Below are 281810 nucleotides of genomic sequence, written 5' to 3' on the forward strand. Positions count from 1 at the left end.
TCCCTTGCTCTGAGTAATTTTCCGTCAGTCCCAGGGGACAGCATGGTCCTTCCCCTTCCACCCAAGAGGTCTCTCCAGAGTTTGGGCACAAATAACCCCGTCAGGCTGATTTTCTGCCAGCCCAGGGGTTGGGGGGACAGTGACCGCGGGCTTGTACCTGGGTCACCAGAGCCTGGAAACTGTTTCTGGCACTATTCACGCCCCCGTCCCTCTGCACAAATATTTTTAGATTGGAAACAGTCTCTCTCCAGAGTTGCCAAAAGGAAGATGACAGAAATGGAGCTGTAAACGGCTCAGTGACCTCTGGGTTTGTGTTTGTTTTGCAGCTGAGGATCCGCCTGCGCGTGCCACTGGTCTGCTCGCCTCCGGGGACGCAACTGAGGTCCTAACGTTGCCCAGGCGTCCAAAATGGTCATGCAAAGACACCACCTCACTTGGGCAGGAATAGCATTTGCTCTCTACCTTCATCACCTCGTCAGCACCATCGAAGTCCCTCTGGATTGTAAGTTACGGATTCCCCCTCTAAAAACTCCTGCTGAAATGGTTGAGGAGGTAGAGTGAAGATGTGCACAGCCCAGGCGGCTTTCCTGGTCCAGCCTAAGGTTTTCTTTTCCATTGTTTTGGATTTTTTTTCTTTTTAAACCACATGCTCGCCAGAAAGTCACCTAAATCACTCTCTGATTTAGTCAATCTATCTCAAAAGCTGAGCAGAGGACTTGAAACCGCATTTCAAAATGGGACAGAGCATCAGGGAAGGTTCAGGCTGGATATTAGGAAAAATTTCTTTACTGAGAGAGTGGTGAAGCACTGGCAGAGGCTGCCCAGGGAGGTGGTGGAGTCACCGTCGCTGGAGGGGTTCAAGGAACGTGTGGACGTGGCACTGGGGGACGTGGTTTAGTGGGCATGGTGGGGTTGGGTTGGTGGTTGGACCTGATGATCTTGCAGGTCTTTTCCAACCTTAGTGATTCTGTGAAATCGGGTCCTGGCAAGTCTTCAGCCTGTTGATTTCAGTTGCGCATCCCAGGATTCCTGGTGTTGCTACAGAGCACAGGCAGGCTTTGGGATGCTCCGTTGTGGAGGACGTGAGCTCATTGCTCATCTGCTGGGGCAGGTGCTGCCACAATCTGACCCCCAGGTCCCCGAGGGCAGGGGGGACCCAGGTAGGTCCTGCAGAGCAATGTGATTTTTCTCCCCCTCTGTTGGGACTTTGCGGTTAATTATGAGATGGGAGTTATGTTTTATTCAGAAGAGCTGAGGGATACGGAGCGAGGAGGAAGGGGGACATGGGCTGATGTTTCTGCTGAATGGGCATCTTCAGGACAGCGCATGGGAAATGCATGATTTGTTTGAATCCACTTGAGACGGGGGTTTGTACTGAAGGCTGCTCAGCCACTGTTCTGGAAACCAGTTCCATAATTTCTTCGTGTTCCAGCTTCCTCCTGTAGCGGCTGTTAATAACAATCAGCCTGTGGCTGCAGGGAATCTCTTCCGACAGCGCAATGTACAGAAATCCTCCAGCAAGCAGTGCATTAGTAGAAAAAACTCAGCTTTTTGCTGGGGTTTAAATTCAGGCTGAAGTGCCAGGGTTGCTCTTGATAGGACGAGTTTCTACCCTGTGGGCTGTTGCTCTGTGGAGTCCCGGGTGTGCTGGGTGTAGCCATGGTACCTCAGCTGATCCCTGACTTTGGGCAGCAAAATGGGAAGGAAAAATTTGAGGCAATGGCTTTTGGCTGAAATTTGGAAATAACTGAAGAGAAAGGGTGAGAAAGCTCTGATTTGTGGAGGGGAATAAATACGTGTGTTACTTGAAAAGGAGAGGGTCCCAGAGTCGAGTCTGACTTCCTGCTCTGCTCCATTCCAGATGATTGTGGATGAAAATATCTGTTCCCCTGGAGTCAGCGCTGTAACATGCACAGGGCGCTCCTGTTCCCAGCAGTGGGGATTTTATTTGATGCACACAGCTCAGTCGTTCCTTCAGGCCTGGCTTTCTTAGCATCTGTAACATTCCAGAAATGTAGGCAGTCGGCATGGAAGTAGGGGCCAGTGCAGGTGGGGAAAACTGAATGGGTCTGCAAACAGCCGCCTTCTGCCATTTCTTGTGCTTTGCATCAGGAAAGGAGTAATTTTGCTACTTAAATGTAATGCGACCTCAGAAAAGTAAGAGAAATGCTGACAGCTGGTGGAGAAATGCTCAAGGCAGCCTGCAGCAGCTCACCGTTTCTCTAGCCTCCTCCTCCTCCCTGCTGCACAGCACTGAGCCGCAGGAGAGCATCGTCCCCTCCGGAGCTGGTGGGAAACTGGGATGGTGACTAACAGCATCCTTTTGTCATCCCTTTCTGAACGGGTCCGTGCACGACAGATGTTTGTAAATAACGTGCAGGGGGGCGGTTGCGCACAGCAGTGCCGAGAGCAGGTGGGTGAGGAGCATCTCCCAGCCCGGGCGAGGGCTAGGGACCCTGCCGACGCCTGTCCCCCGGGGCTGCTAGACGTGCAAACCTCAGGCTCTGTGAGTGCATGAGCTCTATCCCCCACGTACCACCAGCTTTGAAAGTCCTCCCTGCTCCACAGAGATCAGCTCCTTCGCCCAGTGCCGGGGTGTGGGCTCTGCCCGGTCCCCACTGGCAGGAGGGATTGGGAAAACCCTCATCGTCCCCGGGGTGTCGAGGTGCTGGTGGGCACCCGGCTGCCCTTGCTGACACACCTCGGGAGTGGGAGATCTCACCAGGGAAGCGTTTTGCTCCCCGGACCCCACATTTTAAGGGCAGAAGCAGCTCAGGAGAAGGCAGATGCGTGGGCAAAGCCTCAGGGTCCCCTCACGGCAGAGGGAACAGCCCTCGCTCACCCTGTGTCGGGGAGCTGCACTATTTGCTCTTTCTTTTAAGCTTGCCTAGGTGTTTTTTCCCTTCCCCAACCCTAACAAGTTTTCTTCTTTGGATAAAACCCTGCCTACCCCCATCCTGGGGACAGGATTTATATCTCTCCCTATATTACAAGCACCTTGTCTGAGTTTGGCTATCACCTAAAAAGCCAGCTAAGGGTTTATCAGGTGCATATTAGCCTGTGACTTGGGGGGATGAAACTGGGGGGGGCTCAGGGTAAGCCTGGCTATAGGGAAGGGGGGAAACATTGCTAACTCCTGCGGGCAACCCGCTGGACCACGGGGCCACCAACACCCACAGGCGAGTGGTGCGAGGATGCCTGTGCCTTCTTTTGGCCCCCAAAAACCCCTGCTGCAGAGGCAGTTGACAGCTAACAGGACCGCTCAGCAGGAGCTTCTCCCACATGGGCAGTAAGTAGGTAGATTAGAACATGCTTGAGTTGTAAAATGATTTGCGTGTAGTATTTGCAAGCCCTACAGTGACTCTACGTGTTTATGTTTGTGTGCATGACGTGTATAGGTTTGTTCTTCAATTAACCTTTTTTCTTTTTTTCATTATGCTTGCACTTTGGGAATAACAGCAAATATTCAGAGTGAACGTAAGTGTTCCCCTCGCCCTCGGTGTGTATGTGTCCGTCTCCTCTGCATGGCCGAAACAGGGCACGAGGGGTCCCATACGGAGCAGGGGGCCGGTGGTGGCTGTTGCTTGGCACACGGTATACGTGGGTGCGTTGCCCGCTCCTGTGGCAGGGCTGGCCAGAGTCAGGACAGACTGCTGCTTCTGCACAGCCCCGCATGGCTGGGAGAGGCACGGGAGGTGCTGAGCAGCCTGGGAGGAGTGTTTAGGCTCTGCTGCTTTCCCTGGAACAGGAACCAGGCTGTCTTTGCGATGCAAATGCTGTTTCTGCAGGGGCTTGTGATTGCTGACACCTCAGAGGAGAGCAGGCTCCTCGGCCGTGCACGAGCCTGTGTGCCAAGCTCAGCCCCGCGTACCGACAGGTTTGCAGCATCGCTAGCTCTCGGGGTGAGAGCAAGCGGCCTCGGACCTGTGCAGCTTTGTTCCAGGACAGCCATGGGACTGAGTTCTTCAATTCAGAGCTCAGGACCAGAGCTGGAGCCTACACTGGCTGCTGGGCTCATGTGCCCCTTTTCACAAGCCCTGCCCTTCTGAACACCAGTGCTGCGCTCCTTTGGGGTAAACCTGGGAGGTTTTGAGCCTCTTTCTTGCACAGGGAGTACCTGTAAACATCTTGCAGTGGCTCTCTGGCTCCCGGTCCCAGCTGTAGCCCCTGTCTTTGAGGTGCACGGCCAGGATGCCTTTCAGTCTGATTCAAACGACCTGAGGTAGCAGGAAGATGTAACTGTGAAATTTCTTAATGAGACCAAATACCAAGAGAGAAACAGGGGCTTCCCGGTACCAAAAGGGAGTATGAAGAGTGCTGATGATCCAAAGGGTGATGAGTAGCATATCCCCGCAAATGCTCATGGTAATTTCCTCGGGTATTGAAGGGCTTTAAACCACAAATTGCATGTCCATCCTGGGAAAAAGGCTGAGATCCCAGCAGGATCTGCTGCGGGGCAGCAGATAGAAGCTTCGTCCTCTTTGCACAACCCTCCTCATGGCTTTTTGTTTGCTTTGCAGTGCCTCAGCCCCCCACAATCACCAAGCAGTCCGTGAAGGACTACATCGTTGACCCAAGGGATAACATCTTCATTGAATGTGAAGCCAAAGGGAACCCCGTTCCCATGTAAGTGCATCTGCAACCCTTTTATGCTGAAGCTCTGCTTTTCACCAGAGCTGGCTCTGGAGGAGCTCTCCCCCAGTCAATCTGTGCCATTTACACCACCAGCTAATCCAGCTGTTGGCTTGCACAGCACAGGTAAGGATCTCGCCAGGTAAATATGGTCCGTGGTTACAAAACCAACATCTTCCCCCCACTTGCAGTTTTTCCTGGACACGAAACGGGAAGTTCTTCAACGTGGCGAAGGACCCTAAGGTGTCCATGCGGCGGCGGTCGGGGACGCTGGTCATTGACTTCCACAGCGGGGGACGGCCGGACGACTACGAGGGCGAGTACCAGTGCTTCGCCCGGAACGACTATGGCACCGCTCTCTCCAGCAAAATCCACCTCCAGGTTTCTAGTGAGTAACAGCAGTGGTGCAGAGCAAGCAGCCCTGAGGAGAGTAGGGACTATTTGCATCCAATGAGATTTTGTAGAAGCAGCATTGTGAATACCCGGTGCTCAAACATCTCAGCCTGCTTCATCTGTTACCTGTGTCAGGATGTATCCAGCCACAGGACTGAGGTGAAGGCATGGGGGTTATGGCTGTAGCTAATAGGGAAATACTCGGTATAGATTTAAGGGAGTCCTGCACACGTAGAAATGAAGTTTGCATTGAGGCCGCTCCATTGAAACCAGGCCAGGTCCAGCGGGAAGAGATCTGCAAAGTTACTACCCTCCCTTCCTGACGCGGTGTCTTTACTTCTCATGGTAGAGTCTCCCCTGTGGCCCAAGGAGAAGGTGGATGTGATAGAGGTGGATGAAGGTGCTCCACTCAGCCTGCAGTGCAACCCGCCGCCGGGCCTGCCCTCTCCCGTCATCTTCTGGATGAGCAGCTGTGAGTCGGGGGAGCCCCCTTCCCACCTTGAACCCTGTGGGCAGCCTTTCCGTCACCTGCAGTGTCTATTTAAAATCTCTACGTTTAGGGTGGCTACTGCTAGCTCAGAGCTCGGAGGCACCCGTGCATGGCCTGGGTCAGGGGGTTTCTCCTTTGCGCGGCCACCCGCGGGAGGGTCTGACTTGCTCTGAGTGCCTCTTCTCCCCTGCAGCCATGGAGCCCATCCATCAGGACAAGCGCGTCTCCCAGGGCCAGAACGGCGACCTGTACTTCTCCAATGTTATGCTGCAGGATGCCCAGACCGACTACAGCTGCAACGCGCGCTTCCACTTCACCCACACCATTCAGCAGAAAAACCCCTACACCCTCAAGGTGAAAACCAGTAAGTGTCACGGGGATTGCTCAGGGTGGGTCTTCCCTGGCCTCTCTCGGGCAGGGTTTTCCTTCCAGACACCTTGTTTCTGTCCTGGACAGCACTGAGACCTACCAGGGAGAAAAGTGGCTTCTTTCATTTTGTTTAGGATAGTACAAGAAGCGGTTTGGATGAGGAATGATAGTCCTCGGGTGGCTAACGTGGCAGGGAGAGGTGGCTGGTTTCCCTCCAGCACCTCTCAGAGCTTTGCAGCTTCGTGGGTCGAGGGCTGCAGAGGTAGCTTGCTGCAGGTATCGCCAAGTCCGTGCGTCTGGGATAAACTGGAAAGCATTTCAACACAGATGGGGCGTTCCCCCCATCTTTAGGGAAATGTATAATACCAAGTGATCTTTCCCTAGTTCGAAAAGCTGGAAATAGCCTTGGTTTGCTCCAGGCTTAGGTTTACGTGCTGGTGCTGCACGGTGGGGACTGAGTGTGTGTCAACCTTGCACAGCTCAGGATTTACCTATTGACCAGGAGCTGCTGTTTAGCTCCATGGCTCTGGGACGTGCTGACAGGAGGGCTTGAGCCTTTGGGGTCTGAGCATGTACCTGTGGGACATGCTCAGGGTGGCCAGCAATCTCAGTTTCACCATGGTGAAGAGCATCGTCTTGGGGGACAGGAGGAGCACGTGCGTGGCCCTCTCCAGGCACGTCAAGAGCCTTTCCATGGGCAGGTCCAGCCACCAGCAGTCTCTTCTCTAAAAACAAGATTGCTTGAAGGAAGGCGAGTTGCTGATGCTAAGGCAATTCATGCCAGCTGGCTGGCGGGGACGCTGGCAGAGGGGACATGAGCTGAGTGCTGCAGGACACAAAGCTCTTGAGTTGATGCAGGTCCTGCAGAGCATGGGCTGCCTTTTGGGGTGTGTGCGTGCAGAGCACTGGCACAATCAGCAATGGACACAGAAACAGCATCTATGGGCCCCAGTCATCAGACAGGAGCCATCTCCCGTTCCCAGTGAGGTCTGACTGGGAGGAAGGGGTAGTGTGTGCTCCAGATGCAAGGCTGTGTTTTGGGGAGCAGGCTCTTGCTCGAAGCAGGCACGAGGCACTCCTGGATCCCAGTGTTAGGGGCTTAATTTGATCTCGCAGCAGCTTAAATTAGAAGTAACATTATTAAAGCAACCTGAAAGTGATTTGAGAAGCAGATGGACCCTGGAGTGTTTTGCACTTTTATTGTAACAGCTTCTCCTCTGTGCAAAGCATGAGTGGAGAATCAGCATTATAAATACTATAAACAGGCTCTTTGCTACTGGTGAGGAATGTGCGGAGGTGGTTCATTCTGAATATTATTTCTCTGTTTAGAGCTGGCCAAACAATGCCAACCTTTACCTGTTAGCAAGGGACAGAGTCCTAAATTAGTGTGAGCTGGAAAAATTCTTGCATGGAAAGATCTGTGGTCATTTGAGCCTCCAGGGGCTCCAGCCTGACATATTTGTCAAGCTCTAGAAAAAACATGGAAGAAATCCTGGAAGATTTCTGTGCAGACAGATACAAGCTCCCCCTCCTGCTACACTCAGATGCCACCACAGTGTTTTGCTCCCCGGCTATGTAGAATTGGCTTCCAGTTATACTGGACCCTCTCTTTCAGTTTTTCTTTGGAAACATCTGCTGTGTTATCAGATGCAAATGCCACCCCACAGCCCCCCAGAGACCCTTATAATTTAAAGAACTGCGGCTCTAAGGTCTCATCTGTTATGATACAAAGGATTCTTTATACCTAGAGTGTTCAAAGGAGACGAGCTTGTATTTGTCTCAAGCTGTTCAATCAACTCAGCCTTAAGCCATGAGCATTGGCTGTCCCTAAAAAAAAGTTCACCAGCTGCTGAAAAAGCATTGCATGGGATAGCCATGCCCTTGGGCGCAGGAAGAGACAAATGCAAAGGCTTGGGGCAGCAATACACCCGTGCCTTTCCCTGCAGAGGGTTTCTCTGGTGTACCCCGGTTCAGGTAGCTCTTGGGCATCTGCTGGGCTCTCTTAACCCCCTGGCACAAAGACCCGGTGTGTGGCTGATGACTTAAGGCTTAGGGCAACAACTATATGGTAGCCAACGTAGCCTCTCACATCTCCTGTTGGGCAGATGACACCGTAGCACAGCTGTGCCACATCCTGGTGGAGACCAGGGCGTTCTCAGACACCAAACCGGCATTTCGGGTGACGGTGTGAGCTGAGGAGGGCCGATCCTCCAGCAGCCACGGGCTGGGACGGTGCATCCCCCGTCTCTTTGCAGAGCGCGGGGGGCAATTAGCTTTCTTCTTCAAGTATGGGTGATGGCTGGCGGTGGTTGTCAATGAGCGAGAGCAGCGTGGTATTGAAGAGCTGGTATTTTGCATGTAACACAATCTGCTTTAATTACCTTGTAATTAAAAGGGTTTTTACAGCAGATTATGCTTTTAGAGCCTAATTATTGTTATTATTTTTATTTGTTCATCTTTGCCATGCCTTTCTGCATCGTTACACTGCTGCCTAGCTGTGTCCAACCTATGCTTTATGCCGGGGGAAAAAGTAGCCAGGATGCGTTTCCCTCATAGTTAAGAAACTGAGAGAAAAAACATTTTCTTCTCCAAATTGAACTGACTTTTTTTTTTTTTCCCCCAAAGATACAAATGTCTTTATACTGAAAAGAAAAACACTTCAAGGAAATGTTTGTGATACAATTTTCATACATTTAGTTGTCCTTCCATCTCGTAGGAGGAAAACAGCCCTCATTTCCTCTCCTTTATTGCTGTGTTATGTTGTTCGTCCTGGAAGGCAGCTTGCTCAGAGTGCTTTTGTATCCCTGCTGTTGCCTGTCCGCATTGCTCTTGTGTTTCGGGAAGTTATTTTGTTTTCTGTCCCCCGTCCCCCCCGCACTGCCTGTCCCCCCGCCCGCTTTGTGGCACTCAGTACGCTCACGGTCTTTTGTTTATTGCAGAGAAACCCCATAACGAAACGTCTTTACGAAATCACACTGACATGTACAGTGGTGAGTCAACGCTGGCTTCTGGAGACCTTCACGATTTAACTCCCTTCTGCCTAACCTGACTTATCTCCCGTGCTAACCGGGCAGCGAGCCGCCGCGTTCGCAGCATCGTCCGCCCTTCGTCTGCGCCCACACACCCCTGTGTGTGCCCCTGTCCCCATTCGTGGGTTATGGCCTCAACTTTGCAAAAATGGGTGGGACAAAATGAGCCAAAGAGCGACAAAATCCCCCTCAACGTTCTCACAATTTAAAATTGTTGAGTTTTAAGCTAATTAACTGGATATGCGGAGCCCAGCTTGAGAGGCATTTGGATTAATAGGATCTGGCCCACGTGGAAAAGTCTGCGTGGCTGAGCGAGCCCGGCTTGCCTCCTCACCGAAGAGATGGCTTGTCCTCAGCGAAGGCTCATGATTTAAAGATAAGACCCACCATCCCTCTTCTCTCTGTCCTCAGAAAGAGCTTCTATTGTATTTGCAGCTAAGCACAGGCAGTGACTGGGAGAACAAAAAAGGAGTATTTGGTTTTCTCAAAAGCTGGGTGCTTTGTTTCTTTGTGGTGAGGTTGTACATGTGTTGGATGCTTTCGCGGGGCTCTTGCCCTTTGTCTGGGCAGGGAGATTACCTCCAGAGCCTGTGTTTGCTGGGAGAAGCCCATCCCAAACTCATAAATTATGCTTCAGACACAAAACCGCACGGCTCCCCGGGGCGCTGCCCTGAGAATAGGTTGGAAGTGTCACGGATGTGACGGGATAATGCAGGCAGAGTTGGGCAGCAGCGGGGGTTTGTAAGGGAGCGGGGAGACAGGCTGTTTGTGGGTGATGCTGAGAGCGCAGGCGCTACCAGGGATGCAAACGGCTCGCCAGAGACCACCATGAAGTCTGATTGCCCCAAGGCCAGGTGCTGTTGTGGGCTGGATTTGTTTTCCGCCCCTCTTGCTGCTTACAGGGACCAGGGTTGCGTGGCAGCGGACTGGGGACAACCCCAGCCATGCCCTGTGCTGGTCCCCAGCCGTGCCCTACGGTGAGATCTTGCTCAGCCATTGTCTCATCCTCTTCCACCCAGAGCCACAGGATGGTTTGTGCCCCGCATGATCCAGGGCACGTTTTCTTCTTCCACGGGGACTTTTGGGACAAGGAGTGCTTTTGCCAGCTAAGAGCCAAGGGAGTTGGAGTGTGACAAGAGGAGGATGTGCCAGGCGATGGCACTGGGTTCGGTGGCCCCGGCGAGAGCCCTCTCGTGCCGGCGTGCAGCCTGGGCAGCCCTTCCCCACCGAGGGAACCAGGGTGTTGGCATCTCACTGGCAGCCAGGAGTGGGAGGTTTCTGAGGATGCTGGAGAGCTGGGGAAGGCTCAGCAGAAGAACCAGCCTCAGAGGAAGCGCTGGTGGCAGCAAATGGGCTGGGTGTAGTCTGAAAAGATTGGTAGAAATGGCTGTGAAAGGGGATTGCCAGCAAAATTAGCCCTAATGGGAACTGCATAAACTCCATCACGCCTCAACTAGAGGCGAGCGGGAGGAGATGCCTCCCTTGCAGGCACACGGGGCCAGGGACCAAAGAGAAATCCAGTGGCAAGCTCTCCTGGAAATATACCTTGCACCTCAACAGCATAAACGACGTTCGCATTTCAAAGAGAATGCCTTCACGCTGGCTGGGCACCGCTTCTGGGTTTGCAGCCCTCGCCAGTTCAGGAGGGAAAGTCACCGTGGTGGTTGTGGGTTTCTCAATCTCCCGCTGCATATCTTTGTTCAGGGAAAAGGGATGCTTTGTAGTCACTTGGTTAGGAAAACGAGATCTTATCTGCACAGTCTCACAGATTTCTGCAGATTTCTATTCGTAGGTGCCTGGGATAAACTGCCTGCTATTTGCACTATACGGGCTATTTGCGTTTAACATCCCCTGGAACACTTTATGGGTCCAGTGGATTCAAATCCCCCACTCGTACCCCTGTGCAAATCTGAGCTCCAACCCAGCAATTTCTTAATGAACTGGTAAAAAAATTCTTACCCGCAGCCCTTGTTCTTTTTGCTGGCCCCATGTTTCTCTCTGGAATGGCCTGTCTGGCTGTACTGGCTGCTGGAACCAGCTGCAGCAAAGCAAGGAGTCTCAGGGGTGGGGAGTGGGGAAGAGGGACAGTGTCCCAAGTATTTAGGTCTTTGGGAGACTTAGGGCTCTCGGACCCTCTACCTTGGGGTGCTGGTCTCTACGGCGCGGGCTCAGCTCCAGAGCCAGCTGGCAAAGGGCTCTGCAGAGTTTGCAGGGAGGCTCGACAAGACGGGCTGCACGGGGACGGGCTGGGACAGGGAGGCTGCGAGTCCCCGTCCCTCCCGGTCTGCGACGGATGTGCCCGAGCTCGTCTCGGGGGACGTGGGACCTGCTGGCGTGGACGTGGGGCGTGAGCGGTTTGCGGGACACTTGTCCCAAACTGCACCCGAGGGCCAGGCTAATCGTGGGAGCTGTGACCGAGCCCTTCTCCCCACGGCTTGAGGCAGGAGCAATTTCCTGGCTGCAAAGCTTAATTGCCCAGGCAAACGGCCTGCAGTTATGAAGGAAAAATGATCTAAAAGGATTAATTGAATATTTTATTTATTTCTCACCTTTGTTTAAAATGGAAATGAAAGTCTGTTTTGTTCTTTTTCCTTTTTTTCTTTTGGCAAACCTACGGGATGTTTTAAGGCTGGCTAGCTGTGCAGGAGGCGAACAGATGGGATGTGTCTGGACGTGCATATTCCTATTATCACCTCTAAGTAGAAATGCAAGTTGATGTACAATTTTCAAATGCCATCAGGACTGTGGGGACGGGGGCACTGGGCTGCTCTGGGGTGAGAAGTGGCCGTTTCTGGGTTCCCCTGTTCAGAGCTGAACGGGTCCAATTTCATAGAGGCGGGGACAACAGCAGCAAAATATTGGAAGCAGAGTCTATTTTTTGAGCAGAAATAAATAGCCATGGGATTTATTTTTCCAGTTCTGTTCCATCCAAACAGATGAGTGAGATGTTGCTATTTTTCTGACAGCTTCCAGCTGTAGCTGCTGCAAGTTCAGAGCTGGAGCGGTACCTCTGCCTGAGAGAATTTCTGGCTGCTCCCTATTATAAATAGCAAAATATTTATTTTAGTGCTGTACTAAGGCAAAAAGTTTATAAGCTATGCAGTGGTGTTGTCAGGTTTATTAAACAAGTGGATAGGATACTAATTTATCTCCCTTATTTTTAATTTTCATCATTAATATATGGCTCGTAAAATTTGGCTTGCACTGCTGCTTATCTCTTCTAGTTATGCCCCGGGCTCCTGAGCAAATGGGTTCATTGTGGGACTGAAGCTTACAGCCTGTTCAAACAGGCTGCAGACTGTTGACTAATAAAAGCCAATATCAGCTTATAAAATAATATCCCACTCTCCTAATCACATGAGAAGAGAGAAGTTCAGGAGTCTGGCCGGAGCTATGGGAGCTGTTGATAAATACTGGCTTTAAACCCAGCCGCTGGCTCTGCTGTCCCCCCGCAGAGCCCCGGCACGGGCTGGCTGCTTGTTTTAACCGAGAAAAAGATCCTCTCCAGAAGCAGGCAAGCGAACAGCGGCGTGCGCCTGCCCCGAGAACTGGCCCTTCAAGAATTGCCTGCCTTGGTAATCCATTAATCAAATAATTGACTAACCCGCCGACGAGCACGAGCGGACCGGTAACCTGTGGGTGTGTGGGAGCGGTGTGATGCGTGCGTGTGGCCGCGCTCCGGCAGATGTGGAGTCGTTTCAAAGGCATGGTTTAACTCCTGGGGTTGTTTTTTTTCCCCTTGTGAGCCTGGTCGCAGGCTTTCCCTAAGGCAGGCTGACGGGAACTCTATGAACAGCCCCTGCCCTCTCTCCCCTCCTCCTTCCCAGCCCTCTTTCCCTATTCAGGCTCAAGTGGAGGCTTCCCAAATAGACATGGGCATCCCCAAAAGCCCCGCGGCGCTGGGCACGCCTGGCTGCCTCCTGCTCGCACGAAGCTTTCGGGGCAGCGGGAGAGGGCTTGGTCTGCACCCCAAGATCCTGCTCCTTCGTCGGGGTGGGCTCTCCCCACGGATCACTTCGGTATTTGTAGTGACCCTGTGCCAACCCTGGCCATTCTGTCCCCTTTCCTAATCTCATAACCTTCATCTCTGCTACTGCTGCTTTCAAGCCCATCTCATCCTGTTTTGTCCTCACTGATCTAGATCTAGTTTAATAATTCCACTTATTAATGGAATTTATTCCATTAATAATTAATTCTTTCCCCCTACAAAGAGACCTTTGCTGTGTGTAGAGAGTTGTCTTGTGTCTTCCCCTGGTTTTCTCCTAGTAAACCTTCCTGTCCAGTCCTGAACTTTGTCATTTTGGTCGCTAAGTTTTTCCTTTCCAAAGGGCACAGTCCTTCCAGGCCCCACAGCTCCCAGTAAGGGTGGGAAACCCTCTTGGTGCTGCTGGAGCTGCAGACACATCCTCCGTATTTCGGAGATCTCCGTGGCAAAGCGGCTCAGTTGTCCGAGTAAACCCTTCCTGTGCCCATTTGTTCTTTATGTCCTTCATTACATGTTCTGTCCATGAGTATTTCCAAGTTTCATCTGATTTCAGCCCATTTCTTTGTGCTAGAGGCAGGGGTGGGCAGGGAAGGTGCTGCCCCGGCGGGAGCTGATGGTGTGGGGCTTCTTCCCCGCAGCTCAGCTCCCTCTGCCCATCCTCTGCTGCTTCTTTACCTCCTTGCCTCCCAAGCATCCTCTCTCTACCCTTTTTTATTTTTTATTTTTTTACTTTAAAAATTACCTTGAGCCCTTCTCTACTTTCAGGTTCATTTCTAGGCAAGTTCAGTATCCCAGGCTTGGCTGGGAACCTGACAGCATCCCCCTGAAAGCACCGTGTATTTCTGTGCCCTCCCCGTTGCTACAGCAGAGGAGAGTTTAAAAGCACCGTGTTTTGTTTGTTTGTTTGTTTGTTTTCTCTCCTGCTGATTTCAGCCCGAGGGATTACGGAAACGACTCCCAGCTTCATGTATCCCTACGGGACCTCCAGCAGTCAGATGGTGCTCAGAGGGGTGGACCTCTTGCTGGAGTGCATTGCTTCAGGAGTGTACGTACCGCTTCCCGGCTGGTGGGGATGGGGAGGGGGTGGTCCCCAGCCGTCCCCGGTGGGATGGCCTGGGACCAAGATGTGAATTACCAGTGGAAATACCGCTGGCTAGGAAAAGGGATCGTTCCCGTCCTTTTAACTACTACTAACAATACTCTCATAACCTGCTTGAAGCGTAAGAGCACGGAGCAAACAGGAAGGCTGAGTTTTGCAGCACTGTTCAGAGAAGCAGGTGTCCTCGGATACTTGCCTGTCCCAGGATAATTCCCCACTGGTTTGTCCTTATAGCTATTTGCAAATCTCCCAGCTACTCCTCACCATGCCCTATAAACTGCGGGTGAGGACATTTGTGGTCCATGCGCCTGCAGAAGCGTCCCGGGCTGGGGGTCAGGCTTGGGCAGCACTCTCGGGGCGTGCTGCCTGCACGCGCTGCCAGACCAGCACTCCGCATCCGCAAGCACGAGGCGTGAGACGGACCCCGCTCCCGATCAGCTGGTGATGCTCGGGGTCCTGGTTTAGGGGCTGTGGCAGGAAGGAGGGTGGCCCAGCAGTTGGATCAGTCCTTCTCCCTGGGTGTGAGTAGTTCCAAGTGCAGGATTATCAACGATTTTCTTAAGAGTAATTTTCCTGTCTTGCAAAAGCATTTATCTCCTCCCCTCTCCTTAGACCAGCACCGGACATCATGTGGTACAAGAAAGGAGGAGAGCTTCCCGCAGGCAAAACCAAGCTGGAAAACTTTAACAAGGCCCTTCGTATCTCCAACGTCTCTGAGGAAGACTCCGGCGAGTATTTCTGCTTGGCGTCGAACAAGATGGGAAGCATCCGCCACACGATCTCGGTGAGAGTGAAGGGTACGTCATCTTTACCTTGCCATCTTTTTTTACCTTTGCAACCAGAAGCTGAGGGGACGCGCACGGGAGGGGATGCTCTGATTTGTGAAAAGGGCGAGTGGGGGCTTTCTGCAGGGGCTGTCTCTGCTGCATCCAGCCACACTTGCTTCTTGACCAAACTGACCTAAAAGCAGTGTGAGATGTGATCTCAGCAGAGCTTCACTGATGTAAATGGTTGCGGTTTTGTGCAAAACAGGAGGATTGTGGCCAAAGAGGGGGGGAGAGGACCCTCCGCTCTGACTGCACCCGAGAAAGCCCACTCGAAAGGATGGTGTTTTCATGTCTTAGTTCAGCAGTGTCCAGGCAGGGAGGGGATTTCGGATGAGGCAGTACTGCTGCGTTTAAAACTGGTGCACTGGTGTGTTTTAAAGCTGCTCCATACTGGTTGGATGAACCCCAAAACCTCATTCTGGCCCCTGGCGAGGACGGCAGGCTGGTGTGTCGAGCCAACGGGAACCCCAAGCCTGCGATACAGTGGCTGGTGAACGGTGAGCCTATAGAAGGTGAGCAAGGAAGAATCTGTACCTCCTTTACAAAAACATAGCCAAGGATCTTGTGGCTGACCGTGAGAGTCAGAGCTGCTGTCGGGGTGCCAGGCACCCCACTGAGCGGTGACCGTGGTCTCCAGCGTCGCAGCACATAAACCACCTGCTTGTCTGAGACAAGGCCAGTTGAACCGTGTCTTTGTAGGCTGGGGAGGTCACATACCATCGTCTGGTTTTATCTGAGCTGAGATGGAAGGATGCGTAATGATATTGAGAGTCTTGTGAATTTGAATTTAAAATTTAATTTAAAGAATGCTCTTTGTTTTGAAGCTTCTCCCCCCAACCCGAGCCGAGAGGTGTCTGGAGACACCATTGTATTTCGAGACACCCAGATCGGCAGCAGTGCCGTGTACCAATGCAACGCGTCCAACGAGCACGGCTACCTTCTCGCCAATGCCTTTGTCAGCGTCCTGGGTAAGTACTTATGGAAGATGAATGCCCTATACTCAAGTTTTCCCTGCAGAAGTTCCCTACTTGCTTTCCTCTTTGTTGTTAGCTACTCTAAGGCTAATGCGCAAAGGTACATGACCTCTGCAGCTGGGCTTTGGACTAGAAGTCCATTACCATGGACATGCAAAGCCATGCAAGGCTGAGCAAGTCCTGTTGGCACCAAGATGTAAGCTGACTCATGTGGCGAGGCTAGAAAGGGAAGGAGAGATGAGAGGGAATGGAGAAGCTCTACTAAGTCTTGAAAGTGCCAGCAAGGAAGAGTGGACAAAAGAGAAGGGGAGGGTGGATGAAAACACTGGCAAGGGAGCGGTGGAAGCCAGATACTGGTTTCTTTTCTTTCTCAATGGCTGTGATTTTTGCTGTTTGCAGATGTGCCTCCACGGATACTGGCCCCCCGCAATCAGCTCATCAGGGTGATTCAAAACAACAGGACCCGACTTGACTGCCCCTTCTTTGGCTCACCAATCCCCACCCTGAGATGGTAAGAGCTGCAGCACGTCCCCTGCCAGTCCGGACGGGTGGGAAGGGGAGGTTTCCTGCTCTTTCTTCCCTTACAATAGCACTTTGTGGTGTTGTGAGGTTTAAGAACGGCCAAGGGAACACATTGGACGGAGGAAACTACAAGGCACATGAGAACGGGAGCTTGGAGATGAACATGGCTCGGAAGGAGGACCAGGGCATCTACACTTGTGTCGCTACCAACATCCTGGGTAAAGCGGAGGCGCAGGTTCGCCTGGAGGTCAAAGGTAGGGGCACGAAGGGCCCTGGGTCAAAACGGTCTCTTGGATCCTTTGAAACTTGCAGCAGAAATAGTAATTTAGGTTAAGGGAGGGTTGGTTGTGCGCTCCAGCAGTCTGTCAGCAGGACAGGCACTATGTAATTTGGAGCTGGAATCCAGAAAATGGTAGAGATTCCCTTTTAATGTTGGAAGAAAACAAGGCTGTGGATATACTGAAGCTATAGAAGGGCTTGGTGTGGATATTGAGCTGTGAGATGCCATAAGCATTGCAAAAAAGAAATACAAAGTGTTATCGGGGTTAACTGATGGCAATAAAACATTTTCTGAATCAAGTTTCCACTGGGGCTTTCCCTGTTCAGCAAAACTGATTGCTGACTTGGAAAACTGGATATTTTTTAAAGGGTCAGCATAAATTAATGGCTTGTTAAATTAATTTGTTTGCAAGCATTTGTATCAGAGATAGTTCACTATAGCAAGCTCGACACACACTTGACGTGCATGCTTGTCTTTTCCAAGTGACACCGCTCTTCATTGAGTTCCCGAGCTAAGACCCAGCAGTTTGGTGCCTAACGCTTTCTTTCTGACTTCGTGCAGACCCAACCAGGATCGTGAGAGGACCAGAAGATCAGGTGGTGAAGAGGGGCTCCATGCCTCGCCTCCACTGCCGTATAAAGCATGACCCCACGCTGAAACTCACAGTCACCTGGCTGAAAGATGACGCACCCCTGTACATGGGAAACAGGTCTGTCTTTAATGGTTTCGTGGGTCTTCTCTCCCCGGATTGTCAGGCTTTTTACAGAACGTTTCAGGAGTCACCAGGGATAATATGGACAAACATCGAGTTCCCATTTAGGCAACATTTGCTGTTCTTGATACTTTTAACGTCACTAGCTCCTTCCAACAGACGCTGCCTAGCAATTAAAATTGACTTATCAGTAAATCAAAGACTTTGACTACAGGTTTTATTTACAGAAATTTTAGGACATCTTGATAAAACGGGTGGGTTATTAACATGCTACTTCAAAATTAATGTTTATCTGCTGTGAGTGGTACAGTTGTAATTTCCTTTCCATAGCTGACTCCCTTCTTGTAGAGTGGGATCTAATCAGGGAACATGAGCCAGAGGTCAGACTATTTTCCTAAAAGTGTGATTATTCCAGGTATATACCAGAGCACATTTGCTGGCTCCTTAGGAAATGAGGTTTCCAAGAAGAACTCCATGCATCCTTAGCTGATAAAATCTCCAGACCAGAGATGTACTCCTGTTCTGTTTGGGCTTTTTCATGTACTTTATCAGAGAACAGTTAGACTTCAATCCTGCTGCCTAATGTGCTTAGTTTAGGCACAGTTGCGTGATTATCGTTCTCATCCCTTTAAGGATGAAGAAAGAAGATGATGGTCTGACAATATATGGCGTGGCTGAAAAGGACCAAGGGGATTACACCTGCATAGCTAGCACGGAGCTGGACAGGGACTCAGCTAAAGCGTACCTCACCGTCCTAGGTAAAGCTGTCCTCCCGACGCACTGACACAGAGCTAAGTGCTTTATTTTTAATACAACAGACTGACTTCAAGGTCAGACTGAAAGGGCGATCTGTGATCACAGAATCGTCCTCTGAAGCAGAGATGCTCAGGGAGATGCTGGCAGAGCAGCTGTTCCGTTGCTGCAGGACTCGGCAAGGACGTGCTGCCTTATCTCAGACTCAGACAACGGCATTGAATTCGAGTCGAAGGAAACTTGTATTTGAGACCAAAAAAAAAAAAAAGAGTAGTTATTACATACAGCTAAAAATATCCAAATGTGGATGTTGAAGCTCTGTGAGAACAGTCCTAAATTTGCAAGTGAATTTAACTGAATGTCAGGCTGCTGAGCAACACTGGAAACCAGGGGGTGAGGGAGCCGCTCCTACCTTTGTAGGTCTCCTTTTCAATATGGGGAGTGACAAACCTAAACCCATTCCCCAAGAGAATCTACTCCCCCGAGATCTACTCGCAAAACACAGATTTATCAGTCCCTGCTCTTGGCCACCTCAGATCTTGCTGACCTGCTGCATTCATGGAAGTGCCCCAGCGGGCCAGCGCCGCTGGCATAGACCCGCAGCGCCCTACCGAAGTTGGGAGTGCAATATGAATCCCGTATCCCTAATAATTTGACTGGGCTTGATTTATTTCCCTTCCTTTTCCCCTAATAGCTAATTAACTCTATAGCGGGCTGATGTTTCCCCTTTGCTGTGTACTAGAAGGATGAATAAAGGTGTGCAGAGCGTGCCTTGGGGGTCTCTGGGGAAGGATGTGCCTACTGTAGTCCCCAGGCAGTATTGGATCCTTCTGAAATCTATAACTGTGTGTGTAACTTTATATTTGCCAGGTGCTCCTTTGGCCACCCAAGCTTAATGGCTAAACTAACACCGTTAACAACCAATGTCTTACCTTGCAGCTGTCCCTGCTAACCGTTTGAGAGACTTACCGAAAGGTAATCATCACTAATTCATTGGGTTTATTTTATTTTGTAAATTGATTTTGTTTTGCCTTGCCAATAACACCAACAGAAAATCTAGGTGTAGTGGTTGAAAAAGCTGGGAGCTGATGCTTCCAAGTCCTGTCCATGTTGCCTTTGAAAACCCATCCAGCTGGCCGCAGGTAGAAAGGTCCTGTGCTGCGTCATTTCGTGTCCCACAGTGCCAGTTCTTGAGTGCAAGAATCACCTTACCCATACCTGGAAATGGTGAGCCCTGGTGGGAGGAAAAAAAATCAGATTGAATCCCTTGACCCTTACCTGGAAAGAAGTTATTACTGTTCCTGTTATTGCATGAGCTGGTTCTGTGCGACCATGTGGGTTGTGACAAGATAAAGAAACCAGAATTGTGCCCAGAGCATTTCTAACAAGTATGTATTTTCATTGGGACTTTGTGTCCTTTCTGTTCTATTTGTTTGCATTTATTTTTTGGACAGCTGCATGTAGTCTGTTGTAAGATCATATATCCCCCTGCTAAGCCACTGTATCGTGCTTCCACCACCCGATAAACATCAGTTGCATAGGGAGCAGGTAGGGTTTCAAGGCAGGGCACAACTAGCACGTGAGCACATTTGTATTTAAAAAATTGCACTAGTCCACCAAGAGCTGCAGGACGTGAATCGTGCCACCGAGCACATGTCCTCCCACGGGTCTGGGCTAAGACGGTCAGGGCTTCCCCTCCCGGGAGAAGCGATGGGAACTGGGACTCCCAGCTCCTGCGACAATCCCAGTCTAATGTGTCTCGTTACTCGGCCAACAGAACGACCCGACCGGCCCCGTGACTTGGAGCTGACGGACCTGGCCGAGAGGAGTGTGCGGCTGACGTGGATTCCTGGCGATGACAATAACAGCCCCATCACAGGTCAGCCACCAGACCCTCTGCCCCGTATCCCTCTCACTTTCTTCTGCGCAGTGGAGGGAAAACTTTCCTTGCAAGCTGAGCCCTTAACCCCACCTCTCCATCCTCTCCCCCAGACTACATCGTCCAGTTTGAGGAGGACCGTTTCCAACCTGGCATGTGGCATAACCACTCCAGGTACCCCGGGAGTGTCAACTCGGCCGTCCTGAGCCTCTCTCCTTACGTCAACTACCAGTTTCGGGTGATTGCGGTGAATGACGTGGGCAGCAGCCTGCCCAGCGTGCCCTCCGAACGATACCAGACCAACGGGGCACGTGAGTACCGTCCACCCGGTCCCTCTTGCCACAGTGACTCGATTTTGTTCTTAGCATCTGGCCACCACTCCCCGTGTAGACTCTTCCCTCGTGGTGTATGATCCCCGCTCCTGTAACAGAACAGATTTACACAGGTGAAGGAATGAGCTGGTCCATGCATGTGCTGGGGTGTAATTTTATGTATCACATCCTCAAGGCTATGACTGATATTCTGCAGAGCAGCAAAACTCAAATGGAAAGATTTATGCAAAGGTCAGTCCAGCAGAATCTGTTGAAGGGAAGCCCAGTTTCACCTTACAGAGAAGCTTTCTAAAGAAAGTCTTTCATCCTTTCTGACCACAGGAAGCTCAGAAGTCTCTTGGAAAATGAGACTCAAGTGTAAACTGGCCACAAGCAAAAGGCATTTTGTTCCAAAATTGCTAATTCATTGTCCACTGCTAGAGCTGGCCAGGAGCCCAGATCGATGCAGGAGTAAAGTGTGCTCCAGTCCACGACCAAGACTCGGGTCTTCAGTTTGTGTGCCCAGCACTTTGTACGTTGTAGAATACTTGAGAAAATTCATGTCAGGAATTCACAAGAAACTTCGTAGTTTTGCTGCATTTCTTAATTTAACCATTGCAGAGATACTTCTGCAACATCTACTGGCATCTAGTGTTGGCTTTCGACATTACTCTTCTTGTTTCAGATTTCAAGAGTGTCAGACTCTGCTCCTGGGGTTGCTTCACAATGGCTGTCTTTCAAAGATTTAGGACGTTTTGGAAAAAAAAAAAAAAAAAGAGGCTCCTAAATAAGTGGCCTGGTTTTCAAGAGTGCTGAGAGTCTCGTGTTCCATTAACCTGAATGGGAACTTCTGGGAAAATCAGGCCATTAACTTCTGTCTTGGAAGTACTTTTGGCTTCCACAGTAAAGGGGTTTTAACCACTCAAATGGTAATTTTTCAACATTATAAACTGCATTTTTTATTTTTTTTTCTCAATGTGAATTTCAGGTCCTGAAATTAACCCAACAGGAGTTCAAGGTGCAGGGACCCAAAAAAACAACATGGAGATAACCTGGACGGTGAGTTCTTCTTTGATGCTTGACAGCCACCCAGCATCTTACCATTACGGCCACGGATGCTAAGATACAGAGAACTTGTAGTCTGTAGCAATGTGTGATATACCTTACAGAATACTACAACCTTAATGATCATAAAGGAAATAAAAAGCAGAAGATGCATCTACAAGAGAGGCCACTGTTAGTGTCTAGAAGAAGATTTGCGATAAAAACAAGAATTTGCAACAATGTAAGGCAAAGAAAAGATGCTGGGTCACAGATACAGGTTAGGGAGGATGCTCAGAGAGTCTGATTCCTTAAGCAGTGTATAGGGCTTGCAGACCAGCTCTTGCTTTTCTTCATGGGCCAGCAGATGTCATCCACAAATAAGCCAGTATCTGTAAGGAGGCTAGAAATTGCAGTGGGAGTATGGGCTGGAATATGAGGATATGTTTCTTGGTCCTGCCTTGGGTCCAGAGGGCAAGGACTAGGTATGTCTCCCTCTGGGAACAAAAGCATTGACCTCCTTTGAGATTCGCTGATGGAGCATGAAATAAGAACCAGGTGCTGAACAGAACTTTTTGGAGAAATACAGTTGCTCTTCCTCCTTCTCACTTTCTTCTTCTGTTTCGGTCCATTAAGCCTCTGAATGCAACTCAAGCTTATGGGCCCAACCTCAGGTACATCGTGAGATGGAGGCGAAGGGAGCCCCGAGGGAGCTGGTACAATGAGACGGTGAAGACACCAAGGCATGTCGTCTGGAACACACCCATCTATGTACCCTATGAGATCAAAGTGCAGGCAGAGAACGACTTTGGCAGAGCACCGGAGCCTGACACCGTCATCGGCTATTCAGGGGAAGATTGTGAGTATTTTCTCAGCCAGAGATCGTAAGTGTTTCAGAAGGGCAGGATCCCACCCAAGGTCAGTGGGTTGGCACCTGTGCCCGGGACACGTTCCCAGCACTGCTTGATTTGGCACACAAATCCAGTTCCAGGCATTGGAAGAAAGAGGCTTGGCCATTAGATTCTGTTCTGGGCTCTGCCTGCAGCTGCCTGCATGACCCAAGTCACTTAGCCTCTCCCCTGCTCTCTGTAAGACCCAGATAACACCTTCAGTGTGGAAGAGTAAGATTTCATTTAAGATGAGCTCTGGCTGTATTCCAATAAACCGCATTAAATTTTTTGCCCCTGACATCTGCAGAGCACTGAGTTCATTTCGGAAGAGAAGTGTTACGAATGGCCAAAAGGGTCTTGGTTCATCCTGGACTGGATTCTTGTGCCTCTCTCATAAGGTCCCAGCTTGGGCTCCTGTTTGCAACACACCATTGGCTCAGCTTATCTTCCTTTAGAACTCTCCACCTGGTCACGCAGAACAGCAGCCGGCTTGTTTAATTCTCTTTTCACCTTCTTTCTGGGCTACTGGTATCATCTTCTGTGCCTGCAGCATCCAAGACTCTGAACTACGATTATCCTTATCCTGTTAGGATAATGTGGTTTGCTGCCAACAGCTTTATTTTTAAAGAAATAGATATTAGCTCCTTGCATTGCAGCATCAGTGGGGGTCCCTGGCTGTGTGACTTCAGGATTACCAAGGAGTAAGGTAGATAAGCCAGCCAACCGTCCATGACTCTAGGCTTGAAGTCAAGGGGGGGTACAAACAGGGCACAGCAATTTCAAGAAAAACTGCATTCTTGGTGCTGAGGTAGCACTCATGATGCATCCTCCAACTGGGCATCTTCTCCCAGAGGAGAGAGGGCAACGGGAAGGAAAATGGGCAGAAATGGTGGGAGTCAGGGTAAGAGCTGAGCACTGGAAGCAAAGCTGGACCTAGCTGAGAGGCTGTTGCTGGAAAAGCTCTGCAAGCACCTGACTGCACCCTCGTCTCTCCATTACCTGTCTGTGCACTACCAGGGTTTTTTTCTAGTTTCAGTTGAAAACTTGTGGAATAATTTGGAGTTTTGCGAGGGTCTGAATAAGCCTGCACACGTGTGCTTTATACGGAGGTAAAGCAGGGAGACCAAAGCTGCCGTATCACACCCCAGACACAAAAGTGTTCCTGCCTGTATCCTAAGGGGTAGGACAAGTTAAAAAAAAAAAAAACAAAACCAACCAACCAAACTAGTCCCTGCCTGTCGTGTCCGAATTACTTCACAAATAACTGCAGATTTCTACATACACGCAGGTGACCTGTAAAGAGGAGGTAAAAAACCCAGCTGGGTCAACTGCAGGTTCTGGCCAAATTCAGATTAACAGATGTGGAAATAACCGGTAGTTTTGTAACTCTTGGGTCTAACAGTGGCCAGCCAGTTGCAGCAGGAGGGGGCTGGATTTGCCACTACCCTTCTCTGGGAGAGGGAGGTGAGCCAGACCCCTTCCTTGCTAACGTGATCTCCTGCAGCAGTGTGTAGGAAGCCCTGCTATTAACTGGATCACGAATAGTCTCATGATGGCCGGCTGAGTGAAATAGGGTTGTTTTTTTTCCTCTCTTTCCTGTGGAAGCACTGCTAAAAAAAACAATAGTCAGCTTTTAAAGCATGCACGTGTCAGGGAGAAAGCGAGGGGGACGGAGGTAAGTGATGCTATTCTGTGTAATTGCAGGGTCGTAGGGTCTGGTCACCCCAAATGAGGGCAGCCAGGAGGCTGAGAGTTGGCTTGTTGCTCCTGTTTTATGTTATCAAGTTTGGAAACCCTCAGAAATTGAATTTAAGGAGGGAGAAAAGGAGAATGACTATCCCCATGAAAACACTGCCGGCAGCCAGGGCCGGCCGGGGTGCAGCAGACGGCAGAGCCAGCGCGCAGGGCTGCTGCTCGCCCCGTTTGCAGCAGCCCAGCAATGCTGCAATGGGAAAACCACGGCAAGGGCGAGAGGGGTGTCCATCTGTCTGTCTGACCTCCAGGGTACTGCTGGGTGCCTAACGTACACTCTGCTTTATCCCTGAACGCTCAGATCCCAAGGCTGCGCCTACGGATGTTAGGATAAGAGTTTTAAACAGCACTGCCATTGCTCTGACCTGGACCCGAGTGCACCTGGACACCATCCAGGGACAGCTCAAGGAGTACAGAGTGAGCAAACCCAAATCTCTTCGGCACTGACTATTAATACAGCTAACCTTCTCACAAGCCGAGGTGGCCCCGGCGATGGAGCTGCCTGCGATGGGGATGACAGAAAACTCTCCTCCGGCCATCGCGACCCTTTTGCCATGGCTGGGTGCAGACCGCAGGGGCTGAGCTCTCAGCTCTGGAGCAGCACCAGAAATGAAGTGCCTTGGTTTGCTCTTTGTGGTGCCTGGACAGGGCTGGGGACATCTCCCGTTGCTCCCCCGGGGCTCGGTGCTGGGCTGGCCCTTCCCAGTGTCTGCCCGCAGGACCTGGGGGGCTCAGACAAAGCAAGTGGGGCTGCCCTTGTGCACCCAGAGAGGGACTCGGGGTGGTCCTGCCCCGGCAGCGAGGCGTCTCCCAGCTCTAGAGCTGCCCAGAACCGCAGGCTGGCTGGCTCTGGGGGGAATGACCTCAGATAGGTACAAACAGGCTAGTTTTTGTGTCATCCCCAAAGTACCTACATCGTCTTTTAATGAACACCAACCCCTGCAAAGCCTAAACCCAGCGGTTTGTACTAACTGGCAACTAAAGACAGCATGGATCCTGTTTGTTCGTTTACTGCTAAGGTAAAACACCGGTGTTTGTTTATGTACAGAGGACAGACCCTGTTCAAAACAAGCAAAAGTCTGGACAAAACCCCTTCTATGAGAGTTTAAGACGTTACCGAAAGCGCGTGTCCTGCAAACAGCTGTAACATTTCAAATCCAATAATCCGCTGGGCATAAAGAAAGCTCCCTGGGTACTGCTTTCATTTTTTCTGCCTCTGCTCTGGCATTCTGGTCTATTTTCTGAATGAATCTTATTTCTGCATGAAATAAGATTTACAGTCGGGGCTTTGAATGAGAGGCTTTCCAAGTTCAGACTTTCCTTTGTGCCTGGACGCGTCCCACCTTTCCTTGTACACCGCTACGGTACTAATCTGGGTAGAAAGGGAGAGGCACATGATGCCTGGCGCTCGGGAGCCAGAAACAGCTCTTTGTAGTCTGAGTTTAGCTGGTTTTGCTCTGTGACCTTTGGTAAGCACTTAACCCCATGCTCAGCCTCTTCCTCGGGTAACACCGCTGACCTGCCTCGCTGGGGGGATGTGGAGCTTCATTAATTGCTCTAAAAGGCTTCTGCAGCTGAGAGCTGCTCTTTGGAAAGGCGAAGTTTTGCTATGCTTTGTTAATGAAAAAACAACTGCACTTAAATGGGAAAAGCTTCACTTGCCATGCATGTTTCTTGAAGGCCTATTTCTGGAGAGACAGTAGTTTGCTGAAGAACCTGTGGGTCTCCAAAAAACGGCAGTATGTGAGTTTTCCTGGAGACCGAAACCGGGGCATAGTGTCCCGGCTGTTTCCTTACAGCAACTACAAGCTTGAGATGGTTGTAACCAACGGGCGAGGAGATGGGCCACGCAGTGAAGTTAAGGAGTTCCCCACACCAGAAGGAGGTACGTTCCCGGGGGGGCTGTGCAGGCACCCGTCCCTCGGGCGCGTGCTGGCAGAGGTTTGGGTGGTTCAGCTCTGCAGAGCGGACCGGGAGCCGCAGGGCTCTGCGGCAGAGCCACGATGCTGCTGGGGAGATGCGCTAGGGACAATTTTTAGCCGAGCCTGGGCAGCATCTTCTGGGCAGCGTCACTGTCACACGGCACTGCCGTATGCCTTCGTCACCGCGGGGTAGGTGACATCTCTGCAGCTACACCTAGAGCTAACTACTGTCTCATCAATCTAAAAATCCCCTTCAGGTGCTTTGAACACATCAGCAAGTAGCTCTTAGGCTGAACAAGAGAAATGTTGGCAAAGCCTCTTCAGAGGCACAGCACCGTGCCCTTGATTTGCTGCCTGACCTGCAAATGTCACCACACCTCCCCGTGCTGTGGGTCGGTGAAATGGGGGTGAATATATTCACCTTGCTCAGTAAAAGGCAGTAAAATCTCTGCAAGACCTAAGTACTTTTGTTCTGAAAGGATATCACCCCCCCGCCAGGCTTTTAAGGCAAGAGTGCCTCATTCTTCTGTTTAAAGAGTTTGTGTCAAGGATGAACTTGAGATTTTAATTTTCTTGCTGTCACAGGAACTATTTATAGACACGCCAATAACTTTTTGTTGGAGCTGCACTTTCAGTGGCTGGCAATGAATCTTCCTATAGCATAGATGTTTTTGGCACAGTATGTTACAAAAATGGAAGAGGAGAAAGCAGTAGAGGCTGGAAGCAAATCCTGTCTCAACTAGCACAAAATACTGCGGGGTCTTCCTCTTTCTCTTCCTCTCCATCCTATTCCTGCTGTACAAGAACAGCATCCCTCAGTCCTGTCTCTTTCTTCCTTAACATTTTCTTCAATGCTGTCACCATTTTCTAAGGATTTTCAATTGACCAGCCACAATTAAGCTTGTTTAAAAGGAAAGGACTCTGTTCCAGTAAGGTGGTTTTGCACTCAGGTACATTTTGACTGAGCTGCTTACCTGTGTGCTAGAGGAGCATTTGGGGTAGCTATATGCATTTGGGGTAGCTATATGCATACGTGGGTGCCATTGATTGAAAAAATTACAGCAGATTATACTCTTGTCGTAAGTAAACTGCTGATTTGGTTTTTCCTATACCACTAAGTGATTTTATTGACCATATATTGATGTTTAGGAGATTGAATGATATTCTGCAAAACTTCTGTTTAAAAAAAGAGATCACTAATTCCCCAGTTAAGACACCGCAATTATGAGTAAACCAGGAGAATAATTTAATTCAAGAATGTATAATGCTTTCCTTCCTTTACTAGCTTTGAGTAAGCAGTCATAAGAGCAGCCACTCCTCAGGGCAAGGACCACTGTATTTGTGCACCAGCTCCCTGTTACAGGTCTCTAGGCACTAATAACACAACGATGCTTTGCAGTAAGAGAAGCTGCTGTACTATTTTTCACTGTTCCAACAGACAAATACGTGAGATGTAAATGTTGGGCTGGATGGGGGCTGTAAACAGGACCAGTAAAGCATGCGTACAACATACAGAAGTGGTACTTGAACTGTGTCACAGCTCCGCTTCACGGCTGCAGCATCTTTTGCGGGTGCCTCACCGAGTGATGCGCTGGAGGGCGGCGGTACCCAGCGAGCGCAGCGCAGCACGGGCAGGGCGCTGCCGGGGCTGGGGTTGCATGCAGAGCTGCTCTGGTTTCTGCTCCCTGCACACACGCTGCTGAAAACACGGGGCTGGCGCATGGTTTCTGGCACAGATTCTTGTTCAATCGGTTTCTGACCTTTAGTGTGTGTGTGTGTGTGTGTTATCTGCGTTTTTGTGTATTTATGAGTGTCTTGAGTGTATCAGTCAGCCTGCGATGTATACAGTATTGTAAGGTATGTTACCTTGTATGTTTTTTCTTCTTTCCCTCTCTTTCCTGGTCCCATCCTCCTCCCAAGTGCCCAGCTCCCCCAGGTATTTAAGAATCCGACAGCCAAATCTGGAAAGCATCAATCTGGAGTGGGATCACCCAGAGCATCCCAATGGAGTCCTCACAGGATACAACCTTAGATATCAAGCCTGTACGTTCCACATGTTATCTTCTTAGTGATAATAATTAAGTCATAAAATATTTTCCTTGCTGCTAACTATCTCCTCACCTAGCACAGAAAGCTCTCCATAAGGAGCTGGAGACCTTCATCGCAAGATGAGACGCGCTGGTGTTGGAGAGGAGTCCTGGGGCAGTGCTGGGCAGCTGCAGTTATAACCAGGGAGGGTGGCGGGTGCTCAGCCGTTCTCCAGACTCGACCACTGAAGGGAAATAAGTCTGAGCTCTGACTGAGAAAGACCTTTAAGTGCAGTCTGAGTAGTTTACGTGCTCACTCAAACGCAAGCTCCTGGCTATGTAAGAAAGGCTGCCCAGAGCCCAGCACGCTCTGCAGAGCCCAGCACGATGCCCGGGGCAGTACAGCCTTCTCTCAGACCCTAGCACTTGTGCTATACCCTTCCGTGACCACCTATGCAACCCTGAATGTCCCCCAGGCAGTAAGTCACAGCCGCCCTAGATGAAGTGTATTTAACAGCAGCTATAGCTCTGAGCACATGTGGCCCCACACCGACTGCCAGTCAGTCCTGGGGGAGAGGTGACGAGGTAGACAGCACAGCGTATTTCTGAAACAAGGCTGAAGCCACCACGACCTGCCTTTCCTCCCCAGTTAACGGATCCAAAACGGGCCGGACCCTGGTAGAGAACTTCTCTCCCAATCAGACAAGGTTCACCCTGCAGAGGACAGACCCCATCTCGCGCTATCGCTTCTTCCTGCGCGCACGGACCCAGGTGGGAGAAGGAGAAACCATAGTGGAGGAGTCGCCAGCCTTGCTGAACGAAGGTATGTGCAGCAGCAACAGCTCCTGGCTTTGCTGAGGGGTTGGGGGGTGATGGCACATGTATCAGCCAACAACTGCAGGTCGGAGAATCAGGTGGTCCACAGAGCAACCAGTACAAGATAGCGACTGGCGCACAGCCATAGTCTACTGCAGAGCTATAGCTAGATGCCTGACCAGGACCAACTGCTGCAGCAGAAATGCTACAGGTGACTGGGGGGACAGTCCTGTGCTCTTGGGAACCGTCTTGCTGACCCCCAAGCAATGAGTGTTCCTCACATGCCCCTGGAGCAGGAGAGCATCTTGCTCTCATCTTGCAAAAGGTGAAGCTCTAAATCTGCCCCTCTGCAGTCTCTGTATGAGCTAAAGAAGGGGCAGATGGGGGGGATTTTTACGCGGCTCGAAGGGAGTGCAGCAGCTGCATCCTCGGGGCAGTGAGCCCCAGGCAGGGGGTACGGTGCCACTTTCCTGTCACCCCATAACCAGCAGCTGACCTGACCCTCCAAAGCAAAGCCCCAACTCCCAGATTCATAATAAGATAAAATGCCCATTGTGGGATATTCATCAAACTAAGTGAAAGTTCAGGAGCCCTGAGGGAGCTCGGGGAGACAAAAGCTGGCTCTTTCCTTTCTTTAGCATTTGCTAAAAGACCTATGATTTGGTTAGCGCTCTGATTTAATGGGGTTTTTGTCTCCTTTCCTCCATCTCCCCCTCCCCAGCTAATGGCTTTGAGTAGGAAAGGTAATTCCTACCAATGACCCAGTGGAAATTAAATGCTTCCTGACACCTCTTAGGTGGGCTCCAGTGTTGCTAATTGCCGTGACAGGATGGGAGATGGGGCTGCATTTGCTCTGGGGAAAAAAAAAATCAGCAAAGTTACACCCTGGCAAACATGAGAGGGTGTATGTCATTGCTTTAAAAAGGAGCTTTGCTGAAGAAACTGCTAGAGCACAGGGATCAGACTGATGTCGTCAGTGCTGACAGTCAATAGTTCTCGTTGTTTCACATACATTTGCTTTACTGGGTTTGTTTCTACACACTGATAAGAGCGACTGTTAGCAGAGCACAGCTAAATAATAACCGTGACCAACCGCTGTTGTATATTGCTCAATGATTTCTATCAGGAAATAGCAGGTACAGCGTACGCCAGCGTGACAAGGTAAGGGTCCCTGTCCGCGGGGTCGGGGACGCGGATGGGCGGTGGCACCCAGTGCTCCCCGGCTGTCCCTGCCCAGGGCACGAGCTGCTGCCTCTTGGCGAAAGGACAGAGCATTGGCTGCTAAGCAGTGAGCAAAATTTAAGCAGTTTATAGTCTGAAGTTACAGAAATATGGCAAAGTTTGACCTCAAAACATGAGACCCTGAGGTACAACACGACATAGGCGAGCTCTGCTCATGACAGGCATGTAAGTACGATTAGCAGCTCTAAATGCCCGCTTTGAAATGAAGGTACCTGCTGTAAAGCTACCCGAAAGAGGAGTTTTGACTTAAAAAAAAAAAGCAGATTAAGAAAATCAAACCCATTAATGCGTTCAGAGGTTGTTTTCTGCTTGCCAGACTCATTCACCTGAGAAGTTTAAATACAATACATCTCTCTCATGTTCTGCACCACGGGCTCCAACCCACACAAGGCAGGACGAGCGCTGATGTTAGAATTACACTAGAAAGAAACAAGGTGAAATTCAGAGCGTCAAACCGGTCCTTGCTGAGATTAGATATAAGCACCTGCTTAAGCACTTTGCTTAATCAACACCACTGGCATCTCTGCTGCGGAGCTGGTGTGTGTTTAAGGAGTAATCTCCATCTCCAAGGGGACATCCCTGCTCCCTCTGCCCTGTGCACGTGGCTCTGATGCTCAGGAGGGTGACGGGTTGTAGCTAATGCATTTATTCCCTCTCTCTCAATTCTCTGGTGACTGTGTGTAAGTGGTCCCGAGTCTCTCGTTGGTGTGTTCTGGTTGTTTTATATATTCCTCTGTTTTCTCTTCCCTTCTCTTCTATGCTCTCTTCGTATTCCCCTCCCTATCCTTGGCGCTGCCCTCTGAAGCCACGCCAACCCCAGGTACTGTACCAGCCGGAGGAGGTAACAGGCATGGGGCAAGGCTCACCCCTCGCTCGCTCGGGTGTGCTGGCAATTATTAAGCATGCACTCCATTAACCCTTTCAATGGGAAGGTGAAGTGTCAGGAGTCTAAATTGGACATATGAAACAACGGCAGGTAAAACAAAGCCCCGCAGGTGGCAGGGACTAGGGCAGGCTCCGCGAGGGGGGTCTGCAAAGATTAAAATATCTCTGAGCAGGGCTTAACAGCCTCCCAGCTGCCTAATGACAGCCAAACCCACCAAACTCTGCAGCTGCCACAGACTGTACAAGCAAAAATGAGAGTCAAGTTGCCCTATTAAAGAGGTTTTTAATCCCAGGTCTGCACAAAGCCCTCTCCCTTTTTAAGCCTCAACATCCCTGCCCTGCAAAATACAGAAGAACATTTACCAGCCCTCCCCGACTCCGTGGTCCCTGCCTGTGCTGCGCCCTGCAGTATTTTAGCTGCATTTTTACCCCCGGGAGCCTGCAATATCGCTGCTGGAGCAGCTGCCTCCCTTGGCTGCGCAGGTCTGCGTTGCAGCGTACGGGCACCACAAGCCCCACACCTCCCCAGGGTTCTTTTAGGGCTGCCGGGGCTTTCGTACAGCAGAATCCTTTTGTCTCCAGGTGCCCATTGAAAGGGTTAAGGACAACGTTTGTGCCACAGCTGTGCATGTCTGCATGCGAGGCTATTGCTGGCTTTGCCCTCGATTGCGAATTTCTACAGCAGCGTGGAAGCAGAGAGAAACCTTTTCTTGTAATGGGACGGGGGGGGGGGCAGCATCTCTACCTGCTTTCAAGGAAACCCAAATCCTGTTACCTAGTGTCAACCCTGCAAAGTCCAAAGCATAAGCACAACTGCTGGTTGCTCAAAGGAGGACACCCACCTCTTACAAAAGCTGCAGACATGACTTTTTTTGTCCCCCCCCCCTTTGAGCCAGTATTTCAGCAGCGGGGACAGCCCTGTGACCAAGCTCAGAAGGGGGCTGGTGGCAGTGCTAGGGAGCGCAGCCAGCCAAAACGCACCCCGAATGCTGCAGAAAAGCTTTTGGTCTGGAGCAGCAGCGCTCCTTTGCCCTGCACCAAGGGCTCGGTAAGAGGTCGTGCTTTGCCTTTGCTGGACACAGCCCCAGGGCTGCCAGCGCTTCCCAAGGAGGAACAGCTTCTTAGGGAAGACTCTTCCCAAGTGATACAAGTGCAGGACCTGCTCTCTGCACCTGTAGGTTTTGCTTTCTTACCTCGTAGATGTTTCTCCTCCTTTTATTTTGTTGCAGTGCTGTCTCTCTACCCAATATTATTTTGTAGTTGTTTTTCTTTCTGAATAGATGCCAATCTTTTTCTTACTATGTTTTCTCTTCCTAAAAAAAGAAAAAAAAGAAAAAGGGGGTAACAGATTGGTCTGCTTTGGGTGGCGGGAAACTGAAAAGGGACGTAATCTTTTGGCTTAGAAGGTCTCTATCCTCCGAGTCCGGGAGGGCTGTCGTGCTGCTATAGCTCGTACTTCAGCCAGGGTTTAGCTTATCCACAAGAATCAGGATTTTCTTTGTGGATCAGGATGACCTTCTTGAAGTACTTTTCTACTTGCAGTGGCTATTGCTGAACTTTGAAAACGCAACGTGAGCTCTTTATCCTTCCAGCATCGTATCATTTCAGGCACTTCTTATACCACTGGAAGCTAGTTGAATGAATTGCCATTTAAAGGATAATTCCACAAGAAGAGACCCCACTGGTCCCCCACCCCTCTATTTTTTACCTTCTGCTAGGAGAAACAGTGAAGGGAAAAGATATGCCAGAGCTGAAAGATGTCTAAGAGTTAGTAAGTGGAGTAGTAGGTGGTTAAGCGCTAACTCAACTGCATCCACAGCTTCCTCACCGTGCTACACATCAGCAAGAGAAATCAAGGCAGTGTATGCCGTAGCAAGACCCAGCACACATCTTTGTCTCGCTCTTGAGCTGGATGTCATTTCTCGTTAGGACACGGGGTGGGTGCGGGAGCTGTTACACAATTCGAGCGGTGTTTGTCCCGAGAGGCTGTTTCTCTTCCTAACAAGTACAGGGTTCGATTGAAATACTGCTTGACCTTTCTCGGAAGATTCATCTCCAATCAGTGACCTAGATTTTGTAGATTTTTATGGATTCACAGTGAAAGTTGTCTTAAATTGCAGTAAAACGCCCTTTGCCATGGGCTGCTGGCACTAAAAAAATATAGAAAGGTCTTTTTTTCCCAGGGGTAACCTTACATATACAGGGTCATAGCTGTTTTGTACGTGTATGAGAAACCGGACTAGCTTGATGAAATCAAAGTGAAGTGCAGGGACTTTCCCTTAGGAAAGGCTTTACTTTTCCTAAGCCAGACCTGGACAAAGGGAGAGGTGATCTGGGAAAAGAGGGGACATCTAAAAAGGGCTCTCATTTATGCTGTGAATGAGAAAAAACCTCAAACCTGGATCCTATACTACCCATGTGTATGGAAAAACTTCATCAGGGACCATAAAGAGCATTGGTCTTAGACTTTAAGGAAAAAAACATTGATTCTTCTCTGTTCCCTTCTTGTCTCTCCATAATTATGAATCAGAGGAGAAAGATCCTATTGTTCATTTTAGAAATGGACAGCAGTAGAAACAGAGAGAACTGCTGACCCCTCTCTTTTAGAGGCTGCTCGATCGCTCCTTTCTATTCTTGAATTTCTTACTGCTATCGGATTTGGAACATTCTATCTTTATGGTAAAGACTTTACACTTTCCTTCTGTTGCTAAAAACCGGGAGAGGGCGAGAAGAAAAAAAAAAAATCTCTGAAAATTTATTTGGCTAATCATCAAAATTCATGAAAAATTAATCAAATTTCTCCAAGCCTAATTATTTTGTAGACACACCCAAGGGAAAGCTGTTACTACAGCCTAACAACACATTAAAAGCATCTTTAAATAATTAAAGAGCAGTATGGATGTGTATTGTTTCCTGTCTTTTGCAAAAAAACCATGCAACTACTCCCTGAACTGCTACACTATTCGGAGCAGGACTCGAATCCCCCTCTTGAGAGGCTCCCTCTTTAAATATCCCTTTTGCTTTTATGATTCTTCCTCTCCGTTTTTTTTCTAAACTGAGCCTCACGCAGTTTTTGTGTAAGGTTTGGGTTCCTTTCTACTGGTCCAGTCATGGTCATAGGAGCCAAGCTGCAGCAAAGAGCACTGCCGTCCTGCTGCAAGCAGCTCGCTCATCACTCAGCCGATTAATTGCTACAGCCAGACCGCCGCATCCCCGGTCCATTATAACAGCGTACCTCCTCCCCACCGTGGCCCTCGGTCTCCATTACCTGAAAGGGTAATGCATCTTGCAGACAGAAAAAGCAATCTCGGCTTTGCAAAGATGGGGCCTATTAATGAGCTGAACGGTCGTTTAGCTGTTTCCAGGAAGATGGGCTAGGCTACGGTGGGAGCAAGAGAATGGGAATTGCTGTTGCTGGCTGTTACTCTGGGTTTCCTGGGGGGGTACTGGGGCAATTTCAAGCCTGCTTGAAGCACTGGTTTTCAGGGTGCTGCTCTGCCCTGCAATTGGGAAAGGGGCAGACCCTTCTCTGCACTGCCTCCTGCTTTCGGGGGGGGATTTTTTCCCCATCACACAAATGCCAGATGCTCGGTCCTGCACCTAAACTTGAGGCAACCGTTGTCAAAGCCCTTGAGTGCGCCTCATGCTGGGAATGCAGAAAAAAGAAATTCAGCCGCTCTGCAAAGCTCAGAAATGTTATACCTGATGAAGTGTTGCAACCACATTTTTAGAAGGATGAGTGTGATTTCTAGATTTTCAAAACGAGCCGTTCTGGAAGTGCCAGCCTGGCCCTCCATCCATATCACCCCCCCCGGCCCCCCTTTTTGCTGCCCAGAGCAGTGATCTCTCACTCCTTAATTAGCCCCGAGGTGGAGGGCAGCGAGCGGGGGACCCCAGGTACCCCGGGGAAGGGCCGGGGCCCTGCGCAGGCTGCTCCGCCGTGGCGGGGTGCCCTTTTCTTTGGGGGATGCTGGAGCGTTCCGATCTCTGTCAAAGGCCGCCTTTATCTCCCGCCCAGACTGAAATCAGCTCTCATTAGGGGATGGATTTCAAAGCCTAGAAAATGCCCCTTATCTTCTCTCCCCCAAATTGCCCAGCTGAGCTTTTCTCCCGCATACATTTCATATTCAAACACAAATGAGGCTGTAGCTTTGAATCCCGGGGCAGCTTAGGGCTAAATCCCCCCATGGCTGCAGGAGTCCTGGCCAGCCGCAGTGCCGCCTTCCCACCGCCCAGTCCCATCCTGCAGCACAGTGCTGCCCACAGACGCTCTCCCCATCCTCCCCTCGCTGAACGATTGCTTTCCTGACTCACCCGATCCCACTTTTTACCCATTCCTAGTCCTGCCAGGATCATTTTTACCCCCCAGTGCCAACACCCCCTCCTCAATCTCATGCAGGGACCCACTCGGGAGCGAGCCCACATTATCCTGATGCGATGTGATAGCCCTGCTCTTGGGGATCGCTTCCACCAGCGCGCTGGAGCGGTGTGGGCAAATCCTGCCTGGCATCGCTGTCGGCCAGAGCTGAGAGCGATGCTGAATCGCTTCGGTCAGTGCAGCATCCAGGAGGGTCTTGGCACTGCAGCATCACCTGCGTGCGTGTATATCTGCATGTATGACATAAAGATGATACCCTACAGAAGGGATAGTGAAGCTTTGACTTACCCCAGATAATCTCTTCCCATCCAGGGTCTAGAGGAGCATTAAAGCTCAATCTCTCCTGCTAAAGCCGTTTTACATCAGTGCTAGGTGATGCAGACAGTCCTCGAAGGTGCTGTGCGGGAGAGGCACGATGCAGAGACGTGTAACAGGTCTGGGAGCTGGGGGTTGTACGAGGTTTCCCACCAGCCGCTGCCTTTCAGCAAGTTACTTTGTGCCTTGTTGGCTCCTATTTTCCTTAGAGGGGAGCCAGGGATGCATAGGGGAAACCCTGAGACTGCATTAGCTAATAACCAGCGTCTACAGTGCTGTTTGACTGTGTACATTGCAAACCTATTCAGGAGCTGCAGCTTAATCGGGTTAACATTAACCTAGTGACACTAATCTCTTAACCTTCCAAAAAACGCTATGAATCAGCAAAGACAGATGTTAATTCTTCACAACCCAAGAAAGGCTTTTGTAACTTACAGCCTCAGGACACAGCAAAGCCCTCGATTAATAAGCGGGTGAAAGAAATGCAGAACAGCAAAACCCCCAACAAAACCCCCTATTGCCATGGCTGGGTCAGGTTGGAGAGGGCTTTGCTACACTACAAACACCCGAGGACAAAGCCGTGCCACTTCCCACCCAGGCTGGGTCCCCTCCCTGCCACCACCATCCCCGCTGCCCCCCAGCCCCTCGGCAGCGACGGGCCGTGCCAGGCGGGTGCTTTATTTCGGTGGCTGCACTGCTGCATGAGGCTGGTTGCGATGCTGCGTTGGTACCACCGCGGAGAGGACGCGCCGCTCTCCGGGCATGCGCTGGGGTGGGCTGGTGTTTTCGGGACGTGCCGGTAACAGTGGTTTTATTGCAGCTGCGGTCGGTAGGGAGACGGACTGAGTGACCTACTGCTCTTCTCTGCTTTCGGATCTCTGGGAGGGCTGAGGTTTTAGGGGTTGGCCCTCCTTGGGGATGGACTTGGTGAAAACACAAGCCCTGGCTTAGTTCTGGGACACATTTTAAAGTACTTTCCTAGAGCTATTCTTGTTTGCAGGTGGTATTTAAAATAGCCAGTTTCATTTGCCTAACAGGGGGATTTGTAATCCCTCGATCTACAGTAAGAGTAAGTAAATATAACCTAATGCAAGCATCACAGGGTAAATCTCCGCTCATTTACCTTAGGTAGTTTAAGCAGCGTTTCAGCTGCATTTTCTGCTGGCAGGTTTTCAGGCCCAGGCCAATGCACTGCCCTTCGGTGGTGTTCAGGAGCCTCTCAACCACGCTGCGGGGTGTGTGCGTGAAGTGCACACTTACCCCTTGCCTCTGGAAATACAGCACAGGTGAGATGTGGACGGGGGCTATTGAGAAAACTAATTGCTCAGACTTTCCCCCTGGACACCTTGGGGTGTGCCAACCCCTTTGGCCTAACTTAAATGTAAATTGTGAGGGACAGTGATGGCAAAGTACCATCCATCACTCGCCAACGAGCTAAAATCCACGTTAATGCTACAGCCGCTCCATCACCAGACTGCAGTATTAGTACAGAGACGAGCCAGGAAAGAAACAGCTGAGAAGCTGCAGGCTGAATTGGCAGCTCAAAAATGCTGGAGGTGTAGTCCAGGGGCTGCTGAATTAATGTAATTGTGGCTTGCCTAGCCCACGACAAATGGGATTATTATGTTTCCTTAAGAGATAAGTCCTGTTTCTTATTTCAGGGAGCCCTGAGTGCTCTCAGCGCAGTTCTGCGCGGGGGGACGATGGGGCGAGGACAGCCTGCCCTCTGCATCCCCCAAACACCCCTCACTTTCCTCCTTCCAGCCCCTCCCTGCGATTTAAGCCCAGGGTGGCGGGGGGCACCGGCAGCAGAGCAAAGGCAAAAGAGAAGCAGGTCGTTCAGCCCCGGGAAGGGGATCAAACTGTGGGCGCAGGCGGTGGGTGCGCAGGAGCAGCTTACCAGGGGCAGCCCCCGGCTTGCTGCCCCTCCTCGCCCCCAGCATCGCTCCCTGCCCCTCGGCCGGGCGCGTGGCCGTCCCCGCACGTGGATGGGAAAAGCGGTTCAGCCTCGTGTTTCCCGGTGCCGTTTGCTGCCCCCCTCCCCAGTCCCCCCGCCTCTGTGCCATGCTGCTCTGCTTTCTCTCGCGTGCCTGCGCGTCCAGCCGGCGGGGATGGCGAGCGCAAGCCCCGAGGAGACATCGCCTCGTCTAAAAAGCCAGTGTTTCCCTCTCCCAGCTGCAACTGGGTTGCCTCCAACTACAATCGATCTAACCAGTACTACAACAACCCCAACTACCACCACCACCGACACAACTACCACAACTACCGACACAACTACTACCACCACCACAGCCGCCACCACTCTACCCGCCACCACCGTCGCAAGCACTACAACAGCTACAGAGAGGGCTCCGGCAGCCACCACAAAGCAGGAGTTGGGTACTGCGCTTTCCTTTTCCTCTAACCCCTCTAACCCTACTGGGACCTTCCCCACATCTTGCTCAGAGAGAGGATTAATAACGGGCACAGGCAAAATTTAAGACATCCCACGCTCTGGGAATGGCTTTGCGAGGAGCTGGAAGTGGCGCAGGCTCAGGAATCGAGGTGCACAAGTGGCACCCGGCAATTTGGGGGTCTGGTGGTCTCTGTGCCACCCTCCTGGTCTCAGTCTTAGGGATATCACAGCCCTCCCCGGGGTGTCGCGATGCTGAATTAGCTTCCGTGTTTGGGAAGGAGGTGGAAGACCCTACAAAAGCTCTCAAAAGTATTATCTCGTATCTTACTGCCATTAAAAAGGGGTTCTGTTACTATCCCAGAAGATGTCACTTCAAATTTAGCACATCAACTGTTAGCTAAGAGACCTGTCATCATTTATACGAGTCTTTTGGTTTATGCTGCTGCTCTTTGCGATGTAACCTAGCCATAGCCCACAGGAGAGCCGGGGAAGTGTTTCGGTTACAACACGCAGGTGTGTGCCAGGTATTTGTCAGGTCAAGATAAACTTCTCATGCAATCAGCTAGAATGGGATGATCAAACTCTCTTTTGGGGGAGGAATATTCTCTACTATATGTGGTTTACTGATAGATACAGGGAGACGTATCTTGCTGAGACATGTTTTTAAAACCCTGCTATAATGGTATCTAGTTAATAAATAATTATGGATAGTTATATTCAGGTTATTAAAAAAATCAAATTAGTAGCAAAAGGGAACGCAATCAAAAGAATTCAGTTACATAGCTGGATAGGATACACTCAAAAATGCAAGTGCAAAAGCTACAGAAATCCTTGTTAACTCTTCATAAAGAGGGAAAGGAGATAATAGTAATGAATATCAAAGTTGACACCCATTTAACTCAAGGAATTTGATTAAAGCCATTCAGACCCCTTTCTTTACATTCTTGCATAAGATTAGCTCAGGATGGCTAAAAAACCCACCAAAACCATACGCTGGGAGGATCAGCCTCCACCGCTACTCCACAGTAAAATAGATTTGCAAGTCAGCAGCACTTTTCCTGCTCTGTACTAATTTGCTTATTAAAGATAAGCAAATGAACTAAGAAACGCGAATTTGCGTTCCAGCTTGTGGCACCACACACCTCCCCGGCCAGAGAAGCCTTACGCTGTGCAAAGCTGCTAACTGCAAGTGGAGGGAAAGCATACAGGGAGCTGCACTGCCAGAACAAAAGCAGCTTAAAAACTGGTGCAAGACGTACAGATGCAGCTTCATCACTATATATGTAATATATAATATTAGTAACAAAGCAAGATCACTACTACAGCACAGTCACTATTAAATGACTACGTGGGAAAACATTGCTAATTCAACATAGGCAATTAAGTGGTGAGGCACGCACGGCCACAGAGCAGAGAGAGGAGACGGGAGGGAAAGAGGAGCTGCGAGAGGAGCCACACGTGTCCCGAACCACCCCGGGGACACGGGGGAAGAGGCTGAGCTGTAATGTGGGCAGACAGGGCAACCGTGTGGCAGCACAGGTTGTATTTGTAAGAGGGATTCTAGGTCACATCCCCGACCCCACAGCGTCAGGTCCTTGCAATTTCCTAAAAGTCGCATAGCTGGCCTCATCCCAGGGGCTGGAGTTATTAATCTGCATTTTGCCAAACCAAAACCTGAGCTACACCCTGAAGTAAATAATCATCATCATCATAATAAAACCAAGTTGTAATTTATCTGATGTCACTTAAACACACACTAAACTAGTGGATTAGCTCTACTTCACTAGAAATGAAGTTCATCCGCTCTCCAAAGCAACGTCGACAAGCCTTAACTTCAAAATCAGAAACGAGTGACTTCATTGCCCCACTGGCTGTCTCTAGACCCAGTAACACGAGGATATTCTCTCCCGGTCTTTCCTTCTCGGTTGTGGCAGTGAGCCTCTGTGCACTCATGCACGCGTCTCCCGCGCCCGTCTGGGCACGAGTTTAGCCAGGAGATTTCCCCGCTGACCGAAATCCTCAGGGATGTGCCACAGGAGTCTTCAGACTCCAAAAATAAGCTGAGTGCAGTTGGACTTAAAACATCAATACGCAATGAGCTTCTGCTACCAAGGTTCCCCCAAAAGTTTAAAGTTAAGGATCTTGAACGGAACAAATACGTCCTTAGGCATGCTCGTAGGTTAAGATCAAAGCATTAACTTCAGGCATGATTTTGTAAGGTTTTACCAACACCAGATGCTAGATGAGGTCTCATTCGTGTATAATCCAAAATACTAACTCCTGTTCTAACCTGTCCACCAGCCACCAATGGATCGTCCATATGGGACATAAGAGCTATGGCTAATAGTAACTGGGCAAACATCACCTGGAGCCACAATTACTCTGCAGGAACTGACTTTGTGGTTAAGTATATCACCAGTAAGCATCAGATCGCGTGGGGACTCTATAGGGTGGTGATGCCAGTAGAGATCCTGCCAGCTCCGACGGTTGCAACCTATTACTTGGTCTTAATTACTGTGTGCGGAATGATGCTCTGGCCACGTGGAGGATGGGAGAGGAAAAGGCAGGTCATGGTCGTGGCTGATAGAATGCACCAGAGCTAATCCTGGTGATTTGCAAGTGATTCCCCCTCCTTGCACCAACTGCCACGAGATGTTTATCAAACACAGACGAGCAAGGCTGTTCATCTGTGAACTGCTCATTGAGCTGGGCTGTATGTGGTCACAACGTAAAGAGCCTTAAAAATATATATATATATATGTATGAGAGGGGACAAAACTTTAAGGGAAAATGAATGAAACCTACATAAATTGGAGGGCAGTTTTAAATGCTTTGGAAGATGGGCTTCTCGAACCTGGAGTTGGCAGAATCATCTATGATCCCAAAGCTCCTGTCGTATCGGATATCGCTGTCTCTTAAAGTTGTAAGGCTACGTACTTAGTCTGGAAACTCAACGCCAGTATCTCTGGTTTTAGTACTTGTTTAGAAAAGATGTTTACATGTTGTTGGTTGGTTGTTTTTTGGGGGTTTTTGTATAGATAGGCAGTGATGACTACTGCTTATCTCTGACTTTATTTCCCAGCCATTTCAGCCCTCACCTCACTTGGTATGCTGGTCTTATATCGGCATTTAAAATAAACCAGCTAGGCGCAATCATTAACAGCAAACCACTTTTGGTCATTTCCAACATCGTTTAAGAGATGACCTTGCTTCCTCCTTGAAATGATTTCTAACACGCAGCCAGTGCCTGGTCTCGCTCTGCAGCCCAGGCTGGGCTGTGCTCAGCCTTCCCCCTTCTGAACTCATTTCCATAATTCAGGATACACATCAGCTTTCCAAGCCCTAAATGCCAAGTATCCCAGCTCCCAAACCAGCTCCTGCCACCAGCCCTGCTTTTTCCCCATCACCGGGAAGCACAAAGCACAGGCGATGCCCTTCCAGAGCCCATGTGCTGGGCTGCGACAGCAGCAATGCCGTGGGACATCCTCATCAGGACCTGGCCAAGAGGGAGGAAATCTCGGCGATTTCAGCCCTTCCCAAAGAGCCAGGGCTCCTCTCCCTTTCTGGCGGTGTCGGAAGCAAGCAGCACGCCTTTGGCCTCAAAGCCGCATTTATCCTTCCCCGCAGCACTGCTGAACTGGGAGGTGCACACCTCCAGAGCCGCAAATCAAAGCCCCACTTCAGGCTTTCTTAGAATTCAATGCTTTAACGCTCAGCATTAAGCTCATCAGCAAATGATTCCCGGCACAGTGCAAAGAACAGGTCATCCTTGGATAGAGCCTGGGAGCAGTCAGCCCACAAGCACCCCTCCTCGAGCTGAAGGGCGAGACCCCTCTCGCCCCCCAAAAGCAGCAATCTGCCAGCTGCGGCGAGCAGTCTTGCGGCACGTTTAATGCAACATCCAGCTCATTCAAAGCCTCCTTAGCCTACCAGCAAAACCAGTGCACAGATAACACTCCCAAAAGCACAAGAATTGGCTCCTTTACCGAGTCCTCTAGCACCTTCACCCAGCTGAGCGGGACCAGGCAAATTCCAGACCTTTTGTGGTAAATACCCAAATATGCAGACCTGAGGCTGGGCAGATAAAGGAGCTATCGGGTCCTAAAAGTAGGGAGAGATCTGAATAGCTACCGGTATTTTTTTCCAGTATGGCAAGCAGGGATGCAGCAAACCCCACGCCATATTCCTGCATCACCGATTTTCTTCTATTCTCAGTGAGTAATAATCACGAAGCCGTTAATAGCTCCTTGACCATCAAGCTGTATTATTCTTGCTCAGCAGCTAGGGATAGCGTAATGCATTGCCTGCAGTGTCAACATGGTAATCTCTCCGAGCCTCCTGCGGCTGGGTTTGATGTGCGGTTTCTGTTTCTCAGGTAACAAGACAGAGAAATCTATCCCTGTTAAAGCCCAGACCCCTTCCTCTGTGCAGCTGGCGAATCTGACGCCGGGAATGATGTACAAGCTGTGGGTGTTCCCCATATGGTCTAGCCCCAGCGAACACTCGTACATAACCTTTACCACCAGCTCAGGTGAGACGGGCTTCGCCCCCGCCGCGGGGTGCGTTTCCGAGGCATGTCACATCCATCACCGCCGACGTCATTCGCGTGGTGGCGGGAGGTGGTTTGACCATGACTGCATGGAACAACCCTCATCTGCCCCCCCCATCTCTGCCCTTGTTAAAAAGCCACCCCCAGCATCGCTGGGAGGTTGGTCCACCTTGCACGGAGGAGGAGAGCCCCAGGAGGGGATGGGGATCCCTTTGAAGGAAAGGGTCTCGAAGGAGGGTGGAAAACACACTCATGTTGTCATGCGGCTCTGCCTGCAGCCCTGCCACTGTGTGTTTGCACTTCCACACGCGCATTGCTACTCGTGGTGATGGCGGTTGCTTTGGCCCCGGAGAGCGTGCACGCGTCTGGCCCCAGGTTACGGCAGAGGGGCAGGCGGGGGATAGCGGTGATGGGATGCAGGTGAGGGACAGGACCCAGAGGGGGAAGGCGGTGTTTGCAGAAGACTTCGGTCAGAGTCCGTGTGGCATATGTATACCTAGGGCTTTCCATCCTCCAGGTACATTTCCTCCGGCAACCTCACATTTAATTGCACAAGCAATTTTCCAGGCTTAGCACCTGAGTGGTTTTTACAGCTTTCTAATGATGGGCTTCCTCCACTGCCCACCGAATGCCAGAGAAATACCCTTATTGACTTCCACAGGCATGGAATCGGGCTTTGTGCATTTATAAAACTTCACCGTTCACACTCGATGAGTTTCAGTAAATCAAAACAGCCGTAACTTCCTTTGTATTCACCCGGGGGTTTTGCCGTAGGAATCTGCACAACACCTGTCAAAGTGCGGGTCTCAGCACTTAGCTGAAAAACCAAGGAGCAAGCAATGCTGGAGCAGCCCACACTGACAGATGTAGTAGGTAGAGGCTGTGATTTTCAAAGAACTAGAATTATTTTGCTCAGATCCAGCCATGTAATGGAAAGCTCAAGCTCTTACCGGTCTCTTTGCTGCGAAGTGCAAAGGGAAAATGTCATTCACAGCAAGGGAGTGCTGCAGGGGGAGGTGGGGAGCAGCAGGTCTCCCCACACCCCCCATGCACATCTCATTCGGTGTCCAAAAATTTAGCAAGCCATAACACTGCCAAGAAATTCTCTGATGTGCTAGGATGACACAGGGACAGATGGCAACTACTGGTATTTCTGCATGCCTAAAGCTGCCCAACACTGAGAAATAACCAGCGAGTGCCGACCTTGGCTCTGTCCTGCCTCTGCCCCGCGCTGAGGTCTGATGTGCCACCCCAAACTGCTCCACCACCCTGTGATGTGGTCGAATCCACAGCACAGCAGCCCCCGGAACATGCTCGGCTTTGCAGAGCGCCGTGTTTTCAAACAGGATTTATTTTTACCGGGCTTTTTCCCCAGCGCTCCGCTGCTGTACGTGCTGCACAGCGCGGCTGCCTTGCCTCGGGAGTTTTCATAGCTTTGCTTTGGCAGGACTCGGCTCGCAGACACGCAAACTGTCTGCAGGTTTCAAGTCCCTGGGCTCCCAGCCTGTTCCTATATTGCAGAGGCTGATTCTGACCCCAGACAATAAAAGAGCTGATTTTTTCAACTCAGACTCTCTCCAGAACAGCTCCAGCTGCAGTGTTGCATCCCCAATTTTGTTTCTGCTTCTGTTTCTGACTCAGAAATCACCACCAGCTCGACAGCCTCCCCCCATACCAGGCATGGTGTCTTTCTGGAGAACTCCTTCCCAATCCGGACCCGCCTCTTTTCTTTTCTCGCCTGCTTTTCACCCACTTTGGGGTCTGGGGGGAGAAGGGGCAGCCCCCCCTGCACAACAGACACCAAGGGGCAGGGAATCATTAGAAAGGGGGGGGAAAAAAAGCAATAACCTTAGCTGATTGATGCTGGCAGTCTCGGCATATCTACTTTCTGTAATTGAGGGGTTCCTTCTGATATTATCATTGACACTGAGGGATGGGGCCACCTTTGTCCCTGTGACAGAGGCTGACTGCTGACCTGAGCCCTATCCCTGCGGGATGCACAGAGCTATCGCCGTCCCTGCAAGCAGAAATGCTGCAGATCCATTTCTTTGTTGGCTGGATACTGCTGACACAAGTGTTCGGCCCCCGCTGACAATCATATGCCATCAGGAATGCTTTTGACAAAAAAAAAAAAAAAAAAAGCACTGCTCGGGTTTTTGTGGGTTTTGTGTTTTGATGTTTCACAAATAGCTATTCTCAAAGCTTCTTCACTTTGAATGTAGATCAATAAGAAGTAGTCCACCTGCACTGTGGCTGCAGGACACTGCCCTAGGACTTCGCTTCTGATTAACTGACAGCTCAATAACCCAACAGAGCTCCTTCCAGTAGTAAAGGACACTTCGAAAGTACAAACGTAGCTTAATACAAAGAGGTCTTCTAAATTTTAAAAAAAAAAATAATAAAAATTCCCCAGCCTGTACACTGGGAAGAGGATCATGCAAGGCTGGAGCTAGTGAGGCTTTATATACCCAACGGTCCGCTTTACAAAGACAGACAAAAACGTTGCTGATCTGCTGGTGGAATATAAACTATGAACATTAGGCAACATGTTTTCTGCCACAAAATTATAATTAATTTTAAAAAAGTCACCGCAGTTGCATTTCAAATCAATCCCTGTTCGATTACACAGCTGCTTTCCACTATTTCCCCTTGACATTGGCCTTACATTAAAGCAAATCAAAACATCCTCTCTGACAGCCATGTACTTAATCTCCTCTTTCTGAATGCTGCAATGACAGTCACTCGTTTACTCTAAATGCAAGATTGCTGTGACTATAATTTTGTCGTCATGTGTTGCTTTTTTGGGAAGGATGGCAATTATACCTCTACCTTGGCGATAGGCAGTGCCAGGATCCTACTGCAAGATCCCCTGGTGACTTGGTACTCAAAATCCTCCCTCCCTCTAAAACTCAGACCAAATCATGCGGTGGCACAAAACCCACCTCTTGGGCTGCTTTGGCATTTTGTACTTTGAAACCTCCCTTAGCGCTGGTTTCAGTACCAGTCCCATCCCATCAGGACTGCTAATACAATCTTTTTCCATTTTAAAGCTCTCCAGTAAAGCTTTCTTCCCCTTTCCTCCCCAAGCACTCAGCTAATTGAATCCGGTTCTCAGCTCCACTCTGTTACAGTCTCATTCTTTCCATTATAAAAAGTGCATCTCCAAGGACTACGCAGCTCAGGTGGTACTAAAGGTAACCATTAAATGTGGCAGCATTAGAGGGAAAAGCAGCAAAAGGGAGCCAAGGCACCATTAGGCAGCTACTTCCACCCAGCTTCCCCAGGAGCTCAGTGCCGCTCACAAACACAGAGCGTTCCGGGTCCGACATAATTTCTGTAGCAAACGGTACTCTTCCTCGTCGTTCTCCTCTTAGCTGTGAATTTCCTTGTCACAGTTTGGCTGCTATTACCTACTGGCAACATGGCTTAGATTTCATCCTAAGGAAAGCACTTCTACTCTTGGGTTCAATTTTGATGGAATAAGCATGCACTTACAGTCCTAAAATGGTGCGGGTTAGGAACGTTTGCCAACTCAACCCATTTTTAAAAGTTGTCTCTTTTACAAGAGCCTTTCATTCAGAATATGTTAAGGTAGGGCTATCTTTTACGCTTTCTTTATAAGCACCACCTTGCTTTTTGTCACATGGGCACCACAAAAGGATGCTCGCTGCACTCTCCTGCCCATTTCAGGCAAACCCCCGCTAAATCCCAATTCAATCCCATCCAGCTCAGATCTCCCACACTCCTGCCAGGAATACCTATCTCCGTTTGCACTGCAGTCTGGTTAAATTTAGCCCCCCTGCTGCGCTGAAGGTTATTTTCTCCTCTGCTCTGTCTTGCTGAATATGAAGCGCATGTCAATGAGAGCCAGAAAATGGCAGCTTGTTGCTATTTATAGGAGACAGATTTGTCTGTCTGACGGTGTATGGGAGCTGCAAACAAGAAGTCAGAGTACGTGAGGGAGGACACGGCAGTTAGAAGCTGGAGTGTTGTTTGGCCAAGACGACACCTCCTTGCTCGGTATTAATCTATTAATACTCAATAGCCTTGTGAGGGTGCTGGAAGCAGTGGTATAAAAGAGTTTGCCCTGGGAGAAATGACTTTCCAGTGCTATCAGACCACCTCCCAACTACCTGGGACCCAGCTGTCATTCCTTGAAGAGCTGTTCCCACCGCTACGTCCCCACTCGTGCATTGGCCAAGTCTTGGTGGGCTTCCACAAGTCCCCTCTCGGCCCCGGAGAGCCCCCGTGGCCACCCAAAGGCAGCAGGACCCCGGGGGGCGGTGGCAGCAGAGCCACTGCCCATCGCCTCTGCGGCTTGGGCATGGCTGTCCGGCGCGAGTCAGGCTTCTCCCAGCTCCAGGCTGTTGATGAGCCCTTCAGGGCTCAGCAACCCTCTGGATCCAGCGATGCTTCTCAGCCTCACTGGACACCAGGGACCGGACCCGCTTGGGCACTTTGCTTTCAGACCTTCTCACTTCCAGGGCAGTTTTCAGAAACGGTAAATGAAAGATCAAATCTGTTACCCAGCTTCTTTTGCCATTATTTGCAACGCACCTTTCTCACTGGTCTGTGCTAGGTTTTACTTTATGTTGTGACCCTTCGCTGTTTGTAGCTCCTGCTAAAACGTTGAGTTGACCTACCACCACAAAGAAAAAAAAAAAAGCTCCAGATCCCTGTGCTACAGTCTCAGATAACCTGGTCAATACACACACAGACACACAAACGCAGCGCTAAAGAGAATTTCTAAACCGGTGGACTGTGTCTTACTATTAATCTATTTCCCTCTGTGGTTCTGGTCTGTCCCTTATAGCTTTTTTTTTTTTTTTTACCTTTCAATTTTCCTCCCAGCTTATACCAAGAATCATGTGGACATCGCAACACAGGGCTGGTTCATCGGGCTGATGTGTGCCATAGCTCTCCTGGTCCTTATTCTGTTGATTGTCTGCTTCATTAAGAGGAGCAGAGGCGGGAAATATCCAGGTAAGAGCCTTGCGTGGCAATCGTTTGCGCTCATGGTTTAAACATCTCCAGGCTTCTGGAGGCTAATCAAATTGTATTGCTCTTGGGTAGATGCATGTGATTACAAGGGCTTTTCTTTCTCTATAGTGGGAACACTGTTATTAGTGGGAAGCATTTCAGTTAATTAAAGGTCGGGTGAGGGCTCTGTGCTGTGCAGGCTTTAGTCTGTGGAGCTGGACACTCCTGCTATGCGTGACCCAACCTCCACTCTGCAAATTTGCTTGTCCTCATCTAGAAAATGTCTTTTCAGGCAAAAATCTCATTAAATTTTTGCAAAGCAAAGATAAGGCTTAAGAAAATTAACCAATTAATACATCCTCTCTCGCCATCTGGAGCACCTGTGCCCTGGTGTCACCACAGCAGCACCCTTTGCCAGCCCTCCCAGGTGCGGGTTTTTTACCGAGTCAATGAAAAACTGTATTTCACCCCCCAGGGATTTCACAACGACAGCCTCAACGCGAGCTGCTGTTACTGTCCCATAAAGCTTTTTATCTTCTGTACCGCTTTTTAATATGAATGCCGGGATGTGCTTGTTTACAGTACGAGACAATAAAGATGAGCATCTAAATCCTGAAGACAAGAATGTAGAAGATGGGTCGTTCGACTACAGGTATGCTTCCATTGGCATGTGTACCCACGCGACCACGTCTCCCCATCAGCCCCACTCCCAGCCATCACAGACCTCACCGCGCTACCCCTCCACATAACCGCAGCACCGCGGTGCCACACAGCCTCTTAAATTATTTCTCCCACCTTCCTCCTCCTGCCTCCTTCCCTCTGCAAGTCCTCTACCAAAGGAAACATTTCCTGCCTAAAACCCTGGAAGAATAACCAGGCTGCGAGGATGCTGCTAAGGTCTCCTCCTTCCCCTGTCTCAGCCTGGGAGGATCAGGCCAGGCAGAGAGCTGGGACTCTGGCATCAGCTACCCCGGGACACAGCTCTCACCAGGTGCAGATCAACCTTAATGACACTCCTAACACATGCAAAAAAACCCCCAACATTAAACTCTGAAGCAGCCTGAGGATATTTCAGGCATATCACCCTGCAGCTCAGCCTCTCTCCTACCCATAAAAGAGTATCCAGGGGAGAAATGCCCAATGTTATGTTTGGATCAGCCCTGAAAGCATGCAAGAGTACTGATTTGGGGGTCTGCCTGCCTTCCAGTCAAGGCTTTTCTGTAAGGTCCCCAGGCAAACCCTACAGAAACACCCTTCGAGGGCTGCAGCACGGCCAAGCAGCAGTTCTGCTAAAACCGCTCTGATTTCCCCCCACCTCCGCTCAGCTGCTTTCACACAAAACGGCATCCTTTGAAGAGCAGCAGTGCCCATTTTTACTCCAGGAGAAGTCCCAGGGTATTTCAGAAAGCGGCAAGGGCTCTCCCAAGCCTGCTCACGTGCAACGCAGCATTCACAGCTCTGCTGCAGTGAACGGTTGCCCCCAGGGAGCAGGAGCAGGTAACCGTGACAGGTCTCATTGGATTGCCCACACTTGACAGATGACAGGGGTGCATTACAGCACACCCAGGTCGCCCTTCGAGCGCCTACAGTGGGCTTTGCTTTTCTTTAGAGAATTACAATGCACCCTTCCATCTGAGCTGGATCCGAAGCCCAATTAGGCTAGCAGGAATTTTTCTCCTGACTTCAAAACAGGGGTTAATTAAACCCCATGTCATTACCGATACTCCTAGCGTTACAAATTGAGGTAGCAAAGATAAGAAGAACTTATTTATGATTCAGTAAGGGACATAACAAGACACATGTGTTCCACCAAAGACTTTAGAGGAAGCAAAATGAATATATCTGCCTGCACACAATACATAAATGGAAATAGAATAACTGCAGCCCTCAATACGATCACATTTATGTTGTTAGTAGCATGGTTACTCAGTAGCAACTCTTTTTCTCCAAAGGATGTCGTAAGCCCAAAGCTCCCCAGTCTTCTGATAGCATGATACAGAATACAAATACACCCCAGCAGGAACCAGAATAAGCGGCATGTTGCGTGAAAAGGTCGCCTTTCTTTATTGCCCTAAACAACACCCAAGAGCAACACCTTCCTCACCTCCCTGCGAGATCTGGTTATCACTTCTAGTGCTGGCAAGCCACACTGGGGCAATTACAGCAAGTCCCCATACAAATGGCAGCCTGGGGATGTTCCCTTTAGATTCCTGGCTGGGACACAGAGAACAGCAGAGAAGAAATTAGCTCAGCCTGGTCCTGTTGCAGGCTTTGCCCTGGATCAAACACATCTCTTCCCAGGCACGATTTTACAAGTGCAGGCAGTGCTCCTCGTACAGATACGAGCCATAACCATAACTACATACTACATAGTTAGTGTGCATACTTTGACCAAAACAAGTCCCCTTAATGCTTTGAGTCACCATAGGGATCCCTCTTGGTTCCCAAATTTGTGGGATGATGTAAATACCACAAAGCAAGCTTGAAACATCTCATCACCCAGGAGCTACCTGAACACAAGCCGATAGGCTCGGCTCCATCACCTGGATCTCAGACAAGGTCTCCTCAGCCGAGCTTCTGGCAGTACGCACCAGTTTCAGAGATCTGCTTCTCAAGAGTCCATTGAGGTGGTTACAGTGAAACCCTACTCACCCCCATCGCTCCTAAGGCAATTGCATTGCCAGGGACCCCTTGCCTTGCATAGAAGGAAAGCCAAGCTCTTGGCATGGCTGGCAGCATTGCGACAGTCAGCAATGCCGCATTTACTGCCCAAGCACCATCCAAGGGCCATTGCCTTCCAGGCAACGGGAAGGAATGGGGTAAATCCTTCATCCTATTACACAGCGGCTTCTGCTTAGCTGAAGCTCAAACTTTTCTTGACAGCCCCATTCCCAAAAGTTTGCAAGCTAAAGGCAGAGGTCAGCAGAAGGGCAACAACCAAGCTCCAAGATGCTCCCGCATTGTCAATCACACTGTCCCATGGACTAGATGGGGAAAAAAAACCCCAATCAAACAAGAACAACAACAACAAAACCCACAACAACCCATAAACTTTGCCCCCTCCTTCTCAGGAACAACAGGTTTCCTGGGAAAAGTAATAGGAGGCTTCCCTCAAGGAGGCAGAAAGGAAGGTGAACCTGAAGGATTGATATGAAACGCTGTTGGCTGATTAAGATTCAAAATGATTGCGATGTTAGGCTCAAGGAGGGTAGCAATTAGTATTTCAAGCAAGGACAGGAATTGAGCTGACGTGAGTTCTTCATTGGTTTCCCTCTCCACCTCCACATAGCATGTCTGATATGCTCTCATCATATCTCACGTCCTTAATGCCCTGTGCATGCAACTTTCAAATCGCTGCAGCCTATAATTAAGAGATACTGTCACATCTTTCTGTTCCACTAACAGAATAATGGTTTTCCTGAGCAGAGGCTAAGCTGAGAAGCTTATTTGCAAAGCAGGAGACCATTATCCTTGGACAATGTTCTGTGCCAGCGACTGTGCCTCATTATACCAAATGTTTAAGCTGCACGTGGGGGAGTTGGCTGGAAACCCTGGCCGCTGGGAAGGGAAAGTTGAGTGGTTTTAGCTTCTGGGCTCCAGTTCAGATTCAGGATAGTGTCCCGTGGCACAGGTTACAATGCTGCAGGCAGTGCCAGCTTGCCCCAAATGGACCATCTCAGCAGACATCAAGACAGGACACAGAGCCGTCCTCTCAGCCTAGTGAGGGGAGGAGAGGTCTGGCGAAGCAGCCCAGGGAGGTGTAGGCTTGTCGATAGAGAACACGATACTGGTGCACGACTAGATCATGGAAACCCAGCAGAAGGCTGGAGGGGAAACCGAGAGACCCGTTTGCTTCGCCCTTGTCCTGCCGCACGTCGGTCCCCAGCAGCGACCGCTGTTCCCTACAGCTGCTCGCTAATGGACTTCAACCACAAGCCGTTTTTTGAAGAGTCCGACGGCAAACAGCCCGCTTCCCACCTGCACCATCCACTGCTGCTCTGTATTAGCTTTCTGGGGGAAGCCAATGAGGCTCATCCAGCTCTGAACAATTATACTGGCTCCATTTGGTATAACGAGGCAATTAGCTCCATGAGGAATGCAGATGTTTCTTTTTGGTTTTTAGCACTGCCCCTGTAAATGCAGACCTCATCATACCTCTCTCTGATCAGGCTCTTTCTGCTTCTCTCTGTTTTATTCCCATTCTTTCTTCTCCTTTTCACCTGGTCTATCCACATGGACCATGAAGGTCTCTTGAAAGGTAGGACCACGTGCTGCCAGAAGTCCGGCACATTTAGCTTTTTATTTTATTTTCCTTCCTTCTAGCTATTTATTTCTTTATAGCTGAAACTGTACCTTCCCCTCCCTATTCCCATGTACGTGCCTCCACCTAACACATTAAACAAGATCCCTCTAACTCCTGCTGGCATCAGGGGTACCCCCACATCCAGCAAGCTGCATCTTGCTTGGAAATGCTCTGTGGGCTGGGGGCACCCCCGAGCACCAGCCAGGCCCCCCCAGCCCCCCGAGCAGCTGATCCCTCCTGGTGTAGCGGGAGCGACCAAGGGTTGGACCTGGGGACGATGCCCTCGGTGCATTCAGCACCCTGCTGCCAGACACCCAGGGAAGGTGGCAAGGGACACAAGCAAAAAAAAAAAAAAGCTAGTTCCTGAACAATCTGCCCACTCTTTGTCTCAGTCCTGAAAATCCTCCCTCTGGCTCAAGCCTCCCCCTCTTCTCAATGATTTATGCAACTCAGGACAACATTTCCCAAATGGTTTTCATCTGGGTGCTCTGGTTCTCTAATGCACACATCAGCAAACCCCATCGAAATCCATTTTAACAGGGTTATATTGCATCAAGATGCTGATGAATAGCTGCTTCGCCCTCCTAATGCACTAACAGGATAAATAGTACCGGAGAGAGGTAAAACCAGGGGGCAGGTTCGGGAAACGTGTTGCCGGGGTGCTTGGTGCTGCGAACCCCCCATTAGGGAAAATCTGGCTCTAGATTCAGCTTTAACTGAACCCCAAACCTTGGGAAAGGATATTGCAAATAAAGGGATCTGGGTTTTGCCACTCTCTACTTGGCATTTATTGGGCTTTCTAACTGGCAGTCCTGCTTGCAGACTGCATTCTCTTCCTCCTCCCCCCAGAAAGAAGCTGCTTTCAAAGCTAACAAGTTATTTTTTATTGTGATGCCAAGTTAACACAAGGCCTCAAATATTGGTTTTGTATTATTGCTTAATTCACGAAGTGCTGATATAAGGAAGTATGTTAAAAAGCTGCGTGTTGTACTGTGGGATACCAAATTCCTCTCCCACTGTAGAGAGCTGATGCCATTAATTAAATGGCATGAGAGAGATTTAATGCCTTCCCCAGCTGAAGAGCATTTGCCCAAGCAAAGTGTTTCTTGTGCCTTCATGGGAGGCAAACACCTTTGTGTGGGCACCGACTATCAAGGGCTGCAATCAAAGCCCAGTACTTTTACCAATTTTAAGAAAAAGAACAGAGTAGAGTGCCACGCTGGGGAGTGAGCCTGCGGGGTCCCGAGCTGAAACAACAATAAAAAGACAGCAATGGAGGTGGAGGAAAAAATGTTTAAGGTACCCATGCGATATCTTTAGGAATGCTATACAATTTGCATGCTGGACACAAAATCAAACATGAACTAAGGACTAGCTGATAGGAAAATTAATTTTTATATATAGAAGTCCACTCATCCTCCACGCAATGTTATCTGTATTTATGAGATACCAGCCCTTGCCCTTCAGAGACAGAACAGCTTTTCCCTGGTTTTTTTTGTTAAAAGGGTTTCTTTAAAGGGTTGGCTTTTTCCTGTGGGTCAGACTATTTATTTTTCAGTGACCTGGCTTAATCTTTCTAGTGAAAAAGAGAAAAGGATAAAGAACTGAGCAAACAAGCGTAGATGCTCAGAAATGAGCTTGGAAAGGTAAATCCCCACGAGTTTTGGAAGCTGCACAGAACTTGGCATCCTCTACATGCCCCCTCGCAGTGCTTTGAGAGTGCTCCCCATTGCATGTAGCTATCTAAACAGCCAAGTCTGGTTTTTGCAAGGAAATCTGGAAACAAACCTCACTAAACCAGGTTACACCAAGGGCAGTGAAAATGCTGAGAGAAAGAAAGAATATAAGCAATGACAAGGAAAGGATATTTATAACGTACATCCAGTCAGACTGATCTAAGCATCGTATGTAATATAGGTTGAAAAAAACTGCTTTCTAAAAAGAAAAAGCACAAAGGTGGGGTTTGCAGCAATACCAACCACAGCACCAATTGCAGAGGCAGCTGTGGGCCTCCTACGCGGAGGCTGTCGCCCCACCTTCACGTACGTGTCAGACACACCACGACCTGCTGTCCGCAGTCAGAGCACCCCGCCTTTGCGGTCTCTGGTCAGTATATTTGCACACTGGATTTATCTTTGAATATCCAGACCTTGGGTGAAGGTTGTAAGCCCCGTTCTCAACCCTTACTGTGTCTGTCTGTCTTCTGCTACCCAGCGATGAAGACAACAAACCCCTGCCAAACAGCCAGACCTCCTTGGACGGCACGATAAAGCAGCAGGAGAGTGACGATAGCTTGGTGGACTATGGAGAGGGGGGCGAAGGGCAGTTTAACGAGGACGGCTCCTTTATCGGCCAGTACACGGTGAAGAAGGACAAAGAGGAGACTGAAGGCAACGAGAGCTCGGAAGCCACCTCCCCAGTCAATGCTATCTACTCCTTGGCATAGCGCAAAGCACTGAGACCACAAACAGCCTGAGGTGTTTGTAGTGGATGGGGGTTAAACAACAGCCGCCGCCGCCACTACCTCCAACAGAAACGCGTGAATGAAACCAACCAACGATGACAAAAAAAAAAAGAAAAAAAAAAGAAAAAATCCAAGCAAACAGGCAGACCAGGTGGCTGCCGATGCCATCTTATCCTTAGCAAACAAGCGAACGGCAAGGACTCCCGGGGCGCGGATGGGTTGTAGCTGTAGCTGAAATCTGGGCTGAGCCAGAGGGGCTGGAGGCGGAGCGGGACGCTCGAGCTGCACCCCAGCTTCGGGGCTGGCCCCAGCGCCCAGAGCCAGCCCGGCACGGGCCACGGTGGGCTCGGCCGCCCAGGCTCCCCGAGGCCCTTTTTGTTCTTTTGGGAGGGAGTTAAAAATTCTTCTTTTTAATTTTTACAGGAAGGTTCCAGATGGGAGGGGGAAAAAAGGGGAAAAAAAAAAGTTTTGGGAAGGGAAAAGGGGTGAGCGGGGCCTGGGCAGAGCACCAAGAGCAGCATAAATGCATGAAAGGAGAGCGGTGGATCTTTGGGTAATGACACCACAGCACCGTATTACCGAGATGTCCATCCTCACAGCAGCACCCTGCCCACAGCCTCTCCCAAACTAGTCAGCGCCACAACCTCCTTCCCGAAAGATCAAGCAGCACCTATGCAGGGAAGAGCAGGTCCCCCACGGCTTCCCTTGGCACCGTAACTCGCGCTGGTGCTGAGGCTCCACGGTCCGTCCCCCCTGCAAAGCCCACGGGGAGCTCACCCGCCATCCCCACAGGGCTCCGGAGCACCCTCAGAGGACAAGAGGTTGCAGAAGAGCTTGTGGGATTCATGGAAGGACAGTCAGGTGCAGCTCGCCCTCCGCGCCCAGGACAACAGCATTGCTTGCCTGGGTAATTGCGGGCAAACCATTTTGGTTTAGTCTTTGCTTTGTAAGAATGTGGGGGGAAACTGCCCCCAGACCACGCCTGCTTTCTTTTAAAGGCAACTCCATAAATTTTATGTAGCAAAGAGGGAGCGGAAGCAGGACCAGTATTAACATAGGATGAGGGGACCAGAAATCGCTTCTTTTTGAAAATCAAAGCCACCCGGTCAGGATGAGAAGCACCCGCCGGGATCGGGTGGAGGATCCCCTGCTATCGCCCCGCACCACGGCTCCCGCTCAGCATCCTGAACGGTTCAGGGATGCGCGTCCCTCGGGAGACACATGGCAGGAGGGCAGGACCCGAGGTCCACATCTCCCCCAGGCACCGGGGATGAGCCACATCGACAGTGTTTTCCGCTAAACTCTCCTCCTCATTTCTGACAGTGGCCTTTCCCCCCTCCATCAATCAGCCTGAGCAAGACCCTTCCACGAGTGAGCGCCTGCACCGTGGGACTCCCCTCCGCTATCTTATTTACATATCAAGACAACACGCAATTTAAGTTAACTCGTTAACACACTGTAACAAAGCGTCTCGGATAGGAGTGCTCCTTCACATGCCTTACACAGCTTCAAACTTCCCACGAAGTTTAATAAACTGATACTATTCCCCCACCGCTTACGCGCCCCTAACGCGATGGTCTTCGATCCGCCAGACCAGTAGGAGTAGGATGCCTGGGCAGCTCTCCCAGCTGAGACAGCATGGATCATTGTAGAAGGTAGAGTTTTATAACAGACTGTACTTAGTGGCCGACGCCATGTGTATTCTCCCACTTCCTGCACTTTTGAAACCAAAGGTACCTTCGCTGAGAGAGATCGGATTTCTTCGGACAGTTTCACAGACGGCGAACGATGTTAGGATGGATTTTTCTTTCATTTCTTTTTCTAAGGAGGATGTTTTTCTTCAGCATAATGGATTAAATGCAATAGGATTAATGCAATTATTCTTTTAGCTTTCAAGCTGGTTTGCTATGAAGACATACTGCTAACAAGAATACTTCTACTAATATGGATTGTTGAGATGGACTTTGCCACATTCTTTAAGCTGCTAATGGCACAACTATCCTGCACTTCGGGGAAGAGCCCACACCCGGTCAGCACCCACTGCTGCATCGCACAGAGAGAACGGGAGAGAGCTGGATGCAAACCAAACAGCAAAGGAGGTACCTGCACCACATGAGCCAAGGAGGGTTTAGGCTGGTGTTAACAGGCAGAGCCCCCTCCCAGAGCTGGGGGAGCTCCTGCCACCCCAGGGCAGCGCAGGGATGTCCTCCCTCCACCACACAGGAACCCATCTGCCAGGGTCCTCCATCCCTGTCATCTTGCAGAGCAGGAGCCATACGTCTTGCTCTGTCACCATCAGCGTAAATGCGTTCATACAACAAGCCTATTTCTACTGCTGCCACTCGCCACTGATCCAGTTTAAGGAGAGCATGTCCCAGCTCATTCCCAGGACATGCAGCAGTTGTATCCGTTTTTTAAGCAAACACACCAGGCCAAATGTAACGCAGCCCTTGGCCACAGGGATAATCGTTTCCCAAGCCTACGGCTGTCCTGACAATGTTGAGTTTGCATAACTTCTTGCCCAAGCACTGGTGGAAATGAGGAGAGAAAGAAACCACAGCCTCCGCTGCGGAAAAGCCTCTACTGCCGGAGCTGGGCATCTTCATTCACACTCAGCACACCAGATCCTCACTGCTTTGTGGACCAACCGCTAACGGGGACCACAAGACCCTTGGCTACCACGCAACACCTCCAAACCTCAAGAAAGTTGGTGAGGCATTAGTGGAAGCAGAGTGGTCTGTGTCATGTATCTGTATTACGTGCCATTTATATTAAAGCCTGTATTTCTGTCCTGTCATTAACCACCATTTTACTGAGCAAACCTCTTACCATCCATTTGGAAATGGAGAAGTGTTTCACCCTGTAACTTTGCAGCGTGTGCCCCATGGCCTCGGCAAGCGGGGAGGGACGGAGCTGGACTCAGCCCAGCCAGTCCTGTCCTTGCCCCAAAAAGTCTCGCAAAAACATTTAGACTCCTACCACCACATCACTTTAATTAACCAGAAAAGGAAGGAGATGTCTGCAGAGGGCCCGGTGGACAAACGGCTCGGTGTAAGTTACTTGTAGCCTTGTATTAGCTTGGTGTAAAAATTACTCAAAAATTATAAGGTATAGTAAAGATTTCAACATTTCTTTGAAACTTCCCCTGGAGTTTCAGAGCCCAAAGAAAATTCTCGCTAAGTTCAAAACTCATCATGACCTTAACATTTTTTTTACTCCCTTTAATAAAGATTCAGTAGATGTTTGCACGGGCAGTTACTGCATCGTGGGGAGCAAAGCCCTCACTTGCTCCAACCACCAAAACCACCACAGCTCTGACAGGGTGACCCCCACGCTGCCCCGAAACATATTTGCCCCCCAGAAACAGCCGGGGCCAGGCTGCACCCACACCAGCCCCGCGGCCACGCTTCTGCTCAGCGAGAGTCCTTTGAGCACTGGGAGATGGATGGAGACCCCGCACAAGGACCGGTGGTGCTGAGGGGTCTCTGCCTGTTTGGGTGTGCGCTGTGCTGGTGGTTGCATCTGCCTGTCCCCAGTGTCACCCTGTGGGAGCTGCTTTGCTTCTCCAGCCCTAGCTGTCCCTCTCCGGAGGGGACGGGCCAGTCCTCTCCGCTCCCGCTACCTATAGCGTAACCCCCAGGATCAGCAGAGAGGCTCAGGGCAGCCCCACATCAGCCGCCCTCTGCTCAAAGGGCACGACCCCTCCTAAGGGGTCTGTCTCCATCACAGGGGTGACCATCCCTCTCTGGGAACTGCACAGCCTCTCTGGAGCAGGGCACACTTTCACCTTTACTTTTGCAGAAGGTACATCTTCATAAAGGGTTTAAATTAGGGACCAACACTTAATAAATAAATAAGAAGAGAAAGAAGAGCCAGACCGAAAATCAAATGCTCTCAGAAGCTGGGGAAAAAAACAGTTTGGGTCCAACTCCTAACTTGCAAACTGGAGCCTGTTTCTAAAACAGTCTGAGCCAAAACCTCATCTGTGTTCTGGAGACGGATCCGGACTCTGCCGGCAGCATCCGAGCCCAGGGACCCAGCCTGCCCCTCGCTGACATGCAGCCTGTGGCTATTCGGAGCCCTGCACATGTACAACAGTGATAGGAACCACAGGAGTGCAAGCGCGGGATACAAGAGGACAGTTGCCATGTTTGCATGATCTTGAGGCTGCTCCTATTCTCCCTGAAGTGATGCTGCAGTAAGAGATGGAAAAGCGGCGGGAAAAATCGAGTTTTGGTACGAGCCCTGAAATCCTGCTCACAGAAACCCCAACTGACTGTCCTGTCTGGACACCGGGTCACGACGTCCCCACAACACACCCCCTGCCAGCATTGCCTTCTCACAGATGACAGACCCCAAGTCCACGTGTTACAGTCACTTCTGACCCGAGAGATCGACCCGTCGATGAGGAGCTGCAGCTCCTGCTACCATCACGCCGGGGGAGCCGGATGGGTGCGAGGGCAGAGCTGCGCAGCATCGTCCATCACCGGAGCCACGTCCCTTGCCGTGCCTTACCTGGCATGCAGCACTCGCTCCATCCATGCCAGCGGCCGTCCTGGCGAGTCCCGATGCCTCTCCTCGGTGCGCAGGTCCCAGCGGAGCCGCGAGTTCAACCTGCAACGTAACGTCCGTCGTACCAGGCTTAATTGTGCTAGCAGCAAACGATTTCAGTTAAGCAATAAACAAACCTTGTAAAAAAATAAAAATAAATAAAAAAAGACCACGTTCTATTTCTTGCACTAAGACCTGTTTTATTAACGAAAATAACGATGCTTTTCCGGTCCTAACAAAAACCCCACCGCATCAGTAGCTCCCCCTTGCCCAGCAGCGCCTGTCTCTCCACGTCCTTCGCAAGTGGGCATCGGGCTTTGGTTGTCAAACGCAGTCTAAACCCCGCGTCAAACCCGCAGAAGAGACTCCTGCCTTTGCAGTACAGAGTTTTAAATGTTCGTTCCTCCTGCTCACATCAGAAAGAAAGTATCGGACTGTTTTGTTTTTCTTTAATTTGTAAATATATCGCCATCCATCCATCCTCTCTGTAAAACCTCCTGGTTGTTCTAAAGTATTCTATGTATTTATTTGCCTTTTTTTAAAGCAAAAAACAACACCTTTGCGTTAACCCACTTGTTCCAATGAGAAATGTATAGCTGAAGCTGTAAAATTAACAGTTTACAGCGAGAAGATTTATGGACTACAGAAAAAATGTTTAATATAAGGACTTATAAACCGACTGCATGAGAGATGAAAGAAGGCCAAAATACTCAGATATCATTTTTTTGAATCACTGTAAAAAGAAAAGACTGGATTTTTTTGTATAGAGAACACTAAACATATAATAAAACATTGTTCAAAACTCACGCTAAGCCTGGAATTCATTTCTGTCAGCTTGCAAAAGGTAAAAGCCGGCACCGCTGCCGCCGCTCACCCGTGGCCAGCACCGGGCGAGCGCTCACCAAACACGCGGCCCTTCGCAGGCTGCAAAATCGCACTGGTCCCCAGCGTCCCCCAGCACCACCCTCCCTCGCCAGCCCTTCCCCAGGCAGGGAAGGCTGCTCAAAAGGACGTTGCCCTGAAACCATCCAAAGGGGAAGCACTGCCCCGCCTGAACGCCGCTGCGGAGACGCGGCGCGTCCTTCCAGCAGGTCAGTGCTCCTACTGAAGCAGTTAAAAAAACTCATCGGATCCTTTGCTGCCCTGCTAAACTGTTTGTCAGTCCTCGGTTCATCTAGGCAAAGCAGCACAAGCCCCGGGCCAAGACCGGCAGCGGTGAGACACCGCGGGCGCTTTGTTTTCCGAAGCGTCTCCCAACAGGCAGGTGCAGAGCTCAGCACAGCGCAGGACCGCGCAGGGACGCGAAAGCAGAGCCGGGGTGGCGGGACGGGAGCAACCCCCCCAGCACAGCCCTCCACCCGCCAGCTTGTGTCCGCACGGCCCTTCTGCGGGCTCAGGGCAGAGGGGTTGGCTCCCAAAACCCGTGCAAGCTCAGCGCAGCAGCTCCTGCGCTTCTGCTGTGGCAACGTGGCACGAGGGGTTCACATGAGATTGCAGAAGGGGTGTGGGGAGTGGTGGGTCTTCACTCCTGTTGCACCCGAGCAGGCTGCGGGGACGACCTGCAGCTCTCCCCACTAGTATTTTTACAGCCCCCCCGCTCTGGGTGCTCTGACATCTCCCACCCCCAGCCAGGAGATCTGCTCAGCCACATTAAACAGCGGGAGAGGCTTCGTTCATTAAAACCCGGTAGAGGCTGAAACACGGCAACAGCTCAAAGTGCCAGGACAAAATGCTGCCTCTGCTTTGAGCCCATCAGAAGTACCCCAGGTGAACGGGATGAGGCGCAGCGCTGGCACATCCCGCTGCACATCGCCCTTCGAGGCGAGCAGGTCTGTTTGCATTAGGGGAACTGCTCCAAGAGCGGCAATACCTGCTCCCAGCGACCCGGGCGGGAGCGCATCACTCCTCGCAAAGCCCTTGTCGACCGTCTCGGAGGCCAACAAGGCCTCGGTGAAGGCAATGGCATCCTTTCCAGGTGGGGAAACTGAGGCACAAAAGAGCAATGGTTGCTCAGAGACAAGCCCTGAGCATGGCTCCCCAGTACTGCCCAGTTACCTGGACTTACTCATGATGCTGGCTTGCCGTGTTTGAGACACGCTGTCCCAGCAAACAGCAGCTCTACATCCTTGCCAGTGCCAGCTGCAGCACGAACGCCCTTCGGAAGCACACGATGTAAGCTGGAGAAAGAATCCCCCACGGCCCAGCAAACATACGGGAGCGTCAGGGTCTAACCCAGCTCCCCACTCCTGACCTGGCACGTCCCGGCAGACGAGCAGCGAGCGATGCCTCCCCCCGGGGCCAATCCTGCACTCCCCAGCCTTTCCTGCCCCCGAGGCTCTGAAGTGCTTTTAACAGAGGCTCCCTGGTGCAAAGCCTTGACAAGAACAGGCTGAAGGAAAGGGGGAAAAACAGCAGAGCCTATTTGGCTAATGAAGATGTAATTGCCGCGGCCCTCGCTAATAGGATGAAAGTATTAGTGCTTCCTGCTCCAGCGCTGCGGTGGGGGCTTTGTCCGCCCCCTCCCCACCGCTTATTCGAAGAGCGGTGAGAAAAAAAAAGCCCCTTTTGCCCAGCGCAGGAGAGCTCCCCAGTGCAGACCGGGGTAACGGAGGCACCAGCCACCCTCGGTCCCCGCCCCAAGGAGGGATGAAGAAGGAACTGAACTGCACTTAGTCCTTGATGCAAAGCTCAAGCTAGCTGGAACCCAGGGACCCCTCCAATACCTCAAAGCCACCATTTCCCACTGCCCACAGCCACGGGAACCAGCGGGGCCCAAGGTCTCAGCCTTGCCCAGGACTGGGTAGGCGGCTGCTTCCATCATTCCCATAGGGCGCACGGCATTTTTATTATCCAGGAGCGAGCAACAATAGACCCATCCTCATCCTCACGATCAATACAGGGGGAGACACACACGCATTAACACTCATCCCTTTTTATGGCAGGATAATGACACCCACTTCTTCCCTGACCTCTGCCCGCCCGGTGGGGCATTGGGGCTGGATCGATGCCGACAGACTGCCTCCAATTACCCGCCTCCTCCTCGGAGAGGCAGCTCCAGCCCGTTGCCCATTACCGTAGCTAAGAGCCATCCACTGTTGGCACTGGGAATATCCAAGGGAGCCCTTACAGAGCTGCTTCCTCCCCCCACTGCTATCGCTGCGGTCTGGGTACATGTCTGCCCTAGGACCAACACCCGATAGGTCACCGATGCCCTTGTCGCCTGCGGAGAGACCCTCGGGGAGCTGCTGGTAGCAGAGACACAGAGGAGAGGGGGCAGAGGACAGGTCCCCCTCCCTCCACTGGGGATGGGGCTCGTCACCTCTCTTGGGTTTCCTTCTGCATGGTCCCTCCATCAGTCCTTTTGCTGGAGGTCAGGATCCAGCCCTGTTCTTCCTTTCTGCCCAGCAAAAGTGAGTGGAAAAATTATGCGTGAGCACCTGCTATTCCAGGTGAGGTCTGCAGGAAGGGCCATGGCTGGTTTCTCCCAGTCTCACCCCAAAATGGCAGCAGGGAGGAGAGGACGCGGCAGCTAGGTGAGAGGAAGATAGGTGGGACCAGCAACGCACCCCGCTCCATCACAGGCACTCTCCTGCCTGCACCCATTTGCTGGAGGAGTCTGGACCACTGGAGCTTTGCCAATCAATAGAGATACTAATGCCTTAATTACTCCTCTGTAATTGCAGACCATTAACCTGCGGACAGCCCCAGCGCCCATTGATCTCCTTACATCATTAACAGGTCTGGGCTGGAGCTGGGAGGGACAGAGAGTGCAGGGTGGTCCCTGCCATGCTCCCAAATCCTCCACTTCCCACCTCGCTGCGCACAGTCTGACAGCAGCCTGCCCACCAGCAAAACCCACCACGGGGGTCCTCTGCACCTCAGCTCGCTCAGCAGCTATGGGACCGGCAGCATCTCTTTCCCCCAAACGTCAGTGCCCGCAGGGTGTCACGGAGGACGTCCTGGAGCATCCCTGTCACATCTCATAGCATCACTCCACCCGGACAGACCTCCCCTCAGCAGCCAGAAAACAGCAAAGATCTCGTGGCTACAGATATTCACCGGGAAGGGCTCTGGGGGGCACAGCCTCTGTTTGCAGAGCACTGCCCATGCGGGCAAGCCCAGCCCTAAGCCCCTTGGACCACAGCAACAGCCAAAGGTGGCTCCGGCACACCCAAAAACCCAAAGCTGACCCCGGCTGCCGCCCCCCCGGCCGAACACCGGGCAGCGTACAGAGCCACCCGCTTGGTCACGCGCAGCTAACCCTGCTGCGAAGAAACCCCGTCCTCCCGGGCGCAGCGCAGGTCGCGTACCACCTACGACGGCTGCGCTCGGCTCGATGGAGCTTCCCAAAATTTTGCTATAAAGCAATCTCCCCCAGCATGTGCATAAGCCTGGTTAGGTGTGTTTATACACAGATACACATATATTTGGGCACGGGGGCGTGCATACATACAGAAACACACACACACTGCACAGAGGTGGGCTCTGTCCCTGTCGAGACACCCCCCCAAGCCCCTGTTGGGGCTAATCCCTTTCCTGCCTCCACCCCACAGCCGGGGGCTCGGCCCCCCGGCCCCACACCTGCTCCAGCCCCAGGGACGGGGCGAGCCGGCGGCGATCGGCGCAGACGAGGGGTTTCTGTTGGGGACTGGTGGGAGCAGCAGCCGGGGAGGCTGAGGGAAGGCATGAATTATGCATGATGCTGCAAGTCGCTCTGCCTCCCTGACTGGTCCTTGGACTGTGGCAAGTGAGGTAAAGGCAGAGGAAAAAATACCCTCTCCAGGGACCGGCGTGGTGGTTGGCAGCGAGCGAGGGAGCGCGCACGCAAGGAGGGAGGAGAGGGAGGAGCACATCCTAATGCAGAGATGCTGCAGTGGCTTTGGGCACACACATCCACACTCGGGCAGGCACCAGCCAAGCACTGCCTCGCAGCCCAGCCTCCGGCAGCGGCGGGGCCCCGCGGGCCCCCGGCTCATGCACACGCATCCATCCCGCACAAGGTAAGCGCCTTCTCCCTCCTTCCTCCATCCGAGAGCGCGTAAAGAGGCTCTGGGTTTCAGGGCACCGTTCTCCATCAGAGCCAACTCGCAGCCACACTCGGCTTTGCTCCGGCAAGAAGGAACCTGCCAGATCCCGCTCGCCTCCGGCGGGAACGGGGAGGCAAGAGCAGGGAGGCGGTTTGGGCATTTCTCGGCGGGCGATGGCTTTGCAGGCGATGCGGGCTCTGCCTGCGCTTGAGAGGAGCCGGGGGTGGAGTTGGGAGGAAGGGGGGGCTACGGCTGTGTCACTTGTGGCAGGGGCTGAGTGGCCGAGGTCGACAGGGCTGTCAGCAGAAATGTCTCTTACGGAGTAAGTCTGGGAATATTTTTTTTATTATTATTATTTATTACTGATACGCTTTTCCTGGTGCATTCTGGCTGGGGGCACTTTGAGAGCCCACTGGCAGGGTCAGGCATCTCGAACGTGGCGCCTGGGAGGGCGGGGGGGCTCGCACAGCTTTTGCTGCACAAAACTATTCCAGCAGCTCGAGCACGGGCTGGCAGAGCCCAGAGCAGCCCAAGAGAGCCGACTTTCCTCTCCAGGGAGGGAGGATGAGGAAGACCACGGTGTCCCCAAGTCCCCTCCCTACACACCCCCCCACGAGGGCTGATCCTGGGTGAGGGGTGTGAGATGGGGCTGCTCTAGGCACAGGGGGGTATTTCTGTGTCTGAGGCTGGTTGGGGTTTTGCAGCGTGTCGGGGAAGCTCAGGGCAGTGGGGAGCCGGAGGGGCTCAGTGCAAAGTCAGGAACAAGAACTTGCCCACGCCAGGCCTGCACCGCGGGGCATGGGGGGGCACCGGCAGGCACGGCACCGCGTTGCTCTTTCCCACTCGCAGCGGGACGGATGCTCAGACGGGGGAGCAGCCGGCGGCAGGGCAGGCTGGGGTGTGCTTTGCAGGGCTCCAGTCCCATGTCTTAAGCTTCCCAAGCTCCTGCCTCCATTTGCGCCTCACCCATGCTGACCCACCGACTCCCCCAGGCTTGCACCACTCCCACGAGCCTCAGCATTCTTTTTCTGGCTGGACTGGGGAGTATTCATAAGAGATCGTCATCTCTCTAAGGAAACACTAGTTGCTTTGAGGATGGGAGGCAGCAGCCTCTACATCCAAGAGCTGGGAACAACCCGAGCCCCCTCCAGCAGCAACCCCAGCCCAAGGCTTTAGCCAGACCCCCAGAACGGCTCTTGCTCCTTCCAGGCCATCTCCAAGTATGTCCACAACAAGCTCTGGGGGTCCAAAGCTGAAGCACAGGCTCTTGCACAATTTAGGAGCAGGTTTGCATCCACGGATGAACCTCTCAAGACTGTATATTTGGTACTGAGCACACCCAACAGCAACACCACTGACCCCAAAAGCTGCTTGCTTTGCTGATACAGGAAAGCATCAGGTCCCAAACTTTCTAGCAATAACTGCACTTTCCAGGGGTAGATTAGAATTAGCCAGGACTAAAGAAAACAGAAAACAAGAGGGTCACGTCAAGCCCAGCTGCACACTCTCCCTGGAGCACGAGTAGATTGAGACAAAGGGATGCTAACGCTCCTCTCCATCACCTGATCAATTACTATCAGAGCAACCACGACTTTTGTCACTCAAAACACCTGCAGAGAATTTAATGGCCTGAGTTTTTTTTCTTCTCTGCAGATTTACCACAGGCAAATCATAAAAGGCAGAAAACCCAACCATGTCATTAGGGAGGTATTTCCCACGCACGCACCAGATGCACCTAAACACGGCGCACACAGGGTCTGGCCCACGGAGCTGGGAGTCCACGTGGAGACTGAGCTCACGTGTGTTAAAGCGCGGCCCGGCTGTTCAGCCACTCTGCGTGCTTTGTGTATGTCCAAAGTCCAAATTATCCACGGAAAGTCATCGACCCTGATGAGAGGCAGACACCTCCCCACGTTTCTCAGCGCCTTCTCCTTTCAGCAACCCCCAAGGTCTCCCGCAGCACTTTGTCTGCTTGCACTGACAACGCCACCACCCCAATCTTTGAGATTTTTCCTCGAAGGCGCTGGGCACGAAGCAAACCCACGCAGTCACCTGGAACACATCACATCCCGAGGGAGCCTCCCGACAGCTCCCCAGACGAGAAGCGCAGGGCTCCTTGCCCAGCAGAGCAGAGCTGTGTGAGCCGGGAAGCCCCGGGCTCAGTGGCCGCAGGGCTGGCTCCCAGCACCGGGCTCGCCTGCACCAGCCAGCCCAGAGCACTGCCCTTCTGCTCAAAACAGGGATGGGTTTTGTTCTGTCTCGTGAGGATTGACTTAACACAGCACTGCCTGTAGTTATCCTACAAGCTGGAGGCACATCTTTCTCCTTCCTAAATCAGTGTCATGCACTACCAGCCCTGCTTTCCAGGGATGAGGAACCACAGGTGCCTGGGAAGATTTTTTGGGATGGGCTGATGGCACCCCTGTAAACCCAGGGCTCTGCAGGAATGGGACCACATTGCTGCACGCATCCCCTTCGCGCCAGGGTAGCTCGCAGTGTTGCCATATAAATGAATGTGTCACGCAGGAAACCCCAGCACCAACAGCATCTCTGAAAGCCCTTGGTCAAAGCACCGATATGCAGAGAGGTAAGAGAGACTTTCTTAGAGAGTCCTTTAAGAGTCAAAACCCATAGATGGAAGGGAAGAAACATCATTAAAATCTGCTGCGATGGGCTGTATCAGGCTCTTCCTAGACACTTTCTGTCTTTTCCTGACACTAGATGTCTTTGGGTGTTGCAGAGCTGTAGAGAAGGAATAGGTCTCAGCAGACTTGGAAACAAAGCCAGCTCTCAAGGTATACAAAAGCCGTTTCCTTGAACCCAAACTGTTTTCTTCTCTGTGACAAATGCTCTTGGTCCTGTTGCCAGAAGGCAGTTGTAGGGTCTGGGATCTTACCAGAGGGACGTTTAACACGACCATGAGGGAGATGTCCCAAGACCTCAGGGAAGCATGAGAGGTATTCCCACCCACAGCCCGTTGTGAAATACCGAACCCAGCCCCCAACAGCAGCTTCGGTCCTAAATTATTACATGTATTTATTGTACAGCCTGTAGAGCTGTCAGTCCTGCACCAGAGTGCCATAAAACAGGGAGCCTACACTGGAGAAAGGAAGAGGAATATACATTTTGTGCTGGTTCTTGCTTGTTTTTATAGAGAAGAGAGCAGCTTGGCACTATTTGAAGACTGAATACTAAAAAACACTTTAAAAGACAGGCGAGAAGGTCAGATACAGGGATGATGCCTTTCAAGGAGCAAAATAAATATGACACCATTGCAGGCAATATCCTAACCTTCTCCTAGGAGGGAGAGGATTTTAGCACTGCTTCAGCAAGGTCCCCTCTGCCTGGGGGTACTGCACCCCCAGCACGTGCACCCAGCAGTGCAGCGGGGCCAAGGCAAGGGCCGAGGAGCTCTGCAGGGCTGGGGCAGATGCGGTGCCATGCACAGACCCCCGCCACACCGGGAAGGCTCTCGCCCTCGCTGCCGGCGCGACTTTACCCAGCGACACAAAGAGGGCAGCCAGTGCTGGTGCGACGGGCTGGTAGATGTTAGGGCTTCCCCATATAACACATCACCTTCCCGGGGCTGCGTTAGCCAGAAGGTTTCCCCGAGTTCTGCGCTTGTTTTTCCTCGCTGCAGTCTCGCTCCGGGACCGGCTCCTGCCAAGTGATTTACCAGGCAGCGGAGGGGAGGGGATGGAGCCAGGCTCTGTCACAGGTAGGGAACTATTTATACCGGTGCCACATCAAAGAGTTTCTGCTGCTGACGCCACGGTAGCACTAATAGCAGAAAGTGGGTGGGTTTGCAAGGCTGGCAGCGCTGTGGATGTCCCGGGGTTTAGGCAGAGTTCCCCACGGCTGAGCTGCGCGTGCTCTCAATGTGTGGTGCTGCGCTGTAAGAGGGAAGGAAAACCTGCAGCGTGAAGCTTTATTTCGGATGATGGCAGCACACACAGCCAGACCTCGACCCCCTTCCCGTCCCTTCGGCAGCACAACAGCCTGATGGTCAGCCTGTCTCAGCATCCCCTCCCCTGCAACCCCAGATTAGTAACCTGCATTTCCCAGGCAAAGAGGTTGCAAGGTTGTGCTCAGCTATGCTTAGAGAGTGGTTTGCAATCCAGCAAATTTGCAGGGGGCTGTCTGTAAGACAGGCCCAACATTTGGATCTTTAGCAACTGTAATCAGGGCATTAACAGGGATTTCAGGCAGACATCATCTCTCAAACACCCATGTGCTAAACTGAAGACACTTGTAGCCGTGTTTTCAAAGACTTTGAGCATCCTTCCAGCTGCTATCGACTCAGGCTATCGATTGTAATACAAGTCTTCAGGGAGAGCTTAGGAGCTGCATGCTGGCAGCCTTGGCCGAACACCGCGCTCGCGCCCAGCCTGCGAGGCAGCGGGCAGCTCACGGGGGAATCTCCTCCCGAGCAAAGCTTCCTCCATCCCCTCTGCCCCCAGGGTCCCGAGCCAGTGGGAAGGTCTCCTGGCCACTTCTGCTGGTCTCCTTTGCTTTCTAAGGTGTTGCGCTGGTCCCCATGGCCGAGGTGCTGCTGCAGCCGCCCCAGCAGCGCTGCCCGTGGCCCCCGAGGTCTCACGAGCCAGCCCTGGATGCAAGGAAGCCTCCAGGCCCCACCGAGTGCTTCGGCTCCAAACCCCGGGGATTTACCAAGGGTGCATTGCAGCAGAACTAAGGATCATGCAGGTCAGGCTGGATTTCTACCACCCTGAGGCATGAAGGCGATTGCAGCCAGAGAAGGGATCTGGCCAGTTCAGGGGAAAAAACAAAAACAACCCACACAAAAACACTAACTGCAAAGCTCAGATCTAAAATTCAAACTGCCCACTGCAACAGGAGAGCAGTAAAGGCCCACTCATAACATCACCTGGTTTATTACAATTAGATTTTACCACTACAGCAACTCCAGTCCCAAACCCATCACGCCCCAGTGCTGCGCACACTCCCAGCCCGTGTCTCCACACGCTCCCAGTCCCCGTCTCCGGACTGAACGCAGATCCCGGCTTTGGCTCCTGCACAAAGAGGCGCTGAGCTGGGCACAAGCACGGGGGTTTGCCTGTCTGGGGAGGGGGCGTGGAACTTGCTGGCTGGGGGCCGAACCAAAAGAAAACTCCCACTGAGACCCTCTTACAATGAGGTGCTGTGACCCACGATGTACATGAATGCACTGGCCAATTATTAGGGAAAAGCACTTAAAAGCCACAGAGAAAACAGAGTGCTCGAAGCCCGTGCCTTAATGCAGCTGTCCTGCTGGGATCAGATCAGAGAGCCCTGTCTGCTCCTTGCGCCAGGACAAGAAGGACTAGACAGGCCTATTTTGTCCCCAGGTGAAGCTAAACCTCTCCCTGCTGTTAGCAGGAGCTGCTCCTAGGACTGCCTCATCTGTGGCACACCACACGCTTGTCCCCATAACGCCCCATATAATCCACTCGCAGCCCGAGAGCAGCAGCTCTTCCCCCAGCGAGAGGCTCCAGCGCTTTGCTCAAACACGGGGCCATCTAACATTAAAAAAAAGACGCAAAATACACGAGCGTGGCAGCCTCGGTCCCCTCCCGGCAGCGCAGGGCTCTCCCCAGTCACGCCAGTGATGCATTTGTTGAAGCAGAGTTTCTCATGTCCCGCAGGAAGGGTTTTCCCTCCCCTCGCAGAGATTTTTCTTGTCTATTCCAGGATGTTGGATAACCTGGGCTGCCCCCTCTCACTGCACCCCCCTGAGCCACTCCGCTCCCTTCACCCGCCTCGGGAGGAAAGAGCAGGAGCCACTTGATCCTTAACAAGCCAGTTTGTTAGAATTAAGTTAATCAGTGATTGATAAGACACAGCAGCATAGCCAAGGGGCTGGTGGAGGGTGAGAGCACCCATCCCAGCACGTCCCCTCCTCAGCTGGTCCCTCGGCAAGGGACACCCAGAGCCTTTCCTCGCCGGGGCAGGCAGCACGCAGCCGCCCGCACACCAAGGCACCGGGGGTATTAAATACACCCAGCCACGCCGGAGTCACTCCTGACCATTCCCCAGTGCTGCGTTACCCCGTGCACACCTATCTGTGCACGGAGAAACCCACGTGCGGGTACCCCACGTGTCGAGATGTACGCATGCCAGCCAGCTGATTCACCCCTGCAGACCGCACAGCCAGGGCGGTTTAGGCACCACATTCTCAGGTGAGGCTCTCCCCTCCACCCATTTCACACACCACATCCTACAGCCTGCTGCACTCTGAAACAATTAATTAGGGCCCATGCACCGGCCCTGCAAGGTCTGCTCTGCACAGGGAGCAGGAATGGCACGGCTCCCGATGCTCCGTGTCAAAGGCAGAAGCGCATTAGTTTCCATGGATATGGTGATTCAGAATTGCTCCAGTTGTAAATTGGTTTGCAGTGCGCTGCGAGGAGGCATGCAGCATTTCTGCCCAGCCCCACAAGGCAGGACCTCAGCACCGAGCCCGTTCAACAGAGAGCAACAGGACCAGGGCCAGATCCAAACCAAAGCCCACCCCAAATAAAATCCCACCCCTGAATTTTGGAGGTGCCCCAGTAAATGCAACTAACTTTTCTTCTAGCAGCAAGCAAAGCAGGTTTGCATGGTGCACTACCCCTGGCTTGGGATTGTGCTGTTTGACTTCATTTCTAGAAGTACCATGTATTTCAGCCAACTGCTCCCAGAGGCGGGCAGGGTGCTGGATGCTCTTGCTAGGGACGGGACAGGGACGCTGAGGCCATGCTGGGGGTTAAGACCACAGCACAGCTGGGGCAGGGCACCCCAAACTGGTACCAGTCACCAAGCTTGCAACACAGCAGCACAAACCAGTCAGGGTTACAGACCACACAGAGAACCAAAGCAAATGCACAGTACCAGCACCCAGTCACCCCAGCAATACCAGCCCCATGGGAGCTCAGGCCACCCTCCCCAGCCACACTAAGGGGTAAACCCCTGCACCCATCCCCTCCTGACAGGGTCCTGCCATGCTGCAGCTCCCCACCCTCCTCCTCTGGGTGCTTGAATACCCCCAAAATCAAACCTTTGCCTCTCTTCTTTCCCCCCCTTACCTCTCTCCATCACAGTCTCTGTCTGGTCTCTGCACTGAGCTGGGAGGGGAGAGCCCAGCCCTGCCTGCAATTATACTAACGAGGGCTGGTTGCAATTGCTCACACCTGGGGCACAGGGCCAGGGCAGCAGCACCGGCGCTGGGGTCAGCCTGGCCTGTGAAAGCCCCTTGCTCCCTGCTTGGCAGCTCTGCTCCCGCCCCGGGGCTCAGACCCTCCGCCACGGACCATCTCCCTTGTCCCCGAGCCGGGCTGTTGAACATCGTGCCCATGGCACTGCACCTTGTCTCCCCTGGCCCAGGTGCAAAAGGGGCAGCGAGGGCAGGCCAGGCAGGCAGACAGACAGACAGAAAGCACTGGCTTTAATCCACACCACCTGGGCATGAGCTCCCCGTCCGCAGGTGCCCCCTTCACCCAGCACCGCAGCAAAGCCCCTCCGCGGGCAGGACGCACCGTGCTGGGCACTGCGGCGTGCAGAGCGTGTCCCCCCGCTTTGTGCTAACGCCTCAGCCCATCGGGCAGTAACAAATGCATCCGGACAGCAGAGCCCCGGCTGCGGGTGGCATCGCTGTGGCCTGGCAGGGAGCTGCCGGCAGGGAAGGAGGCCGGGCTGTGAGCACCATCTGCTCCCGCAGCCCCGGGCTGGAGGCTCTGAGCCTCCTGCACCAGCCTCAGCTCCTCCTGTGCAAGCACAGCCGGGGGGAGAGCTCTCCTCCTCCAGGTCCCCACTCTGTCCGCTCCCTCTGCCCTGCTGCCCAGCTCCTTGGGGCGATGTTGGGGCACAGACAGGGAGCACCAAGCGCGGGGCAGGTGAACGCGCCCATTGCACAGTCCCTGCAGCAGTGACAGCAGCCTCCCCGCAGGCTCTGCCCCGGGCGAGGGTGACAGGGTGGGATGGGGACAGCAGGGTGTAGCTGACGGCCGGGAGCTTCCCGGGGAGGACAGGAGGAGAAGGGCTCTGCCTCCAAAAGCTGTACAGGGGCAGGGCCTTTGGGTCTTTTCGAACATGCCAGGGGCGATCCAAACCCGCCCGGGCAGGAGAGAGGGCACACAGGACCCCCAGCTACTGCTGGAAGTGTCTCTGGGACACATCTCTGCTACAGCTGGAGACAGGTATCAACGTGAGCAAGCAGTGTCCGCAGCACTCCTCTCCATCAGGTCCTGACCCGCACTGGGAGCAGGGTTCCCCCAGTAACTGCAGGCAGGTTTTGGTGTCTGTAACGGGATGACCGATGAGCCTCAGTTCAGGGAGGGCTGAACTCCACCGCAGGGCTCTGAACCCCTCTGAGGGTGCTTTTGGACCTTGGAGACTTCACTGCTTGGGATGGTTTTTGGGTGGCCCAGGATTTCTGCAGCAGCAGCTGCTGCAGGTCCCGGAGCCACCAACAGATTTGAACCCCAAAAAAGCTCAGGAAAGGCTGAATCCAGAGTTTGCATCTAAATCAACCTCTCCTGAGCACAGGCAGTTTTACAAGAGGACAGATACATTACAATAAAACCATTTGCAACTCATTGAAACGTGCTGTTCTGGAGATGGACAAAATGTACCAAACCTTGAACAGGTTTTGCAAGGCAAAATCCAGCAAAGATCAAAAGCGTGCCCTTTCCAGCCTTAGTGACAATCCTTAATAGAAGGGACACTCACAGCACAGGACAAACTCCCGCGTCACCCACCCTCGGGCGTTCTCCTTCCCTGGGGAACACTGCAGCAGAAGGAGCTGCCCCACTTACACCCAAATGCTCATCTCATCACCTAACCACAGGAGATTGAATTACACTCATTTATCCTGGTAATAGATAGCACTTTGCCTGTGCTGACCATGTCATCACTTGTTTAAGCCCATCTCCTACCAAAAGCCATTTCTGGCCCTCTCCCCCCATGCCCAGAGTCCTGCCAGAGTCACATCCTCCAAAGGATGCTCCACGGCCAGAACTGGAGCTGCGGATGCCGGACCAGGCAGCATCTCCTCTCCCAGAGGCTCAGGATGACTCAAAATCTCTCTGTAGCTCTTTAACTCTGCCTCCATGATAATGGATCGCTCCCAGATCCCAGGGGCTCGCGAGGAAAGGGCTAATGCACGTGTTTTCGAGTGCGCCCATGCCCCCCTTGCTACTGGAAGTATTAATGACAGCATCCATTAGCAGGGATGACAGATCCCCTTTCAGTACAACAGAAGGCTCTCGAGTGACTGTCAAAATACCCTATGAAGAGGGGAAAGAACAGGTCCCCATGGGCCCTCTTGTAATTAAGGGTGGAGAGCAGGCCTAAACATCAGATGCAAAGCGCACGCCCATGATTTGGAGAAGTTCAGAGTCGGATGCAGGATCCATGGCTCAGGGTCGCGGCTTCAAGATGCCCCCGGGGTCCCAGCGCAGCCCCAGGTGCAATCTCACAGCGTCAGGCCCGCGGGCACAATTTGATCATGGCACTTAGGTGATAAGACAATCAGGAACAGGCAAAACAGTATCTGAGAGGATTATTTCATCCAGTCTCTAATTGCGAACAAATACAGCGTCAGCACTTGTAGAAATTACTCCATTACCCTGTTATGTGTTCGTTTGCTGTGGATCGTACCTGGAGCTCTCCCTGGCTATCACCTTCCTCTTTTTATACAAAGGAGTTAAAGCACGGGCTGGGCTGAGGCCAGATTCCAAAGAGAAACCAGCAGCATCTCCCCGTGCCCCCTCCGCAAGAGCCTCCCCGTGTCCCACCTCAGCCCGCAGAGCAGCAGCATCCCACCTCCCGACTTTGGAAAGGGCCCCAAGTGTTTCAGGAGCAAATACATGTCTGTGTGTGTCAGGGGGATTTTGGAGCAATGGAGGAATGTACACAAGGAATGGAGAAGAGAAAATGATGTGAGCATTGAGGATCAGAGCAGATGTGGAGGTCGGGGTGGAAAGGGGGAAGCTGCAGAGCCGGAGCCAGCAGCAGAACTGGGGATCAAAGCTGTAGTTTACATCATAAATAATGAATCGATAACTAATTAAATAGTTCAAATCAGCTCAATTTTTACAAGATACCAGCTTTGCTTGGCTGCAGGGAAGGATGCCGAAGGGGGACACTGGCAGAAGTATTCCCACAGAAGGGCATCGCAGCTCACCCTCCTCTCCCTCCTGACCAGATCTCAGCTCAGCCCTTGGGACCGCCGCTTGTTCAGGCGAAGGCACCCAGGAGAGGCAGGACGCGATTTGCTCTCGCTCACATGCAGCATCTCTATTTCATACAGCAGAACGTGTGAAGTGCTGATAAAAGCAGAACGGCGGCAGAGGGGCAGGAGCCGCCCAGAGGAGCCTCCAGCCCCCGGGGAGGGCGGACGGCCAACACCGCGCTCCCCGACCTCCTGACGCTGCCTGCTCCTTATTAAAAATACCAAAATCCAACTTTCCCACACTCTTTCCTATTTGTTTTAAAAGTGAGAGGAAAAATGACTAGAAGAGAGGAAAGCTGCAGCTGGGCAGCTCCCGGGGCGCGGGCAGAGGACTCTCAGCCTCAGAAAACGGGGCTGGCAGCGATGGAGCAAGACTCTTACTTTAATTTGCTGCCGCTGGGTGTCGAAGAGCTTCGATGCTCACTGCCGTTCACAAACCCTGGGCATTGGAACACGCTGGTGAAGAAACCAAACTGCAGAGACTTGGAAAAGTCAACTTATTAATTAGTGCAGTGCTGGCATTGCCTGCAAGCCCACATCGCAGCGCTGCCTGCAAAACAGATCGAGCAAAAAGCTGGTCCTTGTCCCAAAGTGCTTACGACGTGAGCACAAGGCACATGAGAGAGAAGCGGGCAGAGGGCGAAGGCAGGGGAACAATGAGGCAGTGTTAGCTGAAAGGCCGTGGGTTCAGGACACCATTTGGGGCATGATTCTCGTTGACATCAAGTGATTTCATGTGACTGACTCACTTCAGGGCTGCTGGAACAAACTGCGTGGAGCAGCTTTCATGCAAATGCATCTCACGCCCTTCTCTCCGCTTTGTCCCCGAATTGCCTGTCCGTAACACAGCTCGGCCCTCGCCCGCCGGGCACTGCCATTTCGTTATGGCAGGGGTCCCTCCTTCCCCGGCCGCGCGGTACAGTCAAGCACCAGCTTTATGTAGGAGCCTGTCGCCTAAAAAGCATTTAACCAGGGTACGAGCAAGCAGGCTGGGCTCTGCTCTCTCAGCGCTGGACCGGGAGGCTGGGATCCAGCCCCCCGACCCAAGCGAGATAAAAATCGAGGAGGATTTGGGATGGGGTCTCCTCCCTTTCAAATGTTGGTTGCAAAATCTTCTCTTTTGGGTGAGGACACAGAGGCCAGGCGGCTGTTCCAGCCAGCCAGGGTCCCCGAGGCAGGATGTGAAGCAAACACAGGACTATCGCTGTTTGCTCAGGTGCATTTCAAGGGCTGCTATTAATGAGCGGGGCACCGGATTTTTTAAAGCAGCAATGCACAGGGGGCTGCATCCCATGGGATAGAAAGCTAATCCCTGCTCGGAGGAGCTTAGGAGCAGCACTGCCTGCTCGGGCAGACAGATGGGCAGGGAGAGGAGTGGAAGCGGCACCAGCTGGAGCAGAGGGATAAGCAGCACCCGCAGCCCACGAGCAGCCCGGCTCTTGGCAGCACCTTCAGCTGCAGCTCACTGGGGTGTGCGTTTGGGAGAGCACCGGGGAGCACGAGGCTCCGCCGGGCTGTGGGGCTCCTCGCTGTGTTATTTCCAAAGCGTTTGTTAACAAAGAGGGAAAAAAACCCAGCCCAACATCCCCACCGGAGTTACAAGGAAAGAGGTGCGTGTGCTGAAGCTGGTCCCGCGGCGGGCGTAGCCAGGAGGGCGCAGGGACCAGGGTCTGCACAAAGAGCTCGGTGTTCTGTTGGGGTTTTTTTGCTTTTTGAGAGGTCATGGAAGACAGCAGCCTGTGGAGGGGACTGGAAATCACCGCTCCACCTACTAATGTGTCTCACGGCATCAGGAAATGCCTTGGCGCTCTGTTATCTCTTGATTAACTATTCAAAATGCATTAAAGTTGGAAGAAAAGCAGGAACTGACCCAGCAGGCTGCTGCGCAGCCCCACGGAGACCTCCCCGTGCAGCCACTTTGGGCCGTTCGCTTTCCACACCACCCTGCAAGCGCCAGCTCACCCCAGGGACGCTGTGCAGCTGGGGCGCAGTGCACGGTGACGAGCTGGGTCCCCCCAGCCTCTCCAGAACAAGAGGCTCAGGGCTGGCACAACACCCAAAGACAGTCGCTGACGAGTTAAAGACGCCTTTTTCACAAAATAACAAATTATTTCTTCCTCCTTCCCCCCTACCAATATCCTGTGTGCTTCTAGCTTTGCGTTTTGCTAATAAAAAATGCTAGGAAGGAAGCATTATTTTTGGAGGAGGGAGGAAGAATAGCAGATAGTAAGGGAGGAGGAACAACAATTTCCCAAACAGATCTGTCATGTCAGAAAGAGAAAAAGCTCCTTCAAACCCCTGCGTGTCCCTCTCCGGGCAGCTGGCCGTTTGCTCCCGAGTGACACTGGGTCCCCGAGCAGAGCCACAGAAACGCTGCAGATAACTAACTCCTTTCTCTGACTTTCGCAGGGCTGCTGTCCCCACTCACCCGCAGAGGCTCAGCCGCGGAGGCTGTAACCCGGCCGGAGGCGCAGGATGGGAGGCACCGCTGGATTTGTCCGCACATCCCTAGCTGTCGTCACCTTTCTGGGTAAGAGCAGCCCCTCGCCTCTCCGGCCCGCAGGTTTCCGAGAGGGGCTGTCGGAGGTGCCAAGCGGGATATTGCCCGGGGCATGCGATGCACGTGTTGCGTTGCTCGCCCGGGACGCACCCCTCCGTGCTCTGCACAGGGCTTTTGCGGCTGCAGCGACGCTGAAGCCCGATTCTCCTGAGTGGTTTGTGCAATCAGGGGATGTGCCTAGGCTCAACCTCTCTTTATACCGTTCAAGAAAGAGGCCAGGAATAGTTGACACACGAGTCTCCCCCTTTCTAAATACAAACTGAGGTGAAACGCAGGAGATGCAGATCCTCAGGCAAAGCCCTGGCAGGACCAGGGCTCCTCTGCAGCCCGGGCTGCCCAGGCTCGTCCTGGCCTCGGCACAAGGAGGAATTTCCTCCTGCCGGCACGACTCGCTCATGGCGAAGCCACTTTGCCTCCCGGTTTTTCTCGGGCTGCCTTTTCGGCCATACCCTGACCGCAAAGGTTCCCCCATTCATCGGGGACCGTTTCTGGATCTCAGGGAGTCTCAGGCTGCACTCGGAAGGTCCCTTTTCAGCAGGGAGACATTTCATTTCAGACAACTGAGAATTAGATAATGTCTTCAAGCTAATTCATCATCCCAGGCAGAGACTGCTCGCCTGTCCTTATAAATATCTAATTACCTTTTAATGTTCTCTGGATCCCCGAGGAGGCAGAGGGAGGGGTGGCTGCCCTAGATCGGGAGGCAATTAGCCTGTTTGGAAATTGGTCTGACCCAAATCTGGTAGAGGCAGCAAGATGGAGTCGGGCTCTCCCATTAACCAGCTGAGTTCGTGCAACTTGCTCCCCATCCAAGCTGAGCCCACAAAAAATGACTCACTGTAAAGCCTGGGAGGGTTATTTTCTCTTGACCTTTGGCTGATGATGCAATGGATCTCAGGAGCCAGCTGGGACGGAGAGAAATCCTCACTGCAAACACGAGCGAGGGACCAGGGACAAAATAATGCCAACTATAGATGAGGTTTAAGGAAACACTCCAGAGTGGGTGAAGACCCAAAGCCTCCAGGTCTGAGCTGTCAGCTCCAGCCCTGGGAAGCCGGGCTGGCAATGTCACCCCTCCCTCAGCCGTATCACCGAAAGGATGACTTCCCAGCGATACGTAAAGGTTTAAAGCTCATGAAGTGCGCAGAGATGATTCTCTAATGAACAAGGCTGTCACGAAAGTCTAAAAATCTCTCTGGACCTTTCTTCATTCAGTAAAAGCCATAGAAAATCCTGAAATCTAAGGCTAGCCAAAGCGCTGTCCCTTTGTTCCTCAGAAAGCGTCTCATTAAAAATAACTCTCTGCTCCTCAGAGAGCTGCTCTTTAAAAATAACCGCTTTGATTTTGTGCACATGTGTGTGTGTGTGTGTGTGTGTGTGTTCAGATTTCCTATAAAACCAATTAATTGCCCATATCCCTCATGTGCCAAGGCTTCAGGCTGTGGTCAGTGCTCCGGAGCTATGGCTATGCTGCCTGTGCTCAATAAAAGGATTGCTGCTGATGTCCTCGTAAACTGGAACACATCTTAGAAAATGTTCAACTGAGGCATTTATCATTTCCTGGTCTCCAAAGCTAGTGCGGAACTCAGCACAAAGGGAAAGCGTTCAGCCTCCTGGACACCTGGGCTTTCCAGGTCTGACTTTCAGCATATTCCAAATACTCATAATAATACAAAAGCCAGAAATGGGCCAGCGCCACTGCACGGGGGAGGCACTGGCAGTCACCTCCCTGGCAAAGGAGATAAGGTTTGAGTTTTGTCTATTCCAGCAATATCTGGTCTCCAGTTTGGGATTTTTTTATACTCACAGACTGCTATGTCCTTGGTGGTGTATTTCATGATACGGTATTTTTCTCTCCCAAACAACAGCACAAGCCACTCTTGGAGCGCTGTCTGAAATGTACAAGTGTTTCTGCAGCTCTTTTTCCAAATCTTAATGTTCAGATGTTCCATTTTCACCTTTTCCTATTTATTTTGGTGTTAATAATTATTTTTTCCAATAATAAATGTTGGTTTAGCCAGACGTAGCAGCATATTTAACATAATTTCTGCTCACCTAGCTGGATTTTAACACAGAAAGTGGGGCTGCATAAGGCACGCCCAATTCTGAACCCATCACGCTGCTTCTTGCAAATTTGGCTTGCAGGCTTGAAGACCTGTATTTTGTGTTTGTCTTCTCCCCACTACCCGAATAATAAGAGCCCAAGGGAGGTACCTGTTTTGGTAACATTATAAATGAGAGTTCTGGGGTGACAGAAGTAGCCCAGACAATCAGTCTCAGAGGTACCGAGATTGACGACCCTGCTTTGCTCTCAGTTCTTAGTTCTAACCATATCCTGGAATTCTCACTGTTCAATTATTACTTTAATCTAACAGTTGATTCGCTTAATGAGTGAGATCCAGGCATTTCACCCCCAACACCAACCAGACACCTTGGAACTGTAGATAAAAACGCATCTGAACTTCTGGCATTGATTACATTAAAGAAAATCAATTCCTGACAGTTGTAGTCCATAACCTTGGCAGAGAAGAAGGGACAGCAGCGGACAGCAACGGGGTGCAGGCTCTGGGTGGAATCAGAAGGGATGATTAGCGTAATTTGGCTTGATTGGGAAGGAGGATCCCATGAGAAAAGGCATGTATGTGAGTGTTAATAATATATATTTTATTTGTTAAATAAATAGAAATTATTTACCATATGCTACCTATTAATCTCAAAATGTAAAGCTGTTAAACCTTAATCCATTCACTACCATCTATCAGAACACAATTAATACACTACTTTCATATTAATTCTCCATTAACTCATGATTATTTCACCTGCTGTTCAGCAGAGTTATTTCCAGCTGAGACTTACTCAGCACAGCCGTTGCTGACCCAAGAGAAGATTTCCAGCTTACACAAGCTTCTCCTTTGTGAATATAACTATTCTAGAAGGAAAATGGCACCTACACCGACTTGGAGGGAATATAACCCTCAAAACGCTGCTGTTCTCTTATTCCAAAGTGTCAGACCCAGGCTACAGTCCCTCTCCCCTGTGTGACACCAGGGACCATGCGGCTCCTGCCTGCATGGGGCTCCCTTGCAGCAGCACATCCCCGCTGCCGGAGCCGAGGGCCGGGGTAATTGGCTGATGCTCGGACACAAGGAGCAGCCGACAGCTGCTCTGAACCCACTGAGCCAATTAGTGGAGCCCCTCTCCCATCTCGCCCTCATCTCCACATGCAAGAGCAGCCGGAACATGAGACGAACCCCAGGAGCTACAGGTAAAGGGCTGCTTCCCCCCAGCCCAAGAGAGCTGAGCTGGCCATTCCCTGCTGGAAGTTACTCTTGCATAAAACATCACACTTACTGGAGTCACTTAATTTAACTAGTGACCATGCTGTGTACTGTAGGGAAGGAAACAGATTGCTGGTTGGCATGGCAGTTTTAAGACAGTTATTAATTCAATTACAAAGCACAGAAGGATCCTGGGGCTAGCTAAGCATCTCCGAGCTTATCACTGCAGAGGCAGAGGGGGACTGTGCTGGGAGCACGCTGCCTTGAGGTGGCCCCATCCCTGCTAAGGGACAGGCATTTCTTAGGGTGCCAGGGAGAGAACAGACTTGCTGGCCATCGTTATCCCACTAGACACTTCTGCAGTTCCGAGATTTCCAGGCAGCTTCTGTTTTGTTCTGACTTACTTGCACTGCCATTTCCATAAAGGCTGTGCGGAAGGGGGTCTGCTAGCATTTGCCATTTATCTGAGACACAGAGTCGCTCACTGCGGACAGCTGGCACTTCCCAGTGAAACATCATCACCACGCCAAAGGGTGGCCCAGGCACAGCGCAGGAGAAGACAGGCAGGTTCTTATGTTCCTCTTGTGCCTACGCCTGAGCCATACTCATGACAGCAAGATCAGAATCAAACCCGTGTTGATTCCTCTGACACTACAGAGGAAGCTTCAAGCTCATCCTGTTAGTTCAGAAGTAGAACTGATACCTGCAGCATTGGTTTGCACACCAGCAAGCAGCAGGTTTGAGCTGCCAAGAGCTGATGATGCTGCAGACGCAGGGATGGGGGGGATCTGCCAGGCATGTGCGGGGAGGCAGTGGCAGAGCTGAGAACTTATTGCGAGGATCCAGGTTCTCCTCTCTCCACCCTTGCCCTGGAGAGGACTTAGGAGGAACCAACCAGCCGAAGTTTGTACAGACAGAGGAGGAACCAGCACGTCCTCACTGCCAAGGACAAGGAGGGCATCCAGGGGTTCCCAGCTCCAGTCTTGTCTGTGCGTGGCTTTCCGAGAGGCGTGTGTCAGTACTCCTTCATCTGCCTGTCTTCAAGCACGTCTGGTCCCTCTGGCACGGCAGAGATGGTGCAAGATGCTCAGTGGGAAACGCACGCCATCTGCCCAAAGCCATGGTTGGGGCTGGGCTGTGGTGACAGACGGGTTGTGATTTTCATGTTGCTCCTTCTTTTATTCTAGATGCAGTTCTGATGCTGCCAGGGACACCCTACAAAACTAAAAATGAGAATTTTTAGAAACACCTAAATTGAGCTGAGCAGGTTTTCCCTCTCTTGCAGTTTGGTGCCAAGCCCAGAGTAGCACAAGGAACTATGGGCCAGTGTTTGAAGAGCAACCTGTCCACATCCTCTTCCCCGAAGGCTCAGCAGAAGAGAAAGTCACGCTGGCTTGCCGAGCAAGAGCCAGTCCTCCTGCGACCTACAGGTGAGCTCACCTGCTCTCCCTCTGTACCAGGACTGGAACACAACTATCAAGAATTTTGCTTTCCGTTCTCCACTTTTATATAAAGAAAATCACCAACATGAGAATCAGCCTCCTCGTCTACATGTGATGTACAATCCCACCCAGGTCATGGACAAGACATAAATCTAACACAAATCCCACAGCTGGAAAAAAAACCAAGCACAGCCTCCTACAAGGCACCACGCAGTTGCAATGAGTATTTACCTCTCTCACCTCTTTACTCATGCTTTTGACAGGTGGAAGATGAATGGCACAGAGATAAAGATGGAGCCAGATTCCCGTTACAGGCTGGTTGCAGGCGACCTAGTGATAAGCAACCCAGTGAAAGCCAAGGATGCTGGCTCCTACCAATGCGTGGCATCTAATTCCAGGGGCACAGTCGTCAGCAGGGAAGCCTCCCTCCGCTTTGGCTGTAAGTTTGTCTCCACAAGGTAAATGAAATGCAGCCACAATTATGCTGGGGGTAAACTGAGCCCCCCCCCGCTTGCGTTAGCAAAGGTTGGAGAGAAGCTCTCCGGTGCGTGGTACCCAACATCATCACTTGGAGAAATCCCCTGGCACTTTCCATTAACATGGAGGTGCAGTAGAAACTTGATGCACTACGGAGAAAGTCAGTAATATTTTTGGATCTCCCTCTGCACAACCACCCAAAAGGCCAGCCTGTGGAGGGGGGGATAAAATACATTAATTCCTCCACTGTTTTCTTCATCTACAGACAGGCTTCACTTTGCATGTTTAGTTTTGCAGGAATTCTCCGCAGAAGAGCGAGACCCCGTGAAGATTACAGAAGGCTGGGGAGTGATGTTCGCCTGCAGCCCTCCTCCCCATTACCCAGGTAAGGGTTTACATTTCAGCATCGCCACTAGCAGGGATTAGCAGCACTACTGCTGCTGGGTGAAGAGATGCAACAGAGCAAGGGATTCCCAGACGTGTGAATCTCTCCTTGCTTTTCTTTGGGAATTTTAGGGAAACAAATTTGGTTTTAATTCAGGATCTGTAAAGCAACAAAACAGAGATAGGACTTAGCATGTAGAGAAAACAAGTACTATCCAAGGACCAGCTTCAGCTTAGACTGGTCTAGAAGACAGCCTGCTGGATTTAGTCCCACCGGGGAGGACACACACAACTTGTGCAGTTTGTTCCTTTTTCTTTTCCCCATAGGCTTATCCTATCGATGGCTCCTGAATGAGTTTCCCAATTTTATCCCAGCCGATGGAAGGCGTTTCGTCTCTCAGACCACAGGAAACCTTTACATTGCCAAGACAGAGGCTTCCGACCTGGGGAACTACTCATGCTTTGCCACCAGCCACATCGACTTCATCACCAAGAGTGTTTTCAGCAAGTTCTCCCGGCTCAGCCTCGCCGCAGAGGGTCAGTGCTCTTGGATTATCATAAGGGGACCGGGCAAAATGCAAGATTAACAAGCCGCTGCAAAGCACTCGGGCTCCCCAGGACTCCAGCAGTGCACAAATCGCTCACCAGCCTCTCAGGGGAGCTTAAGAGCTTACAAAAATATTAATTGGCTGGAACCTGGGGGAAGCAGCCCTCTCTCCAGGCTTCGCTGCTTGTGCAGCTACAAACCCCATCCACGGGGCTTCTCTTTTTGTAAAAGAGACAGGGCACGAGGTGCAGCCTATGCAGGCTCACGTGCCCCTGAAACTACTCTCCTCTGCCTTTGGTGACCTTGCAGAGGTGCAGCTAAAGATACTTCTTGGGCAGGGCAAAGAGAGTTAAGGAAGTAGGAAATTAAGGAGAAATAGTCCTAAGATGTTGTGAAGAGATTTTTAGGGACTTTAGTAAGAGCTGTTTTATAAAAAAAAAGAAACGTAGCCTCTGCTGTCCTATCCAAACACACAAAGGTTTTGGAAAGTAGCGTAAGCTTGCGAGTACCTCTGCCCTTTAAGACCTCACGTGTGCCATTTTAAAGTCATCCAGAACTCCTCAACAATGCCTTCCTTTTAACAGATGCCAGGCAGTATGCACCCAGCATAAAAGCCAGGTTTCCTGCAGACACCTACGCTCTGGCTGGGCAGATGGTGACTTTGGAGTGTTTTGCCTTTGGAAAGTGAGTGCAGCATCGGTGTCGCTCAGGCTCGGGACGGGGAGGGCATTGCAGAACCTGCGACTTTCACAACCCCTCTCTTCAGCGAGTCTACTGTAGACCAGAGATGGAGGGGGAATAGCAGGAGGGAGGAATTGGCTAAAGCCATCTGTCCTGCTGGCCAAGGCCCAGCTGGGATGGGACCTGGGTGGCTAAATGGGCATTGAGTTACACTACGCTGTGATGCAGCATGGGGTCCCTGAGAGCTGGCCTTCACCAGGTATACTTTTACACAGCCCTGTTCCTCGAATAAAGTGGAGGAAGCTGGACGGTTCGCAGTCCTCCAAGTGGATCGGCAGTGAGCCCCTCTTGCAGATCCAGGATGTTGGCTTTGAGGATGAAGGCACTTATGAGTGTGAGGCTGAAAACACCAAAGGGAGAGACACCTACCAGGGCCGCATCATCATTCAAGGTAACACATTTAAACACTGTGCCTTGCCAGTGCAAGATGCCCCAGGCAACGGACGGAGCCTTTGGGAGTAAAAACCCCACCCCTGATCTCAGCCCCAATTAAACCTACTGCAAAGCCCTAACAAAGACCTGCAGACATCACTGATATCCTTCCTCAGTGGATGTGTTTAGGCTATGGCAAGTAGAGAGAGACCTCCTAACTTGCTCTAAAATAATTCTAGCAAAAATGAGGTAACCAGGGAAGAAAGCATAGTGGTAAAAATCAAACTTGGCTCTCAACCAAGTTCCTCTCCAAGCCTGGGGTACTTCCACAAGGGTTAATGCTTGGAGCTATCAATCAGATCTAGTCAAGTTACAAAACTTAACCTGGTTATCTTAGTCTGAACCCAGTCTTTCCTGAAGCTCAGGAACGACTGCGTTTATTCTTAAGAAGAGAAAGCATAGTGTTCTTCCCTCAGATCTGGATTCTGCCATAGTTTTTTGCAGTCCACGTGCACAGCTGCAGCCAGACCCATAAAGGACTCAGCCTTGCATCGCTGCACAAAAGGCAAAGGCTGTTACTATGGTGAAACACGCTGTGATAAATAAATCTGCCAGCAGAGATGACACAATGAGCATCCTTCTGCCTGCCTGGCACAACAAACCTCTCATCTGATCTTCTTGGCTCTGCCACCTCTCTTGCTCCTTTGCAGCTCAGCCAGAGTGGCTGAAGGTGATCACAGACACAGAAGCCGACATCGGGTCTGACCTGCGCTGGAGCTGCGCGGCTGCTGGCAAACCCAGGCCCGCAGTCCGATGGCTTCGGGACGGGCAGCCGCTGACCTCCCAGGTACCACCGCGCAGGTCCGACAGCGAGAGCAGCTCAGCCAGTGCACACCAGAACTTGCAGTACTGAACCTGCTACTCCAGACTTAGACCCTCTCCCGCCTCACTGCAAATGCATCTCAACCCCGTTTTGTCACCCCGCATCCCTATTCCATGTGCCCCCATGAGGCTGCAAAGCAATGCCACAGTCCTTACCGACAGCAAGTTCCTTCTCCCGTCACTGCCATCCCAGCCACTGCTTCATGCAACTACAGGAACTCATAGCCAGTCACTGGGGCGGATAAATAGCACCTTGTACCTGCCTCTGTATGACCTGCACGTTGCTGCTCAGGCACTCAGAAGTCTCAGCGAACAGAGCACAGGGATGTGGGGTAGTGACTGGACACACAGGAAAAATGGCCTGCGTTTTCCCTCGTGGAAAACCAGGCTGGCTTCAAAGTGGCATAAGAGTCTGTAATGAAACTCAACCCTGAACACACGAGGCTTGAGTTCCATTTTTGTTTTTCTCATCTAATGGGTTCATCCTCTTGTTTGCACAGAACCGCATCGAAGTGAGCGGTGGAGAGCTGAGATTTTCCAAGCTAGTCCTGGAGGACTCTGGCATGTATCAGTGTGTGGCTGAGAACAAGCATGGCACAGTATATGCAAGTGCTGAATTAACAGTGCAAGGTAATTTCTCATTTCCCAGTGCTCTGGGTTTCAATGGGACACTGAAGCATTTTAGATCTCTTCCTAATATCCTATGCTTGCGATCTCAGAGTAAGATAAAAGCAGACAAAAACTGCTTCACTCGCCATTGAAATATAGTTACTGGTTCAACAAGACACTCTACAACCCTATAAAATTTAAATCTTGTGTAAATTCAGTAATGCTGAAAGAGAACAAGGACATCTGTTTAGCTACAGAAAGTGTACAGGACAAACAGCAGCAGCACAAGCTCTCTTCCACTACACAGCCTTCCTCTTTTTTGGAGGAAAGAGGTCAAAGAAAAGAGTTCAGTACCCATTCAGCCAGCTTTGATGGATGGTGACTGGAACTGGACTGATGCCAAACTTGTTCCACATTAGTCTAAAAGCTTATCTCCTCGTGGTCAGTAGATGTCAGAGACAAATTAAAGGCCCTAAGCATCAACTGTTCAACATTAACACACTGCAATGCGTGAGGGCAACAGATAAAACCCAATTCTATCTCTGCAATTCCAGGAGGAGTTTTAGGCAAGCTGGATGTCTGCATTGGTGACTTTGATCAGGATATTGAAGAGAATATCCTCTACATTTTCGAAAGCAGCTGTTCTTGTGTCTCTCAAAGACCTTGCACTTGTTAGGGTCATATCCCATTGCTACGTATGACACGTGTGTCACATAACACCTGCCTTGGCAGGCGTTAGAAACCACCCGGCAGCAGTGGAATCACTCCATCTTGCTCACCAGATATTGCCATGCTTCTGTTACCGAGTCACCTAACAACAAATCAATACCTAGTTAGGCAGCAGTTAAAATGCTCACGTAGCAGGGTTTTCTAATCATTTCTTAATCCTCTTTTTTCCCCCTGTAGCCTTAGCACCAGATTTTAGACTAAACCCAGTGAAGCGACTGATACCTGCAGCCCGAAGTGGGAAGGTCATCATCCCATGTCAACCAAGGGCAGCACCAAAAGCCACTGTGCTCTGGACCAAAGGGACTGAACTTCTGATCAACAGTAGCAGGTAGCAGCACAGAGTCAGCTTCTACCTAGAAATCATAGCTAAAATCACATTTTTTTTCTTGCCAGAAGACTGGACTTGATGACCCAAGTGTGCTGCTACAACCCTGAACACAAGCACTTCATTATTCCTCTCATTTCTTCTTTAGAAAACTTCTACATAATATTTTGCAGTCCTGTCTTTATCACCAATTTCTCTGAAATCAGCAAGTGCTGGAAATTGTCAGGTGTACAGAGTGAACAGGCATTTTAACCTCCCTTTTGTATGGTTCTTCGTCCTTTCCAGGGTGACTATTACCACAGACGGCACCTTGATCCTCCAGAATATCAGCAAATCCGATGAGGGAAAGTATACCTGCTTTGCTGAGAATTTCATGGGCAAAGCCAACAGTACTGGAATCCTCTCTGTTCGAGGTAGAGATGTTTGCTTTGATTTGGGGTCAATCAAGCAAGAAATGTCTAAGAATGCCATAATGTGATATTTCTCCTCTCCTCGTGCTCCCAAAATCAAGGCAATACTCAGGGAATCAAAGACATTTCAGCCTGTGGAGCAGCAAATCTTCTGCCTGACCCACCAAATCATACCTACCTACCACTGGTCCTTGAGAAAAGCATTTCCATTTTCTAACCACTGTAATCCCTCATCTTCCTCCTGTAAAACTACAGCTATTAGAGAGGGATGACAAGTTGGAAAGTGTTAGTTGGTTTGGATGCTCTGCAGCAGTAATATACATCTGGTACATGGACATTTGCAGCCAACAGCCCTCCCTGCTCTTTCTCTGCAGATGCCACCAAAATCACATTGGCACCATCTAGTGCTGATATCAATGTAGGTGAAAACCTTACCCTACAATGTCACGCATCCCACGATCCAACTATGGACCTAACCTTCACCTGGTCACTAGATGATTTCCCCATTGACTTTGACAAGTCTGAGGGGCACTACCGGCGAGCCAGTGTGGTGAGTAGAAAGGGCAATTATCTACCATCAAAAAGGACAGAAAACTAATAACAGCCTCTTTGTTTGCACGTTGAATGCTGGATTGTGATCAGGCGTGTTCAAATGCTCTCCCCGCTGTCTTTTCTCTTCCCCACGCAGAAGGAAGCTATTGGGGACCTCAGCATCTTCAACACCCAGCTGAAGCACTCGGGGCGGTACACGTGTACAGCCCAGACAGTTGTGGACAGTGCTTCGGAGTCAGCCACACTGACTGTCAGAGGTAATTTCTCTGTCGTAATGTCCCCTGCTCCTTACAAGCCCAAAGCAAAGGCATGGTCCTTGCAAGGGATCACGTCACCCTCTAACGTTTGAAGTGGATGGGATAGGCTCATGAGCTTTTCTGGAGACCAAAACTGAAGGTGAGGCTTCCCAGCCTCCAGAACAGAAAGGCCTGATTTTAATTTACGACTTGCACAATATAAAGAGCAATAAGCCTCCAAACCTTTCATCTTAGTAACATGTCCATCTGTCTCCCATCATCCCAGGACCTCCAGGCCCCCCCGGAGGCGTGGTGGTGAGAGACATCAGTGACACCACCGTCCAGCTGAGCTGGAGCCGTGGCTTTGACAACCACAGCCCTATTGCCAGGTACATCATCGAGGCGCGGACCCTCCTCTCCAGCAAATGGAAGCAAATGCGTACCAGTAAGTGTCTTGAGGGCAGCGGCGGTGGCATGGCCCGTGCTGACTGCGGGGCACCAGCTCGCTGACAAGTTCTTGCACTGTGCTCGTACGCTGGCTGCCACTCGCTCTATTTGTTCTCCTCTCATGTTATTGGATTATATAGATCCTGTAAATATTGAAGGCAACGCAGAGACAGCCCAGGTGGTGAACCTCATTCCTTGGATGGATTATGAGTTTCGGGTCTTAGCAAGTAACATTCTTGGAGTTGGGGAGCCAAGTTTACCCTCCAGCAAAATCCGTACCAAAGAAGCAGGTATGTGCAGATACGTTCAGAGGTAGAAAGGGGAATCAGAGGTACCTGTCCCTACGTGCTGGAGGGGGAAGGCTGGATTGCAGCATGCCTTGGACCCAAACAGTTAGTCATCTCCAGTGTTCCCAGAGGTGATGCCGTCACAAAATTTTCTGCCTCTTTGCCCATTTACGCGTCAAAGACAAAGCAGTACCAGAGCTGGCAGCTAACTTCACCAGCTTAAATACAATATATTAAACCATTATAAATCCTAGCTTCAAATCCTGTACCTTCTGGGCAGTAATGTTTAGAAAGGGGAAAGAGCCCTATTACATCACAAAGCACAATTCTGCAGAGACAAGATAAACTTCCCAGCAAATGGCTGTGCATGTTCATTCTATCTTCTGCTGCTTGAACATGCAAGCAGAAGGAATGAAAGAACAGCAGGATAACTGCTCTCAACATACCAAATGCATATTAACTCCCTTCTAATAAAAGCTCTCCTGTGTATCCCTGCTTTTGAGTTTGATTCTTGTCTCCTCGGAGACATGCTGCCTCCAAATAAGCTCATCAGGCACTAGCCAGTATTCTAGACCCGATTTTCACAAACGTCTGAAATACTCATGGCTGAAAATATACAGACGAGCACTTTCATACGAGCTGTCAAAGCCTGGCTACTTCCAGACCATGCGGTGTCTGTGCTCATCTTCATCACTATTGTTTCCTTAACCCAACCTGTGCTGTCTGCTTTTGTTCGGGGACCCGACAGCACCTACTGTGGCACCATCTGGGCTCAGCGGAGGCGGAGGGGCTCCCAACGAGCTGATCATCAACTGGACGGTAAGTCAGCAGCACGGCACCAGCCATGGATGCTGGGAGAGGGCCAGAGGGAGGAGCACGTGCCATTTCTTTTGGGAAATCAGTACTGCAATTACAATTTTGATATGCGGTTGAGCCAAACACTGTGCTCAATCCAAAATCTTGCTCGTTTGAACGGACCAAGGCTCCTCTCTCTTTCCACCCCCCTCACAGCCAACGCTGCGGGACTATCAGAATGGAGACGGCTTTGGCTACATCTTGTCGTTTCGCAAGAAAGGCACCCAGGGGTGGCTGACAGCAAGGGTGCCGCATGCAGAATCGCTGCATTACGTCTACCGCAACGAGAGCATCGGTCCCTACACCCCCTTCGAAGTGAAGATCAAAGCATACAATAGGAAAGGAGAGGGACCAGAGAGCCTCACTGCTATCGTGTACTCTGCAGAAGAAGGTAAAGAGGGACTGCAGAGACTCTGAATTCACTGTGCTTTGTCCAACCAACCAACGTGTCCTCAACCAGCTCCCTGCAGAGCTGTGTCTGTCTGGGAGCTCGATGATAGGAGAGGTTTCTTTTACTCAAAGAGCAGCTGATGGTGATTTCAGCATAACATTTATCTTCTACTTCAAATACACAGAGAGATGTTTCCCTAAGCCCAGCAGTGACTGTACACGCAGAGCTTCAGAGCAGACACAGATCCCCACAGCACACAGCTGTGGCCCTGCTTGTCCGGCTAAGTCCCTAAATCCCTTCCCCTTGCTTTGCTCCGTACACATAATACCAGCTGTCTGGCTGCATGGTAACAGTGCTGCAGGAGAGCCCTTCGTTTCAGTATGGTGATTATGCTGCCCAGAGCGAGGAAAAGGATTTTATTCCCTTTTGTTGTCTTTTTCAGAACCGAAAGTGGCTCCTTTCAGAGTTATGGCCAAGGCTGTTCTGTCCTCAGAAATGGATGTGTCCTGGGAGCCCATTGAGCAGGGAGACATGACTGGAGTGCTTTTGGGCTATGAGGTATGAGCCTGCAATGGGAATGAGAGACACTGAAACTGAGATCCAAGAGCCCACCAAAGAAAATTCCCCCCGGGCTAAGTGAGGTGAAAGGAAACAGCATTTTGTTTCCAAAGATGGATGATAATTAATGGACAGTACGAGGCTCTAAGGGGACCAGTACTACTGCTCACAAGAGAGATTACTAAGAGAAAAAAATCCTTTTTTTTTCTGCTTGCCTTTCCACACAGGCTGCAATCTTATTCTTGGGTACATACTAAGCAAAATGCATAGAAACAAATACCAAAGGCTCTCCAGCACTGGCTGTGGATGGACTGAGTCTGGTATTTGCAGATGCTTCTATCCTTATTAAATCCATCATACCCTTTTCTCTTCAGATCCGGTACTGGAAGGATGGTGATAAAGAAGAGGCAGCTGACAGAGTGAGAACAGCGGGGCTGGTCACATCGGCTCATGTAACAGGCCTAAACCCCAACACGAAATACCACGTATCAGTCAGAGCTTACAACCGGGCTGGAACCGGCCCCCCCAGTCCCTCTACCAACGTCACGACAACAAAGCCACGTGAGTGAGCCCTGACCACCTCTGTTTTGCACGTTGTACTCCCTGGGGCTGCTGCTTCCTCCAGAGGATCCCCAATGATCAGCTAACTGATCAGCTTTTTTATCTTGGTGCTCTACCACCATTTTAAGTAGTCTATAAACCAGTTCCCTGAATTTCCTCAGATCAGTCTTGTCATCTGCATATCACTTATCTAAAAAGATCTGCGCTCAGAGTAATGTTTGCTGGGATACTTCCCTTTAAACCAATCATAGTGGTGCCACCAGCCCTGTCGACTAGCCGTAGAGTCTCAGGAGACAGTTGTAACCAGCACAACCTTCTCATCGGTCCCTGACTTACTGAATCTCTGTCTTGTTTTGTATCTCTTAGCACCAAAGAGGCCACCTGGCAACATCTCCTGGACTTTTTCTGGGTCTACAGTCAGCATCAAGTGGGACCCAGTGGTGGCGAAGGCAGATGAGTCTGCAGTTACGGGGTACAAGGTACAGGCAGCATGTAGCTGGCCTTCTCTTCTAAGTCACCCTAAGGAAATCACAGTGAACATAAACTCAGACTAGCCTCTTCCAACAGATGCTTTACAGGCAGGATTCCCACTCTGCTCCCACACTATACCTGGCCAGCAAGAGCCGGATCGACATCCCCGTCCCTGAAGACTTCACTCACGCCTTTGTACAGATCAGGGTGACGGGCCCTGGAGGAGATGGAATCCCAGCAGAAGTTCACATCCTCCGAAACAGTGGTACGTACGCTCCTCTGACAGCATGCACAAATGCTCATTTACAGGGTGCTTCACAGGCCACTGGAAAATGAGCTCGGAGAGAGGGGTTAATTTGCAGGGCTACTTGCCTGTCATTTGCTACCACTGTTCTTTGATAAGCAAAGGACTTCGTCATACCTTCCCCCCTACCTGGCCACGGCATGGCATAATAGCAAGAAATGCTATTATGTTCTAAAATCCCACCCTCCCTTCCAGGAACGCAGGAGAACAGCCTACCCTAGTGTTTTAGGTTGAGTCTCTGGAGTCGGTCTTTGGCTCCCTTGTCCTATTCACTCAAAGGAGCTTCTGACATATTCCACTCCAGCCCTCCATCAGCTAACCTCTCCCCAGACTCCGAGCAACCTTTCAGTCTAGTCTGAACCCAGCTTTATTTTATTTGTAGCTAAAGCTCTTGAGGCCCCACGCAAGCCCAACTTACATTCACCAAGAGTGAAATCCTGACTCTGTTTGTGGGGCCCCAACACCTATTCCAGCAGGTTCCCTTGATTCAGGGTGTAAGTACTCAGGGCCCACCTCCAAATTCCTGTTTCAAATCCTGGGAGGTTCATCAGAGATAAATGCGATACAAGCATGCAGAAGCCCAGAACTAGCATTTTACCAACCCTCCCGACTTTCCACAAGGCATCAGGTTGTGTCTGTGCAACAAGACGGTTGCTCCTTCCCTGCTCCCTTTCTTTCAGGGACAAGTATGATGGTGGAAGACTCTGTGACGAGGCCAGCGCCACACGCTGTCATTATTACAACTAACTCTCTAGTAATGGTGGCCCTGATCAGCTACCTGGAGCTCTGACGACGGCCAGCGCAGCAGAGGACTCCCGGACACGCTTCCTCCCGAGCCAGTGCGGAACTACTCAATACTTGGCTGCTGCAACTTCAAGTTTGCACCACAGCAGCATTACAGAGAAAGGATTTGACAACATTGTTTTAAGGGAGGAAGAAACAGCTTTTTTGTTTGTTTTGGAAGAATATAAGCTTTCATACAAGACATGGGTCTTTAACTGATTAAAATTTTTTTAAAGAAACGAGTAAAACGAAGAAGAATTCTACACGAATTCTGACAGCCAACTGCCCCACACACTGTATCCAGTAGGTTTTCTGCCTTATGAAGCCATGTACTAAAATAACCAGACTGCTAACTTGACTTCTTTTTTTGTTTTAAATACGTACAGTGAATTGGGAGTGGGGGAGGTAAGGGGAGGACGGGGACTGAGGATTTCACAGTGATCAGCATGTTCCATACCAATCCCAGTCACAGCCATCTCTAACAAATTATGGGACAGGATTCCGCCCCCCCCAACATGAGCCAAATTCTGCAGCAACCAGCCCAAGGAGATAAAGCCACAAGAGAGATTAATCTCTGCCCCATCCTCAAGATGGGTGAACACAGAGTTTAGATTGTGAAAAGCTTTTTTATGACACTGGTGTTAACTTGCAACCCCAGCCTATTGTTTGTATCAACTGTTACGCTGCGAGCTGCAATGTTCAATGTTATCCATATCCCACATACTTTTGGGGTGGTTTTGTTATACTGTTTGCTTCTTTCCTTTTTGTTTGGGGAGGAGAAGGGGTAAATGAAAAGGAGATACTTTTCTAGTATCCACTAATTTGGAGAGGCAGTTCTGCCTAATAATGGAGATGTCAACATATCCAATTTCAATAGAGAGAGGGTCTTAAAGGAGGAAGAAAAAGGAATATTGCATCATTTATCCAAGAACTGGAGACTCAAGGAAGCCATCACTGGGGCAATAAGAAAAATCTGGACTCAGTCAGATTCATCTCCCTGCACAAACGGTTCCATCCAGCCAAAACACCAGCCTCAACTTGGGACTGCAAGATTGAGATGCAACCACTAAGCCAGCCTGGTTTTCAGGCCCAAGGCTCATACGGCTCATGTAAATGGGAGGGCTGATACCCCAAAGAAGTACAGGGATATTGAGGTGCACCATTAACTAAAATGGTTGGGAATAGATGTTGCGTATTAAAATATCTCTCCTGGTAAAGCAATTGTGCAAAATTAACAAGAAGCTGATTGACGTTGTTTGCTGGTTAGATCCCAAACGCACTTTTAGGGACCTTTACCTGCCTGTACATTCCTCCTTCCCAGCGGACAATACTGCTGGCCTGAGCGATCTCAGTTCCAGACAAAGGGCTACACTTGCAGGACTGCGCAACGGCAAGGCACCGACATGCAGTTTCTACGCCAGATGCCAATTCCTTGCCCTTGCTAATCATTTTAAAACTACCATGTCAAAGGCCTTAGCGAGCATTTGAGAGATTACATGCATAAATCCCTGGCCTCACGGAGTTATGCCTATTGTATATATCCATAGTATCCCATCACAATTTTTTTTAGCATCTGGCCTACCCCAGAAGCCAGAAGGTAAATGCACTGGTAGGTTCACACCATGCGATGCAAACAGCAAAGCTCCAGGCTGAGGAAGAAGGGCTCCTATGTGTTTAGCAAACAAAAGAAATGTTTTAAGAAACAGGCAAAGAAAAATAAACTTAATGAAAGAGTCTGAACATTTAGAGCACAGCTGCAGCAAAAAGAAAGGGTACCTCACTATTTCCATTACAGATAACACCTGGGATAAAGTAGAAAAAAGACTATGGCAGCTCCCAGTGACCCATGGCAAACCGAGGCAGGCAGCAAAGGCAGGGAACCATCACCCCCGGAGCCTGTCCTGGGCTTCCTCCGCGTCCCTCTGCAGCTCTCCGTGAATTACCCCCTCGGTCCCTCTAGCAGGTTAAAACACCTCTTTCAGAAGGACAGCAGCTAAATATAAATTATATTTTTGTATGATTTTTGTTCTTGAAGATTTTAAAATATTTTTATTGATGGTTGGAAGCTTTGTTTGGCACAATATTTTATGTTGTTAATTCAGCATTTTTGTTATCACCTCCATCTTGCTGGGCCTTCAACCTTTCTCCCACAGAAGATGGGATGAAAGGAAAATTAGGAATTCAGCGTTAGCTCAAAAGCAAAGCAACTGAGGGCTTGGGCAACAGTTACCTGATTGATACGCAGAACTGGCGGTAGCCACAATGACAATGTTTAGGAGGCATAAACTAACTGGACCTATGGAGCTTCAGAGCACTGCTGGATGATGCCCACTGCAGCCCTGCAGAAGCGTGGGCCCGATTCAGGAGAGGACTAAACAAAAGCAGCAAGGTTAAATGACGTGCCCAGAGCCTTCACCGAACAGAGACGCAGACACTGGAGGCGCCCCAGGTCTGATCCTGCGGAGTAGCCAGCGCTCTGCAGGGGTGGGGGGCAGAACAGAATTCCCTCGTACTGAAGAAGCCTGCTGCACTCCTCGGGAGGAACCGCTGAGCAGGAGAGAGCTGCCTTGGTGCGCAGCCCAGCTGCAGTCACGAGGTTCATACTGGTTTCAGGCACAGACTCTGCGTGAGGCCAGCTGCGTTGGCCCCATCGCGCATCACCAGTCCCATCCAGGGCAGCCGAAACGCCGGCTCTCCCAAGGGGCTGCTATGCCTGCATGCCCGCGGACACAGCTAATTCCCCTCAAGAGATGCACACTAGACACCTCCAGGGCAGAAGAATGTGCTTCGATGGACAGGTGTTGGATGAACTCTCACAAGTGAGCAAAGCGAAGCAAGGTACTCCTGCGAAATTCAAGGGCTGAGGTTCAGCATCAGCCTAGGTCTGACCACGCAGGCTATGCAACGTCTCTTACAGAAACTTGGTCTCAACGGATGCTTCCTAATGGGTCTGGTAACACTAGTGGCTCTCTCCGTTTTATTAAACTTTACAGTGTTGGAAAGCAAGACGCTTTATTGCATGGTTAAAACAGTATCTAAATGCTGCAATGACACCGGGTTTTAAATAGCAGCCACCTGCAACATTTCCCTGGGAAGGTTAATACATTTTCCATACATTTCTTTGCTAAACTAGATCACAGGCACATTTTATATAACAAGTGAAAAACTACATGAGTTGGATTTCAAATGTTCCAGTTAGCACTGCTCTGCATTGCAAGTAGGCTGAATCTATTCTAATTTGTAAAATTGATGGGACAGTGTTTTCTAAAGCCTTCAAGTGACAAGTAGATCCCCCCTTTAAAGTTAAGTATCTTCAATTTGAATTCAAGCTACGCCTCTTTTTTGAAAAGGTAAATAAATCATCACTACATACAGTTTCATCAGTATGCATTTTAAATCAAAACACTGCTGAGTTTTTGCAACATTTTAAGGATTAAACACAGGAGCAAAGAGGTATGACCTAGTAATAACCACAATGACCTTACAACCACTTGCTCTAATCCCAGCTCTGACCCTGACTCCATCTACAGCTCCAAGCAATTATTTCACCACTCTCTGCCTCAGTTTCCCTTCCTGAAAAGTGAGGCACAAGCAGGTCATTGTGCATTTGCAAGTTCTTTGCAGTTTGAAAGCAGTATGAATACACAGATACTGTCAAAGGCGTGACTGCAGCTCACGCAAGGTATCAGAGCTGGCTCAAGCGACCTAGCTCGGGCACCGAGAGCAGCGTCCCCGCGGCAGCACAGGCATCAGCACGGCTGATCCGTCACTGCCCGAGTCCTTGGTGGCAAACCTGCCCTTGTAACTGTGCTGTCTTTGCTACCTAGTCCTTACCTAACTTGGCCAGCCACAGCTCAGCTGATATCAATGCTTCCTGAACATCAGCATAAAGAAATTCTGAAAAAGGCACATGGTAAACAGGCAGTCTCTCCCCCACAGATTTTTTTGAAATTTGGGGGGAATTTGTTGGTACTCTAAGGCTGCAAAGCAGAAAAGATAGTGGCACGTTATGAAACACTACAGGTAAGCACAAGGAAACACCTCGGGTGAAGGACAGGGACATTGGGGAGGCAGGGGGACAGGAAAGATTTTCCACTTGCAACACAGGTAGATGAGAAAGGCCAAGTTCAGGCTCCGACGGTTATAGCCTAAACCCCACTCCAGACAAGACAGCTCAGTTTTTGCACATAGACACAAGCCATGTTAAGACAAAGACCGCCTTGCCTTAGGCAGTCCATTCTGCCATTTTAGTTATCAGGGGCTTAGATGACCCACAGGAAAGGATTTGCTCGTGCAAATGCAGTATTTGTACCTAGTAAAACTTCATCCAGGCTATAAAAAAAAAAACTATATATAAAGCCTAGCCAGAGCCACTGACAGGAGAAAAAAAAAATGTGGAAGAAGCCTACTGCAAAGCCAGTCAGAGCTTCCTAAGATGCAGCACAGGGGTTGAAAGGAAAGGTGTTCAGAGGTGGGGGAGAAAACTTAGATTTCAACATCTTAACAGACTTTACTGGCTTTACACTATTGCATTAAGTTGCAAATCAATTTCCTGTCTCATTAAGAATCCCTTACATTTAATCGCTCTGAGCATTTGCTTTCGAGATTAACTTACAGGGATGAGTTAAGTGCCATGGGTTTTGTTCTCAGCACTCTAATGGCTCGCTAAGGAAAGTCATCTAATTTCACAGGGTCCATCTTACTTGTCAGTAGCAAAACCCAAGCTGACAAGGGTGCTGTAAGGAGTATGCAACAAGGGTGAAGTGTTTTAAGACTCCCAAATGAGAGGAGCTTTACAGTTCTGATTTATTCACATTTAACATAAAATAATCTTCTACCTGATACTATTGAACTTGCAGACTGAAGACTGTGCTTCTGGTTTTAGGTTGTCTGGGCTAAATTCAGCACTCAGCTGTGTGAGTTTGAATCGGGAATAGCTCACATTTGCAGCAGGACAGATTAAGTGTTGTGCCCTGAATAGAAGACACTCGTTTTCTTTGCCCAAGGAATCAGCTGGATAACGCAGGCATCACATTCAGCTAATGCCTGGGGGGTCTAAATCCCATCTGCTCTAAACCTGCAAAGCTATCCCCCCTCCACAGAAACCCTCTGCTGTGAATGTTTTAATCCAACTTCACTACACACAAACAGGGCAGTTTTCTTCTCAGTAACTTTGTTGTACGTTATTGTTTTTAAGAAAACCAAATGGGAAACATTGTAAGCATACTGTACTTACTGTAATTATGGTTTATTGGCTACAGTAGCACGCAGTTCATCAATAAAGATCTTCAGAGACTTTAGACAGCTACTGGGGTCTGGAGTACTTCTGTCCAGCTTTAAATGCAATTAGTACCTTGCTTGCTCAGGAGTCCCCCTGGCCCAGGACTATATTTTTCCTGACTGCTAATTGCATGTACTAACACAAACGAGGAGCCCAGCGAGACCCCATCTGCACGGAGCTGGACCCCTCAGCAAAAGCTAAATCAATTAAGAGACGGTAAACTCCAATTCTATCCCATGACAGTGATAACTAACCAAAAGAGGAGAGACTGTCCATGGAGCAATGAATTGCGGGTATTGAGGGTCTGGTTAGAGATGTTAATATAACGTGCTCCCTCTGGCTGGTATTTCCATGGCTAGGAAGTAATGCCAGAAAACTTAAAGTCAAAAATTTCATGCACCTTATTAGCAGAAAGGGTAACTGATTGTTGGAACAGCTTGCCAAAACGCTTTATCATCAATCACAGCCTTTAAACCAAGACTGGAAGTCTTCCAGGAAAGGTATCCACTAGATCAGCCACAAGCTAGCAGGCTTGCAAAGGTTCACTTACATTATAGAAAATAATTTCCTTCATTGCAGGAAGCGCTGCATGAAATCACCTCATCCATGTTATGTCAGATTAATTCATCACAGCCATTCCTTCTGGCCTTAAAAAAAAAAAATAATGTACTGGCTTCCTTCTACCTTTGGGAAGGATGTCAAGAGATCAGCTAGAGCAACTGTACGTGGTACAGGCCTGAGGGTCTCCACTGGAGATGAGGTGAAGCCAGACGCAGTCATGCTGGAGAGCGGACAGACGAGAAATTGGGCTCAGCAGTACCAGGTCATGGGGAGTCTCACCCAAACTCTTTCCCTCAGCCCATCCTGGATGCATTCACTTTCATGTAGCCCCTAAAAGAAACATTATGCTTGACCATGGGGTGCACAGGCGGACTCGGGGCACTGGCTGCAGCAAGATGTGCTTCCAAGATCCCGTCTGAGCCGGGGGGAAGGACAGAGGGAAGGACGGAAGGAAGGAGCTGCTCCTCCTCTTCCCAGAGGCTACAGCCACCCACGGCTTGAGGTGAAAAGTGCATTTGGTTGTCATGTAACACTGCCCAGTCCCCGGCCTCCAGGTGCCGATGGCAAAGCGGACCTGACAAAGGGCCCGAAGAGGCCGGGCTCAGCTGTGCTCAGACCCCGGGCAGGCTCCCACCCCTCTGCCCCATGCTCTGCAGAGCTGCAGGCGAGGCTGCTCATCACTGGGGCCGTAATTAGCTCAGGGATTTAGGCTGCAAAGGGGCTTTGTAAAGGTGAGGGCAGCATCATTAAAGAAACCAGCAGGGAACGGCCAAGACTGAGATGAACCCCTCCCCAGTTCATCCCCCGCAAGGGCACTCCTTCTTCCTCAAGAGCCATCATTAAATGACACTGCACATGATATAAATCAAGGAGACAAATGTCTCATGGCTGAGAAACAGGCGGGTCCTACTGGAAAGCCCTGCGGAGACAGCACGCCAGCAAGCCGTGCCGTGAGGACACTGGATGAAGGATGCTGTGAGGCATCACTTGTCCCCACCAGTCCCAGAGAGCCAGCACCCACTGACCACTATAACCTCAGGAGAGCTCAGCTGCATTTAAGAACAAAAAAACCAAGTTTATCTAGGAGCATCGGTGTGTTTCCAGCTCCCACACAGGTTTCAGGCATTAAGGCTGTGGCCACTATGATTACAGCCCTTGCCACGATATTTTGGCAGGCCTAGTCCCAAGAGAGATATTTTTCTTACACATAAATATCATGGGGAAATAGATAACTTTCTGTGAAACCTAAAGCATTTCTGCATAAGATTCAAATTTGTGTGAGTTGTTTGGGTTTTTTTCTGGAGGGGGAGGGTGGCTGAATTGGTTTACTGCTCCTACATTTAAAGTCACAGAAAAAGACAGTTCAAACAAATGCCTTAAAATTGGTACCAACATGCTTCATGAATTAAAAGGAAGCTAACAGTTTGTGCCCCACCTGAGAAAACATCCTCCTCATTACTTCCCCACAGGCATTTTAAAGGATTTCTGGTTTCTAGGTCTGACATTGTTGGGTCTCACGTTTGCTGCCTACACAGCACCGGGTGCTGCTCGCTGGGTCCCCAGCCTGGACACTCGCAGAGAGGTTTCGTTAATCGCTTTCTATACAACTGTCACTTTACTTGCAAATAGCAAAAGGGCAAGCAAAGGATTTACACCAATCCAGCCCTCCTCTCACTGAACAGATGTAAAGAGACAAATAAAAGTAGACCTTCCTTGGAAATAAAAAAGCATCAGGAAGAAACAGGCAGTTTCCACAAAGAGCACACAAGTTTAGACAAACAAGCCTGGGATTGGTGACAGGGGTTAATGAAAGACCCCTCTGCCTCGGAAAGATAAACAAGAGCAGCTTTTTTAAATGTAAGAGGCAGAGAAAAGCAAGGGACAGACAGATGCTGGTTGGAATGAACTCAGAAGCCTGGGGCAGACGGGCAGAGAGAGAAGTCAGACCAGGCTTGTAGCATCAGCAGAGCCTCTTCGTTCCTGGGAAACTGATAAAGCTCCAAGAAAGAGGAACCGCTTGAAAATGATCTTTCTTCTCTCCTTTTGGGACCAAATCAAGGTACAAGTAAATTACCTTTGTGAGTAAATCTTTAAAGCCAACATAGATGAGAGATGGTTCTTACCACTCTGAAGATGCTTCATACTCAGCATTTTCATAAAAATCCTGCTCAAAAAATAGGCAGTTGATCTTTTACCTCTGTGGACAACAGGGTGCAAACCAAATCAATGCTTATATTGTCAGGGACACGGAGGGACAGCATCTTAAAAGCTTTGTGCAAATCTGTGCTACAGTTGGTTTGGTTTAATAATATCCTCCTATTATTTGGTTCTGTCTTATGATTTTGGGGGTTTACTACCTACCGTGAAAGCCAGATTTTCAAAAGAACTCAGCATGTAATGCTTGAAAACTTCTAAAACCTTATTTTACTGCCTAAAAAGAATTTGTCCCTTATTGGCACTCAGTAGATATTCAATAATATTGGTTAATTGACCCCCACCGAAGCCAAAGACAAAACTTTTGCTAAAGAAGAAACCTCAAAACAGACAAAGCAAAGGGCGGAGTTATTTTATATGCTGCTAAGTAATTCTGGTCTAAAGGTTCTGATTAAATTAAATCATAGCATCAAATTAACTATCATCAGGACTAAGCACAAAAAAACCCTTATTATGGTCTACCTCTGACTCAGCATACACTAATTTAGAGTTAACTAAAACACTCCTGCTTAGGATTAGTGCTGCAATAGTGAATTTGCTTTTCTGTGCTCAGCCTAAGATGATGCATGAACTAAAGCCACAGTACTCAGCATGCTTTAGCAAAACACGCTGCTTTGTACATGAGTTTCACAGGTCTAAGCCGGCATCACCGGAGACAGACAACAAATGAACATATTTATGCAGTATTCTGTGGCAGAAATGACTGCCAAAAAGTGGCAGTTTCCTGGAAAAAATGCAGGGAAGAACACAGGCAAAACATCAATAGCTACTCAATGTGTTTGTGCTGGGAGAAGGGACAGCAAAAGGAAAGGGGAGAGTGAACTCTGAAGTTCCCTGGTTTTCAAAATGAACACTCTGTGGACTTGGAAAATGTTCATTGGCAAAGTGGTTCCCACCACAGTGCTAAGAGATCCGACGATGTCCTTGGGAAGGGGGGTGCATTACGCAGCCAGGAATTATGCATTCACATGCATTTCTTAGCCATAAGCAAAGTATTTCACTCTTTACATCCTAAAAATGTCTATAGGAGGTATGCAAATGCCTGTCCTGCAATCAGCCTCCAAAGCAGCCTGAGCACTACGGCCGGGGACTGCATTGCTGGTGCGATCCGCCAGCCCAGCTGCTGCTTCCACAATCAGAGTCACTATTTTGTCAAATGCTCTGAAATACCTGAGTAGGAAAGATGTTTTACAAAACCAAAGGTCGTTAAAGAAAGTTACCGCATTTCCAGTTACTTCCTTTATGCTGTGTGAGGCTTAGAGAATGTCTGCAGTAAATGAGATAATAAATGAGCCAAAGGGAGAGGAAAAGCAGCATATGAGAAGCAGCAGCGAGTGGGAAAGGAGGGAACAAGAACACAACAGCCCCAGAGCTGCCCTGATCCACGTATCCTGGCAGATCGTTGGACTACTGCAGGAACAAGTAAAAGAATTAACACAGATCAACGTGCAGAGGATGGAAGAGTCAGACAGCCCTATCTCCGTGCAAAAGCAGCATATGGGGTTTGTTTTCCTTCTTGCTGCCATTCAAGTTCCAGCAGTTAAGACAATCTAGTTATTCAATTTAGATAAGCTTCAGTAGCTAACAGCAATTTAAACAGCTGCCTATGCCTCACCATTCTGTTATTACCTCCTTCTTTCCAAGCGCTAATGCCATTAGCAAATTGACTTCCTCCCTCATACAATCTGTCTGGCTTTAGTATGTACAATACTAATTGCTTCCTAATACTCAGGACCATCAGCAGAAGTTTGTACCACAAAAAACCTCCAGCTGGGAACTGGTAGCATGCAGGGTTTGCACGCAGTCCCTGCCAGCCTCTCCTCCAGGTGAGGCAGACAAACTGGCCAAGTGTGGGAAAAAGAAGCTTAGGAACCACATTACCAATTCAGAGCAGAAAGAGACACTTTTTCCCTGCAATTCGGCCAGTTACATTGGAAAGAACAGGGACAGTGACTACGAAAACATGCAGATTACAGGAAGAGACAGAAAGAAGTGTAGGGAGAGGGAGGGTATGCTGTTTCGAAGGGTCCTTGCTTCAGCTGCTTTCACTGACTGCCCTGTACCTCTGACCTCCCCTATTCCCTTTCTGTGACCTTTCTTTCCCGCAGCTCAGACTGCTCTCCCTTCCTTCCCCTCCATCCCCCAGCAGACCTGCTAATGTAAACATCAGCCAACATACTTTAGAGGGCTGCAAAACTCAAAAAGCGTAGAAGGAAAGTGACATTTCAAACAGCAACTATGCCAGTAATGGGCGCAGTTCCACCCCTTCTGATAGCTGGAGTCACACTGTCCATCACAGCTCTCCATCTTAAAATACGCATTAAAAAAAATACCAACCTTTCCTGCTCTGGGCATCTGGCTCCCCTTGGAAAAAAAAAAAGGGGGGGAGAACACAGTAAAAAGATGAAGGACCCTTTTGGCTCTAACTCTGACCTCCTCAGCTAAGCAGTGAGAAAATGGATTGTCCTGGACCTTTCATGTAATCTTTCTGCATTTCTAAAACACAGCTGCCCACAGGATGCAAGCCCTGCATTTACATTACAAAGTGCAGAGAGGCTCTTCCAGATGGGACAGCTTTGTTGATTTTAACCATTAGCTCCCAAACCAAGCATGTGTCTGTTCCAGCTATTCAGAGTTCTTTGGCACACAGGGGATCCCACAGCTTGTGCGAAACATGACCGGAGGAGGTCTCAACCCACGCAGCAAAATGGACAGGAGAGCAGGCAGCAGCACACAGCTTCCTCTCTCCATTGATGGGTACCTCATTTACAAAGTTCAGTTGCCCATTTCTTCATGTTCAGTAGGCAAAAAGAGCTCTGTAAATCAGGTGTGTGGAAGGTGCCTATTTCAGTTTTCATTAGCTATTTGTATTTTTGCTCATATGTATTAAAAGGGGTGGCTGCTCTTTGCACACGCTGGGATGTACGCTACAGGAACCCCCCCCAAAGACACCCATGGACAGGAGAGATCTGGCCCAGCTGAATGCAGGTAGCAGGCTCCCGAGGAGGCTGAAACTGAAACGTGGGTGCACACTGCACAGTGCTGATGCTTTTTACAGGCTGTGCAAAAAGGAGAATTTCCTGGGGATGAGAAGAGTTTTGCATGACAGAAATCTAGGGCTTGTTGTATGCAGAGTTCGCTCACTGTGGTGTTAAATCTGGGCAAAAGGCTGAGTCAACGCGCTTACACCCTGCTTAGAAGAGGCTCACCATGGTTTCCATCAAGTCAATTAGAAATAGGTTTTAAGATAAAAGCCAGATAACCTAATGCAGGTATGAACAGGGGAGATTAGCAGTAAACCAATGCAAATCATGGAGTTTACTGTAACTTTTTTTTATACTGACCTTACAAGCACACTTGAGATACAAAGATACGATTTCATCTCCCACCTCTGTAACAGAATGAGGAAGCGATAAAGAGCCCTACCTACATGGATCTCCGTCCCCAACTTGGGGAGACACTGCTGAGCCTCTGAGCTCAGTTAATTCTGTAGTAGAGCTACCAGCTTCGGGAACAGGGGAGCTCTTTGGCAAGGTGAAGGAATTCTGCATTAAGAAAACAAGAGATTAGTAAGTACGAATGGACTATTTTGCAATCCACTCCCTTTCTAACCAGGTCAATGGAAAAGATATCTCCAGAGCCAGCTTACAGGAGGTCCTAGAAATACTCCAGAGCACAGGGGAACAGATTACACTGGAAGTGCACCAACAGAAGTCTGCCCAGAAGCCTCCCCGAACATCTGATGCTGCAACCCAGACGGACTTCAGAGCAGGGAACGAGCAATGCCGCAAGGAAGAAAACTGCAGCACATCAGGTTTAAATCTTTGCCTAGATGGGTATGTACAATGCTTTGCTCATGGTAAAGAAATGTCTCCCAGAAAGCAGCAAGAGTGTAGCATGTGAAGCACAAGGTCAGCCAACATCTCTCAAAGCTGGATTTCTGATCAGCTGCATCCACTAACCTTAAAACAGGCTGATCTAGCTCCTGCCTAGCACTGGTTCTTTGGTTTGGCCATTCAGACAATAACAAAAATACGACCCTCAGCATGCCAAAGCACAGAACCAGCCCCTCTGGCTGGGCTGGGGAGGGACCTGGGTTTCTGTTTGGTTTCTCCGCAGGGCTTTCTTTGATTACTTGCTGCCACAGGACTGCAACAGTGATAATGGATCTAATTACCCACTTCCTGCACCCTGTGCTACAGGAAAAGAAGCGTTGAACTCTAAGGTATCCCATCCCATTTTGCCTCCATACCTTCCGAAAATCTTTTTTGGTCACCTCAGCCTTACATCATCAGGTCTGCTAAACCAGATTTAATGTTCCCTGCTCCTGTTATACTTCTTTTTCAGGCATTAGCCCTCCTTCATCAAGATGAGTTGAGTTTCAGCAGCTGTTACTCCATCCCTGCGGCTCTCTCCAGTGTCTCTGGGAGCTTGGTAAGGCCATGTCTCAGGCTGTTTACAGCAGTAGCAGGGAGGGCTTAAGGCAAGAGAGAAATCCTGCCGTTGCTTAAGGTTGGAGGATGCTTAGAGAGATGACTCATGCTCAGCCAGGGAGGACAGCCCCAAAGGTATCTAACAGCTTGTGGGTGTTTGTTTTTAGGCAGAAGGCAAAAGCAGTAAAGGCAAAGAAGAAAAGCAGGCATTTCTCCATCCCGAGTGGGACAGCGGCCTGGGCTTTACGGACACCAGCACTCAGCCAGGTGAGAATTCAGGGCCTGATGCAGGAGCAGAACCAGCCCGTGGCCAGGAAGGTCCCAGCGCAGACCTCTGTACCAGCACACCTGCACGGAGAGGACTGCTTACGGACGACTTCCCCACCTATGACGAGTTAAGCGATTCCAGTTTCTGCGGTGTAAGCGCAGAGGAGTGCCGAAGATTTCAAGAACTCCTGGAAAGCAGATGCAGCCAGTACAGACCCATTTCCAGGGAAGAAGAAATGCCTCACGGGTCAGGAGGCCGGGAGGAGGGCTGCAAGCAATGCAAACAGGACCAGTGGCTCCCTAAGTGCCTTCAGGTTGATGAAAACAGCACCCCAAGAGAGAAAGGGCTGCAGCACAGGGCTGAGCTCTGCCTGCAGAGCACAGCGAGCGGGGATGGAAACAAAGCCAGCGAGAACAAGCCATCAGCACAGGCCATAGCCGTGTGCCCACAGGTCACCACCGGCTCAAAAGAGCTCACGATTCCTCACCACACACATCAGTACAGGGGCTACATGAGCTTGCTGCAGGAAAAGGCTGCTGCAGAGCATCTAAGTGACCCGGCCAGAGTGCCAGCAAACCCAAGGCGATGCAGTGGAAGCCCAGAGGGCAGAGCAGGGGATGACGGGAACAGATGGAGGCTGGCATGCGAAAGGAGCAAGTGGTCCTTGAAGAAGCAACACAAAAACTGGCTGCTAAAGGACAGGGCCTTGAGAATCACAGAAGAACGAAGCGGACTGACTACAGATGAGGATGCCCTCAGCGAGCTAAAGACTGGGAAATACTGGAATAAAGCTCAGAGAAAGCAGCACATGCTCCTAGCCAAGGAACAGAAACCGAGAAAAGCACTGCAGAGCCAGAGAGCACAGCCGAGCGAAGACAAAGCCAGCACTGAGCACAGGAGAAACTTCAGTATTGTGGAGCTGAGTCAGAAGAAACTGATGAAGAACAGAAACAGGAAAATCTTGGACAACTGGATTACCATCCAGGAGCTTCTGACCCACGGGACCAGGACGCCAGATGGAAGACAGACATACAGTCCCTTGCTGTCTGTCACAGCTGTGTAACAACCCTCCTGTCCCTTCCCAGAGGATCACCCCAGGCATCAGGAAAGGGCAGTGCCATCTTCCCAAAAGCATCTTCTGTCACTGCAGAACAGTTCCCCGCAACGCTCCCCAACTTCTGCTGGTTACTGTGCCCATTAAAGTCTCCCCACAGAAAGAGGGAACTCAGTAGAACTACAAACTGGGAATTCCAGCCTGCTGACAGGCCTGCTGCTCCACTCCAATACAGCTAGACAACCCCACGGTCCACAGATCATTGTCCTCATACACTTATTACCGACTTCACCGTACATGACGATTAGGCTCACTACATTTCAGTCTGTTTGGGTTTTTTTATATAGGATTCTCTGCAAATAAGGTATTTACTTCTATATCCATCTCTTTCTATATTAAAGCTTTTTTGTTGTTGATCTGGTAAAAAGAAAAAATAATAGTATGCTTCAATCTTTGAGTTGTATCATTATTTTCCCCAGAATTGGGTGTGCTATGCATTCCTGTACTTTACTTCACAGAAAAAAAAATAAAATAAAAGGAAACAGGCTTAGTAAATATAGTTGTTTACTGTAAAATAAGAGACAGAAAGTAGAAGAGAAGGCACTTAATAGGTCCCTCTGTGGATTCTACTACCAAGGGGGAAACAATACTCCCTACTGAGTTGCTGCGTGGTTTGTACTTACTAATCACCAGGAAAAATGAAAGATCCACAAGCCCACTGAACTCTTCCCTTCCTCCCCCTTTAAAGACTTTAGGAATGAGCTCAGCTCTGAGTCATGATTAAAAACACCCAGTTACGTCCCTAAGCCGCGGCGCTCAAATTGAAGATTTGCTTGTGCTATCCAATGTTCCCTGCTTCGCTGTTCTACACTACAAAGGAAACAGGTCAAGCTCCAAGCTATTGCTTGAAGATACTTTACACAGTTTTCCAGGCTCTAGTAGCGGGAGATAAATCTCTTTAGAGGAAGCAGAGAAACACCACCTACCAAATAGTGATCTGTGTCAGCTCACATCACCACAGAGCTCTGGACAAAGCAGAAGAAATTCAAGGAAATAAGGCAGGAATCAGTATCACAAGTTATTAGCTAAATAAAAAAATCCCCGAACACCTAGAGGTAAAATAAAGGCCAGCTAGAAGAGCATGGCAAGGCAGTTAGCAGCGAGCAGTGGGTGGTTTCTGTGGCTCAGTGTCCTTTAACTCCTGTCTGGGCCATTCCAGACCATCCTTTCACACAAGGGGGAGGGAAACTGCCTTGCCCCACCTGGAGCTACTGTCTGCACTACTCCATTAAGACTCAAGCTCTGTACTCTGACTCAGTCCTGTACTAACTTAACAGACTCCAAAGCTTAAGAAAATATTTGGTAATAAACTGTCAGCCAGAAAAAAATTTACAAACATCACCATGAAATACTGCAACAATACTAATAAAGAGACTGAGAAAAGCAATTGCATTAAATCTCAGTTCATTTCTCTGCAGCTCTCCTTGCCAAAAGTCTTCTGCAGGAAGTAGAGCACCACGCTCACCAAGACACCCGCTATCACTCCACTTCCAACTCCTACCAAGCATTCATAAAACAACTCTCCTTGCCAAAAGTGCTGCTGCTCTTGTGCTTCTTCGTGGGTGCTGTTTTCTGTGTTTCCTTCCTCCTCGTTTGCTGCTAACTTCTGTTCCCAGGTCAAGGATTTCTGAAAGTTCAGATCCACTAAGTCATTCCGGATCACTCTGACCCCGAAGTAGACCCTCTTGATGATTCTGAATGTCTTCAACATCTGCACATCACATCGGTAAGTCCCTGCATCAGACTCCCTGGTAGGGGAAAATCTGATGACAGAATCTGGATTTTTGAAAGGTTTGAACAGTACATCATTTGTGGTGATAAGGCCATGGGCAAGTCTCCACGTATAGCTATAGGCTCGGCTACCAAAGCCGACTGCGTCCGAGGTCAGGCAGCTGAACTGGAAGGATTTGCCCACAGGGATGGTGAAGTGGAGTAAGCCACAAACCCAGCTGGTCAGGCAGTCGGACCTGCGCAAGGTACAATTCCTCCTCTCTCCGGCAGGAGTGATCTCGCATATCTCCTCCAGCTTGAAGCCCAACCCACAGGTGACGCTGCAGGATGTGGTGTTGACCACAATTTTCGCTACAGCTGACTTCAGCTCTGATGGGATGGTAACTTTTTCAAAGGAAACCGCCAACGGTAGATAGAAAGCACAGAGTAATATCCCAAGGACGTGGCTGTTCTCCAAGGTCTTCATATTGGGATTATCAGTCAGACATGCTGCTTTCTAAAGCTGTGCAAATTCAGGAGTCGAAAAAACCCAAACGCACAAATCATTCCTTGTAAACCTTCAAGCTAAGTATTTCTGAAATCCCACCAGCATCATCTTCAAGACACAATCGTTCTGTTAGGAAAAATCCTCCAACGAGACAGGCTTGAAGTACAACACTGCTAAAGATGATGCAACACGTTACTATGTCAGTCGGAGCATGAATCATGAATTCCAGTTCTTGTAACACGGCAGCAGAATGTTTTAATCCACTATACTCCAGCGATTGGGATCTATTTGACAATTTAAAACAAGATGAAGTCCTCCCTTCTCTGTAAGGTTTTACATACTATTTTAGATTAATTTCCACTGTAAAGAAGTACTGTTCCAGTTTAATTTTCCCACCAAACTATAAAACAATACAAGTAATCACTACTGGAACCTTTAAAATAACGCTGTTGAGCGTAAGGAAATCGTAATTCCTTATGCAGCACCTGCACAGTTCTGTCTTACATACGCATATCCCAAAATCTAAAGTACTCCCCAAATCACCAGGATCACAAAACCAAGATTTCAACCTCTAGACAGTCTGACAGCACTGACATCAAACGCAATCTGAACAGTATTTTATCACTGCTGATATCCATCTCTACGCAGGGCTCAGTGAAGTCACTCACGTTTCCGTGAGCCCATGTTCCTGGGGCAGTGGTACTGATGTCACAGTCCAGCTGCCCGGGTCAGAATGCGGCCCCAAACCTTCCGAGGGAGAACAAAGAACTCCCCTAAGTCTGAAGCCAAAGGAGTCCTCTGAGATGAGGACTCAGAATATAAGCATCGTATTAGGCTCTTGACATCCACTATCAGTCTCAGAAGGGATTCAACAGCACTGGCCTCACGGCACCACTCAGAGGAGCTGCGAGCCTGAGCCCCGTGCTCTGCATCACATACCGCCATCGACTCCGAAGAGCGATCTGAGCCAAAATCTCCACGTTCAATTGATACATCTGTAAAACAGAAACCACTCATACACCCAGAATAATTCACTTAGTGCTCAAGCATCCCAAAAGAACAATGCACTACTAAAAAAGTTCATGAAAAAAAATTGAAGTTACTTATTTTTGATGGCGTAACTGAACTGTGGTCAAGGCAGTTCAATAATCAGTGTCTCCTTAACAGCAATTGAATTACGGATTGCAGAAAGGATTTGGATTGCCATGTTCTTCAACAGCTCTGCTAATGAATATCCATGTTTTTCTTCCTAACAATCCTTGATTTATTAAAATGAAGACTTCTGAAGATCTAGCATATGTATTTTCCACTTTCAATTTCCCTTGAGGTGCACTCTACACCCAGCACACTTTGTGTTCAGCTCCCCTTTCGCACGTCTGTCTCAGAGTACCCAGGCTGCACTCAGGTATACAGGGCTTTTATTAGACTACAGATTTACTCCTGTCACTTGAAAAGAGATCATCAACCTAATGCCACACTAAAAAAACAACCAACCAAACAGTGACACACCGGCTGCAGTGAAGGCACAATGTCTGTGTTCGCAGCAGAGCTGTATTGTAGGGTTCCTAAACATTGCCACAATATAAACAATCACGGATGTATGGAAAAGCCAAGACTTACCCATTGACTTTAGGAAATAAAACATACCTCTTTATTTACAAACACAAAAACTAACATCACTGCTATATACTACCATCAAGCCAGTATCCGACAAATATTGTACAAAACTGCAGATACCAAAAAAATAAAATAAGAGATGGAAGAATATAAACCAAGGACATATACACTGTACAGAGGAGTTTTAACAGAAATGAAGGCTGGAGTCTGTGGCAAATTATATGCTTTAAAATAATCTAGAGAACCATTGCCTGTGCATCTTTTAAAGCTTGTGGGCTCAGCCACACCACATACGGGTGGATTTGACGTAACAGTGTTCCAGGAAAAGATGCAAGTCATCCTACAAGCAGAAAGAACACAGAAAACTAATACTGTACGCATGGGAATGAATTTCATTAAATGAAGCAGGCCACTGTACCAAAGCCAGAAATTAAAATACCAGTTTTAAAAAACCTTCTGATTGAAAATGTCTCCACTCTTCCCATGCTTATACCTCATGCAACTACTGCATACTTCCGACTGCAAATAAATAATTCTCTTTATGACGCTGCCTCTTGGTTTTTAATGTCTGCAGGATACTTTGAAAATTTAAATACGTAGTGATAATCTGAATAACTACATCTGGGGAAAAACTGAAAGTCATTGAATTGGAACTATAAAAGTCTATAAAACAAGGGGCATTAGGAATGAAAACTTTTTTTTAACAGGCGGTTGGTCTAGTAGAGAGAGGTGTCAGGCTGTAGGTATCGGGTAGAGAAAGTGTCTCTTCCCATTCCCACAAGGAAAATATTACAACCGTCTTTAAAGAATAAAAGGTTAAAGCATGGTTGGGAGTGAGCTGTTAGCATTCATCTTTCTTCCATTCTTGATCCAGAAGTGGGGGAAAAAACCCTGAAAAACTACTGTTTCAGCTGGGAGAACTATGGGTTCCGTTTTCTCTCTAACTGCCAGTACCCACCGGCTAAGGAGGAAACCAATTGTTGCTGGTAGGGCACGTCACATGAAAGAGACAGAATAAAAACACTTGCACGGACAGAAAGAAACTGCCAAACACAGCTTTTCATATGACAGGCTAGAAGAAAGCATTATCAACTGAGTATTTCATCTAGAGCTACTTTCACTTGTTCCTTTTCCCATAAGCAGAGTCATCCTTCATGTCTAAAATATTCACAATATGAAGAGTCATTCTTTGCAGACTTCAGAGGGTGTCTTGATTCTTCACATTAGATCTCTATCCACTTGAGAGTAAATCAAACCTGGCACATAATCAGCAGCAGTGTTTCACTAAGCATGTCAGCAAAGACGACATCACACCGAGCTAACAGAAAAGCTGGTAAGGTAATGCAGCTGGCATAGGAGGACTTACAACTTACTGAAATGAAAATTAACAGCAAAGAAAGGGAAGTTTGCAGGATACACAGTCATACGGCATCAGGAATAAAAATACACACTTTGGGTATTCTTCAATCCAGGAACAAAAAAAAAAAGTATTTAAAAGACAATGGCTGATAAGCTCTGGAGTGGCAGAGTGTTGGGTACCAGCTCACTTTAGAAATAGTTATATATGTCAACACAAAGGCAGTCCAATTAGTCTCTTTGCAAATCGCATGACCTGAGAGTCAGCATCTTACACTGTTCCATGAAGAGGCAGTTAAGGAGGAATGAAGGCCGTTTCCTCTTCCATAGTCATTTCTTACAAAAGTCACTCCCTGAATCCATGAACAATCAGTCTGCTGTATTAGTCAGTCCACTCTGACTGAGCTATTTTCCACATTAGGGTGCCAATATAGGAAAGAATACAGGAAGATAAAGAGTGTCTTCATAACAATTCTGAGATTGCACCACCTGCTGAAGAGATCAAAGACAGGTGAAAAATAAGTAACCAGACTCAAACAGATGTTACCAGAAACCAGAGACCACCAAATATGGTAGCATTTCCAGAAAAAAATGAGAGGGGACAAGGTTTTCTAGATAAAGCCATTCTTTTCAGAATGGGATACAATCAACAAGATACTACCCCTATGACAAATTAAGATCTCCAGTATTTTGGCATTTGTATGTGAGATCACGTGCACAGGCATGGACAGGGTGGCTAAGGAACCCTGAGCTTTTACTCCACAAAGTTGCAAGCAAACTTACCTGGTGTAAAATTTTTTGATTCATCAATCCCAAAATCTCAGAGCAAAAGCACAAGTCAAACCAACAAATTCCACCTAAGTTTGGGTTAAACCAGAGTGCCGTGAGATTTCATTCTAAAACTATAAAATGGATCAAGCTTCTCAGTTTGTTTACAATGAAACCTGATTTTGACACAGCAGCTTTAAGAATAAGACTTTTACAGCCAGACCGCACAGCACAGAGTGGCACAGACACAGTTGCACCAGGCTCCAAGTCTCAGCCGTGTAGCTTGCAGAAAAACCCTGTATTATGACATATCAGCAAACAGTTTCCAGAGGAGAAATGCTTGTTGTATGACTGTTGTAGCGACTGATTAGTTACTTTGGAAAGCAACAGTGCAAGAACTAGCAGAATTAACAGCTTCATGCATAAGAGACAGAAAAGGCCTGGCTCCAGGATCCCAGGCAGCTGGCCACTGGAATTTGGAAGTGTGTATTTGCACATGGTGGAACACCAGCAACCCCAAGAAAAAACTAGCTGCCCAAAATAGGAATTGTAAGTGCAAGCCATAAAGAGAACAGAGGAAGGCAGAGATGAACTTCATGGACTGAAAGACTACTGTGAGTTTGGAAAAATCCAAGCGACAGTTTCTTTCAGGGGACAATCTGTTCTTCTCATAACATGACTCATATAGACACTTCCAACACTGACTACTGAGATCTACTGCATGGATCTATTAGATCCTCTTAAGTCAACAGTACTGCAGAAGGGAGCACAGCAGGTCCTGATGAGAGACAGAAGTCCATCATAGCAGTATTAATTATTTGCCTATATCGCAATCAAGCTAAAGAACGCCACCATGGAAAACCACCTTAAAGCACTTATAGGCAACAAAGACTAAAAGTAAATTTTAGAAAGCTCTACCATCTCCAGTAGATGGGTAAAGTAAGTAGGGAACTTGGGTCTAAACCCATTTGTTCGTAAGAAAAGAAAATTTCCATTTTACAGCATCCAAAACCCAAAGCTAACTGTACTGGCACAGGCATGCACATCCCAAGGCTCAGCAGCAGTAAAATTCCACTGTTGTCTTTTATAGCAAGTCAGGCTATATTTTAGCAATTGCATAGGAGCATTACAAGCAAAACCACACAAAAATCCTCACAAATACGGCTTTGCAAGGATGTGCAAAAAAACAAGAAAGGAGTCTGTCTAGAATGTGGCTTCATTTGAAACATGTTAGAGTAAATAGGAGTGTTATTTTCCCAGCTCTCAGAACAGACCGAAGCAATAGTCATCACAAGCTGCAAGAAGAAAGTACACTGAGATCTGTCTACAAATGTAGATCAAGCAAATTAGTAAAGCAAGTTGATAACAAAGTTACATAAACATACCTTGAAAAAGTTGAACAAAAATACTTGCTATTAAAACTACTTCTCTGAAAACAGACTGCTCATACAGCTACTTAAACATGGAAAAGTCAAAATATCCAGCATTGGTTTTTCGAAGCAAATGATGACTGAAATGTGTCTTGGAAGCCACATTGTTAAGTTTCCAGTGCATGATCCTTTCTCATTTATATCCTTTTGCATATGGTCATGTTAATCAGCAGCATGATAAAAGAAAGCAATCAAGAGGCCTGCTGATGAAACTAACGGTTATACTCATTTGCTCTTCAAACCAGTCTTGTCCATCCAGCATGGTACAACAGAGCAGTCAGGATGTGTAACAGATGCCAGCAAAGACACCTGAGGATCCACACAATCCAGGTAATTCCTTATGATCATACTTTAAAACATACTGGATGCTCCCTAATGACTTCAGAAGTCAAAAGAGAATCACCCTGTCCAGTAAATCTGACACTAGAAGCTAATCAGTACCTCCCAGGGTACAAACAAGGTCTAAGGGTATTCTTGGCTATCTGTTTAATTTCTGGATTTTGCAAGGTGCAGTGTGAAACATCCACCACGATTTTCCTTGTATAGACTAAGTTTCTTTTATCCCATTGCCTTTTTCTGCAAATAACAATTGTCAGTACTAGCACAAGCAACATAACAGGAGCTGAGCAGGAAGGACAACGAGCAAGGTGGGTAGCATAGGACCAGCAGTGAGGGAAGGAAAGGGGAGGGAAATGAAATCACTTCTGTACGGTCTAAAAGCCACAGCAGCAGCTGCTGAGTTCAAGGAAATGCAAAATTCGATGTGTCAGTTACACTGTGCCTTTGAAACTGTTTATGTATCAACCCTGAGTTCTTCATTACAATCTAAAAAAAAAAAAAATGGAGTCCACATCACTTAATCCAAACATGTGCTTTCTTTACCGCGCTTGAATGAGCTTTTCCCAAAGAAGCAGCTGAAGCAGCAAATGATGGGGAACACTTAGTCTCCCTGAGACTACGTCTGCGCCCCAACAAAGGTGCCTGCAACAGTCCCGTTTTAGTACACAATCAACAAAATATGACCAAAAAAAGGAGAAAAGTCTACCAAAAGCTATCCTCATTTACAGCAACTGTACTTTCTGGAATTTAACTAAGGCTGCTGCATAGGTAGGAATAGAAAATTCAGCTCCTGAGTTTTATCTCAGGGTTCGTTTACCAAACAGGCCATTAATGATGCTCCATTTCCAGGTTCTGCTTACAGAACTTTTCTGTTCTTCACCACTCTGCCTAGTATTGATGGCACAAAACGTCAATTTCAGCTTCAGAATCCTGCACTATTTACATTTTTCCCCCTCAAAACTGACCCAGCAAACGCAAACATTGTTACTGTTTATGTGAGAGTTGATAGAAGTTATCGAAAAGATTAAAGTCATCAAAAGATTTTTTGCTTTTGAAACAGTGCTCAATCTCTATTAAAAACCCTACGTGCTCTTTATATGCAGTTACACAGGCATGGATATCAGTTTTATTACAAATATTGAAAGCGCTTCCACTTAAAAAAATGTAAAATTTTGCCTATCCTTGACAGCAGCTAAACATTTAGTGAGCAAGTGCCTCTTGGGAAGATAAAACGCTAGGACTATATTACGTCAGGGTCTGTACAAAGCAAGGCCACCAAGCAAGCCAACGACGCTCACGCTGGGTTCCTTACCTGTCAAAGGCTGTCCCAGCTCCGCCTGCACTTTACCCTTCGCTGCTCCTTCCAGAGGTAAAGCACCTCTGTCCCCTTTGTAGAGTTTCGGCTTAAATGGAGAATCTTTGTCTTTACCTTTTGATCCTTTAGGCCTGCCTGCTTGCTTCTTCTTGGATTTACCATCTCCCTTCACACCCAGCAGCGGATGGACTTCTGTGGAGAGACAATGTGTTGCCAAAGCAAATTATCCCTTAAGATGCTTATATCAGCACATACAGCCCTTGGTGTTAGATACAAACAGCATTAAAAATTAGTTTCAGGGTGCCTTTACTCATTCCTAGCTTGCAAAATGCCAGCAAATTTGCAGAGTTGGTGGCTATTAATAACTGTTGTAAGAAACTACTTCAAAGGAAGGAGAAAATTAAGGAGTGACCTTCTGAGCTTCTGGTTTTCAGAAAAAGCCAAGGCAAAGCTAGAAACCATCTCAGGTGCAGAACAGGCACTAGAACAACGGCAGCTTCTACGCACCATCATTAGGTACTCCTTGTAGTTCAATGTTGGTGGTTTTGGGCTTCTTCTTTGGTGCCTGAGGTCCATCAGAGGAGGACTGCCTCTTCTTCTCAGAACCTATTCCCTCATCAGTTAAAGAACTCTGAACCGCATCTGGTGGAGGTCCATAGGGGTTTTCTTCTGGATCTTCAACTTCAGGAGCAATGGGTAAGTAAAGCAGAGCCTTGGAGTCCTCCAGTTCTTCATCACTGTGAAGGAAAAAAATTTGTTTTCATTTAAATTTAGGGGTTATTATAACATACTATACAGGGAACATTAGCAATACATTTTGTATTCATACTTTAAACAAAATATTCTTTCACCTGCTACAGAAGGCAGCAATGGGATCCACACTAGTTACATCCACTTCTTCATCTTCTGCAGCATCAGCACCTGAGAACCAGGAAAAAAAGACGAATTAAAGACAGTAAGGAAAAGACCCAATGACTTTGAAAGAATCGGACTGACTATGCTTAGATGTCTCAGCATGCAGAAGTGAGAATTAAAGCAGAAAACAAACCTGAAGTATTTCCTCTTAAATCCATCAGGTTTTTATTTTTTTTATACAGACCTATTGTTATAAAACAGTAGTAGATAGAAGATTTTAAATCTTCTAAATGTTTTGTTGTTTTCACTAAAATAGTTCTTAATCAGATGGAATTTGTTTCAATGTTTAATTCGCACAAGCCAATGTTACACCTGAATACTAGAAACTGCTAGACAACAATTAATCTAAATGTGAGAAGCAAAGCCTGCTCATGAGGAGAACTCTGTGGTGTGCTGGGAGTAATCCTTATTTCTTTCCATAGTTTAACCGCAGCCTTTCACAGTACACAACTTTCTGGCACCACCAAGTGGCCGTGTGGCACTGCTATTGATTCAGATTCAGCACAGCTTCTGTTGAGAGCAAGCCCGTACACCGCTATCCGTCTATTTGCTACTGCTTTCTGCTGAAACATATATTGGAGTGGGGAGGCATTTCTGAAAAATATGCAGGAATCATATTGAATGTGCTAGTTCACACATCTTCATTTATCCACTCCTGTTTTGTCACTTAACACCCACGTATACTACCGTGACCACTAGTTTTAATTTTTACTGTGGTCATGTATTCAGACTACAAACTACTTGGTACATAGAAACACAGTTTATGCAGTACCTGTCTGTTCTGGTTCACTCTTATCTTCATCTTCAATATCAAATTCTGACTCTCTCTCTTCATATTCTACATTTTCATCCAGCTCTTTGAAGTCAGGCGCAAAGGCACTCCAGTTTTCCTAAACCACAAATTCAAAACAATTTTTACCTTATGCAAAGGAACAGCAGCCGTAGTGAGGACTCACGCAACTACAGTCTCATTCAACATTAAAATCCCCCAAGCCACGTGCAAGATCACAAAAATCGAGCCTCATTCAGGTCCTCAGTCACATAGCAAATTAGGAAGTGCACAAGTTAGTTCCTATTGAAAATGCGACATTGTAATACTCCTTAAATATTGCTATGTATGTCATAATTGCCCCTAAACCCAAAGCTATATGTTAATGTTTGGCCACTTCAGTTTTGGCTCGCTCACTCAGATTTCTTGCACTTAAATGACACATGCAGGACACCATTCCCACATAAAACATCCCTGTGATGATATTTAAGACGTAATGGCAAAGCTTAACTAGTTCAGCAACTGAAGCGTGAGCACCCTAATCACATTCAACAAGATGGCAAACGTATGCCAAGTTAGGCAGGTGAACCTGAAGAGCTTGTTGAATGGGGATTTAATCAAGGATTTCAGCATGCAACCATTCATTCTACAAGGATGGAGGCCGCTGGGGAATCCTCTTAAGGAAACGATCTAAAATGCTTACCACTTGATTCTGAGCCCATATTGACACCACACCACTCGAAATAGAAGCTATGATCGGTCGGACAGGATGCCACTAGATTTATTTGAAAGAGAAAAGAGGAGGAGCTTAATTGGTAAATGGAATTAAGAAAGCTTAATTTTCAAAATAACAAGAAACATCGTAACAGCAGACAGTTTTCTTACTGCTACATCCAAGAGCAGCTCTCCTCTGGTCCCGTGGAGGATTTTCACTAGGTTTCCAATACTCTTCTCCCAAATGTAAAGGGCATGCTGTCGTGCTGAACCTGCCACTATATATTCACCGTCACCAGAGAAACAGCACTTCTTCCACGGTGTCCTGCGTGCAAAGACAGCATCACAAGTTAAACAGTTAAACGACAGCACAACATGGAGGATGGAGGACTGCGGAGTGGGCTTGTTCTTCAGACTGAGATCTTACCTACTCCCATCCACAAATAATTTTAAACTTCAAATCAAGTTGTGACAGGCAGGTTTCATATGAAAGCATCTGTCCATTACACTGAATAAGATACTGAGCTACCCTTCATCCTGAGACTCCCATTAGTGCCGAGCACACAAACCTCAGCTTTTCGAGTCAGGCTGACCAGCCATTCTGCTGCCTCTTACCTGTTCACTAAATCCTGCAGCTTCTGCATCGGTTCAGGCTCCCCATCTCGTCCACAAGTTAGAATTTCACGGCCATCGTACACCCTGATTATCCGGTCAGCTGTGTTTATCAAGAAGCAGCTGTAGGAAGGAGGGCACAGAACGTGCATTGCATTAGAAGACTAAGAAAATAAAAAGAATTAGAATATGTTCCGTGAAAGAATTGTGGGGGTTTTTAAGAGCTTGTATGGTCTGTCAATCTACCCCGTAGCTTTCAATTAATCTTTAAAGCTACCACCCGATAGAGGAAGTAACTCACCTTCCTTTCCGAGCAAATTCAATCGATTTAATAGCTGTGGTGTTGCTGGTTCCAGTTGTCACTCTGAAGGAAGCAACAAGATCCTGAGTGTCTGTTTTTAAGACCAAGATCTGAAGATTAAGGAGACAGAAGGCAATCAGTGTCTTCATTATAACTCATTCCCCTTTTGGTACCTTTCACATCAGCTACTAACCCTGACAACAGAAGCCTCAGCAATCTACACAGGAATAGTTGGGATTCTGCAACTGTAGTTTCTACTACAGTTTCTGCGACAGTTCTGCGACATAAACATTGGTTTATTTACACTGGAAAAGGATCCAACAAATATGGTCAAAGACAACAGCAACACAGAGACCTAACTCAGACAAAGTATTATAGTCTAGAGATCTTCAAAGATAAAGCGTGACGCTTTATTCAGAAAATCCCATCAACCTAACATCAATTATTCAAGAGAAGTTCAGGAAGCCTTATTTGTACATTAAAACAAAGAACGCAACCCAGAAACGTTAAGTGTCTTGAAAAAGACAGTATGTAACCTAAGCTCCTGCATCCAGTGCCACCTGCTAAAGTCTCACCTTCCCCTTGGCATTGCCCGTATAAATGTACTCCCCTCGCCTGTCAAAGGAGGCCACAACATTGAGATCAGAATCATCATCCACAGGCAGGACAACATGTTTGGAGTCTGACAGCGTTAGCATCACCGGTGCCGACTTCATGGGACAAACCAAAACTCTGTTTCTGCAAAGCAGAAAAAGAAGGGTTAGTAGTTTCTTCTCTGGAAAAGAGGTTTCCACATTTAGAAGTAGAAAAAAATCTCAACCTGTAACAAGAAATAAAAATACAGAGGTATTCGGTATTATCTTATTTCGCCTTTGTTACTTTAATCGCAACATGACATTTAGCTGGTGTCTACTTTCATTTCCTTTCTTTTTCTGGAAGCTTCTCCAAATTTACGCAGGAACTTGTAAACTCAACAAGACATTTCTGTACACGTTTCTAAGAGTTATTCTCTTGTTTACTCTCCTCCCTTCCTGATATTTTCATAATAAAAAGAGCCGCAACAAATCCAGTTAGGGTTCTAATCACAAAAAGATACACTGACAGCATTGGCTAGATTTGGACAAAAACACTTTGCAAACTGCAATAAAAACAGTTTAATAACTGTTAGTTCTACCCAAATGAGAGCATTCAACCCTTTTTTCACAGGACTTACTGATCTCGGGGGTGGTACTGAACTTTCAAGATAGGCGAAGGAAATCGAAATCTCTGGTCGCAGTCTCCAGAGAGCACATCCCACTGCGACACAATGTTATCGGTCGAAGCACTCACCAGTTTGTGACCGTCTCGACTCCAACTACAGTAACGACAGGCAGTTCAAGTCAAAGTTACTCCTTAAAGGCTTAAAACATATACCCACAGTTTAAAATTATCAGACCAACTCATCAGGCTCAGATACAAATCTGTTAGCCTGAAAAATAACCTAGCATCCAAAAACTTAATAGGCAGAACACATTTCCAAACTCTCTTAAAGGCAACTATCCTAAAACATAACCGAGGGTCCCGCAGCGGGCGGGCGTTTCAGTCATCAACACGCCCCGGCGTTAAGAGTTGTCAGGGTATCAGAGCAGCCGGTGCTCAGCAAACACAGCCGTGGACAAACGCTAACAAAAATGAGAATAGCCTTCCACGCCTAGCGCATAGGCTACCACCTCGATTACAACTAAACATTGAACTCAGCTGCCCTGAGAAAAAAAAAAAAGAGCCTTTTCTCACCATAAGGAGCAGACGGGGTGAATGTGAGCGCTTATGATTTTGGCGATGCCCCTGGTCAGGAAGTCCCAGATGACGATGCGCCCGTCGTTGCAGCCCACGGCGAGCAGCGTGCCCCAGCGGTTGAAGGTGCAGGTCAGGGCCATGCTGATGCAGTCCAGCGTGCCATCGGCCTCCTGCGGGGAGAGGGCAGCGCAGGGGGCGGTCAGGCCGCCGCCGCCGCCCCGCCCGGCCGCCGAGCCGCTCGCAGCAGCCGGCGGGACGGGGGCAGCCCCGCGGGGCGGGGAGGAGGTTTACCTCGGGGTAGTTCTGGCCGAAGGACTCTGCAACGAAACGCAAAGACAGCGCTTGAGTGCGGCGCGCCCGGCGCCCCCGCGGCGCGGCCCGCCCCGGCTGACCGCCCTCCGCCGCTCCCCGCCGGCGGGGCGGCGGCTCGACGCCCGTCTACAGACGGCCCCCAGCCCGCCCGCCCGCCCCCCTCCGCGGCCCGGACCCACCGAGCAGCTCCAGGTTCATCGCGGCCGCCGTCCCGCTCCCTCCGTCCCCGTCGCCGAAGGACCCCGCTGGGGGCCTGCGCTGCGCCGCCCCGGCCTTCGCCTGACGAATTCCCGCTGCCCCCCTCCTCCAGCCCCGCGGCCCACCGCCCCCTCACGGCACGGTTCGACCCGACCCGCGGTCGGCCGGGCCCAGCGCCGCCGCCTCTCAGCGCAGCGGCGGGGCTCGGCAGCGCGGCGGGGCTCGGCAGCACGGCGGGGCTCAGGCAGCGCGGCGGGGCTCAGGCAGCGCGGCGGGCAGCCCGGCGCCTGCGCGCGGAGCGTTCCGGGCGGGCCCCGCGGCCGCACGCCCGAGGTTCCGGGGGCAGCGGAAGAACCACCGACAGCGGCGGGGAGCGGCCGTTCACAGCAGCTTTATTGTGCGGCGCCCGGTGGGCGAGGGCTGAACTGGCGGTCGCGTCTCTTACAACACACGGAGCGCGGGGCGGGGTAGTACCGCGCGGTCGGATACAAAAAATAACAACAAAACCAATAATAATAAAATACAAGGGCCGAGCTCGGCTGTTCCGGTTATCGCACTCGGTAAAGCTTGTTACATTTTCCTATAACGCCGTAACACGCACCAGGGCTCCCCCCGGCCAAGCACGCGAAAACACTGTAAGAACATTTAGTGCTATTTTATTTTAAGCTCCCAGGGAGTTTAAGCAGATAAAGGGCCGCTTTCTGCTGAAAAGGGCTGCTCTGCTTTAGAGAAAAGAAAAGAAAAAGAAGAGTTACTTGTGTAACTTACTTAAACTAACATTAGCAGCGCCAGCGGGGGCCGGGGGCTGCTCTCCCCGTCCCCAAGTACCGCACCAGGGTGGTGTGGGCTCCCACGGGTGGGATGGGGAGAGCCCAGCCATCTGGCCAACACTCTTACGCATAACCACCACTTCTGCTTTTCAGTCCCAAAACAAGGCAGTTAGTGACAATCCTCTGAATTAAGGTAAGTATCTGGGGCTCCAAGACACACAGTCAGCGTCCCCCAGACTTCTGCTCTGGCAGCAGGACACAGCAAAGGCAGCATTGCTCTGCCCCCACAGCCCTCCAGACCATTCCTCAGCCCAGAGGGTGCGAGTGTGTTTTCTCCCAGCTCGTCCCACTAAGTGTAGTGTGAAGGAAAGGTTTAAAACTGGGCTGGGGACTCTGAAATGCACCTCTCTGGCTGTACTTCAACCTTGTAAGGAGCGCCTCTTTTAGTAGAGCCACCTCAGCCAGGGCAGCATGTAAACCTCACACCGTGGTAAACAAAGCTTTTTTCCCCAAATCATCTCCACTTTAGACCCAGAGGGTGGGACAGGGGAGGTTTACTCCTCACTGTTCACAGAAGTCAGCCTCACCCCTGGGGATTTAGCTTGTTTCAAGTGGCAATGATCACATTCCTGGAACAGCACGTGCTGGTTTGTGTCCACATACAACAGAAGCCAGTTCACTCCCCGGTTACATGTGGTACACTGTACAATGCACAGGTTATAAGTACCCTTTTATAACATAACATTAAAACATACTGTAACAAACATCTTCAGTAGATTGAGGCGATAAAGGTAGCCTTATCTGGGAGAAGAGTACCTGCTCAGCTTAGACTCACTGCACCAGGCTCAGAGGTCTTTGAGTTCTGTACCACTTCCACTGTACAGTCTGTAGAATCTTTTAATAAAGTAATCATTCACCTTGTTTTCCTTGCTCTGATGGGGGAGAGGGACGGGACACTAGTTTTAAAGATAAACAGGGTGTGTGAAATATCTCAAAACAAGTTCAGTCAGGCAGACTTTATACCCAACAGAAAAAAAATGCAGAGAAGCAGCTGTACTGAGTTTAGGCAAACTTGCAGATCTACGATGCTGCACATGCAAAAAGACAAACCAAATGGAAACAAGACATCAAGGTAGCTACAAACAACAACAAAAAGGCATCAGATAGTGTCTGGAGATGGCTACACAGGAAAAGCTATACAAGACATTCCTGGAATTGCATATACAGAGATTTAAATTTTATTCATACATTTATTATTTACACAAGCTACCTCTATTAATTGCTAGAGACTGACCTTGACTCTCCTAGTTTTAAATAAGGTTACTAACCACCACGCACAGTAGAACAGAGTTAATACTGTTAGTGTCATTGGTGGCATGAGTGTGCACCAAGGCAGTGAAACGCCTAACAATTCTACTTTGGAAAAGTATTCGTTCTTCTGCACGTGGGGTTCTTGGTTGCTGCACTTTCAGCTGGAGCAGCTGGCGAGGCTGTATCTGTGTAGAACCATACTGTTAATGCCATCACAGACCAGAAAAATGCCCACATGTGCAGGTAAGTAAAAAAGTCTTTTTTATATAAAAAAAGCATTAATTCTGTTTATTGCACAAAGAAAGGAAGATTTAAACTAAACTAATACTGCAGGGTTATGTACCCCTTTCCTTTGTTCAAGCTGTTTTAACAGGCAGACTATCAGTTGTAGTTTTGCTGTGTACTAGCCAATAAACTCCAGCAACAAGGTGCAGTAATTCCACATGCCTACACTACTTTGGATGCAGCATGCTAGCTTTCCTGGGAAACAAAGCCATTGCGTGCTCATCCCCTGTAGCTGGGAGGAACAGTAAACCCAGGGAGAACTTGCCAACTCAGTATTTCCTCATGTAGTAAACAAGGTGCATTTTCTACTTCAGCCTCCACCCCATAGGTATGTTACATTAAGATCAACCAACCTTGCCCCAGAAATGCAAGGGGCAAAGATATTATTTCCAAAAGCAGCCCTCTTGGGAAGGCAGCAGGACCACCCCCGCCCTTACCTTCCTTGCGAAGGATTCCCCTCCCCCCTATTTTTTTATTCTTTTCAATAGAGCCAAATTAGAGATCCCAGAGTGAAACGAACAGATGAACGGACACAGCCACAATACGCAGCTACTGAAGAAGAATGAATGACCTGTTTTCCCTCGAGTATGCTCTCACCAAGCATGTGACTTTAAAAAAAGCTGAAGAAACCTTATTTTTAAAAAAATACGTCTGTCATAGTTAGCATAATTTAAAACTGTCATTGCCTTTACAACTAATTCAAAAACCAAATTTAGTTAAAATGAATTGGCATTTTCCCCATGGACAGTCATTCGTTGTAATGACTTTGTTTCGGTATTACAATATGTAATCTCTGAGCAGTCTTCCATTTTACCAGAAGACTGTAAAAGAAAGGTCAGGTTTCTTCAGCCACTCAAATAACTATTATGAAGAAAAATTACCAGAAAAAGAGCTTGTTTACAGAAGTAAGAGGTGAAGGGTACATAAGAGATAAATAGCTTATAACTTGGGGTATTTGCACTGCAGTGGAACAGTAGATAAACCCCCTTAGGTAAAACATGGAAGCTTTGCTCCTGTCAATGTAAACATTTTGAGTGTTGCAAGAAGCTAATACAGATAGATGCTCTTAGCTTCTAAACACTTTCTAGCCTAGAGCCTCTGCTTTCTCTTTCCTCTCCGACCACACTGTAATTGGTGCCAATCGGTAAGTGATTGGGGTAGTTAATGTGTGGACCGAAGGCCACCTAGGACCATCAGTTAACGGGAAGAGTTTTTACTTTACTGAGTAAAGACTGTCGTGATCAACTCCTAGCAACACAGACGCTACCTGGAACACACAAGATGGCTTTTCTTTGATTGGTATTTGTGTGGGATTGGCAAAAATCCCTTTCAGTTCAAGGGCATGGATTTTCTATCTTACTTGCGTAACTCCCTAATAAAAGCTGCAGCAGGGTAACTAGCATCAATGGGGTGTACCGGGGGAGATTTCTCTGACCGCTATTCAAGATGGAACATCCCCAAGGTCTCACCCCTGTGAGCCATCTTCTGGTTGCTATTACCTGTCCCACTCATGTTAGCCACAAAGAGCTACATCTGAAGAAGCCACCTGCAGAGTTAGGGGTTCAGAATTCTCCCACAATTAAAAATCCTTCTCTGCTTCCTTTCAAGTAGAGTCATCCAACCCTTTGTTTGGGTGCTCAGAGCTTGACTTGCAGAGCCTGTCCATGATCCCCTGCAGCATAGGTTGAACAATCCCCAAGAGAGGGCGCTGGGAGGAGTCTCCGTCCCAGCAGGCTTCCATCAGCTGCCAGCATTCCTCATCAAACACCGGGAGACGCTCCGGGCGAACTCCTGGAAAATGGAGAGGGACCTGGTTACCATCAGTACACCTCAAATCTGAGAGAAGCTTTGTCTGATGCTCATTACTTTGGTGCAAGCTGAAGCAACCAGAGGGGACTGTCTGGGGTCTGGCGCTCTTGATAAAAGCTTACATTTCAGCAATACTGCTGAGACATCTTTAGGAGCATTGCTGAAGTTGCTCAGGAGATCAGGCACACTCCCAGAGGATGGCCAACACATTTAATTTCACTGGAGCTTCCTCTCTGAAACTATTTGGGAGCAAAATGAGTACCCTCCCCTATGAGAAAACAAGTCCCCCTCACACCCACTTATAACTGTGCCTTTGGGAGCAAGTTCACCATGAGAACAAGCAGTGAGTGCAGCCCTCTGACCAAATACAAGACTCACTCATCTGAGTTAATCTTTTTCACATGAGAAGGGGAGAGATTATATGGACAGGAACTAAGGACACAAAGCAGGAAAGCATTCTGATACCATGACGCAGCATGAAGGATTAAGCTACCACTAAATATAGTACTACGCTAAACCTACACAGGGATAACAGTAAGTTTATATTTTGGGCAAAAACCATCAGTATGTTTCACTCAACATCCAGCCCATCAGTGACAGCTTCCCCAGCATGTTGCATATTAAGCACTTGAATGTACATATCTCCACGGCCTCCAGAAGTTGCAGGGGATTAAACATTCTTTAGGGGATCACGCCTGGCTGGTTCTGGGATCTGGTTTACATCATAAGTGTTGTATTACTTTGCATGGTTTAAGCAGTGTGCTAGCACAGCTCCTATGACACTGTGGCAAGGAGGTGGTTAACTGAAAGCCTTTTTTTTTTTATTCCCTGCTAATTTTAGTCAGACTTTCAGTAGAATATGTCCAAGTTTAACTAGATGAGTGTTACTCTTTAGACTATCAATGAAGCAATACAACTTGTATTTTCACCTTTCAGTTCCAAGAGGATAAAAACCGATTTCCTAATCTCCTCTCAAATTTTACTCAAGCATAAGGTATCAGCCAATAGAGTTCAAACAAAGCCACTTATACCTCTTCTAACATTGTTCCAAAGGTGATCTTTGCTTGCACATCTCTCGAAAGCCTCTGGTAACTTCACATGTCCCGAACAAATGTACCAAAACAGAATGCCAAATGCGTAAACATCCACTGAGTTATCGTACTTTCCTGTGACAAAAATACATTTGATCAGCAGGGCAAACATCACCTTCATCACTGGAAACTCAGCAGTCTAAGAAATAATTTTAGTGTTCCACTTCCTCAAATTAAAACCACAACTTCATTGCCAGAAGGCAAGACTTGTACAAAGCCTAGTAACACATCAGGAGTCACTGCCAAAGGTGGAGGGATAAAAGTTAAGACCTTCCATTCTCAGAGGATTTATACACTTAACCTGTACCAGCAGCTCCCAAACTCAGGCTCAGGGACCACTGCAGGTACAGGTGCTCAGGTGTATTTCAGACTTAAACACCAACATCTGTAAGACTCTCAGTTCTGTTTGGCTGTGCTGCTAGCCCAGGAGTCTGACAGAGCTAACATCAGCCTCTCAATCCAGAAGTTTGGCAATTACTCATTTATAGCAAGTTCACCCACTGAATAAGAAAAGATTGAGCACAGTAAGTGCGTAAGGGCTAAGCCAATGCTCACCTCTGTGCGGTCAAGGTCTAGCCTGCTAGTCATGAGTATTCCACTGTTAGTAGTGAGAACCACCTGAATAATATCTTTCTAAATTAAAAACAAATAGGGTTGCTTCAATTTGACTGCAATCTTGTCAAAGCAGGGACAGCATCTCAGATAGATCAAAAGGATTCTGATAAGTATGGTATGGACCTCTAAGTGCTCCTGTAAGATGCTTGCTCAGGACAAAAGCTTAGAGACAGCCTGCCAGAAGCACAACACATAGTGAATTTGGACACACTCCGCATGTTAGTAACAGCTTGGAAATTCCTTACTTGGTATCCGTACAAAAAGCAGGGGATCCTTTCTGAAGTATCTGCCTATAAAGCCAAATATTTCCAGCTTCCTAATAACTAATAATTCAACTGTCCAACTGCAAGAGTATTAATCACTTCAGCAAAGCTTATGAATCCCACAGTTCTCTCAGTCTTAAATCTTCTGTTACTTGACTTAAAATACAGAAAAAAAATACATACTATGCATTCTAAGCAGGCAGTTTTCTGATCTATTTTAATTCTTTTTCCCTCATAAGCAAGTTGAGATCTTAATTCAAAGTAAAGGCCTTCAAAATTCAAGCCAGAGTGAGACAGTAGTGGATTCAATCAACAAGCGTACCTGTAAAGAGCTCAGGAGCCATATGAATGGGTGTGCCTACAATACTGCCAGACATCATGGCTTCTGGTTTGCAGAACCCCAAGTCAGTGATTTTGGCTCGATTCTTTTTGTCAAGCTGTAGAAGAATTCATACACAGGCAGCTGATAACCATACTTCTCAGTTTTAGTATTGCATTTTAATACTAAGGTTTTAAACTTTGTTTGTGTTTGAAGGGTTGGGCATTTGTTCTTAAGTAAGCGTCTCTGATTACTTGGCTGCTCTCGGACATTTACCTAGTTAAGCTCAGTAACAAGACATGCCTTCGCTTGTCTTCTACATAGAGGGTGTGGTTTGGGTTTAATAGAATGGGAACTGGAAGTCCTACTTGTAGGCTCAAGCTCTCTACCTTCAAGAGAAGTCACTCTACGGCTCTGTTTCCCCTAGGCTTTCTGCCTGAAAAATGAGTTAGGGAAACCTCACTGCAAGGCTCCTTGTGGCTAGCAATACCACAAGTTAAAAGATCCTGTATGAAGGAAGCTATTACTGCACTTAGAGCATACTTCTCCCTCCCACTAAAAGGGCCTCATAAGATTTCAGGATTAGCCAGATACAAAAGTTTTGCTTACCAAGACATTTTTAAGTTTGATATCCCGGTGCACAAGTCCCTGACTGTGAAGATAACGGATTCCTTCAACTACATCCAAGGCAATCTGTAATCGTGTTTCTAATTCTAGCCCAGCCTGAAGAATAAACAAACACAGATTAAATTCCTACAAGTGGAAGTTACTTTTGGTTACTCTTATTTGCCAAAAACGCTGAAAACTAAGCAATTCTAGCTGCTTTACAGATTAATAGATATTTAGATGTGTGGATTTTTTTAATATGTATATAAAAAAATGTATACACACAGAGATACTGTTGTTACCTTTAGTCCTGTATAGAGGTCTCTGTGCAACCGTTCCATTATCAGTAAGACGGCAATGCTGGAGCCTCCTCCATAGCCATAATCTATCACAGAACCATGGAGATGTACGAGCCGCTCATGTGTCTGCAGAGACCTAGAGAAAGTTCAGCACAGAAAGTTGGTCATTTTTATATCCTTCCCTCCACCCCAGGCCAAGCCTCACCTTGTAAAGGAAAAAATGCCCAATAGCTGCAGCTTTAGCACAATAGTAAGATACACCTACACCATGTGCCGTACAGTAAAAATTCACAGCACCCCACAGTTCTGAGGACCATAACAATATACAGCCATCTGATCCAATTAAACTCAAGAAAGCCTATTAAAGATTTAGTACCAGAGAAATACTGTATTATTTCAGCTGTCTGTACTGCAGCACTTTGCCTGCAGCTGTTTACTGCAAACGAGCTGTTTTCTGCAGTGCAGACCCATCATTTTCTTTTGTGAATTCAGAGAGGACAAAGAGATTGGGAAAGGAGGGATGATTCAACACCTAAAATCAGGGGAGAAGAACTGTTTGCTATCATACTCTATCAATTCTAATTTACTCTACAAAATAGCAAGCATTTGAACAGCGTAGACACCAGAGAATCAGATTAAGACAGGAAGGGGCATGTCTGCCTACCATTCTGTGCCTGTTGCATTTTTGCAGTGGCACTGGCAAGCTGTTTTGCCTTTGCTAGAAGTGGCAGCTCAGCATTTCATGAGGTCAAGTCACTGACTGCAGAGTAGAACTATAGCAAGCAAGGTTCTGCCTATGCAAATGCAAATAGCGTTTATTTGCAGCAGTGAAGTTAAGGAGATCTATGTGGAATGAGAAAAGCACTTACGATACATACCTCATATAGTGAAACTCAAGTGCAAGGTCATTCCAGTGCTTCTCATCTGGAGGAACAACAGATTTCAGTGCACATGGGAAATGCCCTCCCCAGCTGTCACACAGGTAGACCACGCCATACTGTCCTCGGCCCAGCTCACGGCCCAACTTTGGTTTGCCTGGAAGGCACAACATCCATTTAGTTAGACTTTAAAACATGTTCATTTCCTCCCCTACACTATCAGGCTGGCAGCCCAGAGCTTTTCACGGGTCAGCAGCTGCACAATTCAAGGTACACAGTATGTGTCAGATGGAGGCTCACTGAAGTAGTTGAGTGAAAAGCAAAACACCCCTCCTACTCCTTTACACCCACTGACTGCTTCAGAAGGAGGGAGCAGAAGATAGTACAGAGAACACGAAGCACAACGCTCACCATGTAACAGCACATCCTGGAGGGACCTGCTCTCCAGCGAGAGTCGTGCCAGCCGAGGAGCATGATCCTTCCGCACCTTCAGCCACAGGTCTTCTGTTTTCTCCAGCCTGCCAGAATGGCCATCTTCTAACTACAAGAGATATCACATATACACTGTAATCCTGCCTGGTTTGAAGCCCTGGTGTAACGAGGTTGGGGGTCCTTGCACAACAGAGTAGAGATGCTCCTTAAAGCACGCCTAGTTTAAAAATAGGACCTTGCATTAGGGCACTCACATCAGCTCTGCCACCTCTGCCTACAGAATGACAGCATTAACTGCACGAGCTGCTCTTTTAGCTGTCTCTGCAATTAAAAATCCTCTTTCCATAAGTGGCAATGTACAAAACAAGACCTCCTTCTTAACAGTTCCACACACTCACCTGTCGCAGAGAAGCTGCAAAAGCCTCATGGGAACTGTTTAGCCTGGTCCGGAACTGGCTGCAAATGCTCTTGGCTAACTTGGACGCACTGAGGCTCTCGATAGCATCCTGAGCAACTTTCCTCTTCCAGTCACTGGTGATGGCAGGCGGGCTGACCCATGTAATCCGCTGGATTATCTAGTAAAACAGGAAACAGAATTAAGGCACTAGCACAAAAAAAAGCAAAGGGTCCGTAAATTTACTCAGACTGCTTAGATAGCTTGTAATAATGCACAGTCATCCGCATGCAGAATTGGGCTAAATAATTACCTTACAGCAACTACTAACAATTTAGAGGTATTGATCACAATACTGTTGTACACACAAAGAGATTTGATTTTTCTGAATATCTGCTGAGTTCATTCCTACAAGCCAACCATCCTTTCATGTCTGACCAAGAACATGCACAGCTAGACAGCCACCACTTAGAAAACCACACGGTTGTGGTACAGCTTGTAGCCTGAAAGAACAGGTAGCATAAGCAGTAACCCAGAGACTCAGGAAGAGAGATGTTCCTAAATGGGTGAAAGCTGCAGTGAAGCAGCTTTTTGCTGGACGGACACGCTGTCAAGGTGCAGAAGTCCTAGGTGTCGGTATGCACCACTTCCCTTAAATTGCTGGGTGATTAAGATGCCCTGTCCCACCCTTTATTAGAAGCCACAGAAATCCAGCTGCTGCACACCCAGTCTGGATCCTTCTCCCAGGCTGAAGGAGGAACCTGAAGGCTTTTTACCACTCGGTCTGCACTGCACCTATTTGGGAAAAACTCATATTCCTCTCACCCATCCATACAATGAATCTCAAGAGGGAGAAGGCAGTAAAGGTCATCAACAGCTCAGAGCAGGAACTTCAGAAAGATGAATGCTTTAAGACAGAAATTTAAAACAAAGACCTGAGGAAATCTGGTCTGCTCTGGAGGGAGAAGAGTGAATTGACCTGAATCAAGATACACTGCAAAACAAAAAACAAAAAACCCACAAGAAACCCACAAACCCAAACAAACAACCAGTTACCCAAAACGTATAGAGCAAGAGTTTCAAAATGCTGATCAACACTCCTTTGTGTTTCAGAACAGAAAAAAACACTAAAGAGGTATTTGCTTTAAATTAAATATTAGCATCCCCAGGAATAAACTATACACACAGCCTTAGTGCTGAGTGGGGAAGCAACAGCTTTCCAACCCGTGTGCCCAGAGTCAAAATTTGGAGAGCACCTGTGAGTAGTCACACTATTCTCTGCTACAAAAATATTTCACTATACAGCGACACATACTAGAAATAAATGATAAAGATGTCCATACCTGTTTGATCTGTTCCCACAGCATCCTGGTTACCGTTGAGCCAGAGTGGAAAGTGACTTCAACATGATAGGCTGCATTTAGTATCTGCAAAGCAGGGGAAAGATGAAAGTATGGGAACTTTGCAAGCTATAGCCACTATAAAATTTGCTAGACCCTCTGAACATGAAAAAATGGACACTATATGGGATACTCCATGATTCATTTGGTTCAATTCATTTATTAAGCTCATAGGTGTTTCTAGGCTGTAATCTGATTGCTATATACAGATTTAGCAAGGGTAAGTAGGAGGCCTTTAAGTGACTGTTCCCCAGTTTTAGCACCTCCCTTAATGACACCAGACCCACATGTACTCCAGAGCTGTGCTCCTCTAATTTCACTAAGCACCTCAGTCTCCTACCACCCTTGCTGGATTAGGATAAAGACAATTATTAAGAATATTCTAGACAGCCATTTAAGCCACCATACCTGTTTGAGATAATTGCTTGTGATGTGTACAGAAACATCCTTTGACTTCTCCAAACTCCTTGCAGGATGTACTGAAACCTCCCAAGACTCCTCCAGGCTCTTCAGACATCTCTCCAGAGTCCCTACAAAGCTCTCTCGCAGATAGTCCACTGAACTAATTAGCTTGTTGGCAACTGCTTGGTTTAATCGAGAAATAATCAGTTCCTGAATTTGCTTAATACAACACTTTATGTCCTTGGAACTAACAGGTTCCCCATTCTCAGGAATGATGATATCTGCATAAAATAAAAGAAAGAGGCATCTTTTGCACTCAATATATCACTGTTGCAACAATGGCTACTGAGAGCTGCTTTGAGTGTTTTGCAAAGGAGCTACAGCACAGCCCCAGTCCAGCTAGGTTCTGCTCCAAATGCTATTTTGCTCCTTCAGAGGTTCATTACTTTAGACCCAGATGATATAGCCTGAAGCCAACAGTGTTTCTGAGTCATACAAAGAAACCCATGAACAACAGAGGAATACATATACCGTCTATTGCAAAGGATTAATTTTTTGCCAGTCTGCGTGTCTAATGCTACAATGCCAATTTTACAGAAGTCCCAAAACCAATCCTACAGATTTTCAGTAATTTGGTATTCTGTGATAGAAAGTACTAAAGCATTAGAGTAGTTCCAGGAATGCACATCTGGTACTCCGGTTTCAAGGAGGCTAAAAAACACATCTGACCAAGGTGGAAAATATTCTGATGTTTGCTTCCGTTCACTGGTGTTCAAAGTCACAGGACACTCAACTCAACACCTGATAGACTCTATACAAGCATTCTGTAGCTGCTATAGGTTTACAGTTGTTCGGTGATGACAAGTCAACTATCATCCCAAAAATTAAAGGACAGAAGCACCAAGCTGTCTTTCTATCTAAAGATCAGGAAGTTCTTCCAGGCCAGCTGCAATCCATAAGCACTGCTAGATGTTGAATGTTATGAAGAAAGTGATGTAACAGCCACACCGGTTACATGGAATTTTTTTCCTGGACCTTGAAAAGGTTAATTACCACCTGGTATTTGTAAACAAACACTGAGCAATCACTGCTTACGCACTGTAACCCCTCTGAGCAGTACTACATTACTACCAGAAGCTGAAGACCTTGTCTCTGGATTTTGGCCAACAACAATCTAAGCCTACTTAAAACAAATCCAGTGATCGGCAGATGGCATTAGCTCCTCAAAATAACATCTTCCTCCTTTTAGAATATTACTTCAAATACTGATAGCCAACAAGATGCTACACTCTAAGTGGTATTTGTTGTGCATATAAACATATACAGACATATACTGCAGGTGTTTTAGCTTGTGCTGCCCCTAAACATACTCCTGCCCATACAGAATCCTGAACTCGGGCACTACAGTGCTCTGACTCTTTACAGAGTGGGACAGAAAGAATACAGGAATTATTACCTGTCCTGATAATGGAGCAATAGCAGCCCTAAACAGGTAGAATTAACACACTCACTATACCCTTAGCGTATGCTAGCTTGTTGGGGTTTTTCGCAGCATGTAAATAGGTTAATGTTGCAATTAAAACAAACTCTTTATGAGGATGACATTTTGCATGGGCACTACAAAGCAAACACTTCAAGAAACAGGAAAGATCTTATCCATTTCCCACCTGCATAAGCAAAATGATCCAGATCCTAACCTGCAGGATTAAACATAATCCATCATTTCTCCTCTTCATCCCAGGAGATAACACTCCAATTTGAAATTGGGAGGAAACAAGTCAAGACAAATGAAAGTTATCTAGAATTTTCACCCCTCTCATGCCTCAGAAGAGCACTCAATTCACAAAAAATAATTTCTTCTAAACCTATAGCCTAGAGTTATTTCTGATTTTGTTTTCAACAGAAAAATCTTTCCCCATCAGTCCCGTGAACTGCATTTCCTTTAGAACAGAAAGGATTGTTATGGTAAACCTCTGCTTAGCAAGCAGAGGAGAAAAGAGCTGTGGAGTATCAACCTACAAATCTTCACTTTGATGTTTATGACAGACCACGTATTCCTGCAGACGAAATTTGGATAGCCTCTCACCCTTTACAGTTTACACATCCTTCTGTATGCTTCCAGCTTGTGTGTTCCTGGAAGTTCTGGTACTAGAAGATGTAGTGAGAATTCTCACGTTTCCCAAAAACACACACCAAATGCCAAGCGTAGGCCTCGGGAGCACAATATGTTGTATTCACTTTTTTAAAAGGAAAACCTTACCTACCCAGAAGGATTTTATTTTAGGAGGTTCTATACAAAAAAGTATTTTGCATACCTCTCTCAGACAAAGAAATCAAACAGAAAGTACAAATCAAGCTTTCACCACTAAAACTCAAACAGCTTTTTTTTCTTAGGACAGATTTATTCCCAAGTCCTAACACATCCACTGAGGCAAAATTGAGAGAGTTATATTCTTCTTCAGCAGAATAGGGAATTAAAGCAGAGAAGTAAAATACCCTAACCCAGAACCATGCAGCAAGCTCTGGGGGAAAAAGTCTGATTTATAAGAAACCAAGACTTAATACGTTCAGGCCTCTCACTTAAGGACATTGCTTTTTGCCCAGGGGATACTACAGAAAAATGCTTTGTGCATTAGTTCTGAATTTTCTTGCAAAGTCACTCGTCTAGACTGCCATTCAACCATCCCTTAGCAGATGGCAAATATTACTCTACCACTCTCCTTTAAAGCCCCTAACCTATTCATTCCTGATACTCTCCGGCCAGTAGTTACCTTTGAATTCCATATTAGCAGCATCCTCCAAGAGCTCCTCTTTCATATTACTAAGAGTCTCTATGATCATGTCCTTCATCTCCTCTTGTTTGCGGTTGGCAATGTTCATCAGAGACTCATAGAGCTCATTCTCCTTCTTGCGGGTATACTCCAGCCTCTTGGGGGTGATTTGCAGGTCTCGCTGCATGTCGAAAGCCTGATTGATGAAGATGTTCAGGCAGCGGCAGTGCACCTCATTTAAACTGGTAGCTGCTTCCACGAGATGTTTCTGAAGAACTTGCCTGGAAAAAGTGCTTAGGAGACGGAGCTTCTCAAACTGCTCCACCAGCATGCTCTGGGCATTGGCATCAGGACCAGGTGCCCCGCAGCTGCAGTGGTTGGTACTCAGGTACTCCAAGTCCATCAGCTGGCAGTAAAGGGAGGACTTTTCCTTATCAGTTTTTCTGGGAGAGATCAGGTCAACTCCTGACTCTGGCACTTTGAAGAAGAAAATGGGCAAAGAGAATTTCTCTTTGATTTCACGCAGTTCATTCTCATCTGATGAAGAAAGTTCAGCCTCGCTGATGGCAAAGATGACAACAGGCAAGACTTGATTCACGTACTCTCCCAAGGTGGCTTCAGCAGACTGGAATCCACGGCATGGTGCTACCACAACATCCACCTCCTAGCAAGTGAGGAAGTAAAAAAAAAAATAGGTTTGTACAGAACCTTTTAAAAACCAACACATGCAAAAATGCACTGTAATTCATTCACAAAGTGCAAAACCAGAAACATTCAAACCCTTTAGAACAGTTATGGAGCCTCACATACAGCATCGTGCTTTAGTATATAGCCTACCTGCAAGGCTGATGACAGCCCTCTCACAGGGATGCAGCCAGACATGGGTTAGTGCCCACTGACTCCAAAACTCTTTATTTTAAAACTCAAAGGCATTTGGTACAGCCTAGTTCAGAACAAGACTTAGAACAAGTTTCCCAGGTAAAGTGCTGTCGCAGAATAGCTGTTACTATTTAGCTTATAGCTGCCCCATTTTGCAACCACCTCTCCCAGTAAACACGCTCTCAACCTCCCATTGCTGGTTACCAGATCTGCAGCTCTTTGAGGAGATATTCATGCTGTCAGTTTTCAGTGTAGCTTCCAACGGTAAAAAGTACTACACTAGCCACTACTGCCAAGACAAAGGCAGCACAATAACCGATTCCAAAGAGTTCACAGCCAAAGGACAGACAAGGAGGAACAGTTGGTTGTGACAAGCTTAGTTATGACTTTCTTCAAATCCAACTAAAAGCTAAGACGTGTATTTTATTTACTTATTTTCTTACTGCAGAGTTTCACTTCTTTGGTCATATGCTCCTGCTGACACCACTTCTTACTAACCCTACTAAAAAGGGCCAGTTCTGAAACCTGCTTCCCTCCCTTCCAAGAAAGGAGACGAGATTCACCTTTGGATATGCGAGAACAGTTTTAGAATTGCATATATCACTCTACCAAAGTAAAAGAAAGAAAACATCAAAGGCTTTGAGCTGAAGAGAGAATTTAAGTGCCATCTTCCCAACTCATAACAGGGGTCGATAATTAAGAATTCTTCAATCATTTTTCTCCACCAGAAAAATGAAAGGCTTGTCACATCTCCCAACTGCTCTTAGAACTAAGAGGAAGTCATGACTGCCACGGGACTCCCTGGCGCTAAACTCAAACCTGTCTGATGCACAGGAGGTTGAGCAGAATGGGATGTGCAGTGCTGCAATATTCACCAGGACAGATGACTCACCAGCGACTGTAAACAAAGGAGGAAGCCAGCGCTGTCTCTAGGAGACAGGAGAAAACCAATACAGACAACCAAATACAGCATAAGCAACTGGTCCTTCTGTTTCCATAGAGGCCTCTCAGGCTTTTCCAAAGAGCATTAGCAACATTTCTTGCCCCCCACCTTTCCCCCCCCCCCAGATGTCCTACAGAAGTTTAAGCACTGCCTATGCAGCTTCATACTATTAGGGGTCAAGTCTTCCTGTATGGGGAATACCTATGACTCAACACTGGATTCCTGAAATTTTTAAGCTGGTTCTCACAAGGTTACACTGCTATAAACACACTTGAACACTTCTAACAGAGCTGTAAGCATGAAATTGCTGTCAAGTAACTTCATTCATATTTTCCTTAACTAAAAGGCCCTTTTTAAAATATCAAAGCCTCCCACTTAGCAACCTGAACATCAGGTACGCAAATATCAGTTACAGCTCTTCCACTTAAAATACGATGCAGAGGTGCTGTCAACAGCAATGCGAAAAAGACAGCTTAAAGAGAATACCATGCAGACACATTCATCTATGGATTCAGACTTGCGATGCCAGGATGACCACTGCATCCCATATCCCAGAACAAAAATTAAAATCAAGGATCAAGTAGGTCTTGACCTACAGTGAGACAAGAGGAGTCTAAATGCGTTCAGGGACCACTGAAGTGTGCCATTTTACTAAGTCAACAAATAATCCCTCATTTCCAAATCAGTTAAAAAGAATTTAATCGCTACATCCCAAGAGGACCTTGTCCTATTTTGCTAGGCTTCGGGCAGTTTAATCACTGTTTGCTTAGTTAACTAAGGTGCTGAGAAACTAACCCAATTTAGTCAGATTACCCAAACTCCTACCAAGCAGATTACAATCGAAGGCCCAGCTCAGTCTTTTTCTAAGCCAATTTGAATACTCTGCCTTTCAAGAGTAGTCTGTGAATCACTGAAGTCTGACAGTTATTGCATTTATTACATGTGATCTAATTTCATTGCCTCTCTATTAATCTGAGGTAGGTATATACCCCTGGATTCTACTTAGGACTTTTTTTCACACACACACACTGCCTCCCAATTTTTCTGAAATATTCTGTTTCCATGGCGATCTGAGTCAGAAGTTCAGTAACTCTAATCTAGAGAGAATCCCAGGTAAGAAAACTGAACTACACCTCTGGTCTCCAGCAAACACTGCTGTCCTTTACAGAACATAATTGCTTTGATTTTGTGCAATGACTCTGAACCCCACTTCAATAGGGAATTTTGCTTTACCTTTGCTGGAGGGGCCAGCCCAAGAAAGCTCATGACGTATACACACTCATGAAATAGCCTGAGAAGCAATGCACTTTTTCTGACCATGAACTCTGCCCCTGTAAAAGATGTACCACTAAGCAAGCAAAACTAGAAAGAGAACATGTTTCACATGAGTGGAAGAATAATTTCATGGTGCTGGCATTTTCAGCATCATCTATCCTCAGTTATGCCAACATAAAGGGACAGAGGAAGACAACTTCAGGTATTTCATGCTGGTATGTAGCAGGAGCACCTCAGCATAGCCCAAAGTAAACTTGGAAGAAACGTGGAAGGAAGAGTGTTTCAGCTAACGTGAAAGCTTTTCAGTTTTCTGTATTAATGCCACAAACACATTAACAATACTATCAAGAAGGAGATCAGGGCACATTCTTCCAAGTTTTCAGCAGGATGTACATTAAAATAACCACCCAATAGGTACTTAACCACATTCTTTGCTAATCGTAACAACTACTAATTCATATGACCTGAATCACTGCTATAGTACCTGAAGAAATGCAACAATAAACCCAAACTAATTCAATTCTTCTGTTAGAGCTCATAGAACCATCTTGTATTTCTTCATTCATTTTCCAGCTTTGTCAGAGCAGCTGAAAATTTTTCTTTGCCTACAAGATCTGGCTAAAACTTTTCAGCCCGAGACTCAACGTCGCACGAAGCGCAAAGCAAGACAAAGGCATGAAAAAGGAAGCTTTCAGCCCTGTTACCCTCCTCCCATTCAGCTGTACCATACAGATGAAAACCAATACTTCAGAGAAGTCCGTTTCAGCTTCCAGGCACAACTGATAACATTTAGGGAAATAGCCAACTGTTTACTCCCACTATAAATCTAATAATCTGTCTGGCTAGATGGATTATTCCCCATGACCTAGATGCATTCCTGTGCACAGTGATCCCCAAGGAATAGAGCAGCTTTGCCAAAGTTTTTCCTTCCCTGGTATTTTATGCTTAAAAATAACTAAGTTCACACACCTATTAGCACAAGGTAGTGCTCTCACAGCAGCTGACCCATGCGGATGAAATTTTTGGCTCCCTCCTCCTCATCCCCTTTTCTGTGAAGCAAGTTTTGATTAAGACATCCTTCAGTACCACAGAAAAGCAAGCATGGTCCCATCCTGGATATCAGACTAAAGAAAAAAACTCAGGGTGCTCCACTGGCAGTTCAATATTAATAAGTGGTATATTCTACACTTGTATTGAACTTATCTCCAAGCAGAAAAAGTAGTTTAGTTAATATTTCGATACTGTTAACTTACAAATAACAGCCTTTCTTTACTGGAGTAATGGCTAATGAGTTTGGTAGCAAACAAGTATCTACACCAAGAAGTATGATTCAGCATTAAGTGCCTGCACGAAACAGCAGCCCGTTATCCAGGTGCCCAAGCCTGCCTGTGCAATCAGATCTCTCCGTAAGAGATGCTTAGGCCTGAAAAGCTGCACAGCATTCCCCAGGTCCTGAAGTCCCTGACAGCTCCTCTGACGGCAGCCTATGGGTAGATAGCATCCTCACTGTGGGGAATGACTGTGATTTCAAACAGAAAACCACAAATGAAATTCTCATCTCCTATAACTGTCCAAGTCCACAATCAGGACCTGCAAATGTTTCTTCAAACACTAGTAAGGTGTTTGAATGTCTAGAATGTAAGGTTATCATGAAACACAGTACTACTTATAAGCACTCTGCTGTTGGGAGAAAAACAAACAGATGAAAATACAGGGATTCTAGGTAACAAGTGGGGTAAAATCCACATTGATTTCCCTCCTCCTCTGCCCAAAAGGTGCTGAGCTCCTCCAAATTATTTGGTTCCTGGGTAAATCTAAATCCTTAAGATCTGTACTGAATATCATATTATCATCAAGCATGCAGTTGTTATTAGACTCCTAGTTTTGTTTCACAAGTTAAGAAAAAGCAGAAGTTCCTTCAGAGTAGTTCTGCAGACATGCAGCTTTGGACAGTGTCCAGAAAACCTCATCCACTATTGCTCCACATATGTATTCCACTAGTTACAGAAGCAGCGTCCATGACCAGCAGATATTTACTTAAAAAACTTTGCTGTCTCGGCGTATGCTGAGCAGAGCTAGAAAACACACATTAGCTAGAAGGACGGAAAAAAACACAGATCTCTCTAACAGGAGGTCAGACTCCTGTAATTTAACAGGAAGCTGTCCCTAGCCCAATTACCTGCTAAAATGCATTATGTTCTCCTTTCAGCCTTAAAAAAATTTTGTTCTTCCTTTAGCCCCTTGAATTCATGTAAGGAATCCTTTGAATCAATCTGAAGCTAGCTGTGATTCACCCTCCCTCTCCTTCTACTGGAAGAGCTTTTTATTTCACCAACCCTTTTCAAATTAATCTGAGTAGCTGTTTTCATCTAAGTGTCCTAAATATAACCAAAGCCAGACAGAGAGATCTTTGTCACTCACATGAGAAATCTGAAAGAGGGTTGTAAACTGCAGTGTGTCTAAACTGGCCCATATAAAAAGTAACCAAGTAAAAGAAATGTAAAGCTAAATACTCTTTTATGCATAGCAAGGCAGGATTTTACAAGCAGAAGATCCAGAACAGGCATTTACTTTGCAGCACCAGCAGCTGATTTGGTGCTCTTCAGGAAAGTAGTGGATGCCTCACATACAGTTTATACAAACATGGCACTTCTGTTCTCTTTCAGTGGATACTGGAAGCCACAAACGCGCTACAACATAGCACTGACTCAGCTGATCTCATTAGGATATGCTTCATTTTAGCTACAGACTGGGTTTGTAAAACGTATTTCGAACTGATGAAGATAGACTGGGTCTTCATTTTCTGTCTATTTACAATCATGTCTCCATTCATATGTCCAGAGAAAAAATACCTTGCTATTTTATTGTTCATGCTCTTACTCATGTGACAACAGATGATATTCTTTGCACTTAAGCAATTTATATTTAAGAATTAATTATCTATTCCAGATATTCGACTGCCAAACACAATGCTCCAGAAGTATTATTCTGCAATAACAAAGGCTCAATCTAAGATACAAAATGGAATGAAAGCTTATGGAAGCTATAAAAAGCTATGATGTACAACCCTCACCTTTAAAGATATTTACTAAACACCAAACTGCAACACTCACAGGACAGGAACACACTTTATGGACAAGTAAAAGGAAAGTCACAAAGCCAGATACTAACAACATTAGAAACAGCACTGAGAAGAGACTCCCACCTTCTTGTTCTTTACACTTTCAATTTCCATTGACACCACGGAAATGTAAAAAACCCTCTCAAATGAAGTCACATCATTTTATCAGATGTTGGAATTAAGCAGCTTTTTTTCTGACAACAAGCTCTTCAGGACAGAAATAAAAAAGTACATATCCTTGTATAACAGCTTCTAGCTACTGTCAGACAGCAAAGCTAACTCTGAATGACCCTGAAACTGGAGTAAAATTTTAGAAGACACTTGGAGTTACAACTGAGTAAGCTTGGCTTCTGAGATGAATGGAAACATTACAGAGGAATGACAAAGCTAAGAGCCAACACTGAAACAAAAGCACACAAGCATAGACAGTGGTGTCCAATTAAAACCCCAACACCAGACTTCCAGCTTCTCTTTAATTAAAAAAATATTCCTATGCCTGAGAGTTTACACCATTAGCTTTATTAGGGACTATAGATGTTACACCTGAAGTTCACTATGATGATGGTACATTGAGACCTAGTTACCTTTAGCAGTGAGTATGGCAGCATGACCTCCAGCTCTGCTATCCGGTGAGCAGGATCTTCGCTGTCCCCATGGATTTCTAAGTCCTCCTCCGGTATCGTGTCCCAATGCCCTCGGTGAGCTGCCATCATATGGACCAGTTCATACTGCTCAGGCAGCGCTAGGCTAATCCGTGTTTGCGTGCCATGCGTGAAACGGATCCGTCGCCTCTTACAATTCTCCTCATTGCTGATTTTGGTGGTAGGGAGCAGCTTCTCACCCAGCAGTATGTTGAGTAACTGGCATTTGGCATTACAGTTCTGGCCAAGAATCAGAAGGCAAGGGTGCCAGCTCACAGTCCGCTGGAGATGCTCTTCCTCATGGCGAGGGAAGGAAATGAAATTCTGCCCTAAAATTGAGGACAAGACTGCATTAGAACAGGTTGGCTGAACAGTAAGTCTCGTATCTCTAAGCCAGCTGAATGCAAAAATTCAGACATCGCTGCCCCACAGCCCACCAAGAAACCCACGTAGCACCAAGAATTTGCTTATGTATCCTGAAAGTAGTGTCAGCAATTCAGCATTTCTACTGCACCAACAGAGACATCCACAGTAGGTTAATTCTCACAAAGCCATTAAGACAATTTGTTATTGTTCTCCCCACCTATTTCACTGGAAAGTGTTTACAGAGTCTCTTCAGCAGGTTAGGGGAAGATTAATGGTAGGCCCTAAAAGTCAAGGAGAAATAGTTGTCAAGGGCAAAACAACCAAAGGGCTAATTTTGCCTTGGGTTGGAACAGTGTTTCGCCTTGCTCCAGAGTTCAAGTAGGCGCAATGGGTCACTAAGGCTAACTCTTCCCAAGTTTTGGTGGCCTGGCTGTACAGAACACTCCTGTCACATATCAGAAATAAAATCAATCAACTATGAATCGGTGACAGTTCCATCCACACACTTAAAAATGTCAAATACTTTGCATCTACCAAATCCCAAGAGTATTACTGCACAAGCTTGTTTACCAAAGTCTAGGATCACTGACATTAAAGCAGAAAAATCTCCTTTCTAGCCTCAAGGAAAGGCATTCTCACAAAATTGCTTCTCTACATGAAGCAGATGACAAGACCAAGTTTGCTGAGACATGCTAGCAGAACTATAGCCTCTGCCAGCAATTCCCTATGACAGAATATAATCACAGCATCTAAAAAACCGTCACGCTTTCACCAGCCTGGGTAGAGATGAACCCAAGGGAAGACGACACTCTTTGCTAGCAGCCAGAAGGTTCCTAGTGTATTCTAAAACACAGTGATAAACAGCTTCACTCCTTCGTCGCACTAACAGTACACATCTTTCCTAACCTATATAGTTGAACTACATAGGCAGTTTGTCAGAAATTCTTACCAATTTTAAGAACAACACTTAAGCTACAAAAGGAAATTACTCAACATTTGTACCTTCTTCAGAGTAGCAGGATTCCCTGTAATCACTCTCCTTACCCACCTTCCATCTGAAGCATTAGTTGTACCATCCCACTAACCAGGCCCTTTGAATTCTTACTCCATGATGTTGCAACTCCTTCCATTTGCCTTACTACATTAATTCAGTCTCAGTACTGAATTTAGCTTTTGTATTCTCCTACAAGTCCTAAATACAGCTTTTCCCACGCTCAGTCATCTAAGCTGAAGTCTAAGAAGCTTTGCGTTACCTTATGCATAGCAACAGAATCATTCTGGTAGTACAAAAAAATGGATACAAACAAATCCCCCATCTGCTGCACTTCAGCACAATCCCTGTGAGTACAAAACAGCTCGTGTTCCACCACAGCCAGAGAGCTAGCCCATGTTCCCAGATCTGAAGGCAGATGGCACCCAAGAATGAAATTGGAAATGGAGACACCAGTCCCCAAAAGAACTGCCAACTCTGAAAGCTATAAACCAGTACGATTGCCCTGATTATCAGGCAAACTGACAAGAATGACAGTTTAAAGATAGACTCAAATACAATACAGCAGAGAAGCACCAGCAGGGATTTTGTAGGGGAAGGTCCTGTTTCACCAGGGCTATTAAAATTCTTTCAGTGAGTCATGTTCTGGCATCCAAAATTGTTTCAGCATCTCAAGCCCCAAGAAAACAAGATACTCTCATATACCAAGATATTCCTCAATACTACTAACCAAATTAAAGATAACATACAACAGCTATTCTAGTCCTCATTCTGATAGCATTCCATTTCTCTATTTTAATTAAAAACATTCAAATCAGGAGCCATACCACATGTAGTTGGTTCTGTCTTAGACCCAGTTTAAGGCTTCTTTAACATCTTGCCTAAGATTTACCTTTCCTTCAAATCTGCAGTCTGGAAATAGGATTGCTGAAGGAGTTCTCTCCATCAGATGAGTCCTTCCATCCCACACAATGCTAATGGGGAACCCCCTCCGTGCCTCAGCAAGCCCCTCTCCTGCACCTCTGCCCCACACAGCCCTGGATGCTGACCCCCATAAACCAACAGTTTGGAAGAGGTTAAGGGAGGCATCACTTCTTGAAGTGTGACTCTTCATAACTGTTTCTTAAACAAGCCTTTCAAGATCCACAACCGTAACAGAGTGGCCACATCAAGTGACTGAAGGGCAGAATCCGGCTAACAGCTCACAAAAGAAAAAAATCAGCAATAACCCACAAATAGCACATTTAAGCCTTCATCTAAAAGATGAAGAATTTCTTTGATCTTGTTACATCTATTGAAACTTCAGCTGGAATTCAGGGTCACTCTTCAGCTATAAAGCATGAAAAAAGCAATTCAGAAGGCATTGTACAGGCCATGAAGCCTTCTCTGCCCAGGCTTTTGAAAAAGAGGCAGATTGCACCCTCTCCTCATTCTGGGCGGCCTCTGTATTTACAGTTACTTAATGCCAGCACAAAATGATTGAAATACAGCAGCTTAGCTGAAATTATTGAATCACAGAATGGATATATAAATACTACATCTTTAAAACACCTTTCATCTTTTCAGGCACACAACCTCCCTGTGATCAGCATTTATTCAACAAGTTTACTACAAGCGGTATCAGTAACAAAGCCATTACATTTAACATTATGTCACACTGCGATATTCCAAGTATGTGAAGTACAAACCTGGAAACAGCACCAAAAGCAAGATTCAGCCGTATCACAACTAACCCAGTGCACCGTCAAGGCACCCAAGCCATGGCAGTGGTTTTAACCCTGTGCGTATCTATCACTGGACATCTTACAGTGACCTCAAGGTCTCAAACCTGAGGCGAGTTGCACAGCGATGGATCTATTGCTCATATGCTGCCCTGCAGAAAGTATATTACTATTTCCACACACCAGAATAAGACACAGGGTAAAAACACTCATACAGTACTTAATAGGTGATGCCACTAATCTGAACAAGAAGAACTCAAGCTGCGAGGAATATGACCTCCTGTGGTACCTAACAAAAAGTAGATTTAGAACTTGCTTACTGAAGAGATGTGGTGATATTCCTGCATCTATGTGAGCGGCCCCTGTTTGTGACAGGACTTTTGCCAAAGATTTTAGCTGGTGTTACATACTGTTTCCATATACTGTATCATTTGGGGACATGTGATAAACACTTCAAAAAAAAAATGGCTGCAGGGGGAGTCCTTAAGCGCGTGCATCCTATTAAGTTCCTTTTGATGAAAGGCCTGTCCAAGAACAAGGACGTCTCTCACCAAGACTCATCTCAAAATTCAGTCAGAATTGGCAGAAGCAGCTTAGGTTGAATTTATGGAATCTATAGAAGCCCTAAGCATTTACTCATCCCCTTTGAAGGAAGGCCAACTACACTGCTGATCTCACATGTCTTTCTATTCTATTTTCAATAATACCTGCAGACAACAGTGCCTAAATAAGGCCAGACCCTCCTACTTCCCATTGCAGATGCTGCTGCCTCTCACAGAAACCTTTACACTTCTGTAGTGCTGGTGATGACTTGCAGCATCCTTTGACCACTACAAAACTTACGAATAACACACTCACATTATATAAACCAAGCTTTAGTTCCAGCCACCACACATCTATCAGCACCGTGGTGTCAATTCCAGCAGAACACACACGACTAGTCAATATACCAACACAAGCAGTTCCTACAGGAGCAGCTGCTACAACGTTAGCAGCCCCCACGGTCTGCAGAGCCAGGCTTCATCTTCTGCTTAACTTGAAGCTTGCTAGCAAGTGCCTCCTCCCATCTATTTGAGGAGTTATTTCACAAGCACCCTCCCAACCACTGCTCCACACATTATCTAGTCTTAAAACCCATCTTCTTATGTTGACATACTTAACAGCACAATAGGAGTCCTAACCTTTTGAGGATCACAGCAATATAGGCGGAGCAGTCACATTTTAACCAGGATATATTCCCTTGGTCAATATAGCATCAGGATGAAAACTCTTCCAAGCCCTCTGGTTAATACATTCACCCCCTATGAAATACATTTATGTATGGAGTCATTAGGCTACCAAACCTAGGGCTTTCCCCCCCCAAACACACACTCATTAAGATAAAGCCACAGCTGCTGACCAAAACTCTGGAGATGCTGTGGATAGCTGTACAAGAGGTACAGCTGGGTTTACAGAAGTTTCTGAAATAAGGCAAAAGAAATATCAAAAAACCTCAGGTTCCTAGGTCAAAGAGTTCAAACTATTTCAAGCACAGACTGAAGAAAACAGCTACAGTTAGCCGACAGCAGGGTTGCTGGGCTTTTTTCTTAGTATCTTTACATATTTTAGTAAAATCTGTTACTGAGTCCCTAATTAAGATTTTCTTTTTACAGAAAGTCAGTACGAAACACACTAGCTAACAGCACCAAGAATAAAAAGCTGTCAGAGGTGTGCAGGCTAAAGCTACAGGATTGTCACAGCATTGTGGTTTAACCCCAGCCAGCAACTAAGCCCCACACAGCCGCTCGCTCACTCCCCCCGGGAGGATGGGGGAGAGAATCGGAAGAGTAAAAGTGAGAAGACTCATGGGTTGAGATAAAGACAGTTTAATAGGTAAAGCAAAAGCCACACACACCAGCAAAACAAGGCAGGAGGTGTTCAGCCATCTCCAGGAAAGCAGGGCTCCATCACACGTAACAGTTACTTGGGAAGACAAATGCCATCACTCCGAATGTCCGTCCCCCCCCCCCCCTTCTTCCCCCAGGTTTTTATTGCTGAGCATGACATCATACGGTACGGAATATCCCTTTGGTCATTTGGGGTCAGCTGTCCCAGCTGTGTCATCTCCCAACTTCTTGTGCACCCCCAGCCTGCTCACTGGTGGTATGAGGAGCAGAAAAGGCCTTGACTCCGTGTAAGCACTGCTCAGCAGTAACTAAAACATCCCTGGGCTATCAACAGTTTCAGCACAAATCCAAAACATGGCCCCATACTAGCTACTATGAAGAAAATTAACTCTGCCCCAGCCAAAACCAGCACACATAGTACTTTAACAAATCATTCTTAAAAGCCTATTCATGGCAAAGCTGACCTAGGGAAGAGACAATATTTTGTTGAACACTTCAGACACACAGACAGTGCAAACAAGACTTTCTCCCTCCCCTCATAAACAGTAGCTGGAAGGCAATTATTTTTTTCCCTTGATTTATTTTACTTCTCTTACTATGAGGAGTAAGTCCTGGTACTAAGGCCACAGAGGGAACATTTGGTTAATGACAATCCATTACTGATGAATATTGTCTGTCATGCTCCTAAGCAGAGGAGGGTGGGATGTAAAAGCAAGTACACATTTGCTCCTTTAATTACCCAACCCTGACTGACCCAGCTTACCTGAAAGGTCAGTGGCTACTACTCAGCTTAGCAGATACTTAGGTCTGGTTTTGGACAGAGTAACCCAGGTTGTGCTTTAGGTTGCTTGAGTTGTGTTGATTCGAAGGGCAGTTACCTTTCTATGTTGTTACACCAGCTTCACAGGCATCCCAAAAGCAAACCCCTTCACATTTGTTTTGTTTCCAAGACATCTAAGTTTACTTTCACAGTTTATTTTTCCACTTCAACCATAGGCAGTAAGTGTCCTGTCCATTCCACTTCCCAGTTCCTTCATATTTCACAAAATGTTAGCATTCATGCCTCAGCACACTGCAGAGCACTGCAAAAAGTCTGCAGAACTGTTCAGTCAAAATTGCTCTCACTTTGACACTACCTGTAGGGCAGATTCTAGGAAAAAGTGGTTCTCACATCAGCAAGAACTGTGCTCCTTAAACCCTCTGATACTTGAAACGATCTCCCCATGTTGGACCGGGGAAAAAAGCTTTATTACCAGCCACTAAGTTTCAGAGAGTACTGGAAATGTACAATGCAACTAAAATTTTACAGAAACAAGAAGCTCTGTCCAAAGGTGATTATTCAGCCACAAGGGTAATAAGCAATACCAAGGCTCTGGGTTTTGGGCAAAGGCTCGTATCTTCCCACATCTTAAAAAAATAATAATCATTGGTTCACAGTTATTTTGCAGTTGACTCATTTAAGAAGACTGCCAGCCTCCATTATTTTACCAAGTCCTGCTCTTCATGCTGTCCTTTCCTCTTTGCTCAAGACTGCCACCACAACTTCCCACCTTCTAACATGGAGCAGGTTTATTAACTCGACCTGTGCCACCTGCAACATGTCACCACTTCACCAGTTTGAAAGCTACCGATTTAAGTCTTACTTTTTAAGAACAGTAGACGTTATACAACCTCTGCAGTCTGAAACCCTGAACCAAGAGTCTACACTATTATTACTGTTTACATGAACAAGCTCTAAAGCAGTCAGCCTTTCCTTGAAGCCCTGATGCTGAAGGGCCAGTTGGTAACACATTCGGCAGTAAAGTCAAACTGGGTCAAGGCAGGTATTTAAAAAAAAAAAAAAGAAAAAAAGAAGGTTATAAGCGCTCTGTGTTAGACGCAACAGGAAGAATATTTGGGGAGATCTGTAGCCTATGTGAGGCATATTTAATTAATGACGCATCCACATCTACAAAGCCCTACAAGCAGATTTTCAAAGATGCAATTGTATTTGACTAGCAATGTTTTTACAAGAAGTAACCAAACAGAAGAGCAACTCCAGTTGCCCCCCTTTTTGAGGGGGGCTGGGAGCTGCAGGGTGGGGGTCAGGAGAACACAGAGGACCCCATCTCCCTGACAGCCCCCAGTCACCCCCGGCCTGCTCCCTTCACCCCACGAAGCCTCTCACACCCCCAAGGCACCCCAGCTCTCCATACGCACCCACAGCCCATCTAACCCCCCATTACAGACCCTACAGCCCCCCCAGCAGCACCCCCTCGCCCACTCCCCCAACTCCACCCTTCACTCCCCACAGCCCACCCCCCGCCTCCCACCTGCACCCCAACCCTCACAAGCCCCCATCCCACTCCTCGCTGCCCACAGCTCACCCCACAGGCCCCCTCACCCCCTGAGCCCCCCCTTTATCCCCACAGCCCGCCCCCATCTCTCCCGACACCCTAAACACAGGCCTCCCCGCCCGCCGCAGGCCCTGCCCAACCTCCCCCGGCCCTCTCTCACCGCCGGGCGCGGGGCCGTCCCGGGGGGGCCCGTCCCCAGCCCCGGCGGGGAGGCCCTCGCCAGCCGCCGCCGAGGCGAAGGGGTGCCCCTGGGAGTACTTGACGTCGCGGAAGAACTTCTTGGTCTCGCGCAGGTTGTGCTGCAGCCGCGCTAGGTGCCGGTTGTAGTGGCCGAAGGAGCGGCACAGTTCGCGGATCACCCCGCCGCCCCCGCCGGGACCCCGCCACGAAGGGGCCCCTTCGCCCTCCATGTCCTCCGGGTCCGTTCCGCTATCCCCTCCCCACCGCGGGGGATACTCGGCCCCTGCCAGGCTGCCGCTCCCGGCCTCTCCGCCCTCCCGGAGGGAACGGCGCGCCCCCGGCGGCCGGGCTTTTCTCGTCTCCCCCCCCACCCCTCCCGCCTCCCCTACCCCCGCCGCCGCCTTCCTCTTCAGGGACAGCGCCTCAGCAAACGGCGCTGCGCGCGGCGCGGAACCTTTATCGGGGCGCCGCGGGGCAAAGGGGGAGGTGGCCGGGCGCACCCCTGGAGCGAGGCATGCCGGGAGCTGTAGTTCACCCGCTCAGAGAGCCTGCGCGCCGCGCGGGGGGCGCCGGGAGCTGTAGTCCCGTGAGGCGGCCGGGCCTCCCGTGGGGGGGACCCAGCGCGCCGGGCCGCCCTCCCGCGGCTGCCGACCCCTCTCCGGGGCCTCCGCCCACCCCCGGTCAGCCTGGGGCAGGCGGGGGCCGGCAGGGAGGGGCGGGGGGTCTCGGGAGCAGCAGGCGGGTGACAGCGGCCGGCGGAGCCCTCGCCCGGAGCCACGCCCGCACCGAGGCAAAGCGGCGGCGGAGCCTCGGCCGCGGCGGGACGGCCCCGCCGCCCGGTCAGCACCGCCGGGCCCGCGGAGCTGCGGCGGGCTCCAGCGCGGGGGGGCGAGGAAAAAAAATAAAAAGATTAATTGCAATCAAAAAATATATTTAAAAAGGGGAAACAAAAGGCGAAGCAGCGCCCCGGGGCAGGGCAGCGGCCCGCCGGGGCGCCGCTCCGTCTCCGCGCTGCGCGGACCGGCTCGGCCGGGGGCGGCGGGCCCGGCAGCACCGCGCGCCGCGACAGCTCCGCGCCGCCGCCGCCAATCGCCGCCGCCGGCCCCGCCCGCCGCCCGTCGCCATTGGTCAGCGCCGCCGCCACTCAGGCCCCGGCGGCGGCCGCGCCGGGGATGCCGATGCCGATGCCGGCGGGCGCGGAGCCGCCGCGGCGCGGAGCCGCCGCCCGGCCCGGGCACGGCGGGGCAGGCGCGGGCGGGGCGGGGGCGCGCAGCCCGCGGGCCCCGCAGCGGCCGCCCGGGCGCCGCCCGCCGCCGCCGCCGCGGCCGTAGGCGCCCCCGCTTCCCGGGGGCACGGCGCACCGGTATGAAGCGGTGCCGGTCGGACGAGCTGCGGCAGCCCGAGGAGGACCCCGGCGCCACGGGGGAGCCGCCCGGCCCCGCCGCCATGGAGGCCAAGCCCGGGGAGGCGGCGGCGGCCCCCGAGGCGGGCGCTGTCCCGCCGCCGCGCACCAAGCCCCCCGACCTGAAGGTGAGCCGCGGTGGCACCGGCCGGCGGGTGCCGGTGGGTTGGCGGTGGGGCGAGCATCCCGGTGGGGTCACCGGAGGGGTGAGGATCCCTTAGGGTCAACAGTGGGGTTACCAATCGGGCAAGCTCCCTGTGGCGTTACGGTTGGGGTTACCGGTGGGGTGAGCACCCAGCGGGGTTACCGGTGGGATGTACGTTTTGGTGGGGTACCCCCATCCCCACACCCTGGGCTGCTACAGGTGTGACCTTGGAGGATGAGGATGGTCCCAGGCTGGGGATGGTCCCGGGATGAGGATGGACCCGGGATGGGGATGGTCCCGGGATGGGGATGGTCTCGGGATGAGGATGGTCCCAGGATGAGGATGGTCCCAGGATGGGGATGGTCCCGGGATGGGGATGGTCTCGGGATGAGGATGGTCCCGGGATGAGGATGGTCCCAGGATGGGGATGGTCCCGGGCTGGGGATGGTCTCGGGATGAGGATGGTCCCGGGATGAGGATGGTCCCAGGATGGGGATGGTCCCGGGCTGGGGATGGTCCCAGGATTGGGGTGGTCCCAGGATGAAGAGGTCCCAGGTTGGCATGCGCCCAGATCGGGGATGCTCCTCCACTGGGGATGCTCCCAGGGGAGGGTACATCCCTGGGGTGTGGGTGCCCCCACAGTGGGCCACCTCCCAGCGTCGAGACGCCTCGCTGGTGGGCTTGCCCAAGCACGCACAGGGCTGGGCACCGCTGAGGCCGTGGCCCTGCTGCAGCCTGGCCACCGAGGGCGGTGGTGGGAGAGGCGGGAGGACCCTGGTGACACCACCCGCCCTTGGCATGGGGGCTGCAGGCACGGGGGTCGCACCCCGGGGCAGGTCTGGAGCATGTTGCCATCACCCGAGCAGGCTTTTTTGGGGTAACAGGGCTCTACCACTGCTGAGGGGCTGAGCAGACCCCGGTAAATAACTGCTGGAGTCACCCCAGCGTTGAGCGTGGGGGAGATGCTCGGGGGACTGCCAGCCACGCTCTGACAGGATTAGTGCTGCGGCAGCCGGGAAACGCCGGTGTCTAAATGGCCCTCAGGCTGCTCCTCCTGTGCCTTCGGGCTGTGTCCGGCTAATGAGGAAAACAAGTTACGCGGCACTGCAGCGCTGCGGGAGGGAAGGGAGCCGGTCCCCAGCGGCAGGGCACAGGCAGAGATGTGGGCAGGCAGGACGGGACGGTCCCGGGTGAAATTGGGCAGAAATATCCTACGGGTGTGGAAGCGGAGCAGCTCGACCCCCAGCCGTTCAACAGGGTCCCGCTGGCATGGACACAGTGGGGTTTTATTTTGCAGAGATGAATTCCCTGCTTGTAACTTCGGTGTTTTCAGGCACTGCAGCATGTTGCGGCCGTGGGCAGAGAGTGCTCATGGCAGTGCTGTCAAAAGCACCGTGGCAGTTGTGCCATGGCGGTACAGAGGTGCTGCTTCCACTCTTTGGTTTCAAAAAGACCTGGACAAAAGTGGAAAATGTCCCTGGTCACCCAGGGGCAGCCTGGCATCCAGGACGGAGACCCTTGTTGTGGAGCACCCTAGCCTGCCGCTTGGCCTAGAAGGTCTTAACGTCACAGTCAAGGTCATGCGGGAGCTGGGAAGCACAGCCAGGACTGCCAGGCTGCTGCCCTGCCTGCATGCATCCCTTCCAGAAAGGCAGCCAGGAAATAAAAACCCCCATTCCCGTAGGAGAACTCGGCTCCTTTAAGCACAAGAAGCCCCATGGTTGCAGGACGCTGCTTGCTGTGACACGTGGTGCCTTTTCCTCGCTGTCCGAGCAGCAGCTCCTGCTCCTGAGGCCGTTTTGGCTTTGCTGATGTGATGTACAGCTGCTGCTGCCCTAAAAACAGCTGGAGGGGAGAGCCCCATGCCAGGGCAAGGCACGTCCATGGGGATGTGGTGCTCGGGGCCACGCTTGGTGGGGTGGGACACCCTTACCTCGAGGAGGCTTGACTTGACTTGGCCAAGGCGGTGCTTCTCACCCGCATCATCCCCCAGCCTCTCTCCATCCCACCCGGGGCCCTTTTCACCTGCACCGTGAGTCAGAAAGGGGTGGGAGCGTGGGGCAAAAGGAGCCGCAGCTTACGGTGGGGATGGCCACCAGGCCAAGCGTTCCTTGGTTGGCACATCCAGCTCCGGGCTGGAGCTCAGCCTGGTCTGCAGCCCGGTCCATCTCGCAGCAACAGCAGTGGCCAAACGCCCATTGATTTTATTGATGCAAGTATGATACCATAATGCAGGTTTGCTTCATGATGCTCACCTTTAACGCATTTGTAGCTCAGCAATTAATTGCCTGCATGGAGTGAATCCTCAAACTTGCTTCGCCAGGCAGAACGCATGAAAAATTGCATCTCGGTGCTGCCCACAGCTTCCGCGGCAGAGCTGGGCGCTCTGCCTGGCCCTGCCACAGACACCACCGACTCAGCCACGCCGCCTCATGTTGCTACAATTAGTGGCATCGTTAATATAGTCTTAGAGTTTTCCTGCCCCAAACCCCCCCCGGAGCTGCTCTCCCTGCTCTGCATTCACCGCGGTGGGGTGGGTTCCAACAAGCTGGTCCATGGCTCCTCTGCTGTCCCCAGGCTGGCATGGTGCCACGCACCAGGACCCACAGATTCATCTCCCTGTGGACAGTGGACAAGCATCAGATGTAAACTTTTGTTTGCTGCCAGCTGAAGATGGATTTGAGCTGGCAACCTGGAAAAAACAGGCTGCCTTGGGTCGTCTCCATCCCCTAAACCCGGCAGATCCGCGGCAGCTCTCCGTTCTCCAGCCCCGACTCCAGCTCCTGTGCCGAGAGCGAGGGCTCCATTAGGGGAAAAGAGGGGAAAAAAAAAAAAAAAGTTCTGGCAAGGAGCAAAGCAGATGCATGACACACAGTTCTGCTCAAAAATATGTTGGGTGGCAGGGATTTCTGCGCTCTGCAGCAGAGTGACTGGATCCATACAAAACACTGCAGAAGGAGACATCCAGCCTTTCACAGCTGCCGGGGTGCCCGGGGCGTCCCACCGCCAAGGCGTTCACTGCTTGGTCCCACTCCCACTTCCCCTGAGCCTCTCAGAGCCGAGTGTTTTCGCTGGGTCTCTCTATATATATGTATTTTCCCAAATGGGCTGATCTGGCCAAGGGCTGAAAGTTGAAGCCTGACATCGTTTCCATCTCTAGTTTCACGATCTTGGTCTTCATGGCTCCCGCCTTTCCCTCCTTTGAACCCGAAAGCCAAGATCAGCAGGAGTCCAGAGGCACTGACCTGAGCCCTTCCCTCTTCCCAGGGCCTGATCCAAACCCCACATCCGTGGACAGAAAGCTTCCCCTGGGCTTCCTGGAGCTGGGGAGCCTCTCCTGGAGCTGGGGAACACCTCCTGGGGAGGAGGGAGATGAAGGACAAGGGGAGGTCCCACCATGGGACGTGCAGTCCCCAGGGCAGGTCCTGAGCACTGGGGTTGGGACAGGGGTGGCTGGAGGGGACGGGGTGAAGCATTAACCTCCCATTTACTCACAGCAGGTCAAACTCAGCTAGTTTAATTTTTTCGAAGGTCCCTCGCTACAAGGGGATGGGTCTGGGGGTGGAGACCCCCTGGTGCGGTTCAGAGCCCCCCCCCCCATAGCAGTGCCTGTGCAGGCTGCTCGCTGCAGGGAGGATGCGGAGGACAACTCCGCTCCGTAAAGGTCGCCAGCCCCTATTCTAAACCCTCAGGTACATTTATATTTAATCCCTCGCACGAACAATTTTCCAGGCATATTTTGGTCTTGAAAGGACACTGCCAAGGTGAGCCGGCTCCCCTGCGGTTAGTGGGATGGAGCTGTTGTCAAGCAGCTCGAGCAGGAGCAGCGTGGTCCCCGGAGCGGCCGCATCCATCATCTCCCCGGGGCATCGCTCATCAAAAGCTCTTGGGCTGCTGGCAGGGACCCCAGTGGGTACCCGCTCTCACTGCTGCGGAGCCGCACACCGGCACCCCCTGGCCCCGCAGGGAGAGGAGAGCATCCTCCCGGGGCAGGCTGTGGCCAGAAGGACAGGGGTTTGTTTCCCCGGGGTTTGTGCCAGGCGCAGTGGAGGGGTGAGAGCCGAGGCCCCGGGGTGCGCTGCCCTCCCGGGAGCTGCGCCGTGCTTCCCAGCAGACATACTGGCGTGGGCCGCTCGGCTGAGGCCAGGCGCTCCGTGCCCAGCTGCCGACGGTCCCAGCCCCACCAGATCTGACCCCCCAGGGTCTCCATCCTCGCTTCCCATGAAATTTCAGCTCTCAGCATTCCCACAGTCAGTTCAGGAGACGCAGAGGTGACAGCCGTGGGAGAAGCAGTCGTGGGCTGCCGCTCGATGTGTTATTCCCCGGGAGCACATCTGGCTCCTCTGGGCACCAGCAGCAGACATCTCGCCCTGCAAATTCCACCTGAGGCCAGGAGCTTGCAGGGGTCCGCAGCCCCCCCGGCCGGAGCCACACCGGGGCAGCCAGTGCCGGCTCCGCAGATGTTATTCCGGAGAGCGTTTAAGGAGCTGCGTGTCACTACAGCGTTTTGGTAGTGCATTAAACAACATGACTAACATTTTGTCACATGTTTGTTCTCTCATCCTGTACCCGGGAGGAGAAGCGTGTGTGGGGGAGTGCTTTATTTTCCATTTTAGAACATCTATACGTTTTCCTTGGCGTTTGCGGCAGCGGGAGGAGCGGCAAAACGGGGCCTAGGGATGCTGGTGTGAGATAGGGATGTGAGGGGCAGCTGGGCTGGCTGCCACCCCACAGGGACAACTCTGCCCCCAGTCCCCAGCCTGGCTGCTGGCCGTGGGGTGCGGGGTGGTGGTAGGACCCCCTTGCTGGGGACCCATAGGAGCATCAGCTGGAGAAAGCAGCAGGAGGACTAGAAACCCTGTGCGGGGGTGAGCAGGACCTCCCGGGGTCCTGCTGCTCTTTGCGGGGCTGCGAGCTGCTCAGTGGCTCATTCCCTGTCCCTGCCCGCTGGGGGGGGCTCCCCCCACACCTTAAAATACGCAGAGCTGTGCGGTGGGGTGGGACGGGACAGCCTTCCACTGCGTCTGTGCAAGGCCTCCAAAGGGCTGCAGAGTCTTGGCTGGAGCCTCTGGGCGGGCCAGGGATATAAATAATTAATAATAATAATAATAATTGAGCAGGACTTCGCAGCATGTGGCTGTGCTATAAGGTCATGGCAAAAAGATCCTCTTCTTGCGCGTCTGAAAGCTGAGTAAGAGTTTTGGATGTCGGGGCAGAGCTGGAAAACCCTTTAGTGAGGGACTGGGAGGTTTCAGGCTGTGTGGCCGTTTGGCAGCAGCAGGAACACCGGCCCTGGAGAGCCCGGCATGGCCCGAGAGGCAGGGAGGGACACGCGTCCCTGCCACCACGGGCAAGGGCAGCGCCTGGCTCTCCCATGGGACATTGCCAAAGAGCAGAGTCCCAGACAAAACAGTCATCCAAGTCACTGTCTTCCTGCAAGATATGTTGGTTTGGGTTAAAATGGGGTTCTTTGGCTCTTGGCCAGGCATGGCGTGTCCCCGCGGTGTCCCCGCAGGGCCAAGACTCTGCTCTCAGTGCAGGCAGGGCTGTGGGCTTGGGTACAAGGGGGGGTTCGTGCAGCCCCCTCCTGGCTTCTCACATTTTAGCGACTAGTTTCCAGCAGTGGATAAACACGTAAGAGGAGGCAGAGTGTGCGACCGTGGTCAGCCCAGAGCTGTGCTCAGCCAAACCGTGTGCCTTGGGCTTGACCCCGCCGCAGCCGGCAAGAACCGATCCACTTACAGAGGATGTGATGCAGGATCTGCTCCTTTGAATTCCACAGAAACAAGTCCCCGCCACCGAGCAGGAGACCCTGGCTGCATTAATGAAAAAGACCAAAGAAATAAAAGATATTTTTGTATTAATCTTAGTGTTTTGCAGCTGTCTACACTGAGAAATTAATCTCCATATCCATTGCATCAGTTATTAAGCAACGCCTGTTCCAAAATAGCCCGTGCAGACGCTCTGTTCTGAGCCACGAGTAGTTTCGTGCCAGAAAAATGCCTCTGCTCTGGAAGTGCAATAATATTCCGGAGTAACATAAGAAAACAGAGTTTTTACATCAGCAAATTCTCTGCAATAACAGTTGCAGAATGGCTTGTTCGTGGTGACCACTCCCAACCGCTCTTTAATGCAGACAAGCCTTTAGCTTGACAAGCCGTCCAGCTGCTGGGGGTTCAAGCCCAGGACAGGAGGACTGGGATTCCTTTTTGCTTTCTTTCCCCTTTTTCCCATGCAGATCCCTTACTGTCCCACCCGGAGCCCTACCTGCAGAGCCCAGGAACGGTTCTTTCAGGAAAACTTGGAAAGGGCCTGAGGAGGGTTTCTTTTAAAAGGTGAATTTCTATCAGATGGAGCTGCCGGGCCAAGAAGCCCCTGAGGGCGGCTGGCTTCCACCTCCACGCTGGTGCTGGCAAAAGTCCTCTCCTTTATTGCCAGCTTCGCTTTTACTTTGTTTTCATTACCCTCAAGGAAGGGAGTTGGTTGTTTCTTTTCACTGAGACCTTCTAAAGGGCTAACTGTGCATCCGAGGGTATGCCGTGCCCTTGGTGGCAGAAATCTGTGGGCTTATAGTTATTACCTATCTAATGCTGTCTCTGTTTCCATAGAGACTCTATAAATAGAATAAAATTTAAAACACTATTTCCTGAAGTAGCAATTTGGCACCGTAGATTTATTATATATTTCCTAGGAAAAACCAAAAGGATAGAAATTTTCATTATGAACGGATAGCAGAGGGATTAAAGGCTTTGCCTATAGTGTTTAGTGACACGGGATCTAATTGCTGATTCCTTGTCAATATTACAGGTGCGATGAGAATTAGGCTCTTATGGATTTGGACCTTGTGACTTTAATGTCTGGGATTTTTAGGAGAAGGAGTCCTTTTTGCACAGTGATGAAATCCTCCACAGTCTACAGCTCCTGGAGGTCATGTCTCAAACATCGCTGCTTTTCTAAATGCCGGGGCTTTTGCCAAGTGTCCACTGGGGCTATAAGTAGCTCCCGGTTTGGAGCCCGCTTCCCGCTGGTTTTCAAGCGTGAGTAAACGGCAGCGCTGCAGTTACTGGAACCAGCATCCCTGGGGAGAATCCCAGCCCCAGTAAATCAGTGCTGAAATGCCCCTGAACGTCAGCAGGGTCAGGACTGTCGTCCTCAAAGGTAGGGTGCTCGGCTTAACTCCAAAATAGAGACGGAGAGCAACAGGGCAGACTCGTGCCTTGTGATCTGCTGCGTTCCTGGGAGCTGAGGCTGCTTTGGGAGGCGAGAGGATCTTTTGGTGTCCTAAGATAGTTTACTTGCTGCCTGAGAGCAGCAACGGACCAGGGATCTGGGATCAGCTGAGCCCTTTGCAGATGCTGGAAGTTGCTGCCCCTGGTTGACCACGCGCAGGGGACTGCGGAGGGCACCCAGCCAAAATCTCCCGTGGATGCAAATCTGGGCATTCCAGTGACTGCGGGGAAAGTGCTCGGGGCTGACCCAGCTCTAATCAAGAGCACGATCTGTTCCACCATCCATATTGCATGACTTCGCTGTGGCTAGCGTCCACACCGATTCCCAGGAGCTGGCACAAGAAAGGCTGTGTGCTCTGTGGGAACGTGAGTCTCAGCCCCCTGGGAGAGGAAGACCTGGGGGTACCCGGGGGAGTGGCATATCCCCATCTTCTGCTGGAAACCAGTTGCTGCCCAGTGGGGACTGGATTTGGTGGCACTGGGCCACGAGCTGCGATTTCACCCCCGTAAGTGAGGCCAGCCTCGTCCGTGCTGTGCTCGGAGGTTGTGGAAAGTCCCCCGGGGAAGAGCCCTCCCCGATCCTTCCTGGAGCACGTTTGGGAGAGCAGGTGGCCCTTGGCAGCACGTTGGGGGCCGAGGCTCCAAGGCTGGGAGTAACCCTGGCTTTTCCGGCTAAGGAAAAGGCTGCTCCGTCCCCCCCGCCCACAGGGTCGGAGTCTCTGCGCAGCGCATGGAAGTGGCTGCAGCAGGAACCCTCCTCCCTCCATCGCTCTGAAGGGTCTTTCTGCTCCTCTTGCCCCTTTCAGGGGTAGCCAGCGCTCATCGGAGACCTCCCTCCGTGTGGGGAATGCTGTTGGAGCTGCATACCTGAGTCGTCCTGAGCTACCGTGCTCAGCCCTGCGTGCCATCAAATTGCCACAAATGTTTAATACTTTTCCATGGGTATGAAGACCAGTGCTGGCAGTAGGGCTTGTTCCCTTTCGCAGATCCCTTTGGGCTGGTGTGGGGTCCCCAGAGCCCTCCAGAAGCTCTTTAATCCCTTAAGCTTTGCGTTTCAGTTCAGTGTTAGCGTGGGCACCGTCCACCAGAGCTGTGTGTGCCAAAGTGGGATGATGCCATCCCTTCCTGACAGTAACAGGGATTGTTTCTCTCCTCTCCTGCAGAAAATCCAGCAGCTGTCCGAAGGGTCCATGTTTGGCCATGGCCTGAAGCACCTTTTCCACAGCCGCCGGCGGTCACGGGAGCGGGAGCACCAGAACTCACAGGACTCGCTGCCGCCGCACTATGGCATGTCTGACCACGACTCCCCCGACGAGAAGGAGCGGTCTCCGGAGATGCACCGTGTCTCCTACGCCATGTCCCTGCACGACCTCCCGGCGCGTCCCACCGCCTTCAACCGGGTGCTGCAGCAGATCCGCTCTCGCCCCTCCATCAAGCGCGGCACCAGCCTGCACAGCGGCAGCCGGCGGGCCAAGAGTGGCTCGCTGGAGCCCCAGAAAGGGAGCCCCCACCTCGTCCGCAAGGCTCCCCAGGACAGCAGCCTCACCGCCATCCTGCATCAGCACCAGGGCCGCCCCAGGTCCTCCTCCACCACCGACACTGCCATCCTCCTGGCCGAGAGCGGGGCCGTCTACCTGCTCACCGAGGACACCGAGTGCCTGGCAGATAAGGTAGGGCTGAGCCGCGGGGACATCTCTGGGCAGCCTGGGGGGGGCACGAGCCCACCCTGGGGGGCCAGGGCAGGACTGGGTGCAGAGCACCCCAAAATGCTGTCGGCAGGAGACCATCCCGCAGGGCAGCACTGGTGGCACTGGGTGCAGGACGGCAAACGGCAGCCCCTTCCCGGGAGCGAGTCGGGTCTGGAGGCTGCTGGGGTTGATGCTCCTCTCGTGGGGAGGTGAAGACAGGGACAGGCCCTGGTCCGATTCTGAGAGTGGGATTTGAGGGAGAGAGACAGGGAGCTGGCAAGAGCTCTGTGCCAGTGGGGTGGGACCCACGGTGTGGGGTCAGAGGGGATCCCGGGCAACCCAGCGCCGGGCGTCTACAAGGGTTCGGCTGGGCGGCTGCAAATTGGTCCAATTGAAGTGATCTTTAAACCTCTGTGTGCAGAGCTAATGGAGAGGATGGTATTTCCATCTAGCGTTTAGCCCCGTTAATTGTGAAACAGCTGAGATTGGCACGGCAGCACAACACGCTGAGGGCACAGTGCAGGCGGTGAGAGGTGCTCCATGTGCCAGTGGGATTCTCCGTGTTGGCTTCTCTCCTTGGCCTTTGGAGCTTGGGGGGTGTCACACTCTAAAACCACTCTCTGCAGCCCTGAGGGCTAGATGCATCCTCTTTTTTCCTTAATTTACCTGAAAATGCCAGCAGTGAATTGTCAAAGTGGTAGGGCTTGGGGTGGGGAGATGGCCAGGCAGACTCCGGCACCCCGTGGGGGCTCTTGGGTGGGCGGCTGGGTGGCTTTTACAGGAAGAGCTGTGTAATAGGGTGGCAGTGGCTGGGCAGAGCTGCTGGGGTGGGATGGCAGCGGGGGTGCCAGGTCCATGCGCTCCCCCCAAGCAGTGAGACCCAGCGGGTGCAGGGGCTGGGGGCAATGCTTCCCACGCATCCCCCCAGCCACTCCTCTCTGCTTGGCACCGAGTCTCCGAGAGGGAAATCTGACCTGGAGACTTCTGTTGCCCTCTGAGCTAATGGAAAGAGGATCAACCAGATACTTTTTCTTTCTGTTTTCTTTCGGCTGTTTCAGCGCGGAGCAGCAGCTGACACTCGCAGCTTGCAGCGGGTGCCAGCTCTGCTCCCCTGCCACAGCCGTGCGGGGACGGGGCCACCGCCGGGACGTGGGAATCTGGTCCCAGAGGATAAACACGTTATTGTATCTGCAAGAACAGCTGCCCAGGTCCTACTCTCCCCCCTTTACTGTGTGCAAATCAGGGCACCCCGACCCTTCCCTGGCAGTCCCCACGCCGCACCAGGACCAAGTGCCCAAGCAGGGCCAGGAGCCATTCGGGTTGTTAATTTGGGCATCTGCAGCCAAAATTTCTTCCATCTGGCCGGTGGCATCGGCCTTGCAAGGAGCCCGGTCCCGCTGAGCCCTCTGGGGTTACGGCCGAAGCTTAGAGCCAAAGCGGTTCGCACCGGGACAGAAGCACCCGGTGGGAGGCGAGAGCAGAGCGGGTCTGTGTCCGTTCACGGGGCAGCATGAAAAGCACAGAAAGGGGATGAATAATTAACTGCATACGACACAAAGAGTAATAAGAAGAGAGGCGATACTGGGGCCTTTGTGAGGCAGTGGAAAAATAACCTATTTAGAGAAAGAAGAGCTATGTGATATTCTCATGCCGTGTTATTTTTCCGTAGCCCTCAGGAAACCCAGCCTCCTGCCCGCAGCAAACCGGCTCCTCTTCCACAGGGACGGCTGGTGCTGCCATGCCCTGGGCTGGAGCATACCCAGCACGGCTCCGCCGGATGCTGGCAGGCAGGTTTGCACCAGGGCTTTGGGCCAGCAATTGCTTCGCATCGCCTCTGCCCTGTCCCGCCAGGGTCAGACGTCTCTGCCTCCTCCCTGTTTCACCCTCAGCTTGGAAGCCGTCGCCCCAGGGGTGCACAGGGCCCCTGTGAAAGAGCCGGTTTTTCCCCAGAAATTTCATGCTGAATTTTCCATCCGTTGTGTAACAGCCCGAGCGCACGCTGGATTAATCCCTCGTGGGACCGCTCAGCCTCAGCAAGCGCTTTTTGAACAGCTATTGATTATTTTTTTCCTTTTTTTTTCTTAATTAGGTTCCTGCAGTTTTCCCTTTCCTACCTTCACCTGCACCGGTTCCTCACCCTGCGGTCCCTGCCAGCCCTGGGCCACCCTCCGCCCCACTGGGGCCGGGCACACATGGTTCCTCCCCCCTGCACCCCCTAAGTCCCCCCAAGAGGCAGCTGCCAGGGCGCTGCGGCCGCAGGGAGCAGACAGGGTGGCTGGAGGAGCCGAGTGGGACTATGGCACAGTCTGGGCATTCGGTGCTGGGCGCTGGTTCTGGCTGGGACTCGCGGTGTAATCGGAGAGATGCCCTCGCCTGCCCCTGCGCTGCCTGCGCGCTGCCTGCACCCGCAGCTGCCCCGTGCCCCGGCACAGCTGCCCGTCGCAGGGAGCGTCGCCGAGCGGTAACCCCCAGCTGGGGCTGGGGGGCTGTCCCCACACCACACGCTGGGGACCAAGCTGGGGACAAGGTTTTGCTTAATGGGGTGATGCCCACCTGGAGCACACATGTTCGTGGATTCTCCCCCTGCCAGTGTTCCCCGCTGTGCTCTGCCCACCTTGTGCGTGCAAAGAGCAGCTCCCGGTGAGGGTGGGATATGGGACGACAGTGTGACAGCCTGGACGTCCCCTGCATCCCACTGGCAATTGCACACAGCTTGGGACTGGTGTTTTTGCCCGTTGACTCTGCTCTGAGAACCGCAGCCGTGCCATGCGTGCCCATGGGGCTTGTGCTCTCTGCTTTGCCCTAACATCAGAGGGATCTGGACAGGCTGGATGGATGGGCCAAGGCCAATTGGATGAAGTTCAACAAGGCCAAGTGCCGGGTCCTGCACTTGGGTCACAACAACCCCATGCAATGCTACAGGCTTGGGGACGAGTGGCTGGAAAGCTGCCCGGCAGAAAAGGACCTGGGGGTGTTGATTGACAGCCAGCTGAAGATGAGCCAGCAGTGTGCCCAGGTGGCCGAGAAGGCCAACAGCATCCTGGCCTGTATCAGAAATGGTGTGGCCAGCGGGAGCAGGGAGGTGATCATGCCCCTGTACTCGGCTGCACCTCGAATGCTGTGTTCAGTTTTGGGCCCCTCACTCCAAGAAGGACATTGAGGTGCTGGAGCGTGTCCAGAGAAGGGCAACGGAGCTGGTGAGGGATCTGGAGCACAAGTCTGATGAGGAGCGGCTGAGGGAACTGGGGTTGTTCAGTCTGGAGAAGAGGAGGCTGAGGGGAGACCTCATCGCTCTCTACAACTACCTGAAAGGGGGTTGTGGTGAGGTGGGTGTTGGTCTCTTCTCCCAAGTGACAAGTGACAGGACCAGAGGGAATGGCCTCAAGTTGCGCCAGGGGAGGTTTAGGCTGGATATTAGGAAAAATCTCTTTACTGAGAGAGTGGTGAGACACTGGAATAAGCTGCCCAGGGAAGTGGTGGAGTCACCATCACTGGAGGTGTTCAAGGAACGTGTGGACGAGGCATTGTGGGACATGGTTTAGTGGACATGGTGGGTTTGGTGTTTTTTTTTTTGGTTGATGGTTGGACTTGATGATCTTACAGGTCTTTTCCAACCTTAGTGATTCTGTGATTCTGTGAACATGGATCTCTGCTCACTGGTGAGCCCATCGGGCGGGCTGGGATAGCCGCTTCTCCGGGGCTGTGGGTACCAACGGCCAGGAGCACCGCTGGATTTCAAGCGTCCGCTCTCCCACACATCCCACGTGCGTGGCTGGCTTGCCCAGCCAAAGCGAGGTGGTGTATTTGGGGTGTACGTTGGTGTCGGTGTGTCCGAGGGAGCACGTGGCCGGTGTTGGCGTTTCACAGGAGGATGTGCCTGCTTGCGGGCACGGTGGCACGTGTGACAGCGGTGGTGGCAGCAGCACGGTTGGGGCAGGAGGAGGCTGCGGGCAGGGGCCGCGCGTGGCGATGGGAGCGTGCTGGAGAGCCTTCTCCTCATCTCACTAATCTCCTCCTGGTGACCCGCCAGCGGCTGCTGGGAGAGGCGGGCGGACGGGCATTACCGAGTGGGGCGGCCGCCGAGGCCCCGGCCCCGGCAGCTGTGGGGTGTCCCCGCAGACCCCGATCCCCGGCGGCGGGGGGGTCAGCCGAGCGCCGGTGCTGGCGGGGCAGAGCATCCCGGGGGGACCCGCGTCCCCGGCCCCGCTGGGGCGGCGGGAGCTGGAGCGGGCTGGCCGCGGGGTTTTGTGCCTGGTGCTGCCGGGGAGCTGCACGGACGCCTGCGGGGACTGCGGGATGGTCCACGTCCAGGTGAGCCCCCGCGTCGCACCGGGGCCTCGGGGTCCCTCCGAGCCCCCGCAACCCCCACCGAGCAGCGGCGGGGGGGGGGCGAGCGGGCGGGATGCGGCGCCGGTGGCCGTTAGAGGGCGGCGTTACCGCACCGCCGTGCGCGGGTGTCTGTCCGTCCGTCTGTCTGTGCTCACGCCCCAGCCGGCTGCTCCCCGGCATCCCAGAGGGATCCGCTCACAAGTGTCACGAGTGCAAGTGCTCAGCCCCGGTCGGCAGCGCGGCTCGGAGCCGCGGAGCATCCCCCGAGGGGTGCGAGGGGCCGGTCCCCGGCCGGGCTCCCTGCCCGCCTGCCCTCGGCGGCCCTCGGCAAGTGACAGCACCAGCTGCCGCCGCTGCCCGCGGCCCCCGTGCCCCCCCCGCCGCCGCCCTGGCCCTCCGGCGCGGATGCTTCTCCCGTGAGGCACGGGGGAGGGACGGGGGGGAGCAGGGGGACTCCGTGCCACGGCTCAGCTTTGGGCTCGTGGGCCAGGCCGGCTGCTGAGCGGCTACGAGCCACCCTTATTTATGAGCTCGTAGCCCGAGTGGGCCGTTTCCCCGCTCCCATCTCCCCCTCCACTCCCCTGCCGCCTGCCCAGTCTCGGCGGGAGGTGGTCTGCGGCACCCTGGGGGGGACCTGTCCTTACGACCCCATCCCCGCCATCCTGCTGCCTCAAGGGCAGCAGCACTCCGAACACGGGGCAGGATTCATCCCGCTAAAGTTAGATGCCCACCGGGTCAGTGGCTATATCAGGGCGAGAGGGATTATAGTCAGCAGGGAGAAACCCGCAGTTTCTGAGCATCCACCCCAGGGGCGGCTGTGGCCCATGGGCATGGAGTGGTTTGGATGAGCAGTGGCCATCCAAAGGAGGCTGTGGGATGGCTCAGCCCTCGCCCCGGCAGCTTGGGGCCGTCGGGGAAGTTCATCTCCCCTGCGCAGGCATCTGCTTTCTGGCTGCAGCGCGTCCAGCTCAGCCCCGGCTCCCTCTGGCCCCACCGGCATCCAACCGCCTTCGGTTTCAGGGCGGGGACGTGGTTTCTCGCCTCCTATGGCTCTGCTTACCCAGAACTGGTCCCAGTCAATAACTGGGATGGGGACAGGGATGGGGACTCTGCGCAGCCCAGCTGGGACCCCCCAGGGCCGGCACGGCCCGTCAGGGTGCTGAGCAGCCCCAGCCTGGCTCCAGCTTGGAAGGGAGATACCCCAGGGCCGGGGACTTGCCGGTAGGAAGCTGGGTTTGCTCCAACATGCTTCTTGAGTATCCTTTCTCCCCACAGTGGGTGAGGACGTGGTGGTGGCAAGGGAGGTCGCGCGCTGTGGTGGCTCAGATGGTGGGATGCTGGTGAGCACTTTGCTGCCCCTAAAACTCACTTTTGATGGGAATTTTGTGGAGCTGGGGCCAGCAATCCTAAAACCAGAAGCTTGAAGCTGAGCTCCTGAACAGGTAGCCTGCTTTCTGGAGGTGCTGAGCACCTAAGGATCCCCGAGGAGCTGGCAGGAGCTGAGGGGATGCAGGACCTTCAAGTCTCACTGCTTTGGTTGCTGTCCCCACATGTCTAACCCAGGCAGGGGTTTCCCCTCACTCTCTGCCTCAGTTTCCCCAGGTGGGAACCAGGGCCAACATTTCCATGCGTTGGGTGAAGTCTCTTGCATCTCTTTAGGAGGATTTGCTGAGGGAGGCAAAGCACATGCTCCACTCCCACCCAAACTCCAGGCGAGTTCTGGTGTTAAAATCCCAGAGGAAGGAGCTAAAATAGGCCAGCAGTGACTGCGAAAGTGAATAGGTGGAACGGTGGTGTAAAGCTGCCCTCCCTGCAGCCCCACGGCCGGGCATCCCCCTGGCATCCGGACAGGGTCCCGAGGAGGCGACGCAGGGAGCACCGGTGTGCGGAGACCATACAAGTGCCAGGGGTTTTGGGGGGGAGCTGCTGACCTCCGCTGCAAACTGGGCATCATGAAACTGGATGTGCGAGAGTACTCGTGTCTGGGCTGGCTCCCACCTCTCTGCCTCCGTTCCCTCGCGTGTCACAGGGGAATGAGAGTGTGAGTGCAGGGTGGTGGTGGGAACTCATTCCCTCACTCCCATTGGGATGGTGCTTTGAGGAGCACTTTGGGAAAAGCAGATAATAGCTGTGAAGACAAAGATACCCGAGATTGCTGCTTAATTAATTCAGGAGAAGAAGAATATCAGACTCTTGTACTGATTCACCCCCTAGCAAAAGACATCGTGTTCCTCAGCCTTCGTTGACATATGGCTGTTGTTTGCAGCCCACCAGCAGCTCCCGCTCCCCAACAGGCAGGCACCATGAACGCTGCCTTGCCGCCTGCCCCCGGGGGATTTGGATGGAGCGGGCAGCTGGTGTGCGGGGTGGATGCCCAGGGCGGACAGGGCAGGATTGGGGGAGCAAGGATTTACGTCCATGCCCCCATCTCTCCTGCCCATCCCCTACCACCGCGGGCAGGCGGCTGGGTTGTAGCTGAAAGCAGGATTTGGCTCCTGCGTCAGGGTGAGCAAAGCAGGGTCCTGCCTTGTGACTCTGACAGTGCCGGGCTCCTTGCCCTGCGGCTCTGCCTCTCCCTGCCTTCCCCCTCAAACCCTGCCTACATAAGCTGCCGAAAATCCCCCCACAGCTGCACAAGCACCCCCTTAGAGGCGTCGAAACCCAGCTGCAGCATGGGCCGGGGTGCTGATGGGGGTTTTAGTGCTGTCTCACCCAGCAAGCGAAATAGCAGCACCATTGCTGGAGCTCCTGGGGTTACTCCCTCCAGTAAAAACAACAGCAGGAATTTTTTGAAGATTCTCCAAGCGTACACAGAACCCTGAATAGCTTCACCCGTGAAAGATGGTCATTGAATCATCTCTGCAGAGGTGTCCCTCCCAGTGACCTGCGAGCCCAGGGCACAAGGGACAGTCCCCAACCCGGAGGATGTGGTGTTGAATTAGGAAATGCTGGGGTCCGCATGGTGTGGCTGGGCACAGAGGCACAGGGACTCCCCGAGCCCAGGGCAGGCACCGGGGACGGATCCCCACCACCCCAGGGATCTGCTCATCCGTACCCACGCAGCTGCCTTCCATGCAGGAGCACACTCCCTGCCTGCTGCCACCAAGAGCCTCGTGGGATGGTGGCACCATCCCAGCTCAGACTGGGGAACCGCCGGCTCGTTTGTTTATTCTCTGCATCGTTCGGAAGGCAGCCCGGCCAGGCAGCGCTTGGCGGTGCTGTTTGTTCTCCCAGCACAGTTGGAGGAGCGGGACCGGCCCCTGCGGCACCCAGCCTGTTCCCGCTCCCCCAGGCTCCCTCCCTGCTCGCCAGCCTGTGCTGCTTGTTCTTGGCTGCCTCAGAGCCTCGTAGTGCCTCCTCTGCAAACACTCGTCGTACGATCCTCTGCCCCTTCCACTCCTTAACTGCAGCCATGACAGAGGGAGAGGATCTGGCCGCCCTGCGGAGCACCGGCGAGGCACTTTGCAGGATTGACCAGGGCATCCTCATGCCGGAACCGCATCCTCCCGACTCCTGTCCCGGGAAAAGGATATTGCTCTTAAATTCTCTGCTGGGTGTCTTTGTAAGTACCCCCCTCTGCTCTCCTTCCTGCCCCTAGGCACCAGCGAGGCAAGGACTCGGGATGTCCAGGAACAAGAGGTGAGGAGCGATGTGGTACCTGCAGGCGAAGGTCAGGCTGCTGCTGGGCTCTGTGTGGCCGCTGCTTGCAAGGGTTAAGGTCTTAGCCAAGGAGCCACTTGCTTTGCACACCAAATGCACTTGGGAACGTGAGGCTAAGGAGCGGTGGACTTTGCAGATCTTCACCTGTATCAGCATCCTGGCTCCCGATAATCCGTACGCAGCTTTCCCAGCCTGGTCGAGGACACTCTAGTGCAGCTCGGCTGGTCTTCCTCCTTTTTTTAGTACCCGCTTCTCTGTGCTAAGCTCAGGGCCTGTGCATTGCCGCTAAGCCCAGCCCCAGCTGCCGCCCGTGCCGGCCAGCGAAGGCAGAGCCCAAGTCCAGAATTTGCCATGTGTTTGTGTTGCATTGCTCGGTGACCTGTCTCTTGGTTGGGATGCTCGGACCGGGACTTTGTGGGCATTCAGGGCCAGATTCTGCACCACTCAGCACGGGCACACACTGAATGTGCTGCGATTTCATGTCTATCCAGGGATTTCCTTTGCATGGCAGCTGGGGTTTATTTCTTTTTAAATTTGCCTCTCACAGGCAGGCCTGAAAAACATAGCTGCCGCTTTCTAAGCAGCGGACTAAATCTCCTAAAACAGAGCTGGCGCTAAGGATGAAGGAGAGTCTGGCACCAACCTTTCGGGTAATTTCCTTGCAAAACCCCCACTTTTCCTGTGCCGGCGGGGTTTTTGCGTTGCGTGGAAGGGAGGCTGTGCCCTCGGGAGGGGAGATGCTGCACCGCTGCTCCACCTTGCTTTGCTGGGGCATTAATAGGAGACATTCTTGCTTCTGCAATTATTTGCTAACCCTAACCTTCCCCTTGTGCTGGGGAGCTGAGAACAGGCAGTTTCCTTTGAATCAAGCTGCCTGAGGTCCCCGATAAATAAAAAAATGCTCTCCAGGTCTCGTTGCAGCGGGCTGCCTGCGAAGTCTCATCCTGAGCATCCTGGCGTTTATCAAGTCCTCACTTCTTGAGCCTCCTCTGGGGAAATCTGTGTTCCTCCATCCTTCCCCGCAGCCAGGGCCAGCCTGGCAGGTCAGGCAGGGTTTGCGGGGCGCTGTGAGCTGGCAGGAGGTGTTGGGGGCTCGGGGAGGGGGCATTACAGTTAACCACAGGCTGGGAGGACCGAGTCGCAGCACAGAAGCGGGGCTGTGCCTGGCAGCCCCAAAAGCCGCTTCCCTCGGCTGCCTGCAGCATGGCTGCGAGCGGCCGGCGGGGAGCAGACGGGCTTCAGGGCCAGCCCCAGCGCTTCCGACGAAGGAAATGGAAAGCAGAGCTCAGAGCAGGAGGGTGTTTTCCAGAGTGTCCCGTGCAGCTGGGGATTTTTCCTGCCCTGCTGAGGTGGCAGAAGAGTGATGGGAAGTGACCTCTGGCTCCTGGGCTAAAAAGAGAAGTGATGCTATGAGAGATGTTAAATCAAAGATGAACGTCCCTCAGTAATCTGCGCTGTGTCATGCCCGGAGGCATCCACAGCCCAGGGCTTGGCCAGGCTGCAAAATCCACCCTCGCTGGGGCAGCGCGGTGGGATTGGAGGGACAGACGACGAGTGGCACCTGCCCGTGGGAGACACGATGCTCCTACCCACACCGGCAAGGAGCCGTGTGTGCAGCCAGCACTGGTTCCCGTGGGCAGCATTGCAGCATTGCCCACAGGGTCCGGCCATACCCCACGTCTCTGGAGCGTTGGTGCAGCACCAGGAGGAAACTCTGCTCCTTCCTCGCCCTTCCCCGGCGCGGCTGAGCACCGTACGGTAGGCACAGCTGGTTTCTGCTCCTGGTGGGTTTAACTTACTGGGGAACCTGCTCTTCTCTGTGCCTTTCGGTATGGCTGCCAGTGCCCGCTGCCAGTGCCCGCCAATGCTGGGCGAGTGTGCAGGGAAGGGGCTCAGTGCTGACATGCACAAAGGTTGCTCACGCAAACTCACAGCCAGATGGGGAGGGGAGGCTTTTGCCTACAATATCCTGTCCTCCCGAGAGGACAGACCGAGAAACATGGGAGCTGCTGACGGCTCCGTGTGTAGAAGCAGCTCCCATAGGGGTTATGTGGCCTGTGGGGATGCTCAGGTCAGCATGGGGCTGTGCGATCCCCAGGTTGGGGTGCAGGGACCAGCCGGGTCCCTCCAGCGCTGCTTCCCCACCACGGGGCCAACAGCCAAGTCCAGTTTGGGAAGCCAGCACTGGCGAGCTGAGCTGCATGGTCGATTCAGCCTGTCCCTTGTTCCCAAGCACCGTCTCATATAAACATCTGCCAGGTCCAGCGGCATCGCTGGGGATGCCCTGGGCAGGGTGCCGTGCACGGTGTTGGTGCCGCAGTGGTGGGAGCTTGGGCTAGAAGTGGCCAAGGATTTTAGTTATTGGTGTTGAATCAGCTTTGGCAGCCTCGCATCACAGATCGGTCCATGATGGGCTGCTCCGGCTCTTTCTCCTCCCTGCTCCCGGCACCCAGTGGTGCACGGAGAGCTGAGAGTGTGGGCATCGGCACTGGAATTAGTCCGGGAGGGTCCAGCAGTGCCAGGCTAAAGGATGGGGTGATTCAAGGAAACACATTCCCAGCTCAGAGCAGCTCAAGCGGAGGCTGCTGCTTCTGTGCCCATTTTCTCCTGTCACACTGGTCAGCTTATCTGCAGCCACATGCATTCCCGCAGCCCGGCAGCGCAGGCAGCCCGGGGCAGCCCCTGCCCCAGACCCGTCAGAGCTGATGTCTGCTGGAAGGGAAGTGTTTCCGCAGGGAGGCTTCGCCGCTGCGGCAAGGGTGGTGTCCGTGGGGAGCTTCAGGGGAGCTCACGTTTGCGCGATACGGAGGGACCGAGACCTGGGCATGGTGCTTTTGTGGAGCTGTCGAACTGAACCTTTCAAATCCATCCGTGCCAGGTCAGGTTGATTTTTGTGCTGCCTGCCCCAGCTGCTAAACCTGGGCAGGGCCAGCTCCAGCGCGGGCTGTGCTGGCTGGGCTGGGCTGGCTCTGCACCACGGAGTAGCTCAGAGGTGCAGCGTTGCACCCAGAGCCGCTCCGACGCGGCAGGTTACGCTTCCAGGGCACGGACGGACGTTGGGACAGCCCGAGAGATGATGGGAAGTGTGAGGCTGAGCAGTGCTTGGCTTGTCTCAGCTGTGGGAGCAGCACGGTCTTCCCCATTAAACATGCATCTAGGTCACGATCAACTCATCGGTCCGGCCTGTACAATTGTGTGGCTGAAAATACTTCCTAAGCTGTTGTTGTCTTATTGCCTTTTTTTGAGAAAGAACTAAACCAGAGAGCTGCAAATGAACCTTTCTGGTTTAGCCTGTTGTCTGCGGCTGCACAGATGCTCTGGTCTGCGGCCACGGTTGGTTTGAGGTTTCAGCATCAGCAGGGCACACTGAGGGCTTTGGTCTGGCACAGCGTAAGGCTGTGGGCTTGAATTCTGCTTCCCTCAGTCGCTCTGATCCGGGCCTGATCCTGCAGTGCTGCCCGCGTGAACCCTGCTCTGTGCAACCCCACGGGTTTGGGCTGAATCAGATGCCCAAGCTCCGGGTCTCCTTTCTCGCCCAGGACTTTCGCTTTGGCCCCTCACCAGCTCCGCTGGCCCCGGCGTAAATGCAGCACCTGGGGGTGACTCCAGACTGCCACTGGCTTCTACAGAACCAGAGCCTGCTGTCGTCCCTGCTTGCTTTTCGGATGTCCCATTTCATATCTTTTTAATTGCACGTGAAGTCTCAAACACTTCTATCTGGTCAGTTGGCTGGATGTGTTTTCTGTGCATTGCGTGTTCTCCCGTGGCAGAATCGGGTTGGTGCAACCTTCCCCATCGCTCTCCGTGGCGTGAGCGGGCTGGATCCGGGTCCATCCCAGTGCACGGCGTGGGCCAAGACACCATCTGGTCCTGGCACAAGTGGCTGATTCCTGGCTTTTAGCTCCCTCAAGCTGCCCAGCTCTTTGTGTTCTGCGTGCCTCCCCCTGCCTCTCCCGGGCTTTATGTCCTGGTATGTGACACAGCAGATGACAGCGGCCCGTCCCGACCCCCTGCGTCAGGGCACAGGCAGCGTATGGGGCTGGAGGCGTGTGAATATCCCGCCACAGGGACGAGGGGGGGTTTGCATTACAGCCCTGAAAGCTCCAGTCGCTGAGAGCTGTAAACAGCTCCGGCAGATTTCCTGAGTCGGCAATCCCGCTGCACCCATCGGCTCAGTCCCTGCGCGTTCGGGAAGCGCCCGGGGACGCGGGGCCAGCCCTGACGGGGGTCTGCGGGAGGGCTCTCCTCCTCCCTCTCTCCCTGCTGCTCCCCCTGAAACTTTGCTGCCGTCAGCTGCCGCTTTCCCCCGGCCAGGCACCCTGCCATGGCAGCCAGCGCTGCCCGCGCATCGCTGCCGGGCTCCGGGATGCTGCGGGGACGTGGCCGAGCAGCCCACGCCGACTAGCCCTGGGGGACCGGAGCCCTGCCCGCGATGGAGGTAGGTCCCAGCAGCTGTTGGGGTTAGAATAAGACCGAGGGGAGGATGGCGATGGGCAGAGAGACCCGCAGGGGCTTTCGGTACCTCCGTTTCTGGCGCTCGGTGAATGAAACCCACCGGCATCATCCATGCCGGTACAGCAAAGATGGGGTGGGAAGCTCCGCTGTGAGCTGAAACCCTTAATGTGCCTCCCTACATTATGTAAGAAAAATTATTCTCAGGCTGGTAAATTAGCGGAGGCAGCTGCTGCCGGCCGGTCGTGTCCGTCCAGGGGCGACGCGGGAGCGGGCGGCAGGCAGGGCAGGCAGGGCGCGGAGGGGGACACAGGGCTGCCTGCTTCGGTCTCCACTGCAGGCTTGAAAGGAGGGTGGGAAGTGTGAGTCAGGGCTCCTGCTTCTATTTTCAACGCCTGGGGTGGGTAACGCGGTCTGGTGGGAATAGCGGCTCCGTTCCGGGAGGCACGGGGCTGCGAACGCACGTGGGGACGGGGACGGGACTGGGGACACCCAGAGCATCCCCTGTAATGCTGGGCTAATCGCAATCACCAACTCGCAGGACAGATCCTGTCCCGAATTACGCTGATAACGTGCTCTGAGGAAGAGGGGCCATGGAAGCACCCACATTTAATGACTGCCCCAAAATCAACCTCCCCACGTCCACTGCCCACCTGCATTTCTCTGCCAGCCATGGCCTCTCCCTCGTGGCTTTCCATGGCCACCAAGGGCCACGCTGGTGGGGCACAGTGTCACCTGCACTGCGAAGCTGCCGGATCAGTGCAGCAGCTCCTCAGGTCTGCGCTGCATGCCAGCATCCCTCGACAGCTCGGTGCTACTTATTTTTTCCATGCTTGAAGGTGCATGTGTTCCTTCCCACAGCCGTTTCGTCCCCATGTTGTATTTCAGCTGGAAACCACGGTCACACTTTGTAGTGAAAGTCCTCGCTCGGGGTCGATGCAGCAGGAGCCACGGCGTTAGCTCATCCACTGCGCTTCCTAGTATGCTATAGGGTATGGAAAACAGCATAGTTCAGGGCATGAGTAAGTGTCTTGAGAGTTTTCTTCTGAACTTTGCAATAATTGTGCAATTTCTTAAGAATGGGTTTAAATCCCTTCCAGCCGTGGGTGTGCCGGGAGACCCACAGCCCCGCGCTGGGGACGCGGCCACGAGCGAGCTGCTGGGCCCCGAGCTCCTCACCTGCCACGTGGGCTTTCTTCCATCAAACCCGCAGCAGCAAATAAACCAGCATTGCATAATTGTGCCTGGCCGTGGCCCTCTAAGTACTGTTTGCTCAGCTTATTAGCTTGAGCCTTTTGCATATCTCAGCTCTCCTGGGTTGAACTCCGTTGATAAGAATAATTCTTCTTCCTGCATCCTGCATTCCTCCCGCATCCCACAACAGCCCCTGCTCTCCCCTCCGAGCCCGCCTGGAAAACAAGTGCTGGAAAACAGCACTTTCATTCTGATGTGCCTACCAGAAGGTTTCCTGCATGTAGGGAAAGTGCAGCTTTTACTAATCCCCCGGTTAAATCCACTGCACAGTCATTTAGGCTTGCTGGGATTTAGCAGGCACTGTCTGTTAATACTGCAGAGATTGGTATTGTCTTTTTTTTGGTTGTTGTTTTCAAAGCAATAACCTGATGTGGCTTTCATATGATGTGCCCTGTGTCTGAGCGAGAGCAGAGCTTTCAGTGGTGCTTGGGGAAAGGATTTCACCCCAGCCACGTCAGCACGGCTGGGCAGCATCGGATCCATGCCGTTCACCACCCATCCTGCCCCCCCTTCCCCCGGCGCTCCCCAGCATACTCCCACAAATAAATCCAAAAGATTGGCATCGCAGGGGCAAAGGTTTGGGTGATTCCCAAACCTTTCCCTCGTTGGAAATAAAGTTTGAGCAACTTCTCCCCTTCACTGGTCCAGTTGGGGTTTCCCATTTTGGCATCTCCGAGGCTGCCCTTTCCTTTTCTACGGCCGGTTTGTCCCTTCCTGTACAGAGAATTGGGTATCGGGGCAAAAAGTCTGTTTCCTGCTGCTTCTAATTTCTGCCCCTTGATAAGAAACCGAAGCAAAACCCTTCGCAGGGCAGCTGGAGGGCCCAGCCTGGCCGAGCGGCTAAGAATAGCCTGGCAGTGGGGTCTGAAAACACCGCAGGTTTGTTGGGCATTATTTTTTAAAAAAAAAAAGTGCTGATCCAGCTCCCAACTCTGCCCCATCTCTGCCTGCAGGTTGGGGGCTACTGGGTTACCCCTTTGCTCTCATCCTCCAGCCCCTGCCCCATATTACAGTAGCTCTGCTGCAATGGAGAGAGAGGGAGCTGGGGGATGCTCCCACCGAGCTTGTGGTTGTCTGCTTCTGCCTCCCAGGAGGCCGAGACCCCTGCATGGAGACCCCCGCATGAAGAACCAGCACCCCCGGGCTCCCAGCAGGACAGCAGCGTGGGGAAAGAGGAGATGCAAGTAAATAACAGGAGGGCAGCGTTTGCCCCTGCTTTTCCAAGCCCCGCGCGGGACCTGCTACAGACGGGAGTGTTTATAAGCAGCATCTTGAGAACATTCCTCCCTCCCGCGCAAGGCATTTCCTGGTGATAACACACTCCTAAGTAATGATCTCGCAGCATTATCCCTATTAAAGGGTCATTCGGGGCAAGTGTGATGGAAATTAGAAATTATTCAGGTCTGCCAACAGTATTTAACTTTCAAGCAGCTCTTAATTAGAAGCCAGGAGCCATTTATACAACCACTGATATTTGCATAAGAATCTGCATATAAAACCCAGCAACTGGAAAGATTTAGGGATTTTTTTTTTTTCAAGTGGCAAAGCAGCGTGCCTGGGTTGGAGAGCGTGAGGCAGGACCATGGGTTGCAGTCCAGGCTCTGCCAGTGATTTTAAGTGTGGCCTCAGGCAAGTGATTTCCTCTCCCAATGCTCCAATTTTTCCATCCGTAAAATGGAAATCAGTATGTGTCCGAACTTTCTAGGTGGCAGCTTGCGTTTGCAGAAGGGTCCGGCATTGCCGGGTGAGAAACCTTGGAAAAGAAAGCAAAGGAATCCCTGCACCTGCAGCCAGCTGCTCTCTGGGGATCAGGAGCCGCTCCTGAGTAAGCTGTAAATTGGGGTTACGGCAGAGTTTCTCTTCAGCTGAAAAACTCCTGTGCGCATCTAGGCTAAAAGCCAAAGGCTGAAAACAAGACTAAAATACCTCCGGGTTGCTCAATCCCTGCTCTCACTGCTGGCTTGGTGGAAGATTTGTTGATGGGTTCCAGTTTTAGCTCCTCGCTCCTTTTTCCCTGGCTGGCGCTGGGTGTCCAGCAGCCCGGAAACGTGGGTGCCCGTCTCTGCGCAGGGTGAGGGCAGAAAGTCAGAGTCGAGCTCGCAGCGGCGGATGCTCCTTGCTGAAAGCAATTGGCCAAAACCAGCCCCAAACCCCTACCTATTTTGTTGCTGCACCCTGTAATTGGCTTATTCCTGGGATGCCAGCAGTAGTGGTATGGCTGGGAAATGCTTAAGCAGCTGGAAGAAAAACAGCTCCTCGCTATTGCTCTGGTTAACTATTCTCCTGCCCAGCTCTTGCCTCCCTCTCCCTCTTCTGCCCACCCCCCCGGTCCTCTCCTTCCCCCTTCCCAGGGGCTGCCTGGGCATTGTTCGCTCCCTCCGGTGAGCATCACGCTCCTCTCTCTTTGCTCGCAGCTGGACAAGGGGGACGTGACCGCGCTCAACCTGCCCTCCACCGCCGGGCACGGCGACGCTGACGGCACCGTCTGCCTGGATGTCCCCGATGGCACCCCTGACCCTCACAGGACGAAAGCCGCCATCGAGCACCTGCACCAGAAGATCCTCAAGATCACCGAGCAGATCAAGATCGAGCAGGAGGCTCGGGATGACAATGTGGCCGAGTACCTGAAGCTGGCCAACAATGCAGACAAGCAGCAAGCCTCCCGCATCAAGCAGGTTTTCGAGAAGAAGAACCAGAAGTCGGCGCAGACCATCGCGCAGCTGCACAAGAAGTTGGAGCACTACCACAAGAAGCTGAAGGAGATTGAGCAGAACGGCCCTTCCCGGCAGCCCAAGGATGTCTTCCGGGACATGCACCAGGGTCTCAAGGACGTGGGCGCCAACGTTCGCTCCAGCATCAGCGGCTTTGGCGGCGGCGTGGTGGAGGGTGTCAAGGGAGGGCTCTCAGGTCTGTCCCAGGCCACCCACACCGCCGTGGTCTCCAAGCCCCGGGAGTTCGCCAGCCTCATCCGGAACAAGTTTGGCAGCGCAGACAACATCGCCCACCTGAAGGACACGTTGGACGATGGGCACCCGGAGGAGGCTTCACGGGCTCTCAGCGGCAGTGCCACCCTGGTCTCCAGCCCCAAGTATGGCAGCGACGACGAGTGCTCCAGTGCCACCTCCGGCTCGGCTGGTGGCAGCAACTCAGGGGCAGGACCCGGCGGCTTGGGGAGCCCCAAGTCCAACACGCTGGACAGCCACCACAATAACTTTGACACCATCCTGGAGGAGCTCCGGGAGATCAAGGACAGCCAGTCGCACCTGGAGGACTCCATGGAGGACCTCAAGGCCCAGCTGCAGCGGGATTACACCTACATGACACAGTGCTTGCAAGAGGAGCGGTACAGGTAGGGATGGGTACATGCCGGGGTGGCAGCACGTGTCACCCTGGGTGGCTCTTCGGGGACCACGAGGCCACCATCCTGGGCTTGTCCAGCTAAGCCCTGCATGCCAGGGACGTGGGGAGCTGCAGTCCCCACTGCCTTCCTCGCTGCCAGACCCCTCGGCAGCACCGCTCCCGTGAAGGATCATGCAATGCTTTCCCTTTGGCAGCCGTAAGCAGCTACAGGCAGGAGCGGGGTGGGTCGGAGGGGCCGGGTGGTTTCCCCAGTGCCAGGGGAAGGAGGGCAGGGGGGTCCATGGGGGGACCTGCCCGCCCCAGCGCCCATCCACCCCCCGTGCGCAGGTATGAGCGCCTGGAGGAGCAGCTGAACGACCTCACCGAGCTGCACCAGAACGAAATGACCAACCTGAAGCAGGAGCTGGCCAGCATGGAGGAGAAGGTGGCCTACCAGTCCTACGAGAGGGCACGGGACATCCAGGTAGGGGAGCGTGAAGGCTCAGCCCCCCACTGCACCCTCCATCCATGGAGCGAGGGAGGGACCCTGAGCTGGGAAACAGGGTGGGCAAGGGGGATCCCTTTTTCTAGCACCCTCCAGATGAGGTCCTCACTGTGATGCTGTCACAGCAAAGAGCAGGTAACTAAGCCATGTCCCCAAAATCCCTGTCTGTGCCCCAGTGAGTCCCCGCTGTGCTAAAGTCCCCAGGTGCTCAAGACAGGGCAAGGCTCCGGATAGATGGTTGCAGCGCTGGGCTGTTATGAGCCACATGTGGGCCAACACATAGTCCCCACCGTCCCGGTTTGGGTCATCTCCCCTGCTGCAGTAGGTACTCCCCGCACCAAGACCTTCCCCAGCACAGGCAGAGCGGGACGGGCACGCCTTGCACATCGCAGGGGCCAGGAGTTTGCAGAGGGAAACCCCTTTCCAGCTGGGGCGGTCACTGTCACAAGGTCCTGCACCCATCAGAGCTGTGCAAGCAAAACTTCCCAGCAGCAAGGTCTCAGAGCGCGGGACAAGTACTGAAAGCCCTCATGGGGCATCCCCGGAGCCGGTGGCCGGCCCTGATGTGCTGTCCCTTGCAGGAGGCAGTGGAGTCCTGCCTGACGCGGGTGACCAAGCTGGAGCTGCAGCAGCAGCAGCAGCAGGTGGTGCAGCTGGAAGGGGTGGAGAACGCCAACGCCCGAGCGCTGCTGGGCAAGTTCATCAACGTCATCCTGGCCCTGATGGCTGTGCTGCTCGTCTTCGTCTCCACCATCGCCAACTTCATCACCCCGCTCATGAAGACCCGCATGCGCATCCTCAGCACCGCCCTGCTTGTCCTCTTCCTCTTCTTCCTCTGGAAGCACTGGGACTCCATCACCTACTTTCTGGAGCATGTCCTGCTCCCCAGCTGATCCGCAGCCCAGCTGCTGCGGCCCCGGGGGCTTTCCATTTCCCGCAGAGGAGAGGGCCGGGGGGACGGTGGTCCAAAGCCTTCGCGTTGTTTCCTCACACGCTCAGTTTGGTTGCTTTCCCGGCCCTCCATCCTCGCTGCAGCCAGCAGCGATTGCTCAGAGCGTGGCATGTCGGAGCTGGGATCTGTCGGTCCTCTAGGATGTTTGGGGAGGGTGGGATGGGGAATGAAGAGGAGTTTTGGAAGAAACTGGTAATTTATGGGGCGCTGGGTTTTTCTAGGGTTTTTGGGTTGGTTTTTAAATGTGATCCTGTTCTGAAAGTCTGTGGGAAGGAGGTCTTCTGCAGAGCTCTTCTGTCAGTGAGAAGGATTGAGCTGGATGAAACCCAGCTCTGGGAGAACTTTCTGCAGAGAGAGGAGAGCAGTTCCTTGGGGCTGGCTTTTCCCTTTCATTCTTGAAGACCAAGATGGCAAAAAGCTCAGTCCCAGGATGGAGCAAAAGCAAAGCACGTGGCAAAGGAGAAAGCGGGTCCAAGGCAAATGCAGCAGGACATGCGCATCCCACCAGCCTCTCCCAACGCCACCACAGCCCAGCCAGGACAGAGCAGAGCTGTGACATTGTCCCTGTATCCCCACAGGGGCCTGGGCAGACACAGGGAACCAATGCTGGAGACAGCACTGGCACAAGTGAGATTCCCTCCACTGGTTTCCCTTCATTTATTTATTTCCCCTTCCTTTGGCTTTAGTTGATCTGATCTCTTCAGGGACACCTGGACTTTCCAGCATCACGCCTCTGAGTTTTACAGCCTCTGCACCGTGTCGTGTGTGTGTATGCGTGTGTGTGCGTGTGTGGTTTTTAATTTAATTCAAGACTCTGTTTCCATTTGTGAATCAAAGCTGGTAGAGCAGTGGAAGGCGAGCAGCTGCCTTCCCAGCCCTACACAAGAGCACAGCATGCTGTCTCGGATGTTTCTTAAATTATTTCATACATATATATTTATGTAATATATCTATACACATATATATAAATATATATATAAAAGTATATGCACAGTCAGATCCTCCTCTGGTGCAAATGGGTGCCACTCCACTGACTTTGGAGGCTCTGAACCAGTTTGCCTCAGCTGAGAATTTGGCCCTTAACATTTTCTGAGGCACTTCCCAGCTCGATGCGCAGGGCTGGTGCAGGGCACAGGGTGCTCGGGAGGGTCGAGGGGTCCCACAGAAGGGGCAGAGGCAGTTCCAGCATGTGGAAGGGAAGGTGCGTGTCCTCTCTCACCTCCTCCGTGTGCCTGGGGCCAAGCCAAGCCTGCCTGTGGCTCCGCACCGGGCTCCCTGCATCCCCTCGGCACTTGAGCATCACCCCTCACGCTGGCACAACTCCCAGTGCGTCCCAGCAGCTGGGGCTTGGTGCAGGAGCTCTGCACGGGGCAGTGGGTGCCTGCAGGAGCCGTGCACTCTGCCAAAGGAACCAGCAACACATGGGTGGGGGGCTGCAAGGAGGAGGGCTGGGGGCCACTGGGCTGGAGACTCCAGCTTGTACCCTGGGGCCACAGGTGAGAGCTCTGGGCGGCAGCCCCGACCCCAGGGCGCTGGCTCTGATGCATGGGCAAGGAGAGACATGGTGGAGGAGACTGAAGACAGAAGAGCCATGGCTTGCGGAGGGTGACCACAGCGAGAAGTGGCCCCACTGCCCTTGAGGAGACCTGGCAGCAGGACCAGCAGGTACCAGCTGCACCCCAGCGTGTTGGTTTGCACCGAAGTTAAACCTCAGCAGGGGGGAGCAGGGGGGGCAGCCAGGAGATAAGCCTGCACTATTTCTAAAGTGCAGCAGCAGGCTGGGTTTCAGCTGCTTTGTCCTGAAAAGATGGCAAATGGATCCGAGCCGGCAGCTGAGCAGACATGGGCAAGGAGAAGCAAGGCAGCGGGTGGCAGGGCTTTGAGGGGGCCTAGCAGTACCTCAGGCTGGTGATGGACTGGGGGCATGTGGATGGACCCTGCTCCCAGACATCCCCTGTACTTACCAGAAAGGTCATCTAAGAGGTGACATGGGTTTAATATCAGAGACGAGACAGCCGGGCCCCAGTGAGGAGGATGGTGCAGGAGGGGGGACCATGCCCAGGTGGGACGGGCAAGCAGGGATGGTGCGGACATCTGCAGAGGCTCCCGGCAGCCCAGCCCGCTGCTACAGGTGACACCCGGGGCGCGTCCTCTCTGGAGTGAATGGTCACATCTCCATGGACTTCATTTGAGCAACATGGGCTCACCCAGAGCTGGGCTGATTTTCAGGCACAGGGCTGGGGAACCTGCCACATCCTCAGGTTCAGCAGAGCTACCTGCCCTGCCGCGTCCCGACAGGGCGCGTGCTGCACGGGCTGCGTCTACACCATTAAATATCTGTAAGAACAAAACAGTGAGCAATTAATTTTCAAAGTCTCATCTCCTTAAACCCAGCTGCCTTCGCTGCTTGACCCTACCGGACCCCAGACCCGAAGAGCCCGGGGGGGCACCCGAGCCCGAGCCCGAGCCCGAGCCCGAGCCCGAGCCCGAGCCCCACCCGCGCCAGAGACCGGAGCCGGGGGTGCGGGCAGGGAGCCGGGGGTGCGGCCGCAGGGGGGCCCCCGGCCTCCGCGGCAGCGGGAGCAGCAGTGGGCGGCGGCCCGGGAGCCGCCCCGGAGCATCCTCCCTAAAAGCCGTGTAGGGACAGGGTGGGGTCCCCCACCCCAATTAGCGCTTTAACCCCTTCCTGCCTGCAGCGCGGCACTGCCCCGTCTCCCCCGCTCTGGGGGTCTGGAGCGGCGAGGAGGGGCTGGGGGGGATGCCCAGGGTGCGGAGGGGGAGGGCTGGTGTCCCCGAGCTTGCGGGAAAAGGGGGGGGGGGATTTCTGCTGGAGACAGCGAGCACCTTGTCTCAGGAGGCTGCAGGCTCCCTTTGCGGCGGGAGGTGGGTGCAAGAGGGTGTCCGAGGCCGGAGAGGGTGTCCGCCGCAGCCCCGCGCCCGCAGCCACTGCGTTCTCTGCGGAGCGGGGAGGGGTGGGGGCAGCAGCGGCAGCCCTGGGCCCTGCCACTGCCCCGGCCCCCGAGAGCGCTGCGCAGCTGGGCAGCCCCCGGCAGCAGAGGCAGGGCTGCAGCTGGCCGAGGGCAGCGGAGCAGCCTGTGACACTTCGGGGCATTCGCGTCAAAATGCTCATGTCCCGGCACCGGCCAGCCCCTGTGACCTCCTTGGCAGCGGCCGGAGGAGGCCCCGCTGCTGGGGCAGCGAGCAGAGCTCTGGGCAAATGCCATGCCAGTGGGAATTTTGGGATCTCTGTTTCCAGACCTGCCTGTCCCCCCTGCCCAGCTGCCCGGGCTGGTCCCCACTTCCATGCCATCTTGCTCCAGGGAGCAGCAGAGCCCATGGGCTGGGTCGTGCCAGCCAGCCAAGAGCAACATCCCCGCTGACCCTGTGGCATCCAGCATCCTCCGGCTCCCCAGGCCTGGGCAGCCGGCCGAGCCCCCCTCCTGTGGGCAAGCAGCTGGCAGACGGGGCCTGCCGGCATCTTCCCATGCCTGGCAAGGGGGAGGCGGGAGCCAGAAAATCCTGCTCAGGGAGCCAGGGAGCTGCCGGTGACATTTGTGCTGGTCACCGGGACAATTCCCGCATGGCATGTGCAGCCCGGGGCTCCCTGAGGACTCACATTCTCCCAGCGGGCACCGGCACAGCGGGGCCAGGGGGCTCATAACGGCCCCCTTTGTGCGGGTGGCAGGAGGAGAGGTGAAGCTTTGACGTCAGCCCGGGAGGAATTCCTTAATGCCATTCAGGCCTCCCTCGCCCGCGTTGCTAATTGCATTTTATGTAATAGCTGCAGCTGGGCTCTCAGTCCGCTATTGAGAGCAGGATAAGACAGACTGACAGGGGCAGCGGGGGCCCGGGCAGCACCGGTGGCTGCGAGGCATGCTGGGACGGGGGCACTGGGCGCAGGGACCCTCATGGTCCCGCACCCTGGGGCCCCGGGGCTCAGCCGTCTCTTCCTCAGTGCAGGGAGCAGCTTATGCCCACTGCGAGCCGTGGCGCATGGGGCTGGCATGGATGCATGCAGAGGCTGGTGCTTGCTGCATGCAGGGAGGACGGGTGTCGGGAGCTCAGCAGGGAAACCAGAGATGGGTTGGGGGGTTTCTGCAGGGGTGAGGGGCACCAACGCTGTTGTAAGGTGGGACATCCCTGGCCAGCACAGCCGGAGGAACGCTTTCCTCTGCAGGGTTTCCATTCACTCTCTGTTTGGGGCTGGTTCGCAGGGTTGCAGCTGCACCACCAGTGCCACCCAAAGGCACCCTGGGGTGCCCAGGTCCCATGGCATGGGGCGAGGGGTGGCCAGGCAGCGCTGGCCTACTTCCCCTGCCTCATGTCTGTGATCACCCATCACCGCAGCGAGCTTCGAAGAAGTAATAATAAATCGGTTTGGTATCTAAGGGGTAATTGCACTTAACGGAGACGAACGAGGCAGCAATTTATCTCGCTAGCGTTATGCCGTCGGGTTTCCAGCTGCACGAGCCTTGAACAGAAAAATAATGTATTTGCTGCCCTCTGCTCAGCTGGTGGATCTCCCAAAATACCCCCATGGCTCTGGGGACCTCCCTGCGTGCCCAAGGAGAGGAGCACCAAGAGCTGGAGGCTGCTCCCTCATGCAGGGACCCAGAGGTGCTCACCTCCTTTTTGGGGTGCTGCTGGCATTGCCTCAGCCCCGGTTCGCCCCCACTCACCCCGCTGCAGACCCTGGCATGGAGACCTCACCCGGGCACCCACCGAGATGGCCAACCCGGGCACACCATGGGGATGCAACGCAGAGGAGGGGGTTTCCCAAGGAGGAGGAGGAAGGGGGTTGGGGGCGGATGTTGGCAGTCATCGATGGGAAAGACGGTGGGACCCCAGACGTCCCCTCCCCCCCGCCGGCATGGCCAAGCTTAGGCTGTAAAAAGAAAGAGCTGGTACCAAGGATAACATGCTTCGCATTCCTGCGCTGTCTCCGGGGGAATTTCGACTGATCTACATGAAAAATACTCGCTGCCCCCGAGGTCAAAGTGTCTGGAGGAAAAATTTCCGAGCGGAAAAGCTTAAAGCGGTGCAGAGCCACAGCCGGCAGCTGGCTCTGGGGCGCTCAGGTCTCACCTGGCGCGAGCAGTGGTGGCCAGTGCCAGTGCCACCCTGGCTGGTACCAATGCCCCCATGGCCAGTGCCTGCACCACCATGGCCAGTGCCTTTGCTACTGTGACCAGTGCCAATGCCACCACGGCCAGTGTCTGCACCACCATGGCCAGTGCCTTTGCTACTGTGACCAGTGTCAATGCCACCACGGCCAGTGTCTGCACCACCATGGCCAGTGCTTGTGCTTCTGGTCACAGTGCCCGTGCCACTGTGACCAGTGCCAACGCCACCACGGCCCTCCCCAGAGCACGGCAGGGCGCAGGAGGCTGCTGCCACCACCCGTGAGCCCGTCCTGCCTCCCTCATCCCCGTCGGGGCTGGCGGGGTGTCTGCCTGCCCCGAGTCCAACCTCCTGCCGTGAGCTCCTGCAGCTGCTCGGGGAGCGCAAGTCCTGGCCAGAGACAGAGACAAGGACAGGTAGGTTGGCACGGCTGGTCTCAGATGCCACCTGCCTGCACTGTACCAGCGATGTGGTTTTGGGAACGACCTGCTTTCCAGACTGCTGCCATATGCCCTCACGCTCTTGGCCAACACAGGCACTTCGGCTGCCCCCAGGGGCATGTGGACCTCTCCCAGGAGTAGCTCTCGGCAAGCTCAGCACCCAGCAGTGAACACCATCACCAGTGGGCTGCAACCTTCTCCCTCTCAGGGCTGCTGCCGGTCAGGGCGGGACCAGGGCACCCATGCACATGGTCTGAAGCCATCAGAGGCACATCAGCCACACCGTGGAGCAGCTCCTGGTGACACTGGGCTTTGGAAAGGCCAACGCCTGTGGGCGCTGGCTGCTAGAAACATGTTGTCCCTCTGTCACAAGCTGGTCCCAGGCCCTGCAGCAGCACAGGGGCTGCCAGCGCCCGAGCCCGAGCTCCCTGCCCCGTGCACCCACACTCAGGCACACAGGGTGAACAGCAGCACCTCGAGCTCATATGAACCCAGCAGTCTGCGGCTGAGCTGTGCAGGGAGGGAGAGCAGGGGGAAAGCCCCAAGGTTACCCCCTGACTGTGTGGAGCAGAGCCCCAGTGGATCTGGCTGCTGTTATACTCATGGCCAAGCTAATAATTTAATTGCACATTTAAAAATAAATACTCGTCTGGGGTTGGGGGAAGGAAAGGCTTATGGAAGAAAATGAAGAGGAATTTAATTAAGGGCAGTGCTGGGAATGTCTCTACCACAATAAAGATAAGGAGGATCAATTGCTTCTTCCTAGGATCAAAGTGAAGGGCTGGAGGGGGGAAGTGGGGCTGTCGGGCGGCTACAAAGCGCAGGGGAGGGAGGGGAAGGCAGGGAGAGAAAGGCACACAAGAGAAAGAAGGAGAAAGACAGATAGATAAGATTAGAAAAATAATTGATCGCGTAGCTCCCCAAGGGCTGCCCGGACTCGCAGGTCGATCGTTGCGTGGTGGAGGTTGGGGGGGTCCCACTGCCTCCCTGGCTGCCCACCGCCCCCATCCACCTCCTGCCTGGCAAGAGCCCCCGGGGAGGAGCAGAGGGCAGGGGCAGCACCGTCCCTCCCTTTCAGACTGCCGTATCTCAAGGTACGGACCCGAGGTACTGAGCACCAGCACCAGCTGGGCACTCCTCACCTGAGACAGTGGCTTGGTTGTGCCAGTCCCCCGTCACCCTCACGGGGCCGAGCATGCAGGGCTGCGCAGGTCCCAGCGTAAATCAAATTAAACGTTTGGTGCCCCGTGTCAGGCAGGGCTCAGGGTCCTGCTACCCGCCCCGGGCCTCCTGGGGGGTCCGTGATGGCTCTGCCATTCCCATCCCCGTTGCCCATGGGCTGGTGCCCTCCCCGCTGCCAAGGGCAGGGTGTTGCAGGCAGACGCAGGCAGGGCACAACGGTGTGGGGCTGCACCGTGGGCAGCTCCCCGACTACAGGCACCCTCCTCCCAGCACTTCGGCTGCTCGCGGAGCACTGCAGCTTTGCACAAGCTGCTGGCTGTCATCCCTTGGGCAGCGCGGGTCCCCGGGGTGGCCCATCTGGGGCGAAGCCCTGACAGCGCAGTGACTCAGGTGGTCCCGCAGGACACCGAGGTTTGCAACACCTTCTCTCACCGCTGCGTCACCATGACGGCATTTCCACAGTGCTTCTCCAGCCAGGCACAGCTCCACTGAGGCCGGTGCGCTGGGGGAAAGCCAGACCCCGAGCGAGGCTGCACCCCAACACCACCACCCTCCCGGCCGGGTCTGCAAGGTGGTGGGCACGGGGCTGCCGTTAGCTAGCACGGAGGGAACAGGAGGCTCTGAAACGCCTCTGCCAAGAGCCATTTCTGCATCGGCTGGGAGCCTCCGTTCCCAGCCCAGTGCCGTGAGGGAGCTTGTCCCGTGTCTCACACGGGAAGGGAGTGTGGGACCGCTGGGAGCTGCAGGGGGGGGTGATTTTCCCAGCGTATCTGGTTGCCTGTGAATGTAAAGAAGCACCCAGACGGGTTTCTTGAAAGGGCCGGAGCCGGCGGGTCCCGAATTCGGGAGGTTGGTACCCAGCCAACCGAGGGAGTCCTGATGATCCAGTGAGGCAATGCTTTGCATCTTTAGGCACGCAAGTAACTGTGTGACTCCAGTTTCTTCAGGTGTAAAATGGGAACGCCAATACCCATCTACCCACAAGACCTACCACAGAGTTGCCAGGAGGCCTGATTCTTGCTCACGGTGTTTGCATAGGTTGGGACATCATTGCTGTGTCAGGAGCTGGTTTGCATCCCGGCTGGGAATTTCCTGCAGCGGCACTGTCCCACGTGTGAGCGGCACTGAGCCCTGACCCCCCCCAGCCGCTGCCTCCGGAAAAATGGGCTCCTTTCTCGCCTCACCTGCTTTTGCAAGAAGCCGAGCCTGCACCCGGAGAAAGCGGTTCAGCCGGCTCCAGCGGGGAGGGCCAAGCTGGCAGTCTGGCAAGGAGACAGCATCTGGGTGTGCCACGTCCCTGCAGAGCCCGATCACAGCCCTGCTCTCGCCGGGTGATAGCAGCCAGCAGCCCCCGGTGCAGGCAGCCGGTGACGGCGTGCCCGGCCGGGCGGTCGAGCCAGCGTGGCTGGTTTGCCGTGTCTCCACGGGAGCCCTGCCAGCTTTGCGCCTCCCGTGCCTGCTTTGCACATATATGAAGTACTTGAGGAGCGTATGGAGTTTTATTGCCATATGGCAGCTGTCCATGCAGCCGTGCCCGGCCCCGCCAGGGGCTCGGCAAGGGATGGGCTGTGCTGGGCAGGGTGCTCAGGCAAACGCTCGTCCCGTGAGAGCATTTGTGGGTCCCACGATGCAAGCATGGCCTTGCAAAGGACAGGCAGGACAGGAGATGGCCAGACGGTCCCTCAGCTGCAAACCGTGCTCCAGCAGTGCTGGCAGAGCACAGCACCCTCGCCTCAATGCCCTCTGCCCCATCCTGCTGCAGAGAGGACCACAGCCCCGGTGCTGCACACCCCAGGACTGCGGAGCTGCTGGTCTGGATGGATGGGCAGAGTCATCCTGCGTGGAGAAATCCCGCGGGCTGCCTCCTCCGGCAGAGACCCAGTGGCCCGAGCAGCACCACCACGGCATCGGGAGGGCACTGGGGCTTCAGGGTAGTTACCAGTGCTTGGTTATCTGGGTCCCCAGCGGGGTCCAGGATTACATCTTTAGGTCTCAGGCTCAGATGTGATGGAGCCATTCCTCATGCTCCAGGGAAACAGGATCAAAGTTTCCGGGTGCCGCTTTCTCCTCTTTTTCGGCTGCTCCAGGCTGCAACAAAGTGCCATTGAAGATGGGAGGACTTTCATGTGGGGATTTCTCTTCTTCAGATCTTCAAAGAAATCCAACAATCAAACAGCTAGTTGTGGAGGCACCTTAAAAAAAAAATCCCTACTTTGAAAGCATCACATGCAAAAGAAACATCTAAACTTTGTTGTGTTAATTGTTCTGGCACTCAAAGTTATGACAAAATGTCTTAGAAATATTTTTGGCTCTGGGCCCATGATGTGTCAGACAGACAAAAAAGTGCTCAAGCAGAAAACCTGAGGAAAAGAAAACCGACAACAGGAGATTGCTACAGGAAGGAATGGCAGCGTGGCTTGGTCATGGCCGTTGGGGAGATGACAGCCGGCGGGCAGCTGATAGGAAAACCTTGGAGGACCTGGGGCATCCACCTGCGTTTCCTTGAGCTGCTCTGTGCCCTGGGCATCGTTAGGAGCTGGCTGCTAACGAGAGCAGGCTGTGGCGCTGCCACCGTCTCCTTTCCACCGATATGAGAACGGTTCTTGCGAGTGCCAGTGGAGATGCCAGCTGCACCCCTGTGCTGCTTGCAGCCGCTTTCTCAACAGTTCTGTGCAAGTGGCTTGTGCTGCAGGCTGTCCCTGGGGGTCACAGGCATGTCCCCCCCCCGGGAAGGCACATGTCTCCCTTCCCATGCCGCATCCCCCCTGAGCCTACTCCGCCTGCCCCGCTCCGAGCCCCAAATATGGGCTCGGCGCATCCGGGCTCCCCGGCACAAGCCCGGACAAGAGCGCGGTGCTGCGGGGTGACTCAGGGCCCCGGCAGCTCCCCGGGGCCAGGGGAGCGCCGACAGTTCCCCTCTGCCGGGAAACCCAGCCCGGCCCGGGGAAGGAGCTGCTGGGAGTGGTGGCGGAGCCGCTCGCCTCCCCTCCTCCAGCCAGCCACCCCGGCCCCAAAATACCCTTTTCTCCCCATTTTCAGGACACCACGGGCCCTGGGGCTGTTTGCCGATGTCGCTTGGGGATGAAATAGCCCCCAAATGAGGGGGTTATAGGTCTGGGCTGGTGCACGGTGCAGCATGTCTGGGGTGCAAGTGACCCACCAAGCCACAGCCAAGCCATCCACCCCAACGCCCCCCACCTGAAAAATCCCTGGAAATGCCCAATTTTCATGCCTGAAAATCTCTACACCTGCCCTCTGGCAATGTCCACAGCACCCGTCCCTGGGGTGCAGCCTGTGGGGACGCACCAGCTGCCCCTGGTAAGAAGCCAGCACCCCGAGGACCAGCAGGATGGGGTCCAGGCTGGCCCCCAGCAGCCACGGTGCTTGCTGCTGGCCGGCTTCACCCGGGTAACCCCTCGGGACAGTGACAAGGGGACCTTGCATTAGGCTGGTATAAATCTGCAGGGCAACATGCTGCACTCCAAGCACTCCAGCATCACCTCATCATCCAGGACAATTTATCTTTGGGTGTTTCTCGCCATTTCCCTCTCCCTAAAGCCAGCCCAGCAGGAGCACAGCTCTGCTCCCACACAGCGAGGCGGCGATGCCTGCGCTGGCAGCAAACACAGCTGAGGTCAGCTGAAGTCACCCCCAAAAAATGGCATTTTCTCAGCAAAATGCCGCTGAGGTCATTTTCACCCGCTTCAAACACCCACGGAGGGGGCCAGGGCTGCGCCAAGCACTCCCAGGAGCTCGGGAGGCAGGAGGGAAGCAGAGGGTTTGCAAATCCTCAGGATGAAAGGGCTGAATAAAAGAGAGCCGTTAATAATAGTCGTGGCCTGAAAGGGGGGCTCAGCCCCTGGCTGTGGGGGACAGCCGCCGTACGGGGGACACAGGCAGCGGAAATCAGGGCTGGGATGAAAAGGCTGTTTCCAAGGGCTGGCGTGGGAATGCCGGGAGCACGGGCACAGCGCCGGGAGGGGGGCACCAGCAGGGAGGGGGGACGGTCCCTGTGGCCCCTTCCCACTGCCTCCAAGGTGTCTTTGGGCTGAGACTGCCTCCTTCACCTGCTCATCCAGCCCTGGCATCTCCGACAGCGTTTCTCATTCTTGCACATTGTTGCGGCCCAGGACGGGGTGGGCAGGGGCTGCGCTCGCCGCCGGAGACCTGGGGGGCTGCCACAAGCCGGGGCTGGGCTGAGCCGACCAAGACACTGCTCCTAAACCGGTGCAAACAGCAGCTGCTGCCGGCCAGGACACAGGTGATGGGGTGGTCAGCGTGTGCCTCGCACCCATGTAGTGCCCACCCAGAGCTGCCGCCCTTCAGTCCGGCTCTGAAGCCAGCACGCAAGAACACTTTCTTGCAAATCATTAATGAAACAGGACCACAACATCCCGGGAGGCTCCAGAAACCAAACCCACAGACGCCTTCCAAAAAGGAGGCTCTGTCCCTCAGTGGCTGTTAAAAACTCAGCCCGACCTGACCTCCACCTTGGGATGCTCCATGCCCCGGACCCATGGGTGCCGCAGCCCCCAGCTTGCCCCATCCCACCTCGGCAGCCCACAGGGCACCAGGACTTTGCCCTGGCTAAGCTGGATGCCCTCAGAGCAGCTTTAAGTGCTCCGGTGTTTCTTAATGGCGCGGGAAGCACGCGGGGAATGCGCGGCGGGGGGCAGAGCGTGCGTGGCCCCCCACGGCTTCAGCAGTGCAGAACGAGGGGCAGCAATCCTGGCAGGCAGCCCTGCCCCTGCGGCTCAGCCTCTCCGCAGCAGGGCGGAAGAGACCTGAAACGTCTCCTATTAACCCAACTGGAAATGGGAAATTGTTACCGAGCAGTAAAACTGGTTCCAGCGCTGCAGTGGGAGAAGAGGATAAAGGAAGCTGGGGGAAAGGGCCAGAGAGGAGACAGCCTCATGGTACATGCCACGGCTGAGCTGCGGCTGCTGGGGCTCTGTCTCACTCAGTCCTTCCTCCGGCAGAAGCACCTGCAGGCACTGCGAGAGGAGCCGGCGGCTGCCGAGGAGGCAGCTCCTGCCACCGAGACCTGCAGGTGTTTCACAAATCTAAACCCACACACCACCAGCCTTGTGAAAGCGCGGTCTGGGAGCGGAGCTGGGACAGCTGGGCTGCCTGCACTGGGGAGGGGGCAACAGGTCCATCATCCTCAGCAGCCACCCACTTCCCCCAAACTTTGGGCTCTGCTTGTTCATTGCCCCCTGGGTCAGGGGCACAGCACTGGCAGCATCACTGCACCAGCACCGGGGTACCCCAACAGCAGGTCCTGCCTCTGGCCATCCCCCCCTCGCTGGGTCACGCAGCAGCAGCTGCTCAGCCTTAAAAACTACAGGCGGTCACCCTCCTGGGGGGGTGCTGAGCACCCACATAAGGGATATGCCAAGTCACAGCTCAGCACCATGCAGCGCTGGGGGGGGGGGAAGCACCAGTTTAAGCCCCCACAGCAGCCTCAGCGCTGGAGAAGGGGCACATGCTGGAGCCTGGAGAGGCTGAGCACACGTTACATGGAGGCGTCAGCTCCGGACACACGTCCTGCAGGGTGTAACTCATGCTCACCTGTACTGGAGCAAGACCCATCCTGCCCAGAGCAGCACAGGAACCAGCCTGGGACAGGCAGCTCAAGGCAGCAGCACCCCATCACACCTCCCTGACCACCCCGCCCCGAGCTGCAGTGGCACAGCAATCAAGGTAACAACTCAGATCTATCATTTGCTTTTAATTTAATGGTTCTCTCAAGACCACTTTGTGGGAAGGAGGGGGAAACACACACCCTGGAGAAGGGAAAGGGCCAGTGAACATGCGGCAATAGTGCAACGGAGCTTCGATGGGCGGCACGTGAGACAACAGCACAGACACCTCCACCCACCGCCCGTGAAAAACAGCTGGGAGGCCATTATGGAGCCAGACACAGCCCGTGCTGCTGAAGTTTTACATCAAGTCGGACAAAGGCAATAAATAAAGAAGTGGTGCGTCACCAAAGGCACCTTTTCTCCTTTCAACATTAAAAAAAAAATATAGATGTTGGCATCAGAGCATGTTCTCAGATGGGTTTCGGCCAGATCCAGTTGGGTTTCTCAGCGCAGGAGAGGGAAGAGCCAGGGCCTGGGTGCGTTGGACCCCGTTGCCAGCACGTCCCAAGAGCCCAGCCCGCAGGCAGCAGCCAGGGCAGCACCCTCGCCAGCACCCTGCTACATCTCCAGCTTGTTTGAGGTATATCACCTTCCCCATCCGTTATCTTGTGCAGCCAAAAAACAGTGCAAAGAAAAAAAAAAAATCCCCCCAACCCCTTGGTTCCCCCCCTCATGAGATGAGCCTGTTTGCGAGAGGAGGATGGCAGCAAGGAGCCTCCAGGACCCCACAGCCCCTCCACAGGGTCAGTGGCTGGATCACTCGGGGCTTTGGTCCATTTAACGTCCTGGTCCTGGGGCATCCCCCCACCAATGCCCCACAGCCACCGCAGCTCCCTCCCTGCCTGCACCCACGCTCCTCCCTGAGGGACACAAGGCTGCAAAATAAATATGTGGGACGTGGCTCAGCAGCACCGGCAGCCCCAGGGCAGGGAGGGCTCGGCCCCCTCCCCAACACGCACCACCCCGGGGAGCCCCGCCGGGATGTGCCCTCAGCTCAGCTTCATGCTGATGGCCACAGCACGTCGGTAGACCTCGGTGACGTTGTCGCAGCCCGCCAGGGACAAGCTGCTCTCTCCCAGGGGGCTCCGGCAATGGGTCACAGTCCAGCGGCGCAGCCTGCGCCCTTCCTCCACCTCCTCCTCCTCTTCCAGCCGGAGGAGGCTGTCGGCAGAGACGCAGCCCCGCATGCCCCCACCGCCATGGGGGGCACGGGTGGGCAGGTCAAGCTGGTCAAAGGACTCCGTGGAGAGGATGCTGTCCTCGCTCACAGCGCTGGACGGGCGGGCGCGGGGCACATGGGGCAGGGGAACCTCGCTGAAGCCCCTGAAGCCCTGCCCGGGGGGGCTGTCCGGCTTGGTGCTGCTAGAGGAGTACTTGCCATTGTGCTTGAGGATGCCTTTCCGGCGGACAGGGAGACCCTGGGGGCCCTGCTCTGGGGAGGGGGTGTCAGCAAACACGCTCCCATCGAGGTCCAAGCTCCGTGCATCCAGGACATCCCCAGACTCGCAGCACTCCAGGGACGAGTAATACCCCGACTCCCTTGTCGAGGGCTTTTTCAGTATTCCCTTCTTGGGCATGGCCGTGGGCAGCACTCCAACACCCATGCTGCAAGGCAGCATCCCAGAGGACAGGATCCGGGTGAGACCTGCAGCAGCCACCTCGCCATCCTCACCCCTCACCTCTCCTGTGGGTGCTGCCAGCGGCGGACCGGGGCCGGGAACCTTCTGCTCGCAGGAGTTTCTCTTCTTCAGAATGCCCTTGGGTCGCTTGAGGATGGACTTAGAGGGGTTCTCCGGGACCAGGGCCACCTCCTGCAGCACGTGGGAGACATCGTTCTCCTTCTTGGACTTCTTGAGGGAGCGCTGCCGCTCCAGGGCCACGCCAGGGATGTGCTGCTTCAAGAAGCATCGCACCTTGGAGCTGTTCTCCAGGAGGGGCCGGGAGGAGCGGCGAAGCCACTCTGCCACCGTGGCTAGGGGGGACTCGCTCTCTCGCAGCAGCTCTTGCTCCCCGACGGGCACTTTGTAGCCCCAGTTCACCCACCAGTGCGTGGCAATGTCCTCAATGGTGGCGCGGCGCTCCGGGTTCACCATCAGCATCCACCGGATCAGCCCGCAGGCATCTGGGAAAGAAGCAGCAGGTCAGGCACTGAAGGGAACATGCGGAGGCGGGGGATGCACGGGGTGGTGGGGGTCTGCCTACCCGACAGCTTCGTGGGCTCCCGGTAGTCCCCACTCGTGATCTGTTTGACCAGAGTCTTGTAGTCGTGGCCATCGAACGGCATCGTGCCGTGGACCAGGATGTAGAGGAGAACGCCCAGGGACCAGCTGTCCACCTGCCAGAGGGAGAGAGGAGCCTGGAGGGGGGCAGCAGGACCGGGCTGCCCTGGCCCCCACCCTGGCTGGGCAGGACCCCCTGCCAGAGCCTCAGCAGCAGCTCCCAGGATGGCAGCAGCCACAGGGAAGGACAGAGCGTGGGACAGCACTAGCTCCAGCCACCTGCATCCCACCGTGTCCACTCCACTGTGTCCACCACACACCAACCATGAGGCACTTGGTCTTAGGGGACCTGTTACCCCAAACCACTTGAGCAGGGTTCTGCCCACCATGCTCCGCTGGAAAAACACCCAGCGCTCTCCCGAGTCCAAGCAAAGGGGCAGCAAGACATTCCCCCACCCAGGGGGTGAGGCACAACCTACCTCCGGGCCCTTGTACGGCCTCCCGTTGATGATTTCGGGGGACGCATAGAGAGGGCTGCCACAGTAAGTCTGCAGAAGTTTGTCCTGCTGGTAAACGTTGGACAGGCCAAAGTCTGCAATCTAGAGAGATATTTATAGCTGTTATCAAGCAGCAAGGTTCCCCTTCACAGGTGGAGCAGCATTGCCCCCTGAAGCTCTCCAGCTGCGAGCCTGGCTGAAACCAGGGCTGCCCTTGGCACCCTGGTCCTGGGTGCCCTCAGTCTGCTCAGGGAGCAGCAGCAGCCTGGCTTTCCACCCCCAAGGTCGCTCCTGCCCCTCTCCCCCTCCCAGAAAGCTTGTCCCTGCAGCTCTGCCCCTCCAGCCCCATCACCAGCATGCCGGGAGCAGAGGCAGCTGCAAAGGTGTGGTTAGAGGGAGAGGTGCCGGGCTCTCCTCCAGCTCATTCACAGCCCCACGAAGCTGCTTCAGTCCTTATGTGCTCCACCTAGCACAGAGGCATCCATTATCCTCATTACGCCCGTCACCTCCCAGTGAGCAGAAGGCACAGTCCCTGCTTGTGAGCTCCCAATTGCAAAATTATCCCTTACAGAGATAAAGCCCCACAGCCTGTTTATCACCAACCGCACCAATTCCTGGCTGCAGCCATGCTCTTCCTCCCCGGGCGGCTGCAGCGCTCCCGGCCGAAGTGAAAAGCATCGCTCGGGGCCAGCGGAGCCAGGAGCTGCCCTGCACCTCCCTCTGCCATCCTGGCCGGTGCATACGGGAAGCAGGACTTTCACTGGGAGAGCCCTTTCTTATCCAGCCAGTCGTGCTCTGACCTCAGTGTTCAGACTTTGCCCTCTTATCGGCAGTCAGATATATATTATGGCTTTAACAGGCGGTACTGAGGCTCTGCCTCTGCAGCCTCTCCCGCTCAGCTGCCAGGCACAGATAGCAGGGGGCAGGTACAGGCACCCTCCTGGCTCCCCATCTCCTGGGCAAACAGCAGCGCAGGCCGATGCCAGCGCTCCCAGAGCTGACAGATGCTTCCCAGAGCTCCGGAGAACCACATGCCCTGGGGTGACCAGGGTGTCATGGCCACCCCCAGTCCATCCATGCTGGGCAGCATCCGTTAGACCCCTTTGCTGGGCGACACCCGAAGTGTGGTCAAGCTCTGCCAGCCTCTCACCTTGATGTTCCCATTTGCATCGAGAAGGATGTTCTCCAGCTTCAGGTCCCTGTGAACGATCCCATTCTGCACGAGGGAAGGGAGAGCCGGGTTTAGTTTACAGCATGTTTGAGGAAGGGAAAGTCAGGCAGCTCAGGGAGGTCACTGCCGTTCACCAGCTCAGCGGCACGCAAACAGGACACAGTGACAGCAATCGGAGGAGCAGTAAATAACCCCGGGTGCGTCGATGAGGACGGGCTGTAAACCACGTCCTGACATGGGTGCTACCAGCTCCCCGTGCTGCCTGGGAGCACGAGCAGGGCGGCACCCCGCACCAGCACCCTGCGCCAGGCGCCACGCTGGGCTCCTGCACCCTCCCCAGCCGTGCACCCGTGAGAGCGGCTGGTGTCGGATCCCACCGGGCACGGTGGGCAGTTCCATGCTTTGCCCAGACCTGCTGCTGCCCAGCTAAATGAGACCCCAATTTGCTCTGGGTTCAGGAGGTGCCCTGCAACCCGCCCTTCCTGCCAAGGGCACGCGGGTACCCAGGACTGAGGCAGGACCAGGAGTGGCCTCAGAGCATCCTCCAGAGAGACCCACGGGCTCAAGGGTCCTTCCAGGGCCGGCATGGCTCGTCCCACAGCCCAGGACAGGGCCCTATAGCTTTACACCCCTTTCAGAGGACAAGACGGGTGACCCAGGGCTCGGCTTTCAGCCCCAGCAGACAGCCCTGGGCGTCTCTCTCTGGGCGGGTGGGATGGGAGTCGGTAACTCCCTGGCGGGGTTAGTCAGCCCCACACTGCAGCAGCGGAAAGCCAAGACAAGGACTTCCCAAAAGTTGCTTGCGCACTGCCTCCGCGCAAGCCCAAGGGCTGCCGCACCCTTCAGATAAGAGGCAGGATTATCCCCTCTCCTGGAAAGGCCAACAGCCACGAGCTCCGCTCACCTCCCAGCCCAGGCTGAGCTTCCCCATCAGGCACCGGATCCCTACCCAGCCCCGGCTGCTGCACGTCTGCCCGGACCGAGCACACAGGAGCCGATCCCTCCGCTCTCCCGCCGGGAAGGCAGTGGAAGCACGGTGCAGACCCACCTTGTGGCAGTAGTAGACGGCCGACACGACTTGCCGGAAGAAGTGGCGTGCCTCCTGCTCTGTCAGCCGCTGCCGCTCGCTGATGTAGTCGTACAGGTCCCCCTTGCTGGCGTACTCCATCACGATGACGATCTTGCTGCTGTTCTCAAACACTGCGCAGAGATGGAAAACCGCAGGGTGTTAGGAGGGATGCTCGGAGCTAAGGGACTTCCCGTTGGCACAGGCCTTTTAACGAGCACGTGGAGCCCTCACCGACTCTAACACACCGCCCGCCCCACTGCCTGTGTCCTCAGTCTGCTTTGCGAAACGGAAGGCGTCGGGGTTTCTGCAGGTACCTGCAGGTCGGAGGGGGATGGCCAGAGCTGCCACCCGCATCCCACAGTGCCACCGGGGCTGCTGGCCAAGCAGCCCCTGCAGCCACAGAGCACAGGAGAAAGGGCTCTGCTCTGCCAGAAGGTGACTAAGACACATGGTTCTTTGCTAGACAGAGCCCTGCCAAGGGGGAAGGAGACGGAGCTACCGGCTGGCATGGCCGGGTGGCCTTTCTGCGTGTTCCCATTGCTCCCAACGAGGCTCCAGCTCAAGCCTTGGCTTGGAGCGTTTTCTTCCTGTTTGCAGAAAGCTACCTCAGTATTTTTGAATTCCAGCAGTCACTGTGACTCAGTCCTTGCAAACACCACGCATGAACTGCCAATCCACTTGCTTTTGTTTAGAGAACAAAAGGACTCTGGATACCTCGCACACACCAGCGAGGCGGCGATAACGCAGGCACTGGCCACACGCCGGCACAGCGCAATGAACCCCGGCAGAGCCAGCCCCGAGGAAGAGCACAGAGCATGCCGGGTTTGCAGCCAAAGGACTCGGTGTTTAAGCAAAGACTGATCCAGCTGGAGGTTTGCTCTAAGTCTGGTCGTAGTTAAAATTTGAGGAATTCCCCTTCGGTTGGTGTTGCCCCAACATCCTGGGAGCAAAGCCCAGCCCAAAGCCAAGCCCAGCAGCACCAGTAACTCTCCCAGCACCCTGTGGTTTGGTTTTCCTATGCCCCAGGGAAGGGAATGAGAAGAACTCCAGTACTGAGATTAGCTCCTGCCTCGGGCTGAGAGCCACAAAGATTCCCACCTCTCCGGCACTTGATGGTTCCCCCGAACGTGCATTTCCCATGGCTGGGACGAGTGTCCAGCACAACTGGAGCCACACACGGCACTGGGCTTTACGAGGGACCCTGGCCACTGGCTCCCCGCCCCCGGCACAGCCTCTCGCCGGCAGCAGCGCCGAGACTTCCAGCCTCAAAAGGCCACATAAACTTTTGGAGCCAGCTTCCCTCTCCAGGCGGGAGGGGATGGGACGGGAAGCAGCTATTTCTGGAGCAGGTATTTCCCCTCGCCGCTGCTCTCCATTCAGGCGGGGGAGTGCTGCAGGGAAACCACAGCCCGGCAGCATCTGCTCTCCCTCCCGGCCGGCACTGAGTCACCAGCACCGCATGGGCAACGGCAAACAGCTTCTGCTCGGAAGGAGCGGAGGGAGGAGAGCGGCAAGCACTAACCCCACTGCTGCAGAGCCTGCCCCGGTACCCAGCCCCACGGGGGAGGCTCCGCTTGGGGATGCTGCTGGAAAGGGGAAGGAGAGGAGGGCTCACCTTCGTGTACAGCGATGATGTGGGGGTGGTTGAGGGAGGACATGATCTCAATCTCTCGCCGGATATGGACAAGGTCCTGCTCATCCTTGATTTTGTCTTTCCGGATTGACTTGATAGCCACCTGCGGATGAGCACACGCACAGAGGGTCAGCCAGCTGTCGGGGCCAGCAGCATTGTAGCTTCCCCAAGCTTGTTGCAGAGCAAGAAACCCACCCCCCTCTTTCAGGAAGGGGCTCACAAGCAAGACATCAATGGCCCAGCTCCTCCACCCGGGTGTGCTGCATCCAAGAGCCATGCTGCACAGCTCCACTGAAGCAACTCCAATATAAGTGAACTTTATCAATTAGGTTTTTATACTTTCCAAGTCCTGTTGCTGTGCACAAGGGAGAAGCCCCCCCCTCACCTACCCCCAAGGGAAACCTGCTGCAGCTCCAACCAGAGGAGCTCCCCAAGCCGCCTCCCGCAGGTAGCGTGCCCTGCTCACAGGAATTGTGTCCCAGGCTACAGCCGCTGCTGGACTGCGGCCAGCCAGAGGAATGTGACCTGCACACATGACTTGGAAGATAACAACAACAACGTCTTCTTGGGGTCATGAAAGTGAAAAAAAACCCAGGTTTTGTTTTCCTTGCAAATACTTATTTCAAGGAGCTGATTATGTAGAGGGAAGAGAAAGTTTGGTATTAAAGAGTAGATCCCTCCTATGCACAGGACTGTGCTCCAGCCGGCCGGGAGACCCAGCGCCGATGATGCAAGCCACTTTCCAGGCTTTCGCTTGGATTTTCAAGTTACCCTCTACAAGGAAATTGAAAGGGGAGGAGAAAGAAGAGTAAGTGCTGGAGAATAGATGCCTTCTAATCCTCTTTCAAAGGGGCTGGGGAGAGACAATGTGCTCCTAGGGTTGAATTTACAACTGAATCCAGCAGAACCTCTTTTTTTGTATCAGACAAGAATGCGGAACAGCATTAATCCTGTAAAGGGACCCCCACACCAGTCTCCCAGCAACGGGGAGAGGGGCCACAGACACCCGCTGGCCCCAGCTGCCAGCACAGGAGCGATGCTCATGGCTACGCTGCGCAGGGACCCTCCTCCGCCTTTGGCTGTGCGGGACGGATGCTCAGCCTCATCTCCTTCTGATTTAGGGGAGTAGACACCTTGCTCCTCAAGACCTAGCCCACCAAGCAGCAAAAGACTCAGAGCCAGTTTGCAACCCTTGCTAAGCAAGGCCCATCGCACCCACAGCAAGTCACCGGATGCTAAAGCAGCGAGATCTCAGCTGCCACATTAGTGTCTTCATGGGAGAAGGACGTCCAATTTTAAGGACTCGGGCACATGAGAGATGGCTGACGCAGTCCCTGTGGCCCCAGAGCACATCTCGGCTGCACTGGGCCACTTCAGGCCAGCACTGGCCAGGGCAGAGGTTGCCTCCTGTGCACTGGAGAAGCATTGTGCCTGCACCAGCCCCAAGGGTTGAAGCAACCAAGCAGAACGGACTCTGGCCAAGGGAAGTTCAATAACCCAGGCCCAAGTTTCTGTACAAAGCAATACTGAAGGCGCTTAATAGCTTCTTGAAAGCCAGGTATTTTCCCGGACCTTTGTGCTAGGTTAACAGGTTAAAGTTTAACAATTTTTTGCTCCAGCCCCTGATTACCTGACCCCCGCTAGAATGCAGGCAAAGCCTTTATGCAGCAAGTCAGCCCACTCCTGCCCTCCCAAATTCCTGTTGACTCACTCTATTCATCTTCCCCCTAAAGCTCGACATCTAGCCCAACAGTCTCAGCATTTGGGGTCCATGCAGTACACGTACTTGCTGACCAAGATCCTCATGCACATGCACTGCTGAGCCAGAACTCAGGGCAAGATCCCCTGTCCATAAAAAGACAAAGTGGCTCCAGGTTGCCAGGGTGGGAAGCCTGAGGAGATGCCACTGGCTGTATTCAGCAGAGTGCTGGAGAACACCCTCATCTACGAGCCAGACAGTTAGTGACCTCCAAGGCAGACGGGAGTCACGGCTGCAGCAGAGAGCAGGTTTAGGGCACTGTTAGAGCCCCGGGGGTCTCCCTGCCCGCAGGCAGGCCAGCTGCCTGTGTGACAATGGGGCACAACGCACAGTGGGAGTACGGCACTGTTAGGGTCCACGTCTCCTACAACAGAGACTGAAGCAGCCACTCAGGGTGGGATGACTTATCTGCCTGTCAAGCCCTGCGGGGGAGGCTAATCCCTTGGCCATGCCATCCTTCCCCAGGGGTGCTGAGAAGTGGCTTTGTTCCAAAAAGTCCCCTCCCTAAGAGGGCCGACAGCAGAGGATCTCCCCTTGAGACAGAAAAAGCTGTGCCCGGCCACCCTGGAGACGGGGACCAGCAGCTTCAGGGACAGCCACTGCCACAGCCTACACACTGCCTCCACCATCAATGCTATGAGAAGAATCTCCCGCAGGGAACAGCCTCAAGAAGTCCCGCTGCAGGAGCCTGGAGAACTCGAGAGTACTTTCCAACTCAAAAAGGCTTTTAATTAAAGTATTTTGGGGGCAGAACAGGTATTTTCAGCAGCTGCTGAAAGATGCATTAAGCTACAACCCCAGGCAGCACTTCAGAAGTTGTTCCAGATTGCAAGTGCGGCATTTCATGCTCCATGAAATATGGATTACATCCCACTACGGAAGAGACCAGGGTTTGTCCCTTACTGGAGATCAAAAGAGGCCTTGCTGCTTTGGAATATTCCAGGTGCTGCCTTCCCCTTGACACCACACAAGCCCACAAATACGTTTCTGACACTGCAAGCGATTCCACAGAAGGTCCCCCCTTTCCATTTGACTTGGCTCCAGGCCAGGGCTTGGGAACCAGGCTGGGAGAAAAAGAGGCCAGATGCTGCCATGCAAACAGGTTCAGGAGCCAGTTTGCACTACCATGTCAAACATCACTGAATCTTCAAACCAAGAGATGCAGGGAAAAAAAAAGAAAAAAAGGGAAAGAAAGAGAGCCAGCAACCCCCTTCCCACCTGCTTGATATTGCAGGGACAGACAGTTTTCCAAGGACTGGGAAGGGCACTCAGCAGAAGTACCCACCAAAAGGCTTAAGCATTATTTCACCTAAAGGATTTCTAACCAGAAAACAAGATTTTTTCAGAACAAGAATGTTCATTGAAGTCCCCAAAAATCCTTCAGCCGCTGGAGTCTGGTCTTCCCTGCAGCCTACCAACTGATTAAACACACCTTGCTCTGAGCTAAGTCCAGGCAGGCTGGTTAAAATTCCCAGGAAAAAAGAAAGCTAGGCAGTAAAACGAGATGGTTCAATATTCAGTGCATCTGACAGAGGCAGTTTCTGATTAGCCAGAGGCAAAAAAACCATGCATGGAGCAGCTCCAGCTTTACACCCTCAGCCGGTAACGTCAGATCCGCACAGCCCACGAGGGGTAACCGGCGGAGGCAGCAGTACCTGCTCTCACACCTCGGTGTTTAGGAAGTGAAAGCCACTTAGAGAAGGAGCAAATAACAACCCAGCTCAGGATAAGCCTGAAGATTAAACAGGTCCAGAAATGTTGAGTGCTCCAAGAAAGAATTTGTGGGAAAAAGAGAGATTTGTGGTTAAGCCTCCTGTTTCTACATGGCCAGCTCGCTGAGGTATAGTTAGTCGAGCCTTTGACTATCTCTGGCATTTATTGATGAGTCGTTGGTCTGTGTATTTAATTTGCACTATAACAGACCAATGCTGCTAGACTAAGGAGTCCCTATCCTAAGGGGCTTCCACAGATAGGTGAGTTTTCTGGCAGTTCAGAGATTCCCTGCACAAGCTTCGTTAGGTGCAGACAGGGAAAGCCAACTCTTCTCGCCCATCCCGAGGGAGGGATCCTTCTAGGTCTGTGGGTGGAAGCTGCATTTCAAGGCCCTGATTATGCAGCAAAACAGCAGCTTCTTCAGAATCAGATAGGCTAATGGAAATGGCAGATCTGCCTTAATTAAGAGCTGTTGCGTTACACAAGAAAACCTCTCAGATTTACAGTTGTTTTCCTTTATGTGCCACAGGCACGTTAGTGACCCAGTCTCACACCCTGCTCCTCTGCTCAGCCCTCGGAGCCATGCCGGGCTCTCACTGCCCGCAGGTTGGACCCTCATCGCTCACCCGTGGTCTCGGATGGCTTGGCGTGCAAGCGCCTGTCGTGGGTCCCATCCTGCACCACAGGGTGCCTGGACTGAACGGTGGCAGGGAAGTCACGTTCAAGTTCACCCTTTGAACCCCTGCAGATTCCTAAAGGACAGGACTGCCAGGACAGCAGCACCCCTCTTTCCTGGGGGTGAGGGTCCCCACCTCTCCCCGCGCCCTGCCAGCACGCTGGATGGCTGTGCTCTGGGTTGCAGCATGCGTTGCACTGAGTCCCTTGCTTCAGGGGGGCTGAGGCGCTGGTGGAGTCACGATTTCCAGCGGCCACCCAGGGCTCCGAGGGGCTGCGCTGTGCCGGCGTGCGGCAAAACCAACCACGAACCCGGGCAAGAGGAAGGGGAAGACCCTTGAGACTCAAGTGCCATGTTTGCTCTGCGCTGCCGGATACCCGCGGGCTCCGTCCACCAGGAAACCCGAGGCGGTCAAGTGGGCGAGAGGAGCTGCAACCCCCCGGGGGGGCGCGGGGTCCCTCGGGCTGCCCCCGCCTGCAGCAGGGCCCGGGGCCGGCAGCGCCGCGGCCCCCCCGCACGCTGCGCCGGGCGAGGGCTGCGCCCTCCCGGTTACCGGCTGGGGAGAGCCGGTGCCGGCGGGGATGCAGCGGGGCCGTGCTGCTGAGGGCAGGGGGATGCTCAGGGGCCCCGCACCGGCTCGCGGTGAGGATGTACCGGGGGAGGGGGTGGTCCTTACCAGCTTGCCGGAGCGCTCCCGGGCTTTCTTCACCTTCCCGTAGGTGCCCTTCCCCAGCGTCTCCAGGAACTCGTAGCGGTGCTTGAGGTTGTGCTTGTGGTGGTGCCGCTTCACCGCCTGCTTCTTCATCAGCGGCCGCGGAGACTTGATGAGCCCCTCGGCCAGCGAGGCGGCCAGCGCTGCCCCCGGCCCCGCCGCCCGCTCCATCCCGCGCTCCGCCGTCTCCCGGCACGGCCCGGCCCGGCCCGGTCGCTAAATGCGGCGGCCCCGCCGGCCGCGCCCCCCCGCGCCCATTGGCCGCACGGCGGCGGCCGCCCCGCCCGGGAGCCGGTGCGGGGGGGGCGGTGCGGGGTGCGGGGAGACCCCAGGGGCGGGGGTGGGTAGGGGGGGACCCACGGGCCGGGTGGGTGCGGAGGGGAGGGCGCAGACCGCGGACCAGGGCGCAGGGGGGCACCCACAAGCTGGGTGCCACGGGAGGATGCGCGGGGGGGGCGGGCAGAGGCCACCCGGGGACAAGGGAGAGAGGCAGGGTACAAAGAGGGGGCCACAGGGGTAGCAGGGGGTGTGAAGGGGTGTCCCGCAGATTGGGGGGTGTGAAGGACTTCCCAGAAGAGGATGGGGGGAGAGACTCGCATCCAAAGGCTGGGAAGCGGCGCAGGACCAGAGGATGCGGAGCAAAGCACCCGGGTGTCTCGCACCAGGAGAGATGCGGGGACAGAGGGAGACAGACGTACAGCCAGCCCAGACACACACACACAGAGGCTTGGTTTGCTGCAAGGAGCCACAATGCACCCAGGACTCTCTCAGAAAAAAATACATATTGAGGGCGAAATCAGAGAGAGCAGAGGCCTGGGCAAGCGCAGCCTGTCCACACTCGCCACAGGATGATGCTTTGCCCTCCTGGACACACGGCCTGGGAGGGAGCAGCACGCTCCACGACCGGAGGCGGAGGGGGAAATGTCTGCAGGCTGCTCAGGCGCTCCCGCGCAGCGGCGTTTTACGGACATTTCTGGTTAACTCTGCAACACCTTCCCGTGTGGTCTTTTTGCCCCTGTGGTAAATCTTTGTTTTGAGATATTAAAAGAATGCAATTATTTCCCAAAGCAGCGAAAACAAAAGCTCTTGCCCAGCTCTGGCATGTGTGAGGACACACCGTATTGATTGAAGAAGGAGATAGCTACAGCATTACTCATCCCTGCGCTCAGGCCTGGATTTTCCCACCGCTTCCAACAGCTCAGGGCAGCCTGGCAGGGCGAGGCAGAGCAGGGACTCATCTGCGAGGGATGGTTTAATCCAGCACCAGTCCCTCTCTGCAGGCTTTGTGTCCCTGAGCACAGGGCCGGCACAGGACGGAGCGGTGCAATGGCCCAGCACCCGCTCTCAGCGTATCACGACCATGCCATGATGAGACCCAGGCAGAAGTCGCAGTCCCCTGGCTGGTTTTGCAATTTGGGTATCAGAGGACTGAGATTATAAAATGACCTGTTGAGGACATTCACCCTGCAGAGTAGCTGTAACAACAGGCACCAGCATCCAGGTCGTGGAGACAACCGTGCACCAAACTCCTGCTCATCCGTGGCTGTGATCTGCCTTGGTGCTGGAAGGCTGCATATTAAATACCATTTTGATACAGTTAAGACACGGAGGTATCTTGTACTGCCAGTGTCCCTGATTTTTATTGCCAGTGGCCGTGCAGCACCTCCGTTCCTCACAAGATGTCAGGGATGAACAGCTTCTTGCAGCTTCAGATTGGTCCTGCATCCTTTCCACCTTCAAACCTCCCCCCCAGCTGAACACACCGTAACCCATGGGCAAATCTCGCTCCCCGTTTTAAAATTAGTCATCTCCCACCAGCGTCTCTGAAGAAGATACTGCGCTGAAGCAGAGTTGCAATAATGAATTATTTAGTGTGCGGTAACAGGAGCTGGGTTTCAATCTGCAAGTGGCCAGCAGGACCCATAGGGAAGATAAACAAGGCGTAGATGAGATTAACTAAACTGCTGTAATTTCAATGTCAAAGTAAACAGATAGGATCCTGTTCGGGCACAGCCCAGCGATTGCAGAAGAGTTGAAGGGGGAAGGTACAAACCTACCTTATTGCAATAAACAAAGCAATTTCACTTGACTAAGATGAAAGTGTCTGCGTCTCTGGACACTGCAAGCCCGCAGAGTAATGCTATCGACAGCTGTGGGATCGCTCGTGGTTTAACCCACCGGTCCAAGAAAGCACTTGAGCAGGCATTTAACTTTAAGCACATGTTTAATACTCCCGTCGATTTATAAGGATGCTTTCCAGAGGCTCTCCCTGTGATGAAAGGAAGCGGAGCCTTGGGTAGCTTCTCTTTCTGTTTCTACCAGATAAATTCTTTTCTGCAATTTTCTGTGTTGTCGCTGATACGTAGGCTTAGGTATGCTTTTGTTCTAGACCGGCTCAGGAAGCCTATTTTAATGGAAATGTCAAGGGACACAGATCTAAGTCCACTGGAATCCACTGATAAGGATCCTCCATTGTAGCAGTATTGCTACTGCTTTCTCCGCAGTGGGGAAATCCACGAAAATTCCCCCTGCCTCCCCCAGCTGCAGCCTCAGAAATCCTAACCAGGGTTTCTCCGGCGGCAGCCCTTTGTACCACAGGCCCCAGTGCATGTCCGCTAAAACCAACATGAAAGTCAACAAGGAATTTGGCTCCATGTCAGGCAAACCTGCTCAAAGCTAGTCTAAATCAACTTGATGCTTTGTCATAACGGAAGCTCTATTTACTTGCAGACTCCTAACTTTTTATTTATTTATTTATTTCTGATTTTTAAATAAATGCTACAGCATTACCTCAGTGCTAAAAACATCCACGTCCTGGTCAAAACCTACAGCTCTGCCATCAGACTCGGTGGCAACAGGCTCTGTTCCCCTCTGCTTGTGGACTGGTAAAGGAACAAACTTTCCCCAGAAGACCACTTACAGCAGTGAGCCCTCCGAGAGGGAAAGGAAGCACTCTGCTAGGCATTAAAATGCCAAAGACAACAAAAAGTTTCATGATCACCTCTCTTTAGTGGTCTTCCAAGCTGGCAGCATTCCTCACCTGCTGCTGGGTAGTACTCAGGCAGGTGTGAAACCCATTCCTCCTCTGAAAACACTGAGGAAACTGGTTTTGCTCTGATGCTCCCAATTGGGTGCCCCATTCATCAGCAGAAGAAGGGAAACACATTAGCACCAACAGGAGCCTTTTGAAAAGTAATTTATGGCCTATCACATCTAATGATTACAGCAGAGGCCACCTCTACACCCCGCTTCCACCGCAGCTGTGGATTACACCAGCCTGCAGCCACCGACCATCCATCCATCCATCCATCCATCCATCCATCCATCCACCCACCCACCCACCCATCCATCCACCCATCCATCCGCTCAGGACATCCATCTGCTCTGGGTAAAGCCCAGCTCATTTTTTCCAGCTTGCTAACTACTCGGTGGGCAGATTTTGTGCCCAGGCTAGTCATTTGTAAGGATCATTTTGCAAAACCCCGTTAGCCTGATAATGTTCGCACCATGGTGTTCGTGGACCCAGGTCCTGCCATCCCTCCTTATCGCTACCAGTGTAGGCAGAGGCATGGTGGGGAGAGCAGAAGAGAGCTCCCTGCCGCATGGAGCTACGGAGATAAGGGATGTGCCATAGCCAAGGATGGGCTGCAACCGGAGAAAGCAGAAATATTGCCTCATTCAGCTGGACAGAGTAGAAAAAAGCATCGCTCTTCGAGCGGCTCCGCATGTAGAAACATGAGCGGTGAAGCGTGCCAAGACGACAAAAAGAGCAAAGCAAAACCGTAATTAGGAGTGACCCGCTTTGTGCGCAGCGTGCGGGCACGGCCCCGCCGGGGTGCAGCCCGCGGGGAAGGAGAGGCTCCCGGGTTGGTGTCCTGCTCACTCTGCGGCTGAAGCAACCGCAGAAGGTCCCAGGATCTCATCTCCCTGCTGCTGGTACGGAGCGAGCCACGCCGGGTCAGTGACACACACCTCCTTTAGTCGCTAGATTTACGAGCTTTTTAGTCCAAACTGCAATGAACCCAGGAACCAGCTGCTTCCAAGTAGGAACTTATCTTCTTTGGATTTTTAATCGTCGTGTTACCAGGTGATAACATGATCTTTGTTCTTATACGGTATTTACCTTAGAAATTGCTACAGATACGAGAGACGTGCCGTGATCTGAATTACACTTCAATCTAAAAGTTTATTGAATAAAAGGCAAAACGGCAACCCCCGTCCAACTCAAGCCCTGTACTTCAACCACTACAATATATATTAACCCCTATGGCTGAAGCTCCCACTTACAACCAGCAAACCCCAGACAAGCGGGGACAAGGGCTGAGTGGGGCCGGGCACAATTTCCTCCTACACTGGTGAGTCTGGAGCGATTCTCCAGGCTTCTCCTCTCGCGTACATGCCAATGGCTCGCTCTAACACACAGTTAATGGGAGTTTGGTGCACACACCAGCAATCACAAGTTACCCACACCAAGGAGAGAAAATATTATGTATATAATAAATAAAATACATTCTTTTATATATTATTCATCTATTACACCATCTCATACCGGGTTCCCCTACCACAGACTGTACAGATCGATCCACCCAGGATACCCTGCCATACGCTCCCAGGCGCTGGAAGGTCACGGCGGGGAGGGTTACAGCCTGCAGCAGCACGTGGGGCTGCAAAAATGCTGAGGCATTTATAAAAAAAATAAGCAAACTCTCAAAAAAAAGCTGGAGCCTTTATTTTCAGGGCAGGAAGCGTCTGTATTTCAGGGTAGTGACTCGATATCCGTTACAGCGCCGGCGGATGCTGACGAAGTCTGTTGGCAGCGAGAGCGGCTGGGGCTGGCTCGGCTGCGATTTGTCGGCTGGTGTCCCTGCAGGGTTGGGGACCTAACGGGGCCAGGGCAGCACATATAGCCGTGGCAAAACGGGGACGGCAGTGACAGAGGGGTCCCAGTGTTTCCCAGTGCCACTGCAGCTCTGGCAGCACGGAGGAGCTCTATTCCCAGCTATCTAGACAAAGAGAAATTCATCACTGAAGCTGTACGACAGTGTTCACACAAAACTGCGCCGGGTCCCCTTTTGGGTAAGGGTTGGCTGACTGACACCCAAAGGGCAGCACCGACCCCAAAAAGCATCTTCCCCCCACGGCCAGGACCAGCCGAGCAGAGCGGGGCGTTGCCACGTGTGTTACGGGCCCACGGCAAGGAAGAGGAGTCATTTCTGCTCCACAACCAGATCCGTTAGAGGCTGTTCTAAGGAAGTTTTCTATTTATGTAAAGTCTGCTCGGGGACAATGAAAAGTGATGCTTTTTGGCAGGAGGGCCAGCACAGCAATCGGCAACAGAACCACTCAGCGCTGCTGTGTCAGAGCAGCCACCGGCGCTGGTGCTGGAAAGCCTGGCTTCCAGTAAACGAACTTCGAGTATCGGGAGTTCAGGCGAGGACACGGCCGCAGCCAGCTCCGGGATCTGTTGAGCCCCATTAGGTAGCTGGAAAACTACGAGAGCTCAGCTGGGTTTCAGATAAAGGCGCACGGAGAACAGGCTGCGGCTGCCGAGGAGGTTGGTGGGCGCGGGGCTCCTGTGAAGCCTGGGGGCTGGCTGGGGCAGAAGGAGCCCGGAGCTGTTTGCAGCTCCCCAGAGACAGGAGGAACTGACTGACAGATCTACTGAAGATCAGTAAGAAAGAATGCCACAATGCACCATTCAAAGCACTCGGTGTACTGAAATGTGATCCCGTTTCAGTGCGAGTCTCTGTGAGAGCTAACACATACATTAAAAAAAATAGAAATACTGCAGATAATTGCCAATCCATTCTCGAGATTGCTGCCAGCAATTCTTCAAGGCAGGTCAAATTTATTACATATTTTGGAAAGAAAGCTGGGTTGAAACCCAGTTATTTTGTATTTGTTTGCTTTATTTCAAAAAGATTCCCTTTGCACCACCATCCACAGGGGTTACAGCAATTTAAAGGCCAGGTTCAGCAAAGGTGCTTTGCATCAACAGGTTTTCCCCTATGCTGAGGTCTAAGCACGTCCCTTAAATACACTGCGGAATTGGCATCTAAATTGGTTTTCCATATCAGACAGACACCAATAATCCTCACGATGCGAGACGAGGGGGACAGTTCATAATTCCCTGCCCCTCGCACCACAGTTTGTTTTCAGTTGGCCAACCCTGCCCAACGTCCCAGGGCAGCAGCAGCCAGCTGAGGCCACAACTTCCCTTCTGTGTGAGCCGGAACGAGCCCAGCCATGGCAGGAGCTCCTCTGGAACGGGGCAGGGAGGAACAACACAACCCAGGATGGTGGGGCAGGACCTGGTGCGTGTCTGTCACCCACTGAGCTGAGGCAATATGTGAATTCATGCAAATACCTCCCTGAGATCTCCTGAAGCAGCTCTGTCACAGCTGTGGCTCAGACAGCAGTGCCTGCTGGAGATCACAGCAGCTGACAGGTATGTGTTCTCGTAACACCGGACAAACCCAGCCGTGGGCGCAGCCCGTGGGGTGAGCCTGCAAGCTGCAGGCTCCTCGACCTGCTCACCGCGGTGGCAATTTTGTTGGCTCACGTCCCCCAGGAGCACAGCACAGCTGCAGCCTTTACACTGGGGACGTACACGCAGCCTGCGTGCTATCATACATGAACCTCATCCCACAGACACGCGTGCTTATTTACACATGCACTGGCAGTGCAGCGTGTCTGCCCACGCCGAGGTGTACGTCCATCTACACTAACCCACGCGACTTTCCCCTCTGTGCACCTGTATGTGCACAGACACACTCCCCTCTTCTCCTCACAGCACAGGGTATCTCTGTGCCATGCCCAAGGCTGAACAGCCAAACCATTCCGGAGAAGAGAGGGGTTTGTCACCAGCCCTCACCCCGAGAAGCGGCCGTCTGCCCCACGCAGCCGCCAAAGCTCATCCACCACCGCTGGCAATTCCCATCAAAGGTCCCGTTCCACGGAGCTGGTTTGATCGAGCTCGACCTCCCGGCTGAGGCTTTACCTTGTCCCTCCAGGCACAATGAGCTCCATCACATACCAGTTTCAAAGATGGAAGCACTCAGCATCATCTGCTGAAAAGCATAGCCAACATGCTTCTGGGGAAAGAAACTCGGCAGCTACCTAAGCCGTAGAGATTCACTGCAGAGCTCAGGGAGCTGCAGCAGTGCGAGCAAGAGCAGGATTCAACTACACAGACATTTCCTTGACTGACACCATGCAGCAGCATTGAAGATTATCTGCTTGGAGGACCTGAGAGCAGAATTCAGCTCTGCCATAGCTACTGCAAGGTGTTTGCACTCAGAGGCGATGCCTGTTCATGGGAACAAAATGCTGGGGGAGATGCATAACATCCTTTCCACATCAAATTATTTGCTGGATCCTTACACTATTAGCCAGGATCCCTGCACAACCCAGAATGGCACTTTGGAACCAGCCTGCCATCCCAGCAGCATGGCCCATCACCGCCTGGGCTGCAGCAGGATGCCTGCCGGGAGGTGCTGGTCCAGCCTGGGCTCAGCCCATGGATGCCATCTGCCGTTCAGAGCACTGGGAGGAGAGTGGGAGCCCGTCCAGCACCGCTCAGCCCAAACACGCGCAGCACTGCTTAAAAACAAACAACCCTACGCACACAGTCGGGGTGCGTCTGATTCACCTCCCTGCTCCCCAGCCTTGGCTCCCGGTCACATCTCCATCACCTGGAGGGCAGGCACAGCCCTTTTGTTTCAAGCAAGAGCAGGTTATCATCTCCTGCAGCCTCCTCTTTCCCACGGCGACAGGAGCAACGCAGAGAACGGCAGGATTCAAGGTGCAGTTGTGAGACCCGTCAGTGGAGAGGCTTAATCCTCCAGCGCGTGTCTGCCAGCATGCTGGGACTAGCGAATGCCACCATCAAGCTTGTAGAGGTAACGGGAAAGCTTGGAGGAGTTCCCCTGCTCCTGGAGGGAATCTGAACCCGCTGAAGGGATTTCCCACGAGCCGAGAGGAGCCGGGGAAGGGCTGCTGGTTCTCAAAGGAGGCTGGGTGGCTGGCAAGAAGGTGGCTGTTGCTGAAGTCCCACAGTATCTCTTCCAATCTTTGATGAGTCTAGAAGCAACTTTAAACAACCTGGTGCTGCCTAACAGCTCGCTCCTGATTACTTGGCACCCATCGTCCCCACAAGAGAGATGCCCTTGGTCCAGAGGAGATCCATGGATGAGCCCCCAGAGAAGCCCAGCAATAGCAGGGGAGCACAGGAGGGGTTGGGGGTCAGGAATGGCATTGGCCGAGCCGTTTTTGGGGTGCAGTGCAAGTGCTGCGGATGGGACGCATGCTTACCTCCAAGCCCCTGTAATCAGGTCACTTTTGTTCAGGGTCATTCACACTGCGCACGTGGACATCGCGGCCTCTACAGGGCAAGAGGCCGTAACGTACTCTGTGGTTTGAACTGCGGGTTGATTTTTCCCGGCCTCTGCAGCAATCTCTAATTTTATGATTAATTAGCAGAGCTCCTCCAGCCCCACCTTGGGCTGCTCTGCCACCCAGCAGAACAGCTCAAAAGCGTGCTTAGAAGTTTGAAACCTTGTCTTGAAATAATTAAAGAAGAGGAGCTTGAAAACACAGCCAGGTTCCTTCAGCGGGGGTCAGGCACCGGCAGAGCCCGGGAGGCCCCTCAGCCACCTTGGGGACCAGGCTGAGCTCCAACCACCAAAAGCCAAATCAGAGGGGCCGTACCGAGGCGGTGGGTTCCCACAAGCAGAGCCCAGCACAGGGACAGATCAGACCTACCCTCTAATCCTAGCTTTTGCCCCGACTACGTAATTACGGATACGACTCTTCTCACCTTCCTGCTGCCTGGTTACCTCTCCGTGTTTGCTAAGCCGTTCATGATCTGCTGGTAAAAAGCAAACGACATTATTACTTGGGAAAGTGCTTCAATTCTTCAGGTACAGAGGTCTCCGAGTGGGTGTTATCTGGAAGCACGGTGCAGCAGAGGCGTGCTAGAAGTGTCTGAAGCCTTGGCAGCTGCCTTTCCCAGCAGATTTTGGGGAGAAGCCAGCAGACAGAGTGGGAGGTGGCTGCAGAGCACACTGGGGGCCACGGTGAGAGCTCAGGGCTGCTCGGGAAGCCCCCCCAGCCCCTGAAATCAGGATAGACATGGAAACAGGCTCCTGGGAGAGCTGCTTAGGGTGGGAACCGTGCCTGGGAAGGTCCCAATGACATCTAGGTTTCAAGCTTTTGTAAAAACTTGGCTCTGCGTAGCACTACCACGGGGAGAAGCACCCCCAGCCAGGAGCACCCAGCGCTGCGGAGCAACCGGCCGCTGGCTGGGGACACAGCAGCTCTGGGGACGCGCCAGGGATCCTTTTTGGTGACGAGAGCTTGGGTTTCACTGCAAAGGCAGCTGACCCAGACCTGCTTCTCTCTATGCTGTGACTCAGCTCCTCTTTCTCTCCCTCTCTAAATGCTCGGCACATCCCCAGCTTTGATTGCTGACCGTCTCCCCCCCAGCCTTGTCCCCAGTCCCTGACATCTCTTCATTAAGTCCGAGAGCGGGTTTATTCCCATGACACTGCTTTGTCTGTCACTCTCTTCAGCCTCTCTGGAGGGAGAAAGCAAAGGATCAGCCCCCAGCTGTGCTGCAGCCAGACAAAGGGAGCGGGTCCCTCCTCCCCTTGCTCCAGCTTAACAAAGCCAGCGCAGCAGCACTGAACCCTGAGCCTCGACCACCGTGGCCTCGCTGCAATGAACAGGGCTCAGGGCTAATGAGAAAGCCAGAGCAGAGGAGCATCAGGCTGTGCTGCGTGTGGGAAAGGTTCCTTAAGGACAAAGGAAAACACTTCATTAACAGCTAGAGACTGTCGGCTGTGCAGAGGCGGCTGAAATGGAGATCTGCTGTGCCGGGAGACACAGGGTTTATTCTAGAAGTGTAGAAGGCTCCCTCTCTCCCTCCTGCCTCCTCCATCCTCCTCCAATTTTTACCCTTCAAAGGGATATTTTATTAGCCTTCTGGGGTCAGGAGGCAGCACCCCCAGGACAGTACACGCAGAGAGGGGTGCTCTTAGCACCTTCCCCCAGCTCCGCTAAACCCAGTAGACCTTCAATCATTCAGGGATGCCATTAGACAGAAACGCCTGGCCCTGGTGCCCCGCTCCCCGTTCCCTGCAGCCTCAGCCCCCAGCAGATCTCACCCCGGAGCCCTCCCCGACTGCGCTACGTCAGGATTGTCTCAGCTCCGTGCTCCTCACCCGGGGCCTGGAGCACAACCCAGCGCTGCTGCGGGCCGCTGCTCCACCCCAGCCAGAGCTGCACGTCTGCGTCAGGGGTAGAGCTCCTTTCTGCAGTTAGATATTCGCACTTACACAACCTTACGCACAGAGTGTCCAGAGAAGGGCGACGAAGCTGGTGAGGGGTCTGGAGCACAAGTCTGATGAGGAGCAGCTGAGGCAGCTGGGGTTGTTCAGTCTGGAGAAGAGGAGTCTGAGGGGAGACCTCATCGTCCTCTACAATTACCTGAAAGGGGGTTGCAGAGAGGCGGCTGTTGGCCTCTTCTCCCAAGTGGTGAGTGACAGGACAAGAGGAAAGGCCTCAAGTTGCGCCAGGGGAGGTTCAGGCTCGAAATTAGGAAAAATGTCTTTCCTGAGAGAGTGGTGAAGCACTGGAATAAGCTGCCCAGGGAGGTGGTGGAGTCACCGTCACTGGAGGTGTTCAAGGAACGTGTGGACAAGGCATTGTGGGACATGGTTTAGTGGGCATGGTGGGGTTAGTTGATGGTTGGACTTGATGATCTTATAGGTCTTTTCCAACCGTAGTGATTCTGTGATTCCAAACACGGTGCCATGACAAACAAAGCGTCAGGACCACAGATGGGAACATGACAGGGGACGGGGACAGACACTGTTATGCCTACGTACGCAGCCAGAGACAAGCAGGTGGGATGTAAATAATTAGCGAGCAGGTTGTTAGCTGCGGAGTCGGTGTCTTTCCCCTTTCATCTGAGCTACGCGGCACTTTGAGATCAGAGAGAGGGGACTTGGAGCTGACAGGGCTGCACTTCAAAAGGAGCCACTCGCTTCACCGCTTCCTAACGAACACCGACACACAGGAACGTCGTCCCCCCCCCCCCCCCCCCGGCAGGGGCCGGCCCGGGGGCCACCGGCCGGGTCTCACCGGAGGAGCATCTCACCGGGGAGAGAGGTCCCTCCCCTCCGGCTCCCCCGCGCCCGCCCCGGGGAGCGCAGCTCGGGCCCGGGGCAGCCCCGGAGCCTGCGCCGGGGGGCGGCAGGAGCGAGCCCCGGCCGCCCCCCCCGGGCCGCCCCTGCCGTTGCCGCGGCCGCCGCACGGTGTCCTCGGTGCTCCGCAGCGGCGGGAGCGGGGCCGGCACCGGCGGAGCCCCGCAGCTGCTCCCGCACCCTCCTGCGCAGCACGGAGGGGCTGCCACCGGGACACCCCCCCCTCCATCAGCCCAGGAACTGCTTTGAAAGAGGGATGGGGCACCTCGGAGAGGAACAAGCGATGGGGCAGGGCCCAAGGCACCGGGCACCCCCGCGACCCCGGGCACGGCTGCCAGGCTGGCCCCCCTCTCCCCCTCTTCAGCCTGGGTCTCACCTTCTCGTACCATCACAGCCCGTAGGACAGAGCGGGTTTCTCTGAAGACAGCTTTTAATGGTGCAACTGCTACAAGCTAGAATTGTAACCCGACGGTTCGGACAGCCCTCCCGCAAACGGCCCGGGAAGAACGAAACCAAAGAGGGGGCGATGGCTGGGATCGTCTGGCTTCACTGCCAGCAAAGCCATGGCCAAAGCCGCTGCCCGGCCCGGGGGTGAGAGTGGTCCAGAACCAGAGCCAGGGCTCAGTTTTACTCCTTTCTCCCAGGGCTGAACAGAAGATCCTGAATCATTAAAGGAGCTAAAAACCAGGTTGGAACACTGTAGGTTGAGGCCATCTCTGCATGAAACCCAGCAAAGGCAGTATCTGTGCTAGTCCTGTGCCAATAGTAAGGTCTTCCCTCTAGCCAAAACAATCCCTTGGGCTTTCATCCTTCCCAGGAGCGCTGGCAGCCCCTCGCTCCAGCTCCTGGCAAAGTGACAGTCAAATGCTACAGGTTTACAGGAAAAGCCTTGCTATGAAGGCAAAAGAACGATCCCCAGGCTCTGGCTGCAGGTTAGGAGTTTCCCTTGTTGCAAGCCAAGGAAATCTGTGCAGGGAAGCACGCATAAATCCCAGGGTGCTCTAAGAGGGCAACATCACATCAGCTCTCCCTGAACCACCGCTGACCTGTCTGGATACTCCTAACACCTCCGAACCCATCGCCTTTGGTCAGGATGGTGGCAGGGAGATGCTCGCCCATGTCCTGATCTCCAGAGTCCTTCCTGCTGGCAGGAAACGCAACACACCAGCGCTGCGAGCAGTTCCTTCATCTGGGTTTCTCCGTAGAGCTCTGAAGGGGACCGGCGGGGATCCCTGGCCAAAGCGCTCCTTCCCTCCATGGGGCTGGAATGGCAGCACCCAGGAGGGAGAGGAACAGCAGCCTCAGCTGCAGGCTCCTGCTGGCCACGGCTCCAGAGCAAGGCTGGGTTTAGCCAGGCTCCCAGGGCAGCTCGGGTGGTGCCCACCCAGCCCCAGCGCTGCCGGGAGCTGCCCACCACCGCTGCTGCTGGCGGCGGCGAGGGGCAGGGTCCTCGGCCGGGCAGGAGCCAGCTAGGAATCGGAGAGGCACAGGGCCTCCACGGCACTGCTCAGGCCCTGGCTCACCCCGCCGACGGCCAGCAGGCAGTTCCGGACCACGATGCTGGAGCAGGCACAGCGCGGCGTGGGCATGGGGGGCAGGCTCTCCCACTTGTTCTTCTCCGGGTGGAAGGCCTCTGCGGACTCCAGGACGGTTGGCTGGTTTCCTGGAAGCATAAAGCGAGGCACTGGGTCACCTGGGAAGCAGCAGCAAGCATCCCTTGTCTGCTCTGGGACAGTGTCTGTGCTCTGGACCCCATCCCCTTATGGGGTCCATTTTCCCTGCTCCCTCAGGCCATCCAGGGCCAGGATCTCTCCCCTCTCTAATGAACATATGCTTTTAAAGTGTTACCACCGTCCCCAGTGCCTCACCTAGTCCCCCGGCCACAATGACTCTGCCTTTCAGGTAGCCAGCCACGAAGTCTGCTCGCCTTTTCTTCAGGTAGAAGGAGCGCTCCATCTTCATCCAGCCACCTGGGAGGGACAGGACAGATCGGGCATTGCAGGAGCACTCCTGGGAAAATCACTCCTGGGAAACCATCTGCCTCTCTAGCCTCCTACTTGCTTGTGGAAGTGTGGTTCCGCTGCTGCACCTTGGGGTAATAAAACCCCATGACACAGGGGTCCGCTTCCTCACCACCAGGTCAGGAGGGAGCTGTTGGACCCGGCTGTCTCAGGACCGTGGTTTTCCCCCCTGCTGCCTTGTTAATCTTGACAGCAGGCCTCCCTCTAGGCTGGGCTCAAGGCACCAGCAGTCCCAGGACTCAGCAGATGAGAGCTCTGTGCTCTGCAAGAACAGCAAAGCCCCAAAGCACAACCGTGCGTGCCACCAGCCCTGCTCCTCTGGAAAGGACAGAGCTGGGACAACCCCCACCTTGTTCCATGTCAAACATGTCCACGGTCCTCATGAACTTGGGCTGCCGGTAGAGCCGTCCCTGCCGCAGGCCCCCGAGACTGAAGAGTTTGTCTTCTGTGGGCACGAAACTGGAGAAGGCTCTTTTGTTGGGGATGTTGGGAAACTTGGTCCACGACCTGGTCTCTGTGTCAAAGACCTCGAAGGCATTGATAGCGTACTTGGACTGCCTTCCACCTGGGGCAGGGAGACGGAAAGAAGAGGGTCAGCTTGGCTCACAGCACCAAGCCAAGGGCAGCAGGAACCAGAGGAGCCTCCTAGGGCAGGCTGAGAGCGAGCTGCCAGCTGAGGTGATGTCCTCAAGTCACCTGCACGAGGGCCTGCTGAGCCAGGTAACTTCTCACTCTTGCACTCCCTCTCCTTTAACTGCAGGTTCATGACATGAAAACACTTCATTTTTCAGTGCATCACACCCTCCACTTCCCTCCATGCCGGCAGCAGCGGGTTGCTAGCGCAGGAAGGTGTTTAGTATGTGCCGGTTTAATCAAGACAAATTCACAGCAGAGCAGGGACCAGCGCTCAGGGAGCCTTTGCAATTCAGATGAGCTCAGCACCAGTGCAATCCAGCAAGCCCTGGCCTCGCTGCCGAGCTCCTGACGGAGCAGGAGAGCCAGAGCAGCTGCTGCTACCCCCGCCAAAGATGTGTATTATTCTTCCACCCATCAGATGCAGATGAATACAGCTATTCTCAGCTCAGATGCTCAGCGTGCCTTTGAAGGCAGAGCCTGTGCTTGCTACTGGGCCCACAAACTGTTCGCCAGCAGCAAGCAAACTGCAAAATAGATCAAAGAGTCTTTTCTGGTAACCCCTAAAGAGAGCCGGGGCTGTCTGGCGGTTTGAGCAATTGGGGCTCCTGCGTTTTGATCCCGATATCCCATTTGGCCACAAGCTGCCAGCAACATTTCTCTGCCTTAGTTTCCCTTTCTATAACGCGAGACTAATGCAAATTGTTCCCTGCAAAAGGCTTGGTCCAGCATTTCCCAGCTACAGCAGGTCTTTCCTCTGCCAAAGGCAGACCCTTTGTGAAGCTGCACGGCACTTTGTCGATATAAAACGCATAGAAGTATTTTTACTCACTAGTTGAGTCCAAGGGCTTTAATCACAGCCGCAGGACTGCAAATTGAGCAGGCAAAGACCAGCTGTACCCTTGGCTGCCAGCAGCCACGGATGGGCCTGGGACAAGGGAGGCCACTCGCCCGGCACAGAGCTACTGCGAGCCCGGTGAGCTCCCAGCGCGTTCGAGGGCACAGGGGCTCTCGTGGGTGCTTGCTACAGAGCTGTGAATCCAAACCCAACACCAGCCCCACTCAAAACCTACAGCCGCAAGCTTGGTATTTCTGGATGCGTGAGAAAGCAGGCAGGGATGGAGAGGAGCATTCCCAAAAGCCTCTTCCAGGGAGGTTTCTCAGTGCTCAGATCAAAGGAGCTGCTGCCCGAGGAGGAGGAGGAGGCAGGACTGGTTCTTACCCAGCACGTAGATCTTGGTGCCTCGCAGGAAGGATGTGGCAGCGTACCTGGGTGTGGGCATGGCCGCCAGCGACACCCAGATGTCCTTGAGCATGTCATAGTGCTGCAGGTAGTTGTGTGGCCGCAGGTCAGATCCCATCCCACCAGCCGCATAGACTCTGTAGTCTGGACAGGGCCAAGAAGCAAAAAAATCCCACGAAATTATTATAGGAAAGCATTAGAAACACCCCCCTGCAAAAACACATGTGCCATCACATGATGCGGACCAGAACTGTTCACTCCCACCCGAGTCCCTGCGTACGTCCCGAGCTCCCATCCCCGGGCAGAGGGGAACGCACCCACCTCCCGGTCCCCGCAGCAACACCGATGCTCTTCCCCCAGTCCCGCTGCCCCGGCCGGGGGCTGCTGCCCCTCTGCTCAGCTCCTGCTTTGCCCCACCGAGGTCTGGCACAGGACGGCAGCTCTGCCACTCAAGCCAGAGGGCTCAGAGCTGAGACAAGGCACTGAGGCTACTTGTTCCTCACCAAATCCCTATCAGCTGTATCCATCTCTGGCTAACGGCAAACCTGGCTCTCCAAAACCAAATCCTACCCGCACAGCACCCACATTATCTCCTTCAACAAACACTTCACTCCACAGACAAAGAGTCATGAGAGCAGCGACAGCAGCCTTGCCCTTGTGGGCAGCCTTACGAGGCAGCTGAAAAAGCAGAGACCAGCCTGCACGCTGCAAGGATTTGGGCAGCTATTTCTGTTCCTGGCCTCTTGCACCAAACTGACCCTGCCGTATCAGCCAGGCAAGCTTATACCCAGTGACAAAAAAATCATCTCCAAGATGGTAAACATTATTTTTAAACATTCCTTGATGGTAGCTTTTAAACCCACTTAAGCAAACAAACCAAGCAGCTTTCAAAGAAGCTGCCTGGAGATTAGATTCATAATCCCAGGCACGGCGGGAAACTGGCTGACCTCAGGCATGCTGCTTGGGAACACAACTCCCAGCTCCAGGCTCTTCAAAGCACGGCAGAGCATGCTAAAGGAAATCAATGCTCCACATCTCTGCTTAGTAACTAAAAAATGAGATGGGCTGATAAGGCAGAGCCTCGCAGGCATTTAAGAAGCCCCATTTAAGGCAGTGGCTAAGCTTTCGGAGGGGAGCTACTCAGGAGCCTCCCACAAGGCCAGACGCTTCCCCTCCTTATACAATGATTTGAGCCCACGACTGTGAAGCCGCCTCTCTCCTGGCTGGTTCGGGGTTTGGACCAGAGATGTCTCTTCAAAGCTATTCTGTGGCTCCGAGACCTTCACCTCTGGCTCTGCAGCTCAGCCAGGTCCTCCCAGCCTGGCTACGCTCAGCCACCAGCACCATTTGTATTTTTCCAGCATCTGCAGCACACAAGGATGAGAATTTGCTACAAAACCCTGGAGAAGTTCAATTTGAGACCCTGGAGCTTGAACCTGTCTGAAATACCCCCAGGCACCAGCACAGCAGTGGCCCTCGTGGCTCCGGGGCTGATGACACAGAGCAACCCCCGGGTTTATCTGCTTTTGGCCGCCTGCAGAACAGTGGTCTTTAGCAGGTGGGATATGACAAATACACGGGGCTCAACTTCTAGAAGCACAGGAAAGGTTTTGGAGAACAACGTAACCCTGAGCCGTTGCCCAGAAAGCTTTTGTGCCTGATGCATCAACCGATGCTAGCCCTCCCCATCGCACCACCCCACAGGCGTCCCTCCCTGCCCTGGAAGGATCGAACCCTCCTTGCCTTTTGCCGTCACCGAGATGCCCATGGCTGCCTCTCTCAGCGAGTTCCTCTTCTTCCACTTGCCCTCATCTATGTTGTACATCTCCACTATCTTCAGCGGCATCTGATTCACTCCGACCCCTCCTATCACCATGATCCTCTTGCCCAAGGTGGCCACGGCCACCCCCGCCCGGGCCGTGGGCATAGGGGCCAGCGAGGTCCACTGGTCGGCCTCGGGGGAGTAGACCTCGAAGCAGTCCATGGGGACCCCGTTGTCATCGCAGCCCCCGACGGCAAACACCTGCCCGCCAGCTTCCACCAGGGTCGAGTAGACCCTGCGGCTCGGGAGTGGGGCGAGGGTTTTCCACTGGAAGTCCTTGGTATTAGCTAGCTCCATGGTGGCTGGTGGGGCGAGGCAGCATCGGTCCCTGCCCACGGGAGGGGGCTGGCTACGCTGCAAAACAGAGCAGAGAAGTGCCAGGGAAAAAACGACAGAGAAACACGAAGGGCAAACATTGTCCTCCCCCGGCAGAGCTGCAGGCGGCCAGCAGCAGAGCAGGGATGGGAGCATCCCTGTCGGGCAGCCACCAGTCCCCTCTGCCACCCCCCGACACGGAGCAGCAGCGACTGGTACCTTTCATTGCGTCTCCATTAATCCTGCAGTTCCAGATCTGCCTGATGCAGAAACCAAGCCTAAAAATAAAACAAAACAAAAGAAAGAGAAAAAAAAAAAAGGCAAGAGGTTGGAGTCAGTTTGTTAGCCTGTTCCCTGAGCATCCCCGCCCCCAAGCGACATTCAAACCGAGGAGGCTGCAAGCCGCCTGCTCACTTCCCCGGCTGTTTTCCTGCCTGCTGGGGAACTTTTCCTTGCATCCTCCTTCTCTGACCCAATTACTCCTCCTGACCCCTGCGTACATCCTCCTGCGGACCCCGGGGAGGACCCGCTCCGGCGGCCCTCGGCTGGGAAAGGCGAAAGCCATCACTCACCCCTCCAGCCCTGACCCACGGGCTGCACCATGGAGCTGTAAGCGACCAAGAGAGCAGCCCAGGGAGGAGAGGCACAAGCTCTCGCTGGCAACCCACGGCCTTTTTCTCATCTCCTCTCTCGGAATGGCTGTTAAGCATGCAGATGAGATTAAGTAGTGCAGGAGGAGAGAGAGGGCAAACGGAAAGGAACAAAGGCAGAGGCTCGCTCACTCGCCCAGCATGGAATAAGGTGCATTTTGCATTGAGCATCTCCGCCTTCATTGTGTAACTGGGATTGTTTAACAATTGCCCTTAAAACAAAATAAGAGTTACCTTTACCCTTGCAGACTGCAGCAGCCTCTCCCAGCACATGCTGCCTGCACACACGGCTGGAGATGGGACTGTAGGGTGGAGTGAGCACTTGTCAAAAAACCCCAAAGAAGGCGTACTCCTGGCTGAGCACTGCTCTGCTCTAGGACAGTGCTGTTCCCTCTTCCCCCCATGCACAGCCTCCTGAGACTTTTCCCCGCGGATGCTGAGGTCCCACGGGGCCCCTGGCAGCAGAGCAGGGCTGGCTGGCTCTGCTGTTCTGTGGTCCATCGTTTGAAAGTCCCTGGAGCAGAGGTTCGCTCCTGGACCCACTTCTCTGCCTCCGGGCAGACACCCAGCCCAGGGCCGGTGCCTCAGCACATCTGCTGCTTGCGGGTATTTTTTCTTCTGATACAGCAATGTGGATGTGGGGTGCAAAGAGCCAACTTGCTCTCTCCTATCTAAGATACCGAAGCACAAATAAAGCAACCAACTGTTATGGTCCTTGGGTTTCTTAAGGGGATGGACTCCCTTCTCCCAAAAAGGAGAACCGGACTTGTTTCCTGCTGCTTCATCTGAAGCAGAGAATAAACAAGCGGGCTCTGCAAAACTCCCTGACCCAGGAACAGGTCATCTCCACCCTGCACCCCACCGCCTTGCCCTGCCACAGCACCTACTCCCCAGGTCCAACCAAGCCCTTCAGCTCCCCCAGCCCTCTGACAGCCGGAGCAGACAGAGCCCGTAGCTTAGCAACAGCCACCTACAGCCACCTTCCAGCACCCACTTCGGATGATCCGGGTGGGTATCCTGATGCTTTCTGGGGACCACGGCACAGAGCAATGAGGCGGATCCCCCTGGAAGGGGAGAAGCCCCGGGACACACTGGGCTGCACACAGGGCAGAGGCACACGGACTATTTCTACTGTACCCCAGACTCATCCTGCATGTAGCACACTGGGGGTGCCACATTATTTCTTCTATAAATTCATGGCTGTTGCGTTCATCAGGTAAGCAGGGAGACAGAGGTGGCCCTGGGACCACAGCCAGGGCATCTGCCGTTATCTCAGACAGGTACAAGGCAGCATCCCCACAAACTCCTCTCTCTGCCTTGGGGTTCAGCCTGCAAGGACTGTAGCCCATCTGAAGGGGAGATCAGCTTCCACAGTCCTGTTAGTTCCTACATCTCCTCTGAAAGTGTGAATTAGAGAGTGATGGAAAAGCATCAGTGAAACAGGTCTCAGACAACTGGACTGAGATCCGTTGAAATCACTTCACATACAAGTCTGAGCTGGCCTGAAAACCAATCAATCCAAGCAGGGCTGTTTATTTTAACTTATTCTCCCAAATAAATGTCAATAGTCAGCTAAACATTATTTATTGCATAAAGGATGTGGTTCATAAACCCATAAACGCTCCTTGGGCAATAACCCTCCAGCAGCAGGACCCAACACGGGCACATGCGCACATCCCCGGCACCATGGGGGCTGCAGTACAAAGGAACACAAAGCAACAATAAAAAGCAGCAGCAAGTCAAGCCACGCTTTGCATCTTCCCAGCAGCCGAGGAGAAAGGGGCAAACAGACTAGATCACCAGCTGCTGTTCTCCCCTCCCTTCAATCCCTCGTTGTCTGATGTGCATCACCGCCCGCAACTGGATCAGCTCAGGGATTTTTGCCTTGGCAGTTTAAGCAGCTCTGGACTATTGCTTTCATGAATAATTTATTTTCTTTCCAGGTGAATTTTCATGCATTACCATGGACAAATTCAGCATGGTCCAGCAAATTAGAAATGCAGAGCCAGTTCCTATTTCCAGGAGCGTGACAGATTTGCATCCTGACCTCCAAGAAGTCATTTTCCTGCCCTGTGCCTCAGTTTCCTCAACTGTAAAGTGCAGTCCCAGGATGAGACACAATCAGCATCACCCCAATGGCTGACAGAAGCAGAACCTCACGGCTGGTTCCAGGCAGTTTTTCTGCTGTCATTAAGACTATCCAAAGCTCGAGCATAATTGTCTAAAATTGCATAAAAATTCTTTTTCAACATACCAGGACACAGAGTGTTATTGAAAGCACTTGGAAATGGCCGAGTATTTCTGTGGAGTGCTGGGCAGGTCCTTCATGAGAACAGGCAGAGCAAAGACCTGCAAATTCAGCCCAGCTGTGGTCCCAGACAGCGGGAACCAGCAGATCCAGCGAGCCACCACCCGCAGCAGCAGTAATGCAAAGCTCTGCCTGAATTCAGCTGCCTTGGCATACAAATAATTTGCTATTCTCCTCTTTCATGCTCTTTAAAGAAAATCAAGGTCACTCTGAAACACCGTACCCACACCCTTTGTCTCCGACTCTCCAGCATCACCTGAACCTCACTAGGAAGCGATGCCAGCGCTGCGCCGGAGGAGCTGGGAGCCGTCGAAATGTGCTGACCAAACACCCCCGTGCGCTGCAGCCATGTTCTCCTCCCAGGCAGAGGGAATTATCACTTAATTATACCAAACAAATTGGAAGCATTAACATTTTTTCTTAAATGGCTACATTAAAATCAAAATGAATGGTAATTGCTTTTCTATCGGAGGAGATGGCAGCACGGTGCTGAGCCCGCTCCAGGGCCCAGCCCTTACCCTGGCAGGACAGAAACCCCTGCTTTCAGAGCTCAGGGAGCAGCACAGCACCCCCACACCCCCCAGGGTCTTTTCCAAGGGGCTAGGGAGCACAGCTGGGCAGGGAGAGCCCCACAGCACCCACCGAGGGGGGGACAGGGCTCCGATGAAAGAGGGGGACCTCTCGGTGCACGGGGCTGAGCTCCCCGTGCTGTAGCACCCAGATGCTCCCTCCAAGGAGAGGCCATTCCTCACCCCGCAGGTTACATCAGGCTCATTTGAGGGAGCTCCTGGTTTAGTGGCATTTATTACCTGCAATGATTTGTGATTTATAAAAGAGATATGCTGGTGGGTATTAAAGCGATAGACGGGCTGAACAGGGGGGAGAGATCTTGGTGCTGCTGAGTGCGGCTGCTTTCGCTGTCCTCCCTCTCTCCAGGATTTAGAAGTTTTGCCGCTCCGGGTTTGAAATTCCCTCAGCTGCGGAGGGCCAGCACAGGACCCAGCTGGAGCCGAAATCTCCTCCCTCCAGCCATCAGGGTGTTCTTTAGGCTGATGCACTAGCCTAAATATTGCATTGCAACACCACTGCACGAGCATAGAATGAAAAGGGGTCCTATTTACACCTCTCCAAATTGAAGGAATCGCAAAAAGGCTCCGGAAGATGAAAAGCCACTAAGATACTCCCAAATGTTCTATTTTTAATGCGCATGCTGAGGATAGCCATCCCCAAGACATCACTGTACACACCCCCAGCCACACTTACGCGTAACACACATGCTCCCTCCAGGGAGGAACTCAGGGCTAGAAAGAGACCCCTAATCCTCACCCAGCCCAAGGCAGATACAACTCACCACAAACTGATCCTGTACCGTGTTTGTCCAACTTGCTCTGAAAAGCCCCCGGCACTTCTGCAGCCCCAGCGGCGGATCACTGCTGTGCCCCGCAGAGCATCACCCGCTCCAACCCTCACTTTGGGAACAGTGTTTGTTTCAGGGACACCACAAAGATCCAGGAGACAACCACGCTTCTTCCTGACATCCCATCACAAGTTCACTCGAGCCATATCCAGCTGACCCTCAGCTTCGCTGACTTCAGTAGCGTGACCCCAGGTTTCCATCACCGGACCTGGGGATGGGTCAGTCGCAGGACGCCTGTCACAGCCCCATCAGGAGCTGTGCTCCCAGAACATCCCTGCTCCCCGTATCGTCTGCCAACTGCCAAACACCCACACATTCCTTGCTGTCACCGGGAGCAGGTTAAAACGGAGACGCAGCCAGCCACCAGCCTGACAGAGAAGTCTGTTAGGGAAACTACTGCCTTCAGAGAAAAAGCCTTTGTACTCACCCAAATGTCACGCCAGATAAGCACGGGGCAGTCCTGCCGTGTGCCAGCCAACACGAGAAAAGGGGCTGCAAAGCTGAGCTGAAGACAGCCTGACATCCAGCCAGCATCACCAGCCAGAGCGGCAACGATTCCCACTGCTCTGGGGACGGGCGTCACAGGAGAGGCAGGAACAGGGGCAACAGTATGCTGGAAATAGCACACAAACACCGAGAAGAAATCACAGCTCCTGCTCCTCAGCACCAGGCAGGAGCGAGCAGCTTCGTTTCAGCTCTGCCTTGGCTGCCTGCACTCTATTAAATAAAGAGCAGGGAGAGATGACACAGCACAGACTCAATGAAGACAGCTAAAAGGAGATGATTCAGTGCAGGGAACCCGCTTCTGTCCCAAGGAACGGTCATGGTACAAGGCCAGGAGGGGGGACACGGAGGGGAGATCCCCAGGAACGTCACCCGCTGCCAAGGAGGGGTGTCAGGCACAGCCCTGCTCTCCCCTCCCTGCCTGCGCCTGACTCTCTTCCCAGTGCAATTCCAGGTTACAGCAACACTCGGGTGCTTTCCCGGGGCTGCTCCAGGCACAGGATCCAACGCACAGCTAGGAGCTGGGATCAGCCCCTGGGAAGCGTCAGTCCCCTGTGGCTCAGCATTTCTGCTCCCAGTGTGACCCCAGACCACTCAACACCGCTCACCAGCTCCGAGGGCAGAGATGGAGAAGTGAGAGGTGCCAGGTCCGGGATGCCTGGGATGCTGCGCACAAGGCCCAAGCACACCTCGCACGGGCAGGCTCTCCTGGGACCGTCGTACCTGCTCTCCCCAGGGCTGGGTGCTCAGTTCACCCACCGCAGGGAAGCCGCTCTCTCCCAGGTCAGCTGGGAACGGGGCAGGTAGGGACCCCACATCTGCCCCTCCTCAAAAACCCAAAGATAACTAACTACCTGCAGCTGGAGCCGCTTGATATCACACAAACATCCCATATTGGCTAGAATCAGGGATTTTATCAAAACAAAAACCAGCAAGTGATGAGAAAGGAGGGTAAACACAGCGATAATTTTCTTCATGCTGTTTTCACCTATGCTGGAAGTTAGCAGGATACAGCGCATCTCGAATATAGAAGGATACAGCACATCTCAAATAACACATCAAAAACTTTCAGATGTGGGAGCAGCAGCTAAACATCCCCATTAATCACTGTAATTGAAGTGAGCTGCTTTGCCTCCCAGAAGCACATAAACGTCGTGGTGTAACCACCCTTGGCACTACCAGATAAACAGTAGCACAGCATGAGGATGCCCTGTCCATGTCGGCTCAGGTACCAACCTTTTCTATAAAAAAAAAATAATAAAAAAAAAGCATCCTTATTTCAGCAAAGACACAGCCAACAAGAAATGACGTTCACAGTGGCAGATTTTTCCAGGAAGCTCGAAGTCCGCATTTCCCCCCGCTCAGCACCCAGAAGGGAGCCATAAATCCTTCCTCCCCCAAGGAGAAGGCACGCTTCTCTGCCGCCCAACGAAGAACAGATTTTCAGAGGAGCCCAGCGCCCCAAAACCCCTTCGCACAGAGAGTTCAGCACCCCCACAGACATGGCTCTCTCCCCATCGCTTATTTGAGGTTCTCAGTGGGATCAGGGTCTTTGGAAGAGCCTGGCACCTTTGTAACGTCCCCAGCACAGGAGAAGCCAGAGCTCCCGGCCCAAACACTCGCTCTCATTTCTTGGTGACACTCAGAACAAGATATAGACAGCCTTTCTATAAGCGTTGACTGTCACACAGTCCTAGCCCATGAGGTCATGTAATACCAAGTCTAGGTTTTCAAGTAACTCTAACTTTTAAGCAGAAAAGGCTTTAAAAAAGCCTTTGAAAATTGGGGACTCCGGTGCCTTTACTTCTCCTTGCTCAAACCCTAGCAGCTGAGGCTTTAAACAGAACATGCATGAAATTTTCAGTCTGGTATTTCTGACCTCTCTTCACACTGAATCAAGTTTCCTTGCCATAGTAACAGCTACCCAGAAAAATAACAACAAAAAATCCACTAGTTCCCTGCCTTTCTCTGCAAATTACCCAGCTGGCAAAAGAGGCTGGTTAGTTTTAAGGAAAGAGAAAAAGCATTGCAATTGTAAGAGAATTAATTGTACCAAGCAAAAAAGAAGCAGCAGCGCTCACAAGCAGCTCGTTTCATTCCTTCTGTTCCTGAGCATCTCTCTTTGCAGACATACGTAGGTAGGTAAAGGCTGCGACTGATCTGACCTCCTCCCCAGCTTCACCCCTTCCCCCCATTACCAGTCCCTCGAGATCATTTCCAGCCTCATCATGCCAAATGCAATTTCCTGAGGTTGCTAATAGGAGGAAGGCAGAGAGGTCGTGGAAGGAAATATTCCACAGCTCCCAGCACAGCAGTCGTGCTTCAGAAGGATGCCAGGAGCTTTAGCAGGCTACGGGACAGGGAGAAAAGAGGTTTCATTTTTTGGCACTTGTTAGCACAGGGAAAGAGCCTAGACCATCCTTTTTTCCTGGGTGGGCTGAAGAATCAGCAGAAGGAGGTAAGATTTATTCACATCGCAGTTTGTCTCGAGAGAGAGAGTTATAATTTCATCAAGAGAAAAGATAACCCACCAGCGAGGCTGAAGGGTACCCCGTCCCCGGTCCGACTCCCAGCAGCATCCTGCATCTCCTCCCCTCGCCCCTGAAGGCTGCCGCTGCTCTCTGCACAGACAGCTTCTCTTTTGCACGGGTCAAATACAGAAGGTCTTCTTCCAGCCCTGCAGTCTCCCTGGTTATGTTTATCAAGCTCCTGTTACTCTGTATTTAGGCTGCATCCCTCCGGGGGGAATGCGAAGAGCTTGGGCCAGATTGCAGCTGGGGGTAGCTCAGTGCACACACCCGTCACAGCCTGAGCTGCCAGGGCCTGGTCTGGGAGAGAGGCTGAAAAGATGGGATTTGGGGGGGAGAAAAAAAAAAGGGGGGGGGGAAACATCCTCCTTAACCCACTTTTTTTGGGGAAACACAAACTCAAAGCTTTGTTTCTGGTTGCTCATTAAAAGCCTGGCCTGACGCTAGGAGAAAGCCGTCTTCCTCCGAAGTGTGTGTGTGTCCCCCCAATAACCCGCTGACCTCCAGCGAGAAACTCCCTCCCTCCTGCCAGGAGAGCTCAGGAAGCGCGGAGGTACTCACAGCTCCCGGGAAGCCGCACCGAGTCCAGGTGGAGCATGGCTCTCTGCTAGAAACGCTCTTCAACACCCAAATCCTCGGTGCCCGCAGAGCATCCCCCTCCTCCCCGGCTCCCCCCTGCACCCTCCGTCCCTCCCTGCACCCCACAGCGCTGGCGAGGGGGACGCGAGCGGCGACGGGAGCAGCCGGGGCTGGGAGGGATGCGAGGGGAGGAAAACAAAAAAAAACCAGCATAAATCCAGCAGCCCTAATCTTCACCCTCCCGAAGATGTAGGACAATTAAGAGGGAGAGTGTTTCCCCATCTGGTCTTCCCCTCAGCGCCGGCAGCCGCGGGTGTGCGTGCGTACAGGCTGCGTTTCCAGACCCATGCTTAAGCCTTTTATGGCTCCCCACGCTTGCACAGGATGTTCTGTCACGGCGGCTCTCCCCCCGCCCGCCCTCCCCGCCTGCAAAAACAAAACTCCTAGAAAAAGGAGACAGACAGACAAAAATAGGAGCTGCCTCCGAGCGGAGGCAGAGACCCAAACGTGCTGCTGCGGCGTTCCCCGGGCTGCGGCAGGACCCGCTGCGGGGAGGGCTGGGGGGCTGCCCCAGGCTGGGTCCCAGTTGTGGCTGGGGAGACTGGTGCCCAGCACCGGTGTGCACGTCCGATGGACACGCACCCACGGGCACCCCCGCCGCGGTAACGAGGGCACAGCAAGGGGGTTGAGGCACAGTGACCCCAGAGCTTCTGCCCTCTGCGACTCTGGCTCCAGCTGTGCCGTGAAGAGCACAAGGTCGCAGAGGCACCGTTAGGACACAGGGCCCTTTGGGCCCTGGTCTTCTCCGGGGAAGACGCTTCCCACCCTGCCGCTTGTCCCGGGCTTTCACTTCCCCAACCTGCTCCTCTACTCTGCTCCTTAAGGTGTTGCAGAATAACTTTGCAGAAAAATAATTTCTAAGCAAAAGCCAAGAGAAAGATCCTTTCAACGCATCTGCCATTGAGCTTCAAAGCTCCTCCCCAGAGATGCATTTGCAGTTCAGCCCAGCAGATGTTTCTAATTCTTCAGGAACCTCCCGACCTCTCAAAGTCCCCGACACCCCCAGGGATTTCTGCTCCTTTCAGCGTTGTGCTCACACAGCTTTCCCCACCAGCGCAGAGCTCTGAGCACGCGTGACTCGGAGCACGGCCGGTACCCATACAGCAGCACCCGGTGCTGAAGCGCTCAACAGCCTTTGAACCTACAACTTCCAGAGCTGGAAGAGTCTCGTGTTTTCATCTCAGAGCAACTCACTTCCCCGGTGGCCACTTCCCTGCAGCCTGGACCAGTGACAGCCTCCAGAGGTGGCCGGAGGAGGTTTCAAGTTCAGCCCTGGTTTGCAAAAGTCTCAGTGTTGACCCCAATTCAGGCCCGTAAGGATCCAGACAAGGTTTATTCTTGCTGATAGCTCATGCTGGTTGAGATAGGAAACTATTTTAAAGCAGCTCTAGCCATAAAACAAGAAAAATGAGGAAATCAACAAGAAGTTGAGTCAAATGACTCTACATAAAGCAAATTCTCATCCCCTACCAGCTATTTTAATCTCCTGTTAGCTTTCCGGTGGGAAGATTCAATTTGCATTTAAATAAAAACCTCAAGCACAGGGCCAATCTAACATTAAGATGTTCATTACCAAGTCATTCACCTCTTAAAAAATTTTAAAACACCCCATCAAACTGGATTTTAACAGGGGGGCTATTAGCAGTCTGGCATTATTGGACACTTAGTATTTGTAAGTTATTATTATTTACCAGACTGTTTACAGATGAGTCCAGGCAGCGCTGAGGGAAGGTTTCCAGCAAGCTTGCAAGCTCCCTGGAAGTAAAAAGAAACATCACCAAAGGTCTTCTCAAACCACGGAAGAGCTGCATGCAGAGAGCTGGGTTTCATGGGGGTAGGGAGGCCCGGGGAGGGAGACGGGAGGCTGCAGGACGCCGCCGAGGGCAGGCTGGTGAGATGAGCTGGTCCCTGAGCCGCAGGGTTGGCAGCTTCTCTCCATCCCCACGTTACACCACGGGGCTGCCGTGCTGGGCTCAAAGCTGCCCAGCGACGGGCGACCTTTACGGATGAAGGTGAAGGGGCTGTGACAGGCTGCAGCCGGTCCTTGCAATCGTATTGCACAGCGGTTTCCGTTTTAGAACTGGTGGTCAACTGTGGTTTACAAAACCCACTGAAACACAACAGCAGGCTAGTGTTTCAAACCCTTTGGGAGCTCCTGCGTTGTGGGCTGAGGTCCAAACAGGACCTTGGCTCCGGACACTGGGTTTGGTCCCAGGTGGGTTTTTGCTTGGTTGGTTTAGATTTTTTTTTTTGTGGGTTTTTGTGTTTGGTTTTGGGGTTTTTTTTTTTACATTGCTGTTTGATCTCGAGCCTTTCATCTCCACTTTCCTTCCTGCTTTTTGTCTGCCTGTTTCGCCCATTGTTCCGTGGCCGCCGTTGGGCTCCCCATGCCGGGGGTACAGCACCTGGTGAGTGGGGTTCTCGGGTCAGCTGGGGCCTCCGGCGGGTAGCAGAAATGTGATAAAATAGGGAGCGGAGACGATGTGACACAGACCAGGGCCTTGGTAGAGCTCTGCCAGGAAGCCTTGAAAATCCTCGTTCTCATAGTCTTAAATATCTGATGCTAATGATTATTAAAACAAATAACTCTTTCATCTTCATAAGCATTTAATTCACCCAATTAAAAACAAAACAAAGTAAACCCAAGAGACCCCTTGATGACCTTTCACTTGCCAGCGTCGTTTCTCAGATCAATGCAAGCAGCCTTACCTTCCCACGACAAACAGTCTGCACCACGTCAACACCTGCAAAAGACAAGAGAAATGAGAGCTGAAGGCAGGGGAAGAGGCAGGGTTTAAATTGGATAAAAGCACGGAGACAGGTATGGCAGCTTGGCCATAAAGCCCCAGGTGTTCAGTCCCCGACCGCCTGATGGATGAGTCAGACCCGACAGGCTGGAAAATAACTGTCGGTCTCGGAAGGACGGAGCTTACGCAATGCGCTACAGAGACCAGAGCCCTGGTACAAAGGCAGGCGTTGGCTTCGCTCAGCAGATGCTTTTTGAACAGTGCAAATTGCACAGCGCTACGCCCCGGTGGCCAGCGAGCCCTTCCCATGGCGCAGGGCTTGCGCTGGGAAGGAGGGAGGGACGGACTCCGCTATGCACCGCCGGCTAGGGAAACAAAGCCACCATCACCAGGCAGCTAACGGCATGAGGAAAGCGGAGTTTACCTTCCTCCCAATGGCATCTTTTCCTGGCAGTGTCTTGCTTGCCGCGTAAGGAGACCTCTCAGGATACCTTGAAGAACTTGTAGGACGAGGAAGGCCCAGGGACACTCCAGATTTGTGCCTCAAAAAGGGAAAGAACTTTTCCAAGCTGCTTGGAAATGATGAAGGAGGTGTCACTGGTAAAGGAAAAAAAAGAAGTAGTCTTAAAAACCTGTAGCAGTTTCCTGCAGTTCAACATCTGTTTCCATGGGAACAGCAGGAGAGTTGCAGGAATTCCTGCAGATTACACAAATAAGCCAAACAGTAACATTTTATTTTCCTTTTTCTTACCTGCATTGTTTCATGTTGAGTCAACTCAATCCAACGAGCACTCTTGACCAGACCGCTTCTCCCAAGTGTTTGGGAAAGGCGGGTTGAACTGCAGCAAGCAGGCCAGGAGGTAAGAAAATAGAGAAAAACCAGCAAAAAGCACCCCCAGAAGCCCAGTAAAAGACCTTTCATTTAGAAGAGATCAGGATCTTGTAGATAAAGGGGAAAAACATGCAAGAGGACCAAGACCTGCCCATGCATAGCTGGTGCCAGCAGTGGCTGGAGCACACAGCCCCCCAGCGCTGCTGGCCACGGGAGACCGTGCTTTGGCACAAGCAGCGGAGAGCAATGCAGGGGGACTAGAGACAGCATTCAGTCCTCCCCTGTCATTTCTTCCAGAGATTTGGCAGCCTGACAGTTAATTAACTAGTTAATTAATTAATTCTCCCTCCTGCAGGGCCCTGAGCTGGTTACAGTGCAGATAGTCACCTTAATATGTGGAGACAGGAGCCAAGAGCTTCAGGATTTCTCAATCAGAATATTTAACCCAGGGGCAGAAGTCCACCAGCTGTGTCTGCCCATTTGACAAACAGAGAGACATCATTTCAGGACAGACAGGCACTCTGAAGAGACAGTTGCTGGAAAAAAAACCAACCACCACAACAACAAAAAGCCCGTATGCACAGTAACATTCAAAATTAGCTACAGTTAGAAGAATTGCAGCAGCAGCATGCAAGAGCTTTAAGCTGTCTAACTAGTTAGGCTATGGATGCATCTGGCTTTGCATGCTTTTTATAAAAACAAAACGTAAGTCCCTGTTTATATACAACGGGGAAAAAAGCTGTTTGTTCCCAGGAAGAGGGTTTATGCAAGACATAGCAGGGCTGGGAAGAGCTGATCTCCACGCATGGTCACCAGAATAATAAACCCCCGAAATAAAGCAGTGGTTTGCTGGTAACAGAATCTGCATCTCTTCTGTGTTCACTATGAGCACGTCTGTTGTAATGGAAGATCACAACTGGCTTCCTGACCGCTCCTACAGGAGTCAATATATCCAGCGCAGGGTACAAAGTGCCTCGGGTTTTCCACAGTCCATGTCTAGCTCTGAGAAAGAGCTGAACACCGGAGCAAGAACAGGGACTTCGAACAGCAGCGTTTTGTTCTCTAGTCTTCAAAGGAAGTGGGGGTTAATCATTCATGGACCAGGCAGTGATAAGAGACAAGAGCAGACTGTGTAAAGAATGGATTTGAAAGGGGGATGTGGGTAAAAAAAGGTCAGTGTAGAATTCTGATTCTCTATAAAATAACTAAGATTTTAATAGATTTTGGTGAATTAACTCCTAATTGACCCCCAAATTTTCCATTTACACTGCAGAGAACATTTTTTTTTCTTTTTAAAGCACAAAATGCTTCAACATTTAACCCCCAAAGGAAAGAAAAACAAAGATCAGTTTGAAAATGAAATGCTTTCAGAAGTCAAGATGCTTTGTTTCAAAGGTTGCCATAACGAAACACTTCCATTTCGCAGAATTTTTCTCTTCATTTTGCTGATCCCCAAAGCCAAGTTCATGGGCAAATGTATAAATCTGTAACAATGTACTTTTGCCCAATTCTCCCTGGATTACAAAGTTCCATTCTTGGCTCTGTCACACGAAGCTTTTTTAACAAGTCACCGAAACACTCCGTATGTCCATCCACACCAATTCATTTCCAGCTTGGCTGGACCGTGACTGCTTGGCAAGCACCTCTGACCAGCGTCTCCCTCGTACGTTCCCCCACTCCTTATAGATTGGCTGCAAAATTGCTTCTGCACTGGCGAGACCTTAAGCATGGGTGCACGTAGCTAAAGGCCAGTAAAGCCAAGGGAAGTGGTGAGCGGATCCGGAGCTGCTCAGATCACTGCAGCAGTGGAGAAAACCATCCCCAGGAAGAACAAGGCGGATGCAGAAGGAAGAAGAGATTGTCTCGCCCATCTAAGCGAGGCTTGTCTTCTGCAGCTTCCACTCTCCAGACATCTCCCAGCCCAGCTGCTGCCCGTCCTGGGGTGTCTTCGAGAATGTACAGAGATGCGTTACAGGAAAGTTGATTACAATTGACCTCACTGCTACAGCACTTCTGCTATTCCCTAGTTAGCATCCATTTTGCTGTCATTACTCTCCCAGAGCTATTTCTGCCAAGCATAGATCCTTGCTGACAGGTCTCTAGTGGAGAAGGCTGCAGCACATAAAATTAGAGACACGGGGGAGACAGCTTCTGAGAGCAGCCTGCCAGCCGTCCGCGGGGGCTCCGCGGGGCAGGGAAGGCGCGAGATGTCCCGGTTCGCCCGAGACGCAGGGTGGGGGTTAGCTGTTAAACTGGGGGAGGTGGGCGGTAATGGGATGTAATCCTAGGCACGCTTTCAAGGGGACTTAGCAAAGCAGGGTAAGAGGGGCTGGGGGCTAAGACTGAGAAGTGAGACAGTTCAGGCAAGAGGAGGAAAAAACCACGCTGCAGAACAGCAACCAGAACAAGTATTTTTTCTGCTGCCATCCCAGAGGGGTGCCAAGTCCAGTTCTCCTTTAGATCTAGAAATGCCACATGTGGAGGGCGCAAATCCCCACGAGTGATGGGCTCCTTAAATCCCACCCTACTAGAGTTTTCTGTTATGGGGAAGAATGGAAATGCACACGGGTTTTCTACCTCCTGGATAAAAAGGAAGCTCCAGACCAAACTATTTAACTTAAATCCCTCCTTTAGGGTAAGATCTTCTAGCTCAGTTTTAAGTATCATCATCTTTCCTCCGCAGATGATGCCACACGCAGATTTCATCCTAAATGCCAACAACTGGAACTGGCTTAAGACACAGAGCCGTCCCCACCCCAATCCCACGGGGACACAAGCAGCCTTTGCCAAGTTTAGCCATCTCCTGCTGGAAGTTCCCACCAGCACGTGACCCATCAGTGCGCCTGGCATTCATCGTAAGGACTCACAACCCTGTCAAACGGATTTAAAAGAAAAGCCTATCAGTGCTCTCGGGCACTACCATTTTATTAAAACACGAACCTTTTATGGTTACGCCTACGGTAATGTCTGAATTTCCGAGTGCTGACAGTTTCAGTGAGTCCATTCCTACAACAGCCTAACGCAAGGTTGCTTCCCGAGGCGGAGTGAAGCCTTTGGCACTCCAGGAAACTGGCACCCTCTTTTTTTTTCTTCTCTAAATTCCCAGATATAGCAAGAGCTACCTGAGGTTGCACAGGGCAGAGCTAGATTTGTTTGCCAAATCAATTGATCTCATACACTTGAGGCTCAACAGCAAACAGCTGTGATCCCTGGCACTAAGCAGGGCTAGCATTGATGGTGATGTTTTGCTTCCATCCACTGGGAAACCAGTGCAAGCTACAGACACAGCAGGGCTGGCTGCTCTGTGAGGTCCGTCGTTGCAAATCTTATTGTGACCTTTTAAATCACAATATGCTGTAATGTAATTTTACGTAAAAAAAAACCAACCCTATCACCCAACATAATGCCTTGCCTCCACACTAGTTTTAGAGCAGAACAGCTAATAACTGTTCACTACCTCTGTCAAAATAAAGTGGATCCAGACCTCACATTTGCCAACTAAAACTAGACAAAAGTCTGTAACCTCTGGGGAGGCAGCACTGTCCTCTCCCACGTGTCTTCCTAACAGCAAATAGAGCCAAACCCAGCAGGAAGAGCTGCTCTAAGAGGGGACGCTGCATGAAATCGGAGCACCCAGCTAGAAGAGGGCAGGAGTCCTTTCAACATCTGTTTTTCCAAATGAATTAATGGATCTGTTTTCTAGATGGCAAAGTGCGCTACCTGTGTAGAGTTTTACTTACAGAGAAAAATCGCTGTATTAGGGAACATCCTGCTGCATCACTCGGTGACCCCTGACTTTATGACTAGCAGTCCCGGTGCAGTCCAAGATTTCTGTTTGCACACAGCAGGCAAGAACAGAGCAGCACTGCACCCTTATTTTCTTACCTTGCATCTTAGCTACTGCTGTTAGCCAAGAAAACATTTAGTTATCATATAAGTTAAAGATAGTCCCCAAAAAGTAGGTACTCCCTTTAACTATAATTTTCAGTGGCTGGGATTGCAGCTAACTGGGAGCACGGGGAGAGGTGGAATGGGGCACGAGTTGCCTTCTCCCAGTGCAAACAATACCTGTATGAGGTTTGTTTGTTTTGCTGATCAGTTCAGTAAAGTGAACAAGCACAGTATGTGCCAGGCTCCCTCCCCAGGGAAGGGGGATTGGTTCCTACTCCCTTCTGGCAAGATCGCTACACCGCCTCACTCATTTCCACCGAGCTAGAGGAGTCTTGGCACAAACTGAACTTCTCTGGGGGCGGAGGAAGCTGTTCATGTCTCCCCTTTTGGAGTTGAGAGGAATACATTTTTAATCCAAATCCAATATTAATGAGACTTACAGCTCAGTACGCCCTCCTTGAAGAAGGTCAGCCACTAACAGGGAGTCGGTACCAACACCTGAGGCTGGGAGGAAACCAGGGATAATCAACATTTTCAGCAAACCCAGTAAGTCTACCTCCTGCGCTACACAAGAGTCAGAGTGGGAGTTTCTTTTCCAAGCGTGGCTTAAACTGCAGCACCTAATGTGCCCAGGAGCCTGGTCTAATTCTCCATCTCTTTTTTTTTTTTTTTTTTTTTTAAGATAAGTGATTAGGAACATTTGCCCTCTAAGCATTTATGTCAAAGAAAAGACCCAATAAAACAGTGTTGGGCAGTAACACCCTTATTTCATGTAACATATCAGAATAGCACATGTCCTTCAATGTGAGCACACACACCCCTAACATGTTGAACAGCAGGGGATTAATGTTTTTGTTACCCATTGCCAGGAGGATTTCAAAAATCCTGTCCCTGGAGCCAATGCTTTGCCAGCCTCAACTGAAAGGAGGGACTAGAATAATTGTCGAAGTTTGGGATAGAAAAACAAAATGGGAAAATAGATGTCGGGTACCCCACAGTGCCCTCCAGGTGAGATAGCTGATGCTAAGGAGGAAGAATTCCACCTCATTCCATATGTGTTCAAATGAGAGGAATAAATGATAACTTCCTTTCCCAATAAGAACAAGGCTCTGAAGTTAGTTAGGAGGAATGGCGTGACTATACAGCCCTTCTCCACCACCCTGAGGAACCAGATCAAAGCCCCCATGCATCAGCTGCATCGTTCAAGGCAAGGTTTTGCAGAGGAATTGCAAGACGGCTAGACAGAGCGGGGCATAAAAGCAGCAAAGAGCAAAGCCCTGAAGTTGAACTGACAGGGTCTATCAGTTACTTAACAGGCAAGCGATGGTATTTACACAACAATTTGAAGCAGCTAAAAATTATTTTCCTATGAATGCAGCACCAATTAAAAACATAGCACATTCCAGCTTCCACTGCACTTGCTAAACTGGAAAATGAGCTTCACAAAGCAGGAAACAGTTGAGAATAGAGCGCGAACACCACACCTTAGTGGAAAGCCAGCTACCTTAATTCTACTTACTTAGACTGTTACAGGAGTCAAACTCCTCTTTTTCATTTATTACCATTTATCCTACTTAGAAAAAGAGGTAACCTCTTACCTCACATTAAAGCCATCACCAAGATTTGGGGTAAAGATTATGAAGTGCACACATCTTAAAGATAAAGCAAAATCTCTTCAAAGTTAAGGAAACCATTCAGTATCTCATAACACAGTAAGCTAGGGGTGTGACTTCCACAGGGAGGATCTTCCTCCTAAACCAGCACCAAATCTAAGGACACAAAATTTTTTTTCTTGGCAAAGTAGGCACAGACAACAGGAGAAAACCAGCACTTTTTAAATCAAATGCCTTCAGCAGTTTTAGGGTGCTGCAGTGCTCTTCTTCAGATTACATGCCAGGCTCAAAGTTCTGCATTTCTCCTGTGAAAAGATACTAAAAACGCTTCAGCTTGATCTTAACCCGTAAGTCATTTAAATTTAAGTGTCGTGATTTATGAGAACATTCCACGCAAAATTAGTTCCTTTTCAGATGAGGAGTGGCAGGCCAATAAAGGGAGATACTCACTTCCACCATTCCCCACTTTCCAGTAACATTTATAGACTTGAACGGGAAGAACATTTTTTCAGAAGTGGTTAAGATATACCAACTTCTCCCTTGATCCCTCAGGGCTTCTATTATGCTACAGCCATTACCTGTCTTGCCAGATTGGCAAGCAATTTGCTCCCTCACTTGCTATCTGGCATTTCTCAAATATAAGATAACCAGAGCTCAGAGAAGCTCTAAGTTCTCAACAATGCAATAATCCCAACCACAGGCAGCTTAGGAAAAAACAAGCCATGCAGAACTCCAAACACCTCTGAGCAAATAAACACTCTAGCTGGGGCACAAAATGTGCCAACTTCGCTTCAGCAAAGGAGAAACAGTATAGCAAGTCACACTGCTGAGAATTAGGAACTGTATGCAGTGAACACCAGGCAAAGACAAGCCACAGGCTGTTTTCACCCTCCTACTCGCCTTTTAATTCACGGCCTGAAGAGCTTGTGAACAAGTAGCAGGGAGAAAAAAGTGCATTCTTCGGTTTTGTAGTCACCGCTAAACACTGCTTATGTCATCAGGACACTGCTTTTATTTTCTTCCCAGGATGAGGTTTATGAGCAGACTGTTTGTATTAGCCTCCGTTAATTAAATGCATGAAGATCACAAACACAAAGATGGCAAATACCGCGATCCTCACAGGCGTGGGTATCAAGCTTTGAGTGGTCTCTTCCTGCGCTGCCTCTGCTCCGTCCTTCCCATTTGCCAGCATCAACGTCTCTTCTTCCACTTCAGCTGTCTTCATATTCTTCCGAGCTGGTGACTGCCTCCTCTCTTTCTTCGGCCTTTTCCTGCTGGATCTGTGAGGGAAAATAAAAACTTGTTTCAGGTAACCTGAATTCTCATCGCTGACCTTACAGAGCCAACGTCTGTTATCTTTTAGACATAGAAACCTACCATTAAGTGAGAAAGGAATCTAGCAACTCTGGCAGAGTAACAGAAAATAAACAAAACAAAACCACACAGCAAATCTTCCGGTTATAAACCAACAATCTTCTGATATTAACCCAAGTACCAGCTTTGTGGAATGGCACAGAGGGATAACCCAGTGCTGCTCCACTCTCACACTGGACACCTCTTATCCCTAAGGAAAGGTGTCTGGGATACGGCACGCCAGGAATTAACAAGCGTGGCTTTCTGGGACTCGCTTGCTATTTGCTGCTGTAGAATTGACAGCAAAGTAGCACTAGAAGCACACTGCTCTGGTTGGCCTCTCGCTGAAGCAAGATCTACAGGTCAGGACCCCTTTTGATTCATGTATTCCCATGCAAGAAAAAAAACAAACCACTTTCATGATTTTCTAACAGCAGCAGGAGACAGTCTCCCAGGGTTCCCTCTTCTGTCCATGCAAACTCTGAAGAATAGGAGTGTATTTTTACAAAGCTGTAAAAAGGAGCTGAAACCTGAAAGAGACTCTAAGGAGTCTGTGGAGACTACCCTGCTTTCAGTATCTAAGCAGTACATTGTAAAAGGCCACCCACATTTACAACCCACCTGAAGTTCATCCATTAAAGGACCTCTCCCCCCCCGACTGTTAATACCTGACTTTAATGCACTCTTGAAACAGCTTTACTGAAACGGCGTCCCGTCAGCCAGACAATGCCTTTAAGAAACCAGTTTTTCTGAGCATCAAAAAGTGCTCTTACAACTCCGCACAACTGCACAAGCAGCATTTTAGCTCCGATGCAGAGAAGGGCAGCAGTTGCTGAATGACCTGGCAGATTCAGCAGCACAATGCAGTTTATTTGCTGTTACAATCGCGTGGCAGAGGGCTCACAGGAATCCCAGGTGAAACTCAAAATGTTGCACTTAAAGACTTTCTGAAGTGGAAGACTGCCTTTTTATCTAGTTCCAGAAATTCCTCTGCTAAAGCTTTCTTTTCTAAGCAAGAATTTCCACAAACCCTGTGCTTTCAAAGATGTTAATCTGCAGATAACCATGAGGGAACATCTCCAAAAATGGGAAAACAAGCCAAAGGGAAGGTGGTTGATGACAAGAGGAAAAGACAGGTTAAGTGCACAGTACCTGATTCCTCCGGGAGGCAAAGAATCAGAAAAGCATGTTTCACCTTGGTCATCTTCGTCAGTTCCATCGCTAGATGTTCCACTCATCTGATGAAAAAAAAAAAGTATGGTGAGAGATTCAATGAGCTTAATGCATAAGCTTTTCATTTCTAGCAAGCAAAGCTACCAAACAAGCTGCAGATTACTAGAGCAAGGCCACCTTCATTTCAAGGGTGCTTCATCTTTTGAGGTCCTGGTGTTATCAGAACAAGACTAATGAGAAAGAGTAAATGCATGTCAATGATCACAGCAGCCTAGTAGGGATAGTGCCCAGACATAAGAAACACCATGTTACTTCTTGATGGGAAGTGATTCAGTGAATGGAAACTGCCTTGAAAGAATCTCATTTAAAGTGGATTGTTCTGCAGATAGCAAAAAAAAAAAAAGTCTTTGGGAAGTACTTAAAATCACTAAAAGATTAGGCTAAAATAAGGGCTGGTTGTCTGCAGTCTGCTCTGTCTAAAATGGATGCCTCTGGAATATTAATTGGTGTTCAGTATATCATTGCGCTCTTGTCCACCATTTTCTCATCCCGCTGGAAAAAGAAATACTACTTTAAACTGATTTATTGCACAAGCCAGTGAGTAATACACAATAAACGGTATTTTGCCTCTGGACACAGCATCTAATCACAGCGGCTCAACAAATCCATCGGCATGCAAGGAGAACAGTGCCATAATCAACATTCCCGTTACATTAATGCTCCAAGGCCTCACTCGGGACCGGAGTCCCATGGTGCTGGGTGCCACCAAGAGACAGACATCTTCTGCCAAAGAGACTGATAGCCACGGCCCGCAAAGATTTAGCCACCACCTTTAACATTATGCAACAGGGCCCATTTCCAGGGCTGAAGCCTAAGTATCGTCCTTTTCAACGGATTACTGGCATTTAACGTTACACATGTAAGTGCTTGGGCAAAAAGATCCACTCAGAATCTCCTGTTTCAAGATGATTCATGGCTGAATTTTAAAATGCTAAGTGGAATTTATTCTACATCAAAGAGCTCTTCTAAATATTCTCTTCAAAAGGGAATACCATTTTCTTTAAGATAGCCATCTTCTAGGCTACATGCTACGCTCAGAAGGAAGTGGGATGCCTTGAGGGGAACATCTGGCTACCCTGCCAGAATGCCTCGGGATGAGCAAGCTCATTCGCTCAGAGTTGACTCAGGATCCTTACACTGCACTGTGAAGTGCCCGTTAGGTAAATTCAGGTAAGATGGAAGACTTCTAAGCTTAAGACTAGGAGACCAAGGGCTGCGCTTCTGTACTGCTGTACCAGTAAGTGAAATGAGATTCCATGGCTCATGGAACCACTTGGATGGGGCATAGTCTGAGGGTTGTACCTTGGAAGTGTTTTGCGCCCGGAGGAAGTGCAGGGAGGCGACTACTGTAAGTTAACAACGCCATAATACCCTTTTCCTGCAAACAGTCTTGAGACCGCCATGGGGAGCGCTGCCAGCTGATCTCTCCTGTCCCTGCATCTGGTCTATCGGCAATTCATCCTCCGGCAATATTTGTTCTACCTGTTAATATTTCAAGACAGGCTCATTAATGCAGGCTGTGGGCACGTAATTAAAGCCTCTCATCGTGAGCTACCACACAGTCCTGAATGCCATACAACACAGACCATGTTCTCATTATTCATACCGATTTAAATTAGAAACTTTTCACAATTTTTCCACCTGTGACAACCCATACAGTTACAATGCAAAGTTGATTTAAACGTAAGTAACTAAAAGCCTGAAATAATTTACATTCCATAAGCGAGGAGCAAAGCAATCCTCAAGATAGCTTGTACTTTATCACTAATTAGTCATCTGATGTGTAGTCTATTCTTAATTAGCAATCCTTTATCTTTTATACTTAAAAACATAATGTATGTGAGAGAGAGATGGCCCATCACAAAGGGACACCAATTTTCATTTCTGTTAGCCATTAGTTTCACAATTACTCTTATGAACATATCCAGTACACATCGAAAGCTACTAGACTGTCCGAATAGACAGAATACAAGTAAGCCCAGTTTAATGTTCTGTTGCGACAAATGGACCTGGCGTCCTTTAATAGTCGTTGCTAGAAAGTCAGAATTAGGAGACAGCAAACCATGACGGAAGTCCAATTTAAGTTCCTGTCCAGATTTAGGGATTGCTAGATGCCAAGGCATAACAAAATTAATGTGTAACAAGTACAGATACTTTCCTCTGCTATTATCCCAGCAAGACTGTAATCTGCGTCAGGCAACAGAAGCTTCATATGATATTCAGACATTTCCAGGTGTGAAGACTATAAACAAAAGAGAAAGCAGCAAGATGGACTGAGGAAACACCAATGACTTTCACTATGGTATTAAAGGTCAATATATTTTCCAATAGCATAACAAGAAAGTACTTCTTCAGCGAAGCAGCTATAGAAGAACTCCGAGTTTAACAAATACTCACTCCTCTTACAAAGCAAAGCTCAGGGAAGTGGAAGGCAGGCCATAGAGGGATGCTATAATTAACTGATTGGAGGTAATTGCTGCATTTGTCATGAGCTAATACAAAGAACATCAGTTTATATCAACTTGCAATTTCCTTCATTTAGCTGTAGATACATAAAATATTCATGCATTAGCAGATTACTTACTTCAGTATAGCCAGAGGCACAGGCTGCTGTCACTTTGAAGTCTTTTGTTTCAAAGGTTACTCCAGTACTTCTGTCTGAATGAGGAGAAAGGGAAAAAAAAAGGCCTTAAAATACAAGCAAATTAGCCTGCAATATCCATCCCAGGTTGCATAATTTGATACTTTAAAAAGCTACAGTTCAGGACGTCTTTACAAATCGCATTGCTTCGTTATGCTCTCGTGCATTCACTGGAGCATTCTTGGATTACAGATGTGGGTTGCGTGCATGTTGAAATGGCTTGCCGTCAACCAAGCGGCGTCCAGGCAGGCACCTACATATCACGGTTCCAGAAACACCGAGGGACTGCAAACAAAGCCAGCAGCAAGACACAGAGCTGAGTACGGAAACACATTTGAGTCTCCAGGCTAAAGAGGTGGTTAAGAGCCCATGCATCTGTTGGGGATCACATACCAAAAACAAGTGAACAGTCACTTATCCAGCCCCACAGCTCAACGCGGTAGAACCAGCAAATAATCTTTTCCTTTAAATCATTTTCAATCACTACACAAAGGAGCTGTGTTTGAACCAGCTCTGCTTTTGTTATGACAGCTGCTATACTGTCAGATTAGTCCAATGCACAGCTGTTGGCTTCGTGTTTTTTCAAAACATGTCTAAACCGCTCAGGATTTTGGAACTTTTTTTTTAAACAGCAACAGAAATCACCACACCAAGCTAATGGCTTAAACAAAGCTGGATATTCATTACAGTCTGTAGAATAAATGGGAAGTTTGGCTTCATCTTTGAAGAGAACTTCAAAGGACATAACAATAAAGAAAAGGTGGGGGCAAAACAGCTTTTTTAGTAGTAAGGAGCTCCCCAAAAGCCTTTTTGAGATTAAAACAAAGAATGTTCTACTTGACTAAAGAGAGCAAAAATCCCTTTCAGCTCAGATATTTCAGAATATTTTAAGACCTCTGAAATGGTCCCCCCACTCCATTCTCTTTATTCCTCCTCCTTTATCTGTTCATTCAGAATGCTTCTGCAGCAGGATTTGATTTTCTTTCCACACAACTCCCGGCCGCAGCCTTCATTTAATTTATGCTTTCAGTGCTGAAGGTATTGCATTCAGTATGTCAGTCTAGAAGAAGCATATACATACAGATTAAGTACAGTCAAGTAACACTACCTAACTAAAAGGGAGATTGCCTATGTTTACTTGACATATCATAAAAGGGAAAAGGCATGTAAAATCCACAAATCAAAGATCAGCTTTGTGGGGTCTGTATGAATACAATAGGTTATTTTCAGCAATGCTCCTGCAGCGCATTTCCATATATATTACACAGACTAAATGAATCATTTCTAGCACAGAAATATTGTGCATGACTGCATGCAACAGCTGCTCCTTCATGCATTGGTCTCTTGTGACTCGACTTTGATTATAACATTTGCCATCTCGACTAGGGGGGGAGCGGCAATAAAAAACAACAGATATCAGAGACTGTTTGTTTTAAGGAGCAAAATTGCCTAAAGCCACACCTCATTTGCTTCCCCTTAAAAGGACAGAGGCTTCAGATCCACTCTTTAATGCCTTTCTGGATTGCTTTCTGGAACAATACTCTTTCCTCACTCTATGCTAGCAAGTAAAGCAATTGGGACAAGATAAAATGAAACGACCTCAGTGACATTCACGCAGTCTTTGTTTCTATTTCTGTGAGCCACAGATAGGTACCTGTCTCACAGGACACAAAATCCAAGTCATAGCTATAGACAAACACCACCAGCAAATATTCAGATGAAAGGCGGTTTAGAAAGATGAGGTTTTATATAAAACAGAGCCCCTTCAGCATCAGCACTCCCTTCATTAGGGCCTCGACAAATATTTTCCCATTTAATTTCTCAACATCTCCGAACAAAAGCCCGAAGGAACCTCAGGAGCAGCCCAGGGAAGGCCGGCAGGCGAGCTGGCATCACAGCACTGAAGCTGTTCACCCCCTGGCCCGGGTTCAGGGACCTCTATTCATCAACCGACAAAACATGGGAGGAAAGAAGGGAAATGGGCACTGCCCCCCACAGATCACGGGGGGGGAACAGACCACGTAGATTCCAGGAGATCCTGTCACAGTCCATATTTACCTTCACATTTAAATTTTTCTCTGGTGAGACTGAAGAAAAATTAAAATAATCACATAACGCAGTACATTTGACTTCCACGAAAAGTTCTGTCCCACTGGTGTCATTCTTTCAAAAAATATTTAGACCTTACCAACCTTAATCACCGAATCACTCTCTGGAAAGACCACTCCAGCTCCCAGTGCTCACGAGTTTGCCCTGACCAGCAGGGAAAGTCCACGGCCACCGCTGCAGCTCCGCTCCGGTGGCCCACAGACCTCGGCTGTGCCCACACCCGCTCATGCGTGGGGACCTTTACCCAAAATAAAAAGTTCCAGTACTTCAGAGGAAGCCACTTACTTCTTTACATGATCAGCTGGAGTCCTGATTGCTAATTACAGCAGTGAGAGAGGGTGCTGGAAGGGTGTCTTTTCCCTTATCCCACTGTTCGGTGTTCGGGACTACTCTGTGATGTCATGACTTCCCACGGCAACCAGTAGCGAAGTCAATCGGAAAGAAGTTTCACTTAGATGGAGAAAGTCCATCTCCTGGAAGAGCAAAAGTTGGAAGTGTCATCAGTATCATATGAGCTTAAATATAAAGTTACATCTTGTACAATTTAAACAAGCTTATCTGAGAAAAAGCTGACCCTCATCTTTTACGGGAGAAAAACTGGAAGATACAACCCAAGGTGATGTATCAATAGGCAAAAGTGACATAAATACTAAATGTTTTTGGTTTTCGTCTTTTTTTTTGAATGACAAAAAGAAATACTGTACTGTAGATGAGGGAGAGGTGAGCCTGCGTGACACCACAAGGAATCTGGAACACGAGGCGGTTCCAGCTACCGGGATCCCCTGCCTGGGGGGCAAGGGCAGGGTGCAGGAGAGACGCAGGGGGACACAAGAGAACATCCAAAATAAGGAAGAAACTAGAGGGACTGATTAAACTGGCAAGGTGAAGGGAGGTGAGAATGTATAGTAGGAACAGGATGACTGTAAATAAATTCTTTCAGACTAATTACATGATAAAAACAGTCTTTCCAAAGAAAAAGAGCAAGATTCCCTATGCTTGAAACCTTTAAGGAATAAGACTGATTCCTGAAGATCACACGGGAGGGAAGATGTTTGCACCATCACACTGTTGGACACCGTTAGCTGATGGACTAACATTACAGCAATGCTGTATACCTGTGCAACCCAAAACATTAAAAGACAGGGAATAGAGCATGGGATGCCATCCTGGAGCACTGATGCTCCCTCAGCTGCGCAGCACCCAAGCTCGCTGGAGCTCGCTCCTGTTAGAACAGTTTTAAGCAAGGATATCCACGGGAAAGGTACGTTCTGCAGAATTCATTACAGGTCCTTTCACCCTGAAACAGACAGATGCAATTTCTAAACAGGAAAAAAGCATTTACTAAGCACCTGGCATTAAAAAGTACATGCCCACAGAAGCCTTTTCATTGCATTTACATTTCTTAAATATTGAGCAGATAATAAGTCTCATTTTCCGTTGTATTAAGTCATCCTGCTCAGTCGGCATTGAACGCTTCAGTGAAGACCTCAGCCAAAAGCACAACAGCTCCAGAACCCTCCTTGTTTCACAAACACGTGTGTGAAACAAGCAAACAAGACCCGGGTATTTTAGTATCACGTTTGGTATTTAGATCAAGACAAATGTTAATCATGAAGCCATGAACAATATCTTCCTTGGGAAATTCTCCTTAAACGATTGTCATCTTTTGAAAAAAGCAGCTGTCCCATCAAAGGAAAAAAAAAAAGCCATTTAACAGCAACCTGAAGGGCTTTTTGGCAAAAAAAAGGCTTAAATATTAAATAGTAACAGAACACTGAGGAGAGAAGACATACTCAAGTTCTACAAGTTATCCTTTTAAGGGGTTCCAGTCACTTGCTTTAAGCCCATCCATCCCCTCCCACAGCACAGCTAAATCCCAATTAACACACATTTTAATTAGTAACCACGTAGCAAACACATGCAACGTATTTATTCAAACTTCCAGCGTGAGGTTTAAACACACCCTGCTGTCACCTTACGAATGGCTTTAATACTGTGCGTTTCAGGGAGCATATCGCTGTGGATATATACTTCCACGTATGAGGTTCTTTTTTTGCCCAGCCGTTTTTCCTTAATTAAAATTGTATCAGTGAAGGCTGTGCAGGGCAATAAAGACTCAGTTTCTATTTCTTTCAGCCTGGTGGTATTTTTCAACATAAAGGCAATCTTTGTGGCAACAGAAGCTCAAAGCATCATTCCTGTGTGCTATTATAAAGCCATGAAGTTCAGAAGAAAAGCTAGTCAAGACAAAAGCCGTTTAATGGAAAGAGATGGGGACTACGGGAACTCAGGTGTACACACCCCATCATCTGCTGAACAGCTCAAAGCCGTTAAAGTTAATGACCACTTAGAAGCTTTATCCATCCTGCAGATTAGACTTTACCTTTACTGCTCCTTCCAAATGTAAAATAGCTTAAAATAACAAAGCGCATGTCTGCTTCAAAGCTAGAGCTACTTCTACCCTCGCAGAGGTAGGAAAAAAGTGATGAACAGAGCACTATGTGTTATATTTAATTCTGAGAAGTATCTAATCCAGCTACTGCTGGCGTTTCTTAGCAAAAAGAAAAGCACCACTTACTTCATGTAGTGTCACAGGAGACCTGCGTGGTCACCCAGGACTGTTGAGAAGCTGCGCTCCGCTTACTGGGGGTTCGGTTTTGTTTATCCTCCCAAAGCCTGTTGCCAAAATTCCCTCCGAGTCTGTACAACACAAGCGCCTGAAGACAAAAACATTCCTAAAATGTTACTTACACCAGGGAGAGGATCCCAGCTGATGCCCTGTGTCTGGATCGCTGCTCACCCACGCACGCGGTACTCCAGCGTCCCCGGGACCAAACGCCGCTCGCATTTCCCGAGCGCTTTGGGGTCGCATCTGTGGAGGACCGGTCCGTTGACAAGATCGTGTGTTTCCCGATGTTACCAAGCAGTTGAACTCTTTCCAGCTTTGAAAAATTTTTCTGTTTAAAATTGTTTTCCTCCCCTGTCCTTGAGAGCAGCGCCTGCGGTTGGAAAAAAAACCAAAAGAGCAAAGTGAAATAGCTCCGTCACCCCAAGTCCCTTCACTTGCGCCCCTAACAGCGGCGCTCAGCCGTTTTTCCCATTTTCCCCCATAAGTGGGGTTTTGTTCTAATCCCTCTGCTCTATTTTATAACGAGAGCAACACTTTTCGCGCTACCCAAACGGGCAGCGCAACCGCAGGGCTGGCACCGCCTCGATGCCATCTTCCCTTTGCACCCGATTCGGCTCCTGGGTGACAGCCGGGTGACACCCGTCCTGCGGCTCAGGGGGGTGCAGGAGCACGCGGCGGGAATCCGGCCACCGCCCCATCGCCGAACCTTCCAGAAACCGCATCGCTTCCCCTCCCCGCACTCTCCCCCTCTCCCACCCCTCCCGGAGCACCCACTTGGTTTACGCGGGGCGAAGAGCACCCGCTTCAGTTGTTAATTCTGGGTGAGGGTCTGCCGGGCCCCTCCGCCGGGCTGCAGCTCCCCGGGGGCACCTCACACCCACCCACAGCAAGAAATAGAGCCCCGGAGAGGCCACCGGAGCTCTGCCCTCACCGCCGGCTCCCTTCACCCCCCCGCCCGGACCACCACCCCGACACCCCCGCGGCTTCCCCGGCCCGGTGCCCCCGGGGTACGGCCCGCACGCCGTAAAAGGGAACCCCGAAGGGAGCCGTGACCCCGACGTGATTCGAACACGCAGCCTTCTGATCTGGAGTCAGACGCGCTACCGTTGCGCCACGAGGTCTCGAAAGCGCCAGCTCCGGCCTGCCTGGAAGAGGCTATGCGCCGCCCCGCGCATGCGCGCCCCGACGGCTGCCCTGCGCATGCGCGCCCTGATGCGCGCCCCGACGGCTGCCCCGCGCAGCCACGACGAGCGACGACGAGCGACGACGAGCGACGACGAGCGACGACGAGCGACGACGAGGCGCCCCCGCCCCGCGCAGGCGCCCGGGGCTCTCCAGCGCCCGCGGCTCCCCCGGCCCGATCCCGGTGGCGGCGGAGCAGGCCGCAGCCCCTTCCACCAGGCCGCGTAACGGCTTTCAAGCCGCCCGCCCGCCTCTGTCGGCCACGCCCTCCCCGTGGGCTGTACCACCGCCTGGGGAGGGGTTGCCCCGCGCCGCCGGGGGCCCACCTGCGCCCTCCTGCCCGCGGGCGGAACCCCCGTCCCCACCGGCGCTGGTCTGTCCCAGCGCCGCACCCCGGGTTGAAGGGGCCCGGCCGCGGGCGGGGGAGCCCCGTTACAAGCGCTGAGTTGGGTCGGGCGGCCGTCCTCAGCTGGAGCGCTGCCCATGGCCGGCAGCGGTAAGGTGGGGGGGGGGTGTTGCTGTTGCACTGCAGTGTGGTTTTGCTGCCTCAGCCCCGTGACCATCCCGTGTTTCAGTGTGTATCTGTTAAAGTTGATAACACTTTGCCCTTTTGAGCCTCACCTTTGTGTTACATCCCGCGTCACCTCGGGACCTGGGAACCCATCCCAACAGCCGCGGTATTAAATACTACCAGAGCTGCCGCCGCTGGATTTCACTGCAGCTTCTACTTTGCGCCCGCTCCGTGCGCGTGTGAGTGAGTGACTTCGCAGCGCTACTCCCTGGCAGCACCCAGGGCTTGGGGGGAAGAGAGCGGGGCTGGGGAAGTCCGTCTCCCCCCACCTCTCCCCATCTCCCACCGCAGCCCCTCCAAACCCACCTCCCCTTCGCTCCCACCCCGGCTCAGGGCTGCAAGTGGCGCACACGAAATGAAACCCGTCTCTCGGAGGGGTATCGTAAAGGTGGTTTATTACAGCAGCTCCATAGCTGCTTCCCCGCGTGCTCGTGCCATCGGGCCAGGAAAGTGCTTGCTCCGAGTGCAGACGGAGAGGCAAACGACCCACGACGGCGCGATGCTTCCAAAAGCAGGGCCGTGGCATTCCCGAATATTAACCAGCGGGAGACAGATCAATAGGCGAGTCTCTCAGTGCAAACCGCGGTCATGATATGCATCTATAATTTATAGTACAATCTTGTAAACTAGATACGTTACAGCAGAAGCCGTGAGGCTCTGCGTATTTACAGCTCCGGGATACCTGGCAAACATTAAAAGGAAACGGTCGCCATCGTCTCCACTTGGCAGAGGTTTGCTGATCCCTTCCCACGGCGCTCCCCGAGGACACGGTGCCGGCTGGGATGCTCCTGCACCCCCGGGACCTGCCCCAGCATTTGTACCCCCGAGAAGGGCAGGGAGCAGCTGGGGAAATGCCCCCGTGGGCCAGATCCTGCCGCAGGGCTGCTGGGAAGGGGAAACATCCCGAGAGACGATGGGTGTTTTAATAAAACCCTCCAGGAAAATTATGCTCTGCCCCAGCTCCCTTCCCTCGTGCTGAATTACCCGGCCAGCGTTGCTCATTAGCATGTAGCCCGATAATTACTCAGACAAATGTGTTTTCCCATCCGACTTCCAAAGCCTTTGGCTGTGAGTCTTGCTGATATCCCGGGAATGAAAGGCATTGTTGTGGGGCTGATTTATGCTTTAAGTACCACTGTGTTCTCACCCGCATTGATAGCATTTCCAAACACTGGTAATTTGTATTGCAGGGACTTTTCAAGAACCAGCTCAGAAAAGCAGGAAGCTTGTCATAAACCAAAAACCCTGATCTCCAAGTATCTATAAAAACTATACTCTAAAAATGCTTATAAATATTTTCTCTAGTGTAGGAAATACCATAGGAAGTAATCTGCTCTGTGCGTAGATACGTGCGCTTATTTACAAACGACGCGTTTCTTTTCTGAAACGTACAGTACGGTTCGGGAGAGGACGCCTGCCTCGCCAGAGATGCTCATTTACCATCCGCCAGCGCGCAAGGCTGACCTGCTCGGCTGGCTCTCCAAAGTAGAGAAAAAGTCATTTACTGGCATCATGAAAACAGACTAAAAATAGCCGGTTTCTATGGCTACTGGGGCTGGGAGACTCCTGAGGAACATGTCTGGGTAGGTCCCTTCATGATGAAATCCAGACAGTGGGATAAAAGAAAAGGACAATAAAAAGAGGTTTAATGCTTTGATCCTCGTTAGGCAACATTAGGGAGATGCTGCAAGGACGGTTCTGTGCCTTTCCCTCATGCTTCTGCAGGGATCGATACAGGTTTATTGGGGGGAATTAGGCGAATTTATTGGATCGAGCAAAATCCCAAAGCAAACACTTAAATTTAAGCAGGGCTTTGTTGAGTCAGGGCTTCCTTAGCGTTTGCCCGCTGTAAGCCCGTTTTTGCCTCCTTCTGCTTGTTGTGTACGTGCTTTTGCATAGGAATGGGGCCAAGACACATTTGGGAGAAATCTGGGAGTGTTGGGGTCCAGTCCAAGCTCATCTCCGTATAATTAATGTTTTTGTAGACACCTCAGTATACAGACTGTCTCTCTGGATTTATACTGGCATAAAATGAAGGTTAAATTTGACCCGTATCTTTATCCTTGTAATAAACTCCAGAGCAGTGATAAATCCCAAGTGGTTTAAGTCCACAAGTGCATTACTTGCGTGGTCACCACGCGTTACAGGGGGACTGTGCAAAAATAAATTTACATTCAAGAAATACGCTTTGTGTTTCACCAACTTTCCTTTTTTTGGCCCAAAGATAAATCCCAAGGTCCTCGCCAAGGACATCGCTGGGGCTGCAAACCCTGAATTTGGGAGCCTGTGCTGATGTGCAAAAATAGGAAGAGAACAAGGTCAGCATTTTCCCAAAACAACATGTGCTTCCCTGTGCCCACCTGGAGCTGCCTGAAACTGCCTGTGCTTTGTCCTCAGAGTAACCTTCTGAAAAACGTGGTGTTTTGGGGCAGCCACAAAGACTGGTTGTTTTTTGAACTATAGGAAGACAGCCGCACGGGGAGGCGAGCAGGCACGGGCCGGGAGGATGGAGCCCGACCATGAACTGCAGGTTTTATCAGGCTGCCTGCAATAGTTCTCTGCGCAATCCCCCAGCGCTGGCTAGCAGGAGGGCAGTGGGGCAGCACGGGAATGTGGAGCAGCTGGAAGAAAACCCTGCCCGCACGAGGGAGAAAGGGTGGCTTTAACCAGGTGATTTCTCAGAAGAGAAAAAAAAAGGCATTTTCTCTTGGTTACCAGCTGGGATGGGGAAATTGCACTGCCTGTCGCAAACACAGCACTCGTCTAAAATCTGAGGCGCTACGTCAAGCCGATGCTTGTGGGGTGTTTTGGTGGAAGCCGGCTGTCCTGCTGCAGAGTCTCTGCCTCGGGATCGCCTGGGTTATTTTTCTGGTTCTTTTTCACATCTCCAGCGAAACCTTTAGGAGCGTGTTACAAGACGAGAGTTCAAGCTGCAGCTTTTTTTCTTGGCTTGCCTCCTACAATTTGTGTGCGTACCCTTCCAGCTCACTGCACAAACATTTCTTCATCTCACATCAGCGCAGCGCAAGCTCCCCTGGCAGGACCACCTCCGTCACCAGCCCGTCTGCCGATGGAGGCTGCGCCCCGCGCCCACACATATTTTGGTCCCCAACCCGGCTATTGTCATGCAAATAAACATCTGTAGGCTCCCTCGCTCCCAAGTAAGCCAATATTTACAAAGGGGCTACACTGCCTATCTTGGAAGTGAGCCTGAGGCGATGCTTTGGTTATTTCGATCATTAAAACTGATTTTTCCCGACACTCCAGCACCAGCTCCAGACCCTGAACCCTTGGTAGAGGCAGCTCCTCGTTTTAGACTGTCATTTCTCCATCCCCAGGGCTGGTGCACGGGTGTCGCTGGCTGCTGCCGGCTTCACTCCAGCCCTTTGGCGCTGGAGGAAAAGCTCAGGATGCACGGGAAGGGGCTGAGCTGCGGGACATGGCCCCCAAAACCCGTGGCGGGGAGCTGGCCGGGGCAGGCACCGGCTGCAGCCCCCGGAGAGAGGGGCCTCCCTCCTCCGTGCATCCCACCATCCGCTTCGAGAGAAGTTGGATGCTTTCCTTAGTGTAATAGGATTAAAGAAGGATTATTGCTGGTGGGAACAAATGCATCTTTTGGGAGCACCGCTCTCCTCTTCCTGAGGAGGGATGGAGGTGGAGGGTCTCTCCATAAACCCTGGGAACCCACAGTACAGATAAGGCTTGTGTTGTAACGGGGGATTTGCAGAGACCCCAGCTGTACGCTCAGCCAGCTCTGTAACGGAGAGGACAAGTTACACGTCGCACACTTCTACTGCACCCTTTACCCCACGGATGCCCGCGAGCAGCCAGGACTCAGGCGATTTTGCAGCCTCAGCTTCAGGCTCCACTGCTCAGCCATGGGGGGCCCCTGCGCCTCCTTTCCTCTCTCCAAAGGATGGAAAAGCCTCGGAAAAGCACTTGGAAACCACTGGACAGATAACTCCAGCTTATAGCTCATTGCCACTGACGTTAGTAAGATTCATCTCTTACAGTATCGCTCAGGTCCAGTTGCTTCTGGAGCGGAGAAGCGAAAGCAGGGTGGAAGAGTCAAAGGCAGGTTGTCTGTCACTGGGGAGGGCAAGAGGAAACCCTGAACAATAAGCAAACTCCTAGTTTATAAAAATGCCAGGGGTTGTGCAAATGTGGGGGAGAGAGAAAGAGAGACAGGGAGAGAGTGTTTGTTCTGTGACAAGAGCTGTCAACTTCCCAGCCTTCGCAGTCTCAGAAGCATACGCAGCCCTATTAAAATGCTGCCACTGGAAAGAGAGAAAAAAAACCGTTTGCTTTTGCCCACCGCAAATTTGTCGGTGGAAGCTGGCTGGGCAGCTCGGAGGGGCGAGCGGCGCGGGGCTCAGCTCTTGGCAGGTTTGCTACAGAAAAGCGCCAGGCTGGAGTCTGGTGGGAAACAATGTGCAGATGAAAGGACCTTCAGCCATAAATCTAGAGGTCAAGTCATTATGATGGGGGAATCAAAAAGCACCACAAGCCATTTATGAACACAATAGAGGTCAATCCAGGAGCAAACCATTTTGCTTGGAGCCATGGTGGAAAACATATTGTTGCTTTGAGAGCTACATCCATCCAGGGAGGTGGGAAGTTCTCTTTAAAAATAACTGTAGCTCGAGTGCTTTAACATTCATACTGCACTTGGTTCATTTATTGTCTTTTCAAATGCACATATAATGGGTGTGGGTGAGTGTCTGCCTGTCTCAGTCGTACGTGCTACATTCATTAAACACCGGGCTTGGGAACCCCTCACAGGAGACAGGAATATTCGAGACGCAGGGAAAACCTGAACAGGCACAGAGCTGCTGCACGCGTCCAGCGTGCAGTGAGTCCAAAAGGTGCGCAGTGTGCGTGTGCAGTGTGCGTGCGCACGGCGTCTGCGGTGCGTGCATAGGGTGTGCACGGCATGTGCATTGTGCGTGCACCGTGTACAGCACGTGCATAGCATGCGCACAGCGCATGCATTGTGTGTGCACCGCGTGCAGCGCGTGCATAGTGTGCGCACAGCACATGCACCATGCACTGTGTGTGCACTGCGTGCAGTGTGCACTGTGCATGCATCATGCACAACTTGTGCACAGTGTGAGCACGGCGTGTGTCCAGCTGGGCTCCCAGCTCATCCCAGACCAGCCTGGGGGACTCCCACCACAACCAGGAGCCTCTGAAGCACCATCCCATCAGGTACCAGCCTCATCTGCAGGGCTGCTCTCAGTGCAATGCCGAGCCTCCACATAGGCACGAAATCTCGGGGTGGCCGTTAGCTGCACATCTTTAACTGCCAAACCATGATGGATCTGTAATCCAAGAGGTTTAGCAGCGAAGGTTACACGGTAATGAACTGGGCCAACCCCCCGCAAACCCACAGCAATAATTTAGCTTCTGTAAAGCCTGACTGAGTGAAGCTGCCCATAATTTTCCCCAAACCTCTGCTTTTGACAGTCTCCCTGGAGCACGCACCCACTGCCAGAACAGCCCCAGCTCTCCAGGCTGCACTGACAAGGGTGATCCCTGCCCAGGTCGTCATTAGCAGGGACCCAGCTTGTGTCCCCCCAGGAATGGGGCACCTTCACCAAGCCAAAACGTGGGTGCATCAGCATTAACCTCAGCCACCCTCGGTGCCTCATCAAAGCAGCTCCTCGTGCGCTGCTTAAGTAAAAGGTTGATGCAGCCCCAGAGGTCCCAGAGGAGACATTTCGGCTGGCGCTAACCACAGTGTTTTCCACCCATGTGTGCATGCCAGGCTGAAATCTGCAGAGCTCGATGGTGACAAATGACCGGGAAGCTGGACCACTCTCCTGGCTGGCCCCTCGCAGGGCACCTCACATGCCACCATGTGCCCCCTCCTGTGCCTGGAGCCCAGCTAGGAAATACCCAAATATCCGGCTGGGAACAGTGCCTGGGCGCTGCACCGCAGGATCCCACAGCTCATATTGCTTGGGCTTAACGAGGGGAAAAAGCAAAGTGCCCCGAGCCTCCCGACCCTGGCGTCTGACACATGGAGACCACGCGCAGTCCGTGCCCCTGTGCCCGGTCCAGGCTGGCTGCCACCTTCGAACCGGCTCTGAGCAGCCCATCCCACACCAGTCAGCTGTTTCCCACTGCAGCCCGGACAACGGGCACCCAGCAGAGAGGATTTAAAGCTCCTCAGCTGCACCTCGTGCTATTGGTGCTTTTCGCCAGGCTCAGGTTTTTGTGCTAAATCCTTTGGATAGGAAAATAAAATAATAGCCGTATTGGTTCTGGGTGTTGGCTGAGCCAACAAATCTCCAAAGAGGAGCTGTCAGTGGCACATACAGCTCTGTTTGCCCAGTGCAAATCTGGTCTGGGAGCACTGGGCAAACCCTGGAAAGGTCGAGCCAGTTAATCACCGGGGGAGGATTTGTTCTCCGAGTGTGCTCGTCCCCCACGGTGCTGGCTCCTCGGGGGTGTCAATCTGCTCAAGTCAATCCCCCGCCCCGTGCAGACGGGCAGCGGGCACGGCTGCCCCCGAGCATTTACCCTTTCCAGGGGCTGTCCCTGCTGCTCTCCGGCACGGTTTGCGAACGGGCGCACTGGGGCCACTGCAGCTGCTGGTGCCTGATACGAGATCTCGAGTGCCGGGTGCATTCAGGGGTGCAGAACCAGGCACCAAGACCCAAGCAGTGGTCCCTAAACCCCGGGGGACCCTGGCTCACCGACACTCCCTGGCTTTCCAGCATGCAGAGCCCGGGGCTGTCCGGAGGGTATCTGAGCGGGGATCTCTGTCTGAGACACCTCTGGGAAGGCACAGCACCAGAGAGCTCCTGTATGGCTTCAGTGGTGGGTGGGAAGGACACACAGACAGGGTGGGGGAGAGAGGGGGACTGTGGGGACAGTCACGGGGCACAAAGCGGATGCTGGACCACTGCGGGAGGAGACGGTGGCAGAAGCAGGGATAACCCTGGGGGTTAGAGCCCCCAGACTCGAGGGTTCTCCATATGGAGAAGGGAAGCACAGTATGGAAGAATTTAAGGATTTCTGCTCTGGAGGACACGTTTGTGCTAGAAATGTCCCTGGAGTGAATCTCAGGTACCCCAAGCTCAGGGATTTTGGCCCGTTTGCCAAAAAAGAACAACCTCCCACTGAGCCTCATGGCTCAAGTGCAGGGGGTGGGGGTCAGGCACCGAGGTGTCCCCCCCACCTATGGCAGAGGAGCTCCCGGTCCCCACCAGTCACACAGGGAGCAGCATCCGAGCAGGGTCAGTGTGTCTGATGCCTCCGAAACGCTCTGGTGTGCTGCACCCGCGGGACCAGGCAGGGCAGAGGCATGGAGAATGGCTTCTTGGAATCCCAGACATTTGCTTGAGACAGACTTTAAAAAAAGAACAAAACCCAACCAGCTTGTTTTTACGTTCAGCCAATTCTGCAGCAGCAGGACAACTTACCAGCCAGGGGCCAGCCTCTCCAGCACTATGACTCCAGGAAGGACAAGGTCTGGCCCCGGCTTTTGAAAACCCCTCCAGGGTCTTTCTGTTGAGACTTGTTGGAGCACGGGCAGGTCGGCTCGCTCAGGAGGGAAATCTCTACCCCACTGGAACAAAGGGTCCCTCCGGCACTGGCTGCTTGGGTCCCAAAGGCTCAGCGCCTGCCTGGGCTGGGGGTCTGGGCAGAATTGCTGCAGCACCTGGGTAACGTCCATAGCATCTGCTTCTGCCTCTCGGCAAGGTCATTCCTGTGCTTCAGCTCTCCCCTGGCCACACAAGTATCTGGGAAGAGGGAGGGGAGAGAAAATGAGAGAAGGTGGAGGGTAAGTGTTAGAGCAGATTAACCAGCTCCCTCCACGCTCTTCCCAGCCCGCTGCTGCTATCGATGAACAAAACCATTGCTCAGCCCCGGGCTCCCCTTCCCCTGCCAAGCACCATCCCAGGCACATCAGCTCGGCCGAGCAGCCCCCCAGCCCCCTGAGATACCCCGAGACAGTGCAGGCAGAGGGTGATGCCCGGCGGGGAGCTGGTCCTTGGAGAGGCGAGAAGAAAGGAGGCAGCAAATGTCCCCCTGGCAGTCCCAGCATACCGATGGGAACGGGACGGAGTCCCGAGGCACAGCTCGGCAGGGCACATGCACGAGTCTGCTCCTCACACCGCTGTTTCCTGCTCCGCACTGGACTCTTCTTTCTTCCTCTTCATCTTGCAGAAGCCGTGGAGCCCGCAGAAGCAAGCAAAGGTGAATTGGGGCATCACCTGGAGCAGGAGGGGTGTGGGAGCACCCCCAGGAGACCTGGATGGGGACAGGGAGAGGAGTCAGGGCAGCTCCTGCAGATGCATGGGGGATGCACGGGCAGGACAGAGGGCGTAGGATAGATCCCCAAAATCACAAAACTGGAACATCACCCCGCACCAGTGCACATCTCCCTTCCCCCTCCTTTCCCACATCCAAGGCCACGCGCTCCCAAATTCCCCACCCAGTGAAAGACAAGGAGATTAAAACTCCCCCCTCAGCCCCTCTCCTCGAAAGCAGTGAACAATCGGGACAGACGTGGGGACAGCTTGCAGCGCCTAATGCATATTCGAGGGCCCGGGAGGTGAGGTGCCCTGGGAGCGCCCCGGCTCAGAGGCAGCACCAGCGGTTACGGCACAATGAGGCACAGCTGAGAGCGGAGTTCACTCTCTTTGTGTCCGTTTTCAACGGATAAAATAATGCCCCAAAGCACAGCCCACATTATGGCCCAACAGCTGCAAAATGTAATTATGCAAATGAAAGGCTGGTTTTTTAAAGAATAAATAACAAATACTCGCAGAAATACTATCTGAAGTGAAACCTTCATTTTCTCCCTACTTTAATTTTTAGCTTTTGTACAGTTGGCAGATGACCAGCTCTGATTCTGCCTTGGAAGAGGCAGTGCTGGTGCTCAAAGGGAGCCGTGCCCAGCCTGTGCAGTGTCACGCTGCCCAGCAAGGCGCGTCCTCGCCACCACGACTGTGCCATCCTCCAGCCTTGCAGAGAGCAGAGGGACTGCAGCACCCACAGCACAGTCACTGCCTGGGGCTCCCTGCAGAGCCTCAACTTGGTGTTTGCTCCCCATCAGCAGCAGCATGGACAGGGAACAGCTTGGGGTCTCAGTTTACCCATCTGTGAAATGGGCGTGATGCTCGAGCTGTTGGAGGACCAAGTGGAACTCTGTGTGGAGGTACTGTCACCTCCTGAGGCTCACGGCCACCGACAGCAGCACGCAAAGAGTGACCCCCCCCCCCCGACAGCCAGGCACTGCTGAGAGCCCCCAGCCCGCTGCCTGCAGCCCGCAACCCTGGCAGAGTTTGGAGCAGCCCTAATTCACAGCAGGGACAGCTGGGAGAAAATTAACCATGCAGAAAAAAGCCAAAGCAGGTGGGGCCCATGGTCCCCCACCTCTACACGTTCTTCACCAGCGGTGATGTTGCAGGGGGGTGATGCCACATCCCTGCCTTCCTGCTTTCCCCCTTTCCAAGGGGCCCAGCTGCAGCACAAAGCGAACGGCAGCAGCGAGAGACATCCCATCTAATTCAGTTCTGCCACTGCCCCCCCGCCCCAGCCATCTGGGTACCTGTCTAGTAGCTCCCAAATTAAATAAGGCTACCTCTGGAGCTCACAAATAATGACAACAGGCCCTTTAATGAGTCTCCCCTTCTGAATGGCTTCTCAGCATAGCGGCAGGTCTCCGCGTCTCTCTTTGTGCTGCTGCTTTTTGTTGCCAGCCTGAGAATGGGATTTTGGAGGGAATGGCTGGTGCGGAGGGGCTGCGCGGGGGCCAGCCCACCGGGGTGGGGGGCCGCTCACCTCCCGGCCCCTGCACCCCCCTGGCTTTGCACAGCCTCAGCCGGAGCGGAGCAAACCCGCTGCCAGCGAGGAAGGGACGACGGGAAGGGAGAAGCCTCTGGGAGCCGGCACCCCGGTTTGGCATGCCAGGTCTGATCTGGCAGTGCCAAACCCAGATTTGGCAAACACCTTCCTCGCCCGTGCGGGGCTCCCACCCTCCCAGCCAGCGCCATCCCTGCTGTTTAACACTCTCCGTATTAACCGGGCAAAGCCGTCTGTGCTGGACCTCCCAAGCAGCCAGGGCTGAGCAGCCCTCGGACCCCGTGGGTGCCCGTCCCCGCTGCCCCGTGCCACCCCACGTTCCCCCCGTGCCCATCCCGGCCGTCCCCCCTTGCAGACACAAAGCCGCCCCGAGAGCCTGGGCGGTCCGGCTGGGACCCCAGCGTCCATTAGGGAGCTATTGATATATTTAGAGGAGCTTGTAACGCGGAGGCTTTTCAGGCTGACCCTCTGCCTCCCATTCAGGCAGCAGACAATGATGAATGAGCCCTGGAGAATAGAGGCAGCCCAGCTGAGGCTGACGCTCCTGTTCTTCTTGAAAAGGTAGAAAAAGGATCCTGAAGGAGCAAGGAATAATTAAAAAATAAATGAACTGGCTTGGGCAGTGATGACAGAAGCCCTGCCTGATTTGCAAGGGCTGGGCATGCTTCACAGACCTGTGCTGCCCTTTCTATTCAAGGGAGAAGATCCTTTGGATAAAACTCCACTGCAGCAGAGAAAATGCGAGGAGCATTAAAAATGTTAAGCTAGAGAATTCTCTTTAGTCAACTGCATAACCCCAGGCCGTGTTTGTCACTGTCACAGTGATGAATTGGGAGCTGTCTGAAATCAGCATGCTCACTTTAATAATGTCACTTTTCCTGAGCCCTAAAAAATGTCTTTCTGAACCAGCTGGACAGAGTCTGTTCCGTAGCCCAGCAATTACCCATTTCCCGGGGCTTCGCTGGGCACCCGGGCAGCTCACGCCAGCACGGCCGGCAGCTGGAACGGGACAGCTTCGGGAGGGCAGGGCCTGGGCAGGGAGAGCCCTGGGTGCAGGCAGGGGTGCAGGCAGGGGTGCAGGCAGGGGTGCAGGCAGGGCTCCCCACAGCCTTGCTGCAGGGACAGGCTGGGGCTGCCAGGTGACACGGGTGGCCGCCGGACGGGGGAAGGTGTCCTCAGGCACCGGGAGCTTTTTTTTCAGCTGATTTTCTTACGCTGCCCCAGCTTTTCAATTTCTGAGAAACGCCGTTGAATTAACTTTCAGGTACTTGGCTGGAAAAAACAACATTAAGTTTTGCATTTTAGACCCTGAATTTCAAAGCTGCCTTTTGCCGCCAGCGTGTCAGTTTTTCCCTGGGAAATGGGATCATTTGCAATGGAAATTGGTCCCATATTTTTACAGGGAACCAAACGGAATGAAATAATTTGTAATGAAATGCAGAAAAGTTCCCAGAAATTTAATTTCATTTGCCTTTCATGACAGCTAGTCTGTCCACCTCTACAGCCAGGATTTTCAGGAGTGGCTGATGATTTGGGGATCACCAGCCTGGTTTTCTACAATCCGCTGGCTGAGCAGACACCCTCAGAAAAGTCCCCGGAGAAGCGCCTGGGGCCGCAGCGCTGCGCTCACGGGACCTTGCCTGGGACTTTCGGTCCTTTCTTTTTTAAGCATCAGAGGTGCAGGTCCCGCATCCCTGGGGCTCGCTGCTGGGGCAGCCTGTCCCTGAGGGAACACAACCCCTTTCCCACACTCCCTGTCCCCTTCCTCCTCACAGCCACAGGATCCAGCCAATTTAGCTATTTTTCAGCCAAGCGTTCAAAACCATTATTTCCTACAGTTGCCTCCCCCCCCAAACCTGGGACATCTCGCTGCTTACAACCAGACCTAAGATAAAACCAACTTCAAAGCAGTTTCTATAATGAGCAGCAGCGCATTAGAAACCCAACAACAGAGGAGACGAGACCGGGATAAAACTAACCTGAAAAGAAGCACCATCCCTTTAAGGAGAGATAATGAACGGAGAAGCTGTTGCTTGGCATGTTTGCAGAGAATCGCTAATTAAAACATCGCTTCTGTAAAGTATGCTGATCCCATTGATTCTTCCCCCCACACAGTTAATTTGCTGCTAGGAAGGCAAAGTCGCAAGGGTCCTCATTATAAAAATTTCACTGGCTGCAGCTAATGGTTGTAATTAATAGGTGCAATAAATTTCAAATGGGCAGCCAGGGTGTTCATTAGCTGTGGGCTGACTCAGCACCGGTGGCCTCACCAGTTACTAAATAACCCATTTCCAAGCAGACGGGAGGAGGAAGGTGATCTGTGACACAACCGGAGCATCCGTAATTCCCCGCCGAGAGCAGAGCTGAATAAATAATTCCCGGCAAGTCCCGGATTTGTCTCTTTTTGTCCCGTTGGTGAATTGTCCGTGCAAACCTCCTCCAGCTCTCGGCCAGCTAACCGGGGGCAGGTTTTCTCAAAAGCGCTGGCGCAGCCAAGTGACCTGGATTTCGTGTGGGATCAGCACTCGAGGAACCAAACCCTCTGATGCAAAGGGTGGGTAAACACCCGACGATAGTATCACGTAGCCAGGCGCGGATAAACCCCGGGGAAGCTGTTCGTGCAAAGCGCAGACCCACACGTGGGTGGGTCTGCCTGTTGGGGACATGGGCTGCAGCGTGATTTTAATGCCCTGGTGCTTCTCTGGGCATCCTGCGCAAGGCCTGAGCTTTAAAATCTCCCCGGGCTCCCGCTGAGCATCATCCCCTCCGTAGGAGGTCCCACTGCCGCAGCCCCATGTGTGTGCACCAATCCTCCCAGGGGCCGGGTGCTGCCAAGAGATGCTGTGTCCCGTTAGGGCCGGGTGCTGTCACAGCTTTGATTAAAAACCCCAGCTTTTCAGTTCATCATCATCGGGCTGTAATTAAAATATTAATAATTGGCAGTCTCTCCCCGAGTTATCTCCTGGGACCAGCATCCACGGGGCCGAGCGACCCAGCAAGAAGCTGGTGCTACATCTGCTGCTCTTCCAGCGCACCATCAATGCTGCACGGAGGCAAACCCCATCCCGAGCCCCGCGCGGGCAGCAGCAGGCAGTGACCCCAGCCCCTGCGCTGTGATGTGGGATGGAAGCCCTGCTCGCCCCAGCAGCATTCGGGAGCTGATGCCCTGTCCAGGAGCCGGGCGGCCCTTACATGCCTGAAGCCAAAATTACGGCTGCTGCCACGAGGGATGGCCGGGGGCCGATATGGCAGCGCGGGGGCTCTGTGTCGGGGCATGCGGCTGCGATTTCCCCTCCCTGCAGGGCAGCGCGGGACAAGCCTGTGCCTCACCCACCGGGAGCTTTGGGATACGGGAGCTCCACACCCAGCTCTGAGGAAGCCGGGGACGGTGGATGCCTCACTCATAAATGGCAGTTATTATCTGTAATTAGCGGCTTGTCCTGCTCTGCACATTCACTCTCGGGAGCTCAGGAAGGACCACGGACTGCTGGGGGTGTCCGACTGCTCCAGCGTCTTTGCCAGGTGCTTTTGGAGATGGAGCTGCCCAGGAGTACCCGTGCAGCGGCTCTTCCTCAATCTCTCTTCTCTGGACCAGGGATGGGATTTCGATCACTGCCTTTTTAAAAATAGATGTGTGCCTAAGTTCTCGAAGATGCTTTGAAAATGCCAACCTGATCTACTGTTTTATTTAATGCTGTGAATGTTTTATAAGCACGGCAGCCAAGGGTTTTTGTTTTGCCCAGCCCTGGACGTGGGCAGTAATTGCAGCCGCACGGGGCCGCGGGCAGAGGCTGTGCTAATTGAAAGGTGACTGGAGCTGCTGCTGGGAGCTGGATGCCAGACAAGCCGAGAGCTCACCTGGCGCTGGCAGCATCTCCTCTTTGCGATGGACCTTTTCCAGGGGTCCCTGCCAATGCCTTCTGCACGGCAGGGCTTTCATCGAAACACTTGTCCCATGCATGTCTCCCCCCTCGCCTCCTGCAAGCCCCGGTCGCTGTCCCCCTGAGGATCAAACAGACTGAAAACCACAAGTCAAATCTCATTGCTTAAGCCCTTGAGCATTGCCAGGGGGTTCTGGAGCTGGACAAACAAAAAGGAAAGAGATTTGGCAGAAAGTCACCAGCCCTGGCTCCTGACCCCCAGACACCCCAACCAATGTGCCCAGTCGGTTTCCTCCCGTCCCGGCTGCTCGTGAGCACAGCACCGCCGAAACAGTCGGTCGTGCTCCCTCTGTTTCTTTCCTGCTTAATGCCTGCCTTGCTAAAAGAAAAATCAATAGCATAAAGGGTAGTGAGAGCAAGTCTCAGGGGTGGAGTATCTCGTCGGCATAGTGCAGACAGGCTGCCAATAATCCTGCTCTGAGCTGCTTTGCCCAACAGCCACCGAAATATTAATGGGGGCTGCTGCCGCTCCAGCATCCCTCCGCAGTCTCTTGACGAGAGGCAATTGCCACTCACAGATGGAATCTGTGCCCCAGCACCAGCATCCCCGCTCCCTGATAGCTCTTTCCCCCAGTGCTTGTAGGAGTCCCTGGCTTTGCCGGGGGGCTCGGGGCTGTGCCCCCTTTGGGGAGCCACCGCAGCGCAGCACCCGCTAACCCACCGGAACCGGCCGGAGAGGATTTTGCTCATTAATTCCCCAGAGCAACATTTTGGGTTGCAACGAAGTGAATGGCAAAAATGGGATCCCTCGTGTATTTTTGGTTAATTCGCCCTGCTCTCCCCTTCTTGGCAGTTAATGGCACCCTTGCTGCGGGCTCCCCGTCCCCAGCCTCGCGCCGGCTCTGGAGCAGCCCCGAGCGGGAGCGGCGGGGCCAAGCCATGCGTGTCCGCCGCAGGGACAGGCCCTGCTCGGCGTGAATGGCTCGGGGCGGCCATTGTCACGGGTGAATTTTCTGAATGAGCAAATCCTCATTAAAAAATAATTAAAACAGCCTGGTGAGATTGGCTTAATTCCTTTCATTTTGACTGATGGTGTTTAGTTTTGATGATTTATGTGCCACAGTCTTGCCAGCTCTCATGCTTTCATTGTTGGAACTCATGGGATTTCATGATTTTCTTCCTTCCACACCTCCTTGAGTCATGGGATTACAGCTGAATCTCAGCTTTCATTTTTTTCAATGACTATTATTTTTAAAGATGCATTCCAAGCTGGTGAAATAAACTTGAAAGCCTGACACCTAATGACTCAAAGCTCAGGAAGTGAGAAAAAAAAGAATAAATTGCTCGCTTCCTGCTTGGTGAGGGTGGTTTGTAACCCCCCACCGTTGTTCGGGTGCTGACAGGGGCGGTGGGACCTGTAGCGATGGGGTCTGTGGTGGTGGGGTCTGCAGCAGCACCCTCCCCTCCCACCCCGTCCAGCCCAGCTCTGCGAGGCTGCAGACATTGCCCTTGCACATGTAAAAAGTGCAAATTTGACAAGTCCCGCTGTATAATTAAACCTGTCCTTCTCACACGCTCCCGGCCACTGCCTCCCCTCCAACATCCTCGTGGCACCGGGCTGGCCGTGGCCTCGCGGGTTCTGCGGAGACGGCTCCTGCCTGGTGCAAACTGGGTGGCTCCAGGCTCTGCGCAACCCGCTGGGTCCACAGCGTCCCTGGAAGGGGCATGGCATGGTGGGGAGACAGAGCTGGAGGTGCCCGGGCTGTTCTCAGCCCCCCGGGAGAGCTGACAACAGCAGAAAGGGCTCCTGCCATCACCTGGCAGCAGTTTCGGTGCCGGGTTAAGGCAGCGGCCGCGGCCCTTGGAAATGCCCTTCGTCTCCGCCTGACGCTTTGTTCTGCCGGGCTGCAGGTGGGGACGCTTTGAACCGTGTGAGAAAAGCTCGCTGCCAAAGAAAAGCCGCTCCCGCCGCCTTCGCAGCCCCCTTCGCTGGCACCCGGCGCCGCCGAGCGCCCTTTCAGCTCTGAATGGGGACGACGGCGCCTGAAAGGCCGTGCCCCCCGCCATCCCCGTCCCCCTTTGTCTCTCCCTCTGCTCGCCACCCCCTGCCCCATCCGTCTTGCTAAACGTCTACGGCCCTGCAAGGCTTCAATGCCCCCTTTCACTTGTTATTTGTTACCAAATAAATATGGGTGATTAAAAAGGGATCAGGAGTCCGTGCGGTTTGCGGAGGTGCCTGGAAGGTGGAGTCCCTCCTCTGTGTAGCCCATGGCTTTTCGCCCTACATGAGTTAGGAAAAGCAATCACATAGGAATAAAAAGCCATAGACCACAGCAGAGGGCTTACCCAGGATAAGCCAGCAGTCTTGGGGGAAAGAAAAGGAAAAAGGGGAAGGAGGGGGAAAAAAAAAGTAACCCTCCCATCTAAGTTGCCCTCCCTCCCCATGCCCAGCTGGGAACATACCCGCTCCCTCCCCGCATGGGGACCCCAAAAATAGGGGAATGTCCCACCCAAAACACCCCTATGGCCTCTGCCCCCGTCACCTCTCAGCACCGTGGCATCGCAGCGTGGTTTCTCCTGGGTTACCCCCGGGTCAGGAAGGAGAGAGCCAAACCTGCCATGTCTGTGCCCTCAGCAGTAACCCGCCAGCGCGGTGGCCGGACCGCGGGAGGAGGACCCAGTGCCCTCCCTTTTCTGCTCCGAACGCTGTAATGAACTGCGATTGCAGGGACAACAGTCTCCTGCAGCAGAGGTGATGCTTAAAAGACAACATGCCATAGCCTGAGTCAATGGCAGCATGCCCAAGGAGCAGGCGATGAAATGGTTTATTTTCACTCTCCCAGCGCCCTGGCCGCAGCTACACCTTATCTCTGGCAGTAAGACGGTATTCCCCATCACATCTTTTTATGCTGCTTTTAAGGATCCCAATAAACCTGATAAACCTTGAGTTATAAACCAGATAGTCGCTCTGGTTGCAAACAGAGCAGCGCAAATTCATGCCAGCAGATCCAGTGTCCCTTTCCTTGCTGTTCGGCAGCCGCTTCCCTTGCAGCAGCCCGGGAGCCCACAGGATAAATCCCTTCTGTGAGCAAGGGGGGAAAGCACTCGCCTTGGGGTATAGCTGTACCCTGTCCTGTAGCTGGTTTGAAAATCTGACCCTTCAGGCCACCAAGGGACTTGCCCACAGTCACAGAGTCGCTCACCGGCAAAACTGGGAACCGAAAACCTTCCCTTGGCCCCGCTGCCCCCGCAGCTCACCTGGCTGCAGAGGCGGCGGATGCTCGGCAGCGAGAGGTGCATCCAACAGACCCGCCTTTGTCAGCTGAGACAAAGGGCTAAAGAAAGGTCTGGCTGCAAACCCGCCTCCCGCTCGATTCCCCGCTGCTGCCTTCCCCCGTTGCCTTTTTGGGGGAGCTTCCATCTCCGTACCCACAAAAGAGGCATCTCAGGACAAGGTGACGCGATTCATGGGGAGCAGCTGCTCCAGGAGCTCCTCCGAGAGCCGGATGCAGACCTTATTCTGTAGCAAAAGCCTCTGCACCTCCCCGCACCTGGGGGAGCTCCTCCGCTGGCACCAAAACTGCCCACGTTGTCCCTGGGAAAGCACTGGCCTCTGCCTTTATTCTCGTCCCCTGCCCGGACACCAGCTCGTTCAGCAACAGTGACTGCTAATTGCCAGGAGCTGATGAGGTCAGCTCTGCTGTTGAGTCTAGGAAACTCCCTTTCTTGTTGCCCTAGCAAGAATCCTTGGAAATTCAATGTTTCTAAAACTGTACAGCAACCAGGTTTGGAAGTAGGAAGGATTTTGCACCCTGTGGTTCATAATAGCAGTGAACATGACTTTGACCTGCAAACCAAACTTCTGAAGCACACGGGTAGCTCTGAACTGGCATTTTCCCAAGGTCTTTCCTCTTCTAACTCCCATAGATGAATGGCGAGAAAGAAAGGCCACCATGTGCCCCACCTTCTGACACAGTCACACTCCCCGGCCCCTTTGCTCTGCGGGCGGCAGCCGCAGGACGGTGCACCCACGGGCAACCCGACGCACCGAGATCTGCAGGAGCATCACTTGGCCCTGGTGTTATCCCCTTGGGTGCAGGCATTGCTCTGGGGAGGTCGGCCGGCAAATACCCCGGCACATACCCGTGGGTGCTGCGTGCACGCCAGGAGCCACACATGGGTCTCTGCCCCACAGCTCTGGCACCAACCCACCCCTAGGTCCCCGGGGTGCACTAAGGAGACAGCCCCAATTTCACTGCGTATTGCATATTCGAGGGGTAAATCTGTCAAGCCAGACTTAATGGCTTTTTGGGATATGGCCCTGTGGCTTTGCTTTGGCACCCAAGACCTTCCCAAGGAGGTTGCACCCAACGCAGGGCAGCTCCAGTGCCCGGCTGCTCTCCCCAGCATCGGAGCACAAGGGCATATGCCCATCCGAGAGCCACCAGCCCCACACCACACCGTAGGGACCCGAGGACAGCCCGGAGCCGCCGGCCGAGCACGGCTGACCTCACCTTTGGCAGCGCGACATCCTCTCCATGGGAAGGGCACCACGCCAGCGGGCACAGGCCTTGGGATGGCAGCCACCGTGGCATCGCCTGCACCGTCTTCTCCTCCCTGGGCCGCCCTGGCCCCCATCAGCAAAACCCAGGTGCCGCAGGGATGCTTGGGGAAGCGGGTGCCCAGCGCTGCCTGGGGCGGCCACCCCCGCTGCCTCCGAGCCCCAGCCGGCTACGGGGGGGGTCTCATTTTGGAAGCCTCGACCCCTCCCTTGCCGGCTGCTCCGCTGCTGTCCCCAGCGCCCCGTCCCCATGTCCCCGCCGAGCCTTGCTGCGCGGTCGCATACTTGAAATGGTTGTGCACCAAGGGGCAGGGAGCGGAGGGAGGGAGCGGGGGGTCAGGTATTTCTCCATCCCCGGCTCCGGAGAGCCGGTAACAAAGGCGCTATTGAACTGCAGCCTCTCTGGTCTGTGAAGCAGAAACCTCTTGTATCTACTTCACTGCCTTTGATCTAACTCCCCCAGTGGGATGTATATTACTCATGTCCTGCTGCTCGGGTACTGCTGCCAGAGTGGGACGGGGGGGACAAGCCCCCGCTCGTCACCAGGGGTTTGGGAAGCATCCCGCTGGCACCGGGCAGGGGCACCCAGCGCCCGCCTCCACTGCTGTCCTTCCCCATGGCCCCTCTGCCTTCCCCCTCCGTCCCCCAACACCGCCACCCTCCCAGACCCCAAACTTCGGGGGATACATGCGGGCGCGCAGCGCTCAGCCGAGCGTAGAGGCGGGAGGAGCAGGGCTCTGCGCCTCGCATTCCTCTTCTGTAATTAAAGCCGGTGTGCTGGGTGGAGGGGGAATTTCCCAAAGGGTTTTACTGGCGTCTGGACAAGGGTCAGACAATGAGAACATTTGACAGGGTGCCCAAATCCGCTGTATCTTGGATACGCTCAGAGCCTCCCCCGTGCTGTTCGTCCCAGGCGCTGGTTTGTGGGAGGTGGGGGCCGTTTGGGCAGGTTGGGCGGTGGGGAAGGCAGGCGGGAGCTTGGGGACTCTCTCACGACGTCCCCGCAGCCTTCGTCCCAGCCAGGCTGCCCCAAAAATGCAAAAGCTTGAGCAGCACCAGCTTGCTCTGAAACCACGTCCCCACCAGGATCCCCCAGAAAATCCTGGGTAAAGGCATCAAACGCACCTTAGAGACTCACAGTACTTAGAGCGGTGCTTTAAAAACTGCTTTGCTGCCTTCAGCAAACTACCTGCCTCGCTCCCCGGGGAGCCAGGGGCACTGGGGGCTTAGCCTGGTTTTGCCAGTCCCGGGGGGCACTGGGGTGCTGTGACAACCTGGCTGGAAACCATCCCAGCTACCCAAAAGCACTTGAATGCTTTTGGAAATCTTATTCTCCTGCCTTTCCAGCTGGTTTGCAGAAAACCCTGCGCCTGGCAGCTCCCACCAGCACCCAGAGGGGCATGTGTGGGCATCGCCTTTGGAGCAGGCAGGTCCCTGGGGTGCCCGCATGACAGTACCCAAAGTGAGAGTACCCAAGATTACAGCACCAGAGGAAGCCTTCCTGGAGCCAAGGGCTCTCAGCACTGCTTCCCCTTCTCCTAGGGCTCATCCTCTCCTTCCCCAGCTCCCTGCCCGTGTCTCAGGTGTGGGGAGAGCAGAGACATGCGCAGAGCCTCTCCAGGGCTGCCTCCGTCCCCGCTGCAAGGTGGAGAGAAATAACCCATACCCGACAACACAGAACGGAGAGGATGTATGGACAAATGGACAGACGGATGGATAGATACTCAAGAACAGAGACCCAGCCAAGCTGGGTACACCTAAAGGATTTTATTTTCCACAGAGATGCATACTAGTTGCAGCCCAAGAAGGTGCAATCCGCCTTTCTTTTAGGGGATCATCCGCAGTTCCCCCCTTCCCAGCCCCTCTCTCCCCAGCTACAGGCTGGCTCGTGCCCCAGAGCAGGGCGTGCGGGACCCAACTCTTGTTTAGTTTTTAAACATTAACTATTAGAACTTGGGGAGCAGTTGAAGTCGGAGTTGGGCAACGATCCATTTTCAAGCTGTCTTGACAACTGGCTCCAGCACAGCAAGATTAGATCTACTAATCACATTTATAAGGCGCCCAGGATCATGAATTGGGTATTCGGAGAATATTTGTCATTGTAACAATGTCATTTCCCAGCCTTCAGCGTGCATGACCTTGTCCTCCCAGTTGTTACGGTTGAACTTTTTGGCTTTATAGAAATATCTGCTTGAGGAAGAGGAGGCTCAAATGCATTTGTTGTATCGGTGCTCTGTACAGCTAAAGGTGCACGCTGTCTGTTAGTTGTATGTCCCATGGATAGGGTAATACTGGCGTTATTTATGGATTTTAATCAGCTTTCTCATCACCTGATTTTGTATTGATAGCTGCTTTAACAAAACAGATATAATCCAAATCTTTCCAGAATGCTATATAAATCCCCCAACTTTTACAGGCAATAAAAAGGGGGGCCAGGTAAGCTGAGCGACCCCCCAGCTCAAGCAGCGCATCCTTAATGGTGAGCTCAGGAAAGGAACGCAGACCTGCCTCCCCGTTGCTCCCCAAAGCAGGCGTCTGACGGTGAGACCACGCTGTCTACAACACCCTTCTCAAGACATGCCGGAGAGACGCGTTCAGCACATCCACGTTTGCAGCAACAACAGCAATCGCAGCATCGCAGCCTGCGCGCAGCAGCTGCCGCTCGGCCGCGAGTGCTGCAGCATTGCATTAAGGAGAGACCAGACGGAGCCCAGGCTCCCTTCACGGGATGCTCTGGCAGCCACAGAAAATCCACAGGCCCAGGAAGGGCCAAAATAGTCCTAATTTTGCAGATGCACAGGCCATCACACGCCCCTTCCAAACCACAGAATACAGCATAAAACTGGTCTGATTTGTTTTAAGGAGAGAAAAGAAATCCTTTCATTTTCTGGCTACTTTTGCACTTTGCTTTATGCCCGTGGGGATGCTCAGCCCACCTCTCTCCAGAACAGCAGACATTGCTCCTGCAGCCTCTCCCCGACACCCCGGCAGCGCATGAGATGAGTTTTCCCCTTCCAGCAGGTACCAGCGCTCCAGGGCCTGGCTTTCCCTAACTCAGGGACGGGTGTAGGAAAACTGGGGCTGGCGAGGTGCTGAGGGGGACGGGGTCATGCAGAGCTGGGCTCCGGCTGCCCCGGCACAGCTCAGCCCGGCACCGGGCTCCCGAAGGACTGGCTTTTCCGTGGGTGCCTGAGGTTGCTTTGGAAAGCAGAAATGTTCTTGCTGGAACAGGCAAGTTTGAGCCAGGAGGAATATTTTGCAAATCCAGTTAGTTTGCAGCAGTCGGCTTTGGGTACAAAACCAGCTCTGAGAAGTCACAACTGTTCCTTCCCACTTTTCCATTTGGAACAACATGACACTTCCATCTCTCCTTCATTCTTACCAAAAATATGTATTTTAGGTGACTGGAAATGTAATGAAAGTTTTTTTTTTCCGAGTGAAACAAAATGTTCTCCAACCCTAGATGATTTTTTTCTCAGCTTGCTGAAAAAATTCAAAATAAATTCATTTTGGTTTGACCCTGCAGTGCTTCTGTGCTCTGCAAACCAATAAATCAGTCCTCAGGAGAGGACCTACACCTGAACCAAGAGACCTTTAGAGGGGCACGTCTGGCCACGGGACCCCAAGACTTGCGTGTCCTGGGTCACAGCCCATACGATCCTGCCGAACCCCAAACCCCTCCGCTCTCCCTCTGCTCAGCCCCACTGCGTGCCGCAGAGCATCGCTGTTTCCTCCGGCTTTTTTTCCAGATGGAGGGATGAGAGAGGCAGAGAGGGATGAGATAATGACCCAGATCTGTTCCTGCAAACTAGCCATCAATTTGCCACGCAGCCCATCAAGAGAGGGCAAATGCAACTGGGGAATCCGGGTAAGTCACTTGCTAACAAGATCCTCCTGGGCCTTTTAGCACATTCCTGGTCACAGATATTTCAGCTCCCGCAGCCCCAGCTGTAATTAAGTCTGGGCTGCGAGGCAGGAGACGCTGCTGCAGCCAGGGGGGAATTTGTCTAGATTTGCCGGAGGAGCACGCAGGGCTGATGAGCAATGGTCTCTCTAAGGCAGGGGATGCGGCGGGGGCTGCAGCCCCAGCATCCCGCACGGTGCAGGGGCTGGTCCCTCGCTCGGAGGCGAGGCGTTCGAGGAGGGCGAGCGCGGTTCCCCTGGGATCTCCAGCATCTTGGACTTGGTAAGGGAGGGAGAGGGAAATTGGTGGGCTGAAGGGGACGGTTCAGTGATCGGGAGCAACTAGAGCAGAGGGAACAAAGAGACAGAAGAATTAGAGGGGGAAGGCGAGGAAAGAGCCCTGTGGGGGTACGGGAGCACTTTATCCAGAAGTAGAAAGCAAAGGCAGGTTAACCATCACCTTGGCATCAGTGTGGCACCTTCAGCTCCCTTGGGGACACACTTCCCTGGGCTCAAACCTGCCTCAGGTAACTCCAGTGACTCCAGGGACATCACCCTGGGCACAAGCTTGGGAAGAAAAGAGATCAACCCATCTCCCACCATCATAAATCAGGGCTGAATCCACCGACGACAGGCGGTGCTGGGGGCAGCAGACCCGCTAAGGTGCCCTTCCCCTCGCAGACCAGACCTCAAACTCCCTTTGCATGTGGCTTCACCATCACAGGCACAAGCTCAGACAGTTCCTACAAAGCCACAGACCTGGCTCTGTCCTGGGACAGGCGCAGAGACAGCCACCGGCGCTCAGCTGGAATTCACACCACAGCTTCGCACCACGTTTGAAGAGGGTTTAACCACCCATATCGACTGAGGCTCCTTTTCCTCGCTGGCATGGGGGATTTGCACTGGCACAAGCAAGAGAAATTGCAATCTCCTTTACAAACACCGCTGCCCCACGCTGTGCTCCCTCCTTCTGCCCAGCGGCTGCACTGGCCCCCCAGAGCCCCCCTGACTTAACCTGCACATGCAACGGAGGATTCCTGGCACATATTCCCACCCAGGCTGTCCTGGGCAACCCTATCCAGCTGCAATGCAGGACACTGGTGTGCTTCCCACTGGGGATTCCCCTCTGGACGCAGGGGTGAGGCCAGCGGGGCAAGGAGAAGTGGTAGATGAAGGCAGGGATGCTGGCAGAGCCGTGGGGCTGGGGTGACCCTCCCCGCGTGCCACCACTGATGCTCCCCATTGCTGGCTAGAGAGGATTAGCCAGAGATGGGGTGACTGGGATCAAAACGGGATGGGTTGATGGTTTACCCACATGGGAGCTGCCATTGTGCGCCTGTGCGTGTGCAAGGCAGAAGTGTGGTTAAGCCTCATGCAGCTATTCTCACCCTCCTGGGGTTTGGTGAACCACATCCAGCCACTGAGAGGTCAAGCTTGCCCTTGCTTTGGGCTTTGCAGGGTCTCTGCTGTGGTCATGCTGAGCTGGCAGCCCCGGAGGGAAGATCTCCTGAAAGCCAAGCTCGGGCTGACCCCAGCCCATGAGCTGTCCTCTGCCGTTGTCGGCAGCTCGGTGCAACAGGCAGTGTGCGAGGGCAACGCACCTTGTGAATAGGAGACGTGGGGCTGGAATAAGAGACAGCACGTGGATTAGCCCCTGGAGAGGGAAAGGTGGCATCCATGACTAGAGGCAGGTTTGTACGGCTTGAGTGGCGGGGTTTGGGGAGCATCGTGGATGCATCCTGCGTGTCGGGTCCAAGGTGATGCAGATGTGAGATATTTGTGTTTCGTCTGCTGCTGCCCCTGTTGTTCACTGTTACCAGTGATTTGTCATCTTCTGCTGACAAGTCATCGGGGACTTGTGACATAATGTGATACCTATTAGCATAAGGAGAGATTCTGGGGGAGAAAGTGTCTCTTTTCCACTTTGGAGACCTTTCCTCCATTGCTCACCATGCTGGACAGGGCACCAGGGTCCCACCGCTCCCTCCCAAGGGACAGACACACCTGGGGGGAAGACGAACCCCATGGGGAGCCCCATAAGCGCAGTGTGAAGGTGCCCCGAGTCCATACCCGAGCCTGTTGTCTCTGCCTGGAGCCGTCCCAGCCCTGGTCCCACCCAGCCCTGCTGCTGAAGGTCTGCCACCGCTCCCTGGGGACGTGCAGATGTCTGCAGAAACAAGGAGGGGACATCCCTTGGGTCCCTCTGGGCACCCCCAGCCAGCTCCTTGGAGAGGGGCTTGGGGGGCTCTGCCACCCTCCCCTCTCCTCGCTGCCGCTGAAGCTTCCAGCAGAGAAAAATTATCATTCTCCTCAATGGGCTATCACAGTCCAGACAGGCGAGTGCACCCAGGCACTTGCACACACAGACACCCACACAGACAGACACACACACACACACACACAGACCTTCTGTACACTGGTACCCAAATCACTGCACAAGCCATCGGGAACTGTTCGGTCTCCCCAGACCCTGCCAGCCCTCACGACCCCATTGCCGGAGTCCCTTTGGTTTCAGTCCCCCAGCACGTCTGAAATAACGGCAGGAATCAAACGACACCGAAATCAAGGCAATTCCTATCTCAAAGTAATTAATTTCCTTTCCCCTCGCTGACATCACCGATCAGGTTAATACATGCACCACTTCCCTTATCTCTCTTCGGGATTACCTCATCGGAGAGAACCCGGAGAGCCTCCCTCTCTGCTGTGCCAAATACCAGCACTGGTGTTGGAGCTGCAAGTTTGCAGCCGGAGGAAGGATTGCTCAAATGCGGTTCCACCAGCACACCCAGCTCTTCCGACCACACCGGCACTCCGTGCTGTTCTCTTACAGGATTCAGTGGCACTCAGCAAGGCACAAGCACTAACAAATCTGCTCTTCGCCCTTCAGTTCACACTCATCAGAAGGAAAAATACACTTCTGCACCAGGCAGAGTTTCTCTTTGCCTGCAATCATGGGCTGATGCACGGATTTTATACACGTTACAAACAATGCAAAAGTGTTTGCACACACACAGACATACCCAGTCCTACACAAACACCCCCACTTCACATGTCTGATACTTGAGCAAGACAAAAAACTTACCATATATCTACATGAACATATACAGGAACACTCATACAAGTGCACGCTTCATATTGAAATCCAACAGTTAAAGAGCTTACGTGTAATTTAGCTGATAAGTACGTAACGTGTTGCATGTAATTGTGTGTCAACATAAGTAATGGGAATACACGTGAATATATAGAGACACATCTTCACAAACATTGATACAGTGACGAATTTTGACCAGGTGGTGATTATTCTCACTGAAAACAAAGAGAATTTAAATTTTTTTAGCTAATCACATACATCCACAAGAATATAACTACTGCAAGCAAATGCCACGGATTAGCTACAACACAGTGTGAACAGATGTAAATATATATATTCACACACACATACATAAACACATTTTTAACATACACAATAAACAGATAAAGGACCTGAATTGCTTTGGGATGCTCATACGCAGGCATTGCCCGCAGAGTTTAAGTCCCCTGGGGCAGCTGTACAGGTAGTGCACGCACACGGGGGCTGACGGATGCAGGTGTCTCTGTGTGTGGTTTGCATGCGCTCATTACAAATGCCCATCGTACAGCGAGCGTGCAGCCTGGGCACCCACTCCTATTCACTGCCTCGCTCTCTCACACACACAACTCCTCCAGGCAAGACTTCAAACAAAGAAAGAAAGAGAAAAAAATGCTGTCTTACTTTTTTCCTCCTTTTTTTTTTCTCCTCTCTCCTCCCCGCCGCCTCAATCGCGGGACTTCAGCGGGACTGCAATTCTTTGGTGGAGATTATGAAAAGCAACTTAACAAACCGCCGAGCGCTGCACACAGCCGTGCGGAGGGGAAGAAGAGCTTTGCCAGCAGAGAAGAGAAGGAACAAAAGCCCAGCAATGCCAGAGCGGTGCTGAATAGGTGTCTTCCTAATTGTAAGGGGATTGTGTGGCTGTGTGTGGTTGCAGGGCGGGAGGAGGCGGGTGGAAGGGGCGATGGGAAGAGGCCTCCCTCCCACGCCGGCTGGGGACGGCCGCCCGCAACCCCAATCTGAGGTTAGTGCATAAATTATCTCCCGTCTCTCGCGCTCTCCCCATTGGGTCGCGGAGCCTCGCACACGTCTGCATCCCCGCTGCTCCGCTCCGCCGACAGCTTCCCATTCCCTGCACAGCCCGCCGCGGATGCCCGGTACCCAACGGGGCACGGCCCCCCGCGTGCCCCCCGCCCGGGGCAGGGGTGCTGGCTCTCCCCATCTCGCCCCTCTCCCGCTTTCTCCCTTTCCGCTTTGTCTTCAGCCCCGTCTTCCAGCCAAGCAGACACAAAAGAGCCTCTGACCTGGCAGGAGAAATACCCGTTTCCAGAAAAAAACCCACCCGAGTGCTCTGGTGTGTGCTTTCAGCAGGCAGGGAAATTAAAAATAGCTGGTATAGCTCGAAATCAGAGGCAGCATTCCTTCCCTAATGAGTGTAATTAGCAGAGTGAGGATGGAAGTGTGTTTCCCCGGCTGTTCCCTGCATCTTTCCGTGTCTCCCAGTGCCAGCCTCCCTGTGTTCTTCCCCAGGCTTTTGGGAAACGGTGGTTTTCCACTTCCAGGAGCTGCCGGGGCAGGAGCTGTGCTTGGATGCAGCTATCGACATGCACTTCAGCTGCCTTAAGCTCTCCCTCTACCGCCGTCTCAAAATAGAGGGGTTCAGACAGGATTAAATCCCCAAACACACATCCTGAGTCCTCTGGGGCTTGCAGAAGCAAAGACAAGTCAGATTTGGGACCTATTTTTTTTCCCCCCTGCTCATTGCTACCCATCCACTTTAGCTCTCATAAATCCCGAGCTGTCAGTGTAACAACGGGTGATTCAGCGGGGATTTAACCAGGCTTCAGACCCGTGGGGTGAGCCAGATCCTCCTCCCGTGGCAGCGCCCGACCGAACATGAGCACGGAATTACCTCACCCCGTGCCGGGTCCCCTTGGGCCGGGACACAGAGCGTTGGGCTGCATTCCCATGGGGAGCCGGGAGGTCCTTTGCAGGCGGGAAGGACAGTCTCTGCTCTCTGCCTTGTGGGTACGTCCCTCAGCAACCCTGTAAATCCGAATTCTGCCCAGGATTAGTCTAACCGTCAATTTTGGCTGCATCGGTCTAGGTGAGAGCAGCGAGCGCCTGCGGTGGGATGAGGATGCAGCAGGGTCCACCCGGCACATCCTTCCCCGGAACAGGGAAGGGGCAGCAGAGGAAGCCCCACGGGAGGGCAGCACGCTGGGAGATGTGTTGGGCAGCTCATTAACTGATGGGCCTAACGACCTGCTCGCCTGGGTTATCTGCACAAACCAGAGAAGGAGCAGGAGCATCCGGACGGGGCGACACGTTGGATCTGGGAACGAGGCTGGCCGAGCAGGCGGTCCAGCCGTGCCGCCGGGCTGCAGCAGGCCAGGAGCGGCCGGGGAGGGCTGCGCCGTCTCTCAGCATCTGCTCAGCTCTGACATTGTGCTCACTTGGGCTTTTTTTTAATTGTCTTGATGTCCCTCATTTGCATAATCCCCATAATGCAGCGCAGCAGGACTTTTGCTCTGAGCTAATAAATAGATGACAAAAATAAATGTGTCATGTAAGATTTGCTTCCATTTCTTTCCTTTGTGAGCGAGCTATCACCAAGAAATGATGCTCGCGGGGTTGATCTCACAGGAACTGTCAGCCTGGCCTGCCATAAGCAGCGATGTTCGCTTTGCCCGTGGTACGCAACTTTGCCAGATGTCAGGCTGAAGTCGCGAGCTGGCAGCGGGAGGAGAAGGCGGCTGCGAAACGCGAGGATGTGCTCCTCGCTGCCTGGGGGTTGCCCCCCATCAGCCCTCCAAAGCTCTTCCCCAAAAGTCATCCCAAAGGTGGGCTGGTGAAGTGCCGGTGGAAGGACTGCAGACCGCAAAAAGGTTCATCGTTGTGTTCGTAGCGTGTTTGCATCCCGTAACAGCCAGGCAGGTATCTGGTGTGCCTTATTTTCAGATGTATTCTCTTCAAAATGACAGGGCACTGTGGTTTCCTCTCCTCCCTAACGCCGCAGCCAGCTCTCCGCACGCAGCGGAGTTGCGCTACTTAGGAAATTAGTTCCCTTAGCTGAGAAAAAGAGTAACGGCTCTGCCGTGAATATCCAAAGGGACTCATGAGGCTGGAAAGGCACCATGTGTTTGCTACAGGACCATTTCCCCCTTGGTTTTACAAGAATTTATTTATCACCTCAAAGAACTTGGCTGGATGGTGAACAGGGCATTGATGGGAACGCCAGAGATCACACCCTAAAACAGCCTTAACAGGCTCAAAGTTTTAAAACAGAGCCTGCAATTTATCACTGGGGCTCTGCATCCCCGGAAATCTTCGCTCCAGGACTGGGGATTTTCCTAGGCTGGAGCTCAGCTGGAAGCGAAGGAGCCGCTGGGCATCACCCCCGCATCGGGTCAGATCAGAGGATCCTTTCTGAACGTCAGGTCTGTGAAGCGATGGGGTTTGGGTCTGATGGAAGATAGCAATGAGGCTCGTTAGGTTTCAGAAGATGTAGTAGGAGATGGTTACTTTGCAGAGGGTGCTGGCAGCTCTGGAGATCGTATCTCGTGCACTACAGCAGTTGGTATTTTTTTTCCTTCCCACAGCCCTGTGATTCTGGAGGATTCTCAGCTCTTATATAAAAACGCTTTAGCATTTCCAACTGTGTTGTTTGTTGAGAAAAGCCTGAAAACATGAATCCTAAAGGGTAAAAGCTACAAAAGAAATAAAGACCTGATAATATATGAGCTTTCTTTTTTTTTCTTTTAAAACCCTGACCAATTTTAAATCATTTTTATGACTGTACATAACTGCCTTCTGGCATGTGAATGCTTGAGTCTAGTGTTAGGATAAAGATGGATTCACAACTGCTGGTCAGTGGAGGAAAGAGCACTGCCTGCTTCCGAAATGCTCAGATCAGGCTGTGAAAGGAGCTCGTCAACCTCACAGAGCTGCACTTCATTGACATTTAACAGGTCCCGGGATGAGGCTTTCGGCTCACACGTGGGGTTTCCCAGCGGGGCTGCTCCGCGGACGTCTCCCCCGTGTTGGAGGTGGGATGTGTTTGCAGCAAGCTGGGCTGGCAGCCGGGCACTCGGGGCTGCCGGGCTGCCTCATCCACGGCAGCAGCCCCGAGGAGGAGACGCACGTGCAGATGGGCACTCACGGGGGAAGCAAAGGCAGGGGGTGAAGAAGAAGAGACAGGGAACGAAAGCAGAGGAGGAGGGAGAGGTGAGCTGTGGCGTGAGGCTGGATCACGTCTCTGGCTGCGGTGAGCCCCTGTGGGAGAGCTTTCCACCACGGGCAGCCAAGATCTGCAACAAGTCCTCTCCCACCTCGTCCCAGCAGTGAGGTCTGCACCTCAGACAGTCTGGAGCAGGCTCAGCTGCCTCCCAGCATGAGCACCACGTCCACCTCCTGGCACCCGCTGAGACGGTGGGGTGCTGGGACAAGGGAAGGCAGAGAGACGTAAGGATGGAAAGAAGAAAAAAACAGCGAGAGAGGTGGAAATTAGATGAGGTACAGGAGTGAGGCATGGAGGACTGCGGAGCATCCCTCCAGGATGCAGCGAATAATTTTCCCCTTCCCCAAAGCACCGCGGTGAGGGAACGGGATCATCCGTCTTCATTACATCACCAGAATAGGCTCTGTCAGGTTACACTGTAAAACTAATCAATATTCCCCGTGGCCTCGCTGGCCGCAGCTCCCACCACGCCGGCAGGCAGCCGCGCAGCCGGGGCGGGCACCGGGACACGCCGGCACACCGGGCTCTGTGCCCCACATGTGTGCTGGCACACCTGGGCGCTGCTCCCTGGGTAGCACGGGTCCCCATGGTACTGGGGGGGACAGAGACACCCAGTTATTGCCACACACTGTCTACACATGCTTGATGATTTTTTAAATGAGCTCACACTCTCTCTCATCTGGCCACCCAGGTATTTCATTTTCCCCTTGCCATAATATCCTGACACCTGGCTCCCTGTTTTCTGTAGGCAACTGAACAAACCTCTTGCAACAAAACCCCACGGAAGTGCATCTATCCAGGGAGCAAAAATCACCACGAAAATCCTTATTTGCCCAGTTGCAATCACACAACCCCACTTAGATTGCAAACCAACTTCACATGCAGTGTCCTAGAGCCCGTGCACTGAGCAAGGCACTTCCCTCTGCAGTGACATTCCTCTAGAGCAAAGAGAAGCGAAGAATGCTATGAACATTGCTCGGCCCCTCAATGCATTTTGGACCAGCTTGGCCAAAGTGCACAGCACCCAGCACCTCCCCTTGCGCCCAACGCACCCAGGCCTTGCACCCAGCCCTCGCACCCAGCCCAGCTGGGCACTGCTTTTCCCTAGTGCAAACGCCCAGCAGTCCCAAGGCAGGGCTGGAAATGCTCCGTGTCTCATCGCTGCCTGGCCCTGCTCAGCCCACACGTACAGGGGCAGGGAGTTAATAAACCTGGGAAATAAAGGTCAAGATTCAATCACCGGGTGCTGCTGAGAGCAGAGCAAAGATGCTAAGGTTTTCAATTGCGCATGGTTGAAAAATGACAGAGGGGTGCAGGGGACATGCCTGTGCGAGAAGCGCTGTCGGAGAGCGAGGCGGTGTGCGGTGCAGAGGGGTTAACCTGATCCGTGCTGCCTGGACCGACTTCGGGGATTGCCGGAGGGTCCCCTTCCTGGGGGAACGCCTGGTTGTACCTAGAGCCGGGGCTCAGCAGAGCTCAGGAGCATTCCCACTATCCGACCGCTCCCAAGAAACACCGGTGAGAAGACAGACCCCTGGGATGGGAGACTCTCAGGGCAGACGAGGCCCTGACCGCCACACGGGGCTTTGGATTTTACCGGGGGACGCTGCAAGCAAACTGTATTGGGGGTCCCTTGTTGGAGGTAACTGCCCAGTTAGCTTGCACCAATGCATACTGGCCTCATACCCGGCACGACACGGTCCATGCCCACCCTACGGACCGTTCCCGGGGCAGGAGCGGGGGCCCGGCAAGTTCCCTGCTCTGCACCGGGGAGCTTCACCCCGGCTGTTTTCATGGCAGCTTTCAAGGCAGTTGCTCCCACCCTGCGCCCGGGCTCCTACTGCAAGCAAAGTCTCGCCCAAGACAAGACCCATCCATCTTACTCTCCGCCCGGCCGCGTGGCTAAAAATAAGCCAATAAAGTAGCAATCACCTTGGAGCAGCAGCAGCTCTATTAAAGTGGAGCGAGCTGCGGCACCTGCGCCCCGGCTCCGCGGTGCGAGCGAGCCAGAACCCCGGGAGCCTCCACCTGCCCCACTGCTGCGGCGTGACGGCGGCGGGAGCCACGGCAGCTCCTGGAGCTGCCCCACGGACCCGCACTCCTGCCAGGCCCCGGCTCTGCCTCGCTGGGCTTCCCCATAGGTGCTCCTCGCTGCCCCACGGCACAGCCGCGGCTGCACGTGCCGGCATAGGGTGCAGGCAGCTCTGAGCCTCTGCACCTCTCCTGCCTGCTGGGAGAAGGAGAGGAGAGGGGCTTATCGCAGCAGCCGAGCGGCAGCGATTGCCTCGCACCTCTCCCCTGCCCCAGCAGCTCTCCTGGCCCGAATTGCCCGTCGGGGCTCCTCCGCCCGCCACGTGCCCGGGCGGCGGGGAACCCGTGCTCGTTGGCGTTGGGCGTGTGCCTCTTCCCGCGCAGATGTTGGCCGAGCGGCAGATCCACGCCGATCTGATGTGCTGGGTGTTTGCATCAGTTTCCGTTGCAAAGGCTCATTTGTCATGTAGATCTCCTGGCATTTTTTTAAAGGGTAGATTAATTTAGGGGAGCTCTCAGATCCAATTTCCTCTGGCAATGGCTCTATTAGGCTGTGCACAGCGGAGATACAGGCTCCCGTCCTCCTGCTGCTACTGATGGAATTTGATTCCGCGCTGCCAAATCTGCGGGGCTGCAAACACATTCTCACTCTTGATTAATGTGAGTAATTTCTGCTTGAAAGAAGGTTGAAATGAGCAGCCGAGGGGAAGCGAACGGTGAGGGTTCCCCCCCTCCTCCTCCCCCATCCCTCGCTGCTGTTTGCGTTTCCCCAGCTCTGGCACGGGCTAACAGACAAACAGAATCGCTGGCCCCGTTTCAAGAGCAGCAGAAGGTGCGGGAGGCGGGGGGGCACCTCGGCGCGGGGGGGGGGCTGCTGTGCTGCGGCTCGTGGCCCGCCAAGGGCGAGGGATGGCCCCCCCGCCCGCCGAGCCTGGGACCGCGCGCCGGGGGACAGCGCTGCCCGCGGGGGGCGCGCGCGGGGGGCGCGCGGGAGGCGCGGGGGGTTGCGCGCGGGCTGCGCGCGGGGGAAGCGGGCGGGGGGCGGCGGGTGAGTCTAAGCGTGAGGGAGGCGGAGGTCCGGCCGCGAAGGGCGGCGGGGGGGAACCGTGAGGGGAAAGGGGGTCCCCCGGGGGCAGGTGGGGCCGCAGGTGGGGAGAGGGGTCCCCCGCTCTGGCTGCAGCGGGTGGGGGTGCCCCGCCTTTCCCCGTGCAGGCGGTCCGGGGCACAGCGGTCCTGCCCTCAGCCCGGGGGGGTCGCTCCCGCTTCGAGGGGCGATGCTGTCGGCGGGGCCGCTCCGAGGCCCAGACGCTGAACGTCTCCCTGGCGCTGCCTTTCCGTCCTGCCCCACCCGTGGGTCCAACCCGCTCCCAATGGGCCTGCCGCTGCGGGGACTCCCTGTTCCCCCCAAGGCATCCCCACCGTCTGCTTCTGATCCCTTCAGGCACCTCACCTGGGGCTGGCCTGGGGACCCGAGATGCCCACAGGCTCTCTGTCTGCTTTGGGAGAGGGAGAACCAGTTGCCCCACGCCAACACGGTGAGTACCCCCTGCCTCAGCATCCCACACGAAAACCTGCCCCGCAGACAGGGTCCTCGTAGGACACCACTGTGGCACCAGTAATAGCGGGAGTTTTTCCCCAGCGAAACCCTGTCCCCTACGTCCTCTCCCCCAGGAGCAGCGGTGGCTTTGCATCTCCTTTTCAATTTATTTTTATAAGGAAGGAGGGAGAGAGAGAGTCACATCCTAATCTGGCAAAATGTCAGGGAGTGATTCAGAGAAGAGGCGAGCAGCAGAGAGAGGCAGCCCACACAGGAGAGTTGTTTCTGATTTCCAAATGTCAGCATGTCCTTTAATTAAATGCTGATTAACAGGGGACGTGCTCCCTTGCGCTGGAACCGGGGCTGCTGCTGGTACCATCACACTCCACGGAGAGCCCGGGCGATGCCGCCAGCCTGCTCGCACCCGTGGGATGAGCTGCCCGGTGCGAGAGCTGGCCCCGCCTGAGCAAGGCAGCTTTGTTTTGCCCCGTGGTTTGCACCACACTGAGGGCACCAAAAGGTGCTGGTTCAGCTGCTGCACAGCTCGGTCACGGCAGGCAAGCCTCTTGCGGCCAGGTCCCCACTGTCTTGTCTAGCCTCTGAGCTGGGATTGTGCCTGTGATTTTTTGTCTCCGAGTGTAAGTTGCATTGGATCTAGTTTAGTGAAACTAGATGCAAACCCTGATGTGGATGCTCTTTAGTTTGAGCAGCTTTTTTCTTCCTCAGCTTCTGTCTCTTCTCTGTACACTTAAGCTAGGCTGCAAAAATGCTATTACATTTGGGATGTCCGAAAACAACTTATGTACCGAATAATGTCCCTAAGCGTTATCAGTTACAATGCTTCTCTTTGTCCTCTCAAGCATGCCTTCTCTTTGAAGTCAGTGGGAGGGTTATCCTTGAGGCTAGGAGGGCCGGGCTGTGCTCTGGGCTGTGTCTGCCCTGGGAGGGGTGGCAAACCCTCATGACCCTGGAAGTGGAGAGCAGCACCGTACAGAGATAGCCAGACTGGAAGGTGGCCAGCTGCTTCGGTCCTGGCTGCCACCCAGCTGCCTCTGCCTGCTGCTGTCCCCAAGCACCGGGGCCGGTTCTCTCCCGGGGTACGGGGAGGTGGCACGTGGGATGGAGCAGGTAAGTCCAGGCAGCACTGTGCCTCGCTGCGTGCTCCCACAGACAGTCCTGGCCTGGGGAGCTTT

The 281810-nt window shown here is 52.1% G+C and overlaps 9 protein-coding genes and 1 non-coding gene across 22 annotated transcripts; 3 read left to right on the forward strand and 7 right to left on the reverse strand.

The window, feature by feature from the left end:
- The first annotated feature begins 408 nt into the window (after nt 1–408).
- On the forward strand, nt 409–54196 carry NFASC (neurofascin). Of its 9 annotated transcripts, XM_059831147.1 has the most exons (28): nt 409–502; nt 3460–3477; nt 4521–4626; nt 4824–5020; nt 5375–5497; nt 5709–5879; nt 13832–13943; nt 14610–14794; nt 15205–15336; nt 15649–15792; nt 16198–16309; nt 16408–16574; nt 17162–17309; nt 17946–18070; nt 19005–19040; nt 19843–19944; nt 20058–20255; nt 21244–21314; nt 21933–22155; nt 27781–27903; nt 28537–28710; nt 30751–30765; nt 37699–37902; nt 40220–40336; nt 42294–42449; nt 47319–47450; nt 48030–48099; nt 53965–54196. In XM_059831147.1, exons 1-28 carry the CDS (start codon nt 409–411, stop codon nt 54194–54196), a joined length of 3687 nt encoding a protein of 1228 aa, XP_059687130.1. The 9 variants fall into 9 exon arrangements, with proteins under 9 accessions (XP_059687130.1, XP_059687131.1, XP_059687133.1 ...); XM_059831148.1 differs by lacking the exons at nt 3460–3477; nt 19005–19040; nt 37699–37902; nt 40220–40336; nt 42294–42449 and adding exons at nt 8824–8874; nt 24240–24355; nt 25619–25823; nt 51694–51705; XM_059831150.1 differs by lacking the exons at nt 40220–40336; nt 42294–42449.
- Nucleotides 54197–76474: 22278 nt separating this feature from the next.
- Nucleotides 76475–92207, forward strand: CNTN2 (contactin 2). Its single transcript, XM_009817309.2, has 22 exons — nt 76475–76529; nt 81123–81267; nt 81543–81718; nt 82046–82141; nt 82468–82677; nt 83272–83371; nt 83644–83819; nt 84511–84647; nt 85183–85312; nt 86198–86348; nt 86631–86758; nt 87130–87305; nt 87444–87564; nt 87830–87988; nt 88131–88280; nt 89026–89096; nt 89289–89523; nt 89966–90081; nt 90456–90642; nt 91009–91121; nt 91210–91378; nt 92098–92207. Exons 1-22 carry the CDS (start codon nt 76475–76477, stop codon nt 92205–92207), a joined length of 3111 nt encoding a protein of 1036 aa, XP_009815611.1.
- Nucleotides 92208–107470: 15263 nt separating this feature from the next.
- Nucleotides 107471–108268, reverse strand: TMEM81 (transmembrane protein 81). The gene has a single exon (XM_059831036.1). It carries the CDS (start codon nt 108266–108268, stop codon nt 107471–107473), a length of 798 nt encoding a protein of 265 aa, XP_059687019.1.
- A 1676-nt stretch (nt 108269–109944) lies between these two features.
- Nucleotides 109945–120716, reverse strand: RBBP5 (RB binding protein 5, histone lysine methyltransferase complex subunit). 4 transcript variants are annotated; one of them, XM_059831185.1, is made up of 14 exons: nt 120693–120716; nt 120493–120518; nt 120199–120371; nt 119639–119779; nt 119001–119163; nt 118426–118535; nt 118128–118247; nt 117684–117837; nt 117502–117573; nt 116802–116919; nt 115966–116035; nt 115622–115851; nt 115229–115306; nt 109945–111754 (listed from the first exon to the last, which is right to left on the reverse strand). In XM_059831185.1, the coding sequence occupies exons 1-14, from the start codon at nt 120709–120711 to the stop codon at nt 111726–111728; spliced, it is 1503 nt and encodes a 500-aa protein (XP_059687168.1). In that variant the 5' UTR covers nt 120712–120716; the 3' UTR covers nt 109945–111725. The 4 variants fall into 4 exon arrangements, with proteins under 4 accessions (XP_059687168.1, XP_059687167.1, XP_059687166.1 ...); XM_059831184.1 differs by having other exon boundaries at nt 109945–111751; nt 115112–115306; XM_059831183.1 differs by having other exon boundaries at nt 115112–115306.
- A 3540-nt stretch (nt 120717–124256) lies between these two features.
- Nucleotides 124257–148925, reverse strand: DSTYK (dual serine/threonine and tyrosine protein kinase). 2 transcript variants are annotated; one of them, XM_059831142.1, is made up of 13 exons: nt 148676–148925; nt 141159–141544; nt 134357–135020; nt 131592–131866; nt 131127–131210; nt 129788–129964; nt 129369–129498; nt 128958–129114; nt 128083–128215; nt 127784–127897; nt 127178–127292; nt 125918–126052; nt 124257–124868 (listed from the first exon to the last, which is right to left on the reverse strand). In XM_059831142.1, exons 1-13 carry the CDS (start codon nt 148923–148925, stop codon nt 124681–124683), a joined length of 2808 nt encoding a protein of 935 aa, XP_059687125.1. In that variant the 3' UTR covers nt 124257–124680. The 2 variants fall into 2 exon arrangements, with proteins under 2 accessions (XP_059687125.1, XP_059687126.1); XM_059831143.1 differs by having other exon boundaries at nt 141159–141539; nt 148656–148925.
- Nucleotides 148926–150060: 1135 nt separating this feature from the next.
- Nucleotides 150061–177676, forward strand: TMCC2 (transmembrane and coiled-coil domain family 2). Its single transcript, XM_059831187.1, has 5 exons — nt 150061–150225; nt 158635–159141; nt 175269–176203; nt 176542–176677; nt 177280–177676. The coding sequence occupies exons 1-5, from the start codon at nt 150061–150063 to the stop codon at nt 177589–177591; spliced, it is 2055 nt and encodes a 684-aa protein (XP_059687170.1). The 3' UTR covers nt 177592–177676.
- Nucleotides 177677–191027: 13351 nt separating this feature from the next.
- NUAK2 (NUAK family kinase 2) lies at nt 191028–201658 on the reverse strand. Its single transcript, XM_059831236.1, has 7 exons — nt 201452–201658; nt 196610–196730; nt 194974–195125; nt 193905–193970; nt 192737–192856; nt 192241–192373; nt 191028–192160 (listed from the first exon to the last, which is right to left on the reverse strand). Exons 1-7 carry the CDS (start codon nt 201656–201658, stop codon nt 191028–191030), a joined length of 1932 nt encoding a protein of 643 aa, XP_059687219.1.
- Nucleotides 201659–214163: 12505 nt separating this feature from the next.
- KLHDC8A (kelch domain containing 8A) lies at nt 214164–218710 on the reverse strand. The gene is made up of 5 exons (XM_009808514.2): nt 218335–218710; nt 216571–216735; nt 215065–215280; nt 214563–214664; nt 214164–214357 (listed from the first exon to the last, which is right to left on the reverse strand). Exons 1-5 carry the CDS (start codon nt 218708–218710, stop codon nt 214164–214166), a joined length of 1053 nt encoding a protein of 350 aa, XP_009806816.2.
- A 28161-nt stretch (nt 218711–246871) lies between these two features.
- TRNAW-CCA (transfer RNA tryptophan (anticodon CCA)) lies at nt 246872–246943 on the reverse strand. The gene has a single exon. It is a non-coding gene; the product is annotated as a tRNA-Trp (tRNA).
- Nucleotides 246944–255695: 8752 nt separating this feature from the next.
- BLACAT1 (BLACAT1 overlapping LEMD1 locus) lies at nt 255696–255797 on the reverse strand. The gene has a single exon (XM_059831131.1). It carries the CDS (start codon nt 255795–255797, stop codon nt 255696–255698), a length of 102 nt encoding a protein of 33 aa, XP_059687114.1.
- Between the last annotated feature and the right edge of the window lie 26013 nt (nt 255798–281810).

This window comes from Gavia stellata, chromosome 30 (assembly GCF_030936135.1).
Source record: "Gavia stellata isolate bGavSte3 chromosome 30, bGavSte3.hap2, whole genome shotgun sequence".
In the NCBI taxonomy this organism is placed as follows: domain Eukaryota; kingdom Metazoa; phylum Chordata; class Aves; order Gaviiformes; family Gaviidae; genus Gavia; species Gavia stellata.

Excerpts from the sequence above, each read along its gene's own strand:
- NFASC (XM_059831147.1), top strand. The coding sequence starts at position 409 with ATGGTCATGCAAAGACACCACCTCACTTGGGCAGGAATAGCATTTGCT. Across the intron at positions 21,315-21,932 it reads ACATGGAGATAACCTGGACG|CCTCTGAATGCAACTCAAGC; the intron begins GTGAGTTCTTCT and ends CGGTCCATTAAG. Across the intron at positions 47,451-48,029 it reads CAGAGGCGGGAAATATCCAG|TACGAGACAATAAAGATGAG; the intron begins GTAAGAGCCTTG and ends GCTTGTTTACAG.
- CNTN2 (XM_009817309.2), top strand. The coding sequence starts at position 76,475 with ATGGGAGGCACCGCTGGATTTGTCCGCACATCCCTAGCTGTCGTCACC. Across the intron at positions 82,678-83,271 it reads GCTCAGCCTCGCCGCAGAGG|ATGCCAGGCAGTATGCACCC; the intron begins GTCAGTGCTCTT and ends TCCTTTTAACAG. Across the intron at positions 90,643-91,008 it reads CGTCACGACAACAAAGCCAC|CACCAAAGAGGCCACCTGGC; the intron begins GTGAGTGAGCCC and ends TGTATCTCTTAG.
- TMEM81 (XM_059831036.1), bottom strand. The coding sequence starts at position 108,268 with ATGAAGACCTTGGAGAACAGCCACGTCCTTGGGATATTACTCTGTGCT.
- RBBP5 (XM_059831182.1), bottom strand. Across the intron at positions 120,372-120,492 it reads TCGGCCAGAACTACCCCGAG|GAGGCCGATGGCACGCTGGA; the intron begins GTAAACCTCCTC and ends CTCTCCCCGCAG. Across the intron at positions 117,574-117,683 it reads AGCTGCTCTTGGATGTAGCA|TGGCATCCTGTCCGACCGAT; the intron begins GTAAGAAAACTG and ends AAATAAATCTAG.
- DSTYK (XM_059831143.1), bottom strand. The coding sequence starts at position 148,925 with ATGGAGGGCGAAGGGGCCCCTTCGTGGCGGGGTCCCGGCGGGGGCGGC. Across the intron at positions 141,540-148,655 it reads GTGAGAGAGGGCCGGGGGAG|AATTTCATTTCCTTCCCTCG; the intron begins GTTGGGCAGGGC and ends ATTTTAGGGCAG. Across the intron at positions 131,867-134,356 it reads TGCTAATATGGAATTCAAAG|ATATCATCATTCCTGAGAAT; the intron begins GTAACTACTGGC and ends TATTTTATGCAG.
- TMCC2 (XM_059831187.1), top strand. The coding sequence starts at position 150,061 with ATGAAGCGGTGCCGGTCGGACGAGCTGCGGCAGCCCGAGGAGGACCCC. Across the intron at positions 150,226-158,634 it reads CCAAGCCCCCCGACCTGAAG|AAAATCCAGCAGCTGTCCGA; the intron begins GTGAGCCGCGGT and ends CCTCTCCTGCAG. Across the intron at positions 159,142-175,268 it reads CCGAGTGCCTGGCAGATAAG|CTGGACAAGGGGGACGTGAC; the intron begins GTAGGGCTGAGC and ends CTTTGCTCGCAG.
- NUAK2 (XM_059831236.1), bottom strand. The coding sequence starts at position 201,658 with ATGGAGCGGGCGGCGGGGCCGGGGGCAGCGCTGGCCGCCTCGCTGGCC. Across the intron at positions 192,374-192,736 it reads GGCCGTACAAGGGCCCGGAG|GTGGACAGCTGGTCCCTGGG; the intron begins GTAGGTTGTGCC and ends TCCCTCTGGCAG. Across the intron at positions 192,161-192,240 it reads GGAGCCCACGAAGCTGTCGG|ATGCCTGCGGGCTGATCCGG; the intron begins GTAGGCAGACCC and ends CTTCTTTCCCAG.
- KLHDC8A (XM_009808514.2), bottom strand. The coding sequence starts at position 218,710 with ATGGAGCTAGCTAATACCAAGGACTTCCAGTGGAAAACCCTCGCCCCA. Across the intron at positions 216,736-218,334 it reads CATCTCGGTGACGGCAAAAG|ACTACAGAGTCTATGCGGCT; the intron begins GCAAGGAGGGTT and ends GGCCCTGTCCAG. Across the intron at positions 214,358-214,562 it reads CATTGTGGCCGGGGGACTAG|GAAACCAGCCAACCGTCCTG; the intron begins GTGAGGCACTGG and ends TTATGCTTCCAG.
- BLACAT1 (XM_059831131.1), bottom strand. The coding sequence starts at position 255,797 with ATGCCCCAATTCACCTTTGCTTGCTTCTGCGGGCTCCACGGCTTCTGC.